Here is a 288,358-nt window from a genome sequence, read left to right as displayed (position 1 = left end):
TAGCACTTGTAAGCTTGAGATTCTGTGAAATCATCGAGATGGAATATTTCCCCTGCAACATGTTCTTTATATGTGTCAGCAAGCAATCTAGGCCTGTTCCTTCCACAAAACACTTCTGCTGTAGGAAAACTGCAAAATGCAGTATTTGTCACAAGGAAGTTCCTATTTTTCCCCATCCAGGTACCATACACATTCCTATTAGCAGTGCTGCAAAAACAACTGTTTGAGTTGCAGGGTCTACTGGAAGGTTCTACCAAGAGAACATCTCGACATGACATTGTTCTCTGGCTGTTTACTTTGCACAGTCAGAAGGGGGCATCTTGTGATGGGTCATAGATGTTGCCTCTTATGGACTGGGTCCAACCTATTGGTGATTTTATAAGCCTAAACTGGCATCTTGAAATGTGTGCAGAAGACAAGAGGGAGCAAATGGGCCACTGAAGTGATCCAGCTACTCAAGTAGAGTAGTTGGATTCTCTGTGAGACTTCTCCATGAACCATCACCAAGGCCAACTTCTCATGGAGAGTATTGTAGCCAGTACAGTTCCAGAGTTACAAAGTGTTGAAGAAACAACCACAAAGGAATATGGAAATTCATATTGAACATGCCCTTTTGATACTGATTTCAAGTAAACTCACTTAAACTTTTCAACTCTCTCTTACATGCAAAGCCAAGGATACAGCCAAAGAATAGTCTCATATGCATAAGCCTTTCATAATAGATGGATCTTCTGTCTATAAAAGAATTCAAAGCTTGTCTTCATAGTGATACAATTTAAAAATAAAATGCAAAAAACTTCACTAGAGTCAATAACACTCATGCACATCCAAGGTTCAGATGGTGAGAAAAGCAAGGTTTACTGGGGGTGTTGGATATGAATATCCCAGAGTTAATTGTTATGTATTATATAATTTTTAATCAAAAGAAATATGACCTTTCAAATACAGATGAACAGCCTTGCTGCCAGTATCTTCCATCTTATCCCTGCTATGCTAGTGCTATAATCTTTTTTCCCTCAATAATCAGCTCCCTTATAACCTCGGGCATCATTTTTCTATAACGGGCTCCCATTTATTATTGTTTCACCAAGATTGTACATTTATTTAAAACAGGGATTTTACTGACATCTGGTGGCAGTATGAAAAATCTCACCCTTTCAACAGAATATATAAAAATAATCAAAACTTCTTGCGCATGTTCTGACCAAAACCAAACTTTGCCAAAAGGATAAAAAATTCAAGAGAGTTATTAAAGAGAGAAATCATCAAGAAATTGGATGCAGAGTGCATAAAAATGAAAGTTTTGGAGCATTAAATCATAGGACATGAGTGACTCTCGGAAATCGTCTGATATAACTTCTTGCATTGAGAGTAGATTTCCCACTGGGAATATAATCAAAGAATAAAGCACATACTAAGAAACACTAGAACCAGATGTGCCTGCAAGTATGACCAGGAAACTATACTTCATTGCCTTTTCTTCAATGCCTTAAAAAATTGAGTTTTCACAATTTCACAAGCAATTTTCTGTTAATACCAGAAAAGGCCCAATGGAAAGGAATGAGAGAGAAAGGATGCTTGAAACATGCCAATAAATCCTTAAAACAGGGAGACTGGCTACAGGTTATTTAGAACAGGGGAACTACCAAAATTCCAGCAACTTGACAGTTAATGTAGGGGGACAGAGCAGTGATATCTTCAAGTACCACCTGCATTTTATACCAAGTTATTACAAAGCACTCAAAAATGTTTGTTTATTGTACGATAAGCTCCAGATTCATAGTAACTGTAAGGTGCCTTGTGGCTGTGGATTATCCTGCACTACCAGGTACATTAAGAATGCCCATACAACAGTTGGCAACAGGAAGCAAAAAGAAAGATTCAGGAGCCTGAACAGGAGAGCCAAAGGTACGTGCAGTGACTTCAAAGCAATGGCACAACCTGCTTCTTTCCTCTCTCCTCAATCTGCTACCCTCTGAGAACATCTATATAGGAGCCCATCTCTTCTTTCTGGGACAGATGTGGAAACATCCGTAGTCTCTCTCTCTAGTTCACTGCAAACATGTTAAGACTTGGAGCAAAACGGAAGGTACTGGGGCCATGCCAGTAATGAGAAGTCCACTGGCCTCCTCAGCATCCCTAAGTACTCATGAACACATGAAGCTGCCTTATACTGAATCAGACCCTTGGTCCATCAAAGTCAGTATTGTCTACTCAGACTGGCAGCGGCTCTCCAGGGTCTCAGGCAGAGATAGGTCTTTCACATCACCTACCACCTGGTCCTTTAAACTGGAGATGCCAGGGATCGAACCTGGGACCTTCTGAATGCAAAGCAGAGGCTCTTCCACTGAGCCACAGCCCCTCCCCTACTCAGAAACCATTGAGCCTTATGAGGCTATTCTCTAAGACATGCTTCAGGGCAGAGTATATCCTTCTGTCGGTACACTTTTCATAATAATGAATGCTGAATTTTGGATTCCTCTTTCTATGCCCTCCAGTTTTTAGAGGTAGGTCATTAAAAGGCTTTACCTCTTTCACAAACAATTAAGAACTCGTTTTTTACTACATGACAATGTTTTGTCCCATTCTGCTTTAATAAGCAGCTCTCTTTGCCTTTTGATCCTTTCTTATCACATAGAGACTTTGCCAGCCAGTGCTAAGGTGCTCTGCTGGGAATCCAGCACTGATAAGGAAACCTTCTGCATCACAGTGAGATGTTTGGTAGGTGGTGTTAGGTATTACAGAGACACAGAAAATCATCATGAGGAAGCAGCCATAGAACAGAAAAAGGTAGCTTTAGAGCACTTCTAAATCTCCGAGATTAAAACAAAGCACTTATCATTCAGAGTGACATAAAATCACCTCTTCCCTATACGGACTTCATGCTCCCGACGGACGGTTGCTATGGAACAGTATAGAATGTGCAAGTTGTCTTTTCATGCATGATCAAGAACAAATTCAGATACATAGTAGACTTGGTTGACGGGCATGCATTCTTGTTTCGCCTGCAGATTAACCAGACTCCACCAACTCCACTGAAGTAAAGTCCAGTTGAATTCCTTTTCCAAAGCCATCACCTTTCAAGCAATATAATAGGGGGTTAAAATCTCTCTAAACATTACAATGAATTGTACCTAAAAGATAGAAGGCTAAACCCTCATGGGGGGATTCTATTTCCATTTGTTCCTGCTGCCATGCATTATAAAACAGAACTTGGTATTAATTTGCACTCAAAATTCAGAGTTTTAAAGGGCTGAGATATCAACGGATTGTTGGCCAAAGAGGGGGGAAATCTTAGGGACAAGCTACATGTTCCTCTTTAACTGCACATAGCAAAGCCCCAAAATAGGGGCCAATTGAGGTTGGACAGGAGGGACAAGAATACTTGGCCTTTCTCCTGCTGGTCACTGGAGAAGAAAAATGCCCAGTCCCTTTAACAGGGGCTTAATAGGATGCTATTTACTAGGTGATGTGATTTACCTTTGCAAACAGCAACCTTCCAGTGGAGAGACAGGACAATTTCTTTCTCCAGGCCTGTAGGCTACCCTTCTGAAATCTCCCCCAGTGGCTTTTACCTCCACCACCTGTGTTCCAGGTCCATGTATACCTCACAAACATAGAACCCCACAAGAATAAAAGCAGCTTTAGGTGAAGTTTCAAAGGGAGAAATGAATCTGCCCCCTCACTGCTTTCCAGGCAAACAGGTCGATTGCTCTTTGCTTGTAAAGCAGCATTATTGGAGGGATAATGAACGTTTACTGTGTGGCCCAGATCAATCAATCCCTTTCCCCCCTCACCTCATCTTACGCTCACAATAGCCAGGGCTGGGAGAGTTCACATGGTTTTATAGGCACACTCCCTATAATTCCAGTTTGGCACAATTTGATTAGACCCGTTTCGATCTAATCCTGCCAAATGGTGTGTGTGTGGTGGGGGTGTTTCAAGGTTTCCTGGCTCTCGTCCTCCCCCTGTTTTAGATGGCAAGAGCCCTTCATCTGTTTTCTGTGTGCAATGCGCCAGTGTCTGTTGCTTAACAGATTGGATTGCGTGTGTAAACATTTAATCATTTAATTAGGCAATAAGGCATTCGTCCATTAACATCTAGACTGGGTGTTCTGCAAAACACACATCTGAAACTCAGCAATTCACACACTTCTCTGGGTGTAGAAGTATGTGGCAGAGTGGGGCATTGCTAGGTGACTGAGAACTGGCTGACAAAGTGAGCTTTGGCTCACAAAGGCTTATACCCTGGGACATTCTGTAGATTTTTAGGGTGCTACTGGACTCGAATTTTGTTCTGGAACCTTCCCAGCATCTTGCTAGTTCATTCCTCTCAAATAAAGATTGGAAGGGTTTGAACAGGGGGCAAATGTCTTGCCCACAAATCTATCAAAGAACCTCCTAGCCAATATCACATCATGAAATATATCCATCACTTCTGAATTGGAAGGTCAGATCGATAGGGTTGCCAACTTCCAGGTACTAGCTGGAGATCTCCTGCTATTACAACTGATCTCCAGCCAATAGAGATCAGTTTACCTGGAGAAAATGGCTGCTTTGGCAATTGGACTCTATGGCATTGAAGTCCCTTCCCTCCCCAAACCCAACCCTCCTCAGGCTCCGCCCCAAAAACCTCCCGCCGGTGGCAAAGGGGGACCTGGCAACCATACAGATCGGGCTTCAAGGTCACTATCTAGGGTTGCCAACCTCCAGGTAGTAGCTGGAGATCTCCTGCTATTACAACTGATCTCCAGCCGATAGAGATCAGTTCACCTGGCGAAAATGGCCACTTTGGCAATTGGACTCTATGGTATCGAAGTCCCTCCCCTCCCCAAACCCTGCCCTCCTCAGGCTCCGCCCCAAAAGCCTCCCGCCGGTGGTGAAGAGGGACCTGGCAACCCTATCACCATCCTACGCCCTGAAGTATCAGACTGGCTGCCTGCCAGAGCTATTCTGAGAGGCCCACAAGGACACTGTCAGAAGGTACACCTCAGAATGCACCACAGCCCAAGTGGAGGAAAGCATGGCATGAACAACCAGGACCTGCCAATTCTCATATGAGAAGCTGGGCCCATCCCTAAAAAGAACATCAGCCCAGCAGCTTGCCCTTTGGTCATGTTCTAGACCAGGAAATGGGGCTGACACTGAGCAGCTAGAGCTGAGTTAAGGCATTTTGTCATCCCAAATAAAACATGCCTTTCACTTCCAGGGTCCTCACCCCTTACTTAGGGTGGCCAACCTCCTGGTACTAGCTGGAGATCTGCTGCTATTACAACTGATCTCCAGCCTACAGAAATCAGATCATCTGGAGAAAATGGCCGCTTTGTCCATTGGACTCTATGGCATTGAAGTCCCTCCCCTCACCAAACCCCGCTCTCCTCAGGCTCCGCCCCCAAAATCTCCCACCGGTGGTGAAGAGGGACCTGGCAACCCTACTCTTACTGCAGGGCCTTGAGGGGGGGGGGAACCTGACCAGCAGTGGCACAGGCGGAGGAAGAGATAACACACCTTGTGAGCAGCCAGACCCCTCCTCCATTAATGGGGTGCCATGACAGGCACAGGGGCCCGAAACTGGCATAAGAGCAAGGCACTGCTCCACATAAAATGGATGCCTCTTAGAGACGTTCAGAATCCATCTGGTGCGCATGACTTCGGCAGGAAGGCGGTTGGCAGCTTCACATTTCCCCATGGCCCAGGGAGTGCCTGGCTGGACGGTGGGGCTAGTTAATCTCCATTGTCTCACCCTGAGGTGATTCAATCAGTGCTCTGAGCAGACCACTAATTGCCCTACCTACACCCATCCTGGCAATCACTCCGTATTCAGAAGACTGCTCCAAGCGTTCTGCTGCACCTTGAAATCAACTATCACAGCAATGAATCAATATCCAGGAGAGTCATTCAGATATTCTTGTGCATCCTGACGACTCATCAAGCCTCTCCTTCCCTTTTTGTCTGGACCTCGGAAAAGTAATCCTTTATTTGTCCCTGGTTTACCTGCCAGTTACCTCATACCACCTTAGGACCCATTATAGGTATAAATATGAGCCCTGGGCTATTTTTCACCATCATCATCATCATCTCATTATTATTGTTGTTGTTGTTGTTGTTGTTATGGTGGTGGTGGTGGTTATTGTTGTTATTGTTGTTGTTGTTGTTATTTCAGTTTGTACCCTGCACTCCCCAGCCAAAGCCGGGGTCATAGTTTGTGTGTGCGCCTTGGATCCGATCATACACCCCCTACTTGCATGTAGGGTCGTTGCCTTCTTTACTTCCAGAAACGCTGGCCATTTCGCCCTCTACAGTGCTGCTTTCATTGGACATCACTCTCCTACACTGGTAATTGTCACCCATTCCCCAAGTCTATCTCCCACCCCTACATCCTTATTTTTCGTAGCTCTTGTATGAATTGTGTGTGTGTGTTTATTTTGGTGCTTGGGATTGTTATTTTGTAATAAAACCACATCTTATTTGAGCAATCGCCTCTTTATTGAGAGTTTTTCCACCAAACTAATCCCAGTATACACAGGTTAAAAGATCCCCGGGTTACCTACTTTTGTTAAAAAGCTCAGTCTCCAACACTAATTCCCCCAATAAAAGCAGAGACCATCTAATTCAGGTAACAATCTCCCATAAAGCAAACAAAAATCTCCCTGCCTGGAAAAGAGATTATTTTCCCTTGGCTTTGAGAGACTGCTGCTACAGCTCCTGAAGCCTGCCCCTGGCCTTAATCGGCTGCAACTCCTTTAGAAAACAGATTAACTAATCCTAAACCCAAACTATGGATCTCTATGCTTTTCCCCAGGTCAGCTTCCCCCAAGTTAAACTTCCCTCTGTGTGAATACCAACATGAATTCAGAAAAATTGTACTACATCTCTTAATTTATTTTACAGTATGCTTTAGTCTGAGTATTGATAAATTCACTTTAAGCTGCTCAATATTTGTTGGGGGGGGTGTTAATTTTTTGGTGGAGTTTTTATAATACCAGGCTTTAATTTTTAATGTTTATGTTTAGTGTATATACTCGAGTATAAGCCGAGTTTTTTAGCCATGATTTTTGGCTTAAAAAACTCACCTCGGCTTATACTTGGATCAATACGGTAATTCGCCTGCCGGGCCCTCTCCCAGAGCGCTCCCGCCGGCCAGCTGATGGGCGGGCAGTCCCGCCTTCTCCCCCCACCCCATCCGATCGCGCCTTCTGCGCGGCGGCGGCGGTTTCTTCCCCCACACACACCCCACCCCACCCGATCGTGCCTTTTGCACAATCATCGTGCCTTTTGCGTGATCGCGCCTTCTGCGCGGCGGCGGTTTCTTCACCCCCCACCCCACCCTACCCCACCCCGCCTTCTGCTGGGTGGTGGCGGCTTCTTCCCCCCCCACCTCACCTGGGCCGCCGCCGCCACCGCCTGCCTGTGCGCCTGGAGCCCAGCAGGTAAGCCTGCGGGGAGGGAGGGGGTGCATTTCCCCCTCGGCTTATACGTGGGTGCCTAATTTTTCCCCATTTTTGGGGTGAAATTAGGCACCTCGGCTTATACTCAGGTCAGCTTATACCCGAGTATATACGGTACTATGCTATGTTGTAAGCTACCTTGGAAAGGCTACCCAGGATAAGCAGCATAAAAATCCCCAAATAAATGAACCACTTTGTTTCCTGTTTTGTGAAGTTCTTCAAGCATGATCTTCAGAAGGCATTTAGAAGATTTGCACTTAATCACTGTATTTATGCCGTTTGGTTGCATCTTGTATTAAAAAGCATTAGACTCTTTTAACCTTATAAGGTCTCATAGACGAACACAGCCCCCAGGAATGTACTCCTTCTGATGGTCCAAATGCACAGAAAATTGTGTGGAATGACCATGTAGGAGTAGGGTTGGCAGGTCCCTCTCCCCCACCGGTGGGAGGTTTTTGGGGTGAAGCCTGAGGAGGGCGGGGTTCGGGGATGGGAGGGACTTCAATGCCATAGAGTACAATTGCCAAAGCGGCCATTTTCTCCAGGTGAACTGATCTCTGTCGGCTGGAGATCAGTCGTGTTTAATTATTTATTAATAATCATCTTCAATAATTATATATACCCTAGGGATTGTTTTCAGTTTGAATACAGAACTATTGATTGCATACAATTTCTTTTCATATTCATTACACTTTGTGTGTGCTTAACATTGTAATCGTATGAGCCTCATGCTGTTGTTCCCTTAGTACCTGGAGATTTGCAACCCTATGTAGGAGGCAGTCGTTCTTCCCTTGCCAGGCCCTCATTATGCTACTTGGTGCACTGGAAACACAGGGGAAACAAGATTGTGCTTTTAGGGAAGCCATGGAAGGGCCCGTCTTAGAATGGATGACTTGGCTGCCGTTCTGTAGCTAAGCTATACAGCAATGGTATTGAGGTGGCCCAACAGGTTGAATGTCTCCTATGTGAAACTCTTCCTGCTATGCTACTTGGTGGGCCTTGCACAGCTGGAACAAAACTGTAACCACTAATAAGGTCTTTCATCACTAGGGTTGCCAACCTCTAGGTGGTGCTTGGAGATCTCCCGCTATTATATTTGATCTCCAGACAATCAAGATCAGTTTCCTTGGAGAAAATGGATGCTTTGGGGTGGGGGGGATTCTTTGGCATTATACAATGCTGAGGTGTCCCAAAACCTCCCCTCCCCAGGATCCACCCCAAAATGCCCAGGGTTTTTCCCTACCCAGAGCTGGCAATCCTATTCATCGTCAAGGCTTCGATTTTCTGTTACTTTTTATTTTCTTGCTTACAAATACCTTTAAAAAAAAATTCCAAATCGCTATTCGATCATATATCCACCTGCTACAAAACATAGGAATTACTCATTTAAATCTTCCTTCATTCCCTCTAATTAACTAATGAAAACGGAAAGCCTCCAAGACTACATTAGGATGGCTTAGCTCTCTAAACATCTTCAAAATCTCATCACTAGATGGCGGCGACCTTCACAAATTTCTAATCAATAGAAGCTTTATACTCCACATGTATGCCAGCCCTTTGCGTTTCTCTTATTAAATGTTGATTAGTGCCTAAAGCGAGTCTTTTATTTCCTGCTCCAGATATCATTCACTATTTCTTCACAATATTACTGAACAATGTGTCAGGAAATTAAAGAGGCTGGTTTTCAAGGAATGCATCTGGAAAGTGTACATTAACACCCTGGAAAAGCATTTACCACAAGAAATGTATTACAAACCAAAACCTCTAAATAATTGATTGCTATTGTGCTTAATGTGAATTGAATGGAGAATGAGCATAAAAATCAGCTATTCTGCACGTTTGCTGGTCAATAGTAATACTCAGAGATGCTGCATATTTTCTGTAAACAATTCTGTGTTCACACTAGCCCTTGCCAGGCAATTGCTCACCCTATTATATGAGGTTGATGTGAGGTTAAGATGGGTGGAAGAGAACCCACAAATGGCACTAGGAGCAAGGGTAGGACAAAAAAATTATAAATACATTAAAAAGGCAAACAAAAGAGAGGACCTCCTCTGATACATTTGTCAAAAACTTGATAATGTTGATAGAAAATTGGAACACTAATTTCTGTGATTCTATCCAGTCTCATATACTGCTCTTCTGATTTAGATCTAAATTTAAAAAAACAGTTCAAGATACCCTCCATGGTCCACTGAGAAAGCAGCATTTGTGAGTAAAAGCAAAAACACTCAAACCTTTCCACAGCTTTTAAAACTTTATAACAGTGCAATCCTATGCAGATAGCTTCAGAGGGTAGCCATATTGGTCTGCAGTAGAACTGCTAGATTTGAGTCCAGTAACCCCTTAAGAGACCAACAAGATTTTCGGCTTATGAGCTTTTGAGAGTCAAAGGTTCCTTCATCAGATACGAAGTATCTCAAAAGTTCATACCCTGAATATCTTGTTTGTCTCTAAGGTGCTACTGGACTCAAACCTAGCTATCCTATGCAGTTACTCCAGCCAAAGCCGATTGAAAATAGTGGGCATAGGCTGGTGCAACTTTGCATATGACCATACTGTAAACTGCTCATTCTCTCTTTGAAGGCTCCCTTCAAATCACCCTCCCAACACCCTCCCGCCCTCTATTTAATCACCCTCCCAACACTATTTAGAGTGGAATAGGATCACCAGCTTGACACTGCTTTACTAGGTTGATACCTGCACACATAGTATTTGAGAGACTTATACTAACCAGTATTACAACAAGAACCTGTTATACCAGATGTTTGAGTAATTGGGAATAGAATTTACAACATATACACATGCTGGTTGGATTTGAACTGTTTGTATTTGTATTCATTAATGTATTTCTGTAAATGTGTGCAGGTTTACAAAGCGTTTTAATTAACCACTGATGAAGGCCCCATAGGCCGAAACGCGTTTGGTATGTGGTTATAGTTATCAACCTCAGGAAATGCCATTGTGCTATTTTAATGCTTTTAAATAATTTTAACTTTTATATAGCGCTTCTAATAAATTATACTTTCAGTATTTATACATAGACTTATATATATTTTCTTTTCACCCAACCTTGGGTACCCAGCAACTTTGCATATGACCATACTGTAAACTGTTCATTCTCTCTTTGAAGATAGAAAGATGTATGAACATGAAGAAGGTTAGTTTTTTTATATGCCAACTTTGCTTTTTTTTTTTTTTTTTAAGGAGAATGAAACTGGCTTCCAATCTCCTTCCCTTTCTCTCCCAACAACAGACACCCTGTGAGGTAGGTGGGAATAAGAGAGCTGTGACTAGACCAAGGTCACCCAGCTGGCCTTACGTGTAGGAGCGGGGAGACCAACCCGTTTCACCAGATTAGCATCTGCCGCTCATGTGGAGGAGTGGGGAATCAAGCCCGGTTCTCCAGATTAGAGTCCACTGCTCCAAACCACTGCTCTTAACCACTACACCACACTGGCTCTCTCATATCACCAAGGCAAGTCTGATGTGTTGTTCTAGGATTTGGACAAAAATCTAGGGTTTTACCACAGTTTTGTCTGGATCCTAGGGCATCATTTGGTGATGTTACATGATCGCTTTGGGGTATTTGCCAAAAGTGACTCACACCTAGGGTTGCCAGCTCTGGGTTGGGCAATGGCTGGAGGAATTGTAGTTTTTCTAGAATAAAGGCTTTGAATCTATTTTCTTTATTTGGGTAGTGGGCTCCCTTCACTGGAGTTTAAATTTCCCCCATCATAGTGAATTCTCTACCACTTTTCAGTCTGATTGGAATACTGATGGCTTGAGATTGCAAGAGCTCTTGTTTTAAGAGAGCCCACCCTTCACTTGCTTTTCTCCCTTCCAACATTCTTGCCATGGAATGACTCTCATCATGCCTCTGAGTTCATTAAAGTCTGTCTTCCTAACATATAACATACGTGTCTGAGTATGAACTCCCTTGGCTCATGACAACAAAAGGAATTCTAGGAGGAATTCATAGATAATAGATGGATAGGATAATGTAAAAGTTAACAATTCATAAGTCAACACAACTTATTATGTCATTTTAAAGAGTTGTTGATTATATATGTATAAAAAATGTTGATTATTTATGTATGTATAAAGAAAATACGTATATAATATGTGGTGGACGTCATTTTGTACCTTTGCCCCCCTTCAAAAAAACGTAGATCCAGCCCTGTCACATATATATGGAGAACATATACAGTATGTGCTTGTGGGTTTTGGGAACAGGTTTAAAATATGCATTTCAAACTCTTCATATAGTTTGGATGCTATTTTGAAATACTGGCTTTTGTGAACTATGTTGAGGCTGGAAAAGTAGAGTGATTTTTTTCCACACACCTCAGCCAAGGTAATTAAGAGACGGACTTTATTGACAGAGTGGGGAATCTACATTACTGATTTATTCCAAATGAGAGGCAGTGTCTCCAGATTAACAAATCATGAATTTAAATAGGTTTAAATTTTAGACTCTGTGGCTGTTTACTGGATTCTGGGTGAATGGTGGAGTTGAAATCTCCCCCAGCACAAAAAAACCCTAAACCAGACTGTTGCCTTGCCAAAATTCCTACAATTAAGCATATCCCTGTTATTGTAATACAAGTATAAGGTCTACTCAATCATTGTTCATGGGGGGTGGGAACAAAAGTCGGTAGACTTTTACACAAATGATTTGATAAGGAGCTCAGATAATGCTAGCTAAGAAAATGAAAACAGTATAAGGTGGAGACAGGGATCACTTATGCTTTCCTATTGACTAGTATAAGTTACTTGTACGCATTGACTTCAAGGAAGCTACACTGTGTGCAAAGAGACAGATGAGACAATATCATTGAACTCACACCTTCAGAAAGTGGAATGGGATATAGTCTTTCAAAAAAAAGGCCAAAGGCAGAACAGAGACAATAACCAGTTCAGAAGTTCAATTGCTGAAATTACGGAGGATTCTCAGGGGTTAAGTACAGTTAAATCCTTAAAACTGACTTCTTGGATATCATATTCTGCTTAGCACCACAGAGTATTCATAACACAAGCAAAGGTAGAGAGGTGTTTTAATCAGCTGCTTCAGACCTCTAAGGCAGAAAAATAAGACGACTGTTTTTCACTGCTTTTCCTTTTACTATAAAAGTAATTCATATATTCATACACAAGAGGGAGTCCTTCTTTTCCAGTAAATAATTGTCCTTGTTTTGTGTGACACACTCTGCACACCAACTCAAGCACTTTTGCATTATAATACAGAGACCCTGGAGAAAATATTGCAAAATAAATCAATAGCATTATTATTCCCTTCCTCTTTTTGTTAATTTATATTGACTGAAATTTCAGCTATTTGCAGCGCACTCCTAAACAGAGTTAAACTCTTTAAATCCATTAACTTCAATGAACTTAGAAAAGTTTAACTCTGCTTAGGATTGCACTGTTGGTGAGATGCACAGATGTTGTCCAATTGGTGATATAATTCTAGAGGACTAACTTGAGCTGGCAAAAGAGCATGCCAGATGCTCAGCCTGGCATTTTACACTGCTTGTACCTCTTGGCCCCTATGTAGTGGTTTCTCCTCATATTCCAGGAGGGGCAGAAAACAGGACCTGGCAAATAAGGTACTTCTGTCACAATAGTATTTTGTCATCTTCCAAGTAGCTCAGGATTATATACCTAGGACTATCTCCTTTTAGCCTAACCGCTGATAAAGTGATTTGCACAGTAAGCTTTTCAGCTAAGAGGGTGTCTCTGGTCCAAGACCAGCACACTATCTACTCCACAATACTGGCTCTCTGGGGCAGTGTATCATTTTGTATATCATTCTTCGCCCCTCACAGACACCAGAATTTGCCCTGTACATTACTGTGGACCCATGTAAGGCTGTCCACTTCTGATTAGCTAAATCCATATAGAACTTCATTAACCATTGGCTGGTATTCAAAGGACTTTAGATGGAGCTCCACAAGGGCAGAGACTTCTAAGTGCATGGTCAGAGGAGCATGCCTATTATCTTAGGTGCTGTGGAACACAGGCAGGATGGTGCTGCTGCAGTCGTCTTGTTTGGGGGCTTCCTAGAGCCGTGTTGGCGAACCTATGGCACGTGTGCCTACTTCGGCACTCGTAGCCCTCTCTGCCAGCACGCACGGGTAAGTGGCTCGCCTGCCCCCTCCCGAGCCTCCCGTCCTGCACTTCAAAAGGCCTCCCGGGTGGTCTGGGCCCCTCCCTCTCTCAGCTGAGCTGCGGCCGGGTTCCCGGCGTGCCTCGTGGTTCCTGCCTCGTGGTTCCTGAACTGCGCGTGGCCGGCCGGGGACGAAGGCATTGAACATGGGCTGCTGGTGACGGGAGGCCGCCCGGGGCTGCCGGCAGGAAGGGTGAGTGCCGCGCCGGGAGAGGGGCTGCTGCTCTCTGGCCTCCCCCCCTTGCTTCTTCCCTTCCTTTGCATCAGGGGGCCCGCCTTCTCTGGAGAGAGGAGCCTTCCAGCCCGTCTGCTTCCTCCCCCTCCCCGGAGGTTCCCTCCATTGCAGGGTTTCTCTGGGGCTTCTTCTTGGACATTTATGCATGGGGGGTTCCCCCTTGGAAGAAAAAGCTCCTCGTTTCTTTCTGGGCGAAAACGCACGGGAGGTTTTGCCTTGGATTTGCTGCTCTCTAGGTGCACATTTTTCCCCATCTGAATTCTCAAAACTGCACGGGGGCTTATTGTTGAGTTCTGAGAATTTGGCTGGGGCAAATGTGCGTTTGGAGAGCAGAGTTTTGAGAATTCAGATGGAGAAAATGTGCATCTAGAAAGCAGCAAATCCCAAGGCAAAACCTCCCATGCATAAATGGCCTTTCCTTTTCTTCTCGCCCTCTCTCTTGCTCCCTCTCCACCCCCCTCCCCAGCTCTAACCAAGCTTCTGGCAATTTTGCATTGTCCCCAAACATCCCTTCTTTGCAACACCCCTCCCCGCCTTCCAACTGGGATAGAGGGGCTCGGGGTCTCCGCTCCTGCTTGTATCTGAGGAAGGGACCTCTGGCTCTCCAAAGAGAGAGGCTCTTTCTTGCCCGGGAGGTTTTGCCTTGGATTTGCGGCTCTCTAGGTGCACATTCCCCCCCCCCTCTGAATTCTCAAAACTACATGGAAGCTTATTGTTGAGTTTTGAGAATTCGGATGGGGGAAATGTGCATCTAGAGAGCGGCAAATCCAAGCCAAAACCTCCCATGCATAAATGGCTAGATCTCTCTCCCCCCCCACCCCCCGCAAATCTTTTTGGTCTCTAAGGTGCTGCAGGACTTGAACCAAACTATGCATGACTCCAAATGTGCGGGAATGCCTAAACTAAAACCTCAGTATTCAGGTTAAATTGCCGCATTGGCACTCGGCGATAAATAAGTGGGTTTTGGGTTGCAGTTTAGGCACTCGGTCTCTAAAAGGTTCGCCATCACTGTCCTAGAGGCACCTGGTTGGCCACTGTGTGAACAGACTGTTGGACTTGATGGGCCTTGGTCTGATCCAGCAGGACTTTTCTTATGTTCTTATGTTCTTAAATGCCTGCTCTTACAAAAGTAGATCTCCATGCTACATTTAAACACTGAAGGGAACTTTAGAGGCAATTTCTAACACAGCACAAGGAATGCTGGTTGGAAAAAAGCATAGATGGATGTGTAGCTATGATCACAATGACAGATTTGGGACATAGTTAGAATGGACAAGAGATGGTTACATTAAAGAACTCCTTTCTTAGTATATAAGTTTCTTCTATGATTTTATTTGCACCAAAAAAAAACTTATCTTGTTCTCTCTCAAGTTTCTCACAAAATTACACTGATACTTCATTCGCTGATGCTTCATTCACACTGATATCTCATTTGCTAAACTGAGCGGTATTTTGTATTGTTTTAAGTCTATGCAATAGTTCCATTGAGTACGGTGGCTGGCCAGGTAATTGTGGAGGGCCCATACTCAGAGCTGACTGGCCTGCTAGACTTACCTAGAGTGGATCATCTATCATTTTGAATGTATGTGCTGCTTTTGCACCTGTGCAGTAAATAGCATTAATCAGTCAGGAGCACTGATGTTGGCTGGGCTTATGCTCAGAACTTACTGGATATAACTACACTTCCCAGTTGGTTGTTCAAGGGTGCACAAAGTATTTGCAATCCATTTTGGAATACTCAGCATGAACATGCTGGACTTTGGGACTCAGGCAGGCAAAACATAGAAGGCTGGAATATCCAAGAAACAAACCACATAGTTTTACCACCACCATGGCAGCAAGCTTGAGACAACCTAGGAAAGCTTTTACACATTTGTTAGTTGACTGTGTGGTCATTGTTGTTGGGTGAATTGAGCTGACACGGACAGCCACAAGAAATCAGAGTGAGAACAAGTATAGGCAAAACATGCAATACAATCAGATCAATTATGAGCATTTGGGTGGGTTTTTTCGAGTCTTATACAGGTGCTGCTCGCAATTTAAGATCAAACTGCAATTTTTGACCACATTACTCTTTGCTTCATTACTAGCATCCTCTTCAATTTTTTATGTACACCGCCAATGGCAAAAGAACAGAGAGAAAGTGACTTAGGAAGAGTGCACCTGGGTCACTGAAATGTAACTTGAGAACATGGGCCTTCACTGTCTGTACCCTGATATTTTTTCTGCTTTGAACAGAGGTGAGAACTTTGAATAAGAGAGTACTAATGTATGGATGTTTAGGTTCAGATACAAAGGGAAAGATTATCATCTCCCAGCCTAATGCAGTTCTCTGAGAACACAGTGAAAAAAATGAGATAAGAATGATAAAACTCTTCCTACACTAAAAAACACTTGAGAAAAAAGTATCTCATAATGGTAAGGTTAAGAAAATGTGAGGCTCAGATAGAAGGCCTAATTTAACTCCTGCTTTTCTCCCAGGCTGCTGCACTCAGATATAAACATTTGAGGAACCTACATCTGCATTTAACTTACGGTTGCAAACCTCCAGGTACTAGCTGGAGATCTCCTGCTATTATAACTAATCTCCAACCGATAGTGATCAGTTCCCCTGGAGAGAATGGCTGCTTTGGCAATTGGACTCTATGGCATTGAAGTCCCTCCCCTCCCCAAACCCCGTCCTCCTCAGACTCCACCCCAAAAATCTCTTGCCAGTGGCGAAGAGGGACCTGGCAACCCTAATTTAACTGTAATAACAACACTCTTTAAGATCTCCCCAGGGAAATGCTACCAAAAAGCCAGTCAACTGTAAGCAAAGAACCAATATCTTGTAAGTGGGCATCGTTCTGGAAAGAAATGCTAGTATTCAATTCCTCACTCAATTCCGAAGGGAGAAAAAACCTCTTGTGGCAATCCTAAACGTAGGGGGTCAAAAGATTATTATAGCGACGACTAAAATATGAATAGAGCCAAATATTAATGGTTATAGCTCAACTATGGTCATTTTGTGCTGAAAGCATCTGTACTCCAAGGAAACCTCCCTCACAGTGACTGCCCATTAACATTGCTGAATAGCTAAGAGCAATGGAGAGAGTCAGATAATGAGCACCTGTCCGTACCTGCAGAAATAGAAAACTCTTATTTCATCTCTTTACCAAGCTGTATGCCATTATTGTTAAAATGCAAATACTCTCTCAGAAAAACGGCATCATTCTGGTGTTTCATTCTGCTCCACTTCAAGGGCTCTGGAGGGGCTACTATCTGATGTGGCTAATTCTAGCTACCACTGTGCTGCATGAAGTTAAGTGGCTGAAATGGTTCATACGCAAAGGCCAAGTTTCATTGAGGGCTATAAACCTCTCTCAAGGCTATACCATTTCAAACTGGCAGGGCGTGTTACAGGACTCAATGTCCTTACATACAGAAAATTACTTCCACATAGAAAACAAAGTGCCTAGAAGAAAGATTCTCCTTGATGTACATGCATGACCTTTTTCATGGGGGATCATTATATCATGTGATTGTTCACCTGGAGTGGTACAGTCCAGATGTAGGTTTAACACTTAAGTGAGAATTATACATTAGTCAGTCTCCACAAGATGTTCCAGCCCAACTATCTAACCATGCCTGTGTTTACAGTTACTATGGAGTCATAGTTGATGGCATGGTTACGCTGCTGTCACCGCACTGAATTATAGAATCATAAAGTTGGAAGGGGCCATATAGGCCCTCTAATCCACCGCCTTGCTCAGTGCAAGATCAGGCTGGAGCATCCCTGACAAGTGTTCGTCCAGCCACTGCTTGAAGACTGCCAGAGAGGAGGAGCTCACTACCTCCCTAGGCAGCCAATTCCATTACTGAACTAGTCTTAGGGCACTTTCAAACATGCCAAATAATGCACTTTCATTCCAGTTTGTAGCTGAATTTTACTGTGAATGGCAAAAGCCACTTGCAAACCATCGTTAAAAGAGCACTGAAAGTGGATAGAAAGTACATTATTTGGCATGTTTTAAAGTGTCCCCTCTGAACAAGAATTTTCTCCTAATGTCCAGCCAGTACCTTTCCACCCGTAATTTATACCCATTATTACGAGTCCTAGAGCCTCGTGGCACAGAGTGGTAAGCTGCGGTACTGCAGTCCAAGCTCTGCTCATGACCTGAGTTTGATCCCAACGGAAGTTGGTTTCAGGTAGCCGGCTCAAGGTTGACTCAGCCTTCCATCCTTCCGAGGTTGGTAAAATGAGTACCCAGCTTGCTGGGGTAAAGGGAAGATGACTGAGGAAGGCACTGGCAAACCACCCCATAAACAAAGTCTGCCTAGTAAATGTCGGGATGTGATGTCACCCCATGGGTCAGGAATGACCCAGTGCTTGCACAGGGGACCTTTACTTAATTACTTATTATCAGTCCTATCCTCTGCTCCCTACAGAAATAGCTCCCTGCCCTCCTTTAAATGGCAACCTTTCAAATACTTAAAAAGAGCAATCATGTCCCCCCTCAATCTCTTCTTTTCCAGACAAAATATTCCCAAGTCCCTCAGCCTTTCCTTGTAGGGTTTGGTCTCCAGGTCCCTGATCATCCTCGTTGCTCTCCTCTGCATCCACTCCATTCTATCCACACCCTTTTTAAAGTGAGGCCTCCAGAACTGCACACAGTGTTTCAGGTGCAGTACATAGTGGGACTAGGACATCTTGCGATTTGGATGTTATGTCCCTGTTCATACACCCCAAGACCACATTAGCCTTTTTTTGCTTCTTTATCGCTCTAACTGCTCATATTCATCTTACAGTCCACCCTAGATCTTTTTCACACTGTGTTACCCAGGTGTGTATCCCCCATCCGGTAGGCATGGGGCTCATTTTTGTCACCCAGATGTAGAACTCTGCACTTGTCCTTGCTGAACTGCATCTTGTTCACATCTGTCCACATTTCCAGTGTGTTCATTCCTTGTTGAATTCTACCTTTATCTTCCAGGGTGTTCACTACTACTCCTAATTTGGTGTCATCTGCAAATTTAATGAGTAGTCCCTCCACTCCCTCATCTAGATCATTTATAAAAAATATTGAAAAGTACCAGGCCCAGAACCCTGTGGCACCCACACTTCCCTCCAATCAGATGAAATGCCATCGACAGCTAACCTTTGAGTGTGGTTCTCCAGCCAGTTCCCTGTCCACCTAACTATCCTAGAGTCTAGCCAGCAGTGCTCCAGCTTACCTATCAAAACATCATGGGGAACCCTGTCAAAAGCTTTACTGAAATCAAGGTAAACAACGTCAATGGTGTCCCCAAAATCCAGTAAGCTTGTCACTCAATCAAAGAAGGAAATAAGGCTGATCTGTCAGGACCTGTTAGGAACAAATCCATGCTGGCTTCCCCGGATGACCAAGTTGTCTTTCAGATGCTCACAGATTGACCCCTTTAAAATCTGCTCCAATATCTTCCCTGGGACAGAGGTCAGACTGACTGGCCTGAAGTTTCCTGGGTCATCCCTCCTCCCTTTTTTGAAGATGGGGATAACATTTGCGCTCCTCCAGTCTTGTGGCGCATCTCTCATCTCTCAAAACGTGAGGGGAGCGCAAGGCGATCTCTGACAGGCGAAAAAGGCATGCACCATAAAAGGAAGCCCTGAAGCAGTCAGTGGGGGTGACTGCAGGAAAACTGTGTAATTGGCTGTGAGAAAAACCAAGCTTGTGTGTCCCACGCTTTGCCTTATGCATGAGGATTTCACCCGGGCTGAGCACAGAGGAGAGGGAAGAATCAGGTTAACAGAGGAACGGGAAGTCCAGGGATTTGTGAGGGCTGGCAGTGAGGTCATCTCTAATGGATGGAAAACTCATGCATAACTCCAAGGAGCAACTGAGATTGACCGGGGACAAATGTGAGTGAAAGTACCCATGCATAAATGACCTCAGTCACAGGGTTGGATCCAACAAGCTTTTCTCCTGGTGAAATGAGATGGAGAGGTCCTCTGGATTATCCAAGCAAGTTATGCTAGGGGTGATGGGAGCTGAATGGATGAAAGCCATATCAGCTGTGAGCTGTAGCAAGGAGGAAAACTGGGTGAGACAGAGCAAAAATGCTGGCCAGATCCAATCCATACCCCTGTGGTAGAGCACATGCTTTAGCTGTCTACAGAGGTTAAAAACAACCTATACATAGTTAAAGTGAGCAATACAGTGCTTGCTGGTGCCGACTCTTCCCATGCCATTGCACGTTCAGATAAACGGCTGCAGCAAGCTCAACAAACACACACAATAAAATCCTAAACTAAGATGCACCCTTCTAAGCCCAATCAAGATTCTCCATTTGTAACATCAAGATAAGAAAGTGAGAGAGGTTTGTACAAGCATTCTTCTAGTGAGTATTTTAACCACCCAGTGTGCAGCTAATTCTCAACCAGCTACAAGCAAAAAATGCCATTACTATATCGCTAAACAGCCCGTCATCCCTTCACTTCATACAGTAGACTAGCAAAATGCTCTCTGAAATAGTGCAGTCTTGCAACAACATCTGAAAATTAGCTGTGAAGGCACCTTAGCCCATTGCTGAGAGCTGATGACTGGGGGAGGAAACCTATGAATGAAAGCTTCCTTCTAAGAGATGTAATAGCTAAATGGAGCCTCCAGAAACATCTTTCCAGCTATTAATGGAAGCAAAATGCTTGTTTCAATGGAGACAAGCAATTTCCCCAAGAATACAAACTTGAGTACAAAACAGAAATAGTCCCAAACCATCAATCACCTTTCCATTGATTTACCTCCAAGACATTAATTTCTTCTCTGTGTGTCCCCCACACCGGTAACTGCTTTTTCTCTCACTTCACCCATGCCTCCCAACAGCTCCCCTTCCCAGAAGTGGATGGATCCTTTGTTTCCCACCCTCCTGCTTAAAGCAGCAGGACTCAGACAGTGAGGAGGCGATTCAAGGCAGCCACCATCCAGTCATCAGCCACCCAAGCTTGCCTCTGCTGTACTTCCTCTCCAAGCTCTTCCGTCTATCAACACCACCATATGGGCTGAAAGAACACAGATCCACTAAGCAACTACACACTCTTGCAATAGCGCCAGAGGTTAAAAATGACTCAGTCTACCATCTTACAATTAAAAGAAGCAAATGTTAATATTTTTTGTCCTTATGATGGTCCTTTGATGCGATGTCTGTGCAAGGGACATAAGCTACTGGGGCAGCAGGGCTCAAGCCCCCCCCCCCCCCCGCAGATTTCCGGCAGGGGCAATGACCCCCGGGCTGTCAGGCCCTCTGGGATTTCCCAGCAAGAGCAACGCCATCCCCTTCCCTCTGGGCTGCCAGATAGCATTGTGAAGCTGCTCAGGCTATCAAGTTCTCAAGTTCTGTCAGTCCTGTTTGTCTTTGTAGCAACTTAATTTCCTAGGAGGCAGGGGGCTGGTGTTGTTGTTGTTGTTTTGTTTTTAAAGATAAGAGTAGGAGGGGAACTTGAATTGATAATACTGTCTGTGAAGAAGGGGGAAGAGAAAGATCCATCCAGCAATCTGGAGGCCTCAGTGTAGGGTTGCCAGGTGAGTGGTTTTGGCAGGCAATTGCCACCAATCCACCCAGCTGCTCCAGAGCGGTGGCCGCATGCACACTCAGCCTCACGCATGTGATGATGTCCCTTCCAGTTTTACTTCCAGAAGTGCCACATCGCCAAGGCTGCTTTAGCACTCAGACCCCCCAAAAAAGGACGCCCTGGGCCGGCTAGTCTACAGGGGACTGGGATGTGCACCTAGCAGACTTTCTCCTGGCACAGTGCCTGACACCGTGTACCACTACAGGCTGTAGCCTGGTGGAGTTGCTGATGGGCCACCGCCTGAAAACCCTCCTAGACCGCATGCATCCAGACCTGACGACCGACCGACCTCCCAGCTGGGATACTCCAGCAACCCCCAGATCCTTGGCGCAAAACAAGGCCGTTTATGCCAGGAACTTCGGATCGGGGCCTGTGTGGGAGCCAGCAACTGTCAGTGAGGCCACCAACCCGGTCTTGTACAAGGTGGTCACCACCGACAGCCAGGTCTTTAGGGGACACATTGATCAGCTGCAGTGCTGGCTTGGGGACCCTGTGTCGGGCCAGGCAGCCTCTGAGATGTCGGCTGAGTCCGGACCACGAGGAAACCGCCCAACAGATCCAGCGCCCACAGCAGTTGCAGACTCTTCCCCAGGGAGCCCAGCAGATCTGGAGGCCCCAGCCGCTTCTGCGGGTTCATCCGGGCCAGCTCCAACCGACCGCACGACTGCAGCAGCTGAGGAGCCGCGCCGCTCTCAACGCGCCCGGTTGCGCCCAAGCTACCTGCAGGACTTTGTTGTTGGATGGGTTAGTTCTATCTTAGGGGGGAGGGTGTAATGTATGCAGCAGAAAAACAAGGCTCGTGTTGAGCTTGCTGTTTCTCCCCCGCCCCCAAGGCTCCTTTGCCTACACTTTTCATTGGACCCTGGACTATAGCCACCCAATCACGAACTTGGGGGTGTGGCTCCGGGTGGTTGGGATTGGCATATAAACAGGTTGTCATACATGGCCCGTTCAGTTCAGTTCTACGTTGTTAATAAAGCGGTTGTTGTTGGAACTCCGTCTCCGGTCTCACGTATCACCCACGTGTACATAATAGGGGGAATAAAGCAGGTTCCTAAACATGGAAAGTGAGGTGATTCTGCTCTCCTAGACAATACTACAACCAAAGGAATGCTCCCATAGGTTCAGGCCAGGGTACCTGAGAAGCCGGTATTTCCTGTGGATTCTGAGATGCATTAGGAGAGTCATACTGAATATCCAGTATATGAGTGGTATAGTTGTTTGTGTGGTCTAAGATTGGGGCCACCAGAGTTCAAATCCCGCTTAGCCATGAAGCACTCTATGTGACATTGAGTCACACACACTCACCCTAAGTTATGAGGAAAAGGGGGGGGAGTATTCCTTTCGTACATGGGTGAAATGTTTACTCAGATTGTCTCAGTGAAGGAGTTCATGACACTTTCCTCTCACAAAATTCTCTTCCTTTGACTGAGATTCAGACTATTATAAGTGTGTGTGTGGGGGGGGGGGTTAAAACCACATGATTGTTGGCAGAATGTAGTTTTTGGAAATATAAATGATTTCATATTGACATAATTTAATATAGATTACTAAATATGGGCCTGGACAAGATTCAGCCCTGTGGGTCCCCCACCCTACCCCGGAAATTGAGAAGTCTGTACTCCTTGTCTGTGCATAAAATTCCTTGAATCGTTATATTTAGTAATCTATTATATTTAGTAATCTATATTAATCAATATGAAATTAACATTATATTGTTATCTGACATTATCTCATAAGTCTGGAAAGTAGGGTTGGCAGGTGGGTGGTATTAGAAGGAAATTGCCCGCCAATCCACCCAGCCGCTCTGGAGCGGCGGCCACATGTGCGCTTACACAGCACTTCCAGTTTTACTTGTGGAAGCGCTGCATTGCTGTGGCTGCTTTAACACTCAACCCCCCACCCCAAATGGTGATGCGGCGCTTCCGGAAGTAAAACGAAGTGCCGTCATCACGTAAGTGCGCCTGCACGCACCCGCAGCCATCCCAGCCCCGCCCCCTAAAATCTCATGCTGCTCGGGAGGGAAACCTGGCAACCCTATAAAGACAAAAGGGGGGTTTCAGTGAAGAAGTTTCAGGACCCTCTTCCCTACATCCATAATTTCATACCACATAAGCATGCATGCTACATAACTAGTGAAAGGGAAGAGGAAGACTTTGTTAGCCAAAAGCTAGGAGCAGCCAAGCTCCATCTGGGCTATATTTGTCTTCCTCTAATTACAGGTACTCAAAGCATGGGCAAGGCCAGAGGCAAAGGACTCTTGGCTCTTAGCCTGCAACTCACAACCTCATCCATCTGGATCAGCTCAGGATACATTCCCTTTGTTTTGCTTTTAAGTGTATTAAATTAGAAAACTTTTGGCAGTTTTCTGTGAGCCATTTTGGGTCCCTTCAGGAAGAAAAGAGGCATCCATAGGGGAGGGATCAGACTGCATAGCAAACTGTGCTTACAGGCAGAGTTGTTAGGGTTGCCAGGTCACTCTTTGCCACCAGCGAGAGGTTTGTCAATAGGATTTCCAGTTCCAGGTTGGGAAATACCTGGAGATTTTGGGGGTGGAGCCTGAGGAGGGGGGAGTTTGGAGAGGGGAGGGACTTCAATGCCATCGAGTCCAATTGCCAAAGCTGCTATTTGCTCCAGTTGAACTGATCTCTATTGGATGGAGATCAGTTGTAACAGTAAGAGATTTCCAGTCATCACCAGGAGGTTGGCAACTCTAGTTGTCAACCTCCTGGTGGTGGCTGGAGATCTCCCATTATTACAACTGATCTCCAGGCTACAGAGATCAGTTCCCCTGGAGAAAATGGTCACTTTGGAAGGTGGACTCTATGGCATAGTACCCCATTGAAGTCCCTCCCCTCCCCAAACCCCAACCTCCTCAGACTCCACCCCAAAACCTCCAGATATTTCCCAACCAGAAGCTGGCAACCCTACTTCCAGACCACACACGTGTTTTGTAGTTCAAGTGTTTCCCAAGATTATTGTCAGCCCTGTGTCTCAAGAAGTTCCTCTTATATGGCTATCTCATCTCTATCTCATCTTAGCTTAGAGTTGCAGACCTTCAGTATCAAAAGCAAACAGTAACTATGGCTCTAATCAAAGGAGTATGGAAGGATTACTTCAAGGAATCCCTCATGCAGTTTTTTACTTGGATGACATATCAGTCACTGGAACTACAATGCACGAACATTTACGAAATCTGGCTGAAGTTTTAAACAGACTGAAGTGGGCAAGATTGCGCCTTAAGAAAAGCAAGTGTTCCTTTTCGAAACCAGAGGAGTCTACTTAGGATATAAAGTGGATGCTCAAGGGCTGCATCCTGTAATGGACAAAATCCAAGCAATTTGGAAAGCTCCCAGACCAAAGAATGTTTCTGAACTGAAAGCATATTTAGGATTGCTTACTGATTATAGTAAGTTTTTGCCTAACTTTTCAATGCTCCTCTGACCTCTTTACACCTTGATCAAGAAACAAGTCAAATGGCATTAGAAAGCTTCTCAGGAACAGGCCTTTGAGAACTTGAAGCAACTCCTGCAGACTTCAGATGTGCTTGTTCATTATCAACCAGATAAAGCCTTGGTTTTGACTTGTGATGCTTCCTCTTACAGAATTGGGGCAGTTCTGGTTCATCAGATGGAGGATGGATCTGAGAAACCCATAGGATTTGTGTCACCCTGCTGAACACTGTGAACCCTGTCCCCTGCTGAACACAATTATTCCCCTGTCCCCTGCTGAACACAATTATTCACAGCTGGATTGGTAAGGATTAGCTATTATGTTTGGAGTTCAAAAATTCCATAAATATATTTATGGGTGGAATTTTACAATTTGCACAGACCACAAACCTCAGATTTTGTCATTTAATTAAATGAAAGTGGCACCATAGATGGCTTTGCCAAGGATCCAGAGATGGGCTGTCACCTTGCGAGCCTATGAGTATAATATTATGTATAGAGCTGGAAAAGAACTGGGCCATGCAGATGCCTTGAGCCACCTACCATTACCTACAAGTGCCTGCAACAGTACATGATGGCGGTTGTGTCTTACTAATGGACTGCCTTGCTACTCTGCCAGTGACAGCCAGGCAGATAAAGTCATGGACTGATACAGATCCTGTATTGGCCAAAGTCAGAGAATTTATATTGAGGGGATGGCCACATTTTGAGGAAGACAAAGAACATAATATGCTACCAACATTGACGGGAACTGAGCATCTATGTTGGATGTGTATCATTGGGTGCCCATGTGGTGATTCCAAAACAAGGACAGGAGACTATATTACAAGACCTACATCAGGTCCTCCCTGGAATCACCAAGATGAAAGGCTTAGCTAGAAGCTACTTGTGGTTACCAGGAATGGACTATGAAATTGAGCACATGGTACAGGCTTGTGACGTGTGTGTGCCAAGAAAGCCACAAAATGCCTGCTTTGGCTCCCCTCCAACCTTGGGAGTGGCCAGATCAACCTTGGAGGTGATTCCATGTAGACTATGCAGGGGCCTTTCTGGGTAAGATGTTTCTTGTATTGGTAGATGCACATTCAAAATGAGTGGAGATTTATGCTGTGTCTACAACTACTAGTGATGCTATCATTGAAAAGTTAAGAATGTGTTTCAGTATGCATGGGCAGCCAGAAATGCTTGTGACAGATAATGCAAGTTCTTTTACTAGTCAACAGTGTGTGTGTGTGTGTAAAGTGCCGTCAAGTCGCAGCCAACTTATGGCGACCCCTTTTGGGGTTTTCATGGCAAGAGACTGACAGAGATGGTTTGCCAGTGCCTTCCTCTGCACAGCAACCCTGGACTTCCTTGGTGGTCTCCCATCCAAATACTAACCAAGGCCCACCCTGCTTAGTTTCTGAGATCTGACTAGATCAGGCTAGGTCAGCATGTCACCTCTGCACCATACCACCTGGCATCAAATGGCCTAGCGGAACATGCAGTGCAGTCTTTTAAAGAAGGCATTTCCTGAATACAAGGTGAAAGTCTCAATATAAAGCTTGTTCGATATTTGTTCAATTATAGAACTTTGCCGCATTCTACCACTGGTTTATCTCCAGCGAAAATGTTAAAGGGCTGGAAATTGAGGTCCAGGTTCAATTTGTTACACCACACCTGACTGGACATATGCATTATAAACAGCAACAAAAGAAATGGCAACATGACAAACAAGCAAAACAATTTTTTGTATGATTGGAGATGCAGTCTATGTTAACAACTTTGGCTTGGATCCTTTGTGGATACCTGCTACTGTGAGAACAGTTACAAGCCCTGTGTCTTATTCTGTCACCTTACAAGATGGAAGGATCATGCGGAGACTTGTGGATCAATTGAGAAGGTGTGTTGTCTTGTCTCCAACTTCACCTAGCATTGCATCCAAGGAGCAAGCTATCGGCTCTAACTGTCCGGGGTCTCTTTTAGACGTAGACAGACCAACTATACATCTACCTGGGAACACAGTCACTAACGGTGAGAAGCTGGACGAAACAGTGTCTTCTGTTGTTCAAAATGAGGGGGACTCTGATCAGCCTGTGTCTCCTGCTGTTACAGACGAATTGAAAAATCCACCATCTATGGAGTTGCCAATATGTCATTCTACACATCAGAGATTTACACCTACTCATTGGAAAGATTATGTAGTATGAGGTTTATGTTCTGGTTTGGGGAGTTTAGTTAAAACTTAATGAGGGGAGAACGTAGTAATGTCTACAAGAAGCTTCTGGGGGTGAGTTTCCACTTCGCATCTCTATTCGTTTTGGTCCTGTAAGGCTCCTGTATGTAAGTGAGTTGCTGGAGTAGCTGTTTGAGAGGCTGACTAAGAGAAGGCCAAGTAAGATTGCCAACCTCCAGGTGGTGGCTGGAGATCTCCCACTATTACAACTGATCTCCAAACGATGCAGATCAGTTCCCCTGGAGAAAATGGCATCTTTGGCAATTGGGCTCTATGGCATTGAAGTCCCTTCCCTCCCCAAACCCCGCCCTCCTCAGGTTCCACCCACAAAATCTCCAGGTATTTCCCAACCCGGAGCTGACAACCCTATGGCCAAGCCAGAAAGAGAGTCAGAGAGTTAAGCAAAGCTGATGTGCCCTGTGTTCACGATACTACACCTTATTAATAACAAGTAAACTTTTAAAAAAGTTGTACAGCTAGGGTTGCCATCTACTGCTCCAGAAATACCTGGAGATTTGAGTGTGGAGCCTGGGAGAGGGGTTTAGGGAAGGAAGGAAACTTGGTAAGATCATGCAGCCATTTTCTCCAGGAGAAGTGGAATAATTGTTTTTAATCAATAAATGAGTGATTTATGTAGTCTGGAGATCGGTTGTCATTCTAGGAGATCTCCAGCCCACACTTGGAGGTTGGCAACCCTATGTTCAACTCTTCCAGGAACTGTGGGAGGACGTTTCAACATCAGATATCATGGGTGATCAGCCAATCAGCACCAGGTTTAGACAGCTGCTGTAAATTCATTTTTTTTCAGAACCCCATTCTCAAGAGTAAAGTTATGTTATGATTGAACTCACAGAATCCTCTTCTAGAACCATCCCACCATACTGAAAATGTTACATCTGTTTTTATACCACAAATAATGCTCTTCTATCTCCATTAGAGATGTGAAGACCTGGGGGGTGGGGAGAGAACCAGAAAATTTGGGGGCAAAATGTTTCTTTTTCATTCTCCCACCCTGTCCTTCGCATCTCTAGTTCCCATTTAAAAGAGACAATGACCCCCTGGTAATTAATATAATTTTTCACTTCAGTGCTGGTACTGATATTAATTGTCCACTAAGTAGAGAGCTTGAGAAGTATAGTGGCTAGGGACTAAAAAGAGAGTCTATTTGTATTTTTGTACAAGGCAGAACCTATTTGTTTTGCAGAAAACAAGTATGTGGTTGAGGGAAGCTAAGTCTAGCTCTCATTCCTTTCCATTGCCTCATCTCTCTGCAGTCCACTCTTTAGAACATTTTCTTCCTGGCCTAACTTTGATATGACCAACTGAACCGGATTGTGTCCTTGAGAAGGGATCTCTTCTCACTCCACCCCTGCTGCCACTACCAAGGTGCCTACAACATTTCTGAAGCAAGAAACCAGGGCATTTAAGCAATTTCATGGTAGCAGACACAAGGCTACAAGTAACCTAGGGAAATTCATATCCCCTGTAACACCATAAGAAGCACAGTCCATGTTATATTTCCATGTAACTCTTCATTGTATTTGTTCAATTTGTACAACAGGTGTTGGTCCACAGAAAGACACTAACCAACTTCATCCTTTTCACATTTCTTAAACTTTCCCATTCCATTTAAATATACACCTTCCACACACACACTTGAAACATGCTTTATCCTCCTGAAGAGTCCCCCCTCCCTCAGCAAGTGAAAAGGCTGAAAGAAAAGTTAGGATACATTACACTTTTAGTGAACCACCATGCAATTATTAGATAAATGTAGCCTAATGGTGAGGATCCTTCAGCATTACTTATGAGTAGGCCCCACTGAAATAAGTGTAGTTTAGGCCAGATCTACTCAAGCAGAAGAATGAAGCAGATGCGGGAGAGTTCTAAAGTCATTCTGTACCATTTTTTAAAGACTGAAGATGGGGAATATAAATTTTGAATCCCCCCATTTAAAAAACTCACCTACAAGCAGAGAACTATTATACGCCAAGAAGAAAGATTCTGGCTCAGCCTTGATGAACCAGAATAACCGTATGCATTTCATTTGAATCTTTAACAAGTATTTGTATCCTGAGGGCGAAAACTCATGGTCGCTTTAGCCTCCTTTATTCCCTGTTTCAGCCAGGATCGAACGCGTGCTGTTTTTGCTGAACATGCGTTCAATCCTGGCTGAATCCTGGCTGAAACAGGGAATAAAGGAGGCTAAAGCGAACATGCGTTTTCACCCTGAGTTTCCAAAGAACTGGGCAGCTCACTCCATAGCTTTAAAGTAATTTTCTACTTAAGGAAGTCTTTTTTTTAATCAAGGGTAGCACTGAAGATATGATTCCCCTCCCCAACCTACCTGCAATCAGAAATGGTACAATCTGTCCTACCACCTCATTCAGACTTAGAGCCATTATACTTATCACGCAGAATGAGATGGTAGAGTGCTAGGGTGTACTACTCTGTACAGCCTTTCTAGTGATCGTGCTGAATATGTGGGGGGGTTATTGTGGAAAAAACATTAAGAAATGTAGGCCCCACCATTGTGCAGTCTGAAATGACACCATCCCATATTCTACCACCTCGGCCTTCCACCTCATTTGTTGCAACTTGTAGAATGGCTCCTGTGCACAAGTAAAAGTGTTAGAGGTCTAAGGAGTCAGGGGTCCATCAGTGGCTGCAAACTTAGCTTTGACCTATATTCCAGCAACATCAAGTAAATGAGTTTAGCCCTAACAAAAAAAGAAGGTGGTTTCAAAAATTATCAAGGCCCATTTCATTCACATGCTAACAAAACAGTCACATATATAGCTGTTCACACATTATTTCATATTTGTGAGAGCCAGAAAGAGAAGCATATTAAATATCACAAAAAAATGCTGGTTTGTACTAATTGGATAATAATATACATTAGCATGGCTGTCGGTTACCACTGTGCATATAGAAGTTCTTTTTACTTAGCCATATAATTTCATCACTGAACCGCATAAGTAATTAGCTGATATTAGGTCTTTCAACATGGCACATATTCATACATCTGTTTCTTTCCATGCAAGAAACAAGCACTTAAAAATTTCTATTTTTAATTCTACTGCTCTGGATCTACGTGAGCATTTCAAAGAACCTAACACAAAGTTTGGCAGGATAAACCCCCTAAAAAATTACATAGCATGCATCTGGGTTCTTCATGCATCTGGGTTCTTCACTTCATATCATAAGAACAGAGCTTATAGACACATTGCTGTCAAAAGAGTAATCCCCCATTGTGAGAGATGCTTTAATGGGGGGGGGGGGGACAACAGCTTCAAATTCAGCCATAGATCATATCTTGTCCTGTTGTCTTCCAATATGGTTACAGTCCCCAAGCGATAAGCCTTTTCTAATAAGTTCTTACAACACTGATCTTAATCTGTTTGTTTGGAAACCACCCACAATGTTCTCTATGTTGGGGGGGATATCTGCAGATTAAAAACAATTCTAGACAATGACAGAATGGGTTGCTTTGCTAAAGGTTGCGTATAACCTGTGCAAATATTCATAAATGCTTCACAAACAAGACCTGTAGCTGATTGTTTAAAAATTGCTCATACATGAGAACTCAAGAACACAACAGTTGTTTGACAGAATCCAGTCTGCACAAATTAAAACACACACATACTAAGTCAACTAGAACTTCTCCTCCCCCAACCTCTCCTCCAAGTTGAGGCGGAGAGCTACATCCACTTTCGACAATCATATCCCCTCACAGTGCATCTCACTCTTCAAAAGCAACATATACCCAAAAGTGTCTCTCTAAAGTACCAGGAACATCCATGTTGTGTTACAGAACAACAGATTCAACCAAAAGCTGCACATTACAATGATAAAACACAGGACAACTGGCACATCTGCTGCCACGTATCTAATAAAAGCAGTGAACATTTCTCTCTCTCTCTAAGGGGGGAAAAACTTTAAGAACACCTCACACAAAATTCAGCACAGTATTCCTCTGTGAGCAAAAAGACCCGTCGGTTCCAGTAAAGTAAGCAAGCACACGCTATCTTCTTCCACAGCTCCTTCCAACTGACTGATTCTTCAACATCACTTCCAAGTTCACCGACAGAACTTTCCCCAGTTTCCAATCCTTACCCCCTCCTCCCCACCCAGCCTTGGACGAAGACTTAAACGCGAGGGGGGTTTCAGCCTACCTCCGGGTGTCTTGCGGTCCAGTAGTCTGTACTGTATGTACACAGTGATGGAGAGCAGGGAACTCTTCAGTGATAATCAGTGCGGAGAGGCTGCTCCCGTGAATAATGTACATCCTCTAGCAGCAGGCTCTGTTTCCCGCAGCTGGCGGCAGGCTTCGCAGTAGCAATGATGAGCACAGCTTGAGACTATCCACAATTAACCAAATATTGTATGGCAGCAACAAATCAACAACTCAAAAAAAAAAAAAAAACCACCACCCTGCTTACAAATAAGAGCCAAAGTACAATTTCAGATGGAAGCGGAAAAGCTTCAAGTCGCCGAACGCTACATTTCGTCTTGAAGATTATTCCAGCAAAGCTCCTTCTGCTATTTTTTTTTACTGTACCATAATGCACTAGGTCTGGCTTTTACCCTATTGAAAGAACATGAATATATTATTATCCACACAAAAGAGCAGGTTATTGTTTATGAATTACCAGCCTTCCCAGCAACAAAGGCTATTTTCATAAGAAAACTCAATTTCATTTTAGCTCCAATTTGATTACCAGCTGAAGAAAAGAAACCCTGTGCCTAAACCTCAAAGGATTTTTATTCATGCCACTGAATGGGCTTTATTGCTTCCCTTTCAAGACTGACGTAGAAAGCTTTTAGAGTAAAACATTGACAAAAAATTATTGCGCTGCTATTTTGTGCAATAACAGAGCTGAAGAGGGGCAATGATTTCTCAGTCATCCTTCACTGTACTTCAGAATAGCAAAGGCTGGAATTAATGACAGACCATAGAGAGGAGCCAAGCTAAGGTCTCACAATGCATGTCAAATCTAAATGATCACTATACATTGAAAAGGGCCCAAAAAAGAGCCTGCAGCTGATTGATTCATGGCTTTCACGAGAAAGACAGGCTTGAGGAGTTTATTGCACCACAATTTACTGGGAATTATCATAAAAATGAATGTAGAGGCTGAATGTCACCCCGGCACACTCCAAAATCACACTTCCAATGACAAAGTTCAACCAGGAATTATAGCAAGGCTGTTCATGCTACTGTAGTTAAAGGCCTGACAGTTTTCTCTCCCCCGATTAAAGGCTTTTTTAGCTCACATGTAAAACTGGTATTTAAAAAGAAGTTGGCACAAAGGGTTTTTTTATTTTAAAAGGAGTATTCTTTTTAACAAATTCAGGGATGGTTTTTCCCCCCCTTCTTGCCTGTTTTTAAGTTAAACATTTGGAAAGGAAAAACACAGAGCAGCCGCTTGGCAGTTTCTTCTGATTCTACCATTTTGTGTGTCACTAAAGAATGTTGTGTGGGGTGGATTTTGTGGATTTGCTGCTGCTTTTAAAAGAAGGTAAACTACTAGCACTAAGGTTGAGCAGGATTGCTTCAAATGGGGATGTCTTTTTAAGAGTGGATTACACAAAACATAAAATGATGTGCCTTTAACAAATCAATTAAAATTATAATTTCTTGAGTTTCTTTCCTCAAAGTTGCTTTCTCTATTGCATTACGGATTGCAGCTTGACTTGGGCATGGCTCAATCAATGATCTGCCAAGGTAAGAAATCTCCAATTTCTACAGTTATGTAAACCAGTAATATTAGGAGACTCTTAAATATTAGGGAAACGCTGTAGTTGCACTATGCGGTTTCATTCTGTAGCAAGCTTATTTTATGTCACCACATGAATCTCAAGCTAAGAAAAACAATATGTACTTTCCACTAGTGCTTTCACCCCAGTACACAAGTTTGGTTAATGGAGATTCTACAGGGAATCTTCAAAAAATTGAAACCCGTCATTTGACATTGTCCCCACCCACCGACCCCCTGCCGCCACAAATATACCTTTGATAAACTAGTCTCCAAGGGATAAATGCAGCTTACGGTAGCTCAATGCAGTCCAGTCATACCACCTGTGTTTGGAATGGACACTAGCTGATAACCACATCAAAACACCACCAGAATATCGTATCTACATGGAATTGCTGCTATTCATGAGCCTTTAAGCAAAATCAGATATCAGAAATCCTAACACTTTGAAGCCTTTCCTAATACAGACTAAAAATCTCATGGACGGAATCATAAGCTTGAAAGCTTGAAGTGGAATTGATGATAGCATATGTTCATTTCATATTTACACTAGTTGAAATGGCAATTCCATCCCAATGGCCTTGGACACTTACCCTAAGTTTCACATACCCAACAAAACTTAAACCAAACCGAAGCAATGCTACCATAGGATGTGCCTTGCCTACTAGTTCTTACAGACATATGAAGGTTATGAAATATGAACACCCTGATCCAAACTATTTTTGAAACCTCTGTGTATATATATCTATCCATCAAAATAAATGTGTTGTCTTTTCACTACTCTGGCATTAATTATTTCACTGGGTAGAGAGAGAAATATGGTTCTCATAAGGATGCAGTTACTATATTTCCAGTAGGACCCAATGCACACCATTACAGGTCACATGGTTGTATATTTGATAAACTTGTATCCTGTTCTTCAGAGGAATTTGCCATGTGGTCTTCTAATCATGTAACATGCAAAGACCAGCTTAGCTTCGGCAACAGAACTGCCCACGTGCCCCGGTCAAGTCTCTGAGCTTTAGCTTTATTATCTGAAATACCTTTAAATTCCCACACATCACAGTTTGCTGTCTACCACCAGCCACTTGTACAAAGCTACTACCATTAGAAGAGCCATATATATGTCTTTGAACACTTGTTGCAGTGTGCAAGCATGGGTAGTTAGGATGCATGCTCTGCCTTATCTTACCATCCATGGAGATGCATGGGTAATTTCCAGATTTGTCTAGAAACACACTACATTCATCACTAACCAGGGATGGTTCTCTAGCCACAAGTACCTCCTGGACATACTGGCTTGGTCTATGCATTTACTGGCCCATTCTTTCATAGCCTGCTGCACACCTCCATTTTCAGTGCAGAATCCATTCTCACATAGCTCTATTGCCAGCGTGGTGTGGTGGTTAAGAGCAGAGGATAGGAGCGGTGGACTCTAATCTGGAGAACGGGGTTTGATTCCCCACTCCTCCACATGAGCAGCAGTCAGCTGACTCTAATCTAGTGAACCAGGTTGGTTTCCCAATCCTGTGCATGAAGCCAGCTGGGTGACCTTGGGCTAGTCACAGTTTTCTTCGAGTTCTCTCAGCCCGACCTACCTCACAGGATGTCTGTTGTGGGGAGGGGAAGTGAAGGTGATCGTTAGCTAGATTGATTCATAGAATCATAGAGTTGGAAGGGACCACCAGGGTCATCTAGTCCAATCCCCTGCATTCACAACTACCTCCCCCAGTCCACACACCCAGTGACCAGAAGATGGCTGAGATGCCTTCCCTCTCATCATCTGCCTAAGGTCACAGAATCAGCATTGCTGACAGATGGCCATCTAACCTCTTCTTAAAAACCTCTAGGGAAGGAGAGCTTACCACCTCCCGAGGAAGCCTGTTCCACTGAGGAACTGCTCTGTTCTTATGTCTAGACAGAAACTCTTTTGATTTAATTTCAACCCACTGGTTCTGGTCTGATCTTCTGGGGCAACAGAAGACAACTCAGCACCATCCTCTACATGACAGCCCTTCAAGTACTTGAAGATGGTTATCATATCCCCTCTCAGTCTTCTCCTCTTCAGGCTAAACATACCCAACTCCTTCAACCTTTCCTTAAGTGGTAGAGAAACTTGGCATATAAAAAACCAACTCTTCTTCCTCTTCTAGTGGCACAGGATACACTTCTCCATGGTGCAATTTAATGCCATTTTAAGAGCATGTAAATATCAATACTGTGAAGTAGGGCAGATTGCAGTGGTCTTTCCTACCAAGTCAGCACCCAGGCAGCCATCAGGTAAAACTTGCTACTATAGCTCCCTGCAAACCTGCTGTTCTTTTTCATACTGACCTTCTGGCAATCTCTCTCACCTCTTCTGCTTCTCTCTCCTCCCCTAGTGGCACCCTTACCACAGGTCTCCCTTTTATCATCTTAGAGAAGGGCACAGAATAGGGAAGAAATCTGCCTGTTACAAGCACACTCTCCAAAAAAGGAGCACTATCAATTCAGAGGGCACAGAAAGAGACTATTCAATCTAATCTCTATAGAGGAGGGACGGATGGAGGGTTGGTGGCAGCTGGCTAAGCGGTGCCACAATAATGCGCAGAAGCAGCTACAAGGGAAATGCATTCACACCAAGAAAAAGCAATGCAAAATGGGAAGAACCACGAGACACAGAGCTGATGGAACAATAATACATTTACCTAGGCAGTAGGACGGCAAACTTTTATTCATTTAATGGGTTGATTAATCAGTGGGTTGGGGTTGAGGGCCAAGAACTCACCTGGTTACTCTTAAAATGTATGTGGGTTATGGGCTGCTGCTGTACAATGGAATGAAAAACAAAATATTAACGCAACGGAGCCCACAGGCAAGGAAAACTTTCTGGCTCCTGTCAGTAGTATCGTCCCGAGAAGGTAGGCTCTGGACGTGCTGATAGGCAAAAATGGACTTCTCTTTGCCAGGGGTAATGTGATATAATTCACAAGATGGTAGAGGCCTCTACCAGTGCCTACCTTCTCGGGACGATACTACTGACAGGAGCCAGAAAGTTTTCCTTGCCTGTGGGCTCCGTTGCGACACAGACAACACGTAGGAGCCTTCTCTACACTATACAGGAACTGTGTTCTGGGTCCCGTTTGCATCGGACTTTTGAAGGGGTGTTACTCCTATCACACATCGTATTGTATTGTTGTGTTTGTACGTTTTATTGTTGTATCGTGCAGTTAGATAGTTATAGGAAGTTGTCTTCACTGTTTTGCACAGTCTTCACTTTGTGTCATTTTGCTGTCAATACAGAGTTAAATTTGGGCCACGTGCAGTTCTTTCTTACGACCAGCTCTCAATACAGCATAGGGTTTGTTTGGGTTTAGCCTTTAAATACCTGGAGGTTGGCAACCCTACTCAAAACACCTGTGCCCAGAGAGCCTTTGTTCTTCCAACCAGGCTTGCTCACTGCCTCCACAGCCTTTGAGCTCCCCTGGCCAAACGGCAAAGGCGGCCTGTTGCTAAGGCCACCCTGACTGCACCTTTCTGCATTTGGTCCCCACCTGCTCCACCCAGGTGAGTCTTGCTGCTGGGCCTGTTCTGCCACCCAGGCAGTTTGTATCTGGGTAGCCAGCCGCACCTGGGTGTATCAGGAATTGGAGAGTGATCAAGAAAACGGTTAAGGCACATAGATACCTTAAGAGAAGTTCCTTTACACACGTACATACTGGAGGATGGTACATTTCAGTAAACACTGGTCATTGCTAGAAACCTGCTATTAAAGACTAGCCTTTCTTATGTAAACGGATTCCCTTTCTGATTAACACAAGCATGAAGTGACAGTTTTGGATTAGTGCCAGCTCAAAATATATTCATATGCGAAGCAAAAAAGGAAAAATGGCACCCCTATCTTACTCCTTTAAAAATAGTACACAACCATGGAGAAAGAAGAATGGTGCTCATTCTGGAATGTGCTTCCTAAAGCAACTACAATATTTCATGTCACTCACAGTGCATCTAAGCCTCTTGGTTTTTCTTTATATTGACTCAAAAAGAATCACTATGGGAACACATTAGATCACACAATTGTGTCAATACCCCATGATATGCTTTAAATAATGGAAAGTCTACAAAGCCATATAAGGCCCACATGTTTGTTTAGAAAGCCCTGTAAGAATCTTTCAATTACCTATCTTTAAATTAAAATATGTTTTCTAGGATGTTGTTATTGAGGACATGTTAAATGCAAGAACATGCAAATATGAAATACTTTTTAAAAATAATATGGATTGTCCGCTCTGATTAATCGCTCCAAATCTACAGCAAAGTAATATATTAGACCAAGATTTTGTTTAAAGCAGGCTTAAAATGAAGGTTTATTGGAACCTAGGGCACAGCTACTTTACATTCATAACTATCATAACTACGGTTTTCCTAAAGATTCCTAGCAATTATAGTTTCATGAAAGTACTGATAACTTTCTGATATATTTTGGCCTTAGGGTTGCCAACCTCCAGGTACTAGCTGGAGATCTCCTGCTATTACAACTGATCTCCAGCCGATAGAGATCAGTTCCCCTAGAGAAAATGGCCGCGTTGGCAATTGGACTCTATGGCATTGAAGTCCCTCCCCTCCCCAAACTTTCCCCTCCTCAGGCTCCACCCCAAAAACTTCCCGCTGGTGGTGAAGAGGAACCTGGAACCCCTATTTGGCCCCCTTAACATCAGTATGCCCTGACCTTGATAGCTGAGGCGAGCCTGATCTCCCACATCTGGGAAGCTAAACCGGGTTGGCCCTGATTAGTCCTTGGATGGGAGACCATTAAGGAAGTCCAGAGTTGGTACGCAGAGACAAGCAATGGCAAACACCTCTGTTGATCTCTTTCCTTGAAACCCCAATGGTATCACCATAAGCTGCAACTTGATGGCACTTTCCATCACCACCACCATCTGTACAAGTCTCAAGATCCCTGGGGAGGGACAGAGTGAATAACTGTTAAACCAAATCAAGTCTGTAGCGTAGCTATGTCCAATTTCAGGCAAGGCACCACTGAAGTTATTGATAATCAAATACGATCCCAACAGTATGTGTGTGTATGTAAAGTGCCGTCAAGTCACACCCGAATCATGGTGACCCCTTATGGGGTTTTCAAGGCAAGAGACTAACAGAGGTGGTTTGCCAGTGCCTTCCTCTGTATAGCAACCCTGGACTTCCTTGGTGGTCTCCCATCCAAATACTAACCAGGGTTGATGCTGCTTAGCTTTTGAGATCTGACCAGATCAGGCTAGCCTGGGCCATCGAGGTCAGGGCTCCCAACAGTATACACCCTCCTAAACCAACCAGTGCAAGATTCTGATGGTACAGGTGTGTGTGTGTGTGTGTGTGTGTGTGGTAAAAGGTAAAGGTCCCCTGTGCAAGCACCGGGTCATTCCTGACCCATGGGGTGACATCACATTCCGATGTTTCCTAGGCAGACTTTGTTTACTGGGTGGTTTGCCAGGGCTTTCCTCAGTCATCTTCCCTTTACCCCCAGCAAGCTGGGTACTCATTTGACCTACCTCGGAAGGATGGAAGGCTGAGTCAACCTTGAGATGGCTACCTGAAACCATCTTTTGTTGGGATCGAACTCAGGTCGTAAGCAGAGCTTGGACTGCAGTACTGCAGCTTACCACTCTGCGTACACTACCATTTTAATAATATGGGGAAATTATGAATATTACAACCACAGTAGAAAACTCAGTTAACAGGCTGAACATATGAATCTGCGTTATACAGAATCCATCAATACCCATTCTTTATCAGTGATCTCCAACACCCAACTGTGGCCCCCTGCCAATGTTTTTTCCTGGTGCCCATTTGTTTTTTTTTTGTTTTTCTCCAAGTCATCTCTTCCCCAAAGCAAAGAACCTGACCTGGCTTTTCTCTATTTCACTGGCGCATGAGAACAGAAACAACTGACTTCATATCAGGAGGAAAGTTGGCTTGCAACTTCCCAACATTTCGTAATTGGCCCCAGTATTCCAAGGCAGCCATTTTGTGCTTGGCCCTCCAAATCAGCTATTTTTTCATGGCATCCATGCCCTGTTTTCAAAATTCTAAAAGGGGTCTATGGGTTCAAAAAGATTTGGGGATCCCTGATATAGATCAAATTACCATAAACTCTTGACTAGCCATGGCTCCCAATATCTCAGGCAGAGATAGAGTTGCCAGTCTACAGCTGGCCATCAGTGAAAGACTCACCTGAGTGAGCTCATTGTGATGTCATTGGCAATGCCATGATGTCCTCTCTATTGCCACCCAGAAGTGATGTCCTTGCATCATGAGCAAAGTTCTAGCATCCACTCAAAACCCTATGGTTGAGCCATAGAGAAAACTTTGCACTGGAAGAACTGTCATGATATTGCTGGCAACAGCAATTGTTCCCTCCCCAATTTCTCCCTGCAGTTTCCTCCCACTGCCCAGCTAAGCAGCAGCAGGCAAAGCAGTGGGGATAGGAGGTCTCTCGCCAAAGATCTTGGCCAAAGGAGCTCCCAACATCACAGGCAAAGGCCTTTCCAAACCCTTTAGCTAGAGATGCTGGGAATTGAACTTGGAACATTCTCTCTCTCTCTCTCTCTCTCTCTCTCTCTCTCTCTCTCTCTCTCTCTCTCTCTCTCTCTCTCTGTGTGTGTGTGTGTGTGTGTGTGTGTGTATAAAGTGCCATCAAGTCACAGTAGACTTACAGCAACCCCATAATACATTCTCTACCCAGAACTATACATGGCCTTCTTCTTCGGATACATATTAGACATAGTTCTAAAACCAGCCAGTTAAATCATATTCTTTGTTTAATTCTTTGTGTTTTGATTCCTATATAAAATAGAATCCCCACTGCTTTTCTTGTAGACTTAAAAAGACATGCTACATACCCTTTTAATAGATGTAAAGGGTTTTTTTCAGCAAGAGACTTTTTATGCAGTTGTTGCTATGTAGGCCTCCAGGAACAAGAAATACAAATCAATAATTTTTAAGGGAGGGGCTGTGGCTCAGTGGTAGAGCATCTGCTTGGCATGCAGAAGGTCCCAGGTTCAATCCCCGGCATCTCCAGTTAAAGGGACTAGGCAAGTGGGTGATGTGAAAGACCTCTGCCTGAGACCCTGGAGAGCCACTGCCGGGCTGAGTATATATTACTGGTTTGATGGACCAAGGGTCTGATTTAGTATAAGGCAACTTCATGTGTTCATTGGTCACATTTCTTTATTTGCACCAGTTCTATACCACTTTGTCAAGAAGCTGATGCAGAAATAGACACGTTTTCTAGTTACACAGAAACTTTTCAGGATATTTAGAACATTTTTGTGAGTGATGGGAAAGTTATCTCCCCCCCAAAAAAAAATCTTGCAAGAGAAAAATGGAAATGGAAACTGGTATGATGGGGCTTGAAAGAAACACAAAAGAGCTAGTGGGCAGCCTTCCTATTCTTCTTGGTATAGTGCATTAAGCACATTGTGTATCAAAATATTAAGAGGATTCCTTTTTTTCTTTTCAAAGTCCTTTGTTATTGAACTTGAAACCTTTAATGGTGAGCAAAGCAGTGTTTTTGCTTAATATAATTCTACTATTGATTTCTTCATTCATTTAATCTGAATGATTCTGACAGTTTTTAAAAAAGATACATTAACTTGATGAAAGATGCAATATTTCTTATCCAAGGAATCAAAAGCAGATAGCCTTGCCCACCCTAACCTGCAACAGAATACTAAAGCATCAGTAAATGGGGCAATATATTAAGCTCTCATTCCTTAATTATACATAATATTCAGCAAGTATACATTAAAATGCAGCAAATAACTGGACTCTGCCTCCTGCTATTCATCTCCTCTCTCTAAAAGAGAGAACTTTTTTCTTGTTATGATGCTTATGAGATGGCAGACTCATCAAATACATCCCCCCTTATTTCAGATCTTTATTCCAACCTTATTGCCAGCTTCCAGTCCCTCCTATATGAAAAGCTTACACGTCACTCCATGATCTGCTGTTTTCTGAGAAAGAAGCTCACTAGAGGACAAGTGACGCGTATTTCATTCTTAGCATCTGTTTTCTAGGTGGTAAGAAACTCCCCAGAAATAATTTTTCCTGGAAGGGAAAAGATGACGATATGGCCCCAAAAACCAATTTTCCACATTGGCATAAACCACAAAGATGGCTCAAGCCATTGAAAAGACAGCTTGCCTATCAACACTGACCTTCCTCTGTGATTCTAGGACACTCTAATGTTGCTCAGTGACTGGGGTGCCTCAACTGATCTAAATATGAGAAAGAAAAAACAACAGACTTCCCCCTCCCCTTTTCCCAAAATGTTTGTTTCATTTTTTTTGTCCTGCCCTTCCTCATAGGTACTGTTCTCCTTTTCAGCCCTATGAGACCCTATGAAATTGGTTAGACTAAGGATGGAGTTTAGGGTTGCCAACCTCCTGGTACTAGCTGGAGATCTGCTGCTATTACAACTGATCTCCAGCCTATAGAGATCAGATCATCTGGAGAAAATGGCTGCTTTGGCAATTGGACTCTATAGCATTGAAGTCCCTTCCCTCCCCAAACCCCACCTTCCTCAGGCTCCACCCAAAAAACCTCCCGCCAGTGGTGAAGAGGGACCTGGCGACCCTAATGAAGATACATGATATGCCCAATACATGTCGGGTCATGGGTGCACAACCAGACTCACACACAAATACACACATTGTGGAAACTTGCCTTAAAAATCCCTTGTTACCTTAGTGCTGTGAGGGAGTGTGAGAGGGGAGGAAGGAAATGAGCTTCAAGTTTCCATCCCCCCCTGCTTTCACCAGAGGAAAAGGGACAACCCACCTCCACCTTCCTTCCTGCTGCCAAAAGCAGGGTGGAGTGGAAACTGGAAGCTCCTTCTTCCCTCTCACAATGCTCCCTCACAAGCACTTTTTAAGGTGAGTTTCACAATGTACATCTGTCTGTGAATCCAGTTGCACTGCACACCCATAACCTGCCACGGGTTGAGCATATCATGTAGTTATGTCCTTAGAGGGAAGGTTGCTCTGCAAGCATCACTGCAGATTTGGGATTTCTGTCTCTCCAGTCCTGCTACATCATTCTCACCATTCTGCCACACACCAGCTATCTAATATTGGAACTTGGTCAGGCAATGAAATTGATTCTGAATGGACAAAAAAAAAAAGAGTACTTCTTTGCACAATACATACTTTTATGGAATCTGTTCTCAAAAGATTTGGTACCAGCTACTAGTTTATATAAAAGGAAGGATTAAACCGAACAGGCCTATGATGGCCAAATGAAATCTCCACATTTAGAGGCAGCATTGCACTGAGTACCCATTGCTGGGGGTAGCAAATGAACAAAGGGCTATTGCTTTCCTGCCCTGCTTACAGGCTACTTAGCAGCATTGTTCTGACCACTGTGAGAAACAGGAATCTGGACTAAGAAGACCATTTTGTCTGATCCTGTGGGGCTTTCAGGGGCTTTATATGGAGAATATTCCAACATTAAAATTTACAAAGGAATATATACAATCCAAAGCTCAGTCGGCATTTTATGATTGCTGCCAAGCCCTTCCAGTCTAGGAAAGGGTGCAGCTGATAAAGGCTGTTCCTGGCCTCCACCTGCCACTCAGACATCAAGGAACAGTGCCAGATCCAATAGCATATCTAAGCTCACAGGGAAAGTTAGGAGTAGAAGAACACAATAGGATCCTAATATGTCCACTTCAAGGAATACATGTATTGTGTGTGTGTGTGTGTGTGTGTGTTTTTAAGCAGATCAGTAAATGAAAGAGGAAAGGAAAAGGAAGGAGGGGGCAATGTAGAGCCAGCTGAGCAGGAGATTGTGAAGGCTAAAGAAGTTTCATTGTCCAGAGCCGTACCCGGATCTCCCTGCCCCCCATTTCCCTGCCACCGTCTACCGAAGTCCAACAGGCAAATTTAAAGGAAAAGAGTTCAGGAAAGGCCAGTAGCATAAAATGTTACCCCTTGCAAAGTACTACCAGTTGAAGCTGTTTGAAGTCACCTTGGGTCAATGAAAGCACTTTCTACAATGTACCTGGTCTCTTGGCTTCCATGATAGATCTGCCAGTAGAAATCCAGGCAGAACTTTGCCAAGAGAGGCATCTGGATAAAATCTATGCAGCAATAAAGCAACACAGTAACAGGTGACATCTGTGTAGGTCAAAAGCTTGGATGAAATCCAAAAGCCCTGAACAATTTATTCCATGAATTATACGGTTGGTAGTAAGTGCCAAATCAATATTATCATCCTATTTCAATAAACTATAGCTAAAAGAAATGTGAATTAGATTCCAAATATAGTGTCCATAATGCACAGATTTAAGTGTGTATAAAACCAAATAAATCATTCATCCCAATGCAACTAAAGGAAACACATATGCCAAACAGTGCTGCATATGCCTAAACCCAGGGCTGGTAAGACCAGGAACTAAAGATGCCCATTTGCAACCATTATCATAGAATCATAGAGGTGGAAGTGGCCATACAGGCCATCTAGTCCAACCCATATTGTCTCAGTTTGTTACAGAGAAAGGAACTCCACAATATGATTGCAAACACCTAAACAATATAAATATATATGCATTTCACATATGTGCTTTGGATAGCTTTTTAATTCCTCAGAAAAGGGTTTATTTGCACTTTTCCTCCAACCGGAACAGGACCAACAAGCTGATGCAGCCTCAGCTCTGTATCAGACTGTGGTCCTCGGGCAGGATCCAAAAGGTCACAGATCTGGGCTTTTAACTACCACCACCACCCCCAAAAAAAACAGCAAGAGCCCAGCACTTACCGATTAAATTTCCTCTGAATATTAGGACTCCCTGGAGCATGACCCCATGAATGACAGAAAATTAAAATCAGCTACTATCACCATGTTTTGAATGCGTGGAAAGACAGTCACATCATGTACATGTACACAGAATGCTGTAGATCTTGTTCATTATTTAGTATTTTAACCCTGTTTCAATTTATAGTTGAGTTGTAGCTCTAGTTGACATTGTAGTTATCACTCATTGATAATCACCTGGCTTTCTAGACTGATTTGACAAACACACATGAAGCTGCCTCATATTGAGTGAGACCATTGGCCCTTCAAGATCAATCTGTTCCGGCAGCTCTTCGGGGTCTGAGGTTGAGGTCTTTTGCAGTACCTGCTACCTGATCCTTTTAACTCGAGATGCCAGGGAGTAACCTGAAACCTTCTGTATCCAAACGTGATGTTCTGCTAGTGAGCTACGCCCCTTTCCCCAGACAATATGCAAGCACAGAGATTGTATATCAATGCTTTAAGAAACAAAAGACATAGCATCACAGAGGTCTTCACAATCAGTTAAACATTTTGAGTTGGGAAAGAGTGCGATCACACACTCAGTACTTTCTTCCAGCATCCATGCATTGATGAGGTGGTCTAAACAGGGGTCTATGTGCATAGGGGGCGCTCATGAATCTGGGAACCCCATTTTGCTCACAAGAAGTCTGACTTTCAAATCAACACATGGAATTTGGGAGCTGGGTCGGCATGTGTGAGCCCACTTCACTCACCCTCCAAGTATGCAAGCAAAAAGTGCACGTTGCTTGGCTTATTCTATCAGATTCATCCTGAATAATTTGGGAAATAGTTGCTGACAGACTCTGTTTGCTTATAGACTCATAAAGAATTAAGAAGAGCCCAAAGTGGCTTTCAGAATAAAACTTGGGGCATGTATAGAAGAAGAAGAAGAGTTGGTTTTTATAAGCCGACTTTCTCTACTACTTAAGGCAGAATCAAACCAGCTTGCAATCACCTTCCCTTCCCCTCCCCAAAACAGACACCCTGTGAGGTAGGTAAGGCTGAGAGAACTGTAACTTGCCCAAGGTCACCCACCTGGCTTTGTGTGTAGGAGTGGGGAAACAAATCCAGTTCACCAGATTAGCCTCCGCTGCTCATGTGGAGGAGTGGGGAATCAAACCCAGTTCTCCAGATCAGACTCCACCGCTTCAAATCACTGCTCTTAACCACTTCACCACTCCTGGGCTTCTGATCATGAAAACATGCTAATTGTTCCCTACTAAAACAAGGCAATAAATAATTTAGCGTTTTGTTGTACTTTTGTATCATGTGTCCTTTGATGGCCATTAGTATCCCATCTAGATACCTGGGGCAACCCTACTCAGCAGCCTGAGAAGGAGTAAACCAGTTTATTACAATGGAATTGTAACTGCATCTCCATTTTACTTGCGTCCACACATTACTAAAAAAAAAAAAGACCTCCCCTCAGCACTGAGGTAGAAATTAATCTAATAGAAACTACAGAAATAGAAACTATTGGATAAGAACAGCACAACCCTTATTCTTGTGCTATTCATTCCCACATGATAGGTTCTTAAATGACTACAAGGATGTATTTAAAATATCAAATATTAGAACCAAAATTCAGAACAGACGACCACTGACAAACCAATTTTGCCATCAAATAAAATTATTGTTGCCTTGGTATGCTTAAATGGCAGGACCAGAAAATGTAGGCTCTTGCATTCAAACACCACAGAATGAGTACCCTTTAATCATCCTATAACTTGATCACTTCCACATTCTAAGAAGAAGAAGAGGTGGTTTTTAAACTCCGCTTTTCACTACTGAAAGGAGTCTCAAAGTGACTTATAATCACCTCCTCCCCACAACAGGCACCTTGTGAGGTAGGTGAGGCTGAGAGAGTTCTGAGAGAACCGTGACTAGCCCAAGGTCACCCAGCAGGCTGCGTGTGGAGAAGTGGGGAATCCAATCTGGTTCTCCAGATCAGAGTCTGCCGTTCATGGGGAGGAGTGGGGAATCAAACCCAGTTGTCCAGATTAGAGTCTGCCACTCTTTACCATTACACCGCACTGGCTCTCTGAGAGGACAGGGAGGGGGGTCTCTGTTCTGCATATTCTTGGACTAATGCAGTTCAGCACAGCAGGATTTAGGTAGATGCTCCAGCTGGTCAGGAAGTTATGTGGTGGTCCTGTAAAAAGCTCGATCCCCATCAGTCTCCATGTGTTAATGCTGGACAGTATTCTCAGTATTCTTCCAATGAAAGGGAAAATGCAAATTACAGGACGCTATCCATTCAAATAGGTTTCCCCACCTCCCATTGTTACCCTGTTAATCCCTGCTGGGACAACAAACAAGCAAGCTATCTGAAAGTGAATTTGTTGGCATGCTTTCCGACCCCCCCTTCATATATTTTTTAAAAGAAACATTAAATATGAAATGCTTTCCTTGTATTTGACGTTCTTGAGAGACTTGCAAACGATTGTGCAAAACCCTATTTATTTATTATTCAGGATCTCGGATTCTCTCTTTGAATTCCCCTGCTGCCATGTCAAATATCCAGTTCTAGCTCAAAGGTGCCTTGCGGATCCCAGTTGTGAAGACTAGGAGCTCTGGACACAAACACGTATTAAAGGACATTCACAGTATTTAGTATTCCAGGCTTTCCAATTCTGCATTGCTTGGAAATCTGTCTTCCTCGCCTCAAAGAAGGTTGGCACACGGAACCCCACCTTGCTGCCACACTTCCTTACACCTGGGCAGTTCCCCAATTGATAATGTAATTATCAGCAGAGCCGCATGTCTCCACCTGGAGCATTTTCCAACCTTATATCACAATGTTGATCTTTATTTTAAGCATAAAATCGGGCAATCATTTATGTCTCCCATGTTCTTTGTATTTATTCAAGAATATTTAACGGGAGACAAAAGGTGACTTATTCATTATTCATCCCGAACAAGGAAAGTATGGCAATTTGAAAAGGCTGACATTTGAGCTTTTTGCCAACACTAGCAAAATTATATCCTTCCCATTGTAAATCAATGAAGTAGAATCATTGTGCACAAAAGAATTAAATTGCCTTGTCACTTTAATAAGGCCACCTTATATACACCCTTCAGCCAGGGCCATTGTGCAAAGAAAGGGTGCCTCCTTTGCCTCAGCTGCCTTAGATCTCAGTAGGCTTTCCAATTAAACGTACATCCTCTTAGTCTTTTGCTCTGCTCCACACTCAATAAAGAGAAGATGTGGTGCCCAGAATGTCACTGGCAAAAAAGAAATCTAGCATACATGAACCAAAGTGAAGAAACTCTCTTCCAAAAACTTGCCTCTTTTTAATTTTTTTAATTTTGAAAAAATTAAAATTAAAAAAATTAAAAATTTAAAAATTATTTTTTTGCGACTGGTGTAGACATTGAACAACATGTGGCAAACACTGGAGAAAGATCTCCTGAAGGATTAGCCCTTGGTGGTTAAGAACAGAAGAAGAAGATGGAACAAATATTGGTATCCTGGGAAGGTGCCATGAATACTGAAAAGTACCACTAATGCGTTACATCCAATTATGCAGAATGATCAAAGAGGGGAACAGCTTTTGGCCATTGTCATTTGACTAAGTACGACCCTATTATTATAATCAGACCAAATTTTTGCCCCGTGGCGCAGAGTGGTAAGCTGCAGTACTGCAGTCAAAAGCTCTGCTCCCAACCTGAGTTTGATCCCAACGGAAGTCGGTTTCTGGTAGCCAGCTCAAGATTGACTCAGCTTTCCATCCTTCCGAGGTCGGTAAAATGAGTACCCAGCTTGCTGGGGGTAAACTGTAGACGACTGGGGAAGGCACTGGCAAACCACCCCATAAACATAGTCTGCCTTGTAAATGTCGGGATGTGACGTCACCCATGGGTCAGGAATGACCCGGTGCTTGCACATGGAACTACCTTTACCTTTTTAATTTTTGCCAGTCCAGCCTCCTCCTCCAGACCCTTTGTTCCTACAGTGCAAACCTTCTCTTTACCGTTTCCATTCTCCAAAATAAACAGCTATTCCGACTCTGTTCCCATCCACAGCACAAGGGAGAGCATGGAACCACAGAGGATGTTCAAACCACATTTTTCACAGTAAGGAAAAAACTGTCATTAATAATCTCACTAGGGGAAAGAGAGAAGTCTTGATCATACTTCATATTTCAAACACAACACACAAACTGTTGCAAGATTACACCCTTTTAAGCATCAATATTTTGCCATTTCAGTAGTTTTCCAGAAAAAATACACAACAGCAGAGTTAAGAGAGTAAGGAAGACTAGTCTAAACCCTGCCAGCATTTCAAGTTTGAGTCAGAAAATGTTTGTGCCGAATGACCTTTTTCTGAAGGGTATTTTAAGGAGACCAAGCAAAAAAGGTCATTTTTGTAATATGGTTACCATAGTGATCAGCCCTTTTAAAAGACTGGGGAAAAATTGATGTACATTTGTAATCAAGTAGTGACTATAACAACAAATGGGCTTGATAAAGCAACACTTTGAATTTAATTCTAAGCAAGAAAGATACTGTGCTTGAGATAGCAGAGAATAAAAGGAGCTATTCAAAAGGCAGACAAAAGGGACCTTTTGGTAACTATTTATGATTAACTGGGAAGCATTTTGCTTGAGAAGAATGAACTTGCGCATAATAGCTGCCAGATTTCTTCCGAGGTACAATTTCACCATATATGCTGCAATAAGAAAGCCCTTTGGAGCCCTGGTTCCCAAACTGTGTGTCAGGGGCCCACTAGCAGGTCACAAAAGGGGCTGAAGTGGGTCTCGAAAAATTAAGCTCCCCCCCCCCATCTGCAGATGCCTCTCCAACTGTGTACCCCGTGAGGCTGGGAGCCCCATTTAGGGTTTATCTCACATCTCTCAACCAGTATATAGACAGCAGCACCATAAAAGAGACAAAGGATGAATCAGGAGGTCTTGCGATAGAATGTGCTATGAGTGTAGGGGATATCCAGGACCACATCCCTTGCCAGAAACCTGACTGGGCAAAATACAGATCTGGGGTTAGGGTTGCCAACCTCCAGGTACCAGCTGGAGATCTCCTGCTATTACAACTGATCTCCAGCTGACAGAGATCAGTTCCCCTTGAGAAAATGGCTGCTTTGGCAATTGGACTCTATGACATTGAAGTCCCTCCCTTCCCCAACTCCTGCCCTCCTCAGGCTCCACCCCAAAAATCTCCAAGTATTTCCCAACCTGGAGCTGGAAACCCTATCTGGGGTGGTGGTGGGAGACAATAGATTGGCTGGATTATCCTGTTGCTGCAAAGCGGGGTGGTAGCCGATGTCCAGGAGCCAACTAAGAAAGTGCATAGATGTCTTGGAGCATGCAGTAAACAATGCCTCTAATTTTAATCCTGGGGGGGGGGAAACATTGTTATAATTGTGAAAACAGGAGCCCCGTGGCGCAGAGTGGTAAGCTGCCGTACTGTAATCCAAGCTCTGCTCACGACCTGAGTTCGATCCCAACGGAAGTTGGTTTCAGGTAGCCGGCTCAAGGTGGACTCAGCCTTCCATCCTTCCGAGGTCGGTAAAATGAATACCCAGCTTGCTGGGGGTAAAGTGTAGACGACTGGGGAAGGCACTGGCAAACCAACCCGTAAACACAGTCTGCCTAGTAAACCTCGGGATGTGACATCACCGCATGGGTCAGGAATGACCCGGTGCTTGAACAGGGGACCTTTACTTTACTTTTAATTGTGAAGACACTGATATTCCCAGAGCTACAATGTGGTGTGTTGTACCACACATATTCCGTTATCCTTGTTTTCTTCATGTTCTAGTTAATAATAACTAAAAGCCCAAGTTTAAGACAAGCAAAGCATGTGAATTGACAAGGCAAAGCTAAGCTGATATTTCACCAGCCAAATCAATCTCTAATTATGCCGAGGCTTCGAAGCCTAATACTCCAATTCTTGGAAGCGCTCAGCAGGAATAGGCCTTTTGCATAATGCTTTAGGTTCAAAGAGCTGATCCAGATTCAGTGCAAACAATAGGACTTTTGCCACTGACTGCAGTGAGATGTGGAATTGCATTCACAGCGATTTTCCTTTCAATACTACTCACTAGATACTCATGAGCTTGAAAACATCCTCTTACAGCTAACTACTGAGGGTGTGTCTGATGTCAAGGATTAGTCTTGCAGTCAGAACTTTTGTTTCTCTGCAACATTTGATTTGCCAAGTATCCTAAAACTCATTTGGATGATGTTTGGAATACTGTGTACAGTTCTGGTCCCCAAACCTAAAAAAGGATATTGCAGAGCTTGAGAAGGTACAGAAAAGAGCAACCAAAATGATCAGGGGACTAGAGCACCTGCCCTATGAGGAGCGGTTAAAACAGGGCTGTTTAGCTTGGAAAGAAGGCGGTTGAGGGGAGACATGATAGAGGTCTATAAAATTATGCATGGTTTGGGGAGAGTGGACAGGGAGAAGTTTTTCTCCCTCTCCCATAATACTAGAACGTGGGGTCATCTGCTGAAGCTGAGAGATTCAAAACAGATAAAAGGAAGTATTTTTTCACACAATGCATAGTTAAATTGTGGAATTCCCTGCCCCAAAATGTGGTGATGGCTGCCAATTCGGAAGGCTTTAAGAGGGGAGTGGACATGTTCATGGAGGAAAGTGGTATTCATGGTTACTAGTTAAAATGGATACTAGTCATGATGCATACCTATTCTCTCCAGGATCAGAGGAGCATGCCTATTATCTTAGGTGCTGTGGAACATGGGCAGGATGGTGCTGATGCAGTCGTCTTGGGGACTTCCTAGAGGCACCTGGTTGGCCACTGTGTGAACCGACTGCTGGACTTGATGGGCCTTGGTCTGATCAAGCAGGGCTTTTCTTATGTTCTTATGATGTTGTTTTCACAACACCATTTTTCTGTCCAAGTGTCGGTCTTCTTCCATGCAGCTTTTAACTTGGTGCATGCTTTGCAAAACATGTACAACCAAACACTAAACCAGTGGTTCCCAACCTTTTTTTGACCAGGGACCACTAGGACTTTTTTGTTAGGTGCAGGGACCCCAAGGTTCAAAATAAAAATTCAGAGAATTTGAAAATAAACTTTAATCATAACTGTTAGTTAAATATTAAACTTAGAATACGGTAATATTTGAATATATTTTTTATAATAGAGAACTTCTAATTGTAAATCAATGTGATTTTTGAGCTTGCATCCTTTTTACAAGCTGGGCAATTCTGGGGCTAATACTGTTGCTCAGAGCTACACGAATATCATCACTTGCTTCCAATCGATTTCTGGTCTTGTTCTTAATTATAAGCAAAGCAGAAAACTCTTGTTCGCATAAATAAGTTGTGGAGAAGAGTATAAGATATCACAAGGCGAATCCCTGAACTGTAGGATATGAAATTGCTTTTTTACACCAGTACTCTTCAAGAGAAACTGATTCAAATGCATCCTTACAGTGCCTATCATTTTGGAATTCAATGAGCTCTTTCTGGATTTCTTCTGCAACCTCTTCAACAGCAATACCAAAAGGATTGCGAATCAGCTTTTGGGTATCTTTTGATTCTGTCTGGTTATATTCCGGGAAGTAACGGTGGAATTCATCGACCAGCATTTGCAGATTACTTCTGATGTTGTCTTGTATATTCGCAGTGATCATGTCATCTTTACTATCATCGACCAGTGCTTTTAATGTCACAAACGCAGAATAACTGTTTTCTCCTACCCATAATTGAAGTTTGCAAATAAAGGCACGCAGTTTGTCTTCAAACATAAAAATGTTTCCCACACCTGCTAAATTTATGTTTCCAGAACCTTGCAACTGTAAGTTTAGTTTATTCAAATGTGAGAAAAATATCCACAAGATAAGCCAAATGCATCTGCCTTTTCGAATCAGAAAACAGCTCTAGTAAATCTTTAATTTTCTTCTCGGCTAGAAACAGCTCAACCTCTTTTCTTAGTTCAAATAACCTTCCCAGCATATTGCCTTTCGATAGCCAATGAACTTCGGTGTGGAAAAGAAGAGTCTCATGATCGGAGTCCATTTCAGTGCACAGTTTTTTTAAAAGGCGTGTATTTAAGGCGCTGCTTTTAATAACATTGACCACTTTTATGGCCATTTCCATGGTATTAACAAGGCTTTTAGGAAGAGTCTTGGAAGCTAACACCTGGCGATGTATGATACAATGAGTTGTTATTGCTGAAGGATTCTTCTGTTTTATTAATGTTGCTAGACTGGAGCGTGATCCTAACATGGCTGGAGCGCCATCCGTACAGAAGCCGGAGAGCTTTTCCCACATAATGCTATGTTTCTCAAAATACTCCGCTATTATATTCATGACGTCGATATCTTTTGACGTCATTTCCAGTTTCCGCGAAATCAATAATTCCTCTTTAATAGTGTCGTCGTCTAAAAAGCGGACAAATACGAGCAACTGACTGCAATTAGAAACGTCTGTCGATTCATCACACTGCAAAGCGAAACATGGCGAATTTTTTATTTTCGAAACAAGCTGCTTCTCGATGTCATTTGACATAATTTCAATTCGAGCTTTTACCGTGTTGTTCGATAGAGGTATTTTTTGTATTTTCTTTTTGGCTTCCATCCCTAAAACTTCTTCGACAGCTATCATCAAACAAGGTTTGACGAGTGTTTCTCCTATTGTGTATGGTTGTGTGAGCCTCGCTTGCACCCTCCCCCGGCCTCCCCGCCCCCACATGTTGGGGGAAAAAAGGTTGGGAACCACTGCCTTAGGCAGATGATGAGAGGGAGGGCATCTTGGCCATCTTCTGGTCACTGTGTGTGTGTGGGGGGGAGGTAGTTGTGAATTTCCTGCATTGTGCAGGGGGTTGGACTTGATGACCCTGGTGGTCCCTTCCAACTCTATGATTCTGTGATTCTATTCTAAGGAAGTTTAATGAGCTACTGCTGACAACGTGGCTCCCAAAAGATGTGAGTTCAAACAAATTCATCCCCCCATCTTCTAAAAATGGGAGGATACATACTACATGTCCCTCCCCATAATAACATTTATAGGTAGGTTTGAGGAGGAACAAAATTGGAATTATAGATATATTTTTACTTCTTCACATTTCAGCATCCAGTTTGAATATCCCAATTATCACTGCTGGATAAGGTAATGACAAAGTATTGATTTATTCTCTGAATTTGGCAGTGTACAAGAAATGCTTACTTTTCATACACACAGTGCTCATTTTCATCATCTTGCTTCTAAGAACTGGTAGTACCCGTACTGCTATCAGTACTACCTGAATTACTTAGATTCTCCTTTTCAGCTGACTTGTCCTTTTTAGGTAAGATTTTCTTTTCAGGCTTCTCCTTGTTTTTACCTGCAAAACAACTAAATGGAAATTTCATGATTTAACATTTTACAGTAGCTTCAATTCAACAGCATGTTACTGAATTCAAGAGGATAATACTAGGCTAGTGGTTTTCAAACTGTGGAAGCCCTGGGTTTCTCAGAAACACATAAGCATTTCCCCAATGAGGAGACTAGGAAGGGCAAGTTTCCCTAACAGCACATTCGTGACCAGAATGCCTGTGCCGGGTTTAGGAGGCAACAGCGGCGCTGCCTCCCAAGGAGGTTTCGGCCCACCCGAAACCTTCACCCGGCGCCAAAAATTCATGCAACCCTCATAGGCCAAAATAAAAGGGGGTGTTCCCAAGCCGAAACAGCTCAGGACGCCACCCCCTGGCCGGCACCGTAACACCCTGGGAATGCCTCCTGGGATGCCGTTACACCCCGGGAACAACTCCCAGGTCGCCGCCGCAGCCTTTGCTAGCATCCGGACACCAGCGTCAGGCTCTGGCGGTGGCTGGAGACCAGCATCCGGCCCTGCACGCCGGCCCTGGGACCACAAACATCAGTGTGCGTCTCCTGGATGCCGGCGCTGTGGGCCCAGCGCCGGTTTGGGCCATCGCCAGCCTCCAAAGGCCTTTGGGCGTGGCCGCCAGTGCAAGTCAGGAAAGCGCTGTAAAAGTCACTTTGCTTCCTTTGTTGATCTTAACCTACAACATACAGCCAAAAAGAATGTATGGTATATACGGTTGCCAACTCTGTGTTGGTAAATTCCTGGAGATTTGCAGGTAGAGCCTGGGGAAAGCTGGGTTTGTGAAAGGGAGGGACCTAAGCCAGTTGTAATGCCATATAGTTAGGGTTGCCAGGTCCCTCTTCACCACCGGCGGGAGTTTAGTTTATTTAACACTGACGTTTTAAGGGTGAAGGCTTGTTTAATTTTAAATTTGCACTCTTTCTTTGCTCATTGTATACACACACCATGTTGGTATCTATCAGCATCCCATCAGCAGAGTTACCCTAAGAATCAGGCAGTGCAGCCGGAAATTGGGTGTGCCTTCTGCTTCCCTGCTCTCTTCCTCCCCTACCTAACAAGGTGATCAGCACTGCCAGCTCTGCTCATCTGTTGAGTGGGCTGGAAGAGACTTGGACTGACCTCAACATCTGCTTCAACCTCTGTCACTTAACAAAAGATGGAAGCTGCCAGAAGCAATTAATACTAATACTTATTGGCCTGCACTGCCCCTTCCCATACCCCATGCTGATTACAGGCATTTTCACTCACTGCCACTTGCAGTCTCCCATGTTGACTGAGAGATTCTACGTGGAAAACTGACATGCATCACTCTCATCAACTTGCTCTTCAATCCCAGCCTTGTGCTATACTTAGTGCTGAGTCCTTACAGAGCGCTCCAGGGAGCAGAAGATCCCACTCACTTTTGAATTGAAAGTGGAGAAAGCCCTGAGTTTAAAATAAAATCTCTTTAAATTTTTATTGCAGTGGAATCTAACTCCTCAATTATATATGGAAATAATCAGAACTGTTGGAGATGTGATAGGTTAAAGGTTTGATTGTGGTTTTGTGCTGCTGTCCAAACTTACATAGTATCAGAGCTCTCAAAGAAATAATTCTTATAGCTTGGATAAGTTCCATGAATGTTGGATATTCTTTATTATGTTCTGGAACAGCAAGGTATTTTTTTCATTTGCCTTTTAAGAATATACTTTTATTTCTCTGTTTGCATTTTCTTTATACATGTATGTGAATAAAGTTTAATAAAATTTTATTAAAAAGTGGAGACAACCCAAAGAAAAATGCAACACTTACCTAAATTCATACTTTAGCATTCTGGTAAAATTAGGAACTAGATAAATTTCAGATTCCTACTCTAATGTATTAATCATTGGCTGCCCTTTTTTGAATAATTGAACCACCAAATTATCAAGCGTCTCCAATTAATTACAAATATAAACGAGCAACAACATACTATAAATAAGGTTAAGAAAGAACAATTTATTTGTGTCTATTTAAGAATCTAAATAGAATTTATCCCAGTTCATTAATACATGCATGCCATTTCTATAGAAAATCGGGTATGCCATAACCCATTTTATCTGTTTTACATCCCCAAATCTTAATTCCCACTTCCTGTCTCCTGTCTTCTTTGGCTAATCAACCTTAGTATGGAAAATAATCCAGCTCTCCTTTTGACTAGCAATATTTTCTTGGGGCTTCTTTCTGGAATGTCCTCAAGAATCTAATGAAAACTGTCAACTTACCAACTTGAATTAAAGTTTGTCAACTCACCAGTACAGCACAAATAAAACGAAGATAACGAAGATGAACACTATTAAGCCAACAAATGCTTTCATGTATTCTAAAAGTAAAAAAGTAAATATTCATCAGAGCTCTGATTGGAAAAAAATACTCTACCCTATTTACACTGCTTATATACAGAGATGCAGTACAATCATAGCCCAGAGTTTAAAACATTTCTAGCTGTCTCCTAAAATACTAAAGTTATGAAAGCAGCAATTAAAAACAAAATCCCTCAAACAACTACTCACACTTAAATTAACACAACCATAACTATTACCTAAGGCCTGGGAAAACAGAAATGTCTTCACTTATCTCATAAATCACAGGAGAATAGGTGGTGGGCAATTTATGTAGGCAGAAAGTTCCACCACAGAAAAGAACTCATCTTTTGTGGCTGCCTAGCAGACTTCAGAAGATGGAAGAACACGAAAATCATTGCCAAAGTCCTAAACTAGGGGCTGTCAACTCCAGGATGGGAAATTCTAGGTATGCCATACAACCCACACTGCAAAGTGGCTGTTTTCTCCAGGACAACTGGATTCTGTAGTCTGGAGATCAGCTGTAATTCTGGGAGATCTCCAGGCCCCACCTAGAGGTTGGCAACCTTAGCCTAGACATATGGGCATGCTCATATAAGAAGGGGCCCCATAAAGTGTCCTGTTCACAAGCCTCTCTGTGTTAACTGCAAGTATTCTTTATGAACTAAAAGCAGTTGCTTTCCTGCGTTCTTTGCCCTTGCCACGGAATGATGTGGACAAACTTTCATTTAAAATGAATTAAACAATTGCTTGAATTGAAAAGGTACAGTTGGCCCTGTAAACCTCGTTTTTCCCATTTTAGGTACATTTAACTTCAGATTAATGTATCAGATGGGAGACCTCATTTTCTGAGAACAGGACTGGGGTTTGCCCACCACCATAACATTGCAGATAGAAGCAACTTTTAAGCAATGAAGAGTTTCATATGCAGCCCAGGTGGTCTAGCGATAAAACAACCAAGACCTTGACTCTGAAGAGCGATGACCAGCAGCGATTGAGCAACTGTAGAAGCCCAAGACCATGAGCGAGTTCAGCAACTGAGAAATAATGCTGCCATCTTGGCTCTCACTTGGTATTCGATCCAGCCAAGTTAGACACAGAACGCACTGGACACCCTATCAAGGTGAGTGCAACCCAAAATCCTGTGCAGTGGAAAAGAAACTGTCAAATATGCTCTCAGTTCAAGTTAGGGTTGCCAATGTACAAGTGGGGCCCAGAATTACAACTGATCAGTTTCCCCGGAGGAAATGGCACTTCTGGGGGGGCAGACTCTATGGTATCATATCCCTGCTGAACTTCCTCTCTCCCTAAACTCTGTCCTCCCAAGCATTATTCCCAAATCCTGAAGAAGTTCCCAAGCCACCTGAGTTTAAGTAAGCCTAGACCTGGCCCCATGTCCAATTTCAAAGGACCTTGAGAGTGTATGCTGGATTTTGAAATATTCTCCTCTTTTTCAGCTGGATATTATTATTTTTACAGCTGCATTTTGTCTGTATATTGGGAAAATGTATAAAAATACACATTCACAAGGACCTCAGGAAAGCCTTGCTGTTGTCATAGGAGATGAGGAATTGTTTTCAAGGGAAGCGTTGCAGCAAACATTTACAGCCCTTGAAGCTGCAGTGGCAACCCCTTCCCCCTGCCATTTTTAAAAGGATTCTGGGGAGGAGAATTGGATTCAGAATGCACGTCTAGTTTCTTTTCCCTCCCCCACCTTCTAAGTCCCAGTCTGCGCCCAACATTTAGAGGCAGCATACATAGGTAATATTCAGCTCCTGTTGGGGGGGGGGGTTGGGGAGGGAGAAAAGAGGGTTGACTTCTAAAATACAGTATTTTCTCCATTACCTTTCTGCCCCTCAGCCCCTTTTTTTGCCTAGTAATCTGTACTTCGATATAACAAGTTATCATTCATTATATGGAAATACAGGAAGATACCAAGCCAGGATCCACAGAAATGACGGACTGTCTGCGATCCACACCTAATGCAGTGTTGAACTTTCCTCTCTCAAATAACAGTCAATGATATGCAGCAAATCATGTTCAAAATTCCTGGAAAATCTTCTGTTCCAAGACAGAAGCCCAGGTTACCCAAGGGCCTTTCAAAAAAACTGGAACAGGCCTTCCAATGGGCCATAGCTGTGCCAGCCCAGATAACCTTGGAAGAATCGTTCTCTCTCAACCATCACTTACCTCTACAAAATGAGAGCCAGATAATGAATAGGAGACAGATTATAAAGTGTTTCACATAGTGAAAGATATGATTATATAAGCTGTATATGGAATCATTCCCAGAGTGAGTATTTCAACATACTGCTGGGCCGGAAAGAAGAATGGACTGCCTTTGATTCACTTCAGATTACCTCATCTGCACTCTTCTGCAGCAGCTTCTTCAGTGTGCTGTGAAGCCAGCAAACTGACATTGCCACTAATTTGCGATATTATCCCACCCTGGCTCCAAGCAGGTCAGGGCACTATAGAGAGCCAGCTTGGTGTAGTGGTTAAGAGTGGTGGTTTGGAGCGGTGGACTCTGATCTGGAGAACCGGGTTTGATTCCTCACTCCTCCATGTGAGCGATGGAGGCTAATCTGGTGAACTGGATTTATTTCCCCACTCCTACACACGAAGCCAGATGGGTGACCCTAGGCTAGTCACACTCTCTCAGCCCAACCTACCTCACAGGGTGCCTGTTGTGGGGAGGGGAAGGGAAGGTGATTGTAAGCCGGTTTGATTCTTCCTTAAGGGGTAGAGAAAGTCGGCATATAAAAACCAATTCTACATCTTCTTCTATACATGCCCCAAGTTTTATTCTGAAAGCCACCTCAAGAAATAGGATAGGCTGAGAGATGGTGATTAACCCACCACTGAGATGTTTGAACCTGGGCCTTGCTGCTCCAAGTCAGGAGTGCCACGGGGAGCCAGTGCAAACAAAACCTGTACAATCCACCGAGTATGTATGTCAAGCTTCTATGTGATTCCTGAATTTGTTTGTTTATTTATTACTAAAGCATTTGTACCCTGCTTTTCTTCCTGGAAGAACCCAAAGCAGCTTACAATAGAAAAACATATATACATAAACCAATAAACAACAAAGCAACAAGCTATGTCTTGGGCAGTCCTGGACTCATTTGCTGGTTCGTCGGAAGACATGAGCTATAGGCCACAGGCTGAGTCAAAGGGGAAAGAGTTCTTTGGGTCTTGACCTTCCGCCCACACCTTCTTACCACACCTAAGATTTACAGGTACCTGAACAGGAAGGAGCAGAATCTTCAGCAAGAGGGTGCTGATTCCCCACTCTTCAGCAAGAGGGTAAATGTGTCCCTCCCACTCTTTCCTGTCCTGTTTAATCACAAAGGTCAGATACATATTTCCAGGCTTCCGTGGGGTAAATACAAAGTCAATTTGCCTACTTCCCCCCCAGTAAAAATTAACCTTGCAAAATCAGCTTTAAATCCAAAATACCCTTACATAAAGCAAGGAGAAATGAGAGTGATGGATATAACGCACACAAGAGTTCTAGAAGCAAGGCAGGTTTTTACTGAAGACCCCACCATAGTTTACGTACCTGGTACAGCTTTCTTATAGCAATCTTGTTTGTAGAAGCAGCATCCTAACTCCGAACACTCAATTCTTGACACATTTTCACGGCATATTTCATAAAAAGGGAGTTCACATACTGTTTAAGAGAAACACCAAAAGGAGAAATGGTAAATAAGTAAACGTCACGAGCCGTGTTCTGCAGCATGTATTCTACCATGTAGGCCGGACACCTCTTTGGAATAGGGGGTGGCAATTTCTGCCTTCCCTCTGCAGGTACTCCCTTTGCCCCCATTGCTGTCCCACAGGGTCTGCTGACACCCACAAATAAAGTTCAGAGGTGGGGGAAATCAAGGCCTAACTACACATTACATTTTCTCCCCACTCAACAAAATCAGATTGTGTTAAGAGTTCTTGATGGCAGGTTAACAACCACACACTCACAGGCTCATTTAGATTTGGGACCGCAGCTTGCAGGGAGGAGGAGCTTATGCCTTCCTCCCATACCATTTTCTTGATCTGAAATGGCCTCAGGGATCTGCTGTCTCCTCCAGTAGGAAACCTACACATACCCCATCACGTACATGAGCAGCCCCAGGGTTGCTTCAGGTTAGGAAAACAGCATGGAGGAGAGAAGATGAAGTCCCCACAAAACGTCTTACAGGAAAGGCAGCCAAAGTCTTTCCCAAACTTGGTGTGCAGTTTGTGTGTGCAGCTTCTATGTTGCATATCACCTTGTGGGCAGAGGGAAGAGAGAAAATCAAGGTCCATTGATCCATGGCATCTATGATTGGCTCTTCTGGTATCACCTTTAATGTTAAAAAGCTACTGCAAGCCCCCACCCCCTAATTTGGTCCAAGGTTGAAGTACTGACACAGGGAGTTTCACCCTTTCTCCCCTGCATGATTTACACAATAAAAGCCCCACACACCCACACACACACTTCTATTGGCTCCAGTGGGGAAAGTACCTGTAACTGTGACCCAGCCAGTGTGTCTTATATGTTCGGTAGAAAATTCTATTTAATTCTTTTTCATGGCTCTTTGGAGGTTTTCTTCAAACCACAATTCAAAACAAAATATGAACCAAGCTTTGGTGACTACTTGATATTACTGAACACTTGATAAAACTCCGTTATTTTACCAACAGGTTATGTAGTGCTTTTTGGGGGGAGGGGAGTCACTTCTCCATTACATACTTAAGCATCTATTTTCATGTTCTTCTGAATTTGTTATGCCAAGCCATTCAAGTGACCATGACATACTGGCAGAGATTGGGTGCAATTCAGATCCAGATGGCTTTTTTCTGGGTCCCGTAATTAAGATCCTGAGGTCTCAAAAGTATCTCCCTTTGGTATGGCTTGCCCCAACCTATCCTTGAAGGATGACTTCAAGCAAAGAAGAGCCCCCAATGGACCCCACTACTCCTAGCCCCTTCCCATCTTCAGAAGACCTCATACCATCTCTGTCACAACTGGCTACTATCCAAAGTTAATATATGAAGAGCCAGCTCCCATTCAAGAGACAGAGCCTCAGGTGGATCAGGAGTACCTTGAGTGGCCACACTTTCTGCTCCCAGGAGCCAAAGGAGGTGGTGTAAGGACTGAACCCTGGACCAGGTTCAGGGCTTGGCAAGTCCTACATTGGCAGGGTTAGGGGCCTAACTCTCCCTATTGGAAGGGATGGGCCAGATGCTCCCTTTATAACTCCTCAGTTGACTTTTCAGCCATCACTGGTTAAACCGCTCCCCAACCCACCTTGTGCTGGACAGCTCCCAGCCACAAGGTCTCTAGCTCACTAGGCTCTTCCTCACTCTCCCTGTCCTTTACAACGCTGGTCCTGTTAGCTCATGCAACTAAGAATAAACTATGGCAATGCTGGCCACATTCACCTTTTTGTACACAAATGCAACGTTATTCTGTTTTCCAGGACATTTAGGAATGTGACTTTGAAGAGATCCAGATGTATTGCTGTCAGTTGGGTTTGACTGGCTGGAAATCTTAAAATAATTCCAGATTTGTTAAAGAAACTAATGGGAGTTTTGGGATTGAAATATCACTTGAGCCATTGTCTAACTTCAGACTTAAATCAAAATAAACCTAAAATCAGCTACTAATCAAAGATGTTTTGGAATTGCATCTCGGCATCTGTAATTGGACTACTGATGCTTTTGACTTGTGTTATAAAATATGCAGCCACTTGGAAGTCTTATGATATCTTTACAGTCATCAGTGAAAATGTCTGAAGATTCCATAATGAAACAGGAAGATTATTAAAGCCTATATTTGCATATTTGTTTACTTTGTGCATGATCATCTGGGTTTTTCCCCCAAGTTAGTATACAAATTTGTTTTTATAGATACACACACAGGTTTGCATTGTTGAGGCTGTGCTATCACAAAACATTCAGCATCCAATAAGGATCAAAGAAAAAGGTAAGAGGTAGAAAGTTCCAGATCAATAGGCTTCTATAGTATTATAGAACAAAACCAAAATGGTTGGTTTCTTTGACAGATTATGAAAACCTTTTAAAAATTATTGTGATCATGGTGTGCGCAACACAAGACTGGACCAAAAAGAACAGACAGAATTTTTTAAAAGTTCTATACGGTGAGAATAGGGTTGCCAAGTGCCAGGTGGTGGTGGGCAAACCCCCACCAATCCATCTGCTGCCAGCCAACCAGCTGAAGGTGGGCAGGCAATGCATGCCCGCCCACCTACCCACGGCGTCACTTCACTTCCGGTTTACACCTGGAAGTGCCACATCGCAAGGGGCCTTTTACCACTCAAACTCCCAGTTTGAGTGGTAAAGGCCCCTTGTGATGCTGCACTTCGGGGTGTAAACCAGAAGTGACGCGATCGCGTCAGTGCGCGCGCACGGTTATACCTCACCACCACCCAAAAAACCTCCCGCCAGAGCAGAGGAGGGACCTGGTAAGCCTAGGTGAGAAAGATTATGTAATCTACTTTTTGTACTGTGCTCACTTGTTGTAAATTATATATAATTAATGTTCAGAGAAATCATTCGTAATTCCTTGTCTGCTTTGGAAAGTGTAATGTAATACATAATGAAAGACAGCATTTTTGAAACTGCACAAAGTTGCATGACTCCACTCATGTACACTTCAACTTATCCGTTCTTCCCATTCTAGTCTATTCCGTTTTACTCCTTGCAGACTTCTAGGTAGCTTCCACCAGAGGGAGCTCCCCAGCAGGTTGTAATATCTGTGCAAAAGACTCACACAAAGTGTTGTGCTGTCTCAATATGGATAGCTGGTTTAACTACTTGCGCAATCGTTTTCAAACTTTGCTGTTTTGGCCCATACAGCCTGGACAGTCAATGGTTACATAAGGAAACGCCAAGACAGATTAAAGCTGAGCAAAATTATTCCACAAATTTTACTCACTCAAACGTTTTTAATATTCTGACTGATTATAAGCAAGTTTTTTTAGAAAAGGACTCGTGTTACAAAGAGAATTAATTTTACCCCATTGTTATGTAGGTGGGTTTAATTGAGAATTTTCCAGTCCATAACATTCATTGCAATTTAGTTTCTTCTTGGACCTGTTCAGGCGACTTGGGAAAGGATTCACATAAAACCATCAGTGTCTTAGGAAAGCCATCAATGTACTGGGAATAAATGTTTTCATTACATAAATAGATCTTTGAGATTATTCTTGATGGATACAGAAAACCAAACAAGGAATATGGGATCTGTTGTTCTGGAGTCCAACTGGCACACATCTACATTTAAAAGTTTATCAAGATAGTAGCAGTATTCAGAAAGACCTTTACCTGGGGCCTTGGAGAGCAACTTGTCATCAAAGTATATATTACTTTGGACCAATGGTTTTGTGCAGAATGCTTTTTATGTGTGCCTGAAATAACTCTCAATTATTAGCTGGCTGAAGGTGATGACATAAGCATTCTTCGAATGAAGAGAAGAAGTACATTCATTGGCAGATAGCCACCACATGATCTCCATCTGGGATACAAATTACTTGTTTGCACAATGTCCTAAATGGTCCTTGTTACTATATCAACTTCTGAAGACAAGAAAATTTAGGATTCTAGGTTTCCTACAGAAAAAATACACTGAAGCTATCCATCCTATTAAGCAAGGCAGTGCTTGGTGGCTGATGTGAATGCCATAAAAAAAGAGCTCTCTGGAATAACATTATATATGACAAACTAGTCAATTTAGGGCTGCTCTTGTGTGTTTTAGAAGCAGATAGATAGAATTCACCTGAGATTCAAACATGTGAGAGTAGAACTAAAGTTGGTTTAAGCATACCTTTTATACACAATAGCTGTGTGTCCATTTCTGAATGAGTCCAGCAAATGGAGACCATTCTTATTTAGTGTATTAATGTAGACGTTTTATATACCACCTCTCTGGAGTCCTACTTAAGGCATCTCACAACGTAAAAGCAATACAATAAAATCAGAAAAATCAACATTATCTATATTAAAACAAGCCATAAAAACACACGCTGTTAAAAAGCCATCAGGCTAAAGGCAAACCATAAAAACTGTTCAAGCAGATGGAACCCTTTAGTAGAAAGGGTGAGGAGAAACGTTTCAGCCTGACGTCTAAAGGACAAAGCAGGAGTCACCAGTAAGAGGAGGAGGAGGTTGGTTTTTATATGCCACCTTTCTCCACCACTTAAGGAAGAATCAAACCGGCTTACAATCACCTTACCCTCCCCACAACAGACACCCTGTGAGGTAAGTGGGGCTGAGAGTGTGTGACTAGCCCAAGGTCACCCAGCTGGCTTCATGTGGAGGAGTGGGGAAACAAATCCAGTTCACCAGATTAGAACCACAGCTCATGTGGAGGAGTGGGCAATCAAAACCGGTTCTCCAGATCAGACTCCACCGCTCCAAACCACCGCTCTTAACCACTACACCACACCAAAGATGAAGCGGGCACGCCAAAGATGAAGCTCTACCCTTGAAAGAGCCCTGTCTCTGGTTGCCACCTGAAATGTGTATAAGGACCTACAGCATCTAATTATTTTTAGATTCAGGACCCGTAGTTTTAATTTGCCTGTTTAAAGGGTACTCTTTCTCCTGTCTGTCCAAAATTTGGCACAAAGGATTTATTTGGTGTTACAATCCCTGAAAAATTTAATTCAGATAGAAGAAGTTACAGCCAGACATGAGTTTCCCAGTGAAATCAGTGGAAACAAAAATCAATCTAACAAATACAAACTGATAATAATGTAATAAAAATGAACAAAGCTAGGTAAACACATTTTTTAAAATCACTGTTCTAAGTAAACTGGCTGTGTGCTGTTTAACTCTGCCTTTGATCCCCTTTACAAAACACAGGGTGAGATTAATAGTAGTGGTGTGTTTTTTTTAAGATCCTGCAGAATTCCCTTGTCTTAACCTGAAAGGAAGAATGGCCCAAGTTTAGATTGCCTAACTAAGAGGAAAAGACGAAGACCCAACAAGAGATGGATTGACTCAATAAAGGAAGCCACAGCCTTCAGTTTGCAAGATCTGAGCAAGGCTGTCAGATAGGACATTTTGGAGGACTTTCATTCATAGGGTCGCCATGAGTCGGAAGCGACTTGACGGCACTTAACACACATACACAACTAAAAGATGGGGACAAACAGCATAGAGCATTGTACAAAGCTCTAGCTATAGTACCTATTGTTTGAACAACATACCTATTGAAGAATGTATTAATCCAGACCATTAAGCACACTGCAGGTATCTTTGTTTCCAGAACATTTTCTGGCAGGCATTATCACAAAAACTCTTGGTCTGCCAAGCATTAAACTTTAATATACTATAAAGTTAAAATTTTATATTAAAATATCAATCTATATACTAGGGCATTTGGCCCAATTCCATCCTTGGCTCCATTCTTACCTGCAAAGCCATGACGAAAAACATTAGCACCTCTTTTTTCCAACTGAAGACTCAGTGGTGGAGACTGTGTTGCCTTTTCCATCTTAAGAGGCAATTTAACTCACGCACCAGGAGGCCACAGTGTTAGGAAATGCAATAGGAAAATAAACCTTGTATTCGGCCTAACTTCTTCCAAGTCCTTTTTTCACAGGATTAAAGAGACTGGCCTGTAAGAAGTCTTTGATAGAGCTGCCATTGAAAAAGCCGTCAATATTCTTGAGGGCAGCCAATGTCTTTGGTAGGAGTGCTTTCAGGGGAAAAAGTCCTCAGAGAATTACTCTAGGCAGTTTCGATAAATTTAGCAGGTACTGATGTAAACAAGCAAGGACACCTGGCTATTTGCCAACCAATTGAGATTTTTCATCTGTCAAAGTTCTGTCCAGTCTCTCCCTTAGTAACATGGTAAGCAACTGAAGAGTGCTGTAACTTGTGACATCATTAGAAGTGCTTTGTGTTGTCATTTAATCTGGTTGTTTAGGGAACTGATGTGTTAGGTACAATCCAATCCAATCAACCTTTATTGGCATATATACCCAGAAACATAACATTAGCAGTGCACAACATTCTCTGTCCATTTATTTTCAATTTAAATATAGTTTACATACAGTTTAAACTTTGGTCCTAGTTTTGACAACTTCCATCAGAAATTTCTCCATCTTCAACTCTTAGTCGTGGATCACTCAGCTTGTGCGTCAATGAAGAACGCAGCTAGCTGCGAGAATTAATGTGAATTGCAGGACACCTTGATCATCGACACTTCGAACGCACTTATGGCCCCGGGTTCGTCCCGGGGCTACGCCTGTCTGAGCGTCGCAAAAAACAAAGGGAAAAAAAGAAAGAAAAAAAGGGGGGGAAAGAAATTTCTCCATCTTTAAAGTGACTTCAGGAATAGAATCATTCAATAAAAAGCGGCATACAGAAGATTCTTGGCTAGACTTCATTTTATCAATCAAGAGTAGAATTATTTTCTTACGGGGGGCCATCGTGCAGATGACAATTTATGATTATATGCTGTAGTGTGTCGTGTTGACTCAAGCCACATACACATATTCTTTTCTCGAAGGGAATATTTTTAAATCTACCATTTAGTACCTCCAAAGGAAGGGCATTAAGCCTGGCGAGCATAAATGCCCTCCGTTGAAGGGGTTCTTCAAGTGTAACAAAGTACTGCTGTAATTTCCCATATTTAACTTGTAGACCTGAGTTAGGTACAAGAGAGGAAAAAGAAACACAACAGCATGAGCAAATGGCGTTTCAATCCAGAAGGTAAGAAAATGTGCAAAGACTTGGCAGCTACCCCTGTGCGCTGATCAGCAGCTCCCTGTGCCTTGGAAAAGAGGCTTTCCTTTCTTTCTGAATGCTGGAGTTGCCATACCATCATCCATACTACATCATCCAGGTAGAGACAAATACAATTAAGATATTGTTTGACATTACAATCCATAGGACATTGTGATTTCTGACTTGCTAGCCTTTTACTTTATACTTCTTTCAATGAAAATGGTCAACAATTTAAACAAGTAGTACATTAAAATATTTTCTGCGCATTCCTGAGGGGGGGCGAATCGCCTTAGGAGGCAGAGTAACCTCGGCGCCAGTGTAAGTGCATCTTATCACGGGACAGTTATGGCGGCGAGGGCAGTTCCGTCGGTGCCCGAGTGTCGTGGAGCTGCGCCTCACCCCTCCGCCGGCGCAGTCTCCCCGTGGCGCAGACCATAATGGAGACTTGCAGCGCTGGCATGGGGGGCAGAGCTGCTGTTAGGCAGTTTCCTATGCCCTTTCAGCCCTGGCCGCCAGTGTCCAGGATGGTGTTGCTGCGCCAGCTTTTTATGCATGCTGTTTCCAACTGTCAAAGGTTGATTCACTCTCCTTGTGCATTTCCCCACATTTTCAGAGACCTGTTTTATCTCGAATTTGAAAACACAGGCAAAAAGCGGAAAAACACAGAGGGAGAGCGAGGCTACCTCTGACTGTCTTCCTCTCAGACTACAGATTCTGGTTTAAATATGCTTAGCTATAAGGGAGAGACTTCAATAGGGCCATAATGTGGAGGTGTGGTAGTTAAATGGAAAAAAGGCCTGCATCCTCTCAAGGAGTGTATGCAGATAGATTGAATGGTTCAGGGATGATCCTTGGGCGGGGGGCTGGATGTGAACCTACTTTACTCCCTTGCTTTTCAGCTCCCTCTACTCTCTGAATGGCAAAAGGTTACCATAAGAAAAGGAGCTTGAGCAGCCAACATGCTGGCACCAACACTTGTGGGCTGAATTGTATTTTTTACCTCCTTATTCTTGCAAAAACAAAAAACAAAACACCAACCCTTGAAAGTTGCTTTGGGTCCTTCCAGCCTGTCCCACACTGCAGTTTTCCTAAGCGATGGTATCTCCCCTGGAAGAGGGGGGGGGAGGAATTTCTGACTGTAGTTCTCTGGAGAGGCAGGAAGGTGTTCCAGATCTTTTGGGATTACCCCTTCTCAGCTAGAAAAGCAAAAGGGTCAGCTTTCAGCATATGACTCCTCCACTAATATACAATCTATCTATACCTATACCACTAAGGAGGGGGTCTCTGCTTCCCAAACTGCTGCAAAGGGCAAGAACTGCAGATATCACACTTCTAACAAGACAAATTCACCAGAAACTAGTAGGAAGATAGAAAAGGGTTAATCTTAGGGTACCTTTTTTGCAAGTAACTCATTACCTAGAGGAAAGAGCTGATACAACCCAGTACTTTCATGGCAAGAAGGCCCTGCAGATTCTCCCAAGAACAGGAATTTCTGGTGGGAAACTGGGTGTTTCTCCAGTAGAGGAAGGCTGTTACAGAACTTATTCTGTAGGCAGGCCTTCAGGTGGAAAAGAATACTTTTAATACTAGAATCTTTTATAGGACCTTCATACCCAGAGGTACATCTGCAGAGGAAACTGTATCAGCCTTTTAATGATGTGTACAGATGTCCATATGGCCATTCTGCAAAGAAGAGGAGTTGGTTTTTATATGCCGCCTTTCTCTACCACTTAAGGAAGAATCAAACCATTTTACAATCACCTTCCCTTCCTCTACCCACAACAGACACCCTGTGAGGTAGGCAGGGCTGAGAGAGTTCGGAGAGAACTGTGACTAGCCCAAGGTCACCCAGCTGGCTTCATGTGTAGGAGTGGGGAAACCAACCCGGTACACCAGATTAGCATCCGCCGCTCATGTGGAGGAGTGGGGAATCAAGCCCGGCTCTCCAGATTAGAGTCCACCACTCCAAACCACTGCTCTTAACCATGCTTCTCCTGAAGGGATTTCACCCCCAATAGAACGGATGGAAACAGTGACCCCAGACTGATCAATCTATCTCCTGCACAGTGCTTTTAATACACCCAAGAACCTCAAGGTGGATCTCCTTTCCAGGAAATGAAACTGAGTACGGGGAGGGGGACTGCCACCTATAACTCTTCCCTCGTCATTTAACTCTGGCTATCTTGTGATCACTGCATAAGGCCTGTAGTGGCAGCAATTTCAAAAAGGAAAACGCAAATCTGAGGTATTTTCAGAAGGAAACCTTGTTGAAGTTTAGATTGTTAGCTTCCTGGGGCAGATACTATTTTTGGAAAGGGGGTACACTAACAACACAATATAAACAACGTATGTACAGCAATGCAATGCCAAATTCACTTAGGTCGAATCCAGTGTGAATCGGAAGGGCTTCTTGCAGGGCTTATGGACTAAGGAATAGAAATAATCAAGTATTCATGTATGTACCTCCATGGGACTGAACTCCCCCACTTTCAAACTGAAGTATGTAAAAAGCAGGACATAAAACAACAAGCCATATGAGCCCTTTATCATGACAATAAACATTTATTTGAACTGAAGTATAGCTGCCTTTTCTGGCTGTCGCCAGCAGGAAACAATAAATAGCTGAGTCTTATTGCTTCAGGAGGGAGGTACAGGCTTCGACTGTTTAATACAAGAATCAATTATACCACACACAGTATATGAGACAAATATAATCATTTGGAGATGGAAACTATACATTACGAGAAAATATGGGTCTGCTCTTTCAAACAGTAACCTCCATGCTTGTTTTTCCTCTTCTATGATGTGTAGTAAAAGCCACCCCTTGTCACAATGTTGCGTGTTCGCCCGCTCCACAGGCAACACACAATGATGATGTCAGGACTCTAGGTGAGTTTCATCACTCCATTATGAAAGGGAAAGACTCGAAACAGGGACGTTTTCAGCACCAGCCTCATGTTTCTCACAAGATTCAGTTCTGCCCTGGGACTCGGCCAAAGTCAGCTGGACGCTGGAATCATCTCTAATAGCATTCGGATTCACCGAAAATAATGATGTCAGAGATCAGGCCAAATAGCAGTGCAATCCTATGCAGAGTTTCACCCTTCTAAAATCACTGACATCAAAGGGCTTAGAAGGGTGCGACTCTACTTAAGACTGCACCTTCAAAAACCAAACGCTTTCAGCAGCATTCAATTTTGGCCAAAAGCCACGATACCTGACCACAATGGTAACTTCTAAAAATACTGCCTAAGTCACACACTGTGGAGTTCTAAATTTCCAGTGCAGAATATTATGACAATATTCTTACATGGGAACCACACTGTCCAAAGTAATTGGGGCTTATTCATATGGGAAAGAGAAAATTAAATAAGTTTTGTCTCATAAAGCACTGCTGTCCTTTTTACATTTGTTGCATAAAGGGACTAAGGTAAGTGGATTATTACTTGATCGTACAGGGCAAAAAAAAAAATGTTATTCTTGCATGTTAGTGGAAGACCAGGTGATAGGCCTCGGGTGTGGAGTTTTTCAAATGCTCTCCATGCAAATGTTAACTGAAACCTTCTTATGGTTACAATAAAAATAAATAATACATTTTATTCACAAGAAAAAAGACCCCAACTAGAGAAGAACTTTTGTTTCGACCAACAGTGCTTGAGTGTTCCATTAAAATACCAGCCAGCTGTATGTTAAAGTATAAGCACAATCATTTAAAAATGCAGTACACAAGTAATCTAATAACTAACAATTAAAAACAAACAGCACACACATCATTTATGTGGCTATTCTGCATACTGGCATGCCAAAAGAAACATAACTAAATCAGTGTCAAATCTTGTTAGCTTTCATACGAAAATGATGCCAATGAAAAGTTTACTACATCTTCGTACTGCTAAAAAGCACGTTCGGTTGTCTGAAGGTTTAAACAGACATAAACATTTACATTAATTATTTTAAACAGATGAGTGAATACTGTGAAAAATGACGGGGGCACTGCAAAAATGCATTTTGCATCTCACACCTAATATGTCTAGAATACAGTTTGGAACAAGCTTAGTAAAGGATTGTTCAGTAATTTTTTGGTGAGCAACCACAGCCATAATGTCTGCTGTTTGCAACATCACAGGAAAAAAAGTTTAACACTGTATCAGTCCTGCTACGCTTATCATACACACATTCAAAATTACAGATATTTACAAGGGGAATAAAAGATATATTTAAATTTAAAAGCTGCTGAAAAACATGGACTTCTTTAGCCAGCTGCTGCACTTGCTGCAGACTGAGGTAATTTAAATGCAAACAAGTTGATTCTAGTAGAGTTCAGGGTCCATGCTATCTATACTTAAGCATAGACAGCTTCAGTGAATGGATTGGCTATACTATACATTGTAAGGAAGAAAAAAATCATTCAATCCAGTTAAATCTTGCTTTGTAGTGCTCTTTATGCAGGACTGACTAAATGTCAGAAGGCTTCCCAGCTTGATTTGACAACTGGTCTTTCAATAGAAAGAAAGAAAAAGAAGACAAATTCATTATAAATTAGTTTCATCCCAGGAAGGATCATTCATGCTTTTGAGAACTTTCCGGACAAGCTTTTCAAGCTCCTTGCGAGCTCTTTGTTCTTCTTCCAGTGATTTCTTCATCTTTTTGTTATCCTGGCAAACAAAAGACAAACATATTATGCTAACTTGACCTGAATGGCTAAAAGATTGCTTCTCATCAAGATGCCCAATTGTCTAAGTTCAGCTCTAGTTGTTGCCTCTGAACTCCATGTGGGCCTTGGAGGTGGCAGACAGCACAGAGCTGAATGCTCGGCACAGTAAAGTTATGTGGATGCTTGACCCCCATTGACACCATATGTGTGTGTGTAAAGTGCAGTCAAGGCACAGTTGACTTATAGCTACCCTGGTGGAGTTTTCAAGGCAAGTGATTAAGCAGAGGTGGTTTGCCACTGTCTTCCTTTGCAGAGTCTTCCTTGGAGGTCTCACTTCCAAGTACCGACCCAGTTTAGCTTCCAAGATCTGATGAGATAAACAGGTTTCACTTACCTGTAACTGATGTTCATTGAGGTCTTCTGTGCAGACACACATTGGGACTGCGCATGTGCAGGCTTGCTGACCAGAGGTTTTTACCTAGCTCTGCCACTAGGAGGCACAGCACAGCACCATACATCCGTTCCCACCCAAGCGGTCACATGTCCTGACGCTGCTGTGCCCCTTCCCCTCAATTCCTCCTGAGCTACCAGCACCTCTCACCCATACTACCGCATGAGGAGAGTTCACAGCAGGGTAGGAGGGAGGTAATGTATGCCTTCACAGAAGACCTTAATGAACATCAGCTACAGGTAAGCAAAACCTGTTTTTCATTAACGGTCTTCAGTGCAGACCCCTAATGGAATTTTAACAAGCTTCTTACCCTGGTGGTGGGTCAAAGTTCTCCTTAAGTGTTGAAGAGGCAGTGTAGGACAGCCTTTCCCATATGAGTTTCCTTTCTCACCTGCAGGTCCAGAGCGTAGTGTCTGATAAAGGTGTCTGCTGATGATCATGTGGCATCTCTACAAATCTCCAGCAATGGGACGCCATTGGACCACAAAAGGAGTGGTTCTCTAAGTACCGAGAATTTCTTATGGTGGGAGTGCAATGTTGTTTTAAACAATGATAAGAGCCAGAGTTGCAGTGGGCACATAAATAGCCTAGCATGTGGCAGTACAGCAGTAGTAGAGCCATAAACCATAATATTCTCTGAATCATCCCTGCCATCTGGAATCAGTCCTGAAGGAACACCCATACTGTGGCTCTAATGGCTGTAATTCTTTCTTGTGGCAGAAACCCTTTTGCCTGAGTGGAATCTATAATGGCTCCAATAAATTGGGCCGTCTTAGCTGGGACCAGTTTGGATTTTTCCCAATTGATCACAAGACCTAGCCTGTGACATGTCCTCAGAGTCACCTCAGGGCAATCATTCAACTGCTGCTTCGAAGAAGCTACTAGTAGCGAATCATCCAGGTAGGGGTAAATAGTACACCCCTGCAATCTGAGATAGGCAATTACTGGGGCAATACATTTTTTAAACACCCTGAGTACTGTGGACAGCCCAAAGGGCAACAATCTGTACTGGTATACTGCTGAACCTTATTGAAAACATAGATATCTATGATGTCGTTCATGAATGGCTACATTAAAATAAGCATCCTTGAGGTCGAGAACTACAAACCTAGAGGAACTTTTTAATAAATGTAAAACTGTAACCAGAGAAAGCATTTGGAACTTTAACAGAAAGAGAATGATTAAATTTCCTAAGGTCTAAAAGAGGCCTCTTGCCCCCATCCTTTTAAGAAATGGGAATAAAACCCCACTGGGTTGTCAGGATCCCATACTTACTCAATAGCTCCCTTAGAAAGGAGGGTACCAACTTCTTTGGCCAACTCAGGAATTTGATTGTTGACCGCATACAACACTGGAGCGCACACTGGCTTGGATTTTAATTCCAGCCTGTACTCATCGGAAATAACGGATAGGACCCAACTATCAGTAGCGATTTGGCTCCAGGCCTCATGAAATTGCGACATCCGATCACCAAAAAGGACCCCTTGGAGATTCTGCTTTAGTTAGAAGGCTGGTCTTTGAAAGGACTGGTGCCCATCTTTGGATGAGGACTCCTGATGACTCAGCCTACGTATGGACCAAACGATGCCAACCTCTGGTCCTTGTAGTAAGATTGCCAAGGTTGATGACAGAAAGCCTGATGCTTATAAGCATTGAAGGTAGACAGAGTGATGCCCAACGACTTGGCTGTTTGCTTGTTTTTCTTGACTTGTGTCAAGAAAAGCGTAGTGTTTCATAAACGTAGAGGGCGTGGACCAGGTAGCAGCCTTACAGATGTCCTGGAGATCTATCTTAGAGGAAAAGGCGATGGAAGCCGCATACGCTCTGGTAGAATGCGCTTTGATCATAGGAGGGCACTCCTGGTGAGCAAACCCATATGCCATTTTGATGGTTGACGTGATCCACCTCAAGAGGGTCTGAGGAGAAGCACGACAACCCTTGCGGTGTCCACCGAAGCAAACAAAAAGGTTGTCATCTTTACGGAAGTTCTGAGACCTTTTAATGTAAAAAGAAGGGCTCTGCGGACATCGAGGGAATGTAATGCTCTATCAGCATCCGAGGATGGGTGAGGGGAAAAAACGGGAAGGACAATGTCCTGTGTAAGGTGGAAGGCTGAAACAACCTTAGGTAAAAAGGAAATCTTAGGCTTTAATACTACCCTATCAGAGTGGAACTTAGTAAAAGGAGGGGAATGTATAAGGAGTATAAGGAGGCCTTCAGACTGAATGGCTACTGCCGAGGGACGTTGATCATCGGGAAGGATGGAGATTTGAGGGGATATACGATCCCAGAGGGAGTATTGATACCTGGCCATGATGGCAAGGAAATTGGAAATGCGGAGACCCACCGCAGTGGAAGTGTAAATTTTTCTGGCAAGGGTATCTAGTTTACAGCCTTCCTTATCCTGTGGAGAGGAGTGTGCTCCAGACCTATATTTACCAGGCAAAGCCTCCACTATTACGGAATTAGGAGGGGGATGCTGGTAAGAAAATTCTCCACCTTCCCTGCGAATCTTGTAAAGATTCTCTACTCATTTGGTGGAAGAGGGGACCGAAGCAGGCTTAGCCCAGTTGTTACGGATCACTTCCAAAATGCTCTTTATCGTAGGAAGGGCCATGGGGCCTACGTCAGGGTTATGGAGGATATCCATAATATCATCTATAGGGCCGGAGTCCTCCGGCTTAAACTCAATTTTGAGAGCTTTCGCCATGCGAATGAGCTGCTCCCCATATAAACGGACATCTCCCGTAGGAGAGCAGCTTAGAGACCCCAACAGTGTCCTCGGGTGAGGGAGCTGAAGTGCGGGATTCCTCATCCTCATCAGGGGAGTAGGAGGCATCATACTCGGATGGATCAGTGTCCCTTGACATAGAAGGAGACCTGGACAGGGAAGGCTTGCAAAGCGACTCTTGCCTTGGACGAACGGAATCCTTGGAAAGATCATCAGGACGACGAGATGGCGTGTGTCGACGCCGACGAGAGCTTCCAGAAGGCGAGCGTGACTGGGAGCGTCGGTGACGACGCCGACGGTCGACCGAAGAGCCTGAGTAGACGGAAGGAGTAGGATATCGGCGTCGAGAAACCTCTCAATGCCGACGAGAGGGCAACCAGCTCCTAGAGGAGTAGCGGGGCCTCTGACTGATCGGACTGCGTGAATGAAGTGAACGGCTATGTCCGCTGTTTGGATGAAGAACGGTGAGGTTGAACATCTGTACCAAGTGGATGAAGTGAACGGCAATGTCCGGTAACTGACTGTTTAGATGATGACTGGTGTTGTTGAACGGCTGGGATACATGAGCGGGATGAACGGCTATGACCGGAAGAAGACTGTCTAGATCAGTGGTTCCTAACCTTTTTTTGACCAGGGACCACTAGGACTTTTTTGTTCGGTGCAGGGACCCCAAGGTTCAAAATAAAAATTCAGAGAATTTGAAAATAAACTTTAATCATAACTGTTAGTTAAACATTAAACTTAGAATAATATTTGAATATATACTTTTATAATAGAGAACTTTTAATTGAAAAGATTAATTTATTATGGGTTTATAACTTTGTTTCGCAGACCTTAATTTAGTTCTCGTGGACCCCCTGTTGGGAACCAGTGGTCCAGATGAAGACCAATGAGAGTGGCAGCAGCGAGAAATGGATCGGCGCCGACGACTGGATCGGCCCTCACGGCTCCGACGACGGGATCAACGCCGACGATGGGATCGACTCCGACGAGAAGATGACCGGCATCTGCAGGAAGCGGATCGACTCCGACGATCGGCTTGATGTCGAGAAGATCGATGTCAAGAAGATCGACTCCGACGGGTAGATCGGCGACGGCGCGAGTTCGACCGACGCCGAGTGGATCCGGACGAAGCCGGGGATCGAGAGTGGCGCCGAGAAGTCGATTGACACCGAGGCCGTTGGCCGGGCTCGAGATGGGACGAACCCTTCGGAGACTCCGCTTGGTTCCTTTCAACCGAACGTTGGGAGTCTTGATCAGCACTCACAGGAGGGGGTGGTTGATCGGCACCGACCTGGAGCTCTGTAGGTTCTGCCCGAGGCCCTTTATCATCAGGCCGTGGGGACTTGTTAAGCACCGGAGGCACATCTTTATAGAGGTGAAGGAGGTGCTGTTTGAACTCAGCCGAGTCTTCCTGGGCCCTGCTCGGACACGGAACCGAGGGGGTAGCCAGGGAATGAGGAGGCAAATCCTCGATGGTAATGGGGTGCTGTGCAGCTTCGTCAGGAGCTTGTGATTTAGACGGACGAGGCGAGCGAGGCGACTTGGCTATGGATCGGCGTCGAGGGGATGCCGAAGGCGATCGGCGTTGAAGGGACTTCGGTGACCTCGAAGGTGATTGACGCCGAGGCGATTTGGAGCAGGAAGCATGGTGCGATGAGCTGCGGCCATCTTGCGAAACCGGAGCAATAAACTTTGCTGGCCGAATAACGACGGAGGAAGACTTCTTAGAAGGGCCAACTTTTTTGGACTTTTTTGTAGTGGGTCCCACATCGAGTTGGGACTTACCGGTCGAAGTACCAGGTTCAGCAGAACTACCTCTTGGGCGAAGCGACTCTTTGTAAAGATGAGAAAGTAATCGAGTCGACCGAACCCTCAAGGCCTTGTTGGTGAATTTGGAGCAACTTTTACAAGTTGCCGGAATGTGGCCTTCCCCCAGACAAAGGAGGCATTCAGTGTGGGAATCATTCTTCGCCATCTTAGTACCACACACACTACATTTCTTGAAAAGTGGAGCTTTTTTGGGCTCCATGGCTAGAGGAAGGTGCTGACATGTTCTCTCTCCGTGGCGGCAGAAAGAGAACTGGCGGGAAGAGTGCTCCCTCCCCCTTGGGTCATGTGACCGTGGGCAGGGAGATTGCATGCCCTAAGGGGAGGGGGAACACTCTCTTTTAGATTTTGCTAGAAGCTGACAAATCTTATCTGTGGCTGGCCTGCGCCTGCGGAGTCCCCCAATGTGGGACTGCATAGAAGCCACGCAGATGAACATCAGTTACAGGTAAGTGAAACCTGTTTATCTCATCATATCTTGGAAGCTAAACTGGGTGACCGCACAGAAGACCGAAAATGAACAGGGTATACTATTCCATTCCACATATCATTGCTCTATATATAGACAGCTATAAGAAGAGCCAGTAAGAGCATTCAGTACCAACTACCTCCTTCAACCCCCCTGCTGACACTGGCCTGTACAACACATGCTGGTGGAAGCACAAATAACAATGTACTGATGTAACAATCCACACTGATGCTAGGAAACAGCATTGTCACCGGGGCTTACAGACTCTAGCACCAATTCTTGAGTGCAGCCATGAATCTACACTTTACCTGTTAACTGCCTTAACCATTGCATGCTATCTATCTTGACCCTGTGTATTGATAAAGCATGCTCTGTATCTTTTACCAACCTGTCTTAATTCCTGTACTTCATCCTTTAATGCATATACTGTGTCAACAAGACTTCTGGAACAGAAAATTAAGATAGAACATGTTTCACAACATGAAAATAAATTCTGTAAGTCACATCAACGATAATCAACAGGTTTTAAATTACAAAGCACATAATTCAGAATGGAAGCTAAGTAATACAACGGTCAAAAATTCCTCCCTCCCCCATTCTATCTACAATACATTTCAGTCTGTTCTGTAATATTTTAGAGTCCTCTTCCTTGAGTAAATGTGTATCTATGCAGTGTACAATCACTACTCAGTTAGTGTGTAATCCGCTATCAGATGCTGTTCACCGGAAATCCTGTTTGTCTCAACAGGGTTTGAGCTAGAGAAGCGCCAGCTAATAAACAGTACGTTCTAAGAAAAACATAACACATTTATCAATACTAAAGCATCTAGACCTTTCATTTTAATAATTCCATAGCACTCAAGAATGCCACCTTACCCACAAAATTGATCAATTCCCAGCTGGTACAAGGATGAAGGAAGAAAGATGCAAAGAGAAAAGTTAGAGAACCCAAGAAGGTTGACATTCATCAAAATGGGCTACACAGGGCTGCGGGGCACACTTTAGGAAAATCTGAAATGAATTCCAGTAGGATATTCATCTTCTTAAGGTAAATATTATGCAAGGAACAAGTTCACAAGAAACTAAAAAACGACACACCATTTCCTACTTGCAAGAATGTGAAGCTGACCATTTAAAAATTCAGCATTTGCTTTAAAATTTCTTACTTTTCTTCTATCACAGTTTGACCATTACTTTTTGTTTCTTCTACAATAATTTTCTCTTCCTCTGGAAGCAGCACTTGAGGAGCAGATTCTTTACGGGAGCCTAATACAAAATAATAATAGAATTAAAAGATAAACATCCAGGCTGCATTAAGGCATTTGACAGAATGCAACATAATAATAGAATTAAAAGATAAACCTCTGCGTTAAGGCATTTGATATAATTCAATTTTTAAAAAATCCAAGATGATTATTATTAGGAAGTTATTTGAGTTAGTGTTCATGGAACAATATGGAATTTGACTCACCAGCTCTTTATTTTTAAAGGGTCCAATACAGTGATTACCACCATAGGTCCATTCCCACTTCAGTAAGAATGGCCACTAAATTTTGACTGCTCCGTTCAATGACTGAAACTTGAACACAGAACCAATAATGGACCACAGAACAAGATAATTACCTTCAACTAACATAACATATTTTAAACTTATACTGATCTAGGCAAAACTGATATACTTCCACTGACGGTGACCTCATGCACTATAAAGCACACAACAAGAGTCCAGTGTCACTTTAAAGACCAACAAAATTTATTCCCACATAAACATTTGTGACTCGAAGCTCACTTCATCAGATGCACAGGTGTATAAATGCATTCAATGCTTTCTGGAAATATCTGGGGATTGCAACCAACAGCACCCTCCTGTTGCCGTTGGTTACTTAAAGCAAAATTACAATATTCTGTTCTATTGCATCCTCCACACAACTCAAAATACAGATTGAACGAAAAAGAAAATCCAAAGGCACCTAATATACTTCAGAATTTGCTTCTGCCCTTATATTCCCTTTTTGTTAATGCTCTCAGAGATAGTCAAAAATATAGAGGGCTCCTAAGAGTAACTGGGTCTAACCCTGTGCTGTTCCTACTGTGGTAAAAGAGACTTCACAACAGCTAAAGAGAGACACTGTCACCAGGTTTTTTAACCACTCTTTACTGCACCTGATGTGTAGTAAAATTATCCAAAGAAGATGAAGAAGGAAAAGATGAAGAAGAAGGAGATGTAGAAGATGAAGATGAAGAAGAAGAATATGCTGTCAAATTGCAACCAATTCATGGCAACCTCAACCATGGGATGTTCAAGACAAGAGATGAGTAAAGATGCTTTGCCCTTGCCTTCCTCCGTGTAACAACCCAGTCTTCCTTGGTGGTCTCCCATCCAAGTACTGACCATGGCTGATCATGCTTAACTCCCAAGCCCTGACAAACTCGGGCCAAACTAGGAATTTTGGACTGCTGACAGCAGATTACCAAGTGATTATTTGCATATGGCAGCTAAGTCCCCACTTGGTAAATGGTTGTTGGAATCTATGGCAGGAGGGAAGTTAGAAATCTGAATGAAAACACACAGAAGTTGCTGTGTCTCTACAAGCAGTACAGCTGTTGAAAGCAAAATCAAAACCATTTTTATACTTCGAACACAAAACAAGAAAGATACGAAACAAGTCTGTTTTCGCTCTACACTTTTCCCTAATTTGCTTTATTTCCTGGAAATTCAAAGACGTAACATTGAGGACGGATAAGGGAATATAAAAGTAGTGGTGTTTTTTAAAAATCTCTCAATAAATAAATAGCAGATTGTGTGCATACAAAACAATTAGGCAGGAAAAACACTTCCCATCTACCACCACAGCAAATAATAAAAGGACACTCTCAAAGAACACACAATTGTTGGAGGGGAAGGGAAACAGGCAGCATTGAATGAATTCTGTGTTGCTCTTCAAGCTATCATAATACATCATTAACATCCCTTGAATGAGTTATAAATATAGTTCCTGCATACTTTAGTCTGACCACTGAGCTGAAATAAAGGCTATTATGACAGTAAGATATTGAAGTATTAAGGCAGTAAAAACATTTTTGCTTATTGTGCTCTGGAAATAAATATTGCCTGTGACTTACAAACATCTTCAGCAGTGGCTTCCTAATAGCAATTAAAAATCTAAATTTAATGCCCACTCCCCAAGAAATATGAGTAACAGCGTCTTGATTTCACAGATGCTATAATAACTGCAGGAAAAACAGTTATGTAAGGAAATGCACACCCATTGGATGAAGTCAGGAACCTTAAAACTACAAAATACTCTTACCAATACATGGTAAACAACTATTGTACAAAACTGTAAGAACATAAACCAATGGAAATGACAGGACCAAATAGACTCAATTCTCAGGTATGTTGTAACTATTTCTCTACATCAGTGACAATAACATGCCTCTAAACCTTCAGCCATGTTTATTCAGGAAAACATTTCAACAGTACTCTCTCTCTCTCTCTCTCTCACACACACACACACACACGCACACACCATTCATGCTTAGGACTGCAATCCTTATGTCTCGATCATCCTAATGCTTACGATATTAAGGCTGCTCAGAATTTTTTTCAAAAAAGTATTCCATGCCGTTAAGACCGCATGGAAAAGCATGATTTTGCAGTGAAGGAATGGACTGAAATGAAGGCACAGCAAAGCCCTATATGCAAAGAAAACTGCTTTTGTGCATCAAAAATATCACTTTTTTAAAACAGGCAATTTTCAGAGAACTCGACAATTAACTGAATTCCGAAAACATCTACTGACATACATATTCCACAATTCGGTCATGTTTTGACTGTTTAAAGTCCATTTAATAAAAATGCAGTGAGAGACATCAAGGCATCAAACTAAAAGGAGAAATCATTAACCAGTGTTAATCTGATCCTAACTTTTAAAAGTGAGAGTGATGGTAACCTACAAAATGAGAATCTTGTGTTTAACCCAGTTCTCCTTCCCATCAATCTTCATTACATGATGCAAAAATACATTATGCAGCAATGCAATCAACAGACTATCAAAACACAGGCATGTATTTATCGTTATGAGAAACGAGGCACAAAATATACAAGACAGAGTTTGACAATAAACTGGTAGGCTAATAAATTTAAAATCCAGTTTGTACAGAGATCTGAAAGAATGAGTCTTACTGTATACACAGAGACATAAACCCTGAGCTTCAGATACTCAAGATGGTTGTGTGAAAAAGGGGTCTTTTAAACATGCTCCCACATAGAGATGTATAGAAAGGAAACTTAGATTCAGCTTCCTCATCCCTCCCAAGCAATTCTGTCAGAGTTTATGAGGAGGCATGCATGCTACCAGCTCCACATTATTTCAATGCGTATAAATAATGAAAGCAAACAAACAATCTGGCTGCTGGATTTGCATTTTGACCTCAGGACACAATCTCTTGCATGCACAGAGTGCTTCCGGCAAGATGATTCAGGTATAAGAGCTTGCTTCCATATGCAGCTAGTCCTTGTTGTAAGAGATGATAGAAAAGAGGACTGAATACATTCCCCTCATCCCAAATGGAATCAAGCCAGAAGTGCAGTCTATTAAGATCTACTCGAATCTACCTCCTTAGAGACCTTAATACATTACCAGGAAAGCTGAGCCTGGAAATACATGGGGACTCCAAATAAATATTCCGCTGAAGTACCATTCCATGCTTATATTTCATCACTTGCTCTTATACAAACATATATATATTGCACGTCTATACTATTTCTAATGATATCAAATTTCCTTCCACTTTGCGCATGTATTGATGTATTATGTATTAGGACCATTTCAATCACATTACTCTTGGTACCACTGCAGCCCTTCAGTCAGATCACACACAACTTGTCATTCCTGTTATTTTCATTACGTAGGCAGCACAGCAATGAAATGCTTATTACCTCCTCCAATTTTCTCTTTGCTCTTCTCTGAAACAAATGTATACAAGAAGAATTGGCTTTTCTTTTTATTCTACATGTTTGTATCCTGCACTTTATAAAAGAAGGGAACGTGGCATTTTTACACTCAGAACATCTGCAGGATAAAGAATTTATATGTGAGAAATACATACATTCAGTTTTAATATTACCCTTTGAGGTAACGGTAATTATTGAGTCCCTTGCATATACGTAATCACTGAAAGGAGTTAGCCACACGCACACGCAACAAGTGCCATTAACAGCTACAGAACTACTCGTATAAAATTATGTGCTTGCTTCACATTTTGTATGATGGAGATTTGCAATAGTAAGCAGAATTCAGAGTACGTTTTTGGAATGAGATTAAGGAGAGCTGCGGTTGAAATGAAAGACAAGAGGATTCAACTGAAAATTGAATGCAAAAGAAGAAGAGGACACAATTCAAACCTCAAAGCACAGTCCTGTAAAAGGAGAAGGAAGTTGACTGTGTGGACCAGAAACAGCAATCCCAGGTTGCAACTTTAATATCTTGCCCCAGCGCAGCTTGCACTCGATTCTCCCTCACGCCTGCTCCCGTTGTTCTGCACAAAGGGACTCAAGACGGAAATTTCCAAAGAGAAATCCACAGCATTTGAGGTAACAGGAAACTAATGGTGTGAATCTAACATCCACAGGCTTTGCAGAGGGGGACCTACCCACCACCCCTTCCTGCTGCAGCACATTGCCCCCCCCCCAAAAAAATTTTTTGTTCTTGGACTCTCAGGAACAGCACAGAGGGCAAAAGAGGGAGGAGGCTCAAGGGGGAGAGGAGAATTGGTGGAAATCATTGCCCTGTCTTCTGAAGATCTAATTGCCACTTTCAGAACCGCCTGGTTGGATACATGCCATTGCTGGTAAATTAATGTCTGTGATAACAAGAGCTTATTCATCAATTTGTTACGGTCACACGTGAACACTTCAGGCTGCCTTATACTGAACCAGACACTTGGTCCATCAAAGTCAGTATTGTCTACTCAGACCGGCAGCGGCTCTCCAGGGTCTCAGGCAGAGCTCTTTCACATCACTTACTTGCCTAGTCCCTTTAACTGGAGATGCCGGGGATTGAACCTGGGACCTTCAGCATGCCAAGCAGATGCTCTACCACTGAGCCACAGCCCCTCCCCATGTGCCACTCTTCTTCCAACTGGTTAAGAGTACTATTTGACCTTCTCTAAACAACCCTGGCAGGTGGGTTAAACCTGGCATCACTGCCCTGGATGAGCCAAGCCAGGGAGCGTCATGAATAAATGGAGATTTAATCAAGACTTTGTTAAATCTGGAACCATCTGCTGATAACTCACCAGTCGCAAGAAGCAATGGTACTCCATTTTTTACATGCTTTGGAGCTGTAATCTACTTGCCATGGTAAGAAGTGACTGAATGCACTAGTTAAAGAAACCACTCATAACTTTAATTGTATTTTATCTTCTCTTGGGTTATTTCCCAACCATCTGGGCCCTTACTAACAATCAAAAAGCTTGAATCAAAAGGGTTTCTTTAACTGCCAAACACATTATGCTTAAGGGGTTTGGAAGACTAAGCACACTCTTGGCTATGAAACATAGTTATTAAGATCTTCTACTTGGCAGCTAAGAATAAAATGTTATCTAAGCAAAGTAGCAAAGAAGAAACATTAAGGAAGATCTGACAACTATATCTGGATTGCTTGCTTACAACAAAGGCCTTAAGTATCTTTTGTTATACATAACTATGTATATTCCATGCTTCCTTACACACACACACGCCCTTGCTATAATGTGGTATTTAACACAGCAATCAGGTCTACTCAAAATGCAATTCAGATCATTGTGATGGGGCTTACTCCCAGGAAAATGTTTTTAAAAGAGTTGGTTTTTATATGCCGACTTTCTCTGCCACTTAAAGAAGACTCAAACCGGCTTGCAATAGCCTTCCCCTCCCCACAACAGACACCCTGTGAGGTAGGCTGAGAGAGCTCTAAGAGAGCTGTGACTAGCCCAAGGTCACCCAGCTGGCTTCACGCGGAGGAGTGGGGAAACCAACCCAGCTCACCAGATTAGCGTCCGCCACTCATGTGGAGGAGTGGGGAATCAAACCTGGTTCTCCAGATTAGAGTCCACCGCTCCAAACCACTGCTAACCACTACACCACGCAGGACAGCACTGTTAGAGACTTGCTACTGTAAGGTGTTGTAGAGAAGTGATTAGGAGTATGAGCAGGGAACGCCCTATGTTCTATCTATTCTGCCATAAATTCATTACATGGCCTTTGCTAAACCAACCATTTTTTCATCCTGACCATCCCCTGCCATCTACAATAAGGAGATAATGAGACCTTAAGGATTATAGCAATAATTATATTCCTGAGTGCTCTGATCATACAAAAAATGCTATATACATGCTATATGTTATTTAAACAAATGCCTATGCAGTTATTTCTTCAATTTCTCATCATCTCGACCAAATCTAATGTGACCATGGAACATTTTAAAGTATGTATAATATTTTTCTTTTAAAAACAGCATTTGTTATTACTCTGTATTGAGACTATCATTGCTAATGTGTTTGGGGTTGTAATGAGTGTCATTACAAAAATCACAAATTTACAGCAGGAAGAAACAAACATGTCACTTAGCCCAAACGCAATGAATCAATACAAGACTTTCTGCAACCAAAGAGCCTTAAAAAATCAACTTTTTATCCACAGCACACCATGCATCTGTAAGCATGGAGGAGTATTCTTAAAACACAAATCATCACTGTATAAAGATACTCCCAAACGGTTAAGAGTCAGTCAGTAAACTAGATTTTCTAACTAAAACAAGATCCGGGTGGGTGGGTGGGGGGCAGCACGAAGTAATCGAGCCCCCCAAGATTCCATTCTTCCCTTCAAAATATGGTAATCATTTAGATAATTTTTTTTAAAGCAGAAGTCTCCAAGATAATTGGCTCTTTTACTGATCATCACTGCCAAGACTCACTCCAGTTCCTTTCTGTTATACTGAGCACGAGAAATGAAGATTAACTTTGGTTGCCCTTTCTCCACTGGCCCCAGCCACCCAGCTGTGCATGTAAAAAAGGAAGTAGAGAGAGGTTTCTAGAAATCTGCTCACCTATCCTCCCCCCCCAAGCTTTTATTTGCCTTGGCTTTCTTAACAGCCCTCTGGAACTAGTTCGGTTAAGCCTATTTTTAATTCGTTTTAGGCTTCTGGGATTTTATGCGCTTTTCATGCTCGTGGGGTGGCTTTTGCTGGATGTTAATCATTGTAGTTTTTGTTTTGCTTTGATGATTTTATACTGTTTTGCTTCGTGAGCTGCCTCAAGGAGGTCTCTGAAGAGGTGGCTTATAGATGTTTTAATTACATAAATATTGTGACCCAGGCCAGTTTGTTCTGCATCTAAATATGGGCCATCTACAATGAACTTGGATATATTTCAGGCTCACGGTGCGGTACTTGCTTTCGTATCATGACATTTGCACACACGCATATGCCTTTCTGTGTTACAATTTTAAAACCCAACAGAAGCTATGAAAATCTCATTGCTGCAAACTAGGGTATTTCCTTTATTGTGCAGGTTTTATCAGGATCATGTTTACATCACTAGCACACATTGTGATGCCATTAGCCTTCCTGGGAGCCAAGGTTCTTGGGAAGGAGTGACATCAATGTATTGTCCCTGTTGTTTCCTATCCTTTGGTTCACTGACAGTTTATCTTGTTGTTCCTCAGGAGTTGCTTTTTTCTTTGTTATCTTCTGTCTTTTGAATGGGCTTCCGATCCTGGAGCTGCCAATCTGGCCTGCAACCAAAGCCTCCACCTTGGCCTGAAAGGGAGGTTAAAGCCCTTCCAGAAATGCCCAGGTACAAACTGCTCTTACACTTGTAGCACAGTTCACAATTATCTGGAGACATAACAGGGGATCCGATTGAAAATTTTAAGCACTGTGAAGGATCCTAACCATGGATATGAGGGACAGCAACAACCAGGCGAATGAAACCTCACCATCTTTCATACCATTATGTATGTGATTGGGTTATAAACAAACCTAGTTGCCCCTTGTAGAGGATGCACTTTGCAGGCTTCCATCAACGATGTACATGTCTTTCTAATTTTATATGGCTGTACCCTAGCAACTGTCAGAGTTCAGAGCTGCATCTGTGGAGCAAAAAGCATCCCACTGAGGCTGAGCGCTACATACCAAAGGGCATGTAAAAGGTCATGGACTTCAGCAGGTCATGGACTTCAACTACACCAGCTCTACCAATGACATGACACTGGTACCAGGAGAATCCCTTTTTACAGAAGAAAGCAAAGTTGAATTTGCAGATGGACAAGCAGAAGCTGCTATGGCCAGCACTCCATTCAGAGGAACAATGAATCTGATGCATTCGGTGACTGTAATAGTTACATCTTGCTTGCTTCGTCCAATACAGGCTCTCAAATAAGCTTCCTACATAAAAGCATATAATGTACTAATTATGGATCCTACAGTTTAACATAGGAGCCCCGTGGCGCAGAGTGTTAAGCTGCAGTACTGCAGTCAAAAGCTCTGCTCACGACCTGAGTTCGATCCCGACGGAAGTCTGTTTCAGGTAGCCGGCTCAAGGTTGACTCAGCCTTCCATCCTTCCGAGGTCGGTGAAATGAGGACCCAGCTTGCTGGGGGTAAAGGGAAGATGACTGGGGAAGGCATTGGCAAACCACCCCGCAAACAAAGTCTACCTTGGAAACATTGGGATGTGACGTCACCCCATGGGTCAGGAATGACCTAGTGCTTGCACAGGGGACCTTTACCTTACCTTACAATTTAACAAGATTTTTAAAAGGCCAACAGCCACTGACCAGCGTAACAGAAAAGATACCAGCAATACGTATGATAGTAGTAAAGGATGAGTAATATTTTATGTACCTTTAGCAGCTTATTGGGAAAGGCAATCCTGTGGTAGCTTCTGATCACTCTCTCACACTCCCCCTAGGATGATTTTGCTGTCTGAGTATGCTACTGAATCCCATGCAGAATTAAATGAAAAGGGGCACTGAACATATTCAATGTTGTCAACATCTTTCCAAGGGTGTGGGGTGCTTTTTGTTTTGCTTTCTGCTCTTGTTAAGAGATTCTTTCCTGTTTTAGAATTTAAAAGCAGAGGCAATCCTGATGCGTGAGTCCTAACTCCTGGTTCTCTAACACTGATTTGCACACAAAGCATCCCACAAGCATCATAAGCCAGTATTCAAAGAGCAACTTGCAGATCAGGCAATGGATAAACCTCAGCCGAGGTCTCATCTTGGAAAAATGCAAAGACCTTTTCTGAAATCCACTTATTTATTTTATTTATTCATTTAAATTCATTTTATACCCTGCCCTGCCCCTGCCAAAGCCAGGTTCAGGGCGGCTCACAAAAATTCCACAAAAAATAGGTACAATAAAATCAACATCAATGAAAAACCTCAATTAAAATCAATTAGTTCCAGCCCCATAACACATCAATAAAAATAAAATCAGTGTGTGGTGCTCATTCTGGAATACAGAGCCACTGTTAAGGCCTGGGAGCAGCCAGCATCTTCACAACACCAGATTGAAAGTCAGTATCACATACAGGCAGGGGAAGATAGGGAGGCCAGCATAGATGGAAAATCGTGGCTGTCCTCAACCATAGGCCTGGTGGAACAACTCTGTTTTGCAGGCCCTGCAGAAAGATTTAAGATCCCGCAGGGCCCCTGGTCCACCAGGCAGGGGCTACTGAATAGGTTCCCCAAGGTTTGCCAGTGTTCAACATGGCAAACCTTCAAGGAAGGCAAGGCCCTCTTGCTTAAATCAACTTTCAGGAGATTCCGCTGATCGCTTCTGGTTTTTACTTTTACACTAACAACCCATTTATAGCTTTTGGCTTCTCTCTCTCTTAAATTAGCTGGATATTGTTGCTTTATCGTGCAAACTACTGGATTTGTAATTGCATTTTACTATTTTGTGTGAACTATACAAGAAAAAGTGAAATTAATAGATTTAAGAAGCCAAAGCAAACCAGAGGAGGTTGCTTTCCTTTGAACATTTTGAGACAACTATCCCTCTTACTTCTGTATGACATAAAGGATACTTCAGTATCCCAGTGCCAATGGCCAGGCAATCCAAGTTCTTTGTCCAGGAAAGCTGAATTATACAACAAGCAGAAATCAAACTGAGCAAATTTACATAATGTATCTTATCTACAACACTTTGCATATTTTTAAAATAGTTGTGCTTGTTATAGGATAGCCAAAGACACAGACACCCCACCCCCAACTAAGAAACAACTTATTTAGCCACCTTTCCGGCTTCTGAGATTTCAGCAGACATTGGGGGTTACCGCATTATATATTCCCAGCGATGAATTAAGAGTTTGAAACTGTTATTAAAAATACTGTTCGCACTTTGTGTGGCCCCTTTAGCTGTGAAGACATCTTCCAACCATTTTTTTAGCCGTGGCATCCAAAAACCCTTTTAAAGCGATGTTTTTTTATAACATTTTCAAACTCTTAATACATCGCTGGGAATACATAATGGGGTAACCCCCACTGTCTACATGCTTCCAAGCATTTTCCACTATGAAGACCAAAACGTTTCTCTAGCTTCAGTATAAACCGAGACAAGGGGAGGGCTAAATTCTGAACCCGCTACCACATTCCTGTGCCCCCATGGAAACATGACACATTTTGTTAAGCAGGTATTGGCAACTTTTTGGGAGACCCTAGAGGTACAACATAAAAGCAGCACATAGAAGGGAACACACACAGCTTCCTTGTTGTCTCTGATACAAGCCATCCCTTAAAGAGAATAACGCCAGGCGGACACATGAACACATGAAGCTGCCTTATACTGAATCAGACCATTGGTCCATCAAAGTCAGTATTGTCTACTCAGACTGGCAGCGTCTCTTCAGCGTCTCAGGCAGAGGTCTTTCACATCACCTACTTGCCTAGTCCCTTTAACTGGAGATGCTGGGGATTTAACCTGGGACCTTCTGCATGCCAAGCAGATGCTCTACCACTGAGTCACAGCCCCTCCCCAAATAACAGCTATGGAGAAGCCGATTACCCTTTCCACAACTCAACTTCCTTTCAGTCCAATTTTATTCAACGGTTATGTAAACCTGAAAATATACAGTACCAAACTCAACAAACAAGGTGTACCTTGTTAGCCTATTCAATATGTTCGCTATCACCCCCATACACACACCAACAGTCTGAAAGGCAACTCCTCTGCTAACAGAGAGGAGAAAAAATGCTTCTCTAGACATTCTGAAGACCACCTTTTACTTATCCTTGGACTATTTCGTAACATCTGCAAGGTGGTGAAGTACTTGATTAGCATTCATGGTGAAGAAAAAAAGCAGAAAAGAGAGAAATCCTGCTGAACCACTCTAAAACCTGGGTATGTGTAAAGTACCTGCAAGTTTCTGCAGGCTGCTGCCCTAATGGTGAGGAGCTGAAAGCTCAGGATGTTGAAGAGATGGAAGTTGGAGGGGGGAAATCAGCTGAGAGAGGGCAGAAAGCAGGGGAAAGACCGTTATCTTTATTGTCAGTTATCAGTTTTTTAAAAAATATATACTATACTGTGGCTTAGTATCCCATGAGATAAATGTTACATGCTTATGGATAATTGCTATTTATTTATTCAGGATATTTATATGCTGCCTCTCCAGATACCTTCTCAAGGCGGCTCATAAACTAATACAACAGAGTGTGCCACACATCTGGTATGAATGAGAGAGGCAAATCTGAAATTACTTAGACAGAAATGCTACGGAATATGGCTTTCAGTTTTAAACGGATTAATCCTTCCAGTTATCATGGGTGACAGGAAGGAAAATGACAGCCACCACCCAAAGAATTCCATATTGCTTTGAGCTGTTAAGGAACGCAATATAAAATATCTTAAAGAAACAAACAAGATATTGTCAACTATGAATCAATCAGCGGGCAACAGAAAGGCAATGTGCTACATGTGCCACAGAGTTAACAGAAAGCATTATGCTCAGGGGAGCTGAGGAAAGTGGAATGTAATATGTTGAAAGTTCTGATATTTTCCCGACTGCATTTTACAACAGCTGGTCAAACAAATGTCAAGAAAATGGAAAAGCTACAACAAATTGATATACTCAACACAGAACAGAACTGGCATTTGCTGGACTACAGTGCAAATTGCGATGGAACAGCTGGAACAACTTGTAATGGCAATCATCGTTTTTACAGAATTGCAAACAAACAATTTGCAAGACCTGAGCAAGGCTGTCAAAGACAGGACATTTTGGAGGACACTGATTCATAGGGTCGCCACGAGTCGGAAGCGACTTGACGCCATGAGTCGGAAGCGACGTAACACACACATACGAACATGCCTCTCCTTATATGTACACATGAAGTTCACACAGTGCATTTTAAGATCTTCGAAACCACGGGTAAACCATTTTATACGGACAATGGTGGTTTATACATGGGAACAGGCTTATGTTGTTTCCCTGTTGCCGGTGCAGCTGCTGATACAGTGCAGTGTTATAACAGTAAGTGTGGAATATGCCTTTCCCTCTATCTCTGCAATGGAAGACTTAAAGGTAAAGGTCCCCTGTGCAAGCACCGGGTCATTCCTGACCCATGGGGTGACGTCACATGCCGACGTTTACGAGGCAGACTTTGTTTACGGGGTGGTTTGCCAGTGCCTTCCCCAGTCATCTTCCCTTTACCTCCAGCAAGCTGGGTACTCATTTGACCGACCTCGGAAGGATGGAAGGATGAGTCAACCTTGAACCAGCTACCTGAAACTGACTTCTGTTGGGATCAAACTCAGGTCATGAGCAGAGCTTAGACTGCAGTACTGCAGCTTACCACTCTGCGCCACAGGGCTCCAAACACGAGAATCAGGAGTTCACAGATCCTGTTATCTTCATCATTGTAATAGTATAACAATATTGAAAATGACGACAAAAAGCCCCCATAATAGGATTGCCAACCGCCAGGTACTAGCTGGAGATCTCCCGCTATTACAACTGATCTCCAGCCAATAGAGATCAGTTCCCCTGGAGAAAATGGCCACTTTGGCAATTGGACTCTATGGCACTGAAGTTCCTCCCCTCCCCAAATCATGCCCTCCCCAGGCTCCACCCCACAGTCTTCCCGCAGGTGGCGAAGAGGGACCTGGCAACAAGACCCCGTGATGGGCGGAGGGAACAGCCGCTGCAGGGAAACACTGCTGTGAGGAAACAGGGAAAAAAACTACTTCCCAACTGCATTGAACCCTGGGGAAGATAGCCCATGTAGAAACCTGAACTGATAGGGCCCTAGTCATGTTTTAAGAGCTTCTTTGTGTAGAGCACACTAGAAGTGCTTACCAGCTCACTGTCTACAGCATAAATCTTTTGGATCAAAAAAAATTAAGTACGCATTGGTGTGCTTACACAGGAGTCTCAGACACAGGACCACACCAGAGAACTTTTTCCTGTGGTGAAGCCATGGGAACAGTGGGCTTTATTATCTTGAAAAAGTGTAAAAAAAAATTGGGCTTTCTTTACTAGCATATTTCATACAGGAAAATACACTTCATTATTAACAATTATGTATAAAGCCCAAGGAGCCCCGTGGCACAGAGTGGTAAGCTGCATTACTGCAGTCCAAGCTCTGCTCACGACCTGAGTTTGATCTCAAAGGAAGTCGGTTTCAGGTAGCCGGCTCAAGGTTGACTCAGCCTTCCATCCTTCCGAGGTTGGTAAAATGAGTACCCAGATTGCTGGGGGTAAAGGGAAGATGACTGGGGAAGGCACTGGCAAACGACCCCGCAAAACAAGTCTGCCTAGTAAACGTCGGGATGTGACGTCACCCCATGGGTCAGGAATGACCTGGTGCTTGCACAGGGGACCCTTACCTTTTACATTTATAAAGCCCAAGACAACTTTTAGGAACAATCACATGGCATTAGGGCTGGCCACAGAAGAGAAGTCAAGTTGGATCAAGCTGCTACCACTTTGGCCCACAGGGCCTCTTGTGCCAGAAGGGGAGGATGAGGCAATTTTACCCGATTCCCCCTTTTTCAGGCTCCCCACACCCTGTAGAATTTTTCTCATGAGGCTCCAACAACTAACATCAGTTTTTTTTAGAGGTCTCAAGGGTCTTTGGGGTTGGGGAAGGAAATATCTGTGTCCACGAGTACCCTTGCATTCTTCTTTCATAGGACTCCCAAAAAATGTTCATTGCTGGTCTCCTCCTCAATGTTACATTTCCCATATCATTTCATCTTATTTCAATTTCTGCTGTCCAAGAGGTTGAATTCAGATGTTGGTTTTTTTTTTTACAAGAGGTTGAATTCAGATGTTGTTTTTTTACTCTGGCAATCAAGTGGTCTTTTCTTTTACAGTAACCAAAGATATTTTATTTCTTAGCTATGTGCTTCCATAATTTTCAAATGGAAGGCCAGCTTCAGGTGGTGTTTCTGTGCTTATTACTGAATTGATTAGTCATTGTTGTAGCTGAGGCTTACACTACATAAAGAATGGAAACAGTACACACTGTACTGTGTGCAGTGCTGGAGGCCTCACTTCAAAAAAGATGTGATCAAAATGGAGCGGGTGCAGAAGACAGTGACGAGGATGATCAAAGGCCTGGAGACCAATCCCTGCGAGGAAAGGCTGAGGGACTTGGGAATATTCAGTGTGGAGAAAAGGAGGTTGGAGGGCGGACATGATGCCTCTCTTTAAGTATTTGAAAGGCTGTCACTTAAGAGGAGAGCAGGGAGCAGTTCCTATAGGGAGGATAGGACTTGTAATAACAGGTGGAAAGGTACTGGCTAGATATTGTGTGTGTGTGTGTGTGTGTGTGTCGCAGCAGACTTATGGCAACCCCTTTTGGGGTTTTCATGGCAAGAGACTAGCAGAGGTGGTTTGCCAGTGCCTTCCTCTGCACAGCAACCCTGGTATTCCTTGGTGGTCTCCCATCCAAATACTAACCAGGGCTGACCCTGCTTAGCTTCTGAGATCTGACGAGATCAGGCTAGCCTGGGATATTAGGGGGAAATTTTTACATAGTAGTTCAGCAGTGGAATTGGCTGCCTAGGGAGGTAATGAGGCCCCTCACTGGCAGTCTTCAAGCAGCGGCAGGATGAATACTTGTCAGGGATGGTTTAGGCTGATCCTGCATTAAGCAGGGGGTTGGACTAGATGGCCTGTATGGCCCCTTTCAACTCTGATTCTATAATTCTATGTGATTGATGACTCTTTTTATTCGCTACTATGACTTTCTTGAAGGTTCCTCTGCTTTCAAGAGAGGACAGATGACTAGACTTGGCCTTCAAATTTCACTACTTCAGCCACAACCTCTTGTACATGACTGTGACCAAAACTAAATGTATGAACCCTGATGTGAAACCTGCATGTAATCTAGGCTATCAGCCATGAAGGTGGACACTGGCTATCTTGCCCCTCTCTCAAGAGTCCATCTTGTAGATGGATTAATGCTGGTGTGACTGAAAGCTGCATTCTAAGGAGTTGTTCCGGTCATAGAGCACCATGAGTGACAGGGAGTTCCAAGGATGATGGTGGAAAAAACAAAGTTGCACTCACCTGTAACTGTTGTTCATCGAGTGTCTTCTATGCAGGCACGCATGGGACTGCACAGGCGCAGGCCAGCTGCAGGAAGTTTTTACAAGCTTCTTTCAGCTTCAGCACTTTAGGAGCGCTCCCCCCTCCCCTCTGTCCGTGCCAAGGGCAGGTCCTCCCTTCCCGCCCATTCAGCCATGTGACAGAAGCGAGGCGAGTGCTTCTCCCTCAGTTTTCCAATTGCCGTTGTGGGGCAAAACTCGTGAACCTAGTGGTAAATCAGGTCAGCCCACAGCAGGGAAGGAGGGAGGGATGCGTGCTCGCACAGAAGACACTTGATGAACAAGTTACAAGTGCAACTTTAGTGGACACTCTTGTCCCGCTGCCACGTAAGCTGTTTGGATGGCCAACGTTACCCATCAAGAGATAGACTGTGCAGAAGCAGCTCTACCCTTCTTTTCTCCCTTGAAGCATATGAAGAGGCTCTTGTCTCTCCTAAACAGCTTTGTTCTATCTAAATAAAATAGAAAGCTTGGAGGCCACCTTTTTAGCCCCAACTGATACCTCCTGTTGCAGGTTTGATGGGGCAAGAAGCATGTACCAAGAAGGTACCAGGTGTTCTGGTGTTCCTTGGGTTTGTCTACAGCCTTCAGAAACTTGTCCCACAGGGAAGCCTTCAAACGGGAAGCCCTCTCATGTCGGGCTTTTGGGGTGAAGGACTTACAGGCCAAGCAGTCATCTGGAATGTGTCCTTCCCCATGGCAGAAGAGGGACTGTTCATGGTCGTCGTTTTGTGCCATCTTTGTGCCACACTATGAACATTTCTTGAACAGAGCCATCCTCGATAAATGCAGAGGAAAAACGCTGGTGGGAAATGGTGACTATCATACTAGTCACAAAGCACATTATCTTTCCAGCAAGAAGAGAACTAAGGGAGGAGCGCTTGCTCTGTCTCTGATGCAAGGCCATCTGGGTGGGAAGGCAGGACCCGCCCTTGGCATGGACGGAGGAAAGGGGGGGGAGTGCTCCTACAGTGCTGAAGCTGAAAGAAGCTTGTACAAAGTTCCCGCAGCTGGCCTGCGCAGTCTAATGCAGGACTGCACTGAAGACACGAAGATGAACTGACAGTTGAGGGCTGACAGCTGGAGGGTAAGAGTTATCAAAGAGAGTTTTGGAGACAGCTGAGTGAGCCGTAAGCTGTCTGTAAAGGATTTGCCTTGGGAGTGAGAGGAGCACACATTGGTTTTAGGATAAACCAGGATCTGTAACCATTATAAAGGGAAATAACTCTACTGTAGAGAGGGTGTTCCCAAAGTGTTTTATAGCTCTAAGGAAAAGAGTGATCCCAGGCTGTTTCAAGAAGTAAACTGGGGAAGTGTGCACACATTCCTTACTCCGCCTAATCAAGAATCATTGTTTGAAGAAGCTTATGCGCATGACACAGAGCAGCGACTGCTAAGAGAAATCAACCTCAGTAGATAATAAACGAATGAACACTTGTATGAGAACCACCTCAGGTACATTTTGAGTTACAAAACATCTCTTGTATATTTCCATAAGAAGTTCTGCATCCTTGTTTTCCTGGTACAAGTCAAATTCCATTTTGTGACACTTTATTAACCTGACCTATACCACCCCCTAAGAGGAGACAAATAAAACCTTTTTCCGTTTTGCTTCAAACAGCCTCTTGTGTCCCAAATATTTCCAACATTTCTATAGAAATGCAAAGATATCCTCCAGAATTAGTGACTTTTATAAAGAAAGATGATCTTTGGCGGATTCCCCAACCATTGTACGTGTGAGACATGAAACCAAACAAGACAGTCATAAGTCTCAGAAATGAGAGTGACCATTTGTGAAGCAAAATTTATATATTTTGTTTTTTAAAAATAAAAAGGCGTTCCGTCATACTGGATGGTGTAAGTACTTTCTCTAACAGCTTTCTGTCCCACTAGGTAACTGTTGTGTCCAAAATGAATGCAGTAAGAGACACGCTTATGGCAAGAATTTGAGGTTCCTGTACTTTACATAAGACAAATTCTTCTTATCATTAGCATTCGCTTCCATTCTGGAGAACCACTGGGCCTAACAAGGTGTGAGGCCATACTAAGAGTACTTGGAACAGGTCCAGTTTTTTGTTCTAGAAATACATTTTGGGGGAAGAGATGAAAAAAAAAAAGCTTTTCTGCCGTCAGACGAGCTCACTCGCCAAAAATACCACATTCAAGTCAGTCTGGTAGGTGGGTGGCTACTTCAGAGGCTCCCCACCACCAGAAATTAATTACTTTGAGCTCATTCCTGAGCCCTGCAGCAGCCGGGGACAGTGTGGCCGTGGCGCCTCTAAGGAGGTTTCGTAGCCACCGCAGGATAAAAAAGGGGCACTTTTTAAATTTTAAAAGGGGGGGAAAGCCCCATAGAAAAAAGTGATGCTGCGCCAGCAAAAACCTGGCGCAGCACTGCTGAGGTGTAAGGGGGCATTCCCAGCCTGAAAGGGGCTAGGAGGCTGCCTAGGCTGCCTACCAGCAGCCACACACCCCCGAACGCCCTGGGAACACCTTCCAGGATGCTGGCGCGAACACTTGCATTGGCAGGACGCTGGCGGGAGGCCGAGCCAGCGTCCTGGGGGGCCAGCGCAAGTGGCATTATGCTGGCGTTTGTGCCAGTTTGCACGGTGCAAATGGCACGGATGCCAGCGTAGGGGGCTGGTCGCCTTCTAAGCCCATTTGGCCCTCTGGATCAGGAATGGGCTGTTAGCCTATTTAGGTTTGAATGATTCAGGATAATTACTACTGTTCACCCCCCCCCCAAATTTTAGGATTCTGCCAGAAAGAATCTTCTGGATAAAGTTAAGGGATGATGTGCCTCTCTACCTGAAAGGTGTTCTTATTTGAAGAAGATACCTCTGATTCAAGGGGGAAGAGGGTGATCTATGTTAGAATGCTGTTTTCTAGAGGACTGGGACTCCCTCAAGGCACATCTGGAGGTGAGCAGCTAAAGCTGCCCTTGAGTACTTGGGCAGAAAACTCCCCTACACACTAGGCACCATTGCTGGGGATAAAGATCAACTCTGCCTCTGTGGAGGCCTGGGGGTTCTAGTCTTATCATACAGAAAGGCTGTCAAAAAGCCCATTGCTCATATCTGGTGCTGCATTTTAGTGTCCTATTTTGGCAGCCTGGAACACTCCTAAAACAGCCACCATACGGAGTAGCATTTTAAGAAATCTATGGTTCTAAGATAATGCTCTTTTCTTACTTGGACCTGGTAGCATGGAGATAAAATCCCTTTCTGTAACTAGCAGAGAGCTTCCTAGTCTGAGGCTCAGCACGTTTGCCGGCAAGTGTGCGGTGACTCCTTTCATAACCTGACCATTTATACTCAAGGAGAGAATGAAAAGAGAGAGGGCAGAAAGTGATCTTTCTAATCTGACAGGCACAGCCTTGCCCTGTTCACTTGGAGCAAGCAGGGATGGAAATGGCTTGTCCTCCCACCAAAAGGACCGATGGAAATTTTAACAGCCCTGCCTACAGCAAGTGAAAGAAGAGCTTACTCCAGGATAACCTTTCTCCATTAAAGAAGAGCTATAAACAACATGGAGATATTTTAATCATAAATAATAATCATAATCATCATAAATGACTATGCAAATGAGTAAAATGAGTTGAGCGCCATTATCAGTTAGAGGACTGCTAAAGAATTATCTATTCAGTTTAACACATGAGCAATAAAATAGTTTCCTTTCCTTTCCTTTATCCCTTAGAAGCTCCTTGATCCATTGATCTTGAGCAGCATATATCTAATGTTTGAGGGATATAAGGACTGAAACAAATCTTGCCACTGACAATATAGCCTTGGGATCCCTATCGCTTAGTAGAAAAGGCATTATGTCAGACACAGAGGCATTAGATTTGTATGTTAAAAGGGGGGAGATATAATGTGATCGAAGTTCCTCGTAAAAGTGGCACTCCAAGAGGGCATGAGCTAATGAATCGATAGAGCCAGAAGAGCAAGGACAGGTCCTGTCTGGATATGGTATATTCAAAATTCTGCCCTGCATAACCATAGAGGGGTTAGCATTCAGTCTAGCTAAACAGAAGGCTCTAGAAAGACGAGGAATTGTCAAATAATAAGTATAAGCAGGCAAACCACGTGGTGGTATTCCAAAGAACTGGGATGAACAAATGCGGCAAGCACAAAAAATCAAGCTCTTTAATGCGCTTTTTAATTTTGGTGAAAGCTTCAGTTTTCCCAAGATCTAATAACATATCCTGCAAGAAGCCCAACAACGACAGTTTCTCATCTAAGGTATTTTGCCATGAGGATTTAAAAGGTTCGTGCTTCAGAGAAGCTAGGAGCCCCTCAGTGCTAAAGCGCAGCTTAAGTTGTAGCTTAACGGAGGCCAACCATGCCCTAGCTTCGAGTGACATAATAAAATAGTTTCAGAGAATAGCCATGTTGGCCTGCAGTAGAACAGCTAGACTCAAGACCAGGAGCACCCCAGAAACCAACAAGATTTTCGGGGTACGAGCTTTCGAGAGTCAAAGCTCCCTCCCATACCCCCAAAATTTTGTTGGTCTCTAAGGTGCTACTGAACTCGAATCTAACATAACGTATAAAACATTTTAAACCACAAAGTATTCTAAATAAAGTTATGTTCAACAATACAAAACCTACAATAGCTTAAATCAGTTTTTCAAAAACACACCAACAATGTATAAGCTAACATCTATTCCCTTGTCACAGCAAACTACATAACTCAAGGGTTATTTGCAGTTATCAAATTACACACCTTATACAGACTCCCCATATAGTCTTTTCAAAGAAATGCTTCTGGGTTGCCGACCAAAGATTACACATTTTAACTCAGCAGAATGCCTACATTCGTTCTTTTATATTGGCAGGCTGAAAGTACATTTACTACCAAAGCTACTGTCAAGTATATACTTAACGTTGCATTTTTTTCCCTGAAAGCAACCAAAAGATCACAGCAGTAAAAACTGTGAGAAGATCTAACGCTGCCGTTTATTTTGGATTATGACCAGTTTCAGTAAGGAACATCCAAATAGTTTTTATTTGCGTTTCTATGAAGATGAAGAAAGTCAATTAAATTTGGCAGCGCTGAAGATGTGTTCAGGAAACTTATTTAAAAAAACAATATTGTAAAACCTGCATTTTAATAGCAGAACATCTACAAGCGCTAACTTCGCAAAGCATCGTGAGTGAAACTTAAGAGACCAGTGTTATTTGCTGAAAGATTGATCTTGTCAAAACAACTATTGTAAGTGGAATCCACTGTATTCTTAGTAGTAATTTTCTTCTTTCCTCCTAACTATTTGTGTCAGTGACGGGTCAGTATTCAACTTGGTTTTATTTTATGGCTATGGATAACTATTACCATTTTAAAAATTCCCCACTTCTCCAGGTAATTCTATAGTCTGAGTATTCAACATCTGTTTTATTAGCACAACACTGATCTCTCTGCATTTCACCATTCTTTGCGGCGTGAACTGTTACATACAATTTAACCGTTCTTGAGGTTTGAACTGTTGATTCATATCCAATTTCCATATGTGGAATTGGATATGAAAAACTGACATAGTTAAACAGACATACCAGAGACCATTTTAAACCATATTCTTTATAAGAATGAATTGTTTCCCTAAACTATATGCATTGTATATGCACTGTATGCACAAATTAGCTCAATATAGGGTTTCAAATTACATATGCATTGCAATAATAAGGTCTGTTAAGTAGGTTCACCACCTGATCTTAAGTATGTATACTTAAAATCTCAGCCTCTCAAGTACACAAAAAATCACAGCTTCAGAAAATATGAAATTTCAATATTAAAAAATGCAAGCTGCTTTCAGATGGGAACAAAATTCAGAAGCCATCAAGCCTGTATTCTTCTTCCTCATACAGCTTGTAGACTGAAAACTTGCCAGTTTCTAAAAAACCACAATTTGTTGTATGGTTCTGTGATTATAATTTACAAAGCAAGTCTCCAACCCACAGATTAACCTAGGTTTGGAATGATTATTTGCCAAGGAAGAAAAATTGTGCAATTGTTATTTCATACAACTGGGACATCACAATGAATCACAAATCTGAGCACTTCCCAAGATTGTCATCCAGACACGTAATTCATAATTTGTATGGTCATCTGAAATATAGCCACATTCACAGCTTTGAAAATTAAGGCACACCTGAAATAACATACTCCAAGAAAAGGGTACACTCTTTTCCCCTTCCAGGTTACAATAAAGAACATCACTCAAAATACAAGAAATACTTACTTTAGAAAGAGATCTGTCCACCATTACCTAACTAAACGAGAATTTTGGTAGAAGAAAACAACCACACCTGTGTCACGACTTGCTAATACATCAGTAAAAGAGATAAATACCATCAGTATATATTTTGTATACCAGCTCAAGTGCTTGTTTACGCTATTTAACTCACACAATGAAAATTTTAGCAACATTATTAACAACCATCATTTTAAAACTCAGATACCGAAGTGAAAATTCTACCAATATTAAGAGTCAGTTTATATTAAGATATACTCAAATCCTTCAACTTCTCAGGGGACATGAGATGTACATGCAAGTTCCCTCACTCACCTGAGATGTCACTGTGCATATGGATCTCCTTCTTCTGTTAATACTAGTGGATCAGCTTGTGTGAAATAATTCTAAGGCTACATATTTATTTTAAAATATACCCAGAACACACCTGAAATGGCTTCTATATCAAGATTAAGCCCATTTTCTCCTAGATAAGCATGCCTTCTGCCAAATGGAGCAACAGCATGTAAGAGCACATGCTACCTCCTTAAACAGAATCCCAATAATTCGTGCTTGATCCAGCAAGTACCAGCTGCATACTCTACCAATACATAAAATGGGGTCTATATTTGAAGTTGTAACAGACACATCTGATGAAGATTTGCATCTCCATCTGGAGTCACTAGCTGTACACAGTGTATGAGTTAAGCAGGTCCAGAGTCAAGTTCTCCAAAACAACAAATATCTGAAAATATACTCTCTCAGAAAGTGAGGAATATAAAGTAGTATCTGTGTGAAGTCAGGTCTCTGGGCACAAGTTGATTATATTATGGTACATTCGGGACAAAAATTAACTTCTTTACTGATGCATTCTACTTGACCACAGCAAGGTATTTTTTTAAAAAAAGAAATGAAATTATGAGGTACAGCACCCCTTTCATGGTACAATAATTTAATATTAAACTCACAGGATAGTAAATGCAAAATTTATTTCAACTGTACATAACAGATACCTTTAAAAAAACAGTTGTTATATGCCACCACAGACAATAAAATGCAAACTGTACAATACAATACACATTCAGATATACATCTATATTCTGTTTTTAAAAGTCAGTAACTTACGAAAAGATGGCTTCTCCTGTTCACAAATGAAATGCACAATATATAGATTTTTTTCCATTTTTTATGTAATTGTATATACATATTATTGTGTTTTGGCAAGATTATTCAAAACACCCAATTAAGACAGCTTAATGTCAACTCATCATAAATACTAATTGAATGCCAATACCATTTAAGCCATGTGGCTCACACCTACATTCTAATTCAAATTCTGTACGCCTTCATTATAATACTAACTGTACACACTTAACTTACAGAATTGCATAACATAAGGTACCATTAATTGAATATAATTTGAGTTCCACAAAAATAAAAAACACTGAAACTTTGGGGCTGAGTACCACCATTTTAACACTGGATTTAAAAAAAAAAAGCTTGTTGCATTAATACTTCTGATCCATTCATGACAAACCAGCTGTCTGCAGTGCAGACACTGGCAATGACTTTTAACTGTAAGGTTACAATGAAGAAAGTAATGGGTTGGATCCTGGTAGCCAATCAGTGGAAGGCACTGATAGTCACAGATGTTTCCCATGTTCCCCTCCCCCCAGTAGTCCTTTCCAATCCCCGGAAAGTTTATTCCCAGGGTTGTGGTAGCTGATCTACCACACAGTAGATCTATCAGGGTGGGAGGCTAAAGTGAGAAGCATGTACTGCCCTTCCGCCTCTTGGGTCCCTGGACCTCCACTTTCAGGGCAATTTCACCCCCCTTTTTCTCTCCCCACTGCAGCCTGGTGAACCATGTGGCTGTCAGACCATGCAGTTCACATGATCCCAGGAGTAAACTTTCCTGGAGCTGGAAAGCACAGGTGGGGGGCGGGGAATGCAGGACAGATATGCGATCCTTGCGTCCACGGATCTTGGGATCCAGCCCCATAACAGACCATCATTCTGATGATGGTCTAATAGCTATTGCAATAAACAAGGGTGGTAAGTGGTCAAAGCTGGAATATTCTGATCGGGTTAACAAGCATCATTCCGAGTAGGAAAGTAAAGTTCTGGGGCAGACGTAGAATTTCAAAAGGTGTAATACATCAAAAAGCAATATAAATCTATTAAAAAATAAATAGTCTCCCCCCGCCTTTTATTTATTTTTTTGTAAACCAGAAAAGTACTGCTTAATCATTGGGACAATTATCTATGTCTTCACTGTCATCAATGTTTTTAAAAAGGGCATACTGAACTTTAAAAATATGAAAATTAAAAGGCTGATAGCTACACTACGAGCACACAAACACTGCATGTCTCTTCTTCTCAAGGCTGAACTGGCTATTATTTTTTATTTTCTATTTATTTGGACAACAAGCCCCAGAAAGCTTCCTGGTTTGAGCTGCAAAACGGCCAGGGGACAGAATTGTTTTTCCTTTGGCTTTTCTCCCCCCTGCTCAGAATGTTCCATCTCAGCTTTCTGACTTGCTCAGGATGAGATATAGGCACTTGTACCTTTCCCCCCACCACTGATTTAAAAAACAACAACAGCAACACCTAAGCAGGGAAGCATTTTGAAAAGAAAATCTAGTCCACCTGCATTTAGCAGCCTGTCTCCTCCCGTTTCTCGGCTAAAATTTGGTGGCTTCCATAGTTGGGAGACAACTGCTTGCATCTCCTGTGTAATGTATGCTTTGGCCCTTAGCACTCTTTTTAAAAAAAAATACCGTATCCTGTGAGCCACAACCACATCCTAGTGCCATCTCAAGGCCATACTCATTCTCCCTCAGACTAGAGTGGGGAACCGAGCCTGGCCCTACCAAAACAGCAGCCACCAGAACCAAACATCGGGTGCTGGGGTTTGGTGCTTCCCAGCTCACCTGGAGTGGAATGAGTGGCCAGTTGTGGCCGTCTCAGAACCCTCTCTTTAAAAGTTGGTTTAGCCCAACAACTTGAAGTTTCAATATCAAGCCATTAATCAGCGTCAGAACAGTACTAATAGCAGGTTTTCCATATCCTGCAAGCAATTATCCTCTTTCTGGATCAGGTTGCTGGTTAATACCAGGTTCAGCAAACAGATGAATCTGGCCTTCAAGCTCTTTGGCTTCCTGCATAAGAACGCTCTTTCATCATGTACTTCAACTTAGTAAATGTTCATTTACGACTTACTTTAAGTAAAATAAAACGCTAGTAATTTTGTGCTGAGTATCTTAATATGTCTGTTCCAGTACTCTTGCTTAGATCAGTAGGTCACCAATACTATATTCCACGATTAAGCAGCTAGCACTGCAATCAACCTGTGGACGTGGACTATCATCTGAGGAACTGTAAACATTTATTATCAAGGTGTTAGAAAGCAGTAGTGCTTGATTTAATTTGTTTGAACTGGAGTGTTAGAACACTGAATACAGCACAGTTTTATTATCTCAGGAAAAGATATATTGCCTTCTAGTTCTTAAAAAAAAAATAGACTAAACTCCTAGTCATTTTTTCCTCCACATCAGAGCTACCTGCAAAATCATCAGACCCTGTTTTATAAGAACTGAACACAAAAAGTATCCCATTTCCTATTCAAGAAAACTGGTAATCCGATGTATCAAAAGCTGCTGGAACAAAAGCAACAGGGATCTATGAAATAAATCAGTTACATTATACATTGCAGATGTAACCCGAAACATAAAGAGGCATCTCTAATTCTACCATTATGGGTTGAAAGAGGGGGGGGGGAACCCAAATAGGAACATAAGACTTTGGTACTTTCAAAAACTGGACATCCCCTGCCCCTGAGTAGCTCTCTGTGCTGTGGCCCACATGGTGCAGACTCTCAGAAACCTACAGAAATATAACAAGAAACCATAGATCCCTTTCTATGCAGTTGGGGGAGACATCCTAGATTCTACCTGGAGAAAAGCCGCAACAAAAAAAGGGATCTATTATTTCTGTTTATAAGTTTATAGGGCACTGAGCACCTGCAACTTGTGGGCCACAGCCCAGAGAGCCGCTTAAATACATAGAAGCGTTTTTGCACATGCCCAGGGTATGGTTTAACTTACACCGAGCAGGAAACTACGTATTTATGCTGCAAATTGCTTTTGAAACTCCCCCCCCCCGCTTCCTGTGCATCTAGGGGATAGGAGGATCTGCTGTTCAGGATACACAAGTCTGACTTCCCTTCTGGAGGAGCAGAGCTGATTACAACTCTCTGGATTGCAGCCGATTTCTTCTACACAAAATGGCAAAATCTTACGTTGCCAGTAGTTATTTTAGAACAATGTTCTGCAATGAAGAACTTCCCAGTTTTAAAAAAAGGCATTTGCTCAACCATCTGAAGTATATAATAAGGTCAGCTGACAGCAACACCAACCAAACCTGCTCCTTATTTAAAAACAAACTTACAATTGGCCAAGATAGTTTGTGATTTCTTGTAATTTCTTTCTTTTTACTTTTTGCTAAGCCTAAACACTGTAAGGCTAAATTATTCCCATACGCATGGCACGTGTGCTTCACAAAATACGAGGACATGCTATAAAAATGTCGGACTATGGTGGGAAAGAAAGAATAGCTAAAACAATACTTTTAAAAACCCCAGACCATTCAAACCTACATAGCAATGCTGTCCGTTTTTATATTAAATATATCCTGTAAGTTTAGCCCACCGGGTATGACTGAAGTATCCAGAAATTTCTTCCAAAGGTGATTAAAATATCACATTAAAGAGACAAGGAAACTGCAAGAAAACATCTAAGAAAAGCAGGCTGTGATACAACAAGCATTTGTTAAGAAAAGCTCAGAAGTGCATTAGTTCTGGTGAGAGATATACGAGCAACAGCTCTTACGAGATGTAGACCCCATTCTGTAACTATGGGCTGTCCATATACTGTCATAGTCAGAGTCTTCAGAGAGGTCGGAAGGCTCCAAACGAGAAAGGCTACTGCGACGACCCAAGGAGTCTAGACTTGATTGGTCATCATCAGCCAAGACGTGATTATGCATCAGGTCAGTGCCTTGCCATGCTAAGGATGTATGGGTGAAATGAAATGATAGATGTAGACAGGCAGAGGTGGGATGAGGAGAACATACAGGATAAGCCACAACCAAAACACATGAAACAAAAGCAAAAGGTGACGGGAAGAAAAGGAAAAGAGAAAATATTGTTAAAAAGGCACCAACGTTTGTTATCCCCATTTTGGCTGGGTTTTATATAAAAATTATACTTTTTGCATGTACATTTTTTCATTAAAAAACATAGACACAATAAGATTTTTTTTTTTTTAGAAAAACTCTGTTTAGAGTGTGCCTCTGTTTACATGCGTGCTTTTAAACAGGATCAATTACTTTTGTTAAAAGGGAGATTTTGAAAACAGGTGGTAGAAATTACATTCATAACAAATCAAATAGCAGCTTTTTTTAAAAAAAAAGGGGGAAACCTTGAAAAGATTTGTGTAGCTGTGTTGCTCTGCATTTCCAGAAAAGGTGTCTTCTAGAATGTGCTACTGAGTCAAAACATTTCAAATGGAATCAAGTTGTAATTTGTAAAAAAAAAAAAAAAAAAAAGTATTCTAGATCTACTGGACTGGGAGAGATTTCCTCAGCAGGTCTACTCAGAATCCTTGGAATTACACCCAAGAAGGTGTTCATAGGATGGCACTGTTCAGCTGTCTCTTACGTAAGACTATCTTTTATTCATTCTAAATCACCTTTAAAGGAAACAATAATTCTGGCATTGTATTTCTGGAGTGTTACTAGAATGACTCCCCAGGTCTACATAGTAAAAGGCCCTGGATAGATCAGTAAGAGCCAGCACTCGACTGCCCTATCCTAACATTTCTCTTGGGAGGGAAAGATCGGTGAGGAAGAACGGTGGGGGCTCGCCTTAGTCCTCCTTTAGTTTGGGGAAAAGGGAACCCTGAAAATGGCCAGAGGTCAGAGAAAATCACCAAAGCAACTATGAACGTACTGTGCAAGCAGATAACATACTAACTGGGCCCTATCCGGTAAAAAGGTAAACCATGTGGGAGTACCAATAGGTCATTAAGGCCTAATTCATATGTTCAATCTGTGGCCTTTTAACCCCCTGAAAACAATCGTATGAAGACAGCCCCATATGGATATTAGACTGAATGAGCCACCTTAACCGTGCCATCACAAACCCCTTGAGAAAGAAGGCTGAAAGACAGTTTTGGTTAGAACCACATGGGATTACAAAAAGTTCTGCAACATGGAGGTCTCTCCATGCAATTATGTTTTCAATTATTCACCCTTCCAAAGATGGCATGTGAGAACTGAGCCAAAATTCTGAGCTCACAATGGATTCCCCGTTGATTTCCATGGAAGGAACCAAGTTGTGTGTGCACTGTGCTCCCCATTGAGAAAAATGAACATAGACCATTTCACCTTGACATCAAAAGCAAAGAAATGCACTAGATTTAACGGAGCTGGGGTGCATCCACTTGCTTCTCCAGTTCTTTCAACACTACTTCAGGGCCTTTTCACATGATCAGTTAATGGGACACTCCAACAGAATTGTAGACTTTGGGCAATATCCCTCACAATCCTTACTCAACCAAGGCATCACAACATCTTGATCACATCTAATATAGGAGGGAAGACAGTCTTGCTGAATGAAAGGTTGCATTAGCTATACTGTCTTTATCACCTCCCATCCTAATATAGCCAGATGTGCATTCCATGTAGTAGGCAGCACATCCCTTAGAGGGAGGGCTTTCTAGATGTCTCCAATTTAAGTAGCAAATATAACTCAATAAATACTCCCAATGTTGGAGATGAAAAGCAAGGGGAGTGTCACACACATACACAGTCAGCTCAGATGCAACGTTCTCAACAACCCAAACCACAAGTAGTGATAAGGAATATGCTGCAGGCTCAACATGTTCCCTCCTTACTATCCCCTTCCTCTAGCACTCAACTTTCAATCCCTCCCTTCTTCTTTTACAAATACCGGTCTGACATTACATGTCAAGAAAGAAAAGGAGAGAATCCAAATGTGTGAGTAGAAGGGGAGCACATTATGCCTAAGATTGCATATGAACCAAGCCACAATCTAAAGATTTTTAAAAAATAAATAAACTAAAGAAGAAGAAGAGTTGGTTTTTATATGCCAACTTTCTCTACCACTTAAGGGAGAATCAAACCGGCTTACAATCACCTTTCCTTCCCCTCCCCACAACAGACACCCTTGTGAGATAGGTGAGGCTGAGAGCCCTAAAACAGCTGTGATTAGCCCAAGGTCACCCAGCTGGCTTCATGTGTAGGGGTGGGGAAACCAACCCGGGTCACCAGATAAGTGTCCACCGTCATGTGGAGGAGTGGGGAATCAAACCCGGTTCTCCAGATTAGAGTCCACCACTCCGAACCACCGCTCTTAACCACTACACCACTGCATCCACTGTTTCTCAGGATGAAAGTAGCATCAAGGAGAGGGAAATGTGTTCAACTCTCATCATATCAAAACCCAATATCCAAAGATTATCATGAAAGCAGCGAATGAACTATACATACGAAGAATGGCATTCCCCCCCACACACACACACACAAATACAACACATTTCAGTGCTGAGAAAAATGCAATATTCCCTCTTCAAGAGTAGCAAATCACTGAAGGAAGACATTTCGAGAGTACATAACAAAGGAGAAGCAAATAGACACCTGCTGCACGACAAACTGATCATGCGAAAAGGCCCTGAAAGCAGCGGACAGCACACAAAGTTGCAGACGAGACTTAACAAGAAGAAAACAAACAGCTGCTTTCATTTCCCAGCAAACCTTGTCACAAAAGTGTACTTTCCATTTGGAAACTCCTGTCCTACTTCTGACAACTGAATTCCAGCCCAATTCCAACCCAGAGTCCCCTACCGTCATGCCGAATTTGCCTTTCTGCAAGCAGCAGCTCCAAAACAACAAATGGAAGGTGCTACTAGCAGAATTGCCAGATCTGCATGGGAGGGACAGGGACAGGAGCAGAGAACTGAGGACAGCCTGCAGACAAAGAAACTGCATCACATGAAAGGGTACTATTATATGGACTCTTGGGCCACTGGGCAACATTTCCCTGTTTGATATAAAACATAAAATATTATATGTACATAGGTCTTATTTCCATAGCAAAAGGCCCAAGCCAATTTCTTTTGCCCATTATTGTTTTTAAAATTTACATGTGCATAGATGGAAAAAAATTATATATAATTTTAACAATATCAGCAGTCTGAAAAAAGAAGCCGTGCATCTAAATGCAATTATCTTTGTTTTCATTGCACATAAATGCAAACAAAAGCTGTCGTTCTTTAATGTAAGCAATGAAATTTATTGCACTATGTATATTTACAAAATATACATAGAAAGGGGGGAAGGCAAAAAAAGCAAAAAAACATTTTACACCAGTTGTGTTTCTGTAAGCACACACATTTACATTTATTTTAAAAAGTTTCAAAACACATTTGTCATCACCTTGTATTTTTTTAAAAAACCACACACACCAACTGAGCACAGTTGTGCCATTTAAAGCACCAGCAATTTTATTTTTTCTCTCCCATCCTGTACATTCAAAAAAATCCTGTACAAGATTATTGTAGGACTGTAAACAGTAAAATTCGAGGACAAAGTTTGAATTAGCAGAAATTCATAAAATAGCCTCAACAGAAACATACAAAAACATAACACACAAGAGACAGTTTTATCACTTTGATACCATTAGTCTGTTGTGATGGTTCACAAAGTGTTACAAACCTTCTCATAAAAGCCAAAAAACCTAAGTATCAAGACTACAAAGAAGTCCTACAATAAATTACCATTAATAACAAATGGCTAAATTTCATTTCATAGCGTTCATGCATGAACTCTAACTGAAGTTTGAAGTAAAAAGTAGAATGATAGTCAATTGCCAGTCTAATACATTTGGTATAGAAATGTATACATACAACTGTATTCATTAACCGACGTATCTGATAAATAGTTAAGCGTGAAGGAACTTTAATGGATAAATACCGACCAATATCTACATAAATTTCTGCCAATAATAAACTATTTGATAATTTGTAATTTGACAATTTGGAGCATAAATCCTATTAACTATGTTTAAAATGAATGGCAAAACTGTGCAAACTGGAACATACCAGAGAGAGTATATATTCCTCCCTTATGCAGCTATAACACATGCTGGCAGATTCTCCTGCTAGGTGCAATGCTTTACTTACAATAGAGGATCTCCACCATTGCAGCCTTGTTTAAGATTAAATAACCTGGGTCCCCAAGTCACAGGGTAAGTTGGGTATATATCCAAGTAACTGAAAACAGCAGCTTTGCTAAACATACAGATAAGTACAAAATACATGTATCTTCTTCTGGAATAAAGGGGAATTATTAAAAAAAGAAATATTTAAACTGCTATGAACTGTTTATAGCCAATTACATTTTCTCTTAATGGAAAAAGTCTCTTAAATGTTTTTGAAAAAGTACATTTTTGGTTGAATATTTAAAAAAAATTCAAAGGTTTAAACCAGAAGGCTGAAATACCAAGTGAGCTAAACGTCATATGGATCCCTTGCCATTTTCTATCATATAGCTAAAAGTAATGAATATCATGTACTGCTGAATGCAAGATTTATATACATTTCATATTATGATAGCTTTGCGGCCCAACCCTAGGAATTGCTGAACCAACCCAAGGAATATTGTTGAGCATCCACAACCCTGTGGGAAGGGCGCAACATCAGAGACCCAGGAGGCATACAAGGATTGCAGGGTCATTATTCTCGCACTGGAAGTTTTAACACTGGGACAGAAACTCCTAGGTTTTCAATTCGTAAGCTCTGTGCCACCAGAGTGGCTGGAGTACCCTGAAAAATTAAGCCACCGTGTTTGGTGCATCTACCATTTTATGCCCCTCCAAGCAGTACCAATACCTCCTAACTTACGATACATAGGCTGTGGCAACATTCTGAGGGAAGGAGAAAGTAAGAGTGGCTTGGCAGTTGCCCAACGCTCACTGTTCAGAGCCGAACTGGCTGTATGAGCAGTATCATTAAAGCAAGTTGCTCAACATAGTCAATGTGAGAGCCTACAAGCATGGTGGATTCCCAGAAGCAGCGAGCTGGCGTGAAATGACAGCCCCACTTCTGAGCCTGAGCAGATTAGAGAAAAGGGGAGGCCACATTAACTGGGCTACCCCAGAAGGATGCCTACTTACTTGTCTTCTGCAAGTTAATCCAGAAAACATGTATCTGCCGTTCTGACTGCCCCCACCCCCCATCCTGTCTCGCGAGTAGAAATTTGGGAACCCTGGCTGAGGGTCAGCACAACAGATTGCAACCCACACTCTTGAATGGTCCGTGAGCCTTTCCATTAAATTATATGAATCAGAACCTAACGGAGTACAGAATACATGTTTGGTCACAAAACTGAATACAAGAACAGATTTCTCAGCCCGTAAATACAACACCATGGCAGCTCTTAATTCTGAATACAGATTTGGCCACCGCAGGAAATATGGTATGGCTGAATCAGTATCGCGGGCATGTGAGTGCACAAAGAACCATAAAAAGTCAGGCTAGAAAGCAAGCATTTATGCGTTCTATTCTTTAGGAGTTTGTGTATGTTTTCCCCATCATTTAGATCTCTACAATCAGCCAAAACAATCAAGGTAGACCAGCGATACTACTTGCTGAATTAATAGGGCAGCAACGATTGTTTACTTTTTTTCAAAACTTACTTGAATTTAAAGTTTGGCGTGTTTTGGCACTTGTGCAGTAAGCTTCGATAACTTTTAGAATCTGAGCATCTTCTTCTAACGCAGCTGTACCTGCATAAAATAAAAACACAGTATTTATTGCAACTGCAGCCCGATGAGCTTTTATATTTTGAAAATCACTTCAGGCCAAAAACAAATAAAGTGCACGACTCAACTCTGCTGTAGGGCTACGCTGCACAAAGCTAACCAAAAAAAATACAAAGGATGACGGTCAGACCAGTCCTATATGCCTATCTGTGACAGCAGATGAAGCGCCACGTGGCCAACAGAGAAAAAATAGATCTGGCACGGGATACAGTGAGAAGGAGAAGGAGCCTCAAATGAACATTCAGACCTCTCAGGGCTGCCTCTTAGGTCCTAAGATGCTGGATGGGCACATGGTCCCCCATCAGCCCTGCCTGCTTATACTTGACAGCCATGAAGAAGATGAAGAAAAGAATATGAAGAAGATAAAGAAGACGACGAAGAAGAAAAAGAAGTTGAAGAAGAAGATAGATATGTTTAACCAGGTGACTAATCGCAAGACGCATAGTTTTTGCTAATGCAATAATGGAAAATCAGAAATGCAAAAGCTGGTGTGGTATAGCAATTATAGGATTAGGATCTGGGAGGCCTACATTAAAAGTCCATCCATGCCATGAAGCTCTCTGGGTGGTGTTGGCTCAGTAACTCTCTCTCAGTTGAACCTACCTTGCAGGGTTGCTGTGGGGATAAAATGATGAAGAGTTGGTTTATATATGCCAACTTTCTCTACCACTTAAGGAAGAATCAAACAGGCTTACAATCCCCTTCCCCTCCCCACAACAGACACCCTGTGAGGTAGGTGGGGCTGAGAGGGTGACTAGTCCAAGGTCACCCAGCTGGATTCATGTGTAGGAGTGAGGAAACAAATTCACTTCACCAAGCTCATCAAGCTCTCCATCTAATCCTGTAGTGCAGGCCAATTCTGCATAGTGATGGCTGTTGCCAGGATAGTGGTGCCAGCCTACGTCACTTTATTCATGTGGTATTTGCTCAGTGTTTTAAAATGTGAAGTCACAATCTCTAGCAGAGACAGATTCTAAGCTTGCTGATGATACGGCAGCCAACAACTCACTCACTCGGCAGCCTGACATTATGCGTAGAGTCATGAAAGGGGTTTAAGACAATCTGGACAAATACTAAGTTGTTAGCATAGCTTCAACAGCATTGCTTCAACATCACACATTTCACCCATAAAAGCATGAAGTGTGGTGTCGCGGTTAGACTGTGGGGCAAGGATTTGGGAGACTCAGGTTCAAATCTCCACTCTGCCATGGCAGCATGCCGGGGGACCGCAAGCCCATCACATACTCTCAGCCTAGCCTACCTCACAAGGTTGTTGCGAGGATAAACAGGAAGAGAGGGGAACGGTTTATGCTGCTTTCGATCCCCACTGGGGAGAAAGATGGGGGTAAATGAAACAAATAAAACAACATTTATTCAAGGAACACCTTCTCCAGTCAGAGTACACCTATGAGCTCAGCTCAGTTCTTGAGGACCTGTTTTGTGTCCCATCACCTTCAGAGATGCTGCAGGTAAGTACATGTGAATTCACTTCTCCAGGCTGTACATCCAGTCTCATCCATCTTGAGTTACTAAAAATGATCCCCTTCTGCCAGGCTTTGAAACATTGGTTTTATTAAGATTTTTGCTTTGGCTTTTAAATCCAATGATTGTTGTAAAGTTTTTTTTTTTTACTACTTGTTATGTTCTTTGGATTGTTTTATTGGATTATTTGGGATGACTGGATCCAATGCACCACCAGCACAGAGAATCTGGTGATGTGGGACTTCCCTGCCTCCCCTTTCAGATACAGACCTCCACTGCCCCGTGCTCAGGGGTTGGGTGGGGGTGTCAAGGAACCCATCGGAATAGCATGGGAGGCAAAGGAGGAAAGAGAACTGGCAAACACAGCCCTTCCATTCTCTGCCAATGGAAGGACCGTTCTGCCAGCGCAACAACAATTGTGAAAACAGCAGTTTTGGATCCATCCCAGTGTTTTAAAATGCTTTCTTGGGTAACCCATGTTCATAGCTTTTATTGAAAGGCAAGGTGCACATTTGCACAATTAAGAAATAAAATAAATAGAAAGGACAATATTAAAATTATGGAAGCCAGCCCGGGGGAGGGGGTGCAAGGCAGAATTCAGCTACCTGTTTGGAGTGTGATAAGCAGTTTCTTGAGAAATTGATTAAATGACCTGTATTTGCAGCCCGATGCTATGCTAATTTACTTGAAAGTGAGTTCCACTGACATTAATAGGGCTTATTCACAAGTAAGTGTGCAAGCACTGTAGCCTTTGAGTTTGAAAAAACATCCAATATAGCACCATATAGAGATATACTTAACAATAAATGCTTAGAGCTGCAGTTCTATACACACTTACCTGGCAATAATCCCTACTGAACCCACTGGGACTTGCCTCTGAACAAACATGCATAAGATCGGGCAGCAAGATGGGTAATGCCAACTATCACACCTAGTTAATTTATACTAGCGAACAGCAGTACCAAACAATTACACTCTTCGCTTAAAACCCTTTACAATTACGACTAGCACAAAACAGCAGGGTTCCAACTAGGATCAAGTTTTTTAAAGAGAGATATCTGGGGAGGAAATTAAGCAGTAATCCTGGTTCAACAGAGCAATCGTATGTTGTAATTGTGAAGTCTCTGAGACAATTGACAAACTATACAGAGATACACGGCATAACGTCTGTTCAAACTGCATCATTCCAAAGGCATGACATCCTCTTCTGAAAATAGGTGAGAATACTAATGTTTTGGCCAAGCGGGAGGAATGAAAAATCCTCTCCTCCCCTGCATGACAAACTCACTTTTCCTCAGTGCAAACTCTTCTTCTGATGGTTTCCGTTCAGGTTTTCTCTTGGGCAGCAATTTTTTCATTGTTTTAGGGCTTTTGCTGAGATCCTAGGTGGACAAAGCATAAAGATAACCTATTTGTTCATTTTTTAAATGTTTTATTTTTAAACACAAAACATACAAACATAAACAAACAAATTATTACATTATAGATGATGCTTACTTTGAAATTACATTTTAATTACAGTATTATTTTTTATTCCTTTCCTTTATTCCATTCTTTATGCTCGTGGACCAACAGGTCATGAGCACAACAAATTCAGTACATTCCATAATACATAAATACCCAAGCATACAAAATATAAAACTAAACAGTACAGTTAAAAAGAGGTATCATTAAAAACCACAGATAAAAATTTTGCCACGGCAAGGGTTACAGTTGGATCAATATCAGCCAATAACTTTGCAACTATATCTTGCTTTAGGGCAGGTCCCCACCTCTGAATGTGTATTGTGATCCATTTGTCTCTGACGAGATCATACGTTTTACAATCTACAACAAAAAATTCCAAACAGTGTCCAAACTCCCTGGTCCACAATCACAAAGTCGCTCGGAAAAGGGGACCCCTGAAAATCTGCCTACTAACTCCCCCAATGGCAGTGTATTTAATCTAGCCTTGGAGAAAAGCACTCTGTATTTGTGAGGACTACAGCTGAACATCAAGAAAACAAAAATAATGACTACAGGAGAATTACACAACTTTAAGGTTGACAATGAGGAAATTAAAATTGTTCAAGACTTTCTATTCCTTGGCTCCACCATCAACCAAAAGGGAGACTGTAGCCAAGAAATCAGAAGGAGATTGAGACTGGGAAGGACAGCCATGAAGGAGCTAGAAAAGATTTTGAAGTGTAAGGATGTGTCACTGGCCACCAAGACTAGATTAATTCATGCCATCGTATTCCCTATTACTATGTATGGGTGTGAAAGCTGGACAGTGAAGAAAGCTGATAGGAAGAAAATAGATTCCTTTGAAATGTGGTGTTGGAGGAGTGTTACGGATTCCATTGACTGCCCCCCAAAAAATCAAATCAGTGGGTTATAGATCAAATCAAGCCTGAACTGACCCTAGAAGCTAAAATGACTAAACTGAGGCTGTCGTATTTTGGTCACGTCATGAGACGACAAGAGTCACTGGAAAAGACAGTCATGCTACGAAAAGTTAAGGCCAGCAGGAAAAGAGGAAGACCCAACAAGAGATGGATTGACTCAATAAAGGAAGCCACAGCCTTCAATTTGCAAGATCTGAGCAAGGCTGTCAAAGATAGGACATTTGGAGGACTTTCATTCATAGGGTCACCATGAGTCGGAAGCGACTTGATGGCACTTAACACACACACACATTTGGGAACAGTCAGAAATGTACAATAAGCAGGTAGAATCTTTGGAATGGGGAGGCCCAGATGGTAGAGCTCCATTTGCCAAGTTGCAATACTCTAGATCTAACTAATTTACATGCAGAGGGATATTCCATTTGCTTTAAAACTTCAAAGGACAAATACAGTCTCATTCTCACCTCTTTGTAACAAAGCGCTGCTGAAGGCCGCAGTGGAGGTGCCGGTCGTAAACAGCTCAAGCTCCATGGCTTAGGAGTTTTAGGAGGCTCCAGGGGTCCCCAGTTTATAGTCGTATGAGGCGTCCCGTGATGTGAAGGGTGCGGAAGAGTGTGGTATACTGGAGTCAGCGGTATTTGCTTGCTATCTGAGTGTTTGCTGGAGGGTGTTACAGGATGAGAAGGAAGCTGCCGAGTGAACAGATTGACAGAAAAAAAGAAAAACGTGATAGAAAAATGGCAGTTGTTTACAAAGTTTTGCCAGTTAGCTGTCAACGTTGTTACTACTTTGTTACGCAGCCTGGGGAGAAGTTTAAACCAGTTAGACGCATTTGTCAACCATGTGGCTTGGATCATGTCTAGAATTTCCACAGGTGCAAGGAAGAGGGGCGATTTCCGCTATTCCTTTCCCCCAGGGCAGCCCAGAAATAGCTGGGGAGGGGGAATCAGAGGTCTCTTACAGGAGGAGGTGGGGGGAAATTTGGTAAAGGTTTGTCTTTACTTCATAACAGTAAGATGGGGAACAAAAATAACCAATTTTTCCAGGTTTACTTCCTAGCAGCCAACGCTTTTGTGCATGGCCCATCCAATTCATACATTACCAGTCTGCTGTGATTCCATAATATCCCAAGCTACACCCATTGCGTCTGTCAACAGGATCCCTATGGATCAGGCAAATGTTACAGGTAGTTCCCATGACAATGATACCAGCCTTAACAGAGGGTGATGCTAGCCTGACAAGAAGCTGTGCCATTTTCCTGATCCATGTTTCTGTTTATAGACATAACCAGGGTAGGGTGGGACTGATCCTATGGAGGCATCTACCACTCTATTCTGCCAGGATATCACTCTGCCTGTAAAACTTCTACTGTCCACCTGTGTCCCTTGAGAAGTCCAACACCATCCCACTCGTTGCGTGTAACCCTGGTTTTCCACCCCACAAAAATATGTTTTACCCAGACAATGAAACTAGAAAGCATTCAGTTCAGCCCCAAACTTGGCCTTTATAGAAATATACTGGCACGTATCCAACTACACGGGACAGCAATTTCCTCAAAATTCCTCCTCATTGCAGCCTCCTCCCCCACCATTTGTCCCTGATAGTGATCCTGAGAGTTCACCCAAAATCACAAAATAATTACAAAGTTTATTACAGGCTGACGAATGATATCGTGTACATGTTGATATACTGAAATGGAGCATAAAATAAGCAGAGCAGATGCGTAGGGGAGGGGCTTTGTCTCAGTGGCAGAGCATCTGCTTGGCATGCAGAAGGTCCCAGGTTCAATCCCTGGCATCTCCAGTTAAAGGGACTAGGCGAGTAGGTGATGGGAAAGGCCTCTGCCTGAGACCCTGGACAGCCACTGCCGGTCTGAATAGACAAGACTGATTTTGACGGACTGAGGGTCTGGATCAGTATAAGGCAGCTTCATGTGTTCATGTGTTCATTTAACCCATCTTCAAAATACGTTTTTAGTGCAAGTGAAATAATGGAATGGGTTAGATTAAAGATACCCCTCATAACACAAAATCGCCTGAGCATATTAGTTTTGAATTTTATAAACTACCAAAGCAAACATGGGTACACAAAAAGTAATACATTTGTCTGAGTCCTGCAGCAAACGGGGGAATCTTATCTCCATCACTCTTCCCAATCTGTCCATCTATTAAAAATCTAATTTTAGGAATGAGATTCCTAAAACAACAAAATTGGGGGAGGGGGTCCAGTGGGCTGCAGCAAGAGGGGGAAACAGCAAAGTCCCACTCCATTAAGCCCACGGTTGGTTGGGAACATGTTACTATATTATGTGACAGTTCAGCTGATATTTCTGGATTTTCACACACTACAGCACAGACCCAAACACGCCAGAATTTTTTACAGTACAATTAACACACTGCATGATACAATAGACTTATTTATAACATTAACAGCTGTTCACCAAACACACACACACATCATATTGTGCTCGCTTTAATCTAACAGGACTAAAGCCAGGTGGTCTCATACCGTGTGAGATGGCACAGAATGAGGCTTAATAGTGGGAGTCCCAATAGTTGTTACTTTGGTTTGCTTCTGCAGATGATCCACCCATTCATGCAGATCTTGCTGGTTGTTACAGGATACTAATATCCGTTCAATCATATTTCCTAGAGCCAAGAACAAAATCCAGAAGGAAACGTTATTCCACTTCTATCTGTAGTGTTAAGAATTCTCTTGCAACCAACACACAATATGCTAAAACCATTTGTGCCCCTTTGCTTCTTAATTGATCAGCATTCTTCTACTTCAAACCTGGATATCAGAATCCGGTAATAACAGTTCTTAACTTCTGATTAAGAATTGTGCTTTTAAAGCCCTGGCTTTGGAGCTTTATTGCTACTTTGGTCCCCCTATACCTTTTCAGAGATGAGTAACATTTCTTTCCAGGCAACTGATGATAGAATCTGTGGGAAGCCAACTAATTAAAATGCTCAAAATGCACAACCCTGAGAGTTCCTTTCCCTATTGAACATGACTACGCCTACAAGATGATGGTCATGTCGTGGTGAAACACCATCACATATTAGAGCATGAGCATACTACATCAGACGGCTGCTTGACTGGCTAGCATATTTTAAAAACTGCAGTTGATGTAAGACAAAGGTCCCCAACCATGTGCCTATGCGTGCCATGGTACTCGCTAACACTTTTCCTCATGCCCATAAAGTATTTTAGGAAGTGGGCGCGGCCATGTGGGGCTCTTGCCCAGCAAGGCTCCTGACTGGCTGCGCAAATTAAAACAAATGTTGTCTCAATGGGAGCTGCCACCACAGTGTTGTTTTATTTTCTCCCACACCTCTTTCCCAGTGTATTTTTAAATTATTTCTCTTCTCCTGCATGCTTGGGCTTCCTCTGTGTGTACAGCTCTGCCTCCCGCGGCAGCCATTATATAGTTGCGCCCACCACCCTGTGTGAGAATTCCCACAGGCGTGCACAGGCTTTAAAAGGTTGGAGACCCCCTGATGTAAGATATAGCTACCAAGCTTTAAGCTGGTGCTGTGTGGTGATTAAAAGAAGCAGTGAACATAATATACATATACTGACAGTTTAATGTAACCTGCTGGTAGGAGCTCTTATCTAAAGCAAAGCAGGGCAGCCATTTAAAAGTGACTAATAAAGAGAACATGATAAACAGGATCACTTCACTTGTTGCTTAGTGTAACAATTCTTTGAGGGGACTAGGAGCATACAGCAGATGCTGTTTGCCTGAAGAATATAGGGATATGCACAGAAAGAAAGGAATACAAGTGGATATTACCTGATATTTCAAATGCATTTCTGTGATTTTCAGTGTCTTCTAGCTTCGTGATGGTCATCCCCGTCAGTGGTAGCTTTCCCTAAAAGCATATACATCAAGACATTTGTTCAGGCAAATTAAACACACACACACCCCAAAAAAAAAAGGATGGTTTCAGGCTATTGACCGGCTTGGCATCTTCATGGATCTTAATCTATGTAACTTTTTTTTAAAGTGTATATTTCTCTTTTCTTTAATTTGTAAACACTGGGTCTCTTATTTTTGTGAATTTTAACCTAAATTTAACCTAATTTTTATCCTATACTGTCTGAAAGCCAATGTGCTATACAGACTCTGAAAAATGAAATGTATTAGATTACTTCATTTATATAAATGAAGTACATCCTTCACAATTTTGAACAGGTTATTTTCCTCCCCTGGGATAGTGAAACATGGCTTTGTAGCAAAAAACAAAACAACACCCCTTTTCTTTCAATAACGAGTGGGGTTTCAATCATTCAAACCCATATCCAAAAATACTGAGAGACAAGGTGGTGGCATCCCAGAAGAGTTCAGAGGTGGGCATAAACATAAGGCCTCTTAACCAGAGGGTAGGGAGGATGAGCCCCGTGGCGCAGTGGTAAGCTGCAGTACTGCAGTCCAAGCTCTGCTCACGACCTGAGTTTGATCCCAACAGAAGTTGGTTTCAGGTAGCCGGCTCAAGGTGGACTCAGACTTCCATCTTTCCGAGGTCGGTAAAATGAGGACCCAGTTTGCTGGGGGTAAAGGGAAGATGACTGGGGAAGGCACTGGCAAACCACCCCGTAAACAAAGTCTGCCTAGGAAATGTTGGGATGTGACGTCACCCCATGGGTCAGGAATGACCCGGTGCTTGCACAGGGGACCTTTACCTTTAAGGAGGATGAACCTCTCTGTAAAAAATTTTACTTGCCATTTCTTACATCTTATCTGCACACATGTGCTTCTGCTATTGAGCTATTCTATCTTCTAAGCGCGGTACACCTGGGAAAACAACCTTGGCCAGGGCCTTCATAACTTTTACAAATATATCCTGACTAGTGGTTGCATAAATGTCACAAGCATTCCTCGGGTCTGCCCCATGTTTTCTTCCCCTCCCTTTACATCCAATTGCATTCCTTTACTTGACACACCATACAAGGCAACGTTTCAGTATAGTTCTTTAGGGGCTAGGGAGGGGGCTCTCCCTATCCAATTATGAACAAGACAGCTAAGACGGACAGCTAACTGCAGATGCTTTTTACTGGTCTGAAAACCCTGATTGACAGGTGGTTCAAAAATAATTCTACTGTTGACCTGGGAGTATGGCAGTTGAGAGTGGCAGTTAGGAAGGAAGGTGGGGGGAATGGAGAAGGAAATCATCATAGCGGCGCTTTAGAGTTCTTATAGGCTGCTCTGTGACTATGCACTCGTCGATTATCCAACTTGCAAAACATGCCCCTTCCAATGGCATTTTAAGAACAGCAATAATAGCTAAGCTATCCACCAGCCTTCACTCAATAGCTATTTCACACAGAAACAATATATATACCATTGCCAAAATATTACTTGCACAAGCATAAAATGCTGTTAGGGGACATTCTGCAATATGGCCCTTGGTGTCCAATACACCTTGCATTGTACTGATGCTGCCTTTGTTACGATCCTGAAACACTTACACGCACAGCTGCCATAAAAGTTCAATGAAAGCCTTTGCAGGATTTATCGGAACATCTCAAGAGCAGAAGATAATTGCAAGGAAGCCACAGAGACCCAAACTGAGTTTAAATCCCTTTTACCTGATAGATAAACCCACTCATTCTAGGGCTGGCAGACAACATGAGCAAAGTGTTTGGAAACAGAAGGAGGTATCGTTCATTCTTTTCCTTATAAAAAGAGAGAAAAATAATACAACATAATTAAATCATGCGACAAAGCAAATTAGAATTCACACGCCACATTGTTATCAGAAACCGTGTCCCTTCCTTTTAACTCTGGCAATACTAAGCTACACATTAGACATTTTTCAAAACAGAAGTCCAATTGCTCTGGATTTTTTTTGAAGCAGAACCCCAAGGTCTATAAGAACTCTATCCTAAAATGTACATGCAGGACAAAACAACAGAAATGAGGAGTGGGCTTGGGAAAGAGGAGTTGCCCAATCGTGTTCCCATCATGCATGAGTAAACATGACACTGTACTTAAACCGCATTGTGTTAAGACTCTGCAAAAAACAGGAACAAAAAGTTCAAACATTTGCAAATATTGCTTTGGGAATTCTTTTAGTCGGTTTCACCCATCCCCAACATTTCTTTTTCATAAACAAGTCCAAAAGAAGCAAACAGAGAAGATTGAAGTCATTCGGTTTAGACTGGAGCATTCCATGGCTGGAAAAACAAATGTTATTACCTCGCTACCAGCACACTGTATCATGACTTGTGACATGTAAATGACAGTTCCAAGTGTCTTAATGTCCTCTCCTTCCCAACAACGGATAGCTTCTGTTAGTATTTGGAGTTCGAGTTCCTTTCTTTTTCGCACTTCTTGACATTGTGCCTGTTGGACAAGGAGAAAATACCATCACACAATGCACAGGCTCAAGTGAACCAGCCAGAAGTGATTCAGTACTATGTCTGCAGTGCCATGTGATGTCCATTTTTTTCCAATATAACTGGAACAGATTCTGCTCCTCACAGAAACAGCCGTAACCTGGACGCTGCAGACAACCCCATTCCAACCAACTTACAGGTTGCACAGGAGATGGCCATGCAGCACAGTGATAAAACACTTACAGTGCAATCCTGGGAACTGCAGTGGCCAGGGATGCTGCGGCCACAGTGCCACCACGGTGCCTCCACAGAGGTTTCCCAGCTGCCACGAGGGGAAAAAGGGGTGTAAATTAAAAATAAAACCTAAAATGGGGGGGAAAGCCCCATTGCAAACAGCGATGCTTCATCACCAAAAATGGTGGTGCAGCAATGCCGTTGCATTAGGGGGTGTTCCCAGTGCGAACGGGGTTAGGAAGCTGCCTAATGGCAGCTCCACCCCCCAGACCACCCCAGGAATGCCAACGCAGAAACTTGCACTGGGAGAACGCCAGTGGGAGGTCGTGCCAGCGTCCGAAGGCCACGCTGCTGCTGCGGTCCAGGGGAGCTGGCGTAAGTGGCCCTACACTGGCGTAAGTGGCCCTACACTTTGCACGACGCAAGTAGCATGGACACTGGCGTAGGGGTTACGCCGGCACCTAAGAGCATTCGCCCTCCCCCTTCAGGATTGCACAATTAGTCAAGTATGGAACGATTTCTGTTCTAAAGGCCACTTCTTGAGGCCCAAGCAGAAAAATCCTGGTACATGGCACTTGCTCTTAAAATAGCTACCAAGTAACTTTCCTTTGCTTCCTTTTTTAAAAAGTTTCCTTCATTTCTTACTTCTTTACTGTCCTCATGTACTAGGTCTATCTTAGAGAGCCAGTGTGGTGTAGTGGTTATAGCGTTGGTCTGGGATCCAGGTTTGAATCCCATCTCTGCCATAGAAGCTTGCTGGTGTAAGTGAAGAAATAAATAAAATTATAAATTTGCGGGCAAGGACTGGGTCTATGGAAATTATTCTATGGCCACTCTGAACCTGCTGTAGGTGACTGACCTGAATTAATAACGTTTATCAATTATAATGATTGTTCCAACCTAACATTGTACTCGTTATTTTAAACCTCATGCAATGACAGGTCTCTCAAAATTCAACTTGAGGTTTTGCTTAATTTTTCTTTAACAACCTAAACATTTAATATATCTTTAACAACCAGATAGTTAACTATGAAATCTATGCTTTTTTGCAAGGGTTGCTGACTGGGAGAGAGGAGAATTCTGGAAACAAAATTCTGAGTCACCCAGGGGAGACACAAAATGGGGCCAATCATGTGATTTATGTTCACATGATGTTTGAGTGGAGTCTGAGGGGAGCCAGAGGGGTTTTGGGGGGCCAGGGGCAGTTCCCTGCCTTTAGTAAACACCATACAGCAGATTCTCATCCAATAACTAATTCACACCTAGGAAAACCATCGTGTGAGGAACAGGTTGAAGTAACGTTCCCCGTATTCCAACTGAAAGACAAGAATGCTTCTGCACCTGATTCCTGTGCTGGAATACATAATACTCTCAACTAGCTTAGGACACAAATCCGGATAGAGTTGTTTCCAGAACTGGTTTCTCTTTGAAACTAGTTGTATTTACGCAAGGAAGTTTAAGGTTTTAAATGTGACGGTAGCTGCATGAAAAGCACTTGCCAATACTGCATTCTACAAGTCAAGATTCCATCGAGCTGCTCAAACCAAAGCCCCATTTCCATCAGTGATACAAGTTCAAAGCATGAACCTCTCTACTTCGGAATTTATGGGGAACGTACATGTTAAGCCCAAATCTTTCCAAATTTTGAACTCTGCTCATAATTAGAAGAGCGCTAGCCCCCTCCAACTCTGCTATGACCAAATTTTCTTTCCCACGGAAATGTTCCTAGCAGTGGTAAAATTAACAAACCAAAAATTACTGCTGTTGCTTAGGCAGAATCTTGGGTGCCAAGACTCCTAGGAAATGAAGTTTACCAGAATCCTAAAGACACAGACACTCTGGGAAACTAAAATCCAGAGTGCCATTCTTATCATGGGTAACACATATGTTTTCAGGAAACAGGAATGGAAAGCTTCATTGCATTCCAAATGACAACACTTGGAAGCCCAAGATTAAAAAGAAGGCATTTTGGTTCAATCTAAATCTTAAAAATCACACTTGGGGAAGAAACCCTCTCAGTTGTTGGCATACAAAGGATTTATGGAATGGATAGATACTGGCTAAGAGCCGATACATAAGGGAATTTAAGCAGTAAGCTGATAACATGGGCCATAGGATGGCTAACTGCTTTATACAGAAATCAAGGCCTAAGATTTGTTTTAAGGGAAATAACAGAGACGTCTTGTCTTGAAGGAACAAGCAGTGTGGCAACATTCTTCCTCCAAAGCAGTGAAATGCACTGTGCTGTCTCTCTTACCCAAGGACTGTTTGCATTAGATTGCACATGGGCAAGTTTCTACTTGCAGGACTTTTGCTTCACTGCTGTCTTTCATGTCATACCACCAGAGACCCCCCCCCCCACTTATTTCCTTCTCCAATTAGCTGTCTGCCCCTTGAACCCACAACAAAGATGGCAGTGGAAACATCTTTTTGTCTTTTTAAAGTATGTGTGTGTGTGTAAAGTGCCATCAAGTCGCAGCTGACTTATGGCGACCCCTTTTTGGGGTTTTCAAGGCAACAGACTAACAGAGGTGGTTTGCCAGTGCCTTCCTCTGCACAGCAACCCTAGTATTCCTTGGTGGTCTCCCATCCAAATACTAACCAGGGCTGACTCTACTTAGCTTCTGAGATCTGACAAGATCAGGCTAGCCTGGTACATCCAGGTCAGGGCTTTAAACTATACAACTAGCTAAATAATGATCTTTTGACTTTGGAAGTTTCTTTTGTATGTTAACACTATACCCACTTTGGCATTCCACATATCTTTTAAATTACTTACAGAAAGATTTTTGAAGGCTGTCATAGACTTCTGAATGTCAGGTCGGTCTGGGTGGTAATCCTAAAAAATAATTAAGGAAGGTTAGTTTGCAATTCCTGTTGATGGCAGTATGAAAGCACTCTCTTCTGTTTCCCATTTCATTTCTCCATCTGTATCCTTCCCTATTTTATCACAATGGTGCAGTACTAATAGGAGTACAGTGCTAATACTATAAGCATGAATGAAAAAAAACATATTTGGATATATGAAGCTGCTTTATACTGAGTTAGACCATTGGTTCATCTCGTTCAGCACTGGTTAGTTTGACTGGGTCTCAGGTAGATAAAGGTCTTTGCCAAACTTGCTATCTGAGACTGTTTAACTGGAGATGCCCATGTGTCAACCTGCAACCAACTGCATGAAAAGTATGCGCTACACCACTGAGCCACAAACACTACCTTGAAATTAGAGTCTATTATTAACACCAGTTTAAACAGCTAAAAAGACACATTTCTCACAGTGATACTACTTTAAACAATGATCGAATAAATGTGCTAAGCTATGCTGCAGGAAACATTTTTAAAAGATCCTATTCCCACAAATCCCTCTCTCTTGACAGGTCAAATTTATGAACATTTCTTCAGCCACTGCCGTATGGCACACGATTTCCTAGTATACAATTTAAAACACTGAAAAACTGGCAACATTAACAGAAATGGAAATCTCAGCAGGAATTCTGTTCCAGCTCTAAAGCTACTGAAATGTAACACTGGAAACTGAGAATGGCACTACTCACTAGGGTTTTAAATTAAAACTAAGATTTCAGCCCAGCTGTAAATCATCAAGCATTGTTAAACCAAAGATATTATATTATTTTGACAGCAAGGGCTGGGTCTACAAATCAGACAAATTATCTCTTCTCCAAACAAATTCGACAGTAAGTTCATACACAAAGTTCAGTGATGTGTCGATACAAAAATACCAGAAAGCCTTGTGGGAAGCTGTGCCCCCCCCCAAAAAATCACACTTCAAAAGCTTATTTTGTTCTACATTAGTGGCAGCTTTAACATTCTGAACCAGAAGGACAAGGAGTGAGAAGTACATAAGCCATAAAGGCTTCTTATTGTCCTCTTTCCAACCCAGCTGTGCATTTCTTAAATGGCATAGACAGTACCTACAGTAGGTAAACCACACACTATGAGAGATCTAATGGTAGTTCCCCAAGGCTTGAAATAAGGTGCACCAACACTATTTAACATTAACTGCATGATCAGGTTGTCACAGGCAGAGAGGTTGGAGCAACCATGGGTTCAGGAAAGGAGCATATTATTTGTCTGAGAACAATCTCAAAAATTTCCAGACTATAACTTCTCTTACACCAGAAGAATGAGAGAAAAGTAGTGCAGTTGGGACCCATCATCCTTGAAATGTACCTTTATGATAATTGCTGCCAAATCATCATTAAGCTGGAACATAAATGCTGCTAAGATATACCTCCATGTGTCTTTCAAGCTCTTTGAGTAAGGTGGGATATTTATCCAGGCGCATAAAGGGTTTGCTCAGGCCTGTGGTCAATACAAGAATCCCAGGACTGTTGGCTCCTTTCATCTCCATGAATTCTCCTAGCTCTTCACTGTATGTACAAAAAAAATTGACACAAAGAACTAATCAGCACAATAAGAGAGAAATAACGGTTTCCATTCTTCAGCAATAAACTGGTGGATTCTCCCACACACACACCCTGAAAGGGGAAATGCTAGTAAATCAATGAAAAGACCTATGTTTATGTGAATGCTGTTTATGATAAAAAAGATTTTTAGGCTCAGCTTTCTTTCTAAATAAACCTTAACTGAAAATATAATTTATTAATTTAAATTTTTTTACCATCAAGTCCCAGTCGACTTACGGAGACCCCGTAGAGCAGGGGTGTCAAACATCCAGCCTGGGGGCTGGATCCGACCCCTTGAGAGCTTTTATCCAGCCCGTGAGCCAGCCACCCCGCCCCTCTTGATCTGGGCTGGTGAAGCATGGTCCGGCCCAGCCAAACGACGTTTATATCATATCCGGCCCTCGCAACAAATGAGTTTGACACCCCTGCCTTCGAGTTTTCAAGGCAAGAGGCGTTCAGAGGGGGCTTTGCCACTGCCTGCGTCTATGTAGCGACCCAGGGTTTCCTTGGTGGTCTCTCATCCAAATACTAATCAGGGCTGACCCTGCTTAGCTTCCAAGATCTGACAAGATCAGGCTAGCCTGGCCTATCCAGGTCAGGGCAGACCAGGATTATGACTATTAAAAATAAGTTTTTTAATGGAATGTTAATCAATGAGCATATTATTAAGATTCCTAACAGGAGATAAAATGAACTATTTGCTCACATAGATGTTTACTCGGAACTTTGTTACAGGAGGCCTACTCTCAAAAAAGTCCACAAATGATGACAGCTTTAGAGAACAATTTTGACAAACCAGATTATCGATTTGCCATAGTTTCCCCCTCTCCCTAAATCCTCATTCTGAATATTAAGTTGAATCAGTGAGATTTCTGAACCCTTGCAAAGAAAAAGACAGAGTAAATTTTTCAGAAGCATCATAAAGCTTTGTTTGTCCAGTTTCAAATCTCCCACAGCAAATTTGTCCACCCTAGCATAACACAAAGAAAGCATTTCCAACTGGTCCTCTCACAGCTTTTCAGCACTAGTGTATAACATTCCTTTAACAGGAAATGTCATGTACATGCTCAGCATGCATAGATAGCACCACATTTAATTATAACATGCTCTAAATAACAGTTAAACAAATGTATACTATCAAAAATATGGACTAAGTCTCTTTAGCTATTACCGGGTGGTACAAACAGCTCCCTCTCCAACCAAAGGTAAGCATGGCAGCTTTCATACAGGCAATCTGAGCGATAATTTACACAGTGTGTAATAAACATAGGATCTGACGGTGCTCTTCTGCCAGAATAACAGTACAGCAGCTGGTAAAGCAGAAGGGACATGGTTTTTGCCATTTCCTACTCTCCCTACTGCAGATCCCCATTTTGCCCCCCTCCCATGCTATTCACTGAAGGTCCCTTGTTCCACAGGAACAGAATTTCAGGAGGTCCTGTGAGCTACAACAGGAAGAGGAAGGCTGGACTCCACTCACAGGGATTTCAATCTACCCCTGTGCAATATATTAGACTACTGCAATGCACTCTACGTAGGGCTGCCACTGAAGACTGTCTGGAAGCTACAACTGGTACAGAATACTGCAGCCAGGGTGTTGACTGGAGTGGGTCAGTATCACTCCAGTCTTGTTCCACCTTTCCTTTTATTATTAAACTCACATGACCAAAGGACTTGAGCATAAAACCAATACAACAGGTCAAAAAACAAACCAACATAACATAACAGTACAAGAAGTAAACAAGATACCAAGTCAATAAAATGCACATATCTCTTGTTTCACCTACACTGGTTTCCAATTTGCTTCTGGGCTCCGTTCAAGGTGCTGGTATTAACCTTAAAAGCCCTGTACGGCTTTATTTATGTATATTTTTACATATTTATTATTTATGTGTATATTTACATATTTATATATTTACTTACAAAAGATAGGACATTCTAACAAAATGTGACTACTTCCAACACAATGCAGAAAACAGAACTTTTACAAGTATTTTGGTCATAAAAGTATTTTGGTTATTGATAAAATGTACTACTTGAAGCTAGTGAACTCTGAAAACAGTTTATCAGTCTAATTAATTTTCTTAGCAGATCATTACATCTATAAAATCAGTGTAGTTTGTTTAAAACCGCAGCTGCTTTGACAAAGACAATAGCCCTTTATAACAATTTTGTCTAAACGTTGCAAAGTACTGCACAGTGAATCCCCTCTGTATTTAACTAAATGGTACGGAGGAAGGAAACAAATGAGATATACAAAAGACAATCATTTATCTATGAAACAACAGCCAAGCCTCTAGAATGATAAAACTGTGTTATGACTAAAACCTTAACCTATTACTTATTCAAAACAAATGAGCTATACAGAACAAATAAGCAGAAATTACGCTGTCCTAATACCATCATACTTTTTATGGAGTTGCTACATGAAAGCTTGTTTTCAAATCACTACTGTAAAGACAGCCTTCATAATTTACCCGTATTAAGCTTTGTGGCTTAGAGAGAAAAAATCGGTCCAGAGTCAGTGAATATTAAAATATAGGTCACAAGTTACCTCTGCTATTGAACACATTGAACTATGCAACTAGGAAGAATGGGTTAAGCCACCTACAATCACTTGAACAGGAGAAAGAGAAAGCTAGCCTACCATGCCCAAAACAGAAAATAAGCGAGCGAAAAATTATTTAAAGCTCCAACTTACACTTCCAATTCCTGCCTATAATAGACAGAACATGAACTCTCACTGTTGAAAGGTCTAAAGATGTCACACAGACAATGCATGCTGAAAGCCCGCTCGCGAACACCCCTGGCTCCCTTAATAAGCTTCTGTGCTGCATTTCGAGATAGAAAGCCTTATTCTTGGGCCGTTGCTTCAAGTATGACATCACCCTCTATGTTAGCAGCCTCTGGGAAACAAAGTGGAGGAGGGACAAAAGGTTCTCTGACTCAGATGCTTATCTGTATTCCATGCTCCAGTTATCTCCCAGAAATGTGCTCGTTTGAGCCTCGCGTTTTGAAACCCCGCGTTATTAAAAAGCTATAAGTGCAACCGCTAGTTCTCGAATCGAGACCCAGCCATAACACCAAGCATTATGCAAACTGTACAGTGGATTTACGTTTGCTCACATTTACAGATAACAATTGCTCATTCGAAGCACGCCGCTTAAATTATAAGTTACATTTTTTTCTAATGACCTGTCGTTTTATCTTAAAAGAATTAGTCGTACGTTAAGAAATATAGCGCCGTTTTCCCTCCACAGGAAATTGCCACTGCATCGGACTTGCTGACCTTCAGAGTTTAACTGCACATTAGAAGAGATTATGCATTTAAAACTAATATTAAGCGGTGGCAGAAATGCCATTTTTAGCACAGCGGATCTTTGGCAAAAGAAAATTAATGTTCTTAGCAATGGTTAAGGCTGCTGGTTCAGACTGAAGGACTGCACGGTCCCTCCCACACCCCTGCCTGCCTCACGCACGTGTGCCCCCACTTTCAACATTCATAGAGGGTTATGACAATAATGTGATCGCTTTCTTCATTGATACCCTTGCCCCTCCCCCACATGGGGACCCAAAGCAGCTTGCGTCGTTCTCCTCTCCTCCTTTTTATCCTCACAACAACCCTGTGAGGTAGGTTAGGTTGTGTGTGTATGACTGGCCCAAGGTCACCCAGTGAGCTTCCATAGCAGAGCGGGGATTCAGACCTGGGTCTCCCAGATCCTAGTCCCAACATTCTCACCCCACCGCTATGCTGGGTCTTGACTATACCCGTTAATAACCATGATTAGTACTGAACAAGCTGCACTCTGTGTGTGTCCCCCACCCCCCAGTTTCAAATCTATGCTGGGGGCAGCAGAAGGAGTGTGGAGAATTTGCATGTAAGATGAGAAGGGGTTGGGATTTGGAGAGTGAGAAATAGCAATCTTTTTTTTTTGAAAATGATCCCATAGCCTGGTCTTGACTGCTTTATCCACCTTAAGAGTAATATGTGCACTGGTTACAACTATTCATTATTCCCAAGAGTAGCTGTTTGGAAACACATTCCACAGATAAAACTGGGACTAATACACCAGTGCCATACTCTTGACATAAAAGGACTGAGGGAGTAATTACTTCCATTTGCAGTGGCAAAGGAAAGCATTTATCTGAGCACAACAACAGACCAGCAAAATTCTTTGCTATTTCCAATTAATAAAACAATATCGGCTGCACGTGCAAATAGTTTTGTCTTTAAAGAAAAATATTTGGAGCAAAGATATGTGACCAACAGATCAGAAGGCACAAACAAATATACTTCCTTCTCTGGAACCATGGTTTGAATCATGCCCTGTTTTATGCAGTTTTACTTCAAAGCTGTATAATTAACTGGCTTAACATTTCTTTAAATTAGATGAGATCCCTACAGAACACATATCAAAGAAACGCCCATATCCTTTTGCAGGCTTAAAATTCTCCAGTTATAATCACTGGATAAATTTATCCCTCTACTAGATTAGCAGTCTGCAGAACACAGTTGTATTATTGAAAACCGATACTATGAAATGTTAAGCTGGTCAATGAAATATACTTGTTGAAAGGGCAGTATGATGGTGCTAATTTCTACAATCGATAACGCTCTAAGCATAATTTGATTCATCCTACACTACAAACAGGGTAACCTGACATACCACATCAGTTCATTACAGCTAAATGAAACCTGAACCCAAAAACCTTGGGAATGCTGCAGACCTAAGCCAGTCAAACGCTGCACTATCTTTTGAAAACAGACATGATAAAAACCCTATTAGGATGTGTGTGCTTCATGCTTTTTTCAAGATTTTGATACCAGAATAGGAAACAGTTCTTGCTCTCTTGTCCAGTCACATGTTTAAGATGAACACTTGTAAAAGATTACAAAATCTGTGCTGTGGATGTCAGTGAAAGCTAGAAAGTTTCAGAAGGAATTAACATTAGATTCAGACCGTCCAATGCTACTTTGGTTTGAAGTAAAGAAGTCCAACCCAACATTCTACTGTTCAGGTACACAACAAAAGCTTGCATGAGTTTCAATTATAACTCACGATGGAAACATTATCAGAATATAAAATCTTTGTTCTGACTGAAACAATAAAACGTTAACAGTTATTTTCACAAGCTGCGCCCTGAAAAAACTGTCATGGCTGTAATAATACAATGCATTGTTTCAGTTCATTTATGCATATGAAATTATCAGTTCAGAACCCACTCAGTTAGTTAGTTCCATGTGCTCAAGGGGGCTTTGGCCTTCAGTTTCTTTATCAGGTGCCCCTCATAACAACGATGCAAACCCCTTGGATACTAAAGGGAATCAGACAAGGCAGTTGGTGACACAGCACATAGCCCTGCTTAGGTTTACAGGCTCACCAAAAAGCCGCTCTTGATAAACTGGCCACAGGATTTATTTAAGACTCAGAATGGCTTATAAAACTGTAATATAGTTCCACAGCAAGAACAGTCAAAAGAGGAAAACAGCAACAAATACTTACTGCAATCACAAAAAACAATTTTATTTATTGAAACATTTATATCCCACCTTTTCTCATGGTTCAAGGTGGCTTACAATAATAGTAAAAAACATTTTTCTGTTCATAAAAGTACAAGACTGGGCAAAACTAAACATTTTGCGATGCTTCCTAAAGACTGCTGGCCTTGGGGTCATAGGGGTTTGTTTTGGTAAGGAGTAAAAAACAAACCCTGAACTACATCCTGCATAAAACAGCACTGGGGCAGGTGTATAAAGTTGCAGTCTTATGCACACTTAATTGAGGAATAAGTTGCAACTAAAGTACTGGCGCTTATGTCTAAAGTATAATAGGGATGGGTTACAGTTAAAAATAATTTTTTTCACAGCCACAACTGAACAGCCTCTGAAATTTACTCTCAGAGACTTCTATTAAGCCATCATTCCTAAGAGTGGTGAAGGAACCTTTTGGATGATGCCTGAACTGACAAGCCGTGGTTTGCGATTAGCAGGCAAACCAGAATTGGCAACCATGGTTTGCAAATTGCTGTTTGGTGTAATGCTTCAATTGATAAACCACAGTTATATCTACTGGCTCTGTTCCCAGAGATTTTCACCAGAGACTTGGAGTGTGGAGCAGCAGGTCTATAATATGATTTGGCCAGATTCCTCTAGTTGACCATGAACTTTGCCTAACATAGCAGAAAAGTCTAAAGTGGGGCCTGATCAACTTATATAAAGACTACTGTTTGACCTTTCAAGAAGTTTCTGATTGAGTTTTACAACGGATGATTAATTTCTGCTTAGTAACTCATTCTGGAATCCTTTACCTCCGTTTAAAAAAAGTTGCATTACTGAGGCCACTCCCTTATACGTGTGTGTGTGTTAAATGTTGTCAAGTCGCTTCCAACTCATGGCGACCCTATGAATCAAAGTCCTCCAAAATGTCCTATCTTTGACAGCCTTGCTCAGGTCTTGCAAATTGAGGGCTGTGGTTTCCTTTATTGAGTCAATCCATCTCTTGTTGGGTCTTCCTCTTTTCCTGCTGCCCTCATACACACTCACTCATTAAACAAAACTGAACTACCACCTACATAAAACAGCACAGGGACAGGTTTATAAAGTTGCCTGCAGGCTTACTGCACACTTAACTCAGGAATAAGTTGCAACTAAAGTACTGGCACTTACCTCTAAGTATAACAGAGATGGGTTACAGTTAAAAATATTTTTTTCATGACCTCAACTGAAAAAAAGGTTGATCCACTTCATTTTGATCTTCATTCCTGTGCTTTATAAACTATTCTTTCGTTGTAAGTGAACAACTGATCTGAGTACTAAGAATAATCTTGTACGTGTTGGCAAACACTCCCCCCACCTCAAACGGAACAGATGAGAAAATATAAAGGACACTAGATCAATTACAAGATGTTCTGCATTTTTCCCATGTTTTACCAGTTCAAGATACAGTTAGGACTTACCTGTGTTCTGTGAGAACAGTTACTGCTGATGGGTGGTTGGCACAGTACACAAGATATAAATTTTTCATTTGTGGCATCAGATTTAGAAAGCAACCACCAACTCTCTGCTGAGCTTCAGGCAACCTGAAAATAAAGGGACATCAGTGTAACTTTCAAATCCTTCTGAGACCTAATGCATAATGCATTCCAAAAGTCAGCAAGACAGATGTGACCTTTACCTTGACAGACTCGAAGCCTAGGCATAATGGGTAAGTAGGAAAGCTATAAAAATGGCTACTGTGAAACAATAAACCGAGGGGAGGGGTGAAGCTTGGAAAGAGGTTTCATGGTACTTTAGTCCAGCTTGCTTGTTTCCTGGTATATTTGATATCCTGTGGTATGATGGCATTACTTTGTATATGAGCTGTTGTATTTTTTCATTGATTTATTGTGTTATTTAGTCCTTTATATTTAATCCAGTACATTTTTATCCTGCCCTTCCTTCAAGGTGCTCAGGGTAGCCTACATCATTTTCCTTTCCTTCCTTTACAGCTTGGTGTAGTGGTTAAGAGCGGTGGTTTGGAGCGGTGCAGTCTGATCTGGAGAACCGGCTTTGATTCCCCACTCCTCCACAGGAGCAGCGGAGGCTAATCTGGTGAACTGGATTTGTTTCCCAACTCCTACACATGAAGCCATCTGGGAGACTTGGACTAGTCACACTCTCTCAGCTCCACCTACCTCACAGGGTGTCTGTTGTGGGGAGGGGAAGGAAAGGTGATTGTCAGATGGTTTGATTCTTCCTTAAGTGGTAGAGAAAGTCGGCATATAAAAACCAACTCTTCTTCATCATTTTATACCCACAGCAACCCTGCAAGGTAGGTTCAACTGAGAGAGAGTCACTAGGCTTTAAGAGGGGAATGGTCATATTCATGGAGGAGAGGGGTATTCATGGCTGTTAGTTAGAATGGATACTAGTCATGCTGCATACCTATTCTCTCTAGTATCAGAGGAGCATGCCTATTATTTTGGGTGCGGTGGAACACAGGCAGGATGGTGCTGCTGCAGTCGTCTTGTCAGTGGCTTCCTAGAGGCACCTGGTTGGCCACTGTGTGAACAGACTGCTGGACTTGATGGGCCTTGGTCTGATCCAGCAGGGCCTTTCTTATGTTCTTATGTAGGCCAGCATCACCCAGAGAGCTTCATGGCATGGAAGGGCTTTGAACGTAGGCCTCCCAGATCCTAAGCCAACATTATAATTGCTATAACTCACCAGTGTTTGCATTTCTGATTTTCCAGCATTGCATTAGCAAAAACTATGTGTCTTGCGATTAGTCACCTGGTTAAACATATCTATTTCTGCTGAAGTTAGTGGACTTAAGCACATGTAACTGAATTCAAAACAAGTAAACATGAATAATACAGCTAATAACAACCAAAAGCGACTCTTTTCAACATTTATTAACAAATTCTTGCAGTTGTTTCCCAGTGCTTGCCACTGATTGTAAAACCCAACCAATGACAAGGTAGCTTGCAGCACTGGCAGATGGATTTCTTTTGGATTTTCTGATTCCAAGATGAATGACTAAGAGCCAATGCCGGTGGAATGAAAGCTGGCTCTTAACTTATGTTTCATGAAGCAGGCTGTGAAAGACTGTATCCACACACACCCCACCCCCGGCCTCTTGTATTCAATCCCCTCCACGGGTGCAGATTCTGAAGCCTACTGTTTGTATTCTGCTCAGGCACAATAAAACCAAATGGTATGGGAAGATTTGTGCAGGAGAAGCAAGGGACAACTTTACTCTTGTTTACTCTTTACATGCACCAACCATACCATTTTAATGCTGTCTACTTCCACAATAAATAAAAGACTGAGAACAAAACAGAAAAACACCACGTTTCTGTTACAATTCACATACCACCACATGCTTTAATATCCTCCAACACATTGCATAAAACTATTAGTGTGTTCATTAAGCCTTACAATATTTTCACATTACTGTTTCTGAAGTTGATACCCCCATCATAGGTTTCCTTTATTTATTTCTTTAGAATTAAAATTAACACCAATGAGTAAAGCATAAATTCCTTTAGACAAATCAGGATCATTCTTGACAATCAATTCCATGTACCGTTTAATTAGTTTGTTCAGGACTTACTTGGTACATTCTTCTAAAGACTGCACAAGCATTTGCTGAAAGGAGCTGATTTCTTCTAAGTTTCCCATTAAATATGAAGTATCTGTAGAATTTAACCTTAAGCCAAGAAAAATCAGTAAGTTAAGAATACGCACTAGTACAACAACAAACACGCACCCAATAATTTGTAATATTTCTTAAAGCCAGGAACTGGTTTCTTATGTGAGAGGTAAAGCATCTCTCTTATGTGCTCTGGTTATCCCTTTCACCTTCAGCTCACACGTGTTTAGAACCAGCTCACTATCTTTAATTGAATATGAACAGACTCTCTTTTATTTGCAAGACCATAAAAGTCACTGGTGGCAATGTCACAGAAGTTCACACACGTCTTGGAATTGCTTAAGGAGGCCATCAGGACCAATTTTAATGTTACAGCCCCTCGTCTAGCTTCCACACAGTATTTGTAATATTTACTGTGTTCATCAGTCCTGCATTGCTGCAAATGAGCCAATACACATGGTAAAGACCTTTAACCATTATGCCTGCCAGAATGCTGCCAAAAATATACTGCACTTATGAATATAAGAAGCTGCCTTGTTCCAGGTCAGACAACTAGCGTTGATGGTGACTGGCAGCAACTCTCTGGGGTTCCAGGAAGACGAAGGTCTTCGCTGGCAACTTCTGGCACAAGATGCTTTAGATGCAGATGCCAAAGACTTACTTTTCACTGGCTTGTAAAGGCCGCAGGTAGTTAGAAAGCATGGTCTGTAGTTCCTTAGCATATTCATTTTCTGTTTCTAAAATATTCTGTAGCACCTGTAACACAAGAAAACGTGTTCTTAAAGCTAAAACAAAAACAAACAAAAAAACACCCCGATGTCAAACACATCTAGATTCAGAAATATGTTGTACCTCTCAAAAGAGCTTCTATGCAAACTGGATAGGAAATGGAAAACAACCAACCATTCTGTAGGAAATTACAATTAAGGAACTTAAATTAAGTCAAGGTAAGTAATGTGATGAAGTTGTGAGAAACGTCTTGTAGGTTATCCGGGCTGTGTAACCGTGGTCTTGGTATTTTCTTTCCTGACGTTTCGCCAGCAGCTGTGGCAGGCATCTTCAGAGGAGTAACACTGAAGGTCAGTGTCTCTCAATGTCAAATGTGTAGGAAGAGACCCAACCCCCTTCTGACTATATATTACCCTTCCTACACACTTGACACTGAGAGACACTGTCCTTCAGTGTTACTCCTCTGAAGATGCCTGCCACAGCTGCTGGCGAAAAGTCAGGAAAGAAAATACCAAGACCACGGTTACACAGCCCGGATAACCTACAAGAACTAATGAACTCTGACCATGAAAGCCTTCGACAATATTGTGAGAATTTTTTTTTTTTTTTAAAATGGTCTTGTACAAAGCACCCTGATTGCTTAAAGCTGCACTGGTAATCATTTTTGGCAAATTTACAAGTCAAACACGTAAGGCAGTGCCATTTTATGCAAGTATCCTCTGCAAGCCTTGGTATAATTTTGCCAATGTATCGAGAGCAGAAAAGCACAGGAGAGGAAGACATGCGAATGGGCCTGATTCACAGCCCATTCCCAATCTGAAAGGACCAAAGGCCTTAGGAGGCCAGGAAGGGGCTTTGGTGGCTATCCAGGGTGGCACAGACACTGGCAGGGGGATCCGGACGCCATCCTCCCAGAACTGCTGCAACAGTGCTGCCCAGGGACACCTGCTGGGCCTTCTGCCAGCATCCCACCGGCGCAAAGCCCTGAGCCGGCATCCCGAGGAGAAGCTTCCTGACCCCTTTCGCCCTGGGCACGCTGACGGAAAGAACAGCACTGCTGCGCCAGCTTTTTGCTGGCACAGCCTCACTGTTTTCAATGGGACAAAATGCCCCATTTAAAAAAAAAAACACCTTCAAAAGGCTTTTTAAAGCCTTTTGGCAGCCGGGGAACAGCTTTGGAGGCGCTGCCGCGGTGCCTTGGCCATGCCGTCCCCGGCTCAGGAATGGGCTGCCCATGTGCCACAGCCAAGCCAAAGAGATTTCTACTGTATCCAGACATGCTACAAATCCCTGATGCATATACCATTTGTGTCTCCTGGGTCACCAATGATTGGGCCCAGTGATTTAAAGAATCATATGAATTCTCTTTTCGTTGAATGCTAATTCTTCTAATGTACACTGTTGTAAATGTATACACACACACACACACCCCAGAGTTCAAATGGCTCATTAAGTCCCTTCCAACGTTTTTGGGATTTACGTATTACACAGAGAATCGGGACTGGTTCACACATTCCTTAATTTCTCAACGCTAGAATTCTTCCAGCTGAATGTGTAAGCCGACTCCACCCAAAGTAATGAAAGTTCTGCTTGTGGTCTTTGATTTGCAATACAAGTCGCCACTTGATTCTGTGTCATCGCTTCCTGGAAGTCATCGCTGCCTAACATCAAGGCAGTCAATGCAATATCGTCTTTCGCACTTTCAAACAAAGCCTCTGCACACTGTAGGTATGAAGGAGAGACTGCTGCTGCACAAGGCTTCCACCCAATTGTCTAGCACTGGAAAAATCCAACATCCTGGGCCACGGGAGTCTTATAGGGAATTGTGTGCACTGATCTGCAGCCCTGCTTGCCCCATCAGCTGGTATATTAGCTACCTGGGCAGAGAAGCCACCTCAGTTTAGAACCATGAAAGTTAACCCCTAAATGATGACGATGAAGAAGATGAAGAAGAGTTGGTTTTTATATGCTGCCTTTTTCTACCACTTAAGAATCAAAACGGCTTACAATAACCTTCCCTCCCCCTCCCCACAACAGACACCCTGCGAGGTAGGTGGGGCTGAGAGCGCTCTAAGAGAGCTGTGACTAGCCCAAGGTCTCCCAGCTGGCTTCATGTGTAGGAGTGGGGAAACCAACCTGGTGCACCAGATTAGCCTCCGCCGCTCCTGTGAAGGACTGGGGAATCAAACCCGGTTCTCCAGATCTGAGTGCACCGCTCCAAACCACCACTCTTAACCACTATACCATGCTGCCTGGAGCTGAGGACAATCCATAAGCAGCGCACTGGCAATCCATAAGCATCAAAACAAAAGCTGCTGCAGAGAAGAACCAGTTTTGAAAGTCACTTTCTCTACAAGATACATAATTTTATAAACCTCTTTCTAGCCCCTCAACTTAAGTCATCCTTGTCCCCAAAATTAAAGTCATAAGCACCTTTCCTCAAAGGGATGGTATTTCAGTCATCATTTTGATTGCCCTTTTCTGTGCACTCTTTAGCTCCACAAAATACTTCTTGACATGGGTCAACTAGAGCCATGCACAGTATTCTAATGCAGTTGCACCACAAAGGCATGATGGTCAGTTTCAGCCCGATGGCCAAAATTTCCCTCACAGATGGCCGCAGTTAATTAAGACCCAATCAGTGTACTTAACGATATTTGACTATTTCTCTCAACATACACAAATTTGCACCTACTTGCACTTAATCTGATTTATCATTTGGTTACCCATTCATCATCTGAAGAGATCCCTTTGGAGGTCTGCGATGACTTCTTGGGATTTCACCTCGCATAATTTGGTGTCAACAGAAGCATGGCTACCTCAGTAGCCATCACAGCCCTAACTTTAGATGGCTTATAAACTGCAGTGAACTTAATACAGGCCCTGAGGGTCCTACTACCATTGTGAGAATGACTCATTTATTCCCCTCACCATCTATGCTCTTTAAAACTAGGAACTGATCCACAAGAGGACACATCTTTTATTCCACAAATGCTAAATTGACTTCAGAACCTTTGATAAACAACTTCTAAAAAACGTGTTTTTTTAAAACAAAAAATCAAGTGTATAAGGTCAATGGGAATGATACTATCTCAATATTTGCTGACGCGCTCAAAGACTCCCAAAAATGTCGGCAAGGCAAGACATGCCTTTGCAAAAACTATGCTAACTCATCTTTCGCAAGGCTTGTTCTTTAAATTTTTTGTTTTTTTTAAAAAAAATTAGCTTTAATAATGACTTCTACAAATTTACCTAAACAGATTAGGTCTAAAAATTTCTCAAACTCCCACTGGAATCCTTTTAAAAATTACATGTTACATTGGCTAGTTTCCAATCCTGTGGTAAAGAGCTCAGTTTTCAGGCTGAGTAGCATATTTTTGTTATTAAATGAGCAATCTCACTTTTAACGGCTATTTAGTGACTGCCCTGGGTTTGTGAATTAGCTGTGAAATGCTATCCTTTGTTACCACTGTTAGGCATAGGTCCTCAGATGCCATCCCTAAAAACCAGTGTTCAGACACAGGGAAATTTCCAGTATTTCCCACTGTGAAGTCCTTTTTGTAGCTTCCCTGTCCTCCTTCAACACTTTTTTTCACATATTTGCCACGGTAAGATTTCTATATTGCCTTATTCTATCCCCCACTGGGTGGAAATCAAGAATTGTTGTCCCTATATACAAAAAAGGGGATAAAAGGCCTCCACAAAATTATAGGCCAATAAGCTTACTCAATACAGAGGCCAAGTTATATAGTAAATGCCTTCTGCGAAAACTAGAAGACTGGAAGGCAGAGAACCATATGATATCCTGTGCAGGCGGGATTTAGAAAAGGTTCCAGCAGTATCGATCAATGCCAAATTCTTTATCAACTGGCCCACTCTAGAGTAATCCTCAAAACTGGAAGACTTACCTCATTATATCCTTTTTTGCCTCCTGTATGATGGTCCTAGGCCCAAATTTTTAGCAAGAATATTATCTGTTATTATGGTATATTCAGATGTGGATAAAATCAAATGTCTGCTGTCTGACATGGATGTTTATGTAACACATAGGGTTTCTTTGATCTAAGGTTTCGGAAGGAGTTAGTTTAAAACAGTGAGTACTTTCTGGTATCTGTTATAACATTTTAATCGCTGATTTGTTTTATTATTTTGCTGTATTACCATGTTTTAGCCAATTGTATGTATACACATAATACTGTGTTGTATTACTATGTTTTTGTTATTTGTGATGGCCAACGGCCATATACAATACATTTTTTGGACTTCTGAAAAATATTGCCTTATTTTCACAAACATTAGAAAAGAGCTTCTTTGACAAAGAGCATGTCTAGCCAGACATACAACAAAATGCAGGGCATGGGAATTTCCCCTTTGTACAGCAAGAACCATCCTTGGGCACAGTTATGCTTGCAGAAAACAATCTGTTTTTACTAGTTTATACACAATGATGTTACTCCTTTCAAAACAGAAATCTTAGTTTCGTTAAGAACTTCAATACAATACGACTGAACTCCCAGCATTGGTAGGGTTTTCTGGTCATACTGGACTAGCTACATGGAGTGAATAATGCATTGGGATAGACAAGTTATTCATGCCTATATGAAAACCTGATGAAACAAGTGACATGCTGAACTATTTAAAACAGGGAATTCACTGCTTCTTTCATTAGCAACGCTGAACTCCTGTTTGTTCCCTTGAATGGGCCTATTCAATTGCGGAGGGGAGGAAAGGGAGACTATTTCTGAGTTCATTCTTTTGTTGGTAACTTGACTCCTGCCCCAAAGATTAAAATGCCCTACAATGTTCTACAAAAAGCCCTAGGAAGGACAAAATGTCACAACGCATAAGCTATTAATTAGCCAGTTACAAAGAGCAATACCATACATGCATACCCAATATGCAGAAAAATTAAAAAATCTTATCTTGCAAAGTAAAGACGATGAAACATCAGTAGACTACTGCATGCAGACAGCCTACACTCAAGAAAACAAGCAACTGTTGCTCATCGCAACACGAAGCTAGAAACGGGGGAAGGGGAGCTTGCAAAGACGATAAGGGGACAAAAACAGGGATCCCCGATAGAATCACTTTGTAAAACTTGTAGGTATTACACTTGTTGCGCTGGCAGAGCTACACAGGGCTACACAGCATTCTGGTGGCGTCATTCCAAAACAAGCCATCAAGAGGCATTTTCATGATCCAACCCCGGGGGGGAGAACCCTGACAACTATATTGTGTTAAGAAATACATGGAAGGAAGACCTTTCACTGGAATGATCCTATATAAAAATAAGACAGGTTTTTTCCCCCAAATTAAGACCATGTTTGTATTTAACACTCACTAAAGAAGAAACAAACACTACATAAACCTGAACAACTTTATGCAATTTTAAAATGGCCGTCAGCTATTAAGCTACGGTTTTGGCGTGCGGCAAACTGAGCTCCTAGATTCAGAGTTTAACTCTCTGACACCTCTTCCTTGAGCTTCTTACATATATTAAGCACTGGGTGCCAAACCGTATATTCTGAGCTTAGATTTACATACACTGATTGAATTTAGGTTTCAAACTGCCAAAATTCTTGTGTTTCTACTGTCTTCAGATATACTTTGATATAAACATGCCTACCTCCCCAGGCAGAGAAAGCTGTCAAGCCTGCAACATGCTCACCCTCCCATGGAGATGACAAAGAAGTACAGTAAACTGCAGTATTTTCATATTTCAGTGCTTCACCATTCCTGACCTCATCATCCTGCTTTTCTGCTCTAATAATCATCTTTCTCCTCTTTCCGCCTCTTTGCATGTTCTGGCTGCTGCATGACCCCATGAGGTGCCAAAGGGCTTATTACGAAGCTCCATCACATTTGACAGAATTAGGTACCAAACATGGGTTTGGTTTCACAGACCTTTTAACAAGTATGCGGCACAAGCGAGAAGCATAAAGCGCTGAATTCATCCATTGAGAACTAACCCTAAGTCACAGGGAATCGTTGTGGGGAGGAGAGAGAAACAGGGCAACACGAGTGTATCTTGACTGTTCACAAAATGCCCACAGTTGTCTCCGTAAATCAAAAGCTCTGACCACAGCCCAATTTTAAAATGTGACCTGCTTAACGGGAATCTTATGACATCAGGTGAAAGGAAAAACCAAGGGTGACTTCACACATTTTTCTTTAATAATCATACGGGGAAGGGAGGATGTGTGATTTTTCTCATGAGATGTACAGTGTTTATTTTGTCATAGCGTCTCTTGTTCGGAAGCTACTCTTTTAACATCATGACAAAAGAGACTTGTCTTTTTTTGTGTGTGTGTGTAACAGCGTACAACAAACAACAAATCAAAAATACTCGGGCTGGGATCCAAAGGCTTCTTGCATTAGACAAAGACATTGCTACTCATGAAAGGGGGGATTTCCCCTGATTTCCCCTTCTCATTGCAGTCCCTCCCCCATTCCATAGCGTCACCCATCTGCCCAGAGAGGTTTTCCGGTGGGAACAGCGTTACACAGCAGTAATAAAGAGTCAGGAAAGTCACCCCATTCCTTGACCACATGTCCACTCATGGTTGCCAGTTCACACAGTAAAATCCACCTTCAAAGTGCATTGAAAGTGGATTGAAAGTGCATTATTTGGGCTGTATGAAAGTGTATGTATCTCTCTTCCCCAAAGCTATTTTTAACTTCTTAAGTCATTTAGCTCAGTTGTTAATTTTAAGGATTGCTGAAGCTTTGAATACCAACCAACTCTTGGTTAAGATCTCCTCTAAGGAATCAAGCACCTGCTACCTGTACTTTTTCTGGATCAATTTTCATATCTTGAGTCCTCATATGTGTAGTCCGAATTGTATCTCATCACTCTTTACCTTGTAGTTGTTTAAAATTTGCCCATTATATCTATTTTTACGTTAAATATCATTTGGATTGGCTTGGATCCAGGCAACCCTTTTTATTTGGGCCCACACTTTTACCCCTGCACATGTGAGGGGGGAAAAACCAGCCAAAAGACAGGGCCTGTTTGAACTCTCAAATGCAAGCCTGAAGCCCAGATCGTTTGTCTGAGAGAAGTGATGGTGACATTCCATGGTGGTGAAGTGAGATCACTCCCCACTTTCCATGGTGACAATGCTGAAAGCATGCAATGAGGGCACCATACAATGGGCCTGTGTGAGATAAGGAATTTAAGGAGAATGTCCACTTTTCATTTAGCATGATCTCTTCGGCCAACCACAGTTATTTTTTTTTAAGTATCAGACTCCCCCATTGAGTATTTAAGTTCTTCTCATTTAAAGGGAAGCCTGACCAACATGACATTCTAAGCTATGTATAATGGCACACCAGGAACTTTGCAGATCACTTGATTTCTTCTGCCTAAGTGTGAATAAATAAAACGGGGGGGGGGAGCAGCGTTAAAAGGGAGTGTTTGTGGTTAAGCACCTGGTGTCTCTGGAAGGCTGTATGCAGCTTGACAAATTATTAGCTGTGCATGCCTGGTTGGAGATCATATGTTGTTAAGACTGTAAGTCTATGACTACACATTGCAAAAATAATTGCTGCATTTTTGGTAACACAAGTTCTTGAGGGTAACGTTTAGACACTAAGAAAGAATCAGATGATCGGAACAACATACACAAATACTTGAGTCAGAGAAAAAAAATCACTCACCACATTGTAATAGCTTTTGCTAATAGCAGATGTATCGAATCCTTTTGGAGGGCTCTTCAGTGTTCCAGATTTGGGGGAGACAGGCTTTTCTGAAACATAAAATGTTGTAGCAATAGGATGCAATTCCACAGTTCAGACACTAGAGGTCAAACAAGCTGCTCTTCTTAAAGCACTGATGATGAGATGCTGGCTATTTACTCAGGCATGGAACTACTTAAGTATATATACACATATAAACTGTCAAATCTACCAGCAAAGATAATTTCAAAAGTTGTATTTGTAAAAAACAAAAAACAAAAACAAACTCATTTTATCATGTTCTCTGTGATCACAAATACTGTCACTACAATATTTCATATGGGGGATATGTTTACTCAAGAGTCGTACAACTTCCAAATACCTTTCATTGAATATATCGCACAGAAAAGCAAAAAACTGGTATTAGTTTTACTGCTCATGTTACAATTTGTTAAGACAGGAATTTTTAAAAAATGAACTAAAGGAGTTCAAAGACAGTCATTTGGTGTTTATTACAGAACTGTAAAATACCACAACAGTTTCTTTGTTTCTAAGACTGCACTAAAAAAGAGTCGCATACTGCAGTCTTACGAGGATCCTCACACACACATACACAGAATTTAAATAAACTTAAAACTATACATTTGTTATACTTATCTCAATCTGGACACTGTGAGGCTTGTTATAGCCACCACAGGTGAATGTTTCTATCAGACATCAAAGATAAACTCTAGGAGACTCAGTGGTCCATTGTAATCCCCTGCTATAATTCAAAGAGATTCCTGAACCACCTTCAGGGATCAGAAGCCGGGGGGTTTTAAGCAGGCTGCAGGGTTCTGATGGGTGGCATTAGAAGTGCCAATGCTTAAACCTGCCTGGAAGCCATGCCAACCTCTGACCTAGAAGCCTTACTCACTAAATCTCATGATATCTAGTTTGGGCCTTACTAAAGTTAGGGGGTCCCTAGAAGGCTGTATGGCTCTATGATTGCATAATGCCCGTTTGACTCTTCTGTTATGTCTACCAGAAGACCTACTAGTGGCTTTATGACAAATACCCGTGCCCCTTATACACATACACTGTTCCACATCAAGAGATACAGCAATTATGTGTAAAAATCCAAATTGAAAGGGTGAAATTTGGGGGAATACTGTGAAAATGGAAATATTTTCTCTTTTGGAAGGAATTACATGTTTAAGGTGTTCAAAATCGATTTCAACTTTCCCTTTCAAGATTTCCATTCTGTACCCATTTTTTCCTTTAGAAAAACAATGGAAATTAAATGCTCCTCCAGCGTCAAAATTAACAGAAAATTTACCCCTCTAGTTGAGATTGTTCACTCTCACTGCAGACTATCTCAGCAGGTACGCAGGATACGGTAAATCACGACACGTAGGGTAAATGGGTTGGAGGCTACCATTCTCCTTCAGGACTGCAAAGTACCAATTACCTAATGATATCAAGGTTCTGGGACAGGTTCTATGGCAACCTCTTGGAAAGTATAAAGAGTTGGCTGCTCAATGGGAACCGAAAGCAGTTTACAGCATTCTCATCCATTTTACCTTCACAACCACTCAGTGAAGTTAGTCTGAGAGCGTGTGACTGTCCAAGGTCGCCCACTGAGCTTCTACAGCAGAGTCAGAAGTCTCCCAGATCCTAGTCTGAATCTCTAACCGCTAATTCACACTGGCTTTTGTGAGGCAGCTGCTCTTGAACAGTAGCAAGCACCCAGGCCTTGATGAGTCATACAAGTCAGGTAATAGCAAGTTGCGTGATGGGTGCTGCCAGGCCTGGCCCCAATGAGCCCTCCCTCAAAGGCCAAAACATCCCTGTAGAGAGCTCTGCCCCTCCCGCCCCGACTTTTTCTGACAGACACAGAGGCTGAAAGGTTTGCAATACTACTGTGGTTGCCTAACAGCAGCCACTAAAGGCATTCATTTCTTAAAGCTACAGGTCCTCCTTTATCATTTTGGGGTTTGTTTGTTTTTTAAAAAAAAACCCAACATATTTTTTTTTTTAAGATTTCAGATTTTTCTGTAAACCTGAGGCTTTTCTTGGGTTTGTAGGCAGATCTATCTTATCTGCCTCTGGCCCTAGTCTCCTGATTTAAGTATCCACAGATGGAGCCACACAGACAATTGGATATATTGATACAGGAACTCAAGAACAAGTGAAGACCAGACAGACTGTAAACATGTTCTTGAAACTCACCATTCGATTTTACTTCTCGTACATAATTGCTAGGAAACCAGCCTGTCTTGCCGTTGTGAGTTCCTTCCCACCAGCCTCCTTCTTCCACTCTTGTTACGTGAATAATATCTCCTTTTGTAAAAGAAAGCTCATCTTCATTGGTCTGCTGAAAATTAAATTTTGCTCTTACCACCAGCTGATGGTTGCTATTATCGGTCATGTCCTAGAATTGAAGAGGGAAAGGGGAAAAAATCAGGTGTGTTTCAAAATACAATAACAAATTAAAAATCTAACTAAATGAGGATAATAAAAAATACATCTCCTGACTCTGCCACAGGACAATTGAAGAACATTTCACACGTTGCTGCAAAAATTAACCAATTGTAGAAATGTGGAGATCTGTGTCTTTCTGTAACACCTAAAGAGCATTTGCAAATCTAAGAACTGACAAAAAATGTTTCAGGTGTATAGTTATTGAAAATATTTACATCCCATTCATCTCTTTAGAATCTAGGCAGCTAACAAACCTACAAAAGTTGCAAGGACATACACCCACAACCCTCCCCCCAGTAATAGTCCATCAGCAAGATAAAAACAACTTGTAGTTAAAAACACCAGCCAAATCTGGCAAACGAACAGATCACCTTCCTCTACATTTTCTTAAATAAAACTTTCTTACAGGCCTTCCTAAACACAGCAAATGAAGGAACCCTCTGCCCCTACTCTGATAGGCCATTCCAGAGGAATGAAGCTGCCACAGAAAAACTGAACTGTTGTCATATGGTCAGTTCTAGGAGAGGGTACCACCAGGAAAAGGCTGTCTGAACAGCATGAGAGATAAGGATGCCTCAAAAGACATACTAACTTTTTATTCAGCTCGCAAATGCCTGCAGGATGATGATGACCCCTTTACAGGCCCATAAAATTGGACCCCCTGTCCCAAAGTTCACCAAACTTTGGTGACCGTCTAAGGAGAGTCCCTTGCAGCCATGATGGAAATTTGGGGGCTCTACCTCCAAAAATGCCTCTCCAGGAGCCTCGAAAAAATCCCCATAGACTATAACGGGGCCAAATTTTTCAGTAAACTCGAAAATAAGCTGAATATCGAAATTTACCAGTATGGATATTCGGTTTATTTCAGATTTACCCAAAAATATCAGGCCCAATAAACCTGAAATTTACCCAAAAAATTTTTTGCACAACCCTAGCCCTTTAGTACAAAGAACAAGAGGAGCAAAATTCAGTGCTACAATATTAACAGAGCTGTGAAAATCTATCTTGTTTCTTCTACCCTTCTGCCTTGTCTATAAATTTCTTCCCATTTGAGATAAATCCAGGGTTCTCTGCTCAGAGATTTGGACCGTAATTGTATGCAGAGTTACTTCAGTCTAAGCCTACTGAAATTGCACTGTACGTGAAAGTGAAATTTGCTGCCTGATGTCCAAACAAGATAATTTCAATCTATGCTAGATCTGGGGGCAGCAAGCTTGATTATGCAGATTGGTTTTAAGGGATTCTAAGTGCTGCTTTTCACGTAACAATTAAATTAACCTAATCACTTTTTGAAGATTCTGTCCGAATTTTTCCATTGGCCTCAGCATAGTTTTTCCAAGAAACAGCCCCAAAACACTTTGCCTAATGGCTTGTCCTATATATTTGTATTAGTGTAAACTGCTATCACTGGCTGATATACAAGAACTGCATGAAAGAATTGCAAACACTTCATATCAATGGGAGTCATTTGAATATGACTGGAAGGAAGTAAGGAGCCTAATGAATTAGAATTTCTTCATATGCCTGTGTTGGCTAAGTAGAAACTCCTGAATAAGGGGCTAAGAGGAGAGTACAGAACCTTAAAATGTAGTTGCTCGACCCCTGCTCAGCTTCAAATACTGATGACAATTCACTGAGCAACCTCATTTCTTTATTAAGCACTGGGCAGCTATTGTTCTGCAGGTTCCAGCATTACTGGACGCTACAGAATTCCTGGATCACAACAGTCACACCTCTACAGCAGATACTGAGTCAATTTACACATGGTTTTACCATTTATAAGGTTCATTGTAAGGAAGCAATATGATGAGTGGTTATGGGACTTCCCACATAGGGCCACACTGGACTCATTTGTTAGTTATTTTCCCACAGAAAACCATGTTCAAGGACACATAGGAAAGACAAAGCTGATCATGCTAACTCATGTAAAATCCAAAAAAACACAAGAAAGCACCGACGAAGAGAAAAGGTCTCAAAGGCCTCTGTTACTGATCATTACCCTTCTTACCTATCAAGTATCTGTTAACGTGAGTCAAGCTTCTCACTTTGCATCACCCATTAAGGACAGTGGAAAATGTTTTTAAGGAAAGAGAGAGAGAGAAAGAAAGAAAAAGAACCGAGCCAGTACTTACCAGACTTCGATACTGGCCCTGAAAAAGTTTTGAAGTTCTGCTATGTAAAGACTGGGATCCCAAGGAATCAAACGACTTTATCCGGTGAGACGATGGCCGTGCACACACAGAGTCACTTCCTAGACCAATGTCTGGAAAGGCAAAAAACACTGGTACCTCAGAAAGGCTGGTACTTCAGAAATGCATAATACACAAGCTGCAAACAAGCATTATTCTTGATTTCCCCCCCCAAAAAAAACCTGTTAGTATACTTCTCTCCTGCACAAAGGAAGTGCTCAAATTTTAGCTGGAAAGACAAAATTTGATAAGCATATAGCCAAGAGAATGACCAATGGACATTTACATGTCACTCCCCTAGTAAATGACCCCCCCAAATAATTAAGATACTTCCATATTACTCAGAAACCTGTTAGCAATTAGCCCATGACATACTGAGTACTAGCAAAGACCATAAAATTGGAGAGTTCAACAGTAACATGCCAGGCCTATGGTTGAGGACAGTGATGGTCTATACGCAAGCTGGTCTCCCTCTCCCCCCTTCTCTTCTTTTCCTCCTCCCCTTCCCCCCCCTTCTCCTTTCTTCCCCTTCCCTTTTTTCCTCCTCCCCTCCTTTCCCTCTCCTTGCTGGACCCTACAAATAAACATGGCCCCTGATCAGTCGTTTTTTGGTCTCCCATTTTTTTATCCTCTCCCTTGAAACTTAGTCCAACCACAACACTGAAGGTGCCATATCGTGTAGAGATAGAAGGAACAAAATGTTGACTTTTAATTGGAAATGGTTTTATTGTTGACCAAGAGTGATTTTTATTGTTATAAGTGTAGAGCGTTGTTAATTTGGAAACCATTTTAAGTCACTATGACTGTATTTGTTGCTGGAAGCTGCCCTGAGCCTGGTTTTTTGCCAGGGGAGGGCGGGGTATACATTGAATAAAATAAATAATAAATACATAAAATAGAATGAAAGAAATGAGTAAATTTTCCCCATCATGAACGTTGCTACAATCACTAAAAGGTAAAGGTCCCCTGTGCAAGCACCGGGTCATTCCTGACCCATGGGGTGACATCACATCCCGACGCTTACTAGGCAGACTTTGTTTTATGGGGTGGTTTGCCAGTGCCTTCCCCAATCGTCTTCCCTTTACCCCCAGCAAGCTGGGTCCTCATTTGACCGACCTTGGAAGGATGGAAGGCTGAGTCAACCTTGAGCCGGCTACCCGAAACTGACTTCCGTCGGGATTAAACTCAGGTCATGAGCAGAGCTTGTACTGCAGTACTGCAGCTTACCACTCTGCGCCACAAGGCTACAATCACTAGCTAATCTTTATTATCTAACATATCCACTTCCTTTACTTTAAAAAATGTGCACTCAGTAAGGTGGGGGACAGAAGAGGACAGCAGAGCAAGGAATGAGACAGATTAAAATATTTGTGCTCAGTTGAAGGCATGGATGCAGATCTCAAGAGAATGACAGAAAACTTTCAATGGGATACAAGCAAAATAAAAGCAAGCAATAAGACAGAAACAGTATTAATAAACAATGAATGCTAAGATATTGAAACCAAACAAAATACAGACTATTGAATGAAATTCTTTCAATCCTCAAATGAGGAGCATGCAAAATACCACTTACCTGCTGTTACTTTATTTAGAGCAACTAAGGAGCTGAGCACCTTGTTGAAGTTTTGTCCTTGATAGAGATCATTTGCGTCAAAGGTCTGAAAAAGAAAGGAAAATATATCAAGTGGAAAGTCATACTACCAAGAACAAGTAGAGTAGTTTCACTTAGCGCTCTGTTTTCAGGAACATAATAGTAGAGTTAAAGGAGGCATTACTTTCTGAAAACATACTTATGTAGACAGGTTCCCACCTGCCCCTGCTTCTTGTTCTTAGACTTGCAGGAGAACTCCTGCTCTACGCCCCCTTCTTTTATGCAGGCAAGATCAGTAATGGCTCGGAGCCTTTACTGTGATGGCACCGCTTTATAGAAATCTTTTCCAGTACAGGTTCAGTTGGCCCCTTCAACATTGTTTCTGAAAAAGGTATTCCCGGGCTTAGCATCCCGGGTAAGATGCTAAGTATTTCCTCAGCATTTTGTTGGTGGATAGTATTTTATAGTTATGCTGCTTGCCTTAATTACAATTTTAAAAATTTACTGTGTATGCCACTTGAATTGTTGCTTGCGGCACAAAACTGTGTGCTAGAAATACACACACCCCGTTCTCTTACTTCCTGCAAATTTTTGTTTAGCTAGATATATCAAATTCATACAGATCTTATGCAAGTTTACTGAAAAGGAAGCCCTATTAAACTCAGTTATGTTTACTTAACCCCTAAATATGCAGGCAACACCTCAGGCAATCCTAAGCATATGTATTTGCAACTGACCTCAGAGTGAACATAAACGGGATTAGGCTGTTAACAACATTTATATCATCTAAACACCTTCAAAAATGGAATTCATGTTAAAATTCATCTGCAATGTAAAATCTATTTTAAGTGATTGTTTCTCTTCCTCGTTTTAGCCCACATGAACATCCATATATACCACAAATACCATAAAGGAGATTCAAATGCATCTGAGTTAAACATGCCCACCCATGTCCACACATGGGGGGCAGAGAGGGCGAGAGGGCCCATGGAACCTCCTCCGCTGCAAATGCCAGAAAGAAAGGATGGACACCACAAAGCACCAAAAGCCTCTTGCTAAGCATAGACAGAAACCTCTCCTGTATTTACTTCATCTGTTCCCTCCCCCTTCTCCATTTTATTCTCACAACAACTTTGTGAGGTAGGCCAGGCTGAGAGGCTATAGCCCAAGGTCACCCAGCAAGCTTCCACGTTCGAGTGGAGATTCGAACCTGAGTCTCCCAGATCCTAGTCCGATATTCTCACCACTATACCACACTGGCTTTCATTAAAGCATTAGCAGGTGCTCTAGTATGGCTACCACATGAATATCCTATGAGCAAAAAATGCACAGAGACTATAAAGGAGAATTATTAAACACAGTTTTGTTGTTGTGCTGCCAAGTCAAAGCCAACTTATGGACGCCCCTTAGGGCAGTGGTTCCCAACCTTTTTTTGACCAGGGACCACTAGGACTTTTTAGTTCGGTGCAGGGACCCCAAGGTTCAAAATAAAAATTCAGAGAATTTGAAAATAAACTTTAATCATAACTGTGAGTTAAACATTAAGCTTAGAATAATATTTGAATATATTTTTATAACAGAGAACTTTTAATTGAAAATATTAATTTATTATGGGTTTATAACTTTGTTTCGCGGACCTTAATTTAGTTCTCGCGGACCCCTGGGGGTCCATGGACCCCTGGTTGGGAACCAGTGCCTTAGGGTTTTCAAGGCAAGAGATGTCCAGAGGTTATTTGCTATTGCCTGTCTCTGCACAGCAACCCTAGATTTCCTTGGTGGTCTCCCATCCAAATACTAACCAATGCCAACTCTGCTTAGCTTCCAAAACCTGATGAGATCGAGATAGCCTGGGCTAGTCAAGTCAGGTAAACACATGGCCCAGCTTTAGGGTGTGGGTCAGTTGTGCTGGAGATGGGCTGCGCCTTACACTGTGCCACATGCTTTTTAGTGTAACATGCCCATGATTTCCGAAGGGCAAATTAAGCAGAGATATGGAGGCCCTCCAAATACATGAACTTAAACCAAGTCCAAAACGTATTTTCAAATATATGCACAACAGTGATAATTAAATGACATCAAATTTTGCTCGGAAAGATGGGACAGTGCTTCACAAATATGGCAAGATATTACATGATCAAAAAAATTTATTCATCAAGAAATGGAACCAACAGATTGTGATTTTTTTCATTTAAAAAATTCAGCATCCACATGGTGAACCGAAAATCCTCAGATTCTTATTGCAAGTACCCAGAAGGATAGTTTTCTATGAAAAAGGTGTGAAATACGCATACAGAGTCCTTAAATCAACAGTTTTATCTGGCTTTAACAAAAATGGGTATCATACCCAGGATACATTAGACACTATGAAATCTTGCAAAGTCACCCAATGGGTGGGGACAAAGAAGAAGAAGAGTTGGTTTTTATATGCTGACTTTCTCTACCACTTAAGGAAGACTCAAACCAGCTTACAATCACCTTCCCCTCCCCACAACAAACACCCTGAAAGGTAGGTGGGGCTGAGAGAGCTGTGACTAGCCCAAGGTCACCCAGCTGGCTTCATGAGTAGGTGTGGGTAAACCAACCCTGTTCACCAGATTAGCATCTGCCGCTCATGTGGAGGAGTGGGGAATCAAACCCAGTTCTTCAGATCAGAGTCCACCGCTCTTAACCGCTACACCACAATGGGTGCAGACGAATCAGAGTCTCATCTGCTGAAAACCCTCAAGAGCCCCCTCCATCAAAGTCCCCTTATTTTAAAAAAGTGTTAGGAAGCTACCTTTTCTTTTTAACTTTAAAAAAAGGATATTGTGTTCCCAACCACAAACTCTTCAAAGTAAGAAATGAACAGTTTCCAGCATGTAGAGACAAATCTTCCACCTTGCATGGGGCCACTCAAATACCCACAAGCACAAATCTGGCCAAACAAGACACGCTAGTTGCTTTAAGTGCTTTTAAAACAATAAATGTGTGGCTGCAAAAGAATCTCTATAAGCAACAGAAATAGGATTTAGGCTCACCTTCATCATGGATTTTCACCCAGTACCAGTAGTCCACACAACCAGTATGTGAAAAGAACTCAAAGAAAAACAGGATGTTGAGGCTTATGTTTCCTGCCAAGCGGAGAGTAGCTGGGATAACGGGAGCAACTTGATTGGCTCATCCCAACATTCACATCCTCATCTCTATATGCACCTAGTCTATATTAATCAACAGGAAACTGAACAATGGGATCTGGGGAAGGGGAGGGGAATGGTGTATGTGTAATGCTCTTTCAGTCTTCTCACATAAACTTATCAGACTCTGAATCACTAGGAACTCTCCAGAGTTTAAGATTACTCATTATTTAAAGATTTATTTCCCAAGCCCGTTTAACAAACAAAAGTTTCCCAAGGCTGTTTCCAGCAATAAAAAAAAGAAATGGCAATAATTAAAAAGCCATAAAATCCAATAAAAGCAGCCAAGAATATTAACGAAAGGTCTAAAAAAGCCAAACCCACATAAATAAAACGGCAACAGACACAATCCGTTAAAATGAGGAAACAAAAGCAATTAAAAACCTGTGAGACTCCTCCTGTTGCTAAAGGTATACGGCCCTGGCACCAAGCAAATCTCAGCAAGATTATGCAGCGTCAGTGAGAAGAGATCAATCAATCACCAGAGGTGCAGAAGCAAATTTCACACCAGCACCAAAGAGGGTAATAGGGGTAGAGGACCGTGAATAACAGTGTATGGTTACAGAGATGTCCCAGAAAAACAGAGGTACAGCAGAAATTTTTTTATTAAAAAAACATAATTGATAGATTATGATGATGAGCTTTTCTTATTTTCTCAGCTGAGGCCTAGATATGACTTGTCACCTTCTGTAGAATGGTAATATTTACAACTGCAACATTGGTTGGTATCTAAATATGGCCAAGCGGCATTAAGTGTCTCAGAACCCCCTTTGCTCCTAGAAACTCTAATGGAATCAAGGCAGAAAATAAAACCTACAATATTTGTTTGTAAATATTCAGTGTCGATTAATAAATATGATATGCACAGGAATGAATGGAATAAGGAGCTAGACCGCCCTATTTTGTCAAAGCAACGGGATACGGACTTAATGTTTATTCCTACTCTCTCCGTGGATCTTAAATTGAAACTTACGCAGTAAAAAATTATGTTTAGGATACACTGGACACCACAGCAACTCTTTAGCAAAGGATTGAGAAAAATGTCTAATTGTTGGCACTGATATATATATAGAGAGAGAGCTCTATCAATATGTGAATGCATGGCATATAGACAGCAATTGCATATGGACTTACTTTTAGATATTTGGAAACCAAATATCCAAAAGTAAGTCCATATGCAATTGCTGTCTATATGCCATGCATTCACATATTGATAGAGTTCTAAAGTCCTCAATCCAATAAGGTCCTCAATCCAATATATATATATATATATATATATATACACACACACACACACACACACACACAAAACTAATGTGTAGATCCGCCACCACTATTATGTTTGTTTTTATGTACATTTTTTTCTCCTCCCCTCCCTTAATCTTATTTAGTTGCTGGATTTAATTGTTTTTTGCCCTGTTTCTTTTTTACTATTTTTTATTGAAAGTGTTTTTTTTAAGTCCTTTATCCATGTATAAAGAATAGCTGCTTTATAAAATTAATAATAATTAACAAATTCTACTGCCAATACACTGTTAGGCAAGTTTAGTAGCTTCAAATTCATAATTAAAGTTTTTCTAGTGATTGTCCACAGGAGCTGTCAGAGATAGTTTATATGTATGTTTTATTGATTTGTCAACCAGGGAGTGTGGGGGATAAAGCCACAAATACATCTAATAATCCAAATTAAAAATTAAGAATATAAATCCACCTGATTGACTAGCAGGTCAAATCAAAACCCAAACTAACATACTTATTTGCTCTCACATGGTGTAAGGGATATTGTAGTCACCAATCTGATATAGAATTAACAAGTGACAAGGGGAGAGAGCCCCAGGGACCTCTGTGGATGAGATTTGAATTCTGTTGAAATAGCTGAGTAGACAATCATGGCTACAGCACATCATGTATAGTTCTTTGGGTCTGCAATATACAACATCAAAATCAACTCGTGAGCCAGCGTGGTGTAGTGGTCAAGAGCGATTGACTCTAATTTGGAGAACCGGGTTTAATTCTCCACTCCTCCACATGAAGCCTGCTGGGTGATCTTGGACTAGTCACAGTTCTCTCAGCCCCACCTACCTCACAAGGTGTCTGTTGTGAGGAGGGGAAGGGATTGTGATTATAAACTGCTTTGAGCCTCCTTAACGGTAGAGAAAAAGCAGGGTATAAAAACCAACTCTTTTTCTTCTTCTTCTTGAAAGCTTGCTAAACATAGCAAGAAATGCACCGCTTAAAATGTTAATGATTTACTGATATAAACTGGAATGAAACCAAATTTCTTGAGACCAAATTTCTAACACAAGTATGAAAGCTAAAAAACACCGTGCCCAAAGCAGCTGATTCGTGATTACAGAAAGGTAAAGCTGAAGAACAAGGCCCCACATGAAGCAATGATGCTTCTAGCTAAAAAGGTCAATGGAAACAGTGCTGGACAGATACCTTCTAAGACTCTCAGTAGCTACTGCGAATCAGATTTGGCAATACTGAAATAAGTGGCTGCTTTAGACTGATCCAGCGCAAAGCACTGTACCCTTAAGATTTTGACATACACTGGTATCAGTATTTAATTTATATAAATAGGATACAGCAATTATTTTTTAAAAGTACACCCCAAATGTAACTGTGCCTTAGCAATAGAGCTGCACTGAAGACCAATTCTCACAACGTTGCAACTGCAACACTAAAGGGGAGGCATCACAAGCAGATGTTTTTGGCAGGGTGAGCCACCCTGCAAAGTTTTCAGGCTGAGTCAGTATATACTATTCCTTGGAAAACGTTTGAAATAAAGTTACATAGAAGTGTGATGAGCACTGATAGTATCGCTTTATGCCACGTTCATAAGATGAGTGAGCATGCCAAAATCTTCTAGATTTTGTGGCTGATGTAATGTAGTGGTTAAGAGCAGTGGTTTGGAGCGCTGGACTCTGATCTGGAGAACCGGATTTGATTCCACTCCTCCACGTGAGCGGCGGACGCTAATCTGGTGAGCTGGATTCGTTTCCCCACTTCTGCACACAAAGCCAGCTGGGTGACCTTGGGCAAGTCACAGCACTGTTAGGGCTCTCTCAACCCCACCTACTTCACAGGGTGTCAGCTGAGGGGAGGGGAAGGTGATTGTAAGCCTGTTTGAGTCTCCCTTAAGTGGTAGGGAAAGTCGGCATATAAAAACCAACTCTTCTTCTAATGTCATTAGGAGATCCGAAGATAGACAGAGACTGCTCAGTAGCAGCAACTGACTCCTAGCAATTGAAATAAATGGCTGATATTGGGGGGGAAAACCCAAAAAAGGGGTCGCCATAAGTCAGCTGCGACTTGACGGCACTTCACACACACACACACATTACCAGAACTGGCTAGAAAGCATGTGCGACTGTTCCTCAGGCAGTCCAGCCCTGGGAACTGGACACAGAGCAATCCTAAGCCATGCTACTCAGAAGAAAGTCTCATTTTATTCAGCGGGTCCTACTCTGAGGAAAGCACACTTATTATTGCAGTCATATTCTTGGATAGAGTGCAACATGCACAGGATAAAGCATCTGATACTCCCTTGCCCATAACAAAAAGGGTTTTCATAACTTTCTCTTGAAGAGGAAAAACTCACAGCGGCTAGCAAAAGACATCTACACGCCACAGCAGCAGAAAAGGAGCTAAGGGGGAAGGGGGTACCCCCCTCAGGGCATATTACAGTTTTGCTGGGAAAATCTGTCCCGTTTTCACGGAAGGGTGCCCCAGTTGTATCTAGAAGGCTAGGGGGGAAAGTCCACCGATGGTAGATCCGCACAAGCACAGCCCCATATGTGAGGCTGCACAGAAGACTGAAGATGAAACTTCTTTTTCCACCTGGCGATCATAACATTTTCTTAAAAAAATTAACTGACAATTTTAAGTGCAGTATTTCGATAGATAAGTTTAACTACAAGCAAAAAATATGAACAAGCTGCTTAAGCAAGTAAACTTGGGTAAATGCTGTGTTGTTTATGTTGCATAATCAGCCATTTTACATGAAACCCAGCGGGACCCAGTAGTTTCAAAGATGAGACATTGTGGACTTTTCTCCCTAACCACAATGCAGCCATTTTTTATAAAATAGAAATTCCCTTTGCCGTTTTCCTAAAGATAAGCACAGGTGGGGCTTTCTCCCTGAATAAATAACACTCAAGAAGCAATTGTCTCACATTTCTATTTGTTCACATGCCTGTTTCAACAAGTTTGCCACAAAGCTGAAGTCACATGTAGCGTTCTCATCTAGAAGCACGGTAAGTACAATTGATCAAATGCGTAAAACCCAGTAGCTGCCTTTGAGATCGCTACATTTTTAAAAAATCTCAACACAAAACACAAATTTGCCAGGTATTAGCACTTAACACTTTCAATTTACAACAGACATTACTTTCACTAACCCCACATAAGACTAGCAAGCTTAAGACAAAGTATTGTTTTAAGTAGCAGCACAGAGAAAAGTGGGTGGGGGGACAGTTTGCAATTAAGTTGACCACAAGTCAGCAAGCGAGCATCATTGCCAAAAAAGAAGACGACACCATGCTTGGATGGACTAACAAGAGAATTACACATCAGATAAAGAAGAAGAGTTGGTTTTTATATGCTGACTTTCTCTACCACTTAAGGAAGAATCAAACCAGCTCACAATCACCTTCCCCTCCCCACAACAGTCACCCTGTGAGGTAGGTGGGGCTGAGAGAGCTCTAAGAGAGCTGTGACTAGCCCAAGGTCACCCAGCTGGCTTCATGTGTAGGAGTGGGGAACCAAACCCGGTTCTCCAGATCAGAGTCCGCCGCTCCAAACCACCACTCTTAACCACTACACCACACTGGCTCTCAAGGTACTTCTCCTAATCTAATGTATACTAAAGTAAGTAAAGGTCCCCTGTGCAAGCACTGGGTCATTCCTGACCCACGGGGTGACATCACATCTTGATGTTTACTAGGCAGACTTTGTTTACAGGGTGGGTTGCCAGTGCCTTCCCCAGTCATCTTCCCTTCACCCCCAGCAAGCTGGGTACTCATTTGACCGACCTTGGAAGGATGGAAGGCTGAGTCAACCTGGAGCCGGCTACCTGAAACCCAATTTCCATTGAGATTGAACTCAGGTCGTGAGCAGAGCTTGGACTGCAGTACTGCAGCTTACCACTCTGCGCCAGGGGCTCCTTATACTAGTATACTCCTCCCCACTCCTCCATATGAGCAGCGGGCACTAATCTGGAGAACTGGGTTGGTTTCCCCACTCCTACACATGAAGCCAGCTGGGTGACCTTGGGCTAATCACAGTTCTCTTAGAGCTCTCTCATCCCCATCTACCTTACAGAGTGTATAGTAGTGAGCCCTTTATTGGTGGGCTGTGTTCATCTTTACATGCCACACTTCCATTTAGCCACAGACAAGTTGTAAAGAATCCAAAGAGCAGCAACTAAAAGAATCTGAAGTGTGCATGTATGTATGAATGAATGTATGTGAAGCCTTCAAAGATTGAAGAAGTTGAGAGGGGAACTTAAGAGTAAGAGCATAGGAATCTGGGATAAGGCAGATGCAATGAAAGTAAATACGAAATAGCAATAACTTAGGTCTAAGACTAATCATATGGATGTTTACTTGGGAATGAAGGCAGTAGCTTAAACTTTTGTAGGATTGAACTACATAATTAAATTAACTTCAATAATATTAAAATTAAGTGTTAGAAGCTTGCCAATCATCCGAGTATCTTTGCACCTGGCCAGACTGAAAGCCTGGATCTTACTAAGCAGTTAGAATACTGCCTGTACATTTTCCTTCCTATCTCAGCAAGGCTGCAGTCTATACACAATTCTCTAGGAGTACATCTCACTGAATACAGTGGGATTTGCTTCTGTGTAAACATGCATAAAAGTGAGCTGGCAAGGGAAAAGACAGTTGCATACAAAAAAAAATGAGTTGGATGTTCAGCAAAGGGCTCTGAAATATCCACAAAGGAGGCAGAGTTCTATGAGGTCTTCTATAAGGATCAATGAATGGGCCATGGTTATAGCCCTAGAACCTGACAGCAGTATTAAAATACCAGAAGGTCAGGGATAAGCAATAGGCTACCAGGAACAAGACACAAAGCAGTGCAGTGAATCGTTGTGGTACAATCTCCATCACAGAGGATCCTAAAGGCCAGATTAGCTGGTTAAACTAGCTACCGTTGACTTAACCCATGAGGCAGGAGGACTGAAGGAAGAACTACTTTGTGTATACAAAGGAGCATACAAGTATACAATCAGGAGCATAGTGGAAATGAGGATCACACAGAATTTTGCTAGGATTCCTGCCTCATAATTAGTAACAATAACCCTTCTACCAGTAGGACATCATGAATATTTGACACGTTCCTTCGGATCACCTAAAAATTAATCTACAGTGATAAATCCTTTAGCCCTTTATTTTAATTATTTACTTCATTTATATCCCACCTCTCCCCACAATGGGGATCCAAAGCGGATTCTCCTCTCTTCCGTTTTATCCCCACAACAATCCTGTGAGGTGAATTAATTTGAGAGTGTGTGACTGGGCCAAGGTCACCCAGTGAGCTTTGATGGTAGAGTGGGGATTTGAACCTGGGACTCCCTGACCTTAGTCCGGCACTTTATCTGCCACACCACACTGGCTATCAAGCTTCACGCAGAGGGGTGCCATAAGGAAACCACTCAAGGAGCCTCCACGTGCATCAGCTCTCACTCAGATATCATCACAAATAACAGAGTCTACAGCATTCAATAATCTATCCATAATAAGGCAACTGCAGATACAACACTGGAAATTTCATTTAAAGAATATTTACTCCATCACATGAACACATGAAGCTGCCTTCTATTGAATCAGACCCTTGGTCCATCAAAGCCAGTATTCTCTGACCGGCAGCGGCTCTCCAGGGTCTCAGGTGGAGGTCTTTCACATCACCTATTTGCCTAGTCCCTTTAACTGGAGATGCCGGGGATTGAACCTGGGACTTTCTACATGCCAAACAGATGCTCTACCACTGAGCCACGGCCCATCCATACTTCCATACACTCTTCTAAACACCAGACGATTCTAAGCATCATTCACTATATCAACTGTTGCTGGTCTTTGACGGCAAATAAATTTGAAATAAGGATCATTCACTACAGCTGAATTTATGGCAGAGCACAAAGGGGGATTCTATTCTTCGATAAGCCTCATGAAAGGACAGGCGTGTCACATTAGACTTCAACCACTGGAGTGCTGCCGCTGTCTGCCCACCTCTCTGTCAAAGGTTCACAAGAATGGCTGGGGTATAACACCTGGAGAATGTGTGAAGCATGCACAATCCACCTGATAGCTGCTACGCTATTCCTTACTACCACCATAAGGTACGACAACCAACCACTTCAGGTAGCCTCACCACCAACTTCAGACAGCGAGACATATCAGTGACAATACTGAGAACAGTTTAAGACAAAGACATTTGCATTCATTAGGCATGCTAAGTCCACCTGCAAATTCCAAGGAGAGAATGAGAATCCAATGCTGATCTAGAGTAGCAAGACCTGTGCAGGGGTCATATGCCAGATCTGTAACTCCAGCCCTCCAGCATCTACACCAGCCCTCCAGCATCTACACCAGTTGACACATGAACACATGAAGCTGCCTTATACTGAATCAGACCCTTGGTCCATCAAAGTCAGTATTGTCTACTCAGACTGGCAGCGGCTCTCCAGGGCCTCAGGTAGAGGTCTTTCACATCACCTACTTGCCTAGTCCCTTTAACTGGAGATGCCGGGGACTGAACCCGGGACCTTCTGCATGCCAAGCAGATACTCTACCACTGAGCCACGACACCTCTTCATATATGCGGCTTTCCCCTGCCACTTCCTGTTTAATACCACTATCAGTGACAGAGGCTGCTGTCTGGACTCAGAATGACTCTGTTAATACTGTTTTGATGTGTATATACATTCCTTAAAAAACAGGAGTCCAGTAGCACCTTAAAGACTAACAAAAGTATTTTCTGGTAGGGTATGAGCTTTCATGAGCCACAGCTCACTTCTTCAGATACAGCTAGAATGTGAATCCATCTGTCTTTAAGTAGAGGAGAGTGAATTCAGACAAGCATTAGTATGTAAATGTTAACAGTATGTAAATGTGAATAGCAGGCGTGATGGGATTGGGTGTGGTATGCAGAAGAGTCTGTGATGTCCAGGGGAGAGATGGGTGTGGAGAAATCAGCATTGGTCATGAGCCATGAATGCAAGGTCTTTATTCAGCCCAGGTAAATGCATTGACTTTGCATTGACTCCCCTGGACATCACAGACTCTTCTGCATACCACACCCAATCCCATCACGCCTGCTATTCACATTTACATACTGTTAACATTTACATACTAATGCTTGTCTGAATTCACTCTCCTCTACTTAAAGACAGATGGATTCACATTCTAGCTGTATCTGAAGAAGTGAGCTGTGGCTCACGAAAGCTCATACCCTACCAGAAAATATTTTTGTTAGTCTTTAAGGCGCTACTGGACTCTTGCCCTTTTCTACTACTGCAGACAGACTAACACGGCTACCCACTGTGAATTATCTTAAAAAACAAGATATATGTGAAAATGTGTTAAATGTATGCAGCATATTCCTAATCTGCCCTACTCCATTGCTCTTCAGTCACCAGCGAAGAGGGTGGAATAAAGAAACAAATAAAGGATCAAGCACTCTACTGCTGGAACAAGTGTTCAGTACAGGTCATTTGCATTGCGAGACAGAAATGCAAAACCTGGAGACACCCCTGTGCCACCCCATCCCCCTTAGTGAGTATTTAAGGCATGATGGCTTGGTTTAAATAACAAAGTACCAGTGTAAATAATGGAAAGTCAAATTTAATACACATGATCTGAAGTCAGCACAGCAAAGGGGCAGTTTAAATAACTGAATTAAATCAAGTTTCCAACTTTCTAGTTTCGACTGCTTCCTGAACAAGCATATATAAGTTATCAGGCACAAAACAAATGTTCATAGTGTTTGTATGAAAGGGACTACAGACTCTTAAACTAAGTACTAATACATATTTAGGGTCCATATATTCTGATTCACCTTACTAGCCAGTCAATTTGTGGTCATCAGTAACACATCTGCTGCTCCACGTCTTATGTGTTCCAGAAACAGGGTTTGGGGGGACGGAGGGCAGGACAGAAAAACTATATTGCACTGGACTTTGACAAAAAGAGCACAAACGTCATTGTCAGCTGTATTTCCCTAGATATATGAAACATTTCTTTCTCTTCCCCCTCCAGAGTTGTGGCAGGGGGTATGGTTTTTTTCTTCCACGCTGAGCAAAGACCCTTCAGCAAAAGGGGCAGTTGCTCCTGGAAAGTGGATTTGTAGAGGCCTCAATACAGCATGTATCTATTGTGCAATATAGAAAATGTTGGACTGCCAAAAAATTTCTCTGATCTATCCATTTACTTAACAGAGCAAGCTTTAACTTACTATGTTCAATATAAAGTTACAGCTCAAACGATTCTGCATAAAATCTGTATTGCATTCAAGAATGAAGCTATAGATCACAAGAGTATCATTTAATTAAAATTGTAAAACAAATATTAATTTAACTTAAATTGTAAAAAAAAAAATCATTTATACCACCACGCCTTTCTTCCCAAAGGGGATCCAAAGCAACTAAATGTCAGCCTCTTGGCAAACTGAGTTCTATGTATCCGTAATTGAAAGCCAGCACCAATGAAGATTATTTCTTAAGGGAGTGGCCACACCTGGGAGCTGAACAGAGAAGTATTATACAGTATTTGCAACCGTAGAAAGGTGTGACAGACAAAAAAACAACAACTCCTAACAAAGAAAACTGAAAAAAGACATATGAATAAACACAACACACTAGCTAAAATACCTGTGGATAAAAACCACAGCAGTATACTTTGGGAAAGGGGGGGGGGAACGTGAATACAACACACAAGTTTATGCTGCCAAATACTCCTTGAAACCAGTGCTTCCTCATTTGAGTTCCTTTCTCAGTCCAGATTTTATACAGTATTTGCAACCATAGAAAGTTGTAACAAAAAAACATAATTGAAAAAAGGCATACAAATAAACACCAAGTGCTAGCTAAAATACCTTTGTGGATAAAAACCACAACAGTATACTTCGGGAAAGGAGGGGGGGGGGAAACCCATGAATACAACACAGGAAAGTTTATGCTGCCAGGATGCTCCTTGAAATCAGTGCTTCATTTGAGTTCCTTTCTCAATCCAGATTTTAACTCTCAGCCACCCTTTATGCACGGGAGGTTCTGCCTTGGATCTGCTGCTCTCTAGATGCACATTTTCCCTATCTGAATTCTCAAAACTCAACTATCAGCCCCCATGCAGAGTTTTGAGGACTGGGATGGGGGGAAACGTGCATCTGGTTCCCAACCTTTTTTTGACCAGGGACCACTAGGACTTTTTGGTTCGGTGCAGGGACCCCAAGGTTCAAAATAAAAATTCAGAGAATTTGAAAATAAACTATAACCATAACTGTGAGTTAAACATTAAACATTTCGCCTTAGGGGCGAAAACGCATGGGAGGCTTTGCCACTCTCCAAATGCACACTGGCCTTAGGGCAAAAACGCATGGGAGGTTTTGCCACTCTCCAAATGCACCCTTTCCCCTGCCAAATTCTCAAAACTCAAAAAAAAAAAAATCAGCCCCCGTGCAGAGTTTGGAGGATTCAGATGGGGAGGGGGGAAATGTGCATCTGGAGGGGGGCAGATCCAAGCAGAACCTCCCATGCGTCCTCGCCCTTAATGTGCACCCCCCTTATATGCATCCCCCACCACCACCACCACCCGGTTGCCTCCCCGCCCCATGCTCTCACCTCCAGGCGGAGGGTGGCGCCGCAAGCCCGGAGGAACTCGCGGATGTTGCTCAGGCACTCGCCCTCGGTGCGGGGCTCCGGGTAAACCTGCAAAAAAAAGAGAGAAAGCAGAGCAGACGCGGTTCAGCCAGGGGAAGAACTCCGCCTCCCGGGGCTCTTGCAACCCTGGGGCTTTTTTGCAATCGCAGCCCCCTGCTTCCCTCCCAGGCAGCTTTGGATTTTGCTTTGCTGAACCGGGAAGTAAACACGGCGGCAGGAAATGGCGTTTGGAGATGGGTGTGTGTGCACACACACGAGGGAAGTCTTCGTCCACTACAGGGCGATTTGTCTCCGCCCCCCAATGAATGGAGAGGGAAGGGTAGCTGCTGGACCCTCTTGCTCCTCTCTGCAGCCATCCCGCAATGGAAGGGAGAGATTGCAAAAGCCGGATAGGTTTCCAACCAGCTAGCTTTTTTCCTCCCCCTTAGAGCTGGTTCCCTCTTTCTTCCTGGCTGGACTTCTTTAAACAACTGCACGCCGGTCAGGAATCTACTACTTTCGCACAGCCCCAATAATGCACTTTCAATCCACTTTCCCTGCACCTTAACGATAGTTTGCAAGTGGATTTTGCCAGTTCACACAGTAAAATCCACCTTCAAGGTGCATGGAAAGTGCACTGAAAGTGCATTCACAGTGGGTAACCGTGTTAGTCTGTCTGCAGTAGTAGAAAAGGGCAAGAGTCCAGTAGCACCTTAAAGTGCATTGAAATGAAAGTGCATTGTTTGGGCTGTGTAAAAGTGCAGGTCCGCCGTTTCCAAGCGGGGAGGAAGAAAACTGCGCCTGCTGAATTTCTGCCATTTAGTTAAGGCACGGGAGAGTTGAAAGAAAGAAGCGGTGGCCGTCCGGTTCCCACCCCAACAACAAGGAACGGGGTTGGAGTCATTCATATTTTCTTTACTTCTTTAACCTTTCCCAGAAATGGTACTTGCCTAGACCTGGCAGCTCATAGAATCATAAGAGTTGGAAGGGACCACCAGGGTCATCTAGTCCAACCCCCTGCACAATGCAGGAAATTCACAACTACCTCCCCCACACACCTCCAGTGACCCCTACTCCATGCCCAGATGTCCAAGATGCCCCGCTCTCATGATCTACTTAAGGTCATAGAATCAGCAAGATCATACAGCTGGGAAAGATGCCAAAACATCCTACAGGCACATACAGCCAAAAATAGGACCATCTATGCCACAACAGCTCCTGTGCCATTCAGAGCACATTTGACCATCGGTGCTTCCCAACCAATAACGATGGATGTCAAACAACAGAGCCAGGCTCCATCCTACGGTAGGAAGCACTGATGGTCAATGGCCACTTGCAGTAGTACAACCAGCTACACTTTTAAGTCTAAACAAAAAACATGTATGAGATTATATCAAAGGTCTCAGAGCAACATATAAAGTGCCATTCCCCCCCCATCATGTGTTTCCCATGTGGAACCTACTGAATTTGCAAACTGCTTAAAGCGAATGGCAAAAATCTGCTATTGTTTTTTGAACCACAAAAGCTGGGTAAGCCCTGATACCACATTGCAAGGTTCCTCTGTAAATCATTTCGGATTGCTGGAAGGTAGAACTTGTTCCTCCTCAAAACAGCAAAATTTTCAGTGCATTGTTATACACTGAGTCCCATATATTTTGAGAGCAGGTGAAGAAGGTCAAAAGCATTATTTCAGATGTCTACTTGCCCACAGTAAATAAATAGTGCAGAAATGTCCATAGGTCAAAATATATTAAAAAGAACAAAGCCAAATGGGCATTGGAATACACTGGAATTGCACCTAAGAGCATTTCTGTGGCTATTTGAAAGCAAGAGTTCCCACCTTCACTATGTATTTAATGTATTTGTACCACTCCATTCCAGATATGCTCAAGGCAGCTGTGTGGGTGTGTAAAGCGCCTTCAAGTCACAGCCAACTTATGGCGACCCCTTTTGGGGGGTTTTCATGGCAAGAGACTACAGAGGTGGTTTGCCAGTGCCTTCCTCTGCACAGCAACCCTGGTATTCCTTGGTGGTCTCCCATCCAAATACTAACCAGGGCTGACCCTGCTTAGCTTCTGAGATCTGACAAGATCAGGCTAGCCTGGACCATCCAGGTCAGGGCTCAAGGCAGCTAACAACCCTTAAAAAATAAAATATATTACAAGAATAAAATAGTAAAACAAGTCAATGGTACAGAAACAGCTTTCTTACAGTCAAACCATTTCAGCCCCTTCCTCCCATTATCCATAGGTCTTAAAGGAGGCAATAAGCCTCAGCGGCAGAACACCTGCCTTGTATGCAGAAGGCCTCAGACTCTATTCCTGTCATTTCCAGTTTAAAAAAGGATTTCAGTTAATAAGCACTGAGAACACAGTGGTCTACTAATCTGTTTCAAGATAATTTAACTGTTTAGGATTGCCAACCTCGGGGAGGGGCTATGGCTCAGTGGTAGAGCATCTGCCTGGCATGCAGAAGGTCCCAGGTTCAATCCCCGGCATGTCCAGGTAAAAGGGACTAGGAAAGTAGGTGATGGGAAAGACCCCTGCCCGAGACCCCAGACAGCTGCTGCCGGTCTGAGTAGACAATACTGACTTTGATGGACCAAGGGTCTGATTCAGTAAAAGGCAACTTCATGTGTTCATGTTTTCAGATGGGGCCTGAATATCTCCCAGAATTGTAGCTGATCTCTAGACAGTGCAGGTCAGTTCCTTGGAGAAAAGGGCTCATGTGGAGGGTGGTATTAGACTGCAGGAAGTTCCTCCATAGACTTAGAAGGGTGTAACTCTGCTTTGGATTTTACTGCAAGCCATTTAATTTGTAAGAAACCTCTTTAGGTTGGAGAAGGCTTCAAACTTTGTTTAGTAGAGTGGTAGGCCAACAAATCACCTGGAGCATGTATTATTTTTTATATATCCCACTCTAACACCAAGATGCTCAGAGCACTTGCTTTATCTCCCTCAACCTCAACTTTAGGTTATGTTGAGAGACAGTGACTTGTCCAAGAAAGACCATGATGAGTTGGGTAGAGAATGTAATCTGTTCCCCATGTCTAAACGTCGCCTGCACATCTTGTGACCCACAAAGTGAAATGCATCCCATCAGTTCTGGCAACCCATCAGATAGATGGCAGACAAACCCAAGTTTTTTTCTACCTACCTGACACTAAAAAAATGCATGTCACAAATAAGGGCTCGGGTGGTCATACTTTGCACAGGCTTGCTTTATAGGGCAATCCAAAACAGAATTACTCCAGTCTAAGCCCACTGAAATGAATGGACTTAGACTGGAGTAACTCTCTTTAGGATTGCAGTGTTACAGACCATTCCTGAGCTGAGCTGATGGCGTAGGGGAATGGTGGGGAAGAGGCGCAGTGGCACCTCTTTGTAAGCCGTTTCGCCTACGCCGTTGAAGGAAAAAAAGCCATTTCAGAGCTCTGGACCTTCAGGAACAGACCCAGTTCCCTAGTCTAAATTGGGGTCCTGGTGGCCACTTGTTAACATAACAGTAAGGACAGTAAAGTTTCCCACATAATCCACAGTCACAAATCTCTAGCAGCCCATTCCTGACTTAGAACGAAAGTCCTTTGGAGGTCAAAAAAGGGCTGCGCCGGCGTAAATGAGACACCGTTGGCTGTCACACTTACGCCCTCCAGGTGGGCTCAGACACCGACAGGGGGACCCGGACACTGGTCTCTCGGTGCTGCTTCAGCAGCGCTACCCAGGGACCACCAGCTAGGCCTTCCGCCGGCGTCCCACCGGCGCAAAGCCCCGCACTTGTGTCCCAGGGGGTGTTCCTGGGGCATGCCAAGGGGCGGAGCGGCCAGTAGGCAGCTTCCTGTCCCCTTTTGGCCCGGCATGCCAGCAGGGAGGACAGCGTTGCTGTGCCTTTTTTGCTGGCGCAGCCTCGCTGTTCTCAAAGGGGCGAAATGCTCCATTTAAGAATTTAAAAGCCTCCGAAAGGCAAAAGACACCTTTCATACAAAAAATAGCAAGGTAGGGCAAGGGTTGTACAAACAGGTATTTATATTTATTAAATATGTATGTGTATATTTATTATATATAAAATTATATATTAAATATTTATATTTATTAAAATAGTTATAACCCAGCTTTCCTTCTGGCTTAAGACAGCCATTGCTAACTGCTGCCTGCATGACAACCAAACATTTGAAGCTTTTCTGGACATGCAGCTGCAGTGTTGAAAAAAGCTTTTGTGTTGCATTTTGGCTTGCAATGCAGCTATTGCAGGCATTCAAAAATGATTGAAACGCTCTGGAATTCCTTGTACCTGTGAAAAGGATTTGTCACCACAGTGTAAACTGGCGATAAAAATGTTTTAAAACTTGATTGTGTTAACAAGCTCTTAGACCAGTAGCTGAGATGGTTTGTCTCCTTCCTGGAAAAAGGAAGACAGTGTAAAACGGGAATATGTTCATAAAATTATGTTGTGAAGTAAAAAAAACTTGAAAGATGTGTGCTTTCCTGCCCCCTCTCCACCCAAACAAAAAGTTCCCACCAAAGCAATCTAATCAATGGGGTGCAGTCGGGGAGGGACTGTGGCTCAGTGGTAGAGCATCTGCTGGGCATGCAGAAGGTCCCAGGTTCAATCCCCAGCATCTCCAGTTAAAGAGACTAGGCAAGTAGGTGATGTGAAAGGCCCCTGCCTGAAACCCTGGAGAGCCGCTGCCAGTATGAGTAGACAATACTGACTTTGATGGACCTTGATGGTCTGATTCAGTATAAGCCAGCTTCAAGTGTCCTGTCATTTGCCCCATGCTTTTTAATATTTAAACAAAACTGTCCAGAGCTTCAGGGCTGGGTGTCATCAACATGGAGTGGAGTTGGCATTTGTAGACCTGGTCAACAGTTTAGGCGTGTTCATGGACCCAGCATTTGAGACCAACTACCTGTTTGTACAACCCTTGCCCCTCCTGGCTGCTTATATTTGCTGGGGAGGGGTCTGACGGACTGGGTCCGGGAGACAGTCAATGCCTCCTTGAGAGACGGGGTGATCACTCCTGCCTTGAAATGGGCAGTGGTGTGTCCTTTCCTAAATAAACTTATTCTGGAGCCAGAAGAGTCGAGAAGATAAATGAATTCTTCTCATCTGTCTTCACTGTTGAAGATATACGGCAGACACCTTTTCCTGAACAGAGGTTTTGGGGAGAGGAGAATGAGGAACTGGGGCAAACTGTGGTAACAAGGCAGGAAGTTCTAGAACGTATAGACAAACAGCAAACTAACAAGTCACCAGGACCAGACGGTGTTCATCCTAGAGTTCTTCAAGAAGTCAAATGGGAAATTGCTGAACTTCTAACAATGATATGTAACATGTCTGTAATATCAGCCTCTGTACCACATTGATCCATGCTTTTGGACCTCCTGGCTGGATTACTGTAATGAACTCAACACCGGGCTTCCATTGAAGACAACCTGGAAACTAAGCTGGTTCAGAATGCAAGAGCCAATTATTTTCAGGAGATAACCAACAAGAACATATGTTGCTTGTCTTAAAACAACTACATTGATGGCTAGTTATGAGTCCAACTCAAGGTGCTGGTTATGACTTTTAATAAAGCCCTTTATGGGCGAGGACCCACATATCTAAAGACCATCGCCCCCCATTTGTCCTCATGCATCAAAACTGACGGTAGGCTGACCCTTACTGGCTGTTCCCCATTTAAGGTAGCCCATCTGGCCTCGATCGGAGCCTGTTCCTTCTCACCGTAGCTCCCACTTTGTGGAACAGGTACCATAAGGGGGAAAGGGGAGATATTTAATTTTCCAGGGTTTTACGTACATGCCTCCCCACCAATTGTAGTTTGGATCAGGAGGAGAGCTGGATCTGTGCATTCCAGGGAGTTGTTCACTCTTAAGATTTTCCTACCTTCTTCTTAAACTTCGATTCTATAAGGGTAGCTGTGCTCCAGCCAAAATCACAGTGTCTTCTTGCGGCACCTCAAGAAACTGACAAATGTACTGCAGCAAAAGCTTTCTGCGAACTAGAGCCACTAACAATCCATTCCTGAAGGAGGTAAATCTGCAGTGGCCGGGAGCAGCGCAGCCGCACCACCTCCTCAGAGCCTTCCCAGCTGCCGCAAGGAAAATAAGGCAATTTAAAATGATCAAGAAATAAAATGTCCCCATAGAAAGCAAAGGGGCTATGCCACCAAAAAGTGGCGTGGCAGCGCCGCTGCTCAAGGGGGCATTCCCGGGGCGAAAGGGGTTAGGAAGCTGATTAACGTCAGCTCCGCCCCTTGGAACACCCCCCACACACCCACTGGCGTGGGCTCCCACATCTAGGATTTCGTCGCCAGAGTAGCAGCGCCGGCAGCAGAGTCAGCACAATGGCACGGCTCGCTGGCGCGAATGCCCCCCGTGCCAGCGTAAGTGCCCCTTATCCTGGGATAAGTGGGCATTTATGTCAGCGCGGGGTGATGCTGGCTCATAAGCCAATTTAGCACCCCCCCTTTCCAGGATTGCAGGCTTAGTCGAATTCTTATACTCCGAGGCCTTGAAGAGAACATCCCACTGAGCACACACTAGTTTTCTGAACACATACAAGGTATGTCTGGAGAGAACTTTTATATCTGCAGGAGAAAGAAAAAACAACTCCTAAGAGTCTGCCAAAGCCATTCTGGCAGCTTCTTACAAGGAGAGGCTATTTTTGTCAAGAGTCCAATGGACTAGTTCAGAACAAAAACTTGCACCCCGGAGTCTTCTTTGAACACAACCACGAGTGGAACAGAAACCCGACTCTACACGTTTGTTTATTTGACTTGTATCCTGCTCTCAGGATTTATATGATTTCCATGTGGTCTCCATTCAGGCAGTTTACGAAGACAAACCTTTAGCAAAGACTCAGCAGCAGAACGGCTAAAATACGCTTTTTATTTTCATTTCATTTTCATTTTGAAAAGCTCTGTTAAATTCAACGAGACTTAATTTCATGCATGTTTACTCAGTCTTTTATATTCTGTCTTCCAAACACAATCATTTCCATTTTCTTTTCAAGTTTTCTTTCGTAAGAAGAAAAGAGAAGACTTGAAGGAGAGGGTAGAAAACTAGACACAAAATTTAGAGGAATGAAAATGAGCATTGTAATTGCCACAGGAATGCTGCCAAAAATGGCGCCCCCATGCAGAGTTCTGCCCTGTGGCTTCCATAACATACAGGAACACTTATCTGTTGTCCCATTTCTTTGCTAACTCCATAGCAGCAGCAGCTACAAATGTGAAGTGGAGGACAGGGAAAGAAGGCATGATGATGTCCCGAGACAGACAAATATGCCTATACATTATAAAAAACTGTAACACATACTTCCACCTAAAAACAGCCATATGTAGTTAAAAAAAAATAAAAAATCAAAATAAATCCCATGAAAGGCAGGTCTTTGAAGGATTTGAAGGTTTGAAGACTTACTACCATAAGCCACAACAGTATTCCCTCGAAGACCTTGCAAAATAAGAATCTTTAGGCCAGCCTTACAAGGACTATGAGAGAACTGACCTGATGAATGTTCCTGGGTGACACCACTAATAAAGCCCTTGTACTCATCTTGCAGCAGGGTCTCGCCTTGATATGAGATGTGTGAGCAAGTGTTCCCCTGAGATACTTGGCACACAGAACAGTTCGTGCTTTCAAGGTTAACATTTGCACTCTGATTAGCACACAGAGACTAACCGGAAGCCAAGTCAGTGAAATCCAAAGCGTGTATGAAGGAGAAGGAGCCATTGAATCAGAATCAACTCATGACAATCCCATCCACGGGATACTCCAGGCAAGAGACAAGCAGAGGTGGTTTGCCGTTGCCTTCCTCCGCAAGCATGTATACTCAGAAGTAAACCCCACTGACTTCAAGGAGGCTTCTTCCCTCATACTTGTGCTTAGGGTTGCAGCCTGAAATTCTCAAATGTCAATAAAATAAGTTTTCTGTGACTGGCACGAGTAAATAACTGGACTGCCGTAGTCTGGAGCTGTGGAATTTTCAAAAATCAATTTTCAAAGGCACACCCTGTAGGTGAAAAATGTCGTTTGCCTGGCTGCTTACAGCAAACAAACACTATAGCAGCATGGTGTAGTGGTTAAGAGCGGTGGTTTGGAGCGGTGGACTCTGATCTGGAGAACCGGGTTTGATTCCCCACTCCTCCACATGAGCGGCGGAGGCTAATCTAGTGAACTGTATTTGTTTCCCCACTCCTCCGTATGAAGCCAGCTGGGTGACCTTGGGCTAGTCACACTCTCTCAGCCCCACCTGCCTCACAGGGCGTCTGTTGTGGGGAGGGGGAAGGGAAGGTGATTGTAAGCCGGTTTGACTCTTCTTTAAGTGGTAGAGAAAGTCGGCATATAAAAACCAACTCTTCTTCCTCTTCCCTATAGTAGAAAGCTTTTGTAATCAATACAAAAGCTGCAATCCTAAAAGCATTTTCCTGGGAATAAGTACCAAAGAATAGAATAGAACTTACTTTTGAGTAGACCTGCTTTGGCTCACTCCCAATGTTTTTTTTTCTATTTTCAGATGATCAATATGCCACAAGGTACTAGCAAAAGTACATAAAAGCAGCCAAGTAAGGATTTATTTGTGAGGCTCTTACGAAGTGTACTGCAGGATACAGGATAGGATTAAGCCACAATCATTCTTACTGAATACTATGCATTCAGAAGAGACGAAAGGCCAACCAGAGGATCTGCAATCTTATCTCTTGAGATGTCATTTATCTTCAAAAAGCAGATTGGGGTATGATTTAGATCAGAGGGATGGTGCTCAGGCAGGCTAGGGTTGCCAACTCCAGGTTGGGAAACTCCTGAAGATTTGGGGGCGTAGCCTGCAGAGGATAGGGTGTGGGAAGGGGAGGGATCCCAGCAAGGTATGATGACATAGCTGCCAAAGCTACTATTTCCTCCAGGGGAACTGACGTCTGTAGTCTGAGATCAGTTGTAATGCTGAGATCTCCAGGTCCCACCTGGAGGTTGGCAACCCTAGCACAAGATTAACATCCCCCCCCCACTGTGTTGTTTTCCCTGAAAGAAATCCACCACCACCTGCTTTTAGAAGAAGAGTTGAAGAAGAAAAAGAGTTGGTTTTTATATGCCGACTTTCTCTACCACTTAAGGGAGACTCAAACCAGCTTAAAATCACCTTCCCTTCCCCTCCCCACAACAGACACCCTGTGAGGTAGGTGGGGCTGAGAGAGCTCTAAGAGAGCTGTAACTTGCCCAAGGTCACCCAGCTGGCTTCGTGTGTAGGAGTGGGGAAACGAATCCAGTTCACCAGATTAGCGTCCGCCGCTCATGTGAAGGAGTGGGGAATCAAACCTGGTTGTCCAGATTAGAGACCACCACTCTTAACCACTACACCACCCTGGTTCTCTTCTGTTTTGCTGGGTAGGTTCCAAGGAGTACGTTATTTGGACAGATTGTGTCCTTGTCGATCTGGCGCAACTGAAACTTTAGCTCACATCTTCTGTCACAGCATATCGGTGGCTCCTCTCAATTCAGCCGTGATAGCTTCTGGGGCTTCTTCCGCTTCCCCAGCTTTTCTGCCAGCTGATACTGACTCGGGTGTAATACTGGCTGTGGCAAAAATTTTGGCTGCCATGGCTTCAATATGAGGGTGGAACTAGAGGGTGGTACTAAAGTGATTTATGCTGTTCCGAGATGATGGGGTCATAGGAATATTTGAAATCAAGAAAAGAAAAATGCATTGCTTTTAGGTTTTTAATTTGACAAGGAAAGGCTACAAAGCAATTCTTGAAAGACAACTTATCAGTAGGAGACATATTGCTTTGTGCTACTAATTATGTTTATGTTACGTGCATCGGCTTTATTCTCTTCTTGCACTTACGCACTTCCAAAGATGGAGGAACTGCTCGACCTAGATCCTATAGGCTTCCTTTCCCTTGGGTCCACCCCTCTTCATACGTCCGGCTCAAGGATAAATGGAGACTGGCTCTCTGTTCCCGCCACCGGCAGCCAAAATCTGCCCCTCCCATCACTTCTTTGAAGGTGGGATGGGGCGGTCTTCTCTTCTTGCACTTATGCAGCATCAAATTGCACAGCCCAAATGTGTTAACTGGGGGACGGGGAGAGTCAGTTATAAAGGAGGGGGGGGGAATTATGATAGCAGAACTCACTGGCTTGGATCCTGCAATAAATCTCCACTGACTGAAAGCATTTCCACCAGTGGAAGGGAGACTTCCTACCTCCTCCTCTAGGAACTGCATAAGAAGAGAGCTGGAAGTCTGCAGGAGAAGCCAAACTGGCAAAAATCACTCCTCCCCGCCCCTTTCTATTAGTGGAAACATTCTGCAGGATCCCATCCACTAATTTGTTATTCTCCGTAAGATACTTTGACTTTTCAAGTTGTCTTATGATGCAGGTATACTACTTCTATCACTATAATTTTGATTTCCCTAATTGTTGTCAGGCGCATTAAAGGAATTTACAGTAATCAAGACAAGCCACCATACGAACAACGGCTCTGTGCTAACACACATAGCTTCCCCACGTAATCCAAAGAAGAGCTGTCATTCCCAGCAGAATGGAGCCTACTTATGGTATAGGGAAGAGAAGATTGCCAGGAGAAATTGAGGGGTGAGGACAGGCACAAACAGATGCGCAAATGTCACTCACTTCCCATGCAAAACCAGAAGGGATATCATATCATCGAGCCAAGTTTGGTGCAAATCCTAGAGCACTGCCCTCCATGTGATGACATCACTTCCAGTTTTGCCACAGATGTGCTGTTGCATGTTGGTATGATGCTGGCATGCCCCCCTGTGTGTGTGTAAAGTGCCGTCAAGTTATGGCGACCCCTTCTGAAGGTTTTCATGGCAAGAGACTAGCAGAGGTGGTTTGCCAGTGCCTTCCTCTGCACAGCAACCCTGGACTTCCTTGGTGGTCTCCCATCCAAATACTAACCAGGGCTGACCCTGCTTAGCTTCTGAGATCTGACGAGATCATGCTAGCCTGGGCCATCCAGGTCAGGGCATGCCCCCTACTGTCCCTCATTTTTACCCTGCCAGGCTGTGAAACGCTGGTGGAGAACAGGGGGCATCTGCCGGGATGTCTCCCACTATAGTAGGAGACCTGCCACCCAAGGGGGCCAAGAAAGAATCCTCGATGAGTCTTCCTTTCAACCAGCACGGTCAGAACTAGGAATCCCATCTGTATGTGTTGATTTTGTGTACATGTATAGAAACTGTTATGTTTAGGAACACAATGCACTCCCCTCTAGGCCCCTTGGATATATTTCCTCCCATACAGAAGATTCCTTCCAGTGCAGAAGATTGACAGACTCGTTTTCATACACACACCTCCTCTTGCTGACAGGGGTGGTGATATTGGGGCTCTAGCAACAGTCCAGGGCGGGGATGCAGAATCACTGCCACCCCCACCCCCTACCAGGGCCACTGCAGGCTCAAACGAGAGGGCCAGGTGGCCCTGCTCCATATGAGTAGGGCTGTCAGCTCCAGGTTGGGAATACCTGGAGATTTTGAGGGTGGAGCCTGAGGAGGGCAGGGTTTGGAGAGGGGAGGGACTTCGATGCCATAGAGTCCAGTTGCCAAAGCGGCCATTTGCTCCAGGGGAACTGATCTCTGTCGCCTGGAGATCAGTTGTAATAGTGGGAGATCTCCAGCCACCACCTGGAGGTTGGCAACCCTACGTATGAGGCGGGTGGGCATTGGTGCTGCTACGTTGGCTGCCGCCTGAGCACCGGAGGGGGCAGGCATGTGAGGCAGCTGCTGGTGCCAAGCTGGCTACCCGACAGCTGGAGGGGGTGGGCAAGAACCTGTTTCTCATTTTCTTTCCCCCTTTTTCTAAGGGGCATTGTGGTCAGGGTGCCCCCAGCCTGTGCCCCAGATGCCCCATGGGTAGGGCTGCCTCTTGTTTACTGGCCCCTTTTTGATTGACTAAGATAGTTTAAGGAAGAACACTTTCACACCTTATCCCCAGCAACTGTTTTCTTTAACACAAAACAACCTAACAACATTCTACCTAACAGAACTGCATTTTAAACATGAACACATGGGAAGGGTTTTATACGGTTCTTGTTAAATTTTCTGTGCATTTTCGCACTCAGTCTCTGCATTTTCTCATCTGTTTCTAATTGCTACGGCCATTTTTTTACAAAAATGTTCCCGTTAAGGGCAGTGTGTATTATGATTTACTCATAATAATTAATGAGCTTAACAGTTTTGCAACAGCATGAAAATAACTTATGGGTGGGAGAGCGCAAGAAGTAGAAAGGTGTTTCTGCTTACTTGTGAAAAGACAGGGGAACCAATCCAGCAACAGTTAGGCAAGCCTAATTCCCATTAAAATCAGCAGAAACAGCAATCAGTTTGAAACCAATTTAATTCAGTGAGAATTAAGAGCTTTAATAAAATAACCTAGATTTATATAGGTTTCATACCCGGAAGGGGAAAAGTATAAGCAAAAGGGGGCCCGATGGCATTTATTCCTAGATTATTCCAGATTTGTTAACCACTTCATTAGTTAATTTCTACTGTCCCAGTACTATACTGTAAACTCGTCGAAGAAGTATCAACAACAGTTTATTACATCCTCTGAGTTCCCAAAAAAGTATGCTGATGCCTGCAGACATTTGGCAGAATGACATATACAGCCTCCACAAGGTCTAGATTGCTTACATTTATTTTCATAATGATGCATGTATCTCCAGGGTGGGTACAAGAGCACACAGTAGGAAAGATAGACGTATAAATTCCAGAACAGTACAACTATGGCACCATAGATAAAAAAAGGTAAAGGTGCAAGAACCTTTGACCCATGGGGTGACATCACATCACGACGTTTAGTAGGAAGACTAAGTTTACGGGGAGATTTGCCATTAACATAAGAACATAAGAAAGGCCATGCTGGATCAGATCAAGGCCCATCAAGTCCAGCAGTCTGTTCACACAGTGGCCAACCAGGGGCCTCTAGGAAGCCCACAAACAAGACGACTGCAGCTGCATTCTCCTGCCGGTGTTCCACAGCATCTAATATAATCGGCATGCTCTTCTGATCCTGGAGAGAATAGTTATGCATCATGACTAGTATTCATTTTGATTAGCAGCCATGGATAACCCTATCCTCCATGAACATGTCCACTCCCCTCTTAAAGCCTTCCAAGTTGGCAGCCATCACCACATCCTGGGGCAGGAAGTGCCATAATTTAACTATGCGTTGTGTGAAGAAATACACTGCCTTCCCCAGTCATCTACACTTTACCCCCAGCAATCTGGGTGCCCATAGGAAGGATGGAAGGCTGAGTCAATCTTGAGCCAGCTACCTGAAACCAACTTCCTTTGGGATCGAACTCAGGTAGTGAGCAGAGTTTTGCCTGCAGTATGGCAGCTCACCACTCTGCACCACGGGGCTCCTGCCATTAAGACAGGCATGTTCAAATGCTACGCCAAAGCTGTTTCCGCACCGCCATGATTCCCTGTATAGCTTTTGTTATCACTGTGCAGTGCCACGAGTGCAATAAAACATCCACGCAGCTGCTTCCCCTGCACTTTCCTTGCATCACCCCTCCCAGCCACCATGACCTCCATGCCACAGGAGGCAGGGGCAGACTGGGAAATTAAAATGGCCCAGGAACCCGCCGAGTAGCACCTCCAACTCTACAAGCCAGCTTTGCAAGGGCCACTCAGCTTAAATCCAGGCAGCAGTGCCAACAATCACTGTTGCCCTTAAAGGCTCTGAGTCAGGCCCCTACGGCACTGGGCAGAACTGCTGGGGCTTCCTCCAGGTAGCCAGCACCTCTTGAGGACATCAGCCCATTGGGAACTTTCCCTGTAAATTACATGGCCAATCCACCATTGACGAAAGAGCTTTTTCGAACATATTCTGAAAATCCACAATTGATATATTGCTATAGTATTAAAAGGGGGGCAGCCTATAAATCTCTGCAACAAAAAGGGCTACAGGTTTACAGGAAGGCAGGTGGAAACGGGGTGATGTGTGCGGCTGCTTAAAAAAAAAAAATTCTGGTCCTGTTTGGAGGCTCAGCTGAAACAAAACCTCCATGCGGAAATAGCCCAAGGTTCTCAATATATTGAACTCCTGGTGTTTCACAGTACATGTGCAGATAAATACACATGAAGAGGTCACTTCAGTCCAACAGCTGTTTTTCACTAATTATTGTACTGCAAAGGACAAGAAGTTGTCCTTTCAGACATGTGTTTATATGTGTAGCGGCATGAATCACAACTACAAACAATCCAGGACATTCAGTTGCTGATTTAAGAGTAGCAGTTCTCTTACAAAGGGATTTCAAAGGGAGATTAGAAAGAAAGACTGCTGACTTAACAAGTAATAATGAAGCTTAAGGCTAGGTCCCTGTTTGGTGCACACACCAGAATGTTGTCGAGGTATGGGTACATTTGTATACCCCGTCTTCGTGCAAGAGCCATGAGAGTCACCAGTACCTTTGAGAAGAATCTTGGGGCAGAAGCCAGGCCAAAGGACAACACTCTCAATTGGTAGTGCTGATCTTCATAGCAGAATCAAAGAAAATTGTGATGGTCTCTGTGTATTTGTAGATACAACTCTGAAAGATTGATGGACATCATAAAGGCACCTGGTCACAGGGCTTCTGTGATGGATCAAAGTGTCTCCATCCGAAAATGCTTTGGAATTATGTATTTGTTCCCGTATTTGAGGTCCAAGATGTCTCTCCAGTCTTAATTCTTCTTTGGAACAGTAAAGGAGATGGAGTAGACCCCCTAAGTATTGTTCCAAGGGATCAACTGCTTCTATAGCACAAATCTGTAGGAGGTGACTGATCACATCCAGGGTTCATAAGTGCTTTTCCTTCTTTTTCTACGTGGGGGAAAGAATGAATCAATCTGGGGGAAGACCTAGAAATGCTATGTGATAGCCCAATTGAATGATTTGTAATACCCATGTGTCTGGATAAGACTGGGACCACTGGTTTGGAACTAATGAAGTCTTCCCCCCACCTCCTATGACCTGGTGCCACTGCTTCCCCTGTCTGGTCAGAACTGTTTGAACTGGGAGGGTCTGTTAAAGCAAGCCCCTCTCCTCTGTTGTTTGGCTGAAGAGGCTTCCTTTGATCCACTCTGGATCATGGTAGGGTATGGTAGGAACAAAAGGAGGGTCCAGATGGTGGATCCCTGTTGTCCCTGTAAAAGTTCCTAGGCATAGCCTTCTTTTGATCTCTGGTTTCTACTAAGATCACTTCTAATTTGTCATCCAACAGGCAATCACCTTGGAACAGCCATGACGATAGACTCTGAATGAGAGTCAGCCTGCCATGCCCTCAGCCAGAGTGCCCTTCTCATATGGGAAGAGGCAGCAATGGAACGTGCTACAAACATTATTGGGTCTAGGGACATATCCACCAAAAAGATAAACTGCCTTCAATAATCTATTGGTCCCTTCTAGTGCCATGCCCGGGTGGTAGCTAAGGCATGTGTTAGGCGAAATGGCCTTCATGGTGGCTTTGGTTGGCCAATGGCTTTGAGTTCCCCTGTGGTAGGGAGAGTGTCCCTCTGCCTGGCTGTCCCAGATCTCTGGATTGAAATAAGGAGAGCCTGGGGAATAGCCCTGCAAACCCCTGAGGAAGGGTGCAGGCAAAGACATTTGAAATTGTTGCAACCCCACCTGAACAGCATTACTAACCATTTCAGCAATTTCAAAATGTAAAAATGTTTGCCCTGCCCCTGCTGTGATCACGGGGGAGGGGAGTACATTGCCCCTTGATGCCTGCTCCTCGAATGTTGTCTGGGTAGAGGTGTTGTCTCTGGGGGGATTTACAATTCCATCGATACAGACAGGTGCCAATCCAGCAGACATGAGGGCTGTTGCTGGTAATGGAACCCATTTTGTACCTTTTTCGTTTCTCCGGCTGCTGCTGCTGGCCCACACCCTCACCCTCTGTTTTGCAGCAAGTGCAGTTGCTGGAGGGTCCTTCTGATTGCTGATGAAGGGAGGAGAGGAGGCCAGGGACCTGGTCCTCTTCCAACAGAAAGCTGTCGGAGCTACTCTCCTGCTCGGCCACCATTTTGTCTCCTATGCAAAGCCAAAGAGAGGGAAGGAGGAGAAGGAAATGAAAGTACAAGAATCAGACTGAGAGGAGAAAGGATAGCTGGTAGGAAGGTAAAGAATAATGGAGAGAGAGGTCAGAGGGAAAGTTTGTAGTCCTGTCTTCCTGAGCAGCAAGTGGGAATCACAGATTGCTTCTTCTTCCCTCCCTCCTTCAAGGGTCGGGAGCCTTTTCCAGAGCCATTTTTTCTTTCCCAATCTGCCCCCGCTCACTGTATGGATTTTGAGAGGGGCAGAAGGATGGTGTGTCAACATCACTCAACCGTAGAAAGGATTCCTTCATTTTGTGATTCTTGGCTTGTTCCTGACTATGGCATGCCTCTTGGTGCTCAGCTTGTTTCCTGTCCTCAACTCTCTTGGTCCGCTGCCCATGGTGCTATCCTCAGCATCGATGAGGTCACTCAATCTGTCTCTCCCCCTTTTTCTTTCATTTGGTTTCATGTCCACGTGTTTGCAGTTTGATGGATCCCCTGCTGCCGCCAAGGGTAGGGGTCTGCAACCTATGGCTAAAGGTAGGCCAAACACAGCCCAATACAAAACCAAATATGGCTCTTGAAAAAAATAAAATGAAGTCTTTAACTTAAGGTCTATTGGAGGGGTAGGTGGGATACTAAAACAGCCAACAAAGTACTCCACCTTGAATCTCCATAAGGAAGGTAGCCTATAAAAATGTAAATAAATTAAACAAAATAAATATGTGAAGGGAGTGGTCGGGACTAAGGGCTTAGAGACGCTTTACAAAAACGTAAATTATAGAAGAGTTGCCAATAATCCAAGAGCAACCCATGTGCAGATTTATGCCAGGTATCTAAAACTATTAAGCAGGGTGCATTTATTACATATTATAAGACCCCATGTGTGCCACTTCCCAATAAAGGACTCCCAACAACCAGTGTTTGGGCTGTGGAAACATTATGGATTATTAATCAACATATCAATATCAGAAATGTTAAACTGTATATCTTCAATTATGCAAATGGATTTTCTTATACTGGCTATTTGTTGTTCTCTTGCTCTGAATTTTGAAGTCATTTGGCTCTTTAATTATAAAAGGTCGCTGATCTAACCAAGGAGTTAATTGGACAGTCCCTGGTCTGCAAAAGATTGGCCATAGCTTTTTTAGACTGCCTGACAATACAATTAGCCTTGTGGGTAGGCATCTCGGCTTGCTGCTTGACATGGAGAGTTTGAGCTCCCACTCAAAAGTTCAGTATCTGTACAGACATCCTGATGGGCACTATATGAAAGTTAGCAGCTCTTTAATCAGGTACAGGATTTCCTACAAGAAAACTCATAAGTGGAACTCCGGTTGTGGTGCAAACTGTGCCAGCTGTTTGTTCCTTGCATGCTGTGTGACCCATTGTGGGGAAAACAATCTGCGCAAATGCCATAAAGACAATGGATACACGAAAGTCACAAGATTCTTATCCTTTGCACTTTAATGCACATTTAAATTGTCATATGGAAAGAAATAAATTAATCATTAAGAAGCTCTTAAAAATCACTAACTGGAAGTTATTCTGAGAGATTGGTAGTGATCCTAGGGCCTTGATCACATCAGCTGCCTGACTGGTAACTCATAATGCATATTAGATAAACTAATCTTCATGAGTCTAAATACAGCCAGGCTACCAGCATCCAAATTCATAGACCCCTGTCCACTGGACCCCATTTGGGCTGCTCTCTGTAGAGCTGGTTGAAGTGTTTCTTCAGACTATATTGTTGTATTGGATGTGGACAGAATTGAGCGGGTGCAGAGGAGAGCAACGAGGATGATCAGGAGCCTGGAGACCAAGCCCTATGAGGAAAGGCTGAGGGTGCTAGGAACGTTTAGTCTGGAGAAGAGGAGGTTGAGGGGGGACATGTTTGCTCTCTTTAAGTATTTGAAGGGCTGTCACTTAGAGGAGGGCAGGGAGCTGTTCCTGTTGGCAACAGAGGATAGGACTCGCAATAATGGGTTTAAATTGCGGGCGGAAAGGTACCGGCTGGATATTAGGAAAATGTTTTTACAGTAAGTGTTGTTTGACAGTGGAATCAGCTACCTAGGGAGGTGGTGAGCTCCCCCTTATGGGCAGCCTTTAATCAGAGGCTGGACAAGCACTTGACAGGGATGCTCTAGGCTGATCCTACCTTAAGCAGGGGGTTGGACTAGATGGCCTGTGTGGCCCCTTCCAACTCTCTGATTCTATTATTGCAATGATGATATTTGCAACTTTTTGCACATCCCATTATGGGTGGTCATCAAACATTCTGCCTCTGCCCCAGCTCGGAAACCGCCAAAGTCATCTGCAGGATTGCCCTGGGCGACCGCTGCACTCCACTGTCCCGCTCTCCTGCCTGACCACCAGTCTTGCTTACCCAAGTGGGAAGGGTTGGCAGAAGAATTTCCCAGGCTCCAAATTTCCACCTGACTACTCACAAATAATAAAGATCTGGATATATCAACAATGTTACAGTAATTTCCACTTCTAATGCTTGGTATATATGAGGCTTGTAGCCTGACCTTATGTTTATTTTCTCCCACCGTGTTCAAAGAGGCTTGATCTAAAGGAAGTGTTTATAGGAGTATGGCTTCATTACCTCATGAACTATGAGCCATCCCTTCAGATAAAATAATTGGGTACAGTGCAAGAGGTTTGGACAAGATAAATTATCCGGTCTATTCCAGCATGACAATTCTATCCACTGGGGAGGGGGGGAAATAAACCCCATCAAGGTGATTAACCCCTTTGATAGACTGGGGATGGGTAATTTATTCATTTCTCAAAGCACTGGTAGCCTGTGGTGGCTCAAGGCAGCTTACAAAAGCCAGCTAAGCACGCAACAGAGACATTAAAACCACAGAACAATCCAATTATAAGGAGTGGAGACAATAAACCCAGGTGCTCTCCACAGCACAAAACCCCACATAATCTTTAGTCACCACCAAAAGGCTATCTAAACAACACAGTCTTTTTATGTTTACAAAACCAAGCCTTACTTCCTCAAGAAGAGCATCCCAAAAGGCTAATGCCACTGGCAGATAACAATGGCCCAGAGCAGTGGTAATAACGTTAATGGAACGTGCTGTCAGGAGGAAACTCTGAAATGTTCAGAGATGGCACAGAGGCTCACGGCAGGAGAGACAATCCTTCAAAAAGACACACCACAAACTGATGAATAATCCACCACTTGCCATCAACAACTCAAGACTGGACACTTTCCTAAACTTTAGCCAACCACAACTTGACAACAGTTCCAGGAATCTAACCAGAAGAACCCTACTATCAGGGCTGTTTGATGACCATCCTTTGATAAGCCAGATGCTTGCTAATAGTCAGAATTCACAGGATGGTATTTCCTCAATGGAAGCAAAGGTCTGAGGGCATTAGCAGCCAATCTACCAGCGGGATGAGATCCAAGATAGCGGTTCTGCCACTTGGGTAGGTGTCACAAAAAGAAGGCAGTTACAGTCTGAATTTATACTTGGAAGTTTAGTTTTCAGCTGCAACTGGCACTTGGCTAAAACTGAAGCACATCAGGGCGCAGATGTAGCCTTTGGAAATCTGCTGCTGGTGGTTTTTTAGGAGTCTGCTTGTGTCCAGCAGGCTCTGTTTGCACATTTGTCAGTAAACAGATTACACAGAAACCAGACATCTCAAACGCGCTGCCTCTCTCTCATCTGAAGGAAATGAAACTCTGGAGCTACCACTGAACTTCTCACGGTTTGGGAAAGAGGAGATGGCCTCACTCTGTGATTTCCATCTGTCAACTCTGGTTTGCTACAAGACCCCTCAAAATATATATAATACTTATATTTATAGCCCTCCCTCTCCCTGCATAGCAGGGCTCTGGAAAGATAAAAACAATTTAAAACACACAAAATAAATACATGGATTAAAACTAAATTAAACAGTACACTAAAAAAGCAACAGCGTGCATAATGTGGAAGACCCACACACACACACACACAAAGTCCAGGTCAGATGATAGATTTGCTGAATACCATCACTGCCCTCAACTATATACCTGGTGGACTAGCTCCGCCTTACAGGCCCAATGAAACTGAACTAGATAGTTTAAAGCTCAGGACTCCCTAGGCAGAGCGTTCCACCAAGTAGGAGCCAGCGCTTTCTAGTCGAGGACCACCAGTAGATTCTCAAATGATTTCCGTAAGGCTCTCACAGGCGAGTACTGGAGAAGGCAGTCCCGAAGATGCGAGGGTCCTAGGCTACGTAGGACTTTGAGGCAGCTGCCATGTAGGAGGTACTTAGCTTCTAAAAATGCTTCTTCCCATTCTGCCCTTACACTCCTTCTGCATCCTGCCTTCTGGGGTCCCTACCACTACTACATACTGAATGGCTGCTTTTCCTCAGCCCTGCGCTGAAGCACCATCCTGCAACTTGCAGCTCCCCAGCATCCAAGCCCCATTCCCACATTATATTACTGGGCCTCTAAAATCCCCTCACATGCAAAAAACACTCCCCTCTCCTGTCATCCTAAACATCTCCCTATCGGCAGTGCTTGTTCTCTCCCTCCACAAGGTGCCCCCACACTTTTTCAACCTGTCCCAGTGCACAGTATTCCCACATGCTCCTCTAACTTCCACACGCAGTTCCGTGGGAATGGCAACAGGAGAAACTGGTGCTGAGACATACCACATCAGCTACTCCTGAACAGTCCCATTTGCCCTACAAATGGCATCCCTTCCTAGCCCTGAAGATGGCAGGGGTACCAAGGCCTGCAGTGAGACCCTGATAGGTCCGATAAAGTCACCAGATTTTATAGCTGACCAAATCAAAAACCTCTGTTTAAAGCAGTGGTTCCCAACCTTTTTTTGACCAGGGACCACTAGTACTTTTTTGTTCGGTGCAGGGACCCCAAGGTTCAAAATAAAAATTCAGAGAATTTGAAAATAAACTTTAATCATAACTGTTAGTTAAACATTAAACTTACAATAATATTTGAATATATATTTTTATAATAGAGAACTTTTAATTGAAAATATTAATTTATTATGGGTTTATAACTTTGTTTCGCGGACCTTAATTTAGTTCTCGCGGACCCCGGGTGGTCCGCGGACCCCCGGTTGGGAACCAGTGGTTTAAAGTTATTGTTTTGTTACCTAGTAGCCTACCTCCAACTTCTGCAACCCCTGAAGGCAGCGAGAGAAAGGGGAAAACTCAAATATACATGCTTCACTACATGCAGCCAGGAAGCTTCATAGCCAACAGCCACTATACCCTTTAGACTCTAGAGATTATTACAAATAACCCTCTGGATGAACAAACCTCCCTAGAGTAGTACCAAAACATCTGGCTCAGCAATGATTTTTCCTTGTTGAGGTCACTATTTTTAAGCATGGTGATTTCCCCGTAATCTGGGAAAACACTTAATTCTCCTTCTCCCCTCCCTTCCAACCATCAACTAGTATGAATTAAGCTTTACTCGACATGTAGCTCAAAGTTCATAACTCTTTTACTCTGGAAAAAAAAGGCAATCTGAAAATGCCCATTTTTCCATAGTTATAATTGAAACCACAGCCTCAAAGATGAAGATGCAATATACCTATCAGAATAACTTGCTTTTAGACATGGAATAAGGAGTATATATTACCCACTCATAAGCAGAATACAAAGAACAACCTTCTCTTATTTCAAGCTTGGATCTTGACAGAGAAATAGGCACATGTTTTTGCACATGGAATAGAAAATAAAAATTGTGATGTGTTTGGTTTTCAAGGTAAACAATGTCGGCTCTATTGAGTAACATGTTATAGAAGATGCTAAAATTAGACCTAAAAATAACCCTTACCATAAATCAACAGTGCTTTCAACACTTCAAAACTAGGTCAACATATTGCAACACGAGCAATAAGGGTTGTTGATTTTAAAAACATAAGAAGACATATTAAAGTAATAGGAACTACATACCTTTGGGCATAGAGGATTTTTCAAAAACATTTAGAAATGTAAAAATCAAATATTTTTCGCTTTTTTGAAAATCAAATATTCTGTACAAAATTACAGGCGAGGGTGTCTGACCATTTGTCTATACTTATTTCGCATCCTCCAGGTCCCAAATGGATCTCTGAATTTGTGAAAATCTCAACAGGTGTCTACCGTAATTTCAGGTCGCAGATTCTGCCTGCTTACCTATCAGGATACAGCAGTTACCTCAATAATTACTTCTCAAGAAGGACAATTAAGAGGTTACAATGGATATGCCCAAAACATTACAATTTGCACTAATAGCTTAAGAAGAAAAAGAAAACTATCTTTCTTCAAACTCTAACGCTTGTGGCCTGAAACATTTTTTAATGCCTCTTTTCTTCCCTGATACATTTTTGCGTTTTTTCTTTTAAATATCTATTCTGATGAAGAGTTCTGAGTAACTCAAAAGCTTGCACGCCATGAAGTGATAGTTCGGTTGGTCGAAGCAAAAAGTATTTTGTGGCTCTAGTTTCTAGATTTTTTTCCTACGGCAACCTACAGTACCCATCTTCCTCCAGTATTTTTTTGTTTTTAGGTTCTTCTCATGCTACGTATAGGAGCTCCTCGTGGAACTTGCACGGCAATTCTTATATTGGGTCATCAGGAATGCAATTCTCTTCCATTTGTCCAAAGCCGTATTTGCAAACTCTCTCTGGAGTTTCTGTTCCTTTCAGGGGGGGGGGGATGCAAAAGTCCAGCTGCCCAGCCAAGCTCCAAACTCCATGCCCCTGTGTCCCCCTCCCCTTTCCCTCACCGCCCCCCCCCCATGGACAATGGCGCCCTCGCCGCTCTCCCAGCTAGATGGGATATCCGTGTTGCAGGCGAAAGGAAGACGACAGATTCCCAAGGCAAAGGCCGCACGCTTCCTGCCTTTGCAAGGGTGGAGGGGGGGGGGAAATCCTTGGACAAAGGCAAGGACGTAGATCTATTTTAATCCCAGCTCGGCTGGCTCTGCAGCATGCCCAGCGCGGCCAGGACGGAAGGGGGCTGCAGGATTCGAACACAGGCGTGCGGCGCGCGCCTCTTTCCCGTTGCAAGGGGGAGAGAGCCCCTTGCTGCTGCGCCTCGTGCCAAAAGAGGACCGGAGAAGTCCACCGGCGCCGATGCATTATTCAGCACCCGGGGGCAGGGCGGTGCGCCGTCGGTCATCGGACCCGCCGGGCATGCAGGGGAGGGCCAGAGGTCTGCGTTAGGCGAGCACAGCCCCCCACCCCCAAAAGCCTATTCTTTGCTGGAGAAAGGCTCGCCGGGGAAGGAAGGAAGGAAGGAAGGAAGGAAGGAAGGAAGGAGGGGGGGGAGAAAGGAGGGGGGGAAAGATAAGACTAGAAGCCCACACTGACCTTATCGATGGTCCCCGGCAGCAGGCGGTCCAGCAGCCTGCACAGCACCACCCCGTCCTTCAGCGACGCCTGCAAAAAGCCCTCCGGGTCCGAGATGCTCTTTTTGGGCGAGTCCAGCACGCCCAGGGTGATCAGCCATGTAACGGTCTGCTCCGCGGAATTCATGGCTGCTGCCGCTTGCCAAGGGGAGGCTTTTATTTATTTATTTTTTTGAACCCTGGAGAAAGAGCCCCGGGGAGAGGGGTTGCAACCCCGGCGGGAGGAGATGTGGGGTGGGGGAGAGAGAGAGAGAGGGTCGGGGTCCTCCGTTTGGAGCGGCCCTTCCTCCCTCGGATCACCCCCTCCCCGGATCACCCCACCCTCCCCGTTCGCCCCCCCCTCGATATTTGCCTGGGGTTTCACATCGAGGCCGCCCCCTCCTCCTCCTCCTTCCCCATGCAGTTGCAGAGGAGGACGATTCGCTTTACGAAATCCAGTCGGTCCAGTTTCTCCCCGCCCGTGCGTTTTGGCAGCTTGTCAAATGCCTTTTCATTATATACACATGAACCTGCAGTTGCCTCCTCCTCCTCCTCCTCCCCTCCTTCGGCGGCTGCCTCTCCATGACATCATTGAAGCAGCAGGACGAGGAGGAGCGGAAAGGCGCAGACGCCCCCCCCCCTCCGCAAACCCGGACCGCCCCCCCAGTCAGCGCCCCTCGGCCGGGCGCGCTGGAGGAAGGGAGGCGGTCTCCGCTGCTGCTTTTTTTGCAGAAGCTTGCCTGCGTGCAAATCTTGCTCCTTCCCTGGCAGCCTCCTGAAGCCCTTCGGCGCGCGTGCAAGCATGCAGACGTTCAGTCGAGCGCGTAGCCTGCAGGGCTAAAGAGAGGCAGGCGCGCGTGCGCCCGGGCACCCCCCGTGTGCGTGTGCTTAGCTCTGCCATTTATGCACGGGAGGTTTTGCCTTGGATTTGCCGCTCTCTAAGTGCACGTTTCCCCCCCCCAATCTGAATTCTCAGAACTCTGCATGGGGGCTTGTTTTGCAGCTTTTGAGAATCCGGATGGGGGAAATGTGCTTTTAGAGAGCGGCAAATCCAAGGCAAAACCTCCCGTGCATAAATGGCTAGTCTTTTTGCTCGTTGCCCTAAAGAACCGCTATAGATAAGATGCTCACAACTGAGATATTCAGGTAGGCGATATTTTATAGTCCCCGCAACACAAAGGGGTTTAAAAGGCAGCTGGGTTGTTTGCTGCACGTGAACACACACACCCCTCCCGACACACACACACACCCCAGCTGAAAATCTGCACTATGCGTGTAACTACAAAGGGGATCTCCCTGATTCGGCTTTTCTAAACTGGGTCAAGCCGGGAACACGGAAAGGCGGGACAATATTGCAGCGGGCTGGCCATTTTTTTGCGCATCCCCCCCCCCACACACACACACACACACACACACGAGTCCCGAAATCCCGGCTGCAAATACGTCTTCGATCATCCAGGGCTTGGCGAGCAGGTGGCGGTGTGTTAGCCTCAGTCGCTTCCATGGAGCGAGGCTGCGGGGTGGGGTCACCTCTCTGATTCCGGAAGAGGTGGGGGGGACTAGGATTGCACTTCTGGAAAATTAGGGATATCTGCAATAATCTGCTGCTACGCTAGGTCCAGATGTGACGTTCTGTGAACCCACCATTCCCGTATGGTGCGCCTTCCAGCGGAGGGTTGGTATATTCGTGTAAAAGGGTGAGCTCATCAAATGAAATCGCAAGTAACGGTTTTCTGGCTGAATTAATAAAAGCGAAAGGTGGAAGAAGAAAAAAAAGATACCACCCCTCAGCCAAAAGGAATGCTTACCTGTACAGGAGAAAAGCACTAGATAGACTTATTATGGTATGAGGCCTCTCCCGAAAATTTCCCAGTACTTATTTTTCACCAGAAGGAATAGCTCATACCGTTACCAACAAGGAACTTGTCAGAAATTGCTTGATGAATAGAATGGCTTTTAGATCATGCATTTTCAAATACATCATAGGGGGACTCTAAAAGCATATCCTTCGAGACCATCTAGGGAAATCATTTTATTAATGAAAAGATAGACCGTTCCTCTCCATTTGTTCAAATAACGCCACCTTTAAAAAAAAACCACAATGAAATATCAAAAAAGCCAGCCTACCCAGATCTTCATTATCTTCATTATCCATGTTTAATCACCAGAGTAGTTTCCCTGCATATAACTCAACATGATTACACTTCTGTTTATCTAAACTGCTGATTATCCCTGCCTATTTAATGAATTAGAGTGTACCATATACCTTTTCACAAATTGCCTTGTATGGAGACGGAATGATTGTAGGATTTTTTCTTTCTTCTATTGGTTTTTGGGCTTCTTCCAGAAGTGTTTTCAGCGGGTGCACGGGTTTGGCAAGAGGGGGAAACATCCATCAGTACTGGGGTTTAAAATAAAGAGAAATTAGGAACCCAGCTCCCTTACTGTCCTTCAGGCTAAAAGACAACCAAGAGAAGGTAATAGATAGGGAAGAGCCTGGAGATTTGAGGGAAGAGCCTGGAGAGGTTGGGGAGGGGAGGAAGCTCTGGAAAGATGTGAAGCTGTCACAGTCTCTGACATCTTACAGCAAATGAACTATGATATTGTGTTGTACATATGCAGAATTAATTCACTATAAAGCTACAACTACACATACAAACAACAAACTAAACTGCAAACTATATAGCAGAAGTTTTAGTTACTTTTAAGAAGGAAAGAAAGCCTGGAAATATTAAACCAGAGGCTTATGTTTCTGAAAAATGTTTCTGGGTCAGATCTGACTGACTTGTTAAGCTTTTCCTGATTTCCTTCCCCAGCCATTTCACAAGAGATGTTTTCCACCCTCCACTCTACAAGGCTATTCAATGCTAACTAATGATGACATAATGCAATATAAGCAATAATTGTGTTTTATGATTTAAACATGTAAACATGATCCTATCGATTCATAAATGAATCTAATGAAAGCATATTGTGGTGGAGATGAGAATGATGTTAAAATTGAGTATATAGAGTGATCACAAAGCTCAAAACTGATTGTTTATAGCTTAGTAAAATAGACTGGAGGAAAGGAAGGCCATATTAGGTAATAAGAAAAAGGTTACTAAACAGCGCAAAGGAAGGCTGTTGAGCAATAACATTTCTAAGAAACATTTCCAATACATGGAAAGGTTTTAAGACAACTCCTTTACAAGGTGCTTGAAACAGTATAAATAAAGGCACAGAAAGGCTAGATTTTCAGATCTCTCTCAGAGGGTCTCGAAGACGGTATTGGTATGTATGGCTTTGAATTATTATTCTAGAATGTGAATTAGATACTTTGAACTAAATCAGACGTATTTGACTGTTATATTTTACTTGCTTTTTAAAAGTAGGTAAAGTCGTTGAGTCCTGCTTAGTACGTGACTATCTGAATAAGATAACATATCACTTCTCAGGAAGTGGTCCATTCTAAGAGTATAGTCACTCGAAGGCACGACCCGCTTCAAAGCTCCTCTGTCTGAAGCTGCCATTATCTCCAGGGGAACTGATCGCTGTAGTCTGGAAGAACACCAGGCCCCACCTGGAGTTTGGCAACAGGCAGGAGACCTACCCTATTTACCTATGCATGATTAAAGCACACATAGCCAACATTTTATGATTCAGTTCTCATTTTACTGACATAAAGACCACAGAGCCTTCATGTTTTCCCCGCCACCACCCATGAGTACTTTTTTGGATACTTCAAGCATTAAATTTTTAGTTATTATGCACACTCAGAACATGAAATGGGGACATATGGATTTTGAATGAGGTATATGCTGGTGTAAAAGCTAGAAAAGATTCTTAAGGATGTGTCACTGGTGACCAAGTTCAAGTTAATTCATGCCATAGTACTCCCTATTACTATGTATTGGTGCGAAAGTTGGACAATGAAGAAAGCTCACAAGAAGAAAGTAGATTCCTTTAAAATGTATTGTTGGAGGGGAGTTTTATGGACCGCCAAAAAGAAAAATCAGTGGGTGCTAAACCAAATCAAGCCTGAACTGAAAAGAGGAAGACCCAACATGAGATGGATTGACTCTTTAAAGGAAGCCACAGCCCTGTTTGCAAGACCTGAGCAAGGCTGTTAACGATAGGACATTTTGAAGGACATTGATCCATAGGGTTGCATTGAGTCAGAAGTGACTTAACAAGTACACAAAAGATGTAGTAATGCAACCAAAATGTCATAAATATCTTTCTTGCCATAGGTATATCTTTCACAATATGTGCTTTCTCGCTCTTGCATTGTATGCCTTACCTGACTTATTTTCCTATAGGCCGCTTCATTTAATATACAATGGATGCCTTCCAACACATAAATAGGCAGCAGTCACTCACAACTTATCTTAAAACAAACGCCTTTCATTAAGACTAACCAAAATAACACAGCACAGTGTGCGAGCATTTGAGCTCTCCGGAGCTGTTTATCAGGCTGGATGTTAAGGGGGGGGGAGGGGGAATCTCTTGGGCCATAATCTTAAGGCCTCTTCCTCAGGATAGAATGCTTTGCTGACCTCAATGGGCACACAGTGTAACAATTATCAAATTGCACCCTTGGCATGCTGGGAGCAAGAAGCAAAAAATGGCAGCCATGCAATTGAAAACACAACCAGTAGTTGATTTAATGCCGCTCTTGCACCACCAGACAGAATAGTCAGTCCCTTAATAGGCTGAGACGAAAGGGAAGATGCCGTAAACCTTGTATTATCTACACTGGAAATTAATTTTACTTGGTGCAGTACGTAAAGAGTCCGTGTAAACCAAATTGTGATGGTATTACCCAGTCAAACGTTGGAAGTTCTTTTTCTCCAGTTGAAGAGTCCCTTTCTTTATTGGGTAAAGGAGATAAAAGAGTAGGTAGCCATATTAGCCCGTGATATAGCAAGATTTTAGGAGTTGGATTTCAAACACAAAGACCCAAAGCCAGTTTCTGGAAGAACAGTTTTTTATTTTAAACAGCTGTTTGGGTTTTCAAACTTTGCCCTCAGAGGCTTTTCAAAATGGAGTCTGGAGCACCGGACAAGAGTGTGTTTAGACTTTTATAACCTTTTAATTAGCTCATAATATTTTAACTACGCATATTACATAATAACTTGTCATTGGCTCAGAGTTCTAGGGGATGATTTCATTGGTTTATAATACAAATCAGAATAATCTTATTGGGTTACAACATAAGGACAAATCATAGGTTTACAGAAATACAGCAATATTTTCATTGGTCTAGATAATACTTGTTTAGAGTTATTGTTAGTGCACCTGGTATTTTATCTAGCTGCCCTCCCTAACAGTTCCCAGACATCTTGTCTGCTCTGAGTAATTTTTCTCTGTTTTTCAACCTTGGGCTGACTTGAATAACAACTTATTTTCCTTGCCTTCTTTGTTTGTTCATGATTTCCCTGGCACCCTTCTTTGGAGTCCAGTAATTTTCCAAAAGGCCTACTGATTTTCTAAAAGACTGCCACTTCATTCCCCCCTTTGATACCAAGGCTTTTTTGGGCCTTGATTATTACCATTTAGAATAGTTTGACCATAGTTACCATAGCCTTTAGACCACCTAGATTTTTGAACCAAGTTTTCTTTTTATGTTTGAACGGGGACATGGGTCATCTTGAACATTGGCTTGCGGTATTTTCATGTTTCATCCTGAGTTTAAGTAGCTGGCTCATAAGTTTTAATGATACGTTGGGGTGGCCATTTGTTTTCCCATTGTGAACCCCCCAGTGTTTATATTCCTAGTTCGGGGTAAGTCATCGAACACAGGAGCACCCAGAATATTTTTTCGTTGTCTCGGGAGGAGGAAGAACCCCGGGACAATGGTCTTAAATGCACATGTTCCCTACCAGTTGTGTGGTAGCTGGGAGTAAGCACTCCTGCCACAAAGCTAGAAGAATCCACATTATGCCACTATTCTTGGGATTTGCCCACTGCCTTTTGAGCCGGGTAAACGCCTTTAATGGGCTATTCCCGGAGCAGTTATAAAGGGTCCCTGAGGTAGTGCAATTACTAGTGAGGGGGATTGGTGACTATATCATTTTTAGGGATTTGGGGATTTAAGTCATACCGGAAGACGTTACTGACAATATTTGAAAACAGGCAGAATTTCCTACAGGTTTTGTGAACCTGTTGGTTGGTTTTCGGGAGATACAGAGATGGGCCACTACTGAGTGAGATAACCCCCCCACACTTGTGGCTGGACCTTTTGGGGTATAAGTGAGAGTTTTATTACCCTGGGCTAAGGACTTTGGGGTGGTTTTCAACCACATTGAAGGCTATTGTTTTGTATTATTGTTTTTGTTTTGCTGAATGATGTGGGAGGCACAAACCCAAGCCTTTTTAGGGTAAGTGACTTCTCTTCATTGCCTAGCAAAATAGCCTAAATTTGGAGCCATCATATAAGTTTTTCCCACTTTTGTACAGGTTTTGATGGGAGCTTGGAGGCAACCAAAATTAACACTGGGGGAAAACGTAAAACTTTATATGAATGGCCATTTTGCTTTATAAACTTATGGCACTGATGACAGGTAGATGGTGTACAACAAATACAAGCCAAAGACAGTGCCAAGGAGCTTTAAAGGATTATCAGGAAGGGAAGTGGCAGAATTTTTAAGACATTTAAAACTTTTATAGTGAGGGTTAGAACCTTTAGGACATGAATCAGTAACAGAACGGACACCACACAGGCTCTGTCTTTGAAAACAACAGAAAATAAAAACAAAACAACATTCAATTAAAAATCCTACTAGTTCATAAAGCCAGTTTATTTGAAAAAAAGTCCTGAAACCTCCAGTCAATCCTCAATCTTCAGGCGTGCGTTGACTAGCCAGCGTCCGGGAGTGGCTAGAGCAGGCCGGTCGTCTCGTTGGTGTGGAGCTTCAGGAATTATTAGGGTCCAGTAAATTAGTTTATTAAGTCTCAGCAAGTTTAGTAACCTTAAGAGAAGCAGGCTTGATACAAGAGTGGTGGATTCAAAGCTTTAATTTGGCAACCTGGAATGCAGAGGGAGTCATAAGGAGCCACACCTAATTGCCTGGTTTTACAGTGTGTTTAGCACTCCCGGGAGCCCCCTTTAGGTTTACCTGTAGTGAAGAGATAAGACAATCCTCCAGAGCCATTAGTTGTTTTTACAAAACAAGATTTTCTTTCACTTAATATAAGTTTCCCTTTAGGCACTGAGTGACTAAGAGTGATTAATCACATATAAGTTTGCAAGGGAAATATTTTACTGACCAGGCAGACAAAAAGCTGCTAAAGCAGATATGAGTTTTAGAAACATACATGAGTTTGGGACTACTGGGTGTAAAGCCACTGTGGATCTGTTTTTTGGACTGGGAAGTGCTTTTTAGGCACCATTTTTAGAGTTCTGGGAACAGCACCCTCTAGCCTGGAATAACAGTACAGCTGGCACAGGCCCTTAGGAACATTTAAACTTTTTGCAATAAAAGTCAGAACAGACATTGTTTGCAACAGTGAAAGATAATATAACTGATTAGGTACTGAAAACCACATTTTTCAGGACAAACATTTTTGCAGAGAGATTGTTGTCTTTGGTAGAGACCCTATGATTAACTGCAACATTTACAGTACCTGAACTGTATACTTTTGGTATTGGAAATTGAATGAAATTATTTTAATCTTGTATAGTTTTTGCACCAAACATACGGTGGTTTTTTATGTTGTTTTTTTGTTCAGGATCCAGTTTTTTCCTAAAAATATAATTTTAAAACAATTTAGTTAAAATTTGTACATTAATAAATATTTTTAGACTCAGAGTTTATATATGAGGTAGATAGATTTTTTCTTTTATGCAGTATTTTATATAAAAACAGACATATCATTTTTAACTTTAAACATTAAAAACATATTTTTATTTTGCATACTGTGGGTACCTGCTTAAGAAATAAAAGATACCATGTATATAACCATTTTTATATTAAAATCAATATAACCATTAAAACAAGACAAATGTTTATTACACCGTGGGCATAGAATTAGAAAAACATATTTGGAATTAGTATTACTATGAGGTCTGCAGCCAGCAACAGGGCCCTGGCGAAAATTATTTAGGATTGCATTATTATTGCATATTTTGACTTATGAAGGCTTTCTTGCACAAAAATTATAACCGTCAGTATAATAAGGTACATTTATTTTGGTCCATAACTGGTTTTAAAGGTCAGGGCGACTGGAGAAGACCTTATTTATCACTTTTAAACAGTTATGGGTTGGTTTCCTTTTAGACACTGGGAGCAAGGTGGCTGGGTTGGGGGTTTTATGGGTTTTCAGAGTAAAGTGGGGATTCTTTACCCAACAGCCCTTGATAATTAGCCAGTAATTTTTAGAGTTTATTTATGTTATAACAGAATGGAGTTTGCCCAAAAATAAACTTGTTAAACTTTTCCAGAACAGTTTTTCTTCCTTTTTTTTTTTTTAAATATAACTTTGATATATACAGGACAAAAGAGGCAGCAGCTAGAGTTTTAACCCAAAAAAGCATTATACTCAGAGATCATTTATCAGAATTTTTATTTTCCGAAATCATCAGAGTCATGGAATTGAGTTTATACCAGGAAGGAGGGAAGGCATAACTGATAGCAGACACCTTTTGCAAACTGGAAAGCTGTAACCAAAATGGGAAACCTGCCTTTAAATACTGGGTAACTGCAATGTTTGGCATGCTTGTGCATTTGGAAACAGCTTAACCAGAGGAGGGGCTGTAAACTCGGCTAAGTTAAGATTGCCGGTATTTTATACTTCAGGACTGGTAAATGAACATATTTTCCCCCTTTTAAAATAAATTTTATAAATAGAGTGCAGTTTCAACATGGCCATTTGTTGAAAGTTCACTCTTTCTTTGAAATGCAAAATTACATTTAATTTTGCTAACATAATAGCAAACAGCACTCAGGGCAGCTTTCAATAAAGTTAAACATGTAAAGTGCAAAAAATTAAAATGTATGAAGCAGCAATAGATCCCAGCAATAAACAATCCAGGCCAGTAAAGACAGTAAAATTATCAGAGACATTGAAACCATCAACATCAGAGGCGGCAAAATAAGATCAGAAATAAGACCAGGAAACAGAAGAATTAACAATGAAAGGTCAGCAGGGCACAGTTTGGATTCAACCACCATCTAAAGCCTGCTGGGATAGTATAATCTTCAACAATCTCTAGAAGGCCAAGAACAAATGGGCAAGAGAGGCTTCTGAGACATGGAAGCTCCAAAGCTTGAGGGAATCATCAGAGAAAGCTGTATCTCACGTGCTGACCGAGTTCATCCCGTTCAGTGTGGGGTTGTGGAACCTGGCTGCAGTACTTGATTTGAAGTCATGAGTAGGTACCCTGGTCCCAAGTGGTTTGTGGTTTTAAAGGCCAATACCAGTATTTCAAACTAGGCTCAGAAAACTATTGGGTACCAGTATGATACAACAGATACTAACACTTGGTAAATAAGATTTCCACGGTGGATTCAAGTAACAGCCTTGCCACCACGTTTTGCACCAGCCGACCTATTTGAACTATTTCCAAATGCATCCCCTTATAGTACGTTAAGTAATTTAACCAGGGCGTGTCTAACTCTGGCCAGATCCATTTCTCTGGAAATGGTCATGGTTGTGGCTGGCAAAGTCCACAATATGCTTATCAAGCAGCAGAACTGGATCCTATAAAACTCCCAGACTGCAAACTTGATCCTTCATAAGAATGGGTTCCCATCTTGAACAATTTGGCTTACCTTCAACCAATGACCTGTCCTGTCTGGATTAAGCATCAGTTTGTTTGCCCCCATGCAGCCCTCCATCACCCCCCCAAACCTGATTAAGGGTTCCACTGCCGTCATCTACTATTAAAGGTTTATAGATAACGTTACTGGTTTCAGCTTGTTTATGTATTTCAGTGTGGTTTCTTACATTACATGTTTTATGCATGCCATTTTATCATTTTTAGTTTATTGATAAAGTTTATATGTTGGTATTATTTTGGATTGTTGGTTTTATTTTTTATTGGTTTTGCTTTAACTGAAAAGTGTTGTAAGCAGTCTTGAATTTCCACCTATGTGAAGGTGCTTCCTTGCTGCTGCTCCTCCACTACCCTTCGCTGTCCTTAGGAAACAGAACCTTAAAGACAGAACGAGGTAATGGAACTAAAAGCAACGTGCAACAATAGACACTGCGGCATTACCACAAAACTGCCAGTACTGGCCTAGTTTATTCGGGTCCAAAAGTCAAAGGAAATTTCATTCAGGTTAGTTATCCTTCCTAGGCAAACAAACAGGAATGACATGTCTGGCTAATTTTAGATGAGTTACTTTCCAAATGTGCACCCCCTAGGAATAAGTGTGGGTGACTGTAAAATCATTTAGAATTACATAATATAGTGATAATTTGTATTTCTAAAATTTTTAATGATTTCTTTGTATTTGATCTATATATTTGTTCTATCCCAAATTTCTATAGATAGTTCTAATTCTAAGAGCCCCGTGGCGCAGAGTGGTAAGCTGCAGTACTATAGTCCAAGCTCTACTCACAACCTGAGTTGGATTCCCAGCAGAAGTTGGTTTCAGGCAGCCGGCTCAAGGTTGTCTCAGCCTTCCGTCCTTCCGAGGTCAGTAAAAGAGTACCCAGCTTGCTGGGGGTAAAGTGTAGACGACTGGGGAAGGCAATGGCAAACCACCCCATACACAAAGTCTGCCTAGTAAACGTTGGGATGCGACGTCACCCCATGGGTAAGTAATGACCAGGTGCTTGCACAGGGGACTACCTTTACCTAGTTCTAATACTATACAGATAATACCTATTCTTAAATTTCCTTTTTCTTATATGGTAATAAATTAACAGTGCATTCCTGAGCCTCAAGGGTGAAAGCCCTTAGGAGGCCAGGAAGGCGCTGCGCTGGCATTCAGGGCCCCATGCCAGCGCCCGGGCTACTTAAGCTGGTGTTAGTGGCCCCCGTGCTGGCATGGAGGCCCGGTTGCTGGTTGCCGCTGCAGCAGCGCCACCCCAGAACGCCAGCAGGGCCTTCCACTGGCGTAAAGGCCCACACTGGCGACCTGGGGGGAGGAGCTGCCATTAGGCAGCTTCCTGTCCTCATTCACCCCGGGGTACACCTGCGGCGAGAAAAGCCCCATTTAAAATGTAAAAAGGCTTTAAAGGGCTTTGAGTTTTCGGCACTGGAGAAACGGATTACGAGGTGCCGCAGTGTCATGGGCCCTGCCTTGGGAGCTGAGGACTCGGAGGACTCTGAAGCTGAAGTGGAGGAACAGGTTGCCTCTGGGCCCTCAGTACCTCCATTGCAGTCAGTAGCACAGGAGCCTGAAACAACTCAGCAGGAACCACAGCTAGGCAGAGAGATGGAACAAGGGCAGACAGAAGCTACTCTTCCCCCAACCCCTGCAGTGGAAGCTGAGAACGGCAGCCCTCCAAGCTCACCTGAACCTGATAGGCGTATCAGGACTCCGCAGCGTGTGGTTCTGCAAGGTAGAAGGAGAAGTGCTCGCTTGGAGAGGCTAAGCAGACAGAGAACTGGTGCTGAGTCGTTTCAGGATGAAGCCTAGCTTGGAAGTGCACTGACTGATAAAGGCAGTGCAGGCATGCTTTCACTTTGCGGAAGCAACAGTGCAGTTTCTCTGTGTTCCCGCTACCGCTCATGATTGATCTCTACGGCCGTTGACTCCTGCCTGCTTTGACGACGCCTCCGACTTCTGACCTCGGTAGACAGCATAATCTTTGTCGTCTGCTCCGAAAGGGCTAGATACCTCCCGCACGTCTGAGGACTGTGGGCACCGCCCGGCCCTTGGCCTACACCGGCACACGCAGTGGCGTATCCTCCCCACCATCCCTGAACGCCAAACTCTCAGGAATGCCCTGTAAGAGTATTTTCTGTAACTAATCATGGAATTAATATTTAAAAATGATGTTGTTTTCTTCTATTTTGTAAAATGTCAGTTGTTACCAGGTTTAAGCTTATTTCCATAAATCATGCTCCAGCATTTTAATTAATCGGGAAAGCATTCTACAGCTCTAATAAGAAGTCCATTTCAAAATGAGACCAAATCGGTTTTCCAGACCTGCTTTAACATTTTAAGAGCTGCTACAACTGCAGCATCATGGATCACCCTTGTGCTCAACAGTGGTTTTCAAATTAATTTTAAAAGCAGATTGTACTTCTGAGAGTTACAGCCATAATGTCAGAAATATAATATACATTTCACTTGGAGAAAATGCGTGGTACTCAAAGCTTTCTTGTTCTGCTTGCTTATTATGTCTGTGACTGACAAATACTTTTATTATAGCACTGAAGCTACGGGTCTGGTCCTCACAACTATCTGTCGTGCATGCACCCAAATGCACCTGCAGGGTACTGTGCAAGTGCTTAAATAGTTGTACATGGACACATATGTTGGGGGGGGGATCATTTATTCGCCTTTAGGAGGCAGAGAAGATTAATGCAAACTGGGCCTAGGCATGAATGGGATATGCATGCAAAGTACTTTGTACCTATTTGTAGGTGTCTGCCTAATCGCACTACTTGGACACAATTCTGGTCAGGGTATAACATTTGACCCCTAGTTTTTAATTGGCCTTTATGGCTTGACTCTCAAAAATGCACCAAGTATTTTCATACTCAAAGGGAATATAGCTATCTAAATGTCAGTGATGACATTTTCCAGAAATATTGGAATTGGGGGGGAAATTGGAGAAAAGTTCCCGGTATCCTAAATAGTGTAAAGTAATTCATCTGCTTGGCCCTGCAGTATTCATAAGAAATGCACTATCTTTGCTGATAATCAAGATGGTAGAATGGCATTAAGTAGACATAACATAACAGCATAAGTGGCTAAAAATATACTGTACATCCAATAAATGGTTAACTATGAGCAATTTTACTGATGACTTTAGATGTCTTTGGTCTTTTATGCATGGTTAGATCTTCCTACTTGGACCTGGGTTCATTGCGCATTAAAGTAACCCGGGTTGGGGGAAACTGTATGCATCGGCTTGAATGATCAAGGGCGAAACTGTGTGTTAATCAAACCATGAATACAGAAAAACAGTCTCCCAAATGCAAATCAAGTCCCACCCCTTTAAATGCTGCTCAGTAATTGGCTTACTTCGCAGTGCTGTGAGAGAAGATTTCCTTCCCCCCAAACCCAACTGCCGAAAAAAAGCATTTTAAGAACAAAAAACGGAGCTACCTGAAAGGGGGAAGAAATCCAAGCCTTGGTTTTTAAAAAGCCTTTCTTTTGCTCAGAAAGAGCTCTGAGGTAGCAGGAAGCACTTAAATCCCCGCCTCTTTACACACTGCTTTGTGATTGGCTGCTTCCCCCTGTTTAACCATAGGTATGCTGCTTTGAGGAGGGGGGTTGAAAGGGGATGGGCATGATGGCACGGGGAAGCTCAACCCGAGAACAGAGTATGCACGCTCTGTGGCTCCGGAATGAGCCAGATGAAAGGTTTAATTCGGGCCAGAAGAGGAATGGGAAAAGCTGGGTTCATTTTGCGTCAAAACAGTGTTGAGCTTCCAAGGAATGAGATATCGTGCATACTGAAAAATTTGATCCTTGCTGAAACGGGGAATAAAGGAAGTTAAAGCGACAGTGCATAAAACACTTTCTGTTTCTGATTTCATTTACATATGCAAGTATTTTGTATCACTGCAATTCTTTCATATCTACTTATTTCAAGAGTGAGTAGATTGATACAAGTTCTCATTGGCTGTGATACAAGGTTTTCCCTTGACACCTGGAATAAATAAACTTCTGACTTCTGTTCAGTCAGAGGGCTGATAACCTACACTGAAAAGAATAATCCTCTCAATATAACTCTGTGGTTCCGTGGTTTAATGCGTTACTTTAGCCAAAAAGACTCTTCATTTCCATGTGCCTGTTTTAAAAAGAATGCTTCCCTTACTGGGGGGTGGGGGGCATAATATACCATTACACCCCAGCACCAGTTTTCAAAGTGGAGGTGAAAATGCAAAATATATCATATCATGAGTCCCCCTTGGGCACTGCGAGATTACAATAAAACTTTCTGAATACGTTTACCACATAATTTTATGTTTAAAGTTCTTTCATCAGCTTGACCACATGGAAAAAAACAGCGAGCACCGATCCAAAATACATTCTAATGCAGTGTTTGAAGCAAGGTTTCTTGTACATTGTGCTTTGCTACTTTATTTACAATGTACTGTATTGCACATTATTTTATTTCCATTGCCTATTATTTTCCATTTGGATTCAAATATGACAATGTGCCTTCTGCATTTATTTTCTATACTAGGCACACAGATTGCTGTACTACTGTTTGGATGAGTACTAAATTTGGCCACAGAGTGAAAGTCTATACCTACTACTGAGCCGTACACTTGATTGTCCAACATAATTACCGACAGATGCATAATTGCTACTTAGCTTCACTGTACCTTCATAATATGACAGTATAAAGATAGCAATACCCCACAGCCTAATTAAATTAAACCAGCCTATGTACAAACATCCTGGCGATCAAGCACAGCACTGTCATTTGTCGGGATTAGTTTCTAATTAAGGGCCTCCCTTACAAAGTTCATCTTTGATCTCTACTTGATTGCTTCTTTCATCCATCTGACTGTATCCATGGGTGACTGTTGTGTATGCCTAGTCCAGCTTCATTTTAATGGAATAACCTGGGAACAAACTGATAAGAGCTACTGAGCAAGAGCCGCAGACATGGGCAGCTTTAGAGACAGTTACTGTCTGATAGTTGCGCTTGTTTTACAGCATAATCCTAAGTATGCTGACTTAGAAGCAAGTCAATGAACTTGCTTCCAAGTGAGCATGTTTGGGACTGCTGACTAAGGAACAACCAGGACAGAGATGTCCAAGAGTTCACACCTCTCCATTCATAAGTATAGAATACAAGAATTCAGTCAATAATGCTCCAGCTTTCATAGTCAATAAGGATTCAATCGATCTGATCGTTTCTTAAAAGCACAGCAGCATGCTGGCAGGGTCCACAACAGCCAGATACTTCTGGCAAACTACATAAAGCCCAAGGCATTACTGGTGATCCCTGGCAGGCATTCCTTGGATTCAGAAACCAGATGGCCACTGACTATGCTATTCTTTAAAAGGTGAAAGGTAAGCCATATCTGTTATCTGATATTCCAACCACATCTGTTGGAATCAATATCCAAGATTCATTAATCGTCTCATCTAATAGCATGGAATCAGGATTCTTTCCATGTTAGAGTACAGTAGTATGCTGTGATTTCCCTGCATATGACATCTACTTTAGAAGAAGAAGAAGAGTTAGTTTTTATATGCCGACTACCACTTAAGGGAGACTCAAACCAGTTTACAATCACCTTCCCTTCCCCCTCCCCACAACAGACGCTCTGTGAGGTAGGTGAGGCTGAGAGAGCTCTAAGAGAGCGGTGACTAGCCCAATGTCACCCAGCTGGCTTCATGTGTAGGAGTGGGGAAACCAACCTGGTTTCACCAGATTAGCCACTGCTGCTTATGTGGAGGAGTGGGGAATCAAACCCAGTTCTCCAGGTCAGATTCCACCGCTCCAAACCACCGCTCTTAACCACCACACCATGCTGGCTCTCAATTAGCTTCAATTTCTTCAACAGGTAGTATGCTCAGATCTCCAGTGTGTTCCTTGTTCCTCCTTGATATAAGTGGTTACTAAAAGGTAAGTCTCCCACTGGTTGCCAGCCAGGGCTGGCTAACTTAAGTGGCACACAGGTCATACAGTACTTGTAGCTCATTTGATTGATGGTAATTGCAAATGTGACTGGAGAATGAGTACCACTGTCTTAATGTGCATGTGTACATTTTCCATTCAGTTCACATTGATCACAACAGAATGTAAAATACCTGGGTTTGGAACAGCATGGTGATGATCTCTGCCTCCTGTTTCTGAATCAGTTTTTCTTTGCACATACACCTTTTCAGAATCAAATTAAAAAATATATCCAAAATGCAACCTATGCATTAATTCAAGAAAAAAAAGTAAGCAGCAAAAAAGTCACATCATCAACATCCTAATTAAAATGACTAAAAAAGAACCTTGCTCAGTAAAAGCTTCCTATACAGCCCGGCTTCATGTAGAATTGCTAAGGACCTAAAGAACTTTGGAGATACACAAGCCACTAACAACACAAAACTGTTCTCTGAACAAACTGGACTAGTGCCAGCATTCTCTTTTAACCTGACAAAAATAAAGTTCTAGACGTAACATCCTTGGCAGGCATTAATTGAAAAGAAGAATATTTCCTGTCATGTGTACTCACTGAACTATGCGGCTTTGCAGGGGATGTGCTCAGCTGAACGGAAGCAGACCTGATCTGTCTCCCTACAAGCAGTCTGTCATAATCCCAAAATAAAATCCGGATGTACTTGTCAACATCGTAAGCCTGCATTGTTCACTGGGTGTGCAGCGTTGACAGCAGGAATGTTATAGTATATCTTTGCCAAGCTGAACGATCAGAAATTACTTCTATTACAGCTTGGAGCCCACAAAGAAAGGGGTGGGATTAAAACTGGGAATTTTGCCACAATAGTGCAAGGCTGAGGTCTGGAGGGGGCTTCCTGACTAACCTCCTGAAATTCAGCAATTCAGTATATACAGTACAATTACTCAATAGCATTGTCTGGTCAGGTTTGGGTCTTGGTGAGCAGGAAGCTCACCTAGCTATGAACTTCAGCAGCACAGTACAAAAGAGGAGTATTTTATCTCTCCCAACCTGTGCTGTGGGGAGAGAAGCAGCATGGTATAGCCCGATCTCATCTGATAATGGAAACTAAGCAGGGTCAGTACTTGGAGGGGCACCATCAAGGTTCTACGGAGGAAGGCAACGGTAAACCACCTCTGCTTACCACTAGCCTTGAAAGCCCCTTACTGGGTCACCATAAGTCAGCTGCAACATGACGGCACTTTATACACACACACACACACACACACACACACACCCTATGCTGTAGAGGGGAATTCATCCAGCATAAGCTTCCGAGAGTTAAAGTTCACTTCCTCGTATGCATTGGTGTCAAAATTCATCACGCTGATTTACATACGCAATTAAAAAGTGCCCAGAGGGAGGTGGAATTGCAAAGTTCACTAAGAATGGGCGTGAGACACTCCCAACTGTTGCTAGATAGGCAAAATGTAAAACCTGGTGCAAGATGCAATAAGATAAACCATTCCAGTTGGAAGTTACAGAGATATAGCTGAAATAATTAACGTCTGTAAGGGTGGGGTATGCAAGATATTAGCATCTATAGTGAGTTAGGAATCCCAGATCCTTATTAACTCCTAGGTTAGGTACTTTGTCTTAACTTTGTTGAAGAATTTTAATTCAACAACGTCACATTCAATTCTCCCTTTGACATTCCTGCGTAAGGGCACTATAACGTACAAAGGAACTTCAAATGTGGAAATACACATTTTTGTATAGCCCAGAAACATTTCTTCTAGCTACATTAAAGCTACAATCCTATGTTGTTGTTTTTTGCTGTCAAGTCACAGCTAACCTATGGCGACCCCGTAGGGTTTTCAAGGCAAGAGACGTTCAGAGGTAGTTTGCCATTGCCTGCCTCTGGGTCACACACCCTGGTATTCCTTGGAGGTCTCCCATCCAAATACTTGCTAGAGTCTTACTTGAGAACAACTCCAACTGAACACAACAAGGCTTATTTCTGAGTAAATACACATAGGACTGTAAATTGTTGGTGTAAGTCTTGGCATAGTGAGTATGGAGCGGCTGTCATAGAAACTGATTAAGGATCAGAGAAACTTTACCAAGGAACTAACAATTTGGATAGAGATAGATATAGTGTGCTAGCTGCATGGCTAGAGGGAGGAGAGTTATAGCACTTCCAAGAAGAAGGTGCACATAACCTAAGAAGAAGAAGAGTTGGTTTTTATATGCCGACTTTCTCTACCACTTAAGGGAGAATCAAGCCGGCTTACAATCACCTTCCCTTCCCCACAATGGACACCCTGTGAGGTAGGTGAGGCTGAGAGTGTGTGACTTGCCCAAGGTCACCCAGCTGGCTTCATGTGTAGGAGTGGGGAAATAAATCCAGTTAACCAGCTTAGTCTCCGTTGCTCATGTGGAGAAGTGGGGAATCAAACCCGCTTCTCCAAATCAGACTCCACCGCTCCAAACCATCACTCTTAACCACTACACCACGCTGGCTCCACCCAGCATTGCGGGGAAACACATATGGAAATAACAGAAGAAAGAAGGCAAAGACTCCCATATTCCTATCTGACCAGCTTCCCACAAGCAGCTCCCTGCAGGGACTTCTCCTTTTGTACACCAGACATTGCATATTCCAACAAGTCATGGGTGTAGCAACGAGTCTTGCAACGAATGCTTGGTCAAGACTATAATACGGAGGGAAGTTCAGGAGCCATTTTTACATCACAGTACCCAGACCACAAATGGGGAGCACTCCAGGTGAGATACTAGTGCCCTGCTCTGTGCAACGCTGACCACTGTGGAGGAATGAACTGTGTTTAGTTTGAGCCATAGCACTAGCCTGCTATAGAGCTGCCATATCTGCTTCACTCCTTGATTCTTGACAGGGAAACTTGAGGGAGGCCACCATGATTTCCCTCAGCACGGACAGCCTGTCCGGTTGTTCACTCCAGTTACTACTAGACCTCAGACTGGAAGGACTAGATTCTTAACCCTTATGGCTGTGACTCTTTTCTGTTTTTCACCCATCAGTAACCTAATATTTGCACTTTTAGAACTGCCTGTTTTTCCACATAAGCACACCAACAGCGGATGAAGGGCTCAAAAGCACTTTAAGGGGCACATGTGAATTCAGCCAAGCTTAATATTTAAATGCAAGTAGAAGCAACCGCCAAATGTATGCACTCTATTTGTAAGCTCTCCCATTCACAGCAAACAACATACAAGGGTAAAACGAATCACAAAAGACTACTGGCTAAGCCCACAAGACAACAGCTGTGCACTTAAATAAAATACTAGCTACAATGACATAATCACGCCCTTATTAGCCAAATAATGTCTAGTGCTTTTTTTTACATGAACCAGAGGACTGAGTCATTTAGAAAACCCCGATTTTCTAAGGTCCAAAGGACTAAATTTCAGCATCACATCATTCCTATTATTAATCACTGATACTTTTTTTGCAGTGTGCAGAGTACGATGTAATGCCCTGAATCATCAACAAAAAAGGAGAAACAGTTGTGCATCAACACTGCAAATATTTCTTCTGCAGTGGGAATGAGACTTTTTAATGGAGGTGTATCTTTGCCTGGGTCTCAAGAGAATCATAAGAGGTACAGAAAGGTGGTAGCAGCAGGATGTGTGTGTGTGGGTGGAAGGGATCTCAGAAAACAATGTGGAATATAATTACTGTAAGAGCACAATAGAAATGTTTTCCTGGGCCATTTATGCTTGGTAATTAGCAGCGAGTTCTAGGCTGAAGTGCCCCACATTTTTTTTATTTCTTCATGCTGAACAGTCATTCCAGAGGTCACTGCGAAGCCAGCGCATACCTTCTTCGCATTTCTTAAGAGCCCCTTTAACGTGACCTTTTTTATTTGTTCCGCCCCCCGCATTGAAACATTCACTGAAGGAAGCATGCAGAATCCCAGTCGAGGCTTAGCTATGCAAACAACAATTGCTAATGGCTATGCAAACAAAGGAACCAAGGAGCAGGCGAGTGGGGTGGTGGTGGAATTTGTTTCATTTTCTCCTCTTGCATCTGGACCGTGAATAGTCATTTTAAAGGTTGGATTTTAAAAATCAGCATTGAGCGAGGAGCAAAATTGACCCTGCATAAATAGCCCTGGCTTCCCTCTAAGCAGTGGATGAGATTCCTGGGCCCAATGAGTTCTTCAGTAAGAGAGCTAAAAGGGATGTCAGCATGCAAGAGTTGTACAAAGTTGTAATGATTATACAAGTGAGATTTATGTAAGTATTAAAACTTTATAAAGTCATACCCAGTGAATCTTTCCTTTCCATCATGAAACAAGAAACTGTAATACTGAAACTCCGTGAAAAAATGCCATGAAAACATTTACTGGAACTAACTGCTTACTTTTGTAGCCAGAAAGCCTGGGGACAGCTGAAGCAAACTTGAATAGTTCAATTCATTATTATGATTTGACCTGCCAAAAATCTGTATTGCCATAAAAGAATAGCTCAGAAACTAGTGCAACAACAAGACACTATCATTGAACACATGAAGTTGCATTATACAGAATCAGACCCTTGGTCCATCAAAGTCAGTATTGTCTACTCAGACCGGCAGGGGCTCTCCAGGGTCTCAGGCAGAGGTCTTTCACATCACCTACTTGCCTCGTACCTTTAAATAGAGATGCCAGGGATTGAACCTGGGACCTTCTGCATGCCAAGCAGATGCTCTACCACTGAGCCACAGCCCCTCATTGCCACAAGTATACTTTGACCTTAAGCACACCGATTTGAATGTCCATGGAGGTGTATCATCCGAGTGGTTGCTAACCAAAATATTACAGCAACCCACAAGGGTGAAAAGCAGGCCCCCAATTAAGCAAAAACAAATGGAACTCAAGCAGCAGTGGCTACAAAAAAATCACAACACATTCCCATACTAAAGGCATTAATCATAAATCTGCAGTACCAGGGCAATTCAATTCATAGCTAATGCTCTGGACTGAGATGTGTGCCCCCGTATAAAACACATGCAGCCAACTGGGAAAAACTGGCATCAATCCAAGTTCTCCAACAGAAGTTTGTGCAAACAGCATTTATGTAGTAAAGCAATGCGAACATTTCACCATCCTCAGCAAAGGTAGAATTTAATACACTTCTTACTCCATTTTTTAAAGTGCTATAGACAACGTATAAAAATAATTATGCAGAAATTCTTTTTAAAAGGTTACCCTGTGGGTTATAAATCAGCTTTGGAGCCACAGAACTGATAATGATCAGCAGCACACGCTGAAAAAATATCTGGTGTCTCAACAAAACGCACATACAACTACTTCAGAGAAGAGGCAGTCATCCCAACAGTTGTCACTTATAGAGTAGGAAGGAGAGACAGCTGTTAGTTCTTAGGATCCCTTCTTATGTTCGCTTTGTGACACAGTAGCTGCTGTAATGAGGCTTATTCCCACACTGCTCAGGTAACATGAGAAGTCCCAGGCTACATGGGAGGAGCCACAGCCAATCTCACGTTACCCCATTGGTCTTACATTACTCAAATGGTGTGGGACGGAGCTATGCTGTAGCAGCGCCCACACCACAAAGGTAACATAAGAAAGGGCGGGTGTGAGGAACAAAGAAATTTCATCCAATCCTTTATTTACTGTGGCAACCCTAACAACTGTAATGCCCTCCTACTTATTTCCCTTACCCTCTACCTTTCCTGCTATTAGGGTTGCCAGGTCCCTCTTCGCCACCAGCGGGAGGTTTTTGGGGCAGAGCCTGAGGAGGGCAGGGCTTGGGCTTCAATGCCACAGAGTCCAATTGCCAAAGTGGCCATTTTCTCCAGGTGAATTGATCTCTATTGGCTGGAGATCAGTTGTAATAGCAGGAGATCTCCAGCTAGTACCTGGAGGTTGGCAACCCTACCTACTATGTTTACAGTGAATGGGGAGGGGGGAGACCTGCTACTTCCACTGTGACAGCTAGTGTGAAAGGTGGCCAGAACATTCTACTTGCTGCTCTAACAGGAGTTAACTGGCTTCCTACTTCACTTACTACACCCCAACTAAGGTTGCTGACTTTTCAACCATCTTCTGCAGCTGTGTATTCAACTGAGGCTTGACACAAAGGAATTAGCAGATGAACCTTTTCATGATGTGGAGGTATTATTACCTGCTAATTGCTACAACTCAGGCCATTGAAAGCCACAGCTACAGAGCTAGGGTTGCCAACCTCCAGGTACTAGCTGGAGATCTCCTGCTACCACAACTGATCTCTAGCCAATAGAGATCAGTTCCCCTGGAGAAAATGGCCACTTTGGCAATTGGACTCTATGGCATTGAAGTCCCTCCACTCCTCAAACCCCACCCTCCTCAGACTTTGCCCCAAAAATCTCCAGGTATTTCCCAACCTGGAATATTAGTTCCCCTGGAGAAAACTGCAGCTATGGAGGGCAAACTCTATGACATTATACCCCACTGAGGTCTCTCTCCTGCCCGAGTCCCTCTTTCCCTCTACCCCCAAATATCCAGAAATTTCCAGAACTGTTGTTGGTAACCCTCACATGCAGGAACATTGGGTGGGCAGGTGCACAGAAGCTGCAAGGACTGAGCCTCCCCCGCACATGCCTGCTCAGAGATGCAGGTCTGCCCTTCCCGCTGAATGGTGTTTAGCGCTGTACACACAGTCTCTGATAACTTTCTACCTGAACAAGGAAAGCCCTACGTTGAAATTTCCCTGCAAGCCCCACCTAATCTCAGATATGAAGTTGCTGTGGCTATTCGTTGAATCAGAAGCACTCTTTTCTGTTTATCTCTTCCAGAATGGAGTCTCATGAAAGCAGAAGTAAGCCCTGGTGGAAAACTAAGCCCAAGACACCTTACTTTGGAACAACAACAAACAAGGATTAAAAAAAAATGTCTGGTTGAAAAGCAAGACTAAACAGTTAAGCCATCCAGAGTTAGGAATCCCCCAGTGGAAAATTACAGATCTTTTTACCACTGTAATCCCAGCATGAGAACTATTGGTGGTTTGAAACTTTTCCGTTATAGTGGGACTTGGGAACTTTATCTGGAGATCCTTGATGGAAAGACCCAGCTGGGGAAACCATAAGAATCTTGGCTTTTGCCCAGGCAGACAGAGACCTTTAAGACTTATGTATTATAAACAAGCCCCATTACAAATACCAGAATGAGCTGTACAGTAGTTTTTTTTAATGTTCACTACATCAATTTAATAATTTGGCGGTAGGGCTTTAGATTTAGTAGAAATTCAAATAAGAACCCAGTGATGTTGAAGAGGTATGTTTAATTTTTTAAAGATCCAAATAATAAAATTCCTGTTAAATGCACTGCCAAGGGGCCTTCTTTAGCTTTGTGCTTCTCCAACAACAGCCACATATCAAACTGCATTTAAAATTGAGGGACCATAAAAATTGGGGATCTCTTATGGGGAGACTTAAAACCTTGCAGGGTTTGCCCAAGCCCTTGAGTACCTAAAGTACTTGGTATCCTGATCACTGTAGGTTATTATTAGGGTCCTCACCCTGAGCAGCTCATAAACTTTATGCAAGTGAGGCCAAAACGGCCTCTATGAATAATTTTATAGGAACACTTGCTAGACTCCACCCAGTCTGCAAACATTTGATGGAAAAAAAAGTGTGAGGAGAATGGGAGAATGAAGATATGACTGCACTTATTTAGTGTAAGAGAGGAAAATCATATTTGTAATTGGTATGTTTTTGTTAGCTGGAGGTATCTATGTTATGGTAACAAAAAGGAACATTTTCATTGTGGGGGAATAGATCCGCCGAAGCCAGCATAACCTTCCTGCATGGCATAAGTGGAGGCTGTCAGCGGTGGCGAAATGACTTGAGCTGCTCCAGTTGTTGTTTTCACATACCGAAATAATTCATTTGGAGTTAAGAACAAACAAGAGCCTTGTGGCACCTTAAGGACTAACAGCATTTTATTTCGGCATTAAGTTTTCATGTGCAAGACACAATAAACTGGATGAGAAGAAGGGTTGGGTTTTATATGCCGACTTTCTCCACTACTTAAAAATCAAACTGGCTTACAATCACCTTCCCTTCCTCTCCCCACAACAGACACATTGTGAGGTAGGTGAGGCTAAGAGAGCTGTGACTAGCCCAAGGTCACCCAGCTGGCTTCGTGTGTAGGAGTGGGGAAACCAATCCAGTTCACCAGATTAGCCTCTGCCGCTCATGTGGAGGAGTGGGGAATCAAACCATATTAGAGTCCGCCACTCCAAACCACCACTCTTAACCACTACGCCACACTGGCTCTCAGAAGTGGGTTCAAACCCACAAAAAGCAATGCATCATCTTGTAAGGTCTTTGGGGGTGCCACAAGTCCTGTTTCTCTTCCTAGGAATATGGGCTTTAGCCCTTGGAATCTTGCCAGTCTTTTGGGGGGTGCCACAAGACTCCTGCTCATTTGTCGCCGCAACAGACGGACATAGTGACCTCTCTGAGCTTGGAGCAGTGGACTCTGACCTGGAGAGCCAGGTTTGATTCCCCACTCCTCCACATGAGCAGCGGAGGCTAACCTGGGGGATTGGATTTGTTTCCCCTCTCCTACACACAAAGCCAGCTGGGTGACCTTGGGCTAGTAACAGCTCTCTCAGCCCCACCTACCTCACAGGGTGTCTGTTGTGGGGAGGGGAAGGCAATTGTAAGCTGGTTTGAGTCTCCCTTAACTGGTAGAGAAAGTCGGCATATAAAAACCAACTCTTCTTCTTCAAATCTCTCTCCGGGATCAGAGGAGCATGCCTATTATCTTGGGTGCTGTGGAACACAGGCAGGATGGTGCTGCTGCAGTCGTCTTGCTTGGGGGCTTCCCAGAGGCACCTGGTTGGCCACTGTATGAACAGACTGCTGGACTTGATGGACCTTGGTCTGATCCAGGAGGCCTTTCTTATGTTCTTAATCCACAAAAAGCAATGCATCATCTTGGAAAGTTTTTTTGGGGGGGGGGGTTGCCACAAGAGTCCTGTTTCTCTTCCCAGTAAGATGGGCTTGGAAAACCTACGCAGGCCCAAAATATTGCCAGTCTTTTGCGGGGGGGGGGGGGGTGCGCCACAAGACTCCTTGGTCACATTATGAGACGACAAGAGTCACTGGAAAAGACAGTCATGCTGAGAAAAACTGAGGGCAGCAGGAAAAGAGGAAAGATCAACAAGAGATGGACGGACTCAATAAAGGAAGCCACAGCCCTCAATTTGCAAGACCTGAGCAAGGCTGTCAAAGATAGGACGTTTTTGAGGACTTTCATTCATAGGGTCGCCATGAGTTGGAAGCGACTTGACGGCACTTAACACACACACAGAGAGAACTCCTGTAGTTCTTGCAGGTTAGAGTGGTGGGGTTCTCCATAGATCCTGAAGGAGAAAGGAAGGAAGCCAGTGGTGCTAGCCCGGGATGGCAATGAAAGGAAAGAGCACATTCCCATGAGCTCTGGCTTTGGAGCTGTCCGTACATTGTTTTCTTTGTCCCCGACTACTGCTGACTATGCGGAGTAAGTAAAAGAGAGTGAGAAACATGACGGCACTTAACACACACACACACACACACACACACACAAGACTCCTGCTGCTTTGTCGCCTCAACAGACGGACACAGAGGCCTCTCCGAGCAGGGCCGGATTGAGGTTTGATGAGGCCCTAAGGCGCCATTGAAGGTAATGGGGCCCTTTATATGTCCAGCTGTCCTTCGTCCACAACAAATTGTCGCTGTTTTTTGTGTTGAATATATGCTATATGGTAATTTATGGACCTAATAGGTATCTAAAGCCATTTGCACATAATAAAATATGTATTTTATCAAAGTAATTGTTGGACTGAAATACAATTAAGAAGTATATTAATAGTGAAATAATTATTATTTCCTTTAATTTTTTGGGGGGGGCAAGAGAGTGGGGCCCTAAGCTATAGCTTGTTTGGCTTATACGTAAATCCGGCACTGTCTCCGAGCTTTAAAAAACCACAGGCCGCATCGCTCGCCTCCGGAGCTACGTACTAAATTTTTAATGCCATCAATTTCGGATAGGAACTCTTCCCCCCACTCTTTGTTTAGACTTTTACTGAACGGGTATGATCCAGAAACTACAGAAATAGTAGCCATGTTTTTGAAGCAAACTCTAATGGTAAAAAAAAAAAAGCTGCTATTCCGGTTACTTGTAGACACTCGTTTTCTATATATACCTTATATTCACTGTACTCCGGCATACCTCATTTTATTCATCATCATCATCATAAACCTTTAATGGCATAAAAATTATTACAATTGTTACAAAAAGGGATCATAAAACATAAAATCAGTGAAATAAAACAAAGAACAATATAATCAAATATCAGAGCTTGCAAGTTTTTGCACTTTCATCACATCCACTAGAAAATTGGCAACACCCTCAGTAATCTCCGGTACTGAATCATTCAATAAAAATTGACATTTTACTTTATTAGACAGGTGATGTTTTGAATATAACCAAGTTTTTAACCATTTCCCATGGGATGTTTTGCATAGAGAACAGTCAAACAGTATGTGTTCAATTGTATCCAGGGAGTTGGAACCACAGGGACAAATCCCTTCCTGGTATTGGGATTTGGTGGTACCTTCCATACAGCATCCTTGATGGAAAGGCATTGACCGTTATATTCACTGTACTCCGGCATACCTCATTTTATTCATCTCTATTGCTACAGATTTCGACACTGATGTTTTTATAGTTTGTCAAATTCTGGAATACCTTAATCTGTCTGAACATACTGTTAACATTTACATACTAATGCTTGTCTGAATCCACCTCTACTTAAAGACAGATGGATTCACATTCTAAGCTGTATCTGAAGAAGTGAGCTGTGGCTCACGAAAGCTCATACCCTGCCAGAAAAATATTTTTAGTAGTAGAAAAGAGCAAGAGTCCAGTAGCACTTTAAAGACTAACAACAACAAAAAAAAGCTCATACCCTGCCAGAAAATATTTTTGTTAGTCTTTAAGGTGCTACTGGACTCTTGCTCTTTTCTACTACTGCAGACAGACAAACACGGCTACCCACTGTAAACTAAAGTCAATGCATTTAACTGGGCTGAATAAAGACCTTGCATTCATGGCTCATGTTATATTTATTATATATTATATAAATATATTTTATTTTTTAAGGGTTGTTAGCTGCCATGAGCCCTGACCTGGATGGTCCAGGCTAGCCTGATCTCGTCAGATCTCAGAAGCTCAGCAGGGTCAGCCCTGGTTAGTATTTGGATGGGAGACCATCAAGGAAGTCCAGGGCTGCTGTGCAGAGGAAGGCAATGGCAAACCACCTCTGTTCGTCTCTTGCCATGAAAACCCCCAAAAAGGGGTCGCCATAAGTCGGCTGCGACTTGACGGCACTTTACACACACAAGGTGCTACTGGACTCTTGCTCTTTTCTACTACTGCAGACAGACAAACACGGCTACCCACTGTAAACTAAAGTCAATGCATTTACCTGGGCTGAATAAAGACCTTGCATTCATGGCTCATGTTATATTTACTATATATTATATAAATATATTTTATTTTTTAAGGGTTGTTAGCTGCCTTGAGCCCTGACCTGGATGGCCCAGGCTAGCCTGATCTGGTCAGATCTCAGAAGCTCAGCAGGGTCAGCCCTGGTTAGTATTTGGATGGGAGACCACCAAGGAAGACCAGGGTTGCTGTGCAGAGGAAGGCACTGGCAAACCACCTCTGCTAGTCTCTTGCCATGAAAACCCCCAAAAAGGGGTCGCCATAAGTCAGCTGCGACTTGACGGCACTTTACACACACAAGGTGCTACTGGACTCTTGCTCTTTTCTACTACTGCAGACAGACTAACACGGCGACCCACTGAGAAAATATTTTTGTTAGTTGGTTCTCGTAGGTTATCCGGGCTGGGTGACCGTGGTCTTGGTATTTTCTTTCCTGACGTTTCGCCAGCAGCTGTGGCAGGCATCTTCAGAGGAGGAACACTGAAGGACAGTGTCTCTCAGGGTCAAGTGTGTAGGAAGAGACCCAATCCCCTTCTGACTATATATTACTCTTCCTACACACTTGACCCTGAGAGACACTGTCCTTCAGTGTTACTCCTCTGAAGATGCCTGCCACAGCTGCGGGCGTAACGTCAGGAAAGAAAATACCAAGACCACGGTCACACAGCCCGGATAACCTACGAGAACCAATGAACTCTCACCGTGAAAGCCTTCGACAATATTTTTGTGAGTCTTTAAGGCGCTACTGGACTCTTGCCCTTTTCTACTTCTGGAATACCTTGTACGATTTGTGATGCCAATAAAGGGGATTGGATTGGCGAGTCGTCGCCTGGAGTCTCCCTCATCCTCCGACAGGGCCGCTCCGCCTTGGCGAGAGGCGGAGTCCCATCCGGGCCCGCCTCCCTCCCTCCCTCCTTCCCTCCCTTTGTGCTCGGCAGCCGCGGCGTTGCGTCGGCAGTCGGCGGGCTCGGAGGTCGGCCGCTTCCCTTCCTCCCTCCCTTCGTCCGGCCGCCTGAGGCCGCTCGGTTGGACGCAGCCCCCCCCCTCTCTCCCGTCGCCATGTCTCTGGGACCCGGCCCGGAGGCGGGCTTCTCGAGCGAGGAGCTGCTGACCCTGCGCTACCCGCTGCACCGCGCCTGCCGCGACGGCGACTTGCCGGCGTTGTGCGCCTTGCTCCAGAGCGCGCCCCGCGAGGGCTTGGCGGCCGAGGACTCCTTCTACGGGTGGACGCCCCTCCACTGGGCCGCGCATTTCGGGAAGGTGGGTCGGCCGTGGGGAGGAAGGGAAGGGGGAGAAGGAGCCGTTGGCCGCGCGCGCCGTGACGTCACCCCCCCTCAACCGCCGCCGGCGCGGGGGGCAGCAACGGCTGGCGAGCGCGCGCCGCCGCCGCCGCCATTTTAGAACGTTTCCCCCGCCTTGTTCTCCTCAGCGGGGTCTCGGCTGTGAGGGGGGGCGGCGGCGGGAAGGAAGCGGCCATTGTCTTCGTGCCTCTAGGCGCATCCCTCCCGTGGGGGAAGCCTCCTCTTTTCGGGGCGAGGAACACTCCTGAGAGGATGGAAAAGATTGGGAACGGTGCTGGTTGCGGTCCTCGGGTTTCCCCCTTGGCCGTTGAGGCGTGGGAGGTTCCGCCTTGGGTTGGCCGCTCTCTAGATGCGCCTCCAGCATCAGATTTGAGTTTGATTTGAAACGGCTGCTGCTGAAAGTTAAAAGCGAAAGTGCCAAAGCGGGACTACAGCTGGACATCACGAAAACAAAAGTAACGACTACAGGAGAATTGCACAACTTTAAGGTCGACAATGAGGGGATTGAAATTGTCCAAGGCTTTCTATTCCTTGGCTCCACCATCAACCAAAAGGGAGACTGCAGCCAAGAAATCAGGAGACTGAGACTGGGAAGGGCAGCCATGAGGGAGCTAGAAAAGATTTTGAAGTGTAAGGATGTGTCACTGGCCACCAAGACTAGATTGATTCATGCCATCGTATTCCCTATTGCTATGTATGGGTGTGAAAGCTGGACAGTGAAGAAAGCGGATAGGAAGAAAATAGATTCCTTTGAAATGTGGTGTTGGAGGAGAGGGTTACGTATTCCGTGGACTGTCAAAAAAAAAATCAGTGGGTTCTAGATCAAATCAAGCCTGAACTGACCCTAGAAGCGAAAATGACTAAACTGAGGCTGTCATATTTTGGTCACGTCATGAGACGACAAGAGTCACTGGAAAAGACAGTCATGCTAGGAAAAGTTGAGGGCAGCAGGGAAAGAGGAAGACCCAACAAGAGATGGATGGATTCAATAAAGGAAGCCACGTCCTTCAATTTGCAAGATCTGAGCAAGGCTGTCAAAGATAGGACATTTTGGAGGACTTTCATTCATAGGGTCGCCATGAGTCGGAAGCGACTTGACGGCACTTAACACACACACAGATGCACCTCCCCCCCCCCAAATACTAATTCTCAAAACTCTGCAAGGGTGTTTTTTGTTTTTGAGTTTCGAGAATTGGGATGGGGGGAAATGTACTTCTGTCAAGCAGCGAATCCAAGGCCAAACCTCCCGTGCGCAAATGGCCCTTTGCCGTTAGTGCCGGTCGACGGGCGGAAAGCGAGGTTGGGTTGTTGACGGCCGCTCTGCCCTTGTTTTTATAAAGTGTGTGTGTGTGTGTAAGTGCCGTCAAGTCGCTTCCAACTCATGGCGACCCTATGAATCAATGTCCTCCAAAGCAGCCTTGCTCAGAGCTTGCAAATGTAGGGCTGTGGCTTCCTTTATTGTCAAACCATCTCTTGTTGGGTCTTCCTCGTTTCCTGCTGCCCTCCACTTTTCCTAGCATGACTGTCTTTTCCAGTGACTCTTGTCGACCAAAATATGATAGCCTCAGTTTAGTCATTTTCACTTCTAGGGTCAGTTCAGGCTTGATTTGATCTATAACCCACTAATTTGTGTTTTTTGGCAGTGCACGGAATCCGTAACACTCTCCTCCAACACCACATTTCAAAGGAATCTATTTTCTTCCTGTAACCCCAAAAGTAAAACAACAACAACAAAGGAGCCTTGTGATGCTGCAAAAGTGGCCGGATTTGTTGATGCCTAAGCTGTTGAGGACTAGAGACCCCTTCATCCGATGAAATGGGCTGTAGGCCAAAAAGAGAGAGAAAGCTTATGTGCCACACGACTGCCCAAAGCGTATTCTGAGCTGTAATGCGTTGGCTACTTGGCTCTTGGAATACTCCCAAGGGCCATCTATGCACGGGAGGTTTTGCCTTTGATTTGCCGCTCAATGTATGCACATTTCCCCCATCCGAATTCTCAAAACTGCACGGGGGCTTGTCGTTGAGTTTTGAGGATTGGGATGGGGAAAATGTGCATCCATGGAGCAGCATATCCAAGGCAAAACCTCCCGTACATAAATGGCCTCAACTGTTTTGTTATTAAGGCACCGTTAAGACATGCACATTTTGAGGACCACAAGCACTCCCCTTCCTCTAAATCTGTTGCTTGCCTTACTTTAGCCTGATCTGGTCAGGAATGGGCGGCATACAAATAGACAACCAAATTTAGTGTATAGGTGTAGATGGGTACAATCCATATGGGGGCTTCTCCACATTATTGTTCACAGTGCAGAGGACATTTGTCCCAGGGTGCTTTCACACATGCCAGATAATGCACTTTGAAGCGGAATTTTACAGTGTAAAATGGCAAAATCCACTTTCAAACATTAAAATGTATTGAAAGTGCATTATTTGGCATGTGTGAAAGCGCCCCGTCATCTCTGTCCCATTTTTTTTAACCAGACTTTCTTTGTTAGGATGACTCCCAATAGTTAAGCTGTGTAAATTTTGCAGACTACTTTCTCTTACAGCCAGAAGAAATACTTTTTTGAGGTTACTAATGTCCCACCCACCTTGCTTTCCTTCCACTTCTCTGTGGCTTCAGCCTCAGTTGCATTTGTAGAAAACTTCCTAAACCCACTGTTCAAAAAGCAGGTGTCTTTGATTTTTTTTTAGTTGTTGCTGCACATCTCCAATTACATGTTGTCTTTTTAAAAAAAATATCCTAAATGGTTTTTGTTTGTGCTGCAATGTTCTCATATCTGCAGACTCTTGCTGTTTCTTGGTAGATTGAAAAGTAGGCTTTCTGTGCCTTCGCATCTTTGAATTGACTTCCCTATGTGAATTTTGTGTGTTCCACCTTTTTGTACCTTGAGGCACAGAAGTAGTACTGATCTCTGGATTATAACTGCCCTTGTTCCTTTCCTCTTCTGCAATGGTAATATGTTTCAGCAGCTCACTCCTAGGCAGTTTTGACACAAAGGAATCCATGAATCTCAGCCAAAACTTTTGAAATACTCAGGTGCCTGGTGAACCTGTGAGGAGTAGAGAACAATGTTCCATCCACTGCTGTTCTTTTACCCTGTCTGCACCTTCCATTGTTCAGGGCTGGTCCTGTAGGAAGCGTTGGGTGGAGCCTTGAGATTATTCAGCACCAGTGGCTAGTCACCTTTCCCCTTCAGACTTGTGTCACTCTTGCTGTGAGTGCTCGAAGAACCACCTGTGTGTGGTACTCAAGCTCTTGAACACCTGGGGACAGATTTCCCTTGTTTTGATTTATCTGTTGTGGCAACAAAGTTGTTTGGAGTCTTAGAAAGAAGAAAATGTACATTCAGATGGCAAGCAGGTCTCTGCCTGTGCTTGGCAACAATAAAGCTCTTCTTGATAGAAGATCAAGGTTAATTTAATCAGGACTCTTGCGGTATCTCAGCTGTTAGTTTCCTTGGCAAGTATCAAGTTTTGTATTTAGTTGCAGTTGAGTGTAAAACCCTACTGGCTCTACTGTGTTGGTAAAACATTTGTGTTTTAAAGGAATTAAGTAGTATCCAGCCATTTCTTTGCATACAATGCTGGTCAGGGATCTACTTTCGCAGGCCTGCTTTTATTGTATATACTTTTATTTTTATGTAAAATAGTGTTTCTTCCTTACAAGGGCTGAAAAAGAAACCAACTGGATTTTATTAAATCTGTATTATAAAGTCATGTGCTCTCAGTAATGTAATTATATTATTCTCTGACTTTGTTCTTTAAGTTCCCCCACCCCTTACACTTTTATGCTGACAGAAAATCACTTTGGGTCAGATTTGAATGTGAATATTTGAGCCAGGACATGATCTGATAGCCCTTTCTAGAGACACTTGGTGGTTTCTTAAGTTCAATAAATAAATTCACTGTAGGAAAAACAGGATGTAAATATGATAAATATTATTCCATTTAATGAACATTACAACATTGATTGTTTGCATTCATAGCAAGTAATGAAATCTAATATACGAGGAAACTGAATTTGCATTGCTTGTTAAACCATATATATGAGGAAACTGAATTTGCATTCCTTGGTGCTTGGTTTATTAACTTTAGCATCATACAATGTACGTTGGATGTTTTTCATGCTTTAAACAGGATGCAGTGATAGAATGGCCAGACATTAAATATAGAATCCTTCTGTCACTATAACCGAGTGGAGACAGCTTTATAAACTGACACTGGCATGCCAGGCTTGTTCTTCTGCACTATTGTAGCACCTGTTTCCTTTCTGCCACTCTTGGTAGCATTTCTGGTTGTACATCTTGGATTCTTTCATTCTGTACAGGTTTGTCAGAAAGATTAAACCCAGGATGTTGTTAGGTGGGAGGACATGCACAGTATGTGATGCTTTTAGCCCCGGGTGGAAAATCTATTAATTATTTTATTTTTTATTTCATGTAAAATGCTTCTTAACAGAAGGATTGTCAGACATAAAATGAAAAGGTCTAAGGACTTTTGTCAATTTTTCCAAGTGTTCTTTGCTATGGTGGGTCATGCATAGAAAAATGTATTTTATGTTTGGGTTTTGCTTCGGACCAGTATGGCTGTTATCACTGGTAATATGTGTTCAGTGTTACTTTGCTGAAAATCATAATTTCCTGCCAGTTAGTGGGTTTGGGGGACAGAGTGCTTTGTTGTTCAGGTAAGTTAGGATTGGCCAGTGGGCAATCTTAAAAATTACCGTATGTTATTTCTCAAATAACACTGGCTTAGCATTTTCAAAAACAACTTTTGCCACCAAACATTTATAATGAACAACTCTTCCTTAAAGATAATTCACAGTGGGTAGCCATGTTAGTCTGTTTGCAGTAGTCAAAAAGGGCAACAGTCCAGTAGCACCTTAAAGACTAACAAAATATTTTCTGGTAGGGTATGAGCTTTCACTGAGCTGTGGCTCACGAAAGCTCATACCCTACCAGAAAATATTTTTGTTAGTCTTTAAGGTGCTACTGGACTCTTGCCCCTTTTGAACTCTTCCTTAGTGAGTGGTATGAATCCCAAATTCGTTGAAAAGGGAAAGAAGCTCAGTGAGCTTCTAAATTTGGCACTGGCCAATTCTCTTCAAGAGATCTGCTCAGGGTGTTTCACATGATGATGAAAATATTGTTTGTCACAGATAAGTCTGGTTCCTTGATTTTTGGGCTGCTTCCTAGGTCCAAAAATGGATTGGTTATGTTTGCATGATTATAGTGTGGGAGGACTTTTATATTTCCAAGATGTTAGAAGAAGTAACCTCTTTTTAAAATTTGTAAGTGATTTACAGATTAGCTGCTTCTCCCCCCCCCCTTTAATGTCATTATGGATAACTTATCTGAGTGATTTTCAATTGTCAGAATGAGAGCATGTTAAAAGAGAGGAAAACATAATATTATTGTTAGTTGTGGAGTTGTCCTTTCAGAACTGTTTTTAGTTCTTTGACAGTATAGAGTAGAACTCCAAAAAGAGCATAGTTGTGTCAAAATGATCAAGATTATGGCATGCCTATAGTGTGAAGAAAAGATAAACGTGTTACTCTTTAGTTTATGGAAGGGGAGAATCACAGGGCAATCCTGTGCAGAGTTACTCCAGTCTAAGCCCATTGAAATGAAGTAACTAGAGCAGTGGTTCCCAAACCTTTTGGGCCACCGCCCTCTTGGTTCCACAGACTCAACCCCAGCGCCCCTACCCTATAAAAAGCGTTATTCAAAATAGGGGTTTGCATGGCTCACTAAAGGAAATAATAAAGTTTCAAAACAGTAACAAATAATTGCACATCTATTCAAAATCAAATTAAAACTTTTTAGTTGAAATTTATTGAACAAAATTGATGAACTTGATCCAGTGGTACCAGCTCTTCAAAGTCCGGAAAAAAATTCTGATTGTTTCCACCAAATTTGCCAGCATGGTGTCATAGCATGTTCTATTGTAAATTAGTGAACAACACACTTGAAAGGGCCCACCTCTAGCCCCCCCCTGCTGCCCCCTTGCCTCTTAGTGCCCCCCTAGGTAATCCCACTATTCCCTAGGGGGTGGTACTGCCCACTTTCAGAACCACTGAGCGAGCATTCCCTGTGAAATCAGTAAATCTATTACTGGGGGTTACCGCACTTGTATTCCCAGCGATGTATTAAGAGTTTGAAAAAGTTATAAAAAATACTGTTCGCACTTTGTTTGGCCCCTTTAGCTGTGAAGACGTTTTCCAACCATTTATAAGCCGTAGTATCCAAAAACCCTTTTAAAGCAATGTTTTTTATAACATTTTCAAACTCTTAATACATCGCTGGGAATACAAAGTGCGGTAACCCCCACTGTCTTGCAGTTTGTCCTAGGATTGTAATGTGTCTGCAGCACAGGAAACTACACATCTGATACATATTAGTGACTCAGATTTGAAACACATAGTAATGCACCATGGCACACAAAATCTCATTTAGGTTTATAGGCAGACCAACAGACTAGAACATTTCCCTTACAAATTTTGTGGGACTAATGTGGAACTGTTTTTTCTAAGATTATGATACACCAGTTTTAATATAATCAAGAGAGTAGGATAAAGCATCATTTAACACAACACCATGCAGGAGTGGTTGGCTATTTGTATAGCAGTGTCGTTTGTCAGCTTCTGGATTTCCTCAGATGTTCAGTTTAGCATTCTGTATGTGTCATTCACAGCCCATGGTCAATGAATGGCTGTACAATAGAAAATGTTAGATCTCTGAGGCGGCATAGATTTAGCTGTTCTTGTTGCAGAAGGGCTACTTAGTCTAGGGCTGAACAATTTAAATGTTGTGGAGATTGACAGACTGGATGGTTGATTGCTAAGAGATTCAGAAATCTGTAGACCCTGATTGTTCTGATGAATGAAAAGCCTTTCTGGCTGCTTCTTTTCAAATTGAATGATTCTGGAGCTTTATAGCTGTCATTGGCAACAGACAGATAACAAGTTGTAGGCAACACATGTGATATTGGGGTCATATAAATGTATAGTTAAACCCGTGTGCTTCTCTCCCCCCCCCCCCAATTTCTTTCTAAAGTTGGAGTGCTTAATACAGTTGGTGAGAGCGGGAGCTACTGTAAATGGCTGCACAACGCGCTTTGCCCAAACACCAGCCCATATTGCTGCTTTTGGAGGGCATCCTCAGTGCCTCATCTGGTTAATTCAATCAGGAGCCAACATAAACAAACAGGTATGTATTTTTTTTCACCTCTTCTTTGCAATCCATTGGTGCTTTCAGGTTTGCTGCTTGTAAAGCCTGCGTGTTCTTTTGTCATTCTTCAGTCAAAATTATACTGAAATTGCATAAGAAATGATTAAATATACTTAGTAGTAAAATAAATATAAAATTAGTCATGAGTAAAAGTAGAGGACGCACACACAGTGATGGATACTGTTGTTTTAAAAAATAACTCTCTTCCGATCCCACAGCTCTTAGAGAATGTGATCACTGTTTTTTTTTTAATTAATGGCATCAGCCAAACTAGTAAGCCACCATCTTCTACTAGGGGACTATGGCTGACCCTCATTCATAAGGGCTTGAGTCGGTTCCAGTGGGCTGCTTTTCCCACCCACCACTAAGCAGCAGCAGAATTACAGTGATGCGTCTAGAAAGGAAAATATTTTTGTGGAATTGCTTTTTTGTAGATAATCTCTTTGTAGATAATCACCTGACATTGCCATTATGATAATGCTGATCCTATTAGTTTGCTTGTTGTTGTTGTTTTCAAGACATGGGTTAATATCGCATGTTAGGAGAATAATTATTTCATTTTATTTCATATTTTAATTGAAAATAGGGGCTAGGAACACCTCAGCCTTTCATATGATTAACTTTGTTTTTACTAAGGCCCTGTGGACCACCAGCTGAAGCTAGTCATGGAATGGCAGCCTGAAGGAGTAAGGGGGGCTGGGGAGAAAGAAACTATAGTCATAGTTACCCAGTGACTCTTATCCTGAGCTAAATAGTTATCCCTGCTTGCGACAAATCCACATCTAAGATCAGGAATTCTAACATCAAAAGCTGAATGTGCTGTGGCAGAACAGCATAAAGATCCACTCAAAGACAGACAATTAATAATTTGATCTCATAGGCGAGGCAAACTTACTTTGAGGAATATGTGACTAATCTAACACTAGTCACTGGTTAATGACAGCAAACTCATTTACGATTTTTAAAGGGACATTCTCTGTCCTGATTTCAATGGGACTTATTCCCAAGTAAGTATTAATAGGATTACAGTGCATTTGTGAGCACATTTTCAGCCCGGGCACTTCAGTGAGAAAATCTGATTCAGAGCCTGATCTTATATGCATTTACATAGAGGTAAGTCCCCGTTCATTTAGTAAGTGTTGCATCTGGTAAGTATGAATAGAATTGTAACCTTAGGAGCTGAATAAATAAATAAAACCACTATAGTGGTTGTGAAGCTTACTCTCAAGAATTAAAACATTGCTGTCATACATCACACTCCTTACTTTAAAAAAAAATTACTTACATTTGGAAGGGTTACAAACCTGTACTTCTTGTACTTGGGCTAGATGCAGAATTGTCTGTGGCAGGGGAGCTCATCGCAGCTGGAGAATCGAGGGCGGTCGTGGCCTCTGGCTGCCACCGCGAGGTCATACAGTGAAGCGAGGGCTGTCAGAGAACCCCACTGTGGGCAGGAGAAGACCAGGACAGGGAGAGGCAAAGGTGTCTGCCAGTGGAGCAGGTGTGGCAGGAAATGCGCTCAATGGGGAGAGGCTGGTTGATGGCTGCAGCTGCCATCGGTGGAGAAGGCGTGCCCTTGGACCTCAGGGTTCAGTGGGAGGGGGCAGGAGCAAGATGGGCAAAGGTCTTCGGGGCAGTGCTGCTTGTTGAGGAGGGCCCTCAAAGCCATCACGCAGCACACATTAGGGTGTCCCCTGGACAAGCACTGGGAGGATACAGTGGGAATGGGGCCGGGTGAAGTTGAGTCACAGCTCTAGTGTGAAGGCGTTGCTTTGGAGTGAATTCGTCTTCTCCTCTGAGGCAAGGGCGTCTTGAGCAGTGGGTTGTTTTCTTTGCTCCATCCGGGGAAGGCAGGACTAAATTCTAACTTCCTGTCCCCCTTGGTGGGAAAACAGCCTACAGAAGCCCAGTTTCCTCCTGCCTTCTAAGGGGAAGCAGGCTCTGTAGCACAGCTCCGTGCTTTAGTCAGTGTAGGTTAATTACTCTATTTTTTCTTCCGCCTATCTGTTTGCTCTTACTCTAAACACTTTTCCACTCTATCTTTGGTCCTCTACTCCCCTTCCAACCCTCCTGGCGTGACCTTTCTCTCTGAGGGTTCCCTTTGTAAAATCCAAAATGGCGGACACCATTAATCCCCGGGAGGACGACTTACTTTCGGTAGAGGACTACCGAGTCGGGCTAGTGAAATCTGCCCACCGCGAGTCTGATTCTCCCAATGGCCATAATAGCGAGCCCATAGGGAGTGACAACTCTGCAAACGGGGGAGGCACTGCAGAGTGCGGAGACCGGACCGAAGAAGTCGGCATCAAAAAAGGCGTGAAAAGCCGCGCAGCTGCAACGAGGCCAAAAAGAGGAAGCACGGCTTCAAAACGGTGGCTGCCTGCAGTTTCAAGACCAGCTCCAAACAGAAAGCCGGGAAGAAATCTCCCGCCTATGCTGATACTGCCGCGATCGCAACCTTCTCTGCCCTCCTGGCCTCGTCGTCGAATGCCTTCCTGCCTGGAGTTGGTAACATACCCCTCCCCCCCGGTAGATGTGGCGGGCGATCGGCTTTTGTCCCAGCAGGAGGCTGACGGTTTGGTTAATCTCGCCTTACAGAGGCAATGGCAAGCATTTCAGGCTTAGCAATTAAGAGTCCCTCTCTTTCCCTGGATGGGGCCCTTGGGGTCTCCCTCCACGTCCTTCTCCCATTCACTAAGTCAGGGGTGGGGAACCTGAGGCCCGGGGGTCGTATGCGGCCCCCGAGGACATTTTTTGTGGCCCTCGGGAGCTCTGGGGCCCTGCTGCAGAGGCGGGGCGCAGGGCGGCCCTCCCAGAGGGTGTTCCTGGCGCCAGTGGTGCTGCGGCGCCCTTTGGACCTCCTCTCGCCGACTGTCAGCTGTTGAGCAGCGAGAGGGAGGGGGAAAAAGGCTGGCGGCTCCCGGGGGCAGAGCATGCATGCAGGAGCCAATTGGGCTTCAGGGGGGGCCTTTTGTGGACTCTGGGGAAAAAATGGCATGGAGACTGGGGCCCGGTTGCGCGGGGCTCTGTGCGCCGCCGTGTGTGTGTGTGGGGGCAGGGGAGGCTGGGGCCCGGTCGCGCGGGGTCAGCGGGGGTGTGTGTGGGGGGAAGGCTTTTCTCTCTTTTCTTCCTCTTTTTCTGTCACTCTTTCTCCCCCTCTTTTTCTGTCTCTTTCTTTGTCTCCCTCCGTCCTTTTCTTTGTCTCCCTTCGTCCTTTTCTTTCTTTCTCCCTCTCTCTCCATTTCTTTCTCCCTTTCTCTCCCTTCCTCCCTTTTCCTCTTTCTCTGTTTTCCTTCCTCCCTTGCCAATCGACTGTGGGCTGTGCCCCCCTGGCACCTCGTTTGCTCAAGAGCACTGCTGGCTGTCCTTCCGCCTGGGAGGGGGGAGGGGGGGCACCCTGCAGGCCTTCTCTGTGTGGCCTCCCCTGGGGTTGCAAACCTCCAGGTGGTGGCTGGAGACCTGGCAACCCTTGCCTCTTCCCCCCCCCCACTGGGAGATCTACACCTGGTATGGCCCCTGCATGATGTCATAAATGTGCAAATGGCCCTTGGCAGGAAAAAGGTTCCCCACCCCTGCACTAAGTACTAGGGAGGAGGAGTCAGTCCAAAATCAGGCACAGGTTTCTACCTCATCTCAGTGGCCAACTAAGGCTGCACTAAAATCAAAGGGAATAGAGCCACAGGCAAACCAACTGGAATCCACAGCCTCCTCTGTAGATTCCGATGATGAGAGAAGAGGGGGAATTCGACTCAGAGGATGAGTCCTCTCAGTCAGAGGAACAGCCCACCAGGCTGTTCACTGGAGAAGACTACCAAGGACTGTTAGCAAAAGCCATCTTAGCCCTGGATTTAAATGAAGAGGCTGACACTCCAGAGGAACCTAAGCCCAAATTAAAACAAGGGGTTAAAGAATGCTTTCCAAGAAAGAAAGTAACCAATAACCTGGTTCCTTTTCCTGACCTCTTTTTAAGAGCAGTCAGAGAGGAGTGGGACAATCCATCCTCTACACGACAGGTGACACCTAATATTAAATAACTGTACACCCTCGCACCACATGCCATGTCCATGCTCAAGGTACCCCACGTAGATTCTCCGGTGGCAGACCTGCAGAATCCAGGTCTAGTTCCAGAGGATGGAGTGGGGGCCTTAAGTGATCACTTGGACAGAAAGTCGGACTCCCTGGCCAGGAAAGCACACGAGTCCTCGGCTGTAGCAATCCAGGCCAGTGCAACTATGTCTATTTTTGCCAGAGCCTCATACCTCTGGGTTAAAAAACTCATTCAGTTGGTACCCGAAGAAAACCACAGAATTGTGAGAGGTTTAGAGAGGGTATTAAGCGTGATCAGTTTAGTGGCCGATGCCTCTCTGGACTCTATGTCGTTCACAGCTAGGTCCATGGTCTCCGTTACTTCATTGAGAAGCGTGCTCTGGCTGAGAGTTTGGCCAGCAGACTTTAGAGCCAAAACCACCCTCATGGCCTATCCCATCCAAGAGGACAGACTATTCGGTGAAAAATTGGATAAAATCCTTGTGGAAACCAAGGATAAAAAGCAAGCCATGCCTAGACAAATCCGAAAGGGACAGAGGACTTTTAACTACTCCTCATTTAATTCCTCTCTAGTTCAATCCAGATTTAGACCTGGATACGAGAAGGGATCCTGGAATACTTCCCAGTCCTTTTTTGGGGGGGAAGGTTTCAAAGATCCCAAAATCATAACAGATCTGATAAAGGTGATAAGTTCACCAAGTCCACTACCCAGTGACATCAACCCCACAGGGGTCAGGGGAGACTTCAGTTATTCAGAACCAGGTGGCTAGCCTCCAACCCGGACAAATGAGCCTCCAGAATTTTAACAGAGGGGTATCTTCTGGAGTTTATCTCCCAGCCACGGACCAATTTATCCTGTCCCCAACACCCCACAGAAGGGAAAAACGCACCAGGACATTCAGGGCCATACAACATCTGATACAAAATCAGGGCCATAGAGCAGGTACCGATACATGAATTACATCAGGGGGTCTATTCCATCTTTTTTACTGTCCCCAAGAAGAACGGGGACTGGAGGGCCATCCTAGACCTAAAATATGTCGTCAAAAGGATGGCACGGAAACACTTCAAGATGGAAACCCTACGTTCTATCGTAGAGTCATTACGCCCCGGCACGTTCATGACGGCGGTAGATTTAACCGAAGCCTACCTCCATGTCCCTATTCACCCTCGCCACAAATGGTATCTTTGTTTTGTCTCTGGCCAATGCCATTTTCAATTCAGGGGCCTGCCCTTTGGACTGGCCTCCGCCCCCAGAGTCTTCACAAAGATCCTTGTCACGGTCATAGCGGCTCTCAGACAGGAGGGCGTCCAGGTGCATCCGTACCTGGACAACATCCTGATCTGTGCCCAGAACAGAGAACAATCCATTCAGCACATTACAAGGGTATTACAGTTCTTCAGGAACATGATTATATAGTCAGCTGAAATCAGACAATTGGACTACATGTTCATTGGCATCAACAATCCCACTAAGGGAAAACGAATGTCCACAGCCTCGATTAGTTATACTATTAAGCACTGCATAATAGAGGCATACAAAGCGAGTGGGACGTCGTCCCAGATGGTATTACAGCTCACTCTCTTCGTAATGCAGCCACAACTGCAGCCTTTAACAGACAAGCACCATTAGAAGAGATTTGTAAGGCCGCCACATGGTCTACAATCTCCACATTTATCAAACACTACAAGTTCAACACATGGTCATCTGCACAGGCAGCCTTTGGCCGAAGGGTCTTGCAGCATGTGGTTGGAGAAGGTTCATAACCCACCCGTATGGGAGCTCTTGAAGGTCCCACTGCTCAAGATGCCCTTGCCTCAGCAGAGAATGGAGCCTTGATTACTTACCGTGAGGGCTCCTTCTCTTCTGAGGCGAAGGGTGTCTTGCCCACCCTGGGCAAATTGATAATACCGAACCTTCTAATAGTGAGTCTTGTACAGTACACATACACAGGGACGATTATTGTCCACAAGTTAAGCAAAACTAAGGTTTCTTTAGTTTTCCACTTACTCTGTTGCTGTTGTTGGGCTTATTAATGTTATCAGTTTCAGTTTTTCATTCTTGTCCATTGAGCTAGGCAAGCCGGTAACTTGGCTTCTGTAGGCTGTTTTCCCCCCAAGGGGGACAGGAAGTTAGAATTTAGCCAGCCTTCCCTGGATGGAGCAAGGAAAACAACCCACTGCTCGAGACGCCCTTCGCCTCAGAAGAGTAGGAGCCCTCACGGTAAGTAATCAAGGCTCCATTCCGTCCATAAACTGCCTAGGAAGGGGCCAGCCAGGATGGAACCGCACCCTCTGCCAAGCTTACTGAAGGTACTATTCCATTACGTGCCCCAGCAGGAAGCAAGCACAACAACATTATCATTTTGTTAATTTGAGAGAAGTAAAAAAACAGAGTTTAGTATTACAGAGTAAAAAACCAAGGCCATGGAACATTTATGCAAAAAACACAGTGATCCATATGGTGAGCGATGTAGAAAGGAAGAACAATACCACAAGGGGAAAAAATGAGAGAGAGGCTGCAAAGGCAAGAGGGTTTGGTCCAGTCATGCAAATTCAGAAACCCAAATCCGCACAGTATAATTCTGCTTGTGCAAATAATAGATGTATTGCAGTTATTTGCAGAATATCTTATGCAAATACACATTCTAGTTGGCTTACAATTTAGTACAAGCTGCCTGCTCTGTCTTTTAGTACACTGCTTCTCTAGTTCTTGTGAAAATTACTCTGGAATAAATAAATCTTACCCACTGATAAATGAACGGTGGTAAAATGATAGCAAATAATGAAGGAAGAGAGCTGCAGCCCTGAAAGCTCATATTGGAGTGGAGAATAGGAGTAGCTTGGAAGGTACAGGGTAGGTTTGTGCCTGAAATTTCTTAGAGCCAGAATGCCCTAGCACTCCTCTCTCGGGTTGCTTTCATTCTTCTGCCATTGACCGCTTTACATGCCCCTGGTCTTGCTGATGTTTCAAAGGCACTATACTGTGTTAAGAGATCAACACAGGGACATATGATCACTCTTGCTCATGTTATTTCTCTGTGTTTTTCTGTTCCCCTTAGGTCTTTAATAAGACAGCTTGAATTGGTACGCTAAGGGGAAAGAAGAACAAGCATCTCTGTGTGTGATTTTTGTTTCAGAGGGTAACGGTGTTAGTCTGCAGTAAAACAGATTTGATTCCATTAGCACCTTAGAGTTTCAGGGACGAAGAGTCAGATGAAAGGAGCTTTGACTTAACAGCTTATACCCTGAAACTCCTATTGGTCTCTAAAGTGCTACTGGACTCAAATCTAACTGCTATATTTGAGATGGTCTGTCCATAGCAATAATTAAAATGTTGCAGAGCAAAAGTCTTGGCTAAAGTAGAAGGGAAGTGCCACATCCAGCAACTTTTAGCATCCACCATGAAGTATCCAGCAAGTGATCATGATGGATATTCTGCTTATCTCATCCAAATAATTGTTTGTAAGGCTGATGTATTGTATAACATTGATGTCTCCTACCACTGCATATTTATCGTGTAGTCCATAAATTGTTAGTTTTAGACCATTCATATTTGATAATGAATTTCCTACATTTTTTTGCAGGATTATGTTGGTGAAACTCCTATTCATAAAGCCGCTCGATCTGGCAGCATGGACTCCATAAGTGCCCTTGTGGCTCATGGAGCTCAAATAGAGTAAGTAAGGTTTTGGGATATTCTTAGTAGTTGTGTGTCTAGTTAACTAACATTGAGCAGTACACACAGATATTAACTAAATTAAAAAGCCATAGAGTTGGCAGCTTACTAAGAGTTTCTAAATTAGACATGTTGAATTACACTAAGTGCTACATCTTTAACATGTCTAGTAATTTACCTTTTAAAGGGATTTCAGTTTTGATGGAGCCTTCAGTATAACATTTGAGTTGATAGTATTAATTTCACTTCCTAGAATTTTTAAAAAACTGTGTATCTGTCTTTAACATATGACAGAAAAGCCCAAATAGAATTGTAAATCTGCATGTTCAGTACCCTTTTGGTAGAAAGCGCTGTTCTTGCAATTTAACTTTTTCTTCAAAGGTTTTATGTTCTTCAAGCGTTCAGAAAATCTCACAGACCATGGCAATAGACAGCATGGACAAAGTGGATGCAGTATTCACTATAAATGTTGAGTATAAGCTATATAGCTTATAATAATGTAAATAATTACATTAGTTGTTTCTCTTTCAGCTAGTTTTATTTAAGTAATATTTTGTACCATATTCTGGAGTATAAAGTGTCTTTTTAGTTTAGTGAAATAAGAGAATTCACTGCTTGTTTAACCCTTTGGTTTCCATTAAATGATCAGATAGTATTGAAACTTAATAGTTACCTTACATTTTTATAAATATTTTATATATTATTCAACACAACACGAATTTAAAGACTATATCCAGTTTAATTATTCTCCCCAAATTTTTGGTGTTGGTAAATTTGAGTCTTACTTGAATATTGATACATTCCCCTTACCATATTTTAGGGCCTGCTGTCTTTCAAATATGGATGCCTAAAACGAAGTCCTTATTTTGAAGGACCAAAATTGTGTCTTAAATTGAAATCCCAAAGATCAATCAATAGAATTAAACATCAAGAGAATTAGCAAATTTAATCCTTTAAGATAAAGGATTTTATACTAAGACTTTGGAATAAAGCCAAAAAAAAATTAAAGTAAATGGTTTTCAGTTCATGCAAGAATTGCAGACTACAGGGATACTTCAGTCAGTTGCTGTTAACTCATTCAATTCACTGTACTTTCAGACATGTATCAGGTGAACAAACATAATGTAGTTAGCTTTTTTATCACTTCCCATGCTGTTTATTTTTTACTTACAGAAGCATTTTCATAGAATAGGCCCACTACTTAGAGCCCATGGGGCTTGATTTCCACCTCCTTTCTTGACTTCTAGAATCCACCTGAGGGAATTATTTGCAGCTCTTTCCCATCTCCTTTTAAATGAACTTGAGGTGGAGAATTCACTCCTCTGTTGGTCAGTATTGTCCCCCTGTTCCACAGACTCCAAGTTGTATAGTAGAGTCATTGTTAGTTTTAGAGCTTATTGTTGCCAGCAGGGTGGATAAAAATCAATTCTTTTTTAAAAATAAAAAATCAGATTTTTAAAATTTTAAATTGGATTTTTAAATAAAATGCTTTTTGAGGAAAAAGCTATTTAAAGATAGTTTTATATTTAAGATACATTATAGTCCAAAGGTTATTCATCATGAAGTAAGGATGAGTTTTTAATTATGTAGCATGAGGTAAATTATGAAACTATTGTAGATCTTGGATGTATTAGTGGTAGTGCTCTCTTGAAACAAAATTAGCTCAAGTGCTTTGAGCGAGAGTGCATTACAGACACTCAAGTATCAAGGGATGCTCCAGTCGCTCTTCGCTGGCATAGGTGAACCTATTTTTACATAGTTCATCAACTGCATTCTCTGTGTTCTGCAAGTGCCCACATCTTGAAATTATATTTCAGATGAACAGAGAAAATGCTTAGAGAAATGAAGGTTTGTGAGCAGATATGAAACTAGTTGAGGGCTAACGTAAGGTAGAATGTACAAGCATCCAACTACAGTATCAGGTAATATATCCTGTCCAGCACTCCCATGTTACTGTTAAGGGCACAGACCATACCAAATGTGTTAGTGCCTGTATTTAAACGCAATGACAAATCATGTCTTGTTGTTTATGGGAACAAGCCTTGGAGAGCATTACTCTGATTCAGACTATGTTTTATGCGGAATACACAGGGATGGTAAGAGTACAAATCCAGGGACTGCCAAGGTTTGTTCCATGACAAACCATGCATATGTCTGAATGCATCCCATGGGAGTAGTATATATTGCTAGAAGAGAACTGAAGGTGTCAAATGTTACCAAATGAAAACACTAATGTCCAGTTGGCATTTTTCCAGATAACTGAAGTTAATAGCCCACAATTTTTTTTGCCTACTTATCCACACATGTAAAAAGAACCTCGGAATATGAGTGAACAGCCTTTTCTACCATGTATCAGTAATTGGATTGCTCATTGCGATGCAGCAGAAAAGAGTACTCAAAAGTCTGCCTCCCCATCCTCTTACTTCAAACACCTACTAGTGAAAACATAAATGTGAGGCTTGAGCTTTTAAAACTGTCTGAATATTCCAAGTTGACAAAGACAAATAAATAAGTATTTTTTCCTTCTTGTCCACGCATCAGGATGTCATAGCTGAAGATTTACATTCTTCCTGCACAGCCTAATACAGAGGATCGTGAAGCAGTCTTTCATCAACAATTCAGTTTACAGAACAGGAAAGCTAAATTCTTTTCCAGTCTCCCTTCTTTCCATATCCACCTTTCCTTTATGAACAGCTTCTTCATACACAGAGATTATATTATAAGCCTATGACCCTTCTGAGTACATGCTGCAGGGAAACATGGCGTACAAGCACTTACTTCTGCCTGGTAGAGGAATGAGAAGGTTATTGAACCATCCTGGGTCTCCAGCCCAGCCAGGCCTCTCTTGTGCTCTTGCTCTCTCCCTGCCAGCTACTCTAGGAGGGTAGGGTTCACTCACTGCCCCTTCCTTTTCCTGCTTTTCTCCACATGGAGAGAGAGGGTTAATAAGAAAATTAACCCCTAAAAAGAAACAAAAGCCGCTGTTCCTGGTTGGAAAAACAAAGCAGGCAACTTCTTTTAGAAAAGGACTGTGCAATGAAGGTTAGTTCAACCTTGTACTGGGTGTATGCAGTAAAAAAATTCTTTTTAAAACAGCTACAAGGAACTGCTACATATCCAAGGTCAGAATCTGGTTACCAGAGGACAAATCTTACTGGCTTTTATCAAATGATAATTTGCAGATCTGTATAATTTGCAGAAATGTATAAACACTTCTAGCTGTGAAGGCTTTAAAACCCTGTGGATCGTGTGTTAAGAATATCCTCAATAGATGTGGTAATCAGGCAGTATATAGTTGGATTTTAAAGTATTTATATGCTGCCTTTCCTGCTGACCGTGGTGGCTCAAGGCACATAGCAAAACCCAGACAACAGGCAACAACCAAAACCAAGAACAAGCAGCTATGCAGCTTTACTACAAAATACACACCGAGCCCTGGTGGAATTAACTTTAGAATGTTCACCTAAGATCTCTCACAAAAGCAGACAAGGAAGGAGCCCACACTCCCTCAGGAAGAGACCTGCTTTCTGCATCAAATACAGCCAAATAGAATTCATTCTTTTCCAGTAGATTTACCTGATCATCTAAGAAAAGTTCAGGATCCAAAATTGGCCTTAAGCTTTCTAAAAAGGTAGTCATACTCGCTGGCAACCAGCAGTTGTACGTGTAGCAAACACAGGCGCACATGGAATTAAACTGGTTGAGTTGTGTCATATCTGAAAGTATCTGTGATGCCTTATGTAATGTAGGCATAAAATTAAACTGATAACAAAAATATGAATTTGCCTCTAAACTAGTTCAGTCTTGTCAGGATGTCATGGCATTTAAACAGCTTATGTAGCTACACAAATATTGTCTGGCTCTTAATAATATTGGGTCTGAGACACAAACCTCTACATGGTCCAAATAAACTTTGTTGAAGCAAGGAGTTCCATAGAGTAGTGCTGTCCTGCAGCAAGGATACAAGTGCTGAAAGGCTGTAGTGTAGTTTTCAGATCTAGGTATTTAAAATGAAGATAGACTAATAGTGGTATTCTTTTGTTCTTGTATATGGCTTTGGCAATTTTAGGCATCCAAATTTGAAAACTTAGATTCACACTTTGGTCATATTTTCTCACCACCTTGGAAAAGTATTAAGCACTTTCACAGTGTTCTTTTTACCCAGCATTTTTAAAAACCTTACTAACCTTGTGGTACATGTCACAAAGCATTCAGTCAATGGAGTAACAGTTCTTATAAAATCGTGTTTAATTGGATCTCTGTGCTGAATTAGGTTGTGGCTACCTACAGAGGTTGATTTTAACCATACAAATTAAAATGTTGCTGACAATTATTAATAAATATTGGTAACATTCCCAATATCTTCATGTAACTAATATTTTACAATTAAATGACATACGTTTCTTGAAGAAACATGCATCTGCAAGATTTCTCAGTTTAGCCTTACTGTTAAATCAGTATACGTTGACGTTTTATCATTTAAATGTTTTAAAACATGAATAACTTGCTGCCTGCAGCATTTAATTACTTTAAAAAACTCATATCAGTTTTGTTGGGAACCAAAGGTCCTTAGGTTGTGGTAATTTAGTCCTATAAAAAGAATGACCTAGCAATTCTGAAATAAGGGGAATTAAAAGTATTTTAAACTAAGATGATATGTATCTTTCCCTATTGCTGAAATTGGATCTTTGAACTGTGTATATTTAATAGAAAGCAATGTTAAATGTACCCAGTGAAAAATATTTTGATATGTTTGTGGTATTTACCTTTTCATTTTAGCTGGAGCATATTCTGTGCACAGACATAAACATGGTTGCTCCATTAACTTTGGTTCAGTGTTCAAGGACACGTGAAGAGGGGAAGCAGGTGGTCCCAATGTCCTCATATCAGTAAAAGGTTTGAGGTGTAACTTTTTAATGTGGATACATATTTTGGATTATCCATAGTAGTGAATTCATTATGATGAAAAATGAGAATAGCACATGTGTGTCAGTATATAACTTTGTGCCAGCATATGTACAGTTTTTGGTGCCATGTTTTCCTTTGACTTTTTAGCTTAACATTTAGCGACACTAAATATAAAATAAGTCCTGAAATCCACATTTTACAACCATATAGTCTGCTTGTTTCAAAATACAGTTTCTCAGAAAGCATGTAGCTTTCGGTAGACAGGAAAAAAGTTATAGGCAGCTTTTATTACTTGTACATAGAAAACATTTTGGAACCACAACAATGGGCTTCAAATGACATTCCTTGTAGTCTGTCTGTATTTTTATGCGTTTTCTATTCATTATCTTCAAGTTTCCAAGGACACCATCACCATTTGGGGGAACCTCCTGGTGAAATATTAGTCTGGATCGATTATTTATTTGTTTAATACCCTGCATCCTCTCCCCACAGGCTTCCAATAAATACAATAAATATAAATACAAAATAAATAAATAATTAGTATAAAACTAATTAAAACCTTAACTTGCCAAGCCAATCTGAAGGATTGGAACAACTGGTCAGCTCCATGATTCATAGCACTAACCAAAGGCTACCCGAAACAAAGCAGCCTTGCATGCCCTACGGAATAGGGCATGAACTTTCCTGGTGAGCTGGTTCCAGAGAGAGGGGGCCGCCACAGAAAATGCCCTTGCCCTGGTGGTTGACAGGTGAGCAGTTCATGGGCCAGGCACCTGTAGAAAGAGGTGAGGGGAGTCATACTGGGAGAGGTGTTCATTCAGGTAAGGTGGTCCCGGACAATTTAAGGCTTTACAGGTCAAAATCAGCACTTTGAATTGGCACCAGAAGCTGTTTGGAGGCCAGTACTGGTGGCAAAGTATTGATGTTACACATAGAGACCAGGGAGACCCAGTCAGCAGTCTAGCAGCTGCATTCTGGACCGCCTGAAACTCGCAAAGGTCTTCAAAGGCAGCCCTTCGTATAGTGTGCTACTGTAGTCTAATCTGGAGGTGACCATAGTGGATCACAGTGGCAAGGTCAGACCAGGATGGATATGGGGCCAGCTGATAGGCTCAGCATAGGTGATAAAACACTGCCTTCACCACCCTAGTCACATGTTTGTAATTGGTAATTCATCAAGTAGATTATGGTAGATTATTATAGGGAAAGAGATTGATGCAGATAAAATGAAGAGGCTTAATGCTCTTGTTGGAACAGAAGATTTCTAAATCTGTGGGTGCCATAGTATCATTTCTCACCAGTGAACTTTCAGAACCTAAGCAGAGCTTTGTAGGAGCCTTTAATTGTGCAGTGCAATTAAGTTATGATAAATAATGCCATAAAGGTAAAGGTCCCCTGTGCAAGCACTGGGTCATTCCTGACCCATGGGGTGACGTCACAACCCGACGTTTACTAGGCAGACTTTATTTTTTTACGGGGTGGTTTGCCAGTGCCTTCCCCAGTCATCTTCCCTTTAACCCCAGCAAGCTGGGTACTCATTTTACCAACCTCGGAAGGATGGAAGGCTGAGTCAACCTTGAGCCGGCTACCTGAAACTGACTTCCATTGGGATCGAACTCAGGTCCTGAGCAGAGCTTGGACTGCAGTACTGCAGCTTACCACTGCGCCACTGGGCTCCTAAAATAATGCCATACGCACACACACACAAATAAATTTCAGGGGCATTATTTGTCATAACTTAATTGCACTGCACACGCGCACATTAAGTTATTATAAATAATGCCCCTGAAATTAGAAGTATTGTCTCCAAATCAAGTTTTGAAAAACAAAATAAGGTCGAGAATGTTTAAATTGTTTGAAAATTACTGTTTTCTTACAGTAATTATCTAATGCCACAAAACCAATAGATTTGAAGAGGTTAGAGATACAGGTTCAACTCAGACATGTTTCCAAACAGTTGTGTGCACTCGCCAGAGTCTTAGGATGCAAGCCATGGTCTCCAAACATGCAACAGGAAATAATGGTTCAGGGTTTCTTGTCTCCTTCCATTTTCCATCTTCTCAGTCAGCATCCTAAAAGTTTGCTCCCATCTCCAAGATGCAGCAGCCTCAACTGATAACGCCAGTTCAAACATTACTCCAAACTATTTATCTTTTGGTATTTAATTCTTGACATCTTACTCCTCTTGTGTCTTTTCTTCAAACTTCGTGTGATGGTGACACACAGATTAAGTTCCATATGCAATACACATTCAATATTGTGAGCATAAATCACTTCATCCCATAGCGTTTCTGCCATAGCTGCCTTCTTCCGTCATCTTAGTATCTATTTAATTTAAAACTGAACACTCCAAGATCAGCTTCTTAGTTTTCTGATTTTATGCAGACATTCTGGTTGCTTAACTTCAGATGGCACTATTCATGGCAATGTCAAAGAGGATTTGTAGATGAGGACTGACAAATCAGTTTTTACTGGAGAGCGTGTGGTGTTCATATCTATTGGGATTAGATTAGGATTTGAAGACAGGAGAGCTCTAACTAGTCATGAGCTCTGGAAATCAACATTGCTGCAATTGTGCTGTGGCAAAGGAATTTTTACTGCTGAGAAACATCAACTTTTGTTTCTAGAAAGCTGTCGGAGAATGGCGCATTATTTATCCCACTGCAGGTGCAGACATAGAGAATCAAAATCCCCAAAGGTAGCGAAATAATAGAAGAGGGGAGACCAATGTACGCCAACCACCCTGAATTCCTTGGAGGAAGGGTGGGATAAAAAATGTAGTAAATTAAATAAGGCACATGTTAACAAAGTAAAAGGAACAAAACACATTACTTTTTGTCATGTAGAGGACAATGCTTCTAAAATAATTATTTTTCCTGAATCTATTTTCTCTGTGGCAGCATTTTATTTTTATTTGCGGGGTGGGGGACGACGACACATACAGTCAAAACTATATAGTTTTGCTGAAAGCTGGCTGTTCAGACTAATACATATTCTAGGAATCCATGGAATCCTACCCATACTTTATTTTGTTAGTTCCACTGATACTTTTTTATCCCTGTTTTGGCTTTCCATTTTTAACTAATGGAACAATGCTTCAGCATAAAGATCTTTCTATTTTGCCAGATTAATTTTTTGTTTACAACTATTACATTTGTTCTAACTCAAGTTAGTAATAATATCACTTTCTTTTCTCACCCCTTGGTTGCAAAGGGCCTCAAATTTCTATCTCTACCAGTAATCCAGTAGGTGGATTACTTCTAATGTAAGGTGTAGTTCTATTTATCTGATTAAATTAGCCCTCTGAAGGCTTTCCCCCCCAGACTGCATTAATGCCCAGGTTCTTTTCTTTCTTTCTTTCTCCCTCTCTCTCTCTCTGTCTGTTTTTTTTAACTGAGTACCTCAAATGAAACTTCGATGACACGAAATTACTGGTGGAAGAGGAAGGCGAGGTCAGCTGCCAAGCTAGCAAACAGTAATACAGTTTGTACCAACTACTCCTGACAGGGTAGTTATTATAGGTGGGTTTTATTTCTTTTTATCACCAGTGATACCACAGGCAGGAGGTGTCACTGTTCAGTACGTATCTGTGGCTGTCACCAGTCATGTTCAAGACAGCACTAGCAACAGCAGCGGATGTGCTAATTGAAGATGAAAAAGTATTATCCACACGATTCAGTATTACTGCTTGAACACTTGGTGAATACAGTCTCTCCTCTTGATAACAGCTTTGTACATGGTCCAAATCTTTCCCTCAAGAAATAGTACTGCACATCTGTGGAGCTGACATTTTTGTTAGGAGAATACCCTGTATCATAAGTGGGAAGTATTCAGGAGTGCTGTAGAAGACAATCTAAATGTCTTGCCGAGATACTGCTTTTTTTCAGCATCTATAGGTGTTTCTGTTTTTAATTCAGTTCTTCAACTTGCCAGCTAATAATGGAAAGGTCACCTTTGATATTTTTGTAAACACATAGTTGTTTGTATACAGAATAAGGAAGATACAGGTGGCCATATCTACTGTTTCTTTTCCCTTGTTATTTCGAGCAGAAAGACTGAACAGCAACACTCTGTTGGCTTGCTAAAGTAATCACTTGGATTTTTTTGTAGACCATCGAGCAAGACTAACTGGTGCTTATGATTGTGCTGTGTCAGATATTGCTATCTGAACCACTTTTATTGGTTGCTTCCTTTATTTTTTTCTGTCTCAGATATATGTTCATCTGATAGAATTATATTTCATCCCACAAAGAAAGGATGCTTTTCAGTTCTTTTTAAAAAATTTTAAGCATATAATCTCTATTCAAGTTTTTATCTCTACTAGACTGAAATTCAATACTTACAGAAAAAATAATTATTAAAGTTCATGTTGTTGTGCAGGCAGTGGCACACTTATGGGTCAGGAGGCCATGGTCTCTTTTGAGCATGTCAGGACTGTCAGATCCAAAGATATTTTAGAAGAGTTGCATAGGAGAACAGAATTCCTTATGACCTTCCTCCCCCTTTTCTGAGGAGTTGTTGAAACACTATCACTGTTATCCATGGCTTTAGAGGACAGTAATACTTCTTATCCATGGCTTTAGAGGACAGTAATGCTTCTTATCCATAGCTTTAGAGAACAGTAATACTTCTCTCTCGCTGCCTTTTGCTTTTTAGTAACACAGAGCTCCCCCTCTTGCTGGATGTCTTAGAAAAAAATTAAGGGGAAAAGACCGGTTCTCTGTAAGGTCTTGTGTTAAGTTCTGCTATAAATGATTTCAGCCTTAAGATGATGGTGGAGGAAACTTGTACAAACCTGATTTTTTGGGAAGGTACTATGTTGTACAAGAACATATTGGTACAAAGAAAAAATGAGGATCTCTTTTGAAAATGTGGGAACTACCATGTTGGTCTCTGGTACAGATTGGAATTCTCAGCCTTACAAAGGAAAATAGCAAACCTTATATTAGCAAAGCTGGATATTAATTTTAAATTATATTGTAATAACGTGAAATGAAAGCATGGCACCAAAATATCTGTGTGTCTGCAGCAATTTCTGCAGCAGTATTCAGGAAATGATTTCTCAGTCTTTCAGTCAGTATCTGTAAAATCAGTGTTTCAAGATCATTTTGTTGTGCTTTCTATTCTTGGATGCCAAAGGGTTAAAACTTTCAGTTTATTGTCTTAAACATTTTGCTTAATAGTGTTGGGCTGGTGTCTGAGGATTCTAGGGAAAACCCTTTTTCACTATAGGAGTACAGTAGCAGGATAGGTTTTACTCTTTAATCCCATGTATTAGCTACCTTTTCATGTAGGCATAGTTAGTAATTCAGTTTAGATGCAAGTTACCAAATTTTAAAGTAACAGAAGCCATGAGTTGACAATTTGTTTCTAGTACCTATCATGTTTACATTTCAGAGAACTGACAGAATTACATTGGGCTTCAGGATGAAAATCCATGCTTGAGAGTCCGTGCTTGAGTCAGGCGCGCTGTCTCATTATTAAGGTGGTCACATGCTGATGGCTTAATGATAATGAATTATGTGCTACAGCACTTTATGTATGTTAATATAACTTTAAATCCTAATGTTGCCTGCAAATATGTGATCCCTTATGATATAAGTTACCTGTTTTATGCACCATTGCCCGTTTTTTTTAAATCAAAAAGAAGATTCTGAAACTATAAAAACTACACATGTCAATGTTTTACAGCTACGTAATTCGAATTGACTTGATTTTTTCAAGTAATCCTAGAAAGGGGGAGCATTCCATATAGAAACTGCTGAAACTGCCACAGGTGCTTCTCCGAAAACCTTACAGTTGTGGCATTGAATGTTCAGTATCGCTTCCTTTCTGCACACAAGGCATACTGTTGAGGTATTTGTTGCGGTGATTGGTTTTAATGCTAATCTAGGAATTCAGATATAGAATATATAGATTTGCATGCTTTTGCTTACCCTAATTACAGTATCTATATTTTATTTGCAAACTAACAATATATAAGTTTAAATATTTTTAAATGGGCATATTACATTAAGAGCTGAGGTTTATTTTCTTAAATTGTCTTATGGCATTAATGAAGAAAATGTTTCAGCTGAAAATACTGTGGCATTTTAGGGGTTTATTTTCAAAATATAACTGTATACCCCTTTAAAAAGAGTATTTTAAGTGGATCGGTGTTTTTGTTCAAAGTCTGTGACATCATAAATGTATGGTACCTTCGTTTGATCAAATGGCCCATCTCACACTTGTTAGTAGTACTATTTCATCCCCTACATGAGGAAGAAAAGGTTAGGTTGCAGGTGTCCTTCACTAAAGACAGAAATTTCACATAATTAGACTGGTATTTAGGAGACACTTAGGAAAACCGTTGAAATGTCACTTATGACTTGATAGTTGTCCTTGATGCGCTGGTAATTTTGAATTTAAAGGCGTAGCAGTCAAAGGGTTTTTAGGAAGTGGGGGGTTGATCTCAAAATGTTATTAATGATTAGCTTCATCCTACTGGAAATACTTTGAAAGGTTATCACTTGCATAGGATCGATTATCTCCTACTTATTTCACATTATTGAAATGAAAACACAGTTATGTATGCTAGATGGAGAAATGTTCTGGTACCTCTCAGTCTCAAAGTAAAATCCAAATCACATTTGGATTCAGTTTTTGCTGGGGTACAAGAATACCTTCTTGATTACCTCAGTGAGATTGGAGTCACTTGCGACTTGCTTATTGGGGAGTATTGCAGGATTTTATATTCTTAGAACATTAAAAGATACAGCTAATGGAAGACTAGTGAAACCTGCAGTGAGGAGATTCCTTGCTGTGTCTGGTTATAAGTCATGAAGATTCTTAGCGCAGCACAATGTGCAATAGGAAAATGGACAAGGCAGATAAGAATGATATCCTTAGTATCACATGTGTACACAAACATCACTCTTAAAGGTCAGATGTTAGCTTTTAACTCAAAATGCATGTTCATGCAAACAGCTTGAAGCAAAATAGTAGCTCCCCCAGCTGACTTCTCCGTAGCAATGATTATCATGCCCCTTCCCCCCACAAACACCTCATATTACACACACAAATACTTGAATGTGAACATTTGTTTCCCTGTATTCCATTATTCCAGAAAATGGGCCACATGGTGCCTTACTTTAAAAAAAAATTCAGCACCCCCCCCAGCCAAACTTGGTGAACTGTCTAAAAAAAGTATGAGATCATCTTTGAGCACAGTTTTGTTTTATGGCAGTATTCTCTTCTCCATGTGCATCATTTATTTTTATGGCAGTAGAACTTAGTATTGGCAGAATACATTTGAAGAAGGTATTCTGCACTCATCTGTAGTGGTCTTTCTAGTCCACCAATGTACAATATCTTTCTATGTCACAGAACTCCTGCAGAAGCTAACAAATGATTTCTTAGCACCTATTCAGATTAATTTCATGTCTCCTTGACGTGGTTAGATGAGCTGCAAAACTTTGACAGGACATCCTCTGTAAAATGTTTTTAGCCACTCTTTTATATTAAAACAGACTTCAGTCCTTTGAGGAATATTAGACTTGATCAGCTCTGTCTCTGGGCCCCTGCTTTTCCGTAGCAGTATAAAGCTTCAATTAGCCCTATGCAAAACCTTGCTTAGGAAAACTAATCTGACACATCTTGAGTTTAAACAAGCATGATTTACTTCAAGCAATCTTTGCGGAACAGTTTGTCAGATGTCCTTTCTTTGAATAGGAAGCAGATCTTGATTCTTCTAAAGCGGTTGTGCTTTTTAGTAGGTTTCAAAGACTGCTGTTCGACATTGATTTCCTAGGATGTTAACATGCAAAAGCCTTGATCCTGCATTACTAAATGGTTGTTTGAACTAATTCTAATAATTAAGGTTACCTGGGTAATATCTACAGTCTACTCTTAACATTGTGTTATCCCTTTACTTCGTCATCTTCAGTGTGTGTTTGAAATCAAAGTTGTCAAAATTTTGAATGAGAATAAAAAGCTTCTGTGGCATTTTTCATCAAAGAGCTTCTTACAGATTTTTATTGATTACCATTTTTTAAATTACTAAATACTAAGTTTAAACAAACCTTTTTCTTACATCAGGTATTCCTTTCTTAGTAAAAAATATGAAAGTCTTGATGTGGTTAAGAAAAGGGAGTTTTTGCAGAAGGTCTTCTTTAGCTCTGTCATGCTCTTTTCCCCTTTTGATTTAAAAAGGTTTTGTTGAATCCAGGGGTGTGTTTTGCTGAAATTGAATACATTTCTTCTGGTTCTTCACATATCCCCTCCAAGAAAGAGCTTTAAGTGACTCTGCCTTTGACAGGATGATTGCCTTTAACTAAATTCCTACCGTTTAGTGTTCTTAAAGAATCAATATGATTTTTAAGGAATTCAGTGTCTACTTGGAGTTTTGATTTTTATAGGCTTAAGAGATGCATAGAGGCCCATAGATATAGTAGCTCAAATTTTGCTTCCTATATCAATATTGTGACATACTTCCTAGGAGCTAGCCACTAACAGTGCATTCCTAAGGAGCGTTACTCCAGTCTGAGCCCATTCATTTCAATGGGCATAAACTGAAGTAACTCTCCTTAGGAATGCACCGTAAGCCACCATCCCACAGGAATTTCCCTTCCTGTCTCAGTACGATTTCCAACCTGTGGATGGGGGGAAAGGGGATAGGATCTGGGGCCTGAGTATAACTCACCCATGCCTGGATTGGTAATTGTAGTAACATTGACAGGCATGAGATAGTTTCTCTTTTTAAAGAGAAGAACAAAGTTTACTTCGGAAAAAAAATGCACTCTGAGGTAAATATTAACACTTAACCAGGAGTTGTGTGATGTTAAGTCAAGAAAAAACTCTCAGGCAGGTTTATAACATATCACCCAGCACTCTGCTGTGCCTGAGTTAAATCAGGCTCAGCAAACCCTGTTGGCCCGCTGAATCACTTCAGTACACTCAGTTCCCTCAACAAGGAAATCTAACCCAAAGATCTGTATCAAGGAGTGGGGTTTTTTAACCAATAAGGGGAAGGGGAACTGGCTAGACTTTAGCAAGAGGTTCTTTTAGTCTACCCCTTCCCCTAAAGGTAAGCCAATTACCATGGGTTAAATTATTCAGGGGCTGAGACCCACTCAGCCCCTGTTCGGTAGTACTGCCACCACTCATGTCTTTAGGGACACCTCAGACCGGGGCCAGAAGCACCCCAGGTCTACCCTTTCTCTGTTGCCTCGGCAACCACACACCAGCCCTGCAGGATAGGACCACTACACGCTGGGTGGCAATAAGAATATGGTTTTGGTAGTCTGCAGCCCGATCAGGCCAACTAGAATTAGCTTAGAGCTTAGCAGAGTTCAAGGAGCCAACCACACTTATACTTTAGGGAACTTTATTCCAAAATTGCACTTAGTTCCAAACAATATATAAAAATTGGAGCATTTAAAATAACAAAGCTTAACAAAGGTTCTAACTTATAACAAAGATTCAAAGTTGAAGCAAGGTCTTATTGATATGCAAAAGAAATTTACCTGTTCCTGGTTTCTAATCCATGGGTCCACTCGATACTGGATTCAGGATTGCATCCAACAAGGCAAGAGAGTACATCTCTTCCTAGAAAGATCGAGGCAGCATGGTGATAGCCTTCGAGCAAGCAAGCCGAAAAGGACCACACACTTGCCGACCCATTCGGGTAGTCTTATTTCCCTGCGAGCTAGGGATGGGTGGGCCCTTGTTCCAATCCCTGCACGCCACGGATCAATTGCCAGGTACTGTCGCTTACCAGATAAAAGATTACCTCCGCCCTTACAAAGTGAATAATGAGGGGTGACGGCCCTTCGCCCATCGCCCATTTTTTCTAAGGCAGGTGATTTTAATGAGGCAACCTGTACTGGGTTGTTTTCTCGCACTGCGGCCTTGAGGCCTAAAGGGTGCGCTAAAATTGCTTCCAGCTGTGCTTCTCTTGGGAGGGGAAAATTACTCCTTAACGTTTCCCATACTCCTTACATACCAGCTTGTAGCTTACTATAATTCAGGCCTAGTCAAGGCTCAAGCCTGAACCAGAAATAATTCTACAAGAAATTGTAAAGAACCCTTACAACTAAAATATTGTCAAAGGCTTTCATGGTCAGAGTTCATTGGTTCTTGTAGGTTATCCGGGCTGTGTGACCGTGGTCTTGGTATTTTCTTTTCTGACGTTTCACCAGCAGCTGTGGCAGGCATCTTCAGAGGAGTAACACTGAAGGACAGTGTCTCTTACAATTTCTTGACAATCTGTGGTCTCCTCCGATCTTTTAATTTACACTCTTGGTAGACTAATGTTTATCTCCCAGCCTTCAAAACCTAACTTCTTACTCTCAACCTTCTTCTTGTCCTTTCTTGCCCCAGTAGCGCTCTTATTGGCTGGTTCAGAGCACTGCTCTAATTTGCTGCTGTGTCTCTGGATGCACTTCTGTGCTCTACCTGTCACAGATATGTTCCTGAGCCTTCAGTGTGTGTCATTATTTATGACAGGTTTTTGTGTGTGTCAGTTGGCAAATTCTTCCCTACTTCAGTTGGCACTTTTCCCCCTGTATGATACTTATAAAACTTTTGGTAGCTAGCAATTAATCTATCTCCCTACAGGCACAGATGCATGCATAGGGGATGATCATAGGACTTCACAGATTGCTAAGTAACTTGCAGGCTGGGGGAAAAGGTGTCGCCTTAAGGTTTAAGCCAATTCTCCATCCATGTTCAAATGGATCATGTCTGTCTTTTGTTTTAGTTTTGCTCAATTTGGTCTTCCAAATAAATATTCTGCTGAATTGCTTTTCCGCTTGTTCTTCCTCAGTGGAAATGCCAAGTAAAGTGGAGATGACAGCTTCTGTTGCTAAGAGAAAACAAATTTGCAAACATCCTAGAACCTGTTGATCAAAGAATCAAGAAGAGAGATCTCAATTCAAATTGTTGGTAATCTTGAATTATACCATCTGGAATTTACTGCTTGTTTCATGGATTAGTTAAAGCAGATAATTACTTGGTCATATCAAGCAAAGCTAAAAAATTAGCTGCAGTTCTTAAATGCTTCATCGGTGCATTTATTTATTCACAGTAATAGGCATTGCTTTTTAAGTGTCATGATAATAAGTAAATACATCTATTCTCATTTACATAGCCTTCTCTTTCTGTACGTGGAAGCCATTTTGTGTTTTGCTACTGCTATCCTTATACTTTTGCTATGAGAGTACTTCATTACCCTTTAGTGTTCATATTTAGAAGCTAAACTTTTAAATGTCTTTGTCTAGTTCCGGTTTCTGTTTGATAAGCTCAAAATCTAATGCTACATGTTTGCCAAAGAATGATCATAGGTTAAAATAGTGGCTAATCCATTTATGATGTCACATATTTTGAAGTGAGCACTGAGTTTAATAAAGAACATAAGCAATAGCAAAATAATGTATGTGATACAAATGTAAATAATTTATTACACATGCATAGCTATTTATTGTAAAGAGCGATAATGATGTATTTTGTGGTGTTAGATTCTCAAATGCCATGGACAACTATTAAGTTATGTAAATATTGTTTTGAATATTTATTTTCTTTTAGATTATTTCTTTTATCAAATTAAATAGTAGAAGACAGGACTTGCATCAGAAGTCTGAAGCTTTGTGTAAAGTTCAGATGCTTCAGACTGCAAGCAAGAAACTTTAGCAGTTAAATAGGAAGCTTTACATTTTTATGGCACATAATTATTCTTAATTGTACTGTTTCCCAAAACTTGCTTAGAATATGGATATGTGCTAAGAGATAGTTTTATAATTAACATTTGATAACTTAAAAACCCTTAATGGGAAAGTTACAAAGTTCTCTCTCATCATCTTCTGAATTAGTAAAATCAGCAGCAGCAGCCTGGTCATATTTATTATGGGGTATAATTCAAAATATTTGTATTGTACAGCTTGAGAAATGCCAGTGGCCTGACAGCAGCAGATCTTGCACATACCCAGGGCTTCCAGGAATGTGCTCAGTTGCTCTTGAATCTCCAGAACTGCCCGCTGAACCATTTCTATAGCAATGGCACCTTAAATGGGTTCCATCAGAATACCAGCCCCAATCTCCTTAGTAAAGGCACAAGTCGGAAACGATCTTTTGAAGATATGGAGATCGCTGGAATAAAGAAAGCTAGGACTGAAGGTAAGGCATTGGGTTCCTGATACAGAGAAAAACATTGAGATAAATATGTTTTTATTATTGAAGCAATATTTTTCAGTTTCTGAATATACTTCCTTATAAACATGCACTTTAAAAGTGACATTTGGAAGCATCTTTTGTAATACATTGGGATTAAATTCAGGTAAGTACATTGTAAACCATTGTTTAAACTTTGATTCATTGGATTTAAACCAATTCAGTAATAATGCCCTTTATTATTTATATACAATTCTTATGTATTCCAGTTTATGTACAAGAAAGTAAATCAACCCTCTAAACCCATATTATCCCCATGTTACTGGGAAAACTGGCTAGGGATGAGAGAGGATGATTTGCCTTATGCCACCCTTGAGTTCATGGCCAAGTTCACGATGGAGCTTGTGCCTGAAGAGATCACAGTACATTCTCTTAATAGTGCATACGTAAGCAGAGTTACACCCTGTTTATATTTGCACTGTAATAAGTATGAGCGTAGGCATGCATCCCTGGAAATAAGGATGCTTCCAGATGAAGGACTTGCAAGGAATGCTGAATAGGTTCACCTGGCATCTGCAATCCCTAGGTTGAATTTGCTTATCACAACGCTGATTGCTCTAGGGTGAACTAGCAGGATCAACACAGGTGGCATAGCAAATGTTGTGCCTAAACAGTACTGGTAATACCATGCCATGTGGAGGTCCAAGCCCTCAGGCAATGTGGCTCGGAAGCCGAGAGCTGCAGGGTAGGGCGATGTACGCGCTGGGCTTGAATCAACCAGTGCTTGGATCGCTCTCCCCCGCTGCCCCGAAGTCAGGGGCTGCATGTGCTGGGTTTGCCAATTGAGGCAGACACCCCCTGCTCCCAATCTGGGCTGGCGAGCCCGCTGCAGGCTGGTACGCATGGCCGATCTGGGCTAATACACATGGCTCGGCCCAACCAAATGACACGTGATATTCAGCCCTCATAACAATTGAGCTTGACACCCCTGGCTTAATGCCTTACAGATTGAGATGCAAATATGCTTAAATCCATACATTCTGACTGCAGCTGTAGTGTGTTGATGTATTTTGCTTTTTAAAAAATCAGGCTCTACATCATTGCCTTTTGCTATAATTAAGGACTAGGAAATCATCAAATTACTTGATGGCTTTTATGCAGTGTTTCTGTATAAGAAAACTGTCTCCCTCAATGTTGTTGTTCCAAAGTGTAAAAAGACTAACTTGCCCCTGGATGAAAGAAAGTAAGAACCTTGTTCATGTAAGTTTTGGTCTTAAATGATAAGGGCAACCTGTTGATTTAAGTTACCAGTTTTATGTGGGAAACCCACCGCTTTCCTGCCAAAGCAACTGGTTGCCTGGAATCACAAACGTTTGCTGAAGACTGGGGGTTTGCCATGTCTTGGCATAACAGTTCTGTCACAAGTTGAGTGTGTAGTTTTCTTTTTACATAAAAGTGTGGGAGAAATAAAATTCAACCACTTGTTTTACCTTCCCTTCCTTTAGTTTATGGTATGTGATGCTCCATTTTGCCCTTTCTGCTGCACTTAAACCAAGCAGATCCTAAACAAAAAGAGAGAGAGAGAGAGCCCCCTGTGTTTATGACATTTCCCCGCATCCTTTCCCCTTCTTATGGAGTGGCTAGGGCCTAACTCTTCTGTGTGTCCTGTGACAGAGTTGATACAGGAAATGCAAACCAGGTGGGTGTGCACCTTCATGTAGTTAGCTGTTGTGTAAAGCACCTCCCCATGGAGTTGAGATGACTTTTGACATGAGACCACAACTGCACAAAATTTAGTTTCCTGCTTCATCCCAATCTATTTCTGTTCTTAACTACATAGCTGGCATTTTTATGAACAATATTTATTTAACTTGTATCAAAAAATGCAGTGATACCACTTGTCAGAATATAGTCTTAGAATTTCTCGTAATTAAATATGAAATATTCTACATCTGTTTTAACAGGTCAAAATATTGATGGCTTAATACCAATGACAAATGGAGGAAATGAAGATGATGCTGACAATATGCATGTTGATAGAGAGTTTGCGGTGATACCAGGTGGGAGTGGAGAGTTTCCTGTTAACTACAACAACATTCAAACCGTTGAAGATACCAAACGGAAGAGTGGTTCTGTTGGACCCAAAGAGATTGAAATTTACACAGTTTCTGCAATGCAAACTCCTTGCCGTTGCAAGAACCAATATGCATTTTATCTCTAATTTAATCTGATTACAGCCCCTGTCCCAAAGTTTTAAACTATTGTACTGCTGAAATAACTATAATAAGACTTTTAATTAGCAATCCATACTGGCAGTTTTGTAGAGGACATAGCAAGAATACAGAAACTGTTGATTTTTAGATCCATTTAGACGGCTAGTGAGTGTTACACTTCAGTTAAAGATCTGCATGCCATGTGCCTTGATCACAGTTGATGGTGCTTGCTTATTGAAAGATAGTTCATAGTTTGTGACAGTTTATTATAAAAGCTTATCTTATTGCCCTCATAGTAATCCTGCCTAAACATGATATTGCAAAGATACATCATCAAATGGACAAACTCTGCTTCAGAATCAGCCTGTGTTCTTAAAAACAATATTTTTGTTTGGGGTTTATTGTTCACTTGTACTGATGCTTTTGGACTGTGAGTTAGCATTTAATAACCTGAGATACCATGGAGAGGGGGAAAATCCACATTAGTTAAAGAACGGTTCTAAGTATCATCCACCAGGTTCTGTGCAAATTTTCCCAAATCAAGGACTCCTGCGAGTTCATGGAACTCTCCCTGCCCCCATGAGAGCTTCCTACTCACTGGGAGTGGAGAAAGCAGTTCAGTGTCTGCTGCGGAGTTGCATGTGCGGAGTTGCCGCCCCCCTCCATTGGAATGAATGGGGGAGTTGCATGTTTTCTGGAAGCAAATGCCAGACTCCATACAAGACTCTGGGCCTTTTGTACCTTACCCAGGCTTCTGGATCAGCACAAGTTGCGTGGCCTCGATAGCTACGTTGGGGGCATTGGTGCACTTTGAAATTCCCTGTTGTGCACAGCAGGCGTTATCTAAATTGGGTGACGTAGCCGTTACAATATAAAAGATGGGAATTTAATATTATATTGAAATAGAAAACTAATTTAAACTTCTTATATCGTATTGTCTCTATAATTTCAATATTTACCATTGTGCTAATTGTTAATACTCCTGCCTTTCAATAAAATACGTTGCTCAACCGTATAAAAATGTTCATGAGGTAACTGCTACCTCATGTTTTTCCTGTTCAGTAGGCCATTCAGCTTATCCATCGTAGTTCCTAACAGTGCACTTCAGATATGTCTTTCACAGTTCAACTGAGTATTTTCCCAATGAACTAGGACTGTAAGTTCCACAAATTGACATATAACTAGCCATTATATTTAGTGGCTCAGTTTAGATGCAACATGAAGCCATGGCTTTAATTATGGCAGGGCTTGGCTCCATCCTTGCTTGCCTTACATATCCTGGTTTAAGCATTTTCACTCTCTTCCGTACCCCTCATAAAAAGGCACAGTTGGTATGCTTTTGGCAGCAGGAAGCTACAGGAAAACTTTGTATCAGCCCTTTGAATCTATGCCCTGCAGCAGTACTGGCCAATAGGAAGTACACTCCCTTTCTGTATGGATTTGGACTTTTAACCCTTTCCTCACACCATAGACCAACTAAATTAAACACGTGTGCATACTCACCCAGCATCCAGTGATCCAACAGAACACCCCGCCGCCAGGTTTCATCCCACAATTGCCAACCTTACTCCACTTGTTCTCCTTCTGGAGCTTACCTTGCATACCTGTGGTAACAAGGCAGTTCTGTGAGTGTGACATGCTTCCCAGACCAGCCTTACAACAAGCTGGGAGACCCAGCAGCACGGGGCAGGGGGCAATTCCCGTCCCAGACTTGCCCTGGTAGTGTGAAATAGTTTGAGCAGTTAAACAAGCAAAGTTGCCTTTCATGCTGCTTTAGTTTTATTGCGGGACTGTGGCAGCATTCCTGGACCTTTAAGAGGAAGGAGGTTAGCAGATGAGGATGTGAATGCTGGTGAGAGACAGTGAAAAGTGAGTGGCTTAGATTTTGAGCTTTCCTTGCCAGTTGTTTGTGTAGCCTAGGGGGTGTGAGGATGGTGATGTGGACCAAGACAGGATTAAATTTTGATATCTCATTCAGATGGCATGCACAGCTAAGGTTTAAAGCCTAGTTGTGGTCAACAAACCAACTACAGGTCCTGGTTTGATGACTGACTAACCATGTTTAGTGGGTCAGGCTGAATGCAGACTGTTAGCTCCCATTTTTAGTCAAAGAAAGCATAGCTATGTGTGATGCCTGTAAGAGGCCGACAACTCTTTGAATAGAGAAATAAAATAATGGCATACCAGATGAATTTTGTTACCTTTGCTGTATTTTTAGTGCATCAGATATTTGAGAGGGGGCGATTAGGCACTCTGCCAAAATGCTGCACTGAAATAGGAAGCAAAAATATCCTTCATTTGTACATAGACTTCTGTACTCCATATTTACCTGGATCCAGAGAAATCTAGATATTAATGTAAAATACCACATTGCTAAGCAGAGCTGCCTTTTCTTCTCTGCAAGTTAGAATATTTCAGCGTACCAAAGTTATGTAAGTTATTTTTAATGTCAGAACAATACTTTTATGGCCTGCTACTGCTTCTCGTCACATTGCCTATATAACTTTTTATGTTTAAGAAAATATTACAAGTGAAATATTGTTTATGGAAAACTGTAATAATTTCAATAATTTTTGCAACTAAAGACTGTCAACCTGTTCTGGATTTTTAAAATTCTTTTTACAATACTCTGATCATCTCCCACTTACAAATTCTGGCATTTTTGCAGATGGATTGTGTAAATTTAAAAAGATATTCTTCTTTAAGGAAGATCATGGATTTATTCTCCACTGCTGTCCTTTAAATAAAAAGATAATCTGAAACAATTCAGTTGATGGGACTTCACATAAACATTTTTGCATTCACTTAAGGTTTTATATAGTGCCTGCTAACCGTGTACTTATCTGAAATCCAATAAAATTCATATTGAAATAACCCTTACCGCTCTGAAATGCCAGCCTATTCATAAAGCTGGATTCTGTTGATGATATTAAACCATGTTCTAGTTCTTAGCCTTGCTTCATTTTCCAAAATACATTTATAAGATTCTTATGATCTAATTCATATTGTTATAACTTAGAAATGTGCTTACAAACTGATCCTCTGCATCTGTACTTGGGAGCAAATTCCACTGTGTTCAATGGGACTTACTCAAAAGTTGCTGTGGGTAGGATTGTGGCCTTAATAGTTAACCAGTTTAAACATCTTCTAAGTGAGATGTGCTATGAAGTATAACAATTATACTTTTTATAGCAATTGGACTTGTAATGCTTTTTTTTTCTAGCACATTAAGCACAAATGGTCTTGTTTGGAAAATGACTTGGTGAAACGGTTTACAAGGCCTAAAATGTGGGGGTCTACCTTGGGAAAGTTTTGCTTTATCTGATAACTGTTGAATTTTTTTAAAATAAAAGTGTGGTATAATAGAGATGGCTTTTATTTTCGAGTCAATTTGTGGTGACAGGTCTATTTCTTAATGCAGATACGAACTGCAGTAACTCCATATTGAATGCATTGACAAATGGATATTCCATCAATGGACGCTTGGACTTCAGCTCCCCAGCCCAGCTCAATGGATTGAGTGCCAGGCGTGAAGAATGCTTAACACTGATAGTACCTAATGAAGTAGCCTCTGCCAATAAGCATGTGATTAATGTTGGCAATGGCATCGAGGAACCAGAAAAAATCATAAATGTGTCCGACATGTGTGGCTCTTTACATCTGAACGGAAGTCCGAGCAGCCTTGTGTCAAACAGGCCCTTGTGGGTGGAGGACCTTGGAGATACATTGCACTATGGACATTACCACGGCTTTGGTGACACTGCTGAAAGTATTCCCGAACTCAGCAGTGTCGTTGAGCATTCCAATTCTGTTAAAGTCGCACAGAAATACGACAATACCGTCTTGGGTACAATGTATCTCTATCATGGTTCCTAAGTTGTCAAAAATCTACTTTTTTTGTGTGGAAGTCAAACATTTTGGAAAACTACGACTAAACAATATATGGGAGGAGGGGAGGTATCATCTGAAGGATGCAGTGACTAACTTTTTTTTACACGTTGTTAAGAGAATTTGCCACTTGACAGCCTTATGCTTCTAGTTTGCATGAAGAGGGTTCACTAGTTAATACAAATAGGTGCTTTTACAATGGTATGTTTGGTCTTTTTTATGACGAGTTCTAGTTTTGTACTTTTTTTTTTATTTCTAAGCTATAAACTCTGTAACCCTAGATGTTTTGTGTTCGTTTTCATTAAGCTATGTTAAAAACTAAACTTTGTGGGAAGAGGTTGGTTTTGGGTGTTAGCAAAGTACAAATTCTCTTAAGATTTTCTGTTGAGGCTATGGTAAGTAATATGTGTGCCAGCTATGACAAGTGCAAGGAGTGACCGTAAAAAACATTTGATATATTTGCTCATTTCTCGGAGAGAACAAAGCGGATTTTCTTATAAATTGTCCATACATTAAATGCTTAAAATACAGTGATAATTGGACAGTTATTTAAATGTTTCTCTTTAAAGTTGTATTTAGGTGGCAGTCTGTCCTATTTAGGAAAAAAAGGCTAACTTTCTCGTATTAGAAAATTGGGAAACTGGATTTTCAGTATTCTTCTGAAAGAAGAGCTCGGGGCACTTTGGTTTTTTACTTTGCGGATGTTCATGATATTTTACCATAGCTCACAGAATGGCATATTGGCATTGTGTTTTACTGTGTATGTGAATTACAAATACTGTTACTTGTTGAAGTATTTGTCTGGTCAATCTATTTCAGCTTAACCTTTTTGTTGTATGCATATATTGTGTTTTCGTTTAAGGAAATTTAAGGCTGTGTGTGCCCAGCGTAAAAACGGGCTGGTTTCTGTTTTTGTTTTTAAGCCAAGTTTAGTGGGAATACATTGTTTAAAAATTGCATAAATCGTACAAGCAGAATACATACACATGCACCGCAGAATCTTCCTAACGTTATTTTTGTGCTTTTTTTTGTAAAGTTGATAAAATGTTGAACTAAAGGCAAAACCAGGTGTGTGTAACTTGTGTTGTATGTTTTTGTTTCCAAAGGGACCTTTACAGATTGAATTTAAAAATAAACTCTACCTTGCAGTATACTTTAGTACTGTTCTGCAGCAGTTGTATTAGTATTTTCTTTGGCTCCTAAATACAATTCAAAATAACACTACTTATAAGTCTCCCCTTCAAAATATGGTGAAATTAAATGACAGCATATGCTGGCTAGTCATGTGATACTTCCAGAGAAGTTGCTTATTTTGAGAGAGAGAGAGAGACTGTTCTTCCATCATGGAAGACTTAGTGGTGGTGAATATGCATCTATACAAGTTATAAGGAGCAGTCCCGAGCAGTTCTGCTCAGAAGTAGAACTGTGTAATTCAGAGGGCTTTATTTCCAGGGAATTCTCTTGAGGCTTATAGCCTAAATCTTTTTGTTGAAATTAAATTGGCTATAAAGGGTTGGATCCAGAGTCTCTATTCCACTAACACTGGAGCATTCCTCCGACATTCCACTGGTGGACAGGTATATGTAAGGTTGCATGCATTTAGGGTTGCTGACGGGGCTGAAGAAATACAGCCTGTCCCTTTAATGGGGCTTCAAAATATATTTAGGATCAAGCTGTAAAATGGGCTTTCTGCAGCTTTAAAGATTCTGTTCATTAATCATTCTGTTCATTAATATGTTAGCCAAAATTATTCCTCAAAATCAAATTCCAAGTGGAAAAGTCCAGGTGGCCGAGTTTGATGGACTTGCTATTTGGGTGGCCTATGACACAAAGAATGGCGGCTATGAAAGGAATTAATTTTAGTTGCTTATAATGACTGGAGAATGTCAGACATCCAGGGTTGCAACTTTGGGAAAAGTCAGGGAGATGGAAATTGATCAGGGAAAGTCAGGGAAATTGTGATTAAAATATATTCAAGCAGTGGATTTTTGACCTGCCGCCGCATGAGCATGATCTGTTCTTGTGGCAACTGGAATAGAGAAGTAGCAGAATACAAGTAAAACTTAATGACGCCCTTTCTCAGCTCCACCCCCAGCAGCCAACCTAATGTGTTTTTTGAGCTCTTTCCCTGCATGATTTCCAAGGTCTGCCTGTAGCATTTGCAAAGCAAGGCTAGTTTAAACATAGCAAGATACAAACTTTAAACATCTAACTGTTTTCATACCTACCTGCTAGTACTGCATTTAACTTGCATATAAAGATAAGCATGTTTTTGGGTCAAGCTTGTGTATGGAATGGACATTTTGTCACCTGCTAAACCCAGCACAGAGTTGCAAATGAGTTTTGCTGCTGTTGGATTTCACAGACAATTAGCACTTTCTACTCTACCGTGCAAAGTAAATTTTGCAATTGCTTGTTCCTGCTGGAATTTACAGAGTACCAGCCCTCTCACCCTCTTACCTGACTTCTCCCATGCATAAAGGTTGCAAATGAGGGTTGTCTGCTTCTCTAGATGGCAGAAATGATCTGCAAGCATTTAAACTCCACCTCCTTTCTTGCTGCTGATCTGCTCTACACTTTCTGGAGCCAGAAAGTGAAAGTGAAACTTTCCCAGCTTTGGAAAGTTCCTATTTGCCAGAAAACCTATCTGCTAACATCTTGGTATCAGGCAGGTGGTTCTGTGTACGGCTGTATCTGAAACCACATTTTGAAGATGGCCTCTAAGAAGACAGTTTTTAATATGCAGTGGCTGGATTTCTAACTTCATCCTGACTTCGTTCCATGGCTATCACCAGTTGCTGGGGACAAATGCAAAGGTTATTGTAAAGTGTGCTACAAAAACTTTGAACTAAGTAATATGAGAATTAGAGCTGTGGAGTCTCATGCACGAGGACCATTACATCAGAAGAACCTGAAAATTAAGTCAACAGTCCATCGTAATATGTTTAGGTTCAAAGCCACGTACAAGTTCAGAGGTAAAACCAGAGAGGATGAAGAGACAGCCCCTGCGAAAACTGGAAAACGTGATCAGAGTGATGAAAATGGCAAAGAATTACTCACCACACAAACTAGTATGGCTGCCTATGTAATCAAGGACTGTTAGGACAGCAGGATGCCTGTGGGCTTTGCAACTGGTGATGAAGATGTCATTTAACTCTTGTAACAACAGTGAGTTATTCAAGCGAATGTTCTCAGCTCAACAGTTTCATCTTGGAAAAACAAAAGCAATGTATGTTCTTGATTTTGGCTTGACACCATATTTCTCTGATCTTTTACTGAAACAGCTGAAACAATGCCAAACATTTGTTACCTGTTTTGATGAAGCTTTGAATAAGGTGGTTCAAAAGGGACAGATGGATTTAGTGGTTTGTTTTTGGGATGATTACTGTCATAAAGTTTCCACACGGTATCTAACCAGTGTTTTTCTTCAAAGTGCTACTGCTGAAGACCTTCAGAATTTTCAAGAAGGCATGTCTTTATCAGTTGCAAAATTATTACAAGTATCTATGGATGGGCCAAATGTAAATCACCTTTTTCTGAGAAAACTAAAAGAAGAAATTACAAGCAACCTTGACTGTAAAGGAGAAAGAAAAGAATTGATTGACTTTGGAACTTGTACCCTTCATGTTGTACATGAATCTTTAAAACAGGATTGCAAGCAGTGAAATGGAACCTGAATTCAGTCTTGCACAACATGTATTATCTGTTTAAAGATTCCCCAGCTAGGATGGCATCATACACTGCTATGACTGGAAGCACACTATTTCCCCTGAAGTTTTGCTCCACTAGATGGTTGGAAAATGTTAAGTGCCTTGATAGAGCTATGACTGTTTTTGATAACATCAAGAAGTATGTGGAAGAATCAAAACTCCTCCACAGTAAACCTGCAATTTGTATAAAAGCTGCAATGCAAGATCCGCTCCTGAAGTGCAAAATGGCTTTCATGAAAATGCTGGAGATTGTGAGCCATTTCTACAAAGGTTTCAAAGCCAAAAACCATTGGCACCTTTTTTGTATGAAGAACTTTGTAAGCTAGTCAAGAAGCTAATGAATCGTTGCGTAAAATCGGAAAAGCTGCAAAATGTGTCTTCTGGTTCCCAGTTGTTAACAATCGACATGAAATAGTCTGAGAACTTGCTTGACAGAAGCAAGGTTGACATTGGCTTTGCAGCAAAGAAACTGTTGTAAGAAACTAAACTGAGTGAACGTCAAGTGGCCGAGTTTTGCCTAGGGTGTCAAAACATGGTAGTAGCTGTTGTTGAAAAGTTGAGTGAGAGAAGTCCTTTGAAGTTCAAGATGGTGCGTGGCCTATCATCATTAGAGCCTACTATCATTTTATGTAAACCAAATCTTGGAATCACCAGAATAGGGGCTGTTCTTGAAGCTCTACATGCAGCAAATCAGATCAATGTCACAGCGGAAAAATCAAAGCAACAGTACACTACTTTAACCACAGCTGCCCACAATGAGTTCAAGGCTCTTTTTCAAGCATATGTTGCAAAACAAAATGATGAAGCTGGACTAGATAGGTTTAACAGTGGTATTTTGATGTCCAACAAAAGTTTCTCAGACCTGTAGACTGTTGTCCAAATGTGCCTTATCCTTTCTCATGGTAATGCTTCTGTTGAAAGTGGATTTTCAGTTAGTAAGTCAATGTTAATTGAGAACTTGCATGAAGAAACTGTTAACGTCAGGTTTACGATGCTGTCTTGAACTGTGGAGGACATGAATCTGTTGTAATTGATAGGAATCTGTTGCAGTCAGTCAGGCATGCTCATGCACACTACACAGAGCACTTGGAGGCTAAACACCATAAGCAACAGGAAGAAATTAAGAAGAAGAAACTTGAGAGAAAAATTCCACATCTTGAAAATTCTAAAAAAAGACTGAGTGAAGAAGCCAAAATGGAAGAGGAAACAATTGATGAGAAACTAAAAGAGTTACAAAATAAAAAGAGAAAACTGTAGGAGTGATAGTTTTATACCTTAAATCTTTATTCTTTAAAAACAGATTACTTGTATTCTAATTTCTAACTTGATTATTGCTGCAGTTTCAAAACTATAAGTTACTACCTTGACAAGCTCTGTGCTTATCCCACATGCCCCAAACATTATTTCTACAGCAATATGACAAGAGCCAATGGCTGACTTCAAACCTGCCATTAAATCCAGTCAACCCTGTAGCCAAAACTATGTTGCCCATTTGTGTTATGCTTAAAGGTATACACAAGTTGTGTGTGTGTGCGTATAACATGCCATCAAGTCACAACTGGCTTATGACAACCCCAGCAAGGGGCTTTCAAGGCAAGTGAGAAGCAGAGGTGGTTTGCCAATGCCTTCCTCTACAGAGTCTTCCTTGGTGGTCTCCCTTCCAAGTACTGACCCTGTGTAGCTTTCGAGATTGGGTTATACCATGCTGCTTTCCCTCCCCTACACAAGATAGCTGATGTATTTGAGTAAGGAATCCCACCAGACAAATAGCTGAAGTAACAAATTACATCTGTACTAGCTCCCTGTTCTCTTCCATGCAAAATTTAATGTAACTCTCAACATACAAGATACACACTTCCGGCCCTCATCTCAAGAGATTCACCAAGGCCACCCTTTGACATTCTGGCCAAATACTTCCAATATGGAATGGTCCTCCATTACAGACTAAAAAAAGTCCCAGTACCTTTGGAAGGACTGTTGGATTTTGGCTACTTTGGCTAGCCTTTGAGGCTGAGGGTTAAGTTAGTAACAGGTGGGGAAATCAAATGCCTACATTGCCCACACTGAACCTTTGGGATGAGAAAGGCAATTAAGAAGCACCATAATACAATAAAAAGCTAAGACTAAACCATCACATTGCAAAGGCTTCTGGAGGAATATTCAATAGAGTATGTATTCTAATGTACAGGGTGAAAAGAGACACATCTGAAATGTCCAGGGTTGCCACTAAATTTTTATTTTTCATTTTCCTGATTTTCCCTGACCAACATTTGTCAATTTCCCTGACCACCATTCAAATATAACCACAAGTTAAAAAATGAACAGGTCGTGTTGCATTAATGCAAGGCTTAATGAAATGTTCCACTCTACAACTACACAAGTCTCAACTGCAAAAGTATTTGTCAAAGTAAGATTTAATATCAGCTTCTTTCAACATTAACTGCAGCAACATCTGTTTTGCAATTGTACCAAAAATTACACCAAGATACAAACTTCAATTTAAGTAAACTCTGAATGCTAACAAATGACATAACATTTTTGTTACTGTTTTAAAGGTACACTAAAAATTATATAAATGTTCTATCTAAAATGATTTCTCTGAAGCCACATAATGAAACAGACAACAGCAAAACACAAAATGCTGAAGAGTGAATCCTCACTGCCCAGGGTAATGAACCACCACCAGCTCCTCTGCTAACCCTCCTGCCAAGCGACTGAAGGACAGAGTATCTAGCCCTAACTGGGTGCTAGTCCAGACATCAGTCGTCCAAGGTGGGACACTTGCAGGTTGAGTTCCCAAAACAATTACTTTGGTGGCTGTAGCTCATGTAGGCCAAGGTCCTCGATTTAGATCGAAGCCCCCAAACCCAAATAACACAGCAAAAGTATAATTGATAAGGTTTATTAAAAGGGAGGTGCAAATAGAAGAGCAACGCAAAGCAAGGAAGAATAAAATCTATATAGCTAACCTAAAGTACTAACACAGGATATTGTCGAAGGCTTTCACAGTCAGAGTTCATTGGTTCTTGTGGGTTATCCGGGCTGTATAACCGTGGTCTTGGTATTTTCTTTCCTGACGTTTCGCCAGCAGCTGTGGCAGGCATCTTCAGAGGAGTAACACTGAAGGACAGTCTCTCAGTGTCAAGTGTGTAGGAAGAGTAATACATAGTCAGAAAGGGGTTGGGTTGAGCTGAATCATTGTCCTGCAAAAAGTATCAAAGGTAATGTGCTAATCATTGTCCTGTGAGGTCTGATCATGAATCTCTCTCATCTGGTTTGATCCTCACTCAGTCACCCCTTTAGCTCCAGCAGGATTATTCACATAATTTGGGGTTAATTTTTGCAGTCATTAGGGCTATACATTTTTTTAAATGAACATTGACATCCTAAGGAAGCTGAATCGTGCGCCCAGTAGTATGTTCTCTGTTTTCCTGTGTGCCCCTCTGGAATGGCAGCGTACCTACAGGCCTGGTAGAGGAGCCAAGAATCTAGCAAAACGTAGGGAACAAGGAAGGATTCTTGGACTCACCTTTCCATAGTACCTGACAGTATAGATGGAAGATGCTCCTGCCAACTAGTAGTTGTCATCTGCCACAATAATTTGTCAAGTCTACAGAGCTGCTATTCCCTATTACTATGTATGGGTGTGAAAGCTGGACATTGAAGAAAGCTGATAGGAAGAAAATGACTCTTGAAATGTGGTGTTTGAGGAGAGTGTTACAGATACCGTAGACTGTCAAAAAACACAAATCAGTGGGTTATAGATCAAATCAAGCCTGAACTGAACCTAGAAGCTAAATGACTAAACTGAGGCTCTCGTACTTTGGACACGTTATGAGAAGACAAGAGTCACTGGAAAAGACAGTCCTGCTAGGAAAAGTTGAGGGCAGGAGGAAGAGAGGAAGACACAGCAAGAGATGGATTGACTCAAAGAAAGCCACAGCCCTCAATTTTCAAGATCTGAGCAAGGCTGTCAAAGATAGGACATTTTGGAGGACTTTGATTCACAGGGTCGCCATGAGTCAATAGCGACTTGATGGCACTTAACACACACACACAAGAAGTTTGCATAATTGATCCATTCTAAAATAATTGCAAATAGAAAAAAAATTGATTAAGGAAATATGCATTGTACATAGTACAGATATAATTTTAAATTATGGGATGTTTATGTAACCAAAGAGCTGTTCCCTGCTCTAGAGTGCCATCTAGTGGAAACAAAGGAAACATACTCCAGCCAGTTTTCATCTTAATTCCAGTTTCCAAGGGGAGGCTTTCCTGTGGAATCAAGAACAACGTGGACTTCAAGCACTTTGATCTTTAGTGCTAGTACCAATGGGTACCAATAACAGGACATTTTCTGTCTCCATAACGGAGAGGAAGGGGTAGCTCTATAATTGGGAACAGAGATGCTGCTTTGAAAAAAGTGAGAGGTGGGGGTTTGCTGCCTGGCTGGCCGAGTAGTTCAGGCGGCCCTGCAATGGACATGAAAAAGAAATTCAAATAAAGGTATCTGAAATGGTGAAAGCTTAATGTCCCATACAGAAGGATAGATTTTCTGCTTGTTCAAAAAAAAAAAAAAATTTAAGCTGATCCTGGATGAGTATTACATCAATTAAACAATGCTTAGTTTTTATACAGCACTTTCAATGTTCACTTGGATTCATGCATATTTTCTAATTGAAATCCTTACAACAGATCTGTATTCTGTCACAGGAAAGCTCTGAATAACCACTTGCTGTGGTTATTTTCTTGTTTGGTGCTTCCTAATCATTAACATAGTGTTTGCAACAGAGTCCTTTTTTAAAAAGTAAAGGGACTAGCAGTGCCAGTGACATATATATCTAGTAAGGACATAGGATGATGTAATTGTTCATTAACAATCACTCATTATGCGAACCACTAAAGAGTAAGTGAAAGGTACAGCTATAAGTGTAACAACGCATTCCTGACTTCTGAGGACGAAAGCCCTTAGGAGGGCAGGAAGGGGCTACACCAGAGTTGGGCACCCCCAAGTCGGCCTCAGGGCTACTTATGCCCGCCAGCATCCCACTGGCACAAAGGCCCACGCTGGCGTCCCGGCGGATATTCCTGGGGCGTTCCAGGGGGCGGTGCTGCCTCCTGTCTCCTCCCCCCCCCCCCCGGGTATGCCGGCAGGGAGAAGAGTGAGGCTACAAAGCAGGCGCAGTGTCGCTATTCTCAATGGTGCGAAAAGTCGCATTTTAAACGAAAAAAGCCACGAAAAGACTTTTCAAGGTTTTTGGGGGTGGGGAACTGCTTAGGAGGCACTGCGGCGTCGGCGTCTCTGCCATTCCTTCCCCGCACACTGAAAGCTCAGGAATGCACTGTAAGAGTAACAAGAGTAAGAGTAAATTTATTTGTATAGCCATAGGCCGTTACAAAATAACCATATAGTTTTACAAAATTTTGTGGAATAAAAGCATTAAAAGTTAGAAATTCAAAATTAGTAATGGTACTGGTAAAAACAACAGTTGACAGAGATTTGCCATGCAATATAGATCGTTTTAAACAAAAAAAAATTTCATCTCTAAAAATTTCTAAACAGTTACTCTCTTTAAAACCTCTTTAGCTCTTATTTTCTTTGGAGCCATGGCAAATAGTGACATTCTATAAATAACATATAGATCGGTGTCTGATAATAAGATCAGTTTTTCAAATTCAGAGCTAATGTTTACACCTTTCAATAACACATCTAAGAATTTGGCTCTAGGTTGCTCATACAATGGGCATGCTAAAACATAGCTGACTATATCTTCTGGAGTTGGATCTCCACAAATACATCAATGTTGATCCTTAGGCATATGACTGTAAAGTCAAAAAACCCATTGGCATAGTCTGGAATCGTAAGGCTGTGACGGCCACTCTGAGGTTCTGCACTGAAAGATTAACCAAGTAGGGGGTTCTAAGATGATCGTTTTAAAAGAATTTGAACCATATTGAAAATTTAGAGCCGTAAGTGCTCATGTGGAATAATTTGCTATGGTCTGAAATTGGTGGGGGAGGGGGGAGGCTGCCTTCCCTAAATGGTACCTGGGATGCCTGTGATGATGCACACACACACACCACATTACACATAGCAAATATAATAGCACGATTCAGACTGTATAGGAAAAGAACATATTAAACATATCAAGCTCTGAGAAAATAGATATTCCTGCCACCAAACTGCGGCCTACGGAAAAGATGTCTTCAATGTGTTCAGCAAACTAGTAACTAATGGATCCCAGAAAAAAGGAGGCATTTAAAGAGGGGGGCTCCATTTAAGCTTTTAAAACCGGTATAATTGAATTGCCAAATAATATAACAGTTGTCCTTGATACTGATTACGTTTCAAAATTTCATCTGTTCATGGTGAACATGTCTCTTTTAATGTTCCTTGGGATTAAGCATTAACCTGCATGTAGGAATGACATCATTCTAGGGCAGGGGTGTCAAACATCCGGCCTGGGACCTGGATGTGGCCCCTTGAAAGCTCTTACCCGGCCTGTGACCCACCCACTCCCCCACAGAGTCAATTACCAACGACTGTTAAATAAAAGAAAATACTTTAAGAGTGTTATTGCTTTAAGCATGTTTGCATTTTCACTTAAAAAAAAAAGTTAAAAAATAATATCATTAATTGGCTTTGCCTGTGACTTCTATAAAGTTTGCCTCTCCGGTACCTGGCATTAAATGTAATGGTACACATGGCCCGGCCCGACCAAGTGACATTTGTGTCATATCCGGCCCTCGTAACAAATGACTTCCACACCCCTGTTCTAGGGGTTGGCCATGGGGACATTAAAATAAACCTGGAGTTAAGGGGGACCAAGTGGTTGGGTCTCTTTGGCTCAAAGCCAACCCAAATGGCCTTTTGTGGGTGCCACTGGCCACTCAGCAGGGCTGCTGCTGGCCTCCAGCACAGCAGCACACAGGAGCTTTCCTGGTATGTTAAAGGGCCAGTCCAGCTATGCACCAGGTCAAACAAAGTGATTCAGGCTTTGCACTGAAGACTGCACATTTATATCAATTTCTTGCTCTTTCCAGAAATGCAAAGTCCAGGGTTTCTTTTAGTCTCTCTTTTTCTCACTCTCTTTTACTTACTCCGCATAGTCAGCAGTAGTCGGGGACAAAGAAGACAATGTACGGACAACTCCAAAGCCAGAGTTCATGGGAATGTACTCTTTCCTTTCATTACCATCCTGGCCAGCACCACTAGCTTCCTTCCTTTCTCCTTCAGGATTTATGGAGAACCCCACCACTCTAACCTGCAAGAACTACAGGAGCTCTCTCTCTCTCTGTGTGTTAAGTGCCATCAAGTAGCTTCCGACTAATGGCAACCCTATGAATCAAAGTCCTCCAAAATGTCCTATCTTTGACAGCCTTGCTCAGATCTTGAAAATTGAGGGCTGTGGCTTCCTTCATTGAGTAAATCCATCTCTTGTTGGGTCTTCCTCTTTTCCTGCTGCCCTCAACTTTTCCTAGCATGACTGTCTTTTCCAGTGACTCTTGTCTTCTCATAATGTGTCTAAAGTACGAGAGCCTCAGTTTAGTCATTTTAGCTTCAAAGGTCAGTTCAGGCTTGATTTGATCTATAACCCACTGATTTGTGTTTTTTGACAGTCTACGGTATCCGTAACACTCTCCTCAAACACCACATTTCAAAAGAGTCATTTTCTTCCTATCAGCTTTCTTTAATGTCCAGCTTTCACACCCATACATAGTAATAGGGAATAGCAGCTCCGTAGACTTGACAAATTATTGTGGCAGATGACAACTACTAGTTGGCAGGAGCATCTTCCATCTATACTGTCAGGTACTATGGAGAGGTGAGTCCAAGAATCCTTCCTTGTTCCCTATGTTTTGCTAGATTCTTTGCTCCTCTACCAGGCCTGTAGGTACGCTGCCATTCCAGAGGGGCACACAGGAAAACAGAGAACATACTACTGGGCGCACGATTCAGCTTCCTTAGGATGTCAACGTTCATTTTAAAAAATGTATAGCCCTAATGACTGCAAAAATTAACCCCAAAGTATGCGAATAATCCTGCTGGAGCTAAAGGGGTGACTGAGTGAGGATCAAACCAGATGAGTTTCATGATCAGACCTCACAGCATGTCTCGATGCAATTATTAGGTGCATGGGACCCAGATTCTGTTTGGGACTTCGAATGACAGAAGGGTGGGGTTAAGCCTTTCCCTGGGCTGTTTTTCCAACTTAAAATGGCTTATGAGAGCTTCTATTTATCCTATTGGGGGAAAATACAGATGTGGTTTCCCAGTTTGTGGGGGAAGGATTGGGGAGAACAGGCTTTCAGTGTCTCACATAGCTCATTTTCCCTCCCCTTGGCAAGCAAAATCAAAATAAATCATGCATCATTGTAAAATTGCAGGCTAAACCTTGCCAAACAAGGAAAAAGAAATGAGTAATTGGTTCAGTTTGCATAACTTATGCAGTTGACAGCATTCAGCTTTTCTTCATGGATAATTTGGGTATGGATACGTGCTTTTCAGTTCTTAAACGTGATATACACAGCCTTAAATGTTGCTGTACAACCCCTTGCTAAAACCAATTTGCATTATATGCAAAACTCATAAAATATTGGGAGGCATTCCTACCTGAAGCCAAAGCCATCGCCTAGCAAGGAGACCGTTTCTCGTATGAAGACTCTCCAGGTGTGTGTATAAAATCTCATACTTGCAAGTGTTGTGTAGTGGTTAAATGTTACTTTATTAGCTAAACGTCTCTTTTTTATGCCAATAAAGGTACTTGATTGATTGATTGATGGTTAAAGTGTTGGACTAAAATCTGTGAGACCTGGCTTCAAATCCCTGCTGCATTGCTGGCTGATCTTGGGCCAGTTACTCCCTCTTGCCCTAACTTCCCTTACAGGGTTGTTGTGAACACAAAGTGAAAACAGGAGAGTGATGTATTCCACAAAGAGCTCCTTGGAGGAAGAGTGGGGCAAAAATACACTAGACAGATACAATGAACCAATCTAAGCATACTCCTATTGAGGTACATAGACTTGGAGCACATCAGTGTGTACTTAGAACAGATTATGCCCAATCTGTATTATATACAGGAGACCAAAACAGGAGATTGAAACTCTGGTTGCTATGTTTCATTAACTGCCCATTTCTGACCTTTGGTGGCCAGGGACAGTGTGGCCGAGGTATCGCCGCAGCGCCTCCAAAGCCGTCTACTAGCTGCCAAAAAGGCTTTTAAAAGCCTTTTGGTGGTTTTTAATTTAAAAAAAATAATGGGGCATTTTGCCTCATTGAGAACAGCAAGGCTGCACCTGCAAAAAAGCAGGCGCAGCAACGCCCTTCTCCCTGCCGGTGTACCTGGCCAAAAGGTGACAGGAAGCTGCCTACTGGCAGGTCCACCCCCAGCACGCCCCCTGGGACGCTGGCGCGGGGCTTTGCGCTGGTAGGACGCTGGCAGAAGGCCCAGCCGGCGTTCCTGTGTGGTGCTGCACCAGGAGACCAGCATCCAGGCCTCCCCGTTGGCATTGGGACCACTCCGCACGACATAAGTGGCGCAGGCGCAGAGGGTTCCAATGCCAGTGCAGCCCCTTTTTGGCCTCCAAAGGACTTTAGTCCTTGGAGGTCAGGAATGGGCTGTAAGTGCATATTACAGCTTATGTTCATTTGCCATATATAGTTCAGTCAAACAAAAAGTAATAGTGGGAAGCCTGCCTGGCCACTAATAGAAAGAGAGCCTAGGACCCAAAGCCCTAACTGTATGTTTGTCACAACAACAAAAAACACGAAGTGAACTGAATGCTTGAAACAAAATTAATTACTTCAGCCAGACCTGTAATTAAACAGAAGAAGAGGAATGTGTGCTGTTGAAATAAAATTATTTGCTACCTTGCAAGAAGTGTAATTGAAAAGTAGAGAAACTTGTTGAGTGGAGCGTTTGAAACTGACTTATGCGAGAGCAAAACTGGGAGAGCACTGAGCAGGAATAAATTTCCTGGCTGGTTTGTAGAGCCAAGCTTTTGAAACATCTATACCAATTAACTTGAAAGCGGTATACGCTGCCCTAGAGAACCAGGATTCATGTAGAAAGGAAAGATGATAACACTCTGTTCTAGACAGAGTGGAAATCACCCACTGATGCTGCCCAATTTTTAGTGGATATCTTATAATATAGTGCCTAAGAGACTTGTCTATATATAGCCGTTTCCCAATTCCATCTCCTGCCCATGCTGTGTTCTCAACATTCGCTTCCTGTCTCTCATCATTCTGTCACTCCTCAGCATGACTAGGAACAGGATCCTGAGCAGAGCTGTGAGTAAAGCAAAGTAGCTCAGTTCTCAACACTCCCCGTGAATTCTGTGGGTAAAAGTAAACGGAATGGAATCTGTTGACACAATTTAAGAGGGGGCAAACCTAGCTTCTTACTCCAGACACAGGTTACGCTTGGCATGGAATGATTTTGATTTTATCCCCAATGCATTGTTGACCTTGAGGGATGCCTTTCTGTTAATTTCTCCCAGGAAAATGAATGGCTGCCTGTAAAATGCAGCACTAGTGTTCAGAAGCTAGACCTACCACCACACTTCACACTGGATGAACTAAGAGGGGATCCCATTTATCCCATTAAAGTCATGCCCCCCCCCCCGTTGCTCCAAGGTTGTTGAGAGCAGCGTCATATTTCCACTTCACACAGCTACACTTTTCCCCATAAAAATGATCCTAGCAAGACCTGGGTTCAGGACACAAGAGGGTTGTTTTCCTCTTACCAAAAGTAGCTCCTTTTCAGTCAAGGTGTGGCATAGAGCAGGGGTGCGGAACGTCAGGCTCGGGGGTCATTTAAGGCCCACGAAATCATTTGGTCTGGCCCTTCGTGGGTCCTGGCAGATCTCCAGCTCAGAAGGATCTAAGACTGGTGATCTGCCCCCTCCTGCGGACAGGAATAGCCTCTATTTGAGGCGGATGTGAGTTTGTTTTGCCAAGAAAATGAACCTTTTACCCCCCCTTGCAGAAGAGTTGTTAGCTATGGAACTGCTAGGACCACCCAAGAAACTGTATTAACCCTTTCCCACCCGGGCCGTGGAGAAACGTATTCCCTCTGTACTACAAGAGGGCTGGGGGTGGAAGTGGCGACAATGGAGGGGTTAAAGGGGGCAGGGCCAGAATGCGCAGGGGGGGGTGAGTTCTTAGCCAATGTGTCCTCATTTCATCCCTGCAGGCGGAGGTAGCAGGAGTCAGCTGTAGGAGCAACTCTGGTGTGTGGCTGGACGGCTATGCCTGGCTGGTGCAACAGGCCATCCTGTGCCACTAGGTGGGGTGAGTGTGCCACCGGTTGGATGCCTGCCTGCTTGCCTGCGCGAGGGGGGTCATCTGGGGCAGCTGCCTGCTTGGGTCTTGGTCAGTTAATTTTTAAGTTGATAATTTTGTATCCAAATGGCCCTTGGCGGAAAAAAGGTTCCCCACCCCTGGCATAGAGGGAGCCCAGTGAGTTTGAAGACCAAAAGAGCAAGTTTCTTTTCATACCAGGGAGGAGGTTTGAACAGGACACATTTGTGGGGGTCCAGGAGTATCAGCTGATTTGATGTGGCCTGATGGTGCGAAGATTTATTTCACTGGTGCAGATAGTCCCTTTGACCAGAGATTGGGGTGGCCCCCACTTATATTTCAAGTCACCAGTCTGAATCTTGCTGTGACTGAATTCCTGATACTTCCTCCCTGTCTGAAATGCAACTTCGGGGTTGGTTGTACCCCAGGTCTGAAAATAAAGCAATTGGCAGTTTTCTGCCCTTTAATGGGTACTCCCAATCTTCTGGGCCAGAGGGGAAGGTTGTCTCACATTACCTATGGTTGGGTTGGCCCAAGATACTGAGAGTTGTGTAATATGTTTCTCATCATTTGCACCTTGCCAGACTATGACAGGGCTACGCTAAGCAGATCTACTCAGAATCTCATTCAGGTCTTTCAATGGGGCTTACACCCAGGAAAGTGTTTTTAGGATTGAATGTAAGCCACCGTGTTTTGTATTAACTGAAGCTCAGAACAATTAATAGCAGTCAAATGGTGGTAATCCTGTGTATAAATTAATGTTGCATGGGGAAAAGATGTTAGTTTGGTAGACTGCCAAAGAAAAGATATACTAGCATATATCAATATTCAATAGGATTATCTATACCAGACTATCTTCTACCACTTACTGATAGAAATGAGGATAAAATTTGCAACATTACCAAGGTGCGTAGACGACCTTAAGGTTTTCCTATAAATGTGAGATTTCTTATAGATTTCCTACTGGGCTCCCTAAAATCTCTATTACTAGTAAATGGCAACATTAGCATGTTCCATTCTCACATTTATCATACTTACCAATATTCGAGGAAGAGATATGGTTAATTAATAATTTTGAAAATGAAGAGTTTGGAATAATTTAATATCATATAAGTATCTTTTCCAGACAGAAAGAGATTGGACAGGAATTTGTAAATAATAATACTTCAGGAAAAATTTGCTTAGTTTCAATAATTAATCCTATGTCTCCAATTCATTTTGAGAGATAGTATTACTAGAGACAATGGCTGATTAATTATTATGGTACACTTTTGATTTCACGGTGTATTCCAACACAACTGCATACTTGATTTAAGGCTAACACGTTACAAAACACTTTGCTATTAAATTATATTTGTTGCCTCATTTGGCACAAATAATAAAACACTTTGTAAAGGTATAAAGTCCAGCATAGATTCTTCTCACATACCATCAATAAAAATTATCAGGATAACATTTACTATACTTGATTATTATTGGAAGTTATGATTATCGCAAACAAATACAAAATAAAGATATACCACAGTGCTAGCCCCAAAGATAAGGCTGACAGAGACAATCATAATGCTGCAATGGTTATATGTCAATAAAAAGGGACTTGGCATAAGTTTCAATGCGGTTTAGAAAATGACAGGTTAACTAATTACATTCTTCTTGGCCAACAGTCCCTAGCCCTCTGAACTTTTCTTGGCTGCTTTTGTCCTTTATGCCAATAGTTCTCAGACTCTCCTGTCTATAGGTAATGTGTAGTTTTGCCCAGGAATGTGTAGCTGTGCCCAGGACTTCTCAGTCCTCATTCTGCTTTTCTATTTTAATTCAAGACAAGTTGACAACTTCCTCTTCCCTCAAAAGGTTGGGCTGCAAACTGACTAGTTCCCTGAGCAATCGTATATTAATTGCTCTCATACAAGCTTAGCCAAGTAGTGTCAAAGGCTCCAGTGCCACAAATGCAATTAGTTTTTATGTCTCTGTGTGCATGCATTTTGTTGTTGCTGTTACCTTGTCCATTAAATTGAACTGACAACATATTTAACCACAATTCTGCCTACAGTGCAGTTCAACAGCCAAAGCAGAATTCTTTCCAAAGGCATGAGGCTCCTCTGTACGTACAATGGCTTGGCCTAGTGGTTCTCAAACTTTCTAAACTGGGACCTACTTTTAACCTGACTTTATTTTCCAGGGCCCATTTGCAAAATAACTCCATGCTACTCCCCCCCTCCCCAGATTAAGATGCAAGAACTTCACATCCGTTAACACTGAATGGATTTATATCATAGTTTTCATTTTCAATATTTATAGTGTTGTTGACCAACAGGTTATATTTCATGGCCATTTCGACACATGCTGAGACAAACCCAAATTTGCCATCAAACTTTCAGTAGATTCTTCTTCCAGCTGAACCTGTTCAACTTTTTCCATCTCACAAACCTTGTGTGAAAAAAACAGGACTTACATCTGGGTCCCAATTCACAGTTGGCAAGCTGTGGCTTTGTCCTAACATGCCTTAGTGACCTTCTTCCTTGTGTTACTGATCATTCATCTCCATCAACGACTGTCATATTCAGTCAGCAAGGGTACAGAGATGCATTTTGACAAGTTTCTTTTCCTCCACACTACCCAAGAATGGAAGTCTGCTCCACCACCATAGATGTGCCAAAGCACCTTAGGGATGCATTGTAAGACTTAACTGATTGGCCTTTGGATCTCAGGGTTAAAATGAGATAGCACGGAGAAATTTTAATTGTAGAATTGTTTGTCTTTTGCTGGGCAAAGGTCGGGGAAGAATTTTTCTTGACTTGTGTTACTTGCCTCAAAGCTTTGAGATGGAGGGGGTTATAAACTAACGTACCTGAGCTAGGAAGGACCACCAGCTCACCTAAAAGAAATCTTTCCATGGCTGTGGAGTCTCCCCAGAAAGCTTGAACAGCTGCTGCCCCAGCACAGAGGGTGGTTGAACAAAGTGAACAGGAATGTGTGTATAAGCTCACATGAGGTTGTATAGAAATTGTTCAAGGGAGTCTTGATACCATTACACTCTTAGCCTAGTTAAGGGGGCTGTTGGGAGATTAAAATGCCCCCAAGGAATACAAATGATAACAAATAAATAGGGTTACTCATGTAATTGTCCCATGCCCTTGCAAATCACTTATGCAATTTTATTTTTCGTCACCTTATCCAAGTTGCATTCATTCGTTTCAGAAAACAATATAATATGGGAACTGGGTGACAAGAGTGGGGAAGACGCAGAGCAACCTCAAGGTCCGGATAATCTTTTAAATTACAGTAGTAATTCTTCCCCCAAGCACAACAGTGAGAGATGGCTGCATCTAATTTAATTTGTCCTTGATAAGATTCAATATAGGTGAATTCACATCTATTTTACATGTATATTTTACAGGCCATTCACCACCACTAGATCTTCTAAGCCTGTGGAGACCTATTTGAATTTCAAGTGGGGAAAATGTAACTTCAGATCTTGCCCAGTTTCTTTTACAGCCGGTTAACTTTTTCCAGAGGCTGAATATCATATAAACAAGTGGGAGACCTGCAAGGACCTGCAGCAGGGGATGGGGAACGGACATTTCATTTTCCCTTCCCTTCCGACATCCTCTTTCCCTTTCCCCACATCCTCTCCCCTTTTCATGCTTCCTTCTCTCCTTTCCACCCAACAACCAACCTACCTTTACCTGCTCCTCCTCCATCTTCAACTTTCTTTCCTTCCCTCTCTCTGGCAGCCTGTCCCCAGGAAAACTATGGTGGGTGTGAAGGAGAGAAGGAAGCAGGGAAAGGTGAGGATATGGGCGTTGCTAGGATGAAGGAAGGAGGAAATAGTGTGGGGAGGAAATGCAGGATAAAGTGAGGAGCCCCCTGCTAGTCCAAGCAGATTCCCTTCCCCAGTGCAAATGGGTCCCTGTTGTGGAGAAAGGTGGGAAATAAATAAATGATTTTTTTTTAATGGCATAGAAAAGGAACCGCATCTTCATCAATAGTATTGAGTCTGGAAGGGATAGAGAAGAAATGACAATGGGGTGCTTGGCAGGGGGGAAAGGAGAACAGCAGTAGGTGCAGGGAATGCAGGAAGATAAATTAAAAACCACCTCTGAAGAGAGTGAGATGGTAGATGTCACAGGTAGGCTCACTGAGGTGATAACTGACATGTGAGCAAAGTTATCCAACTTGTTTAATTTATTCCTTAATATCACAGCTGTACAATTTTCATACATACAGAAAGAAATGCATATTGGCTACACCATGGCATGTGGATGCATTTCCAATTATAATACAAGTTAAGTGCAACTCCACTTGAAAATGTACATTTTTACAACTTATACAAAGTAAAGACTGCTACACTATTATCTGAGGACAGTATAAAGGCTGGTTTATGATAAGGTTCATTACTAAACCACTTCCTGGTTAAATACAAAATATACTAAACCATTTTTAAAAAGGCCCTCATGGTACTTGGCCAGTATATAAAATATGCTGTGTAAAATTTAACCATTTGCATCTTTAAAAATAAGCTTGTAACTGTAGTTAAACATTTGATATTGAGCTGCTAGACCAGCAGGTTGAACAGGTGCTATACTGTAACTTTCTTTTTGCTATTGCATTGATCGTGACCAAACTAAACTAGCACCCTGGTCCCAAATACATCCCTTAGAAACAAGTCCCATTGAAACCAATGGGCCCAAGTTCCCAGTTACATATTGAAAATGGTGTGCCAGACTTTAACCCTAAACCACTTTCTTGGAAGCAACTATGATTGAAACAACTGGGACTTACTTCCAAGCCAATGGTCACAATCCAACTCAGAGCTAAATTTGTATGTGCTTAATCTCACTGAAATCCAATGAGTTTAAGTGTGTTTCACTCTGTGTTAGATTGTAGCCAGTGCATTTAGGATCAGTTTGAAATGTACTGTTTTAGTCAAATTGAATTTTGAATAGTTTTCTGGAAAGATAAATAGCATTCCTCTCTGAGGAAAAACGGAATGCTATCCAAGACATGTTTATTATCTACATTTTAGCGGGCAAAGTCTTACCAACTTGTGAAACCATATTTTTCCATAAGATAAGCCTGGACATTACAGTGTTAACATTACTTTATTATATGTTTTGGCTCTCAGACTATTTTCCTGTTAACAGCTGTGTCAAGGGAAAAAAACCCAAACATTTCCTATATTGCCATCCCTGTTACAAGAATGGTTTGATTTATAACTTCCTTTAAAAATATACATTTTACAGTCCTTGCACCTCAACAAAAGATGACACAGAGAATAAATACATGCTTCCACGGCTTTATTCTCCTTAGATTTCAAAACTACCTGTTGTAGGCCCTTTCTTTTTTAGACTTCTCTAATGCCTTGTCCATTGTTTTCTCATTTTCTCCTCTACATTTGGGGCAGTACCACTTGCCCTTTGGTTTATGATTGAGTCCCACGCATGAAAAATGAAACCATTCAATTGGGCATTCATCATTATCACAGCCAATCATTTCTCCATAGGAGACCTGATTACACAGACAGTATGTCGGCTCGTTGGGGTCAATAGGGAGATCTGCGGGGGACGCCTCTCTCTCTGCTTTGGCTTTGGATCTCTTCTTCTTCTTGGAAGTTTTTGCCTTCTTCTCCTTTGGAGTTCCTGAAGTGATATCATCGTGATCATGGTTATTAGAAGAATTCTCTCGATTTTCATTATTTCTTTGCCGTCTAGACCGCTTGTTGTTGGGCTTCTCTGCCTGAGTGATTGTTTCATTCTTTGACTTGTCTTGGTTTGTTTTGCCACTGTTCCCAGTTGTGTCATTAATCTCTTGGCAGGTTTCAAATAGTTCTACATGACTGTCAACTTGCCTAGTTTTATTCTCAACAAGTTCTACCATCTGACTGACGATCTGGATCTTCTCATCTCCTAGTTCCTGGCTCCGGATCAATGCTCTCTGTATGCAGTGCAACAACCTCCTCTTCTGTACTGCATCAGTCTCTCGTTTGAATTTTTCATAATAATCGTCCAGCTCCTTTAAAATATCTGTGAAGAAAGGATAAGACCACATAATTTCAAGCTATAAAAGCTTTTACAACTTACTGCGGCAATGAACGTGTAGAGATGAAGTATGATAAATCCAGAATTATGATATTTACAAAATCCAGAAAGCCACAAATTAAAAACTGGAAAATAGGAATGTACTCAATGCAAGTGGTTAATGAATTCAGATACCTGGGAGTAGTCTTTCAGGGTCTAAACATATTCAGTATGTCAAACAGAAAACTGAATTAATATTGCTAGCATTAAGGAAATTTTTCTTCACCCAAGGTGCTCAGAACATACCAGCACTCCTGAAAATTTACAGGAAGCTCATGATATCACACGTGCTATATGCTTCACCAATTTGGTTTTCAGGCCCAGTTAAACTATTTGACAAACTTCAGACAATTTTCCCCCCGTAAAATCTCCACTCTGCCTTCATGTATAGCTTCCTCAGTAGTATGGCTTGAAACAAGCCTTCCAAATATTTCAACCTCATCAACTACAAGTTTAGGCTGCTCAATGCCAAAGGCTTCCAGTATTTACTCAATTAGCAGCCTGTGGGCGCTGTTGGACCTCGTGGGACAGAGTTGTGGATTTCAAAATTACTCAACTGAGCTCAGGGAGACCTTTGAACCCTCTAACAGAGAGGAAAAGAGTGCTAATTATTGAGAAGCTTCTCAAACGATTGGAATATCTTGCTTAAAGAGGTTGGAAGGAAATGTTCCCTACTTTATGCGGTCATCAAATACCCAGCCGAAGTTGAACTCCCTTACTGCTTTTGACAATTTGGGTTCCCAAAAGGAGGTGGTCATACATGATAGCACACCGCAACACACTGCCTACAACTCAGATGAAAAGTGGTGTCCTTAAGACACCTCCCAAACAGTGTCTTTGCGACTGCCCCTTATTGGTGGTTGATTCATTCTGACACTTCTTTTTTTACTGTCCAAAACATGCCACGGTCAGGGAGAAATGTCTTGCAAAGTGGCTATTAAAATACTCAGCTACCTCAGATGTTCACAAATTAAGTTTATTTTTAAGTGGCTACAAGCAAAAACTGCACAGTTGATGTGGGTACATTTAGTTTTGCTGTAACTTGTTTCTTAAATTATTTTGGTTTTACAGCCCATAGGCCATACAACCTCAATAAAGTATAGACTACATAATTTGCCAGCCTCGCACATGATACAGCAAAGTTCATTCAGGTTTGTCAGAATGTTGGTTGGGGCAAGAGGGAAAGTGATGGACAACTCCCCAAACTTTCCACAATATAACTAACACTGTTATTCCAAGAACAGCTACTTTGCAGGTGCATGGAAATAAATGGGCTTACTTTCAAATACACTATTTAATGTTTAAAAATAAAGCATTATCTCCACGTAAGTTACATTTCATTCTGAAATAAACCTATCCGAAATATTGTCCTATCCACAAACGTTCCACAATATAACACTGTTAAAAATATTGTCAAAGGCTCTCACGGTCAGAGTTCATTGGTTCTTGTAGGTTATCCGGGCTGTGTGACCGTGGTCTTGGTATTTTCTTTCCTGACATTTCGCCAGCAGCTGTGGCAGGCATCTTCAGAGGAGTAACAGAGGAGTAGCAGAGGAGAGACACTGTCCTTCAGTGTTACTCCTCTGAAGATGCCTGCCACAGCTGCTGGCGAAACGTCAGGAAAGAAAATACCAAGACCACGGTCACACAGCCCGGATAACCTACAAGAACCAATAACACTGTTACTTTCAAATAATGTTTAAAAATAAAAGCATTATCTCATGTTATGTTTCATTCTGAAGTAAACCTATCCAAAATATGAGTGGGTCTGACTCCTTGAGAAGAAATGATTGGGACTGACTCCTTAGAAGGATGTGACTCAAAAGTTGTACATCTGTTTAATTTTTATTTTCATATAGAGGGGTACAGAAAAAAGAAAATAGGGGGGGAAATGGGGGGGGGATCAAAGGAAAAAAAAGTGTCTGTGCCCAAGCTACAATGTTATGACACCTACACGCACCATTCATCAACTTTAAACTTAAAATTATTGATGTTTCTAATCCTAGTTATGAGTTTTGTCATTCTTCTCATCTCAGTTTACTTGATTCACACCCTCCCCTCAAAGCACTTGGAACAAGGTTTATGAAAGGCCGTCTCCACACATTTTAGGTGTGCATTTTCGAATTTGGTGTACCCCCCCAAAAAAAGTACTGGGAGTGAAAACAAAACAGGCTTTGGAACCATCTGCAGGGATAATCGTCAGAGACCCAGGGTTGTACGTGGTTTATCATCATTTTAAAACCTGGGTTTGCTCAGCCCGTATAGTGTGAAAATTCTCAAAGAATGTGCGTGTTCTGGCTTTTTTAAAATTTTATTTTATTTTTATTATTATTGGCTTTTTAACAAGCTAGTAGGTTTCGTTGTTTCATGAGAGAAAACGGATCTTCAGGGAACCAAACCCCGCCCCCTCCCCTTCCGAGGCCTGCTCGGTTAACGGGACCGCGAGAGTCTTAACGGTCTCTCCCTAACCGTCAGGCGTGCGGTTGGGATTTAAAAGGGGCTCCCCCTCCCTCACAGCAGCAAGACCCCTCTAGTGGGCGGAGCAAGGAAACACCGCGCGCGCCAAAGAGGAAAAAAAACCTCTTCCCATGCCCCGCCCCTCGCGCGCCCGTCCAGGCATTGGAAGAGCGGCTTGTCATTCTCCCCACTCCCTCCTATCACAAATCTCCCCTTTTGCCCCGCCTTTTTTCCCCGAACGAGGCCACCCCCCCTCCTCCCCCATATGCGATTTCGGAGCCCATTGTTCTTAGCGGCACTGCTGTTAGTGTGTGGTTTTTGTTGTTTTTTTACCTTCTCCGTCCATTTGCAGCTGAACCCACGGCGAGAACCAGAATCCGCCCAGCCGCCCAATAAGGACCTGTCCTCTAACGCTCCAAAGCCCGCCTCGGAAGAAACCGACCACTCAGACGAAAGAATCACGCTCAGTAGCCCCGCCCTCAGCCTCAAGCGCTCCTCGACGAATCAGAAGGGAAACCCCCAGACTAGGCCCCGCCTTCTTCGACAGCGATTGTTCCGCTTAGGTTTTCAAGGAGGAGGAGGAGGACCGGCCCCTGCCTTTCACATCAATGCGTCAGTCATAGCGAGGCGTCTTACGCTTCCTGCAACTATGGGAGCCAATCAGCTTCTAGGAAACAGACGGGGCAGTTCGAACTATTACAAGCAGCCCTCACGGTCTCTCCACCCCCACCAACGTCAGTGGAAGGCGAGCCTCTGTAGAGAATGCAGCGGGCTAATCAGAGAACCCGATGGGTGTTCCCTGAGCGAAGCTCCAGCCAATAACGGAAGAGGGAGGCGGGGCGGACACAACAGGGTAATGACGGCGCCCTATAAAAGCCGCTGTGACGGGGCTTTTCACTCTTTCTGGCGCTGAGACGCGGAGGCGCGTCACCCTAGCGCAGTCGGGAGTGTTTAGAGCGGCTTGAAACGCCCGCCCTGCCCTTTTAATAGTACTCCGCTCCTGCTTCTTGCTCCAGACCCTGGACGTGCACCCTTGACTCGAGCCTCCTCGCTCCCGTTTCTACCAGCCGTCCTCCCCGGTGCCCACCTCCTGCCCCTCCCCAGCAATGCAAAACTCCACACCGTCGCCGGAGCAAGCTCCCCAATGCCTATTTGCAAGCTCCCCAATGCCTATTTGCAAGCTCTCCAATGCATACTTGCTGCTCTTCCCCACCCCCCCATAAACGCAGCAATAATCCGCCAGGTTCCCACCACCGCAGACACGCCAGCGAGGAAAAGGAGAGTGGGGACCCATCCCGGTGTCACCTTTACCACTCTTTCTCCCCCCCACCCCTTCTACCTTCTTGCAGATGACAAAAGAGCCTTTCGTCCCTCCACTAACTAAAAACCACCATTTCCTCCAACTGCAGAGTGAGCCGGGGGGGGGGGGGAGAGGAGACACACACACCACCTCTCCAAGAGCTGCAAAAATACTGTATGAGTTACTGTGGGAAGAAAAGGAGAGGGGGGAGGAAAGGGAGAGGGGGGGCTCACTCTGCAAGCTGCACATCCCCAACCCACACGGTATTTATATAACCTATCTCCCACCCCCCTTTTTCTTTGCATTTCCCCCCCTCTCCACTAAGGACTTGAGAGGAGGGAGACTTGCTTTTAAAAGCAAACCCTATTGAAAAATAATAATAGTGAGAGGGAGCGAAGGCAACAAGCCCTGCCCACCCCCCCTTTCCCACACTCAATCTAATCCACCCTCCCTCCCTCTTACTAGCACCCTCTCCTACTACAGCCATTGCGAATACTAGAAATTCCTCAATGTTGTGCTGTGGTCGCTCTTTCTTTCTCCAACCTCCCCTTCTCCTCCTCTCTTGCGTTCACCCCCCCCTCCCCAGCACTTTCACGCAGTACCCAGAAAAACACTCTTCTCCTCTCCAGCCGCACACACAGAAGGGGAAAAAAAAAAGAAAAACAGCCGCCTTGGGTGCCCCATGCGTCCTGATCCCCTGCCCCTCCTCTTACCCTGCCGCTGCTACCGCCCAGCATTATTATCCTTTTACGCCTTAAAATAAATAAATAAATAGTGCAGGCAAGTCCCGTTGCTTAATAAAGAGAAGCCCCTAAAAGAAGACCTTTTGTTCCGCCCAAGGAAGGGGAGAGGGGGAGGGAAAAAAAAGCAGCTACGGGTTGCAAAAAGCAAGCAAGCAAGCAACAACCCCCCGCATTTCCCCCTCTCTCTTCGGATCTCTTCATTTGCGTCCTCGCAACAAATGCATTTGCTTTTTTTTTTCCCTTTTGCTTTTACGCCACCATCCGCTTTGGGATGAAACGCGGGGAGATGGGGGGTCGGGTGGGGGGGGATGGAGGAACACAAGAGATCATCTCTGCACGGGGGGGGGGGGAGAAACGAAAGGCTGGGTATCCTCTTAACCCACTCTCACACCATAAAGGAGCACGAGCAGTTTTTGCTTTACCTTGATATTTGGCGTCGATCTCCCGCATCAGGGAGACGTTTCTCTGCAGATCGAAGGGCAGAGATTCGATGGAGTCCAGGTAATCCTCCACATAGTTCGCCAGATGAAGCTGCTCTCCGTTTGCAGGGTTCAACATTTTCATCCGGCCCCCCCAAAAAATATTATATATATATATACACACACACACTGTCTGTATCCTCCGCCTCCTCTCACCCCGAATGGGCGAGAGTTTCCCCCTGCAAACACAGCAAGCCCCCCCAAATGGCAGAGGCTCAATCCTCAAGCCGCCTCTTCTTTTTCTTCTTCCCTCTCTTGTTCCTCGGATCTAACCAAAAAAGAGGAGAGGGTGGGGGGAGAGAGAAAAAGCCACCTTGGGAGTCTTTTCTTCTTCTCCTCCTGCGATCAGAAAGGCAAAGGCAGGCGCACAACACACACCGTCCGCGAGTCCCTACAGCCCAGCCAGCCAGCAGCTGATTGAATGGCTGTCGTTGTGGGTAACTCACCGAGGAGGTGGTAGGAACAATCAGAGGGATTTGTGTGTGTGTACAAGGGGAGGGGGAAAGAGAGGAAGCTCTTTAAAAACCCCGATCTTCCAAAGACAGAGGAATAAAACAACCCTTCCCCCCCCCAAAAAAAAACCAAAAAAAAAAAAAACCCGGTCGCTTAGAAAACCGCCTGGCTGCAAAACGATGCAAAACGTCTGCTTCCCCCCGGCGCGCAGCTGCTCCTGTTCCGCTGGCTGGTATTAAATGCAGCCTCCTCTGCACGCCGCACTTGATCCAACGTGGAAAACCCAAATACCAGTTTCAAACACTTGGGAAACATTCAGCCCCGCCACCTAGCGCGCCTGCGCACCGCTCCCATTGCCACCACCAGCCCCCCCCCCCACAAACCCCCGTTTCCCGGGCCGGCGGCAGAGACGCTTAATGTGCCTCTCATCTATGCAGTCGCTATTTCTTTCTTCCCCGCTCTCAGAGGAGGAAGTGAGATTGCAAAGGGGTGGGGGGCGAGTTTCCCCAGTTCTTTCTTTTGCTGCTGAGGGTGCACGGGGGGGAGAGGTGGTCTTGTGTGCACAGCGATGCGTGTTGGGTTGGAAGCGAAGGGTTGCTCACGGCTGCTCCTTCCTTAAATGCACGAAGAGAAGGTGAACTATGCCTTGCGTTGGTTTTAGGAGATGAAGCGGGGCGTCGGGGCGGTGTGACAACGCCCCCCCCCCCATGCCACCGAGACGTGTGAGTGTGAAGTTTGCAGGCACGGTGTGTTGGCTAGGCTGTTTGATCCGGCCTATGTGGCTAGACGGCTCCAGCGACAGGTCGCTTTGGAGGAGTTTAGCGGGAACGGCTCAAACTTTGAGGAGTTGACTTCCACCCTGCGGCAGATGGCCCAAGGTCCCTTCTCCCCTGCCCTGATTTTTGACACATGAAACGATAACAGGGGAGGGGGGGAAACCCTCGCGCTGCATGCACACTTAGGCATGCATCCGGCCACTAATCCGTGCACCGAGCGTCCCCAGTTTGCAGAACCCTTTCTGGCATATCCGGGCAGGAATTTTCCTCCCCTCCCTGCAACTAACCACCGGAGCAGAGCAACCGCATCAATAATTGCAACCCTTTACAGACAGCGCCGCTGCCCAATCAGACCTCAGTTCGTACTCCCACCCCCCCCCTCCGCTCTGCTATCCAATGGCAGGCCGAAATTATAAAGCCGGAAGAGAGAAGCGACAAGGGGGGGGAATGGGCGCGTGCGCAATGGGAGCCATAGGCGAGGAGAGAATGGAGGGCGGGAGGGGAACAAATGAACTACATTTCCCAACAGCCTTTCTCCCCCCCTTTTTGCAATGCCGCATGCGCCTGGGCTACCGCCATTGCAGTCTGAGATGGGGGGCGCAGAGGGGGGTGAGTCCCAGGACTTTTAAGGTTGGCTGATCTGCAAATCAAAGCACATTCAGCTGCAGAAAACAAACAGAGGGAAGCGCGCGTGTTTTAAGGAGCAAGGTTACGACCCAGCCCAGAGAGAAGTCCAGACCGATAGTTCATTTAGATGCATTCAAATACACGTTTCCAATATCTTAAAAATGCCCAGTGCATTCCAAATACACTTTTCCAATATCTAAATGAATGCATTTAGATGCATTCAAATACACGTTTCCAATATCTTAAAAATGCCCAGTGCATTCCAAATACACTTTTCCAATATCTAAATGAATGCATTTAGATGCATTCAAATACACATTTCCAATATCTTAAAAATGTCCAATGCATTCCAAATACACTTTTCCAATATCTAAATGAATGCATTTAGATGCATTCAAATACACTTTTCCAATATCTTAAAAAATTGTAGCCGGTGTAATGATCCCTTAAATAGCGGTGCTGGATTAAAAGTAGCCTTGTGATAACCTTGGGGTGAAGGTAAGACCAGAAGAATGAGGTCCTTGGTACATGGGGGGGGCAGCAGGAATGTCCCTTGACTGGTGAATCTTTGCAGCCGGAGAACCGAAGGACAAGAATAGCCCGGGCTCGGAGTTCTGCTGTTGATACCGATAGTTTAGTGGAGTAAATATTACTTGTAAAGTCTTCCACTAATATCCTAAAAATCCAAAAGAGTTTTCCGAGGGAAAAGGCAACAGGCGTAGGTCATGGGGAATTTTTTTTTTTTTTAACTGCCCTTAACTTTCCTATTGCATGGTTTGGAACAAATCTTCGTCCATATTAACCTACACATTGGGTTGTTCTGAAGCTAAAGCATTTCTTAGCTTGGGGATGTGTTAGAGTTATGAACGATAGATACAGCGGGGGGGGGGAGCAAACGCAAATCTTCCTCCTTTTTGCTGTAATCTTTAATAAGGGGAAACATCCCAGATTTTTAGGTTTCAAAACCTCAATAATGAATGGCTCTTTGCTTATCTATACTCAGCCCTAGCAGTAGTAAATGCCCATTTCAGAGATGGAGTATTCAGCAGGCATCAGTCACTAGGAAAAAACGGCAAAGTGCTGCCTAGTATAGTATATCGGTAGGGGAATTGAAAACAACAGGCAGCTACCCCTTCCAATCACCAAAGCAAGAGACTAACAAACTGTACAACAACAAAAACTTTACTGAAGATGCAAGAGGGAGACACATGCATGCGTTGTCGTCCACCCCCCCGCTGCACACTTACTTATTTGATGTATCAGAGAAAACAGTATGCACAATCAACACCCCCCCCATCACCACCACCACAAGACAGAACAATTGTAAGGCAATCAGGGGAAAAAACCTTTCCCCTGAAGTAGCTTCCTTTCTTCCATATTCTCCCTGACCTAGTCCCAAGGAAAGAGCACTGGAACATCCCTAATTTCAGGGGGGGGGGAGCCTGTTTCTTGGGAGAGAGAGCTTCGGCAGCTCTGCTGCTGTTACAGCTATGATAAAACAGTGAATCACGGTGATGGCAGAGAGAGGAGGAGCTTCTTCAAAAGACACGGTGCTTTGTTGTCTTTCCACGATTGCAAGTAAGGGTTGATTCTCTCCTCCCAGGCGCAGTTTCTGCACCAAGCAACAATGGCTGTTACATTCAGAAGCTTTTAAAACCAACCAACCAACAAAACAAAAATCCATTTATAGAGACTACAAAACACACCTTCCCCCATTTTTGCCTCCTTCCTGTAGGGAAGCACCTTCTAATCTGCTACTGGCATTTCATGCACTCCCTCTTCCTTACATTGTGTAAGTCGTCTTGCCTGGCAAAAAGTGGAACAGAATCCCCTAAAAGATGTTCAGCGCTTGCAGTCTTCTGGAGTCCAAGTGGAGCTGACTTTAGCATGCAGGAAAAGAATATCTTCTGCAAGGCAAGGTATAATTGTGGGCGCAGTATTGGCTGGGGCAGGCAGGCTAATCCGGACTTGATCCGACTTTTTTTTTTTTGCCACTCTGCCCACGATAATAGTTCTGTTAATAGCACTTTGATTTAACCTCATTTGAGTGCAACCAAAACAGTGTGTAAAAGCATCTTTGTAGTTAAATATTTTTCAGATACATCCTTTGTCTAACTCATGGGTTCTCAACAAGGGAGGAATCACTCGGGGGGGGGGGGATTAGGACCACTATTTAGCAAAGTGTGATGTTCTGTAGATTATGTACAATCTGTAAAATTGTAGTTTGTTTTTAATTTAATCTGCAACATTCAATAAAGTGTATGACTATCTTGGGAAGGGGGGAATTATATTCTGAACAATGGTGAAAGGGGGGAGTGGAAAAAAAATGGTTGACTCCTAACTCAATTTATGTATTTATTTTTTATACTCTTTTCGTCCCAATGGGGACCCAAAGTGGCTCACATCATTCTCCTTTCCTCGTTTACCCTCACAACAACCCTGTGCGGTAGTTTCAGAGGGTAGCCGTATTAGTCTGCAGTAGAACAGCTAGATTCGAATCCAGTAGCACCTTAGAGTCCAACAAAAGTTTGGGGGTGTAAGCTTCCGAGAGTAAAATCTCCCTTTGGAAGATGCCAAGGTCATCCAGCAGGCTTCCACGGCAAGAATAGGCATTCAGATCTGGGTCTGACACTGTAACCACATCAGACAAATACATTAGAGCAACGTTTAATAGTGTTCTCTTAAGATGCTGCCACACATTACATAAAAGTGAATTTTGACTTACTTGGGTCTGTAATTTCAAGGGCTAAACTCACATTGGCTAAAATGTACATTATATTAAAATTTATCCTTTCTGCCTTTTGTTCCACAATAATATTCAAACTATTTTGTGACCTATGGTTACAATATTAAATTTTATATTCAAACTATCACATTAAAAAAGCACATCTGATGGTTTCTAGTGCTATCATTTATTTTAAAAATATCCAATAACTTCAATGAATTCCATTTCACTCACATTGTTTCAGCACAGCTGTAAAGTGAAAAAGAAAAAAGGAGGAAAAGGGGAAGAGACCAAGTAAAGGTACACCAGAAATACAAGTACTTTTTCAAATCTGCCCTATTATTTCAACACAGGCTGCAGAATATTTATTTATTTATTTGCGATCTGTCTTTTTCACTGGGACGCAAGGCAGATTACACAGAATAATTCAGTACAATCAACAGGGTGAAACATTCAACAGGCGATGCAATAGAAATCTGGTTCCAACCAGAGGGGAAGCCGAGCATAGGTATTAACATGATGCGTTAATGCAAAAATTATACAGTAGGATCCAATTTATAGAAACAGGCAGCGTGAGCTGTACACAGTAGAACAGACCACCACCCCTAACCCTCTACCCAAGTATCTTTTGGAACCATTTTGTTACCGTACAGCCCAATTACTGTGCTGAAAAGCCCTTTTGAATACAAATATATACAATATATTTTTTAATTCATACATGTAATGTTATATTTATCTCCCAACCCCTAAACGTCCGTTCAGAATAAAATCCAAGGTTCCCTTTTGGATTTATTTTAATAGGAGGGCTAAATACATGTTTAATTTTCTAGGACAGACGAATGGTTTGCATTTGTGAAAGACAGAAATGCAGTGGTAAATGTACTCACATCACACTTTTAAATGACCAGGAAAAAAGATGGATTTACAGTCCGATTTCAGCCTATGACTCGATGCATTATGATTGTGTACAATTGTGGTAACCGTACCTCAAAAAAAGATACTGCAGAGGTGGAAAGAGTGCAGAAACAGGCAAACAAGATAATTAAGAGGTTATGGTACCTTTCCTATGAGGAAAGGCCTCAGTTTAGAGAAGAGATGACTAAGGGGGGTATGTTAGAGGTTTATAAAATGCTGCAAGGGGCCCTTTACCTTTAGAGGTTTATAAAATGCTGCACAGGGGACCTTTACCTTTAACTTGCTTAATGTTTGCTGGATCATGGTACTTCTTAAAATATTCACATTTCTTTTGGAAGGGGTATAGTTTCTTATGGCCTTGGGGGATAGAGTAAAGCTCAAAGCTGGGGAATATCTGTCTAGGACCTTTCATTTACAGCATGGTGTAGGGATTATTTTTGGACTTAGATTTTGAAATCCCCGCTCTGCCATGGATGACCTAGTGTGCCATTCACTCTGTCTCAGCCTAACTGACCTCGCAAGGTTCTTGTGAAGATAAAAACTGAGAAGGGGAGACTGTTGTAAACCACTGTGGGTCCCCAGTGGAGAGAAAAGTGGGATGTAAGTGAAGTAAATGAATTTGAGAGTTCTCTCATAAAACAGCCTAAAACACTATCAAGATACTACCAGCAAAGGTCACAGCCAAAACCAAGAACAAAGAGATTTCCAGGCCTTTTCAATATTCTAAACTAGACTGAGCACTATTGTGTTCCTAGTAATTGTTGTAGGGTTGCGTGTTATGATCCAGGCTGAGACCATTTATATATACTTTTTAAAATACTGGTATTTTGTGATGCAAAACACAGTCGCTGAGACGGTCCCCTTTTCTAGTACATCTTCCAAAGGGAAAAGCACCTGTTATATAGGTTAGCCCTTCAGCTTTTGAAGGGTCTCACATTTCTATAGCATTCTGTTGAAAAAGCTTACAGCTTATTTAAAAGCTAGATCAAAACACTAGTGAACGATTAAGCACAATTTCCACAGTTATTCTCCGTACTGGAAACTTAAGAGCGATTCTCATGCAAGACTAAAACAGGAAGAAGAAAAACCAACCAGACCCATGGCTGGTTTCAGCGCTCTTGTAATGCTTGAATGCACAGCATTATTGTTTTACTAATTCACCAGTTCAATAAACCAGCATATGTGTGTGTGTGTTAAGTGCCGTCAAGTCGCTTCCGACTCATGGCGACCCTATGAATGAAAGTCCTCCAAAATGTCCTATCTTTGACAGCCTTGCTCAGATCCTGCAAATTGAAGGCTGTGACTTCCTTTATTGAGTCCACCCATCTCTTGTTGGGTCTTCCTCTTTTCCTGCTGCCCTCCACTTTCCCTAGCATGACTGTCTTTTCCAGAGTTAACAAAAGCAAAACTTGATTTGGAGCAGACCACCAGGAAGTAAGTTCCCTTAGATGCTCCTCCCCGAGTAAACGTACATAAAACTCCAGCAGCTAACTAAGGACAGCTAAAATCTATATGCATAAAGATGATGAAAACCTTGCAAGGCCAATCGGAAAGGAGGGGAGGGAAAAAACGGAAAACTGCAAAAAAATAAATAAATAAAAGCCGCTGCAGCCGAAGCATTTTATGACTTCTGGAAATCACCCAGCCTTTCCCTACCGGCTCACGCAAGGAGCCCTGCAAGACCACCAGGAAGTAAGTTCCCTTAGATGCTCCTCCCCGAGTAAACGTACAGAAAACTCCAGCAGCTAACTAAGGACAGCTAAAATCTATATGCATAAAGATGATGAAAACCTTGCAAGGCCAATCGGAAAGGAGGGGAGGGGAAAAATGGAAAAATGGAAAAAAAAAAACAACGAAAAAAAAAACGCCGCTGCAGCCGAAGCATTTTATGACTTCTGGAAATCACCCAGCCTCTCCCTACCCGCTCTTGCAAGGAGCCCTGCAAGCTCCTCCTTTTCCTGCTGGTTTCTGACTGTAGCGACCGCTCTCCGCAGCGGGCGCACAGGCGGCGACTGTTGTGCGCTACACCCGGCGCACAACAGACCGCCCTCTTGGCTCCGGGCAGCTGCGCGGCTTTGCACCGCGCCTCCCTCCTGGGATGGGGAGGAGGAGCCTGCCTGGCTGGCTTTGGCCCTGCCTGCCTGCCTGCCTGCCTGCCTGCCTGCCAGCCACGCGCCTGGTGCCAGAGGAGCCATTGCTGCAAGCGCAAGGAGGGAGGCGCGCGCTGCAAAGGGCATGTTGCGCGCGCCGCGGCCCCTCTTGCGCGGGCTGCAGCGCTGCAGAAAGCCCCAGGGTCGGTGGCGCTCCGCGGGTCCCGGGGGCGGGGCGGCGTGGGTGAAGCCCCCCGGCCGGGACACGGGCATCCAGACCTACAACAGCCTCAGCAGGAGCAAAGAGCCTCTTATTCTGGGCAGCGCGGATGCGGTGACTTGGTAGACTCTTAAGGAAGCTCTGGCCGTGCAAATGTGAAAGGCTACGGTTTAATCTGATCCAGTCGATCAATGTTGAAAGGGTGAAGGGTTCAATAATTAAAAGTATATAGGATGACAATAGGTAGTCCATAGAAACGATATAATGAATTATAATGAATTAGAAAACCAATACAGAGGGGATTGTATAGATATTAATTTGATAGAGGAGGGGAAGTCAGAAAGTCAACACTGATTAGGCTGATTATTTTATGTAGGCTGAGTTATTTTATGTATTTTATGTAGGCTGAGTTATTTTATGTATTTTATGTAGGCTGAGTTATTTTATGTAACTCTGAAGATGATGATATTGAAATTAAATGTGACAATACGAAAATAAAAAAATCTTTTTTTTTTTAAAGGAAGCTCTGGTCAGTGGGGGTGGGGGTGGGTAGGGTTGCCATCTCCACACCTGGCTTCTAGGCATTCATCACGCTGGAGAGGGGCCGTGTCTCAGTGGCAGAGCATCTGCTTGGCAGGCAGATGGTCCCAGGTTCAGTCCCCAGCATCTCCAGTTAAAGGGACTTGGCAAGTAGGTAATGGGAAAGACCCCTGCCTGAGACCCTGGAGAGCCGCTGCAGGTCTGAGTAGACAATACTGACTTTGATGGACCCAGGGTCTGATCCAGTACAAGGCAGCTTCCTGTGTTCATGTGTACAGTTTATATGGAGCTTACTTTAGGGGAGGGGCCGTGTCTCAGTGGCAGAGCATCTGCTTGGCAGGCAGATTTTCCCAGGTTCAGTCCCCGGCATCTCCAGTTAAAGGGACTAGGCAAGTAGGTGATGGGAAAGACCTCTGCCTGAGACCCTGGAGAGCCACTGCCGATCTCAGTAGACAATACTGACTTTGGTGGACCAGGGGTCTGATTCAGTAGAAGGCAACTTCATGTGTTCATGTGTGCTATGGGGAGGGGCTCTGGCTCAGTGGTAGAGCATCTGCTTGGCCTGCAGAAGGTCCCAGGTTCAATCCCGGACATCTCCAGTTAAAGGAACCAGGCAAGTAGGTGATGAGAAAGACCCCTGCCTGAGACCCTGGAGAGCCGCTGCCAGTCTGAGTAGACATACTGACTTTGATGGACCAAGGGTCCTATTCAGTATAAGGCAGCTTCATGTGTTCACTGCAGGCACCAAACCGACTGGCGTAACTTCACCTCCTGTGAAGAAAGAATAATGGGCGGGGAGAGAATCGCTTGTGATTTTCTGCTTGCCCACACAGTTCGTGAAACCGGGGGGCGGGGGGGAGGTGACATCCTTTCATAAGGATCTGCATACATTTAAATCCAGAGTATAGTAACAGCCAAAGCCTTTGCCTTGGAAGTAAGTCTGATAGAGCAATCCTAAACAGAGGTACACCCTTCAGTGGTTCAGACATATGTCTCTTTGCTTAGGATTGCGCTGTAGACGAGTCTCTCTATTCCAGGGCTTTCTCCACAACCAGTCTTCCAGTTCTTGATGCCCACCAGACAGAGTCCTGCTTTATTTAGCCCTGATGTTGCAATGCATAGTGCCGCAGCCTTATCACTAAACTTCCAGGGTAGAAGAGAAGCAATTAGAAGGGTTCTGCAGAATAATCTCTCAAGCTTGCGGGCCCTGATCTTGTCTGTGGAGAGTCTCCAAGTAAATTGTGACCAGATCAGGGCCGGAACAGAATGGACTAAGTGG

At 42.7% G+C, this 288,358-nt stretch overlaps 3 protein-coding genes and 1 non-coding gene across 6 annotated transcripts; 2 read left to right on the top strand and 2 right to left on the bottom strand.

Annotated features, from left to right (window-relative positions):
- Window positions 1-65,452: 65,452 nt before the first annotated feature.
- On the top strand, window positions 65,453-65,605 carry LOC130488518 (5.8S ribosomal RNA). Its single transcript, XR_008933817.1, has one exon. It is a non-coding gene; the product is annotated as a 5.8S ribosomal RNA (ribosomal RNA).
- A 4,597-nt stretch (window positions 65,606-70,202) lies between these two features.
- Window positions 70,203-186,200, bottom strand: ARHGEF7 (Rho guanine nucleotide exchange factor 7). 3 transcript variants are annotated; one of them, XM_056862184.1, is made up of 22 exons: window positions 186,030-186,200; window positions 162,624-162,710; window positions 148,575-148,659; window positions 146,945-147,075; window positions 144,561-144,762; window positions 142,332-142,420; window positions 134,605-134,699; window positions 133,905-134,000; window positions 131,767-131,889; window positions 124,635-124,773; window positions 123,162-123,221; window positions 120,009-120,155; window positions 119,399-119,485; window positions 117,603-117,681; window positions 116,312-116,451; window positions 114,268-114,492; window positions 112,705-112,798; window positions 109,809-109,898; window positions 103,921-104,097; window positions 77,375-77,474; window positions 76,597-76,651; window positions 70,203-70,728 (listed from the first exon to the last, which is right to left on the bottom strand). In XM_056862184.1, exons 1-22 carry the CDS (start codon window positions 186,192-186,194, stop codon window positions 70,606-70,608), a joined length of 2,589 nt encoding a protein of 862 aa, XP_056718162.1. In that variant the 5' UTR covers window positions 186,195-186,200; the 3' UTR covers window positions 70,203-70,605. The 3 variants fall into 3 exon arrangements, with proteins under 3 accessions (XP_056718162.1, XP_056718163.1, XP_056718164.1); XM_056862185.1 differs by lacking the exon at window positions 103,921-104,097; XM_056862186.1 differs by lacking the exons at window positions 70,203-70,728; window positions 76,597-76,651; window positions 77,375-77,474; window positions 103,921-104,097 and adding an exon at window positions 108,092-108,339.
- Window positions 186,201-214,306: 28,106 nt separating this feature from the next.
- On the top strand, window positions 214,307-252,661 carry ANKRD10 (ankyrin repeat domain 10). Its single transcript, XM_056862187.1, has 6 exons — window positions 214,307-214,507; window positions 221,607-221,759; window positions 229,415-229,506; window positions 246,329-246,564; window positions 248,523-248,618; window positions 252,193-252,661. Exons 1-6 carry the CDS (start codon window positions 214,307-214,309, stop codon window positions 252,645-252,647), a joined length of 1,233 nt encoding a protein of 410 aa, XP_056718165.1. The 3' UTR covers window positions 252,648-252,661.
- Window positions 252,662-272,844: 20,183 nt separating this feature from the next.
- On the bottom strand, window positions 272,845-278,818 carry ING1 (inhibitor of growth family member 1). Its single transcript, XM_056861785.1, has 2 exons — window positions 278,677-278,818; window positions 272,845-273,700 (listed from the first exon to the last, which is right to left on the bottom strand). Exons 1-2 carry the CDS (start codon window positions 278,816-278,818, stop codon window positions 272,997-272,999), a joined length of 846 nt encoding a protein of 281 aa, XP_056717763.1. The 3' UTR covers window positions 272,845-272,996.
- Window positions 278,819-288,358: the final 9,540 nt, after the last annotated feature.

The sequence above is a fragment of the Euleptes europaea genome, chromosome 16, assembly GCF_029931775.1.
Source record: "Euleptes europaea isolate rEulEur1 chromosome 16, rEulEur1.hap1, whole genome shotgun sequence".
Taxonomy (NCBI): domain Eukaryota; kingdom Metazoa; phylum Chordata; class Lepidosauria; order Squamata; family Sphaerodactylidae; genus Euleptes; species Euleptes europaea.
This window is presented reverse-complemented; position numbering and strand designations above follow the sequence as displayed.

What these genes read in the sequence shown, in the direction of transcription:
- ARHGEF7 (XM_056862184.1), bottom strand. Translation starts at nt 186,194, where the DNA reads ATGAATTCCGCGGAGCAGACCGTTACATGGCTGATCACCCTGGGCGTG. An exon ending in TCTAAATAAAGTAACAGCAG is followed by an intron (nt 147,076 to 148,574) that starts GTAAGTGGTATT and finishes TTGCCTTTCCAG; the next exon opens with ACATTGGTCTAGGAAGTGAC. An exon ending in CAGCCTTCAAAAATCTTTCT is followed by an intron (nt 120,156 to 123,161) that starts GTAAGTAATTTA and finishes CTTGTCCAACAG; the next exon opens with GCACAATGTCAAGAAGTGCG.
- ANKRD10 (XM_056862187.1), top strand. Translation starts at nt 214,307, where the DNA reads ATGTCTCTGGGACCCGGCCCGGAGGCGGGCTTCTCGAGCGAGGAGCTG. An exon ending in GGGCCGCGCATTTCGGGAAG is followed by an intron (nt 214,508 to 221,606) that starts GTGGGTCGGCCG and finishes TTCTTTCTAAAG; the next exon opens with TTGGAGTGCTTAATACAGTT. An exon ending in GCTCATGGAGCTCAAATAGA is followed by an intron (nt 229,507 to 246,328) that starts GTAAGTAAGGTT and finishes TGTATTGTACAG; the next exon opens with CTTGAGAAATGCCAGTGGCC.
- ING1 (XM_056861785.1), bottom strand. Translation starts at nt 278,818, where the DNA reads ATGAAAATGTTGAACCCTGCAAACGGAGAGCAGCTTCATCTGGCGAAC. An exon ending in GATCGACGCCAAATATCAAG is followed by an intron (nt 273,701 to 278,676) that starts GTAAAGCAAAAA and finishes CTTTCTTCACAG; the next exon opens with ATATTTTAAAGGAGCTGGAC.